The 222,263-nt window shown below is 31.1% G+C and overlaps 5 protein-coding genes and 1 pseudogene across 12 annotated transcripts; all 6 read right to left on the bottom strand.

Annotated features, from left to right (window-relative positions):
* Positions 1 to 2,006: 2,006 nt before the first annotated feature.
* Positions 2,007 to 158,389, bottom strand: Pvr (PDGF- and VEGF-receptor related). Of its 8 annotated transcripts, XM_065501862.1 has the most exons (17): positions 158,132 to 158,389; positions 41,784 to 42,051; positions 32,222 to 32,638; positions 32,025 to 32,152; positions 25,100 to 25,271; positions 24,515 to 24,640; positions 20,009 to 20,166; positions 19,093 to 19,737; positions 18,733 to 19,030; positions 18,100 to 18,255; positions 17,757 to 18,035; positions 17,206 to 17,685; positions 15,500 to 15,659; positions 13,448 to 13,692; positions 4,611 to 5,209; positions 4,364 to 4,514; positions 2,007 to 4,135 (listed from the first exon to the last, which is right to left on the bottom strand). In XM_065501862.1, exons 2-17 carry the CDS (start codon positions 41,914 to 41,916, stop codon positions 3,600 to 3,602), a joined length of 4,683 nt encoding a protein of 1,560 aa, XP_065357934.1. In that variant the 5' UTR covers positions 41,917 to 42,051; positions 158,132 to 158,389; the 3' UTR covers positions 2,007 to 3,599. The 8 variants fall into 8 exon arrangements, with proteins under 8 accessions (XP_065357934.1, XP_065357938.1, XP_065357940.1 ...); XM_065501866.1 differs by lacking the exon at positions 158,132 to 158,389 and having other exon boundaries at positions 2,007 to 4,000; positions 41,784 to 42,087; XM_065501868.1 differs by lacking the exon at positions 158,132 to 158,389 and having other exon boundaries at positions 2,007 to 3,979; positions 41,784 to 42,087.
* A 7,226-nt stretch (positions 158,390 to 165,615) lies between these two features.
* LOC135950359 (uncharacterized) lies at positions 165,616 to 166,349 on the bottom strand. The gene is made up of 4 exons (XM_065499906.1): positions 166,284 to 166,349; positions 165,925 to 166,218; positions 165,744 to 165,851; positions 165,616 to 165,660 (listed from the first exon to the last, which is right to left on the bottom strand). The coding sequence occupies exons 1-4, from the start codon at positions 166,347 to 166,349 to the stop codon at positions 165,616 to 165,618; spliced, it is 513 nt and encodes a 170-aa protein (XP_065355978.1).
* Positions 166,350 to 174,232: 7,883 nt separating this feature from the next.
* Positions 174,233 to 179,062, bottom strand: LOC135951817 (zinc carboxypeptidase). The gene is made up of 6 exons (XM_065501552.1): positions 178,837 to 179,062; positions 178,632 to 178,768; positions 175,148 to 175,532; positions 174,903 to 174,996; positions 174,539 to 174,835; positions 174,233 to 174,473 (listed from the first exon to the last, which is right to left on the bottom strand). The coding sequence occupies exons 1-6, from the start codon at positions 179,029 to 179,031 to the stop codon at positions 174,280 to 174,282; spliced, it is 1,302 nt and encodes a 433-aa protein (XP_065357624.1). The 5' UTR covers positions 179,032 to 179,062; the 3' UTR covers positions 174,233 to 174,279.
* Positions 179,063 to 183,366: 4,304 nt separating this feature from the next.
* Positions 183,367 to 201,838, bottom strand: LOC135951818 (zinc carboxypeptidase-like). The gene is made up of 5 exons (XM_065501553.1): positions 201,654 to 201,838; positions 201,361 to 201,497; positions 200,689 to 201,188; positions 200,333 to 200,629; positions 183,367 to 183,718 (listed from the first exon to the last, which is right to left on the bottom strand). The coding sequence occupies exons 1-5, from the start codon at positions 201,810 to 201,812 to the stop codon at positions 183,522 to 183,524; spliced, it is 1,290 nt and encodes a 429-aa protein (XP_065357625.1). The 5' UTR covers positions 201,813 to 201,838; the 3' UTR covers positions 183,367 to 183,521.
* On the bottom strand, positions 189,046 to 190,613 carry LOC135951819 (carboxypeptidase O-like; annotated as a pseudogene).
* A 6,159-nt stretch (positions 201,839 to 207,997) lies between the features above and the next one.
* LOC135950358 (uncharacterized) lies at positions 207,998 to 217,858 on the bottom strand. The gene is made up of 9 exons (XM_065499905.1): positions 217,681 to 217,858; positions 217,479 to 217,615; positions 216,629 to 217,413; positions 216,270 to 216,559; positions 209,715 to 209,933; positions 209,423 to 209,559; positions 208,679 to 209,178; positions 208,316 to 208,612; positions 207,998 to 208,249 (listed from the first exon to the last, which is right to left on the bottom strand). Exons 1-9 carry the CDS (start codon positions 217,837 to 217,839, stop codon positions 208,053 to 208,055), a joined length of 2,721 nt encoding a protein of 906 aa, XP_065355977.1. The 5' UTR covers positions 217,840 to 217,858; the 3' UTR covers positions 207,998 to 208,052.
* Positions 217,859 to 222,263: the final 4,405 nt, after the last annotated feature.

Below are 222,263 nucleotides of genomic sequence, written 5' to 3'. Positions count from 1 at the left end.
TCCGAAATCAAAAACTTTTTTGACTTTTTTTAAAATGCGTCCTTTTTTTTTTTTTTTTTTTTTTTTTTTTCTTAAAATAAAGTTTAGATATTTTCCTTGAACACCTACTTGGTCGCTTAGTGGGATGCGAGTGGGATATCTATCAAAATAAATATTTTGTAACTCAAAACATAAAATTTTTGACTTTTTTTGCAAAATCAAAAACTTTGTTGACTTTTTTTTCAAAATGGACCCTTTTTTAATCTTTTTTTTTAGGTCAAACAAAAGCTTAGATATTATCCTTGAAGACCCTTTTGGTCGCTTAGTGGGATGCGAGTGGGATATCTATCAAAATAAATATTTTTTAACTCAAGACTTACAATTTTTGACTTTTTTTTTTGCAAATACGATTTTTTTTCCAAATTTTTTTTGTAGTCAAAAGAAAGCTTAGGTCCATTCCTTTAAGATATTTTTAGTCCCTTAGTGGGATGCGAGTGGGATATCTATCAAAATAAATGTTTTAACACAAAAATTGTATGTCTTGAGTTACAAAACATTTATTTTGATATATATCCCACTCGCATCCCACTAAGCGATCAAAACCATCTTAAAGGAATAGGCCTAAGCTTTCTTTATAGCAAAAAATCGATTTTTGGTATAAAAAATCTCAAATATTTTAAATCGTTAATATCTTCTATTAATGGTACTTTTTTAATATTATAAATTATTAAACTTATCGACATAAAAGTTAGCTGATGTGCATTAGAGTGATTTTAGAATCAAACATAGGGAGAACTAATGGCAGTTTTTCTTTTTCTAATGGGGGTTTTTGAATTTTGTATAATAATTTTTTATAATTATTCATCTTTAAAAAAGGAAAATCTGAACAATGGGGGTTTTGACGATTTCTACATATTTCAATCCCAAAACAGATTGAAATTTTAATATTTTGAAAACGTAAAAAATTCAATTTAGAATTGCCTGTCTATTAATATAAAAATTTATTCTAAAATCTATCTACCTTTTAATCGTGGATATTTTAATATAACAAATTTAATCTAGAATTGAATGCTTTTTAATCGTGGGTCTCTTACTATAAAAATTTCAAGGTCTACCTTTTAATCGTGGGTCTTTAAATATAAAAATTTCAAGGTAGAAACGTCTACCTTTTAATCGTTGGTCTTAAAGTATAAAAATTTCAAGGTAGAAACGTCTACCTTTTAATCGTTGGTCTTAAAGTATAAAAATTTCAAGGTCTACCTTTTAATCGTGGCTCTTTAAATATAAAAATTTCAAGGTAGAAACGTCTACCTTTTAATCGTTGGTCTTAAAGTATAAAAATTTCAAGGTCTACCTTTTAATCGTGGCTCTTTAAATATAAAAATTTCAAGGTCTACCTTTTAATCGTGGGTCTTTAAATATAAAAATTTCAATGTAGAAACGTCTACCTTTTAATCGTTGGTCTTAAAGTATAAAAATTTCAAGGTCTACCTTTTAATCGTGGCTCTTTAAATATAAAAATTTCAAGGTCTACCTTTTAACCGTGGATCTTTAAATATAAAAATTTCAAGGTCTACCTTTTAATCGTGGGTCTTTAAATATAAAAATTTCAAGGTCTACCTTTTAATCGTGGGTCTTTAATATAAAAATTTCAAGGTCTACCTTTTAATCGTGGGTCTTTAATATAAAAATTTCAAGGTAGAAACGTCTATCTTTTAATCGTGGGTCTTAAAATATAAAAATTTCAAGGTAGAAACGTCTATCTTTTAATCGTGGGTCTTAAAATATAAAAATTTCAAGGTAGAAACGTCTATCTTTTAATCGTGGGTCTTAAAATATAAAAATTTCAAGGTAGAAACGTCTATCTTTTAATCGTGGGTCTTTAAATATAAAAATTGCAAGGTAGAAACGTCTACCTTTTAATCGTGGGTCTTTAAATATAAAAATTTCAAGGTAGAAACGTCTACCTTTTAATCGTGGATATTTTAATATACAAATTTCAATCTAGAATCGTCGGTTAAAGGCAGTTTTTTTTATTTATTTTTTTTTTATAAAATTTACTTTATTTTACAATTATATATTTATATATATCAATATAATAAAACTTATAGGACAAAAGTTAGTTTAAAAAAAAAATGAATTTACAATTTGTTTTAATTAGTTTTGTTTAATTCATTTCATATAGATCTGTGTATAAGTATAAGCGATATTTTGTATAATTGTTTTTTTTTATGTATATTTCTGTTTAAAATTTAAAATTCTATAACATGTTTGTTAAATTTCTTTAGGTTTTTCTAAAAAAGTTTTAAAAAATAGTACATATTTGTTTTATTTAAAAAATACTTAATGGTAAAAACGTACAATATTTAAAGCTAAATAAATTGTGGGGGGCAATACACTAAATTACACACAAAGTAATACAATTACATATACATAATTTATTTATTTAGTTATTTTTTATTTCAATATTTTTTTTTTTATAAAAAAATGAGGCGTTTATGGTGATTTTAAACAAAAAATATTTCATAGTTTTATATATTTTTATAATTCTTTTTAAAGTTGAAACTTTTAGTTAAAAACTTTAACAAATATAAAAATGATTTATTTGTATTATTTTAAAGGCCTTGTAATAAATAACAATTTAAACAAAAAAAAAATAAAACTTAAATGCAACAGAAAAAACAGAAAGCTTTTCTTTTGTGTTAAGAAAAAAAGCTTTAATGAGTGGCACTTGGGACAAAGATGGTAAAATATAAATGGTAAGAGGTTTTTTTAAAAAAAAAAAACATTTTTAAATTTGAATTGGACAACACTTGTAGAAAAGCTTTTTTAAATGCTTAGTTTGAAAGCTTAATGCTTAAATAAGCTATATTTATGATTTAAAACATTTTTAAATTACTTTTTCGGGGGAATTTTGTATTACCAATCTATTTCTAATAATAAAAAGCTTATTGAAAGTTGGAAGTTCTATAAAGCTTTTAAAATTAAAAATATTTTAAAGCTTTTTTAAATAATCATTTAGAAATGTTTAGTTTGAGGCGAGTTTTTCCTAAGCTTTTTGGATTAAATTTTATAAACTGCAACAGTTTAGAAGATTTTTTTTTCTTTGCAGTCACACTTGTCCCATAAGGCTTAATAGAAAATGATCTAGATTTGTACTGAAATATAGGGTTGTATTTTCGAATATATAAATTAATGCTTTTAAGATTTTTTTACTTGTTTCGTCTATATGTGACTGTTACTACAAAAAAGTAATAAAGCTTTTAAGCTTTTAGTAAAATATAGTTTTTAAAAGCTTTCCCAAAAATACATCCTAAAAGGCTTTCAAAAAACCCTTTCCCTAACAATTTGCTTTATTAAACTTTTCCCATCTTTGCCAAGTGCAGAAAAAAACATGTGTAAGCGATTTTTTTTAAAACGACAAAAGCTTAATTAATTAAATATTATCATTACATTTACACATCACTAGGTGATGCTTACTAATTAATTTCAATTCTAAAAACAAATTTGTATATAAATATTTCGGTATATTACAACTTAAACATTACACTCAAAGAGAAAGAGAGGCAAAGGAAAAAGCTCTCCTCTCCCCTCCTCTCCTTCATTTGTTCGTACTCGTATTATTTCGTTTCGCCACTACTACCAGTCTTGAGTATCTGATAACTTGGATTTGAGAATGCATCCGGCGCCTTCGAGCCATTATTGTTGATAAACTTTTTCGGTGATTTTATGTTCACATAATTCTCACCATTTTCACCCTGCAGCTTGGTCTCCGCCACATGATGGCGCGGCGAGGGTGTGGGCACATTTCTAGTCTGCTGCAACATTTGAGTATATTTTCTTGGTTGCTCGGGACTGTCCTCGCTGTGCTGGGCATTATGCAGCATGGGTATTTCCTCGGGCAAGGGATCAATGCCCTCCTTTTTGTTGCGTGGCGGCTTATTCACCGGACTATCCAGATTATTGACTATGGTGGGGGAATGTTGGGACGCTGCGGTATCTGGGAAATTAAAAGAAGTAGCTGAAATATTGGGTGGTTGATCATCATCATTTTCTTCCAATGTTTTAGGTGAGTCCTTAGGACGAGTTGGTGAGAATATGACTGCGTCACCATTTGGACTCATTGTTAGATAGTCATCGGTAGACAAATCTATGCCTGGAGTTTAGTTGGTATTTAGATGGTTTTTGATGGGGTAAAGATGGAGTAATTGTGTGCAGTAATGTATAAAGTGTGTGTGGGTGTGCATAATAGATGGGTTGGATGTTTTTTTTTTTATATGGAAATAGACCAGAAACAAGATATAAATAAGTAAGTTAATATGGCGTTAAAGTGAAAGTTAAATGTCTTGTAAGAGAGTTAGTAAAAGCTTTAGAAAATACTTACGTATTTCGGGTAGTATAAGACCATTTACATATCGAGGCGGTGGTGGTGCCATCTCATCGGGAGAACCCATTAAAGACAAGTAATCAGTTTGATTACGTTTAAAATATTCGGTGTTTACTCTTAAGTAAGGTTCATTTAAATCTACATAGTGCTAAAATTATAAAAAAATGGAATAAATTACAAAAAAAGTTTAAAGCTTTTAGGTTAAAGCTTCAAAGAAAAGCTCTTCATAGTTTCCTTTACTTACATTCGTGCCCTCCTCTCCCAACATTATGGCAAATCTCTCCTTCAACACATTAAACAATGGTCTTCTCTCCGGATTCGTACTCCAGCACTCCAACATTATATCATACAAATCATCATTAGCATAAGGTGGCTTCTCCATACGATAACCATCCTTTAATTTCAAATACAAACTTTGATTTGCATCAATCTCCGGATAGGGCACCTTAGCCAATGAAAACAACTCCCACAACACAATACCATACGACCAGACATCGGTGTAAGTGCTAAAGATATGATCACTTAAGGATTCCAAGGCCAACCATTTAATAGGCAACGGCGCATCACCCTGTTTCTTGTAATTGTCACTCTTGTACATGGAACGCGCCAAACCGAAATCACAAATTTTCACAATATTATCCTCACACAGTAGAATATTTCTAGCGGCTAAATCACCATGTAACACTTTCTTGGAGGATAAATATTCCATGCCACAGGCAACTTGGAATGCCCAGCTAATAAGATCGGTAGTGGAGACTTCCATGGCTTCGGTAGAGTCGGGTTTATAATTTGAACGCCAGGCTGGTTGCACGGAATTGTTGGACATGATGTTGTTGTCATCATCTGTGAAGAAAGGTTAGATAAGATCACATTAGTTAGTTGTATTTTAAAGTGAAAGTTAAGATAACTATTTTCCATTGAGTTACCTGTTTCCTTAACCACTCCTTAGGACATGAATTTAATGAGTAGAGAAAATAATTTATTTATAATATTAATAACTGATAGTAGCAGTAGTTTTTCTTCAAAATCTAACATATTTTTTTCAGTCCTATTCGAGAAAATTCGCAATAATAAGATAATGTGGTGAAAGTGTGATCCGGAATAACAATCTCTCTGAAATATTTGACAATGTCCCTAATAAAATCTCCAGTTCCCGAATTGAAATGTTCTGTCCCCAAAAGCATTTCAAGACAAATCCCAAAAACTGTTAAGCCTGGGTATAGAGAACATTCCTAACACTTTCCAAGAGATGAGAGAATTGATTCCTGTAATTGAGGAACCTGCCACTCGTTAATGATAATTACGGCAAACACGAAATATATCTCTAATATACTTTAGAGTGAAGGAAACTGACACAAAACTAATTACGTGGCTGGTTCCTTGGGAATGAAAAATGTCCACGAGTTGATGAAACTGAAGGTGAACTAGTCTTGTGATTAATTCAATGAGGATGGGGATTGGTTTCATATAAAACATTTTAACATGACGTTGTTCTAGGATTTCAAAAATTGCAACTTGTACACAGAGAAAACAGATTCGTAATAGCAACCGAATTTGTTGCCAATCGAATGATTCGGTTGCACTCATAGAATTTTTCGGTTCCATCAACAGAAAGTCAGTTGATAAAGAAGAATTTCGGTTGAAGCAACCAAAATTTGTTAACTCTTCTAACGTTTTGTAACCACAACTGTAAAATTCGGTCACTAAGTTGGAATCATTCGATTAACAACAAATTCGGTTGCTATCACGAATCTGTTTTTTCTGTGTAGACATTATTAAAGAAATGTTAACAATCTATATATATAAAAGAGTAACGTGACTGACTGACTGACTGACTGACTGACTGACTGACTGACTGATTCATTCATCATCGCACAGCCCAAACCGCTAAAGCTAGAAACTTGAAATTCGGGTAATGGGTTCCTTTTACAATATGTAGATCCACTAAGAAGGGATTTTTGGAAATTCGGTCGTTAAGGGGGACAAATGGGGCAAAAACGGGTAAAACCTGTACCTCTATATCTCCAAAACAAATAAACTTAGAAATAATATTTTAAATGCGTCCGCCTGTAATCAAAAAAAGAGCCGACAGGTGTTTGGTACTTTTTTGAAATTCAAAATTCAAGTGGCCATATGGGGTAAAAATAGTCCCCGTAGAACCCTCTGTTAACATGTATATCTCCTACATAAATAAACATAGAAATATTATATTGAATGTATCTGGCTCAGATCAATAAAAACTAGAAATCTTTTTGGTACTTTTTTGAAATTCGAATTCCTAAGGCCTCAAAATTGTTTTCTTTTTTGGTACTTTTTTATCAAAATGTATTTTCTCACTAACAATTCCATGAACTATTATTTTCAAATAGTACGTATTACTAGGTACTTTTTTGAAAATTATTTCTTCACGGGGGACAAAAAACGGGATAAAAACGGAGATTTGATATTATTTATTCAATTTAAAAATAAGAAAAGATAAAATATTCTTCCAACCACACAAAAAAGAATCCACAACATGCTATTCGGAAGTCAAATACAAATGGGTAAAAAGGGCCAAATTTCAGTACACTTATATTGGTACTTTTTTGAAATTCATTTCTACTATTCTATTCAAGTAGTTTTATTTTTTTTTTTCAATAAAATTGTTTTGCCACCACTGAGATTCGAACCGATGTAGTTCGGCTACAGTTCAGTAGTCTAAACCCTTAGCCTACACCAGAATGTTTATTTTCATGTTTAGAATACTAATTTTATTTTAAAATATATAGTTTTTCACCCTATTCACCATTAGTTGAATTCTAATGGTGTTGAAAATTCCAATAGTACAGACACAAACCTTAACCTTTTTTGTAAAAATTATTATTTTCACCTTATTCAATAAATTTAAAATTTATTCAACATACAGTTATATGAAATGTATATGGGAATTTATGAGGGAAAATATTAATAACAGTGTTGTAAATATAGTTGGTTTAATGCTATTTGAAATGTTATAGTTTTATTTGATAAAAAACTACAAAACAAATTATTTTGTTGAAATGTGAAACAAAACAAAAAATATTCATAAAAATATATTCATTAAAGCATTTCTCAAAAAAAAATCACGTGTTTATTCCTATTCGCTAAAATAAGAATTTTGTTCTCGCAAAATTTAATAACAATTTCAGTAAATTAAGGTCCACATTTTATAAAACAAAACGTTTGGAAGCGTAAGCAATTTGTATGAAGAATACTGGGAAAAAAGTTTAAAACTTATTTCCATAGAATTTTATTTTAACGTTTGTCGTTTCGTTTTATAAAATTAGACCCTAAAAAAATTAAAATGTAAAGCACTATGTGTATCTATGAGTAAATCATTATTTATACTCTATTTATCAAGTTTATAAAATCAACTTATATCTCACTCAAATGTAGTATTAGAAACTTTTTATAAATTTAAAAAACAGATTTTACGCAATATGTGTCTCTATGATTAAAACCTTATTTATATTCAATTTATCAAAAGATTATAAAACAAATTTAGGGCCTCATTTTATAAAACGCAACGACAAACGTTAAAATAAAATTCTATGGAAATAAGTTTTAAACTTTTTTCCCAGTATTCTTCATACAAATTGCTTACGCTTCCAAACGTTGAACAAATTTTGTATGAAAAAAATTCAAGTTTAAAACCTTATTACCAGTATTCTTCATACAAATTGCACGCTTTATAAAAAAAAACATTTTTTTAGATAATAACAAATAAATTTTCGCTTAAATAAAATCGTTTACACAAACATTTATTTAAATATTTTTATTTCGATGAATAGACAACACTATTTACATATAACCGTCAACTCATTTGAAAAAAAATAGTTGTGTAATAATAAGTGCTCAAATTTTATAAATTCAATTAAAAGAAAAAATTCTACGTTACTTAGAAATGTAAGTTTTTTAATTTCATATTCCATATATATATATTAATCTTCATTAAGTTTTATTACGTTTTTATCGTGTAAATAAAATGTATATGTACATACATTCACACCACAATTTTTAAAATTTTAAAAAATGATATGCTATTAGGTCATATTGTCATAATGTCCTTATTGTCATAATGTCCTAATATATTATGATAGTTTAAACAATTTTTGTTGTGTTTCAAACAATAATGTTCTAAACTAATAAGACTTTTTGAACTATGTTCATTGTTTTGTCATAAAATAACACTTTTTTTGAAGCACAACAACAATTTGTTTAAACTATCATAATATATTAGGACAATCAGACCGTTTGAATACCCCAAATATGTTGAAAGTGTGTTTAAAAAAATATTTTTACTGAAATTTGATTTCAACTATTGGGTATATGACTCAAAAATGTGGGATTTGCTATAGGTGGCGTATCTTTTGAACCCCTTTTTTAATTTTTAATAACTTTTATATCACTCTAAAGGGTATATATCTGTCATTCATCCTCACTTAGTTATTGAACATTATGTGTAAACAACAAAGTTTTTTTTGTCGAATTTTGTGCCAACAAAGCGTCATATGTGGAAAGTTTTGCTTTACTTCTTTCATTTGAAAAACGTGCCGCAGAAGTACACATAGATCACCAAAGCTTATGGTGAACGTGTTCCATCGGTTTCAACGTGCAAGAGATGGTGCATGTTCAGAAGTGATGATTTTGAAACGGAAGGCCCAGGACAACCAAACAATTTGAAGACCAAGATTTGGAGGCATTAATCCGTGAATGTTGTTGTCAAACTCAACATGAGCTTGCAATATCATAGGGAGATACTCAAGAAGCAAAACGTTTGCAAGCAGCAGGATTTGTCAAAAAAAAAAGGCAAATTGGGTACCATACGAATCGAAGACGAGATACCTTGAAAAGCGATTTAGCATTTCCGAAATGACGTTTGAACTAACAGTTATTTAATAGTATTTTTGATTTTCATAAACATAGAAAATTCTAAAAGTTAGAATGTGAGTTTCTATGAGACTTAAAAACCAATTACTACTACTATTTATTATCTATCTTCTGGCTGTAATTTTTATTTTGGCTTAAACAATGGATGTAAATTGAGACAGTTGTAAATATACATATATGATTAAAGTAAGAATATTTATTGGTAATTGGTGAACACTTATTTGTCCATCTGAGTGTATGTACGACTGTTAGTTGAAATTAATTTTCCTAAGAAGATCAGAAAAATATTTTGTGCTTTTTCAAATATATTTTTGAATTATAGAATAAATGCAGAATCACACAAGATTCATCTGCCAATCTTCTCCCATTTCCAAGAAATTTAGATTCATTCTCCAAATTAAATTTTCGTAAAAATTTAATTTCTCTGAACTCGCACTGTTAAAGGTTATGACCATGGACGATGGTAGACTAACAGCCTATCTATAAATTCCATCATGTTCCATCCGCCCATCTTTTCCCGTTTTCCTAGAATTCGGATTCAGCCTCCCAAGTATATTAAATTTTGATTTTGGTCAAAATTAAAAAATTATTATCAAAACTCGCTCTGTTAAATATTATGACCACAGATTATCATAGTGGGACAGTTTATCTATAAATACCAGCAAGTTCATTCCACCTATCTTCTCCCATTTCCAACAAATTTAGATTCATCCTCCAAAAACATTTTAATTTTCGAAAAATTTAATTTTCCCATCTTCTCCCGTTATACAGGATTTTAGATTCATCCTCCAAAAAATTTAAATTTTCGAAACATTTAAATTTCTCTATCAGAACTCGCACTGTTAAAGGTTATGACCACGGACCATGATAGACCATCTTCTCCCATTTCCAAGAAATTTAGATTCATCCTCAAACAAAATTTAAATTTTCGAAAAATTTAAATTTCTTTATCAGAACTCGCACTGTTAACGGTTATGCCACGGACCATGATAAACCAACACCCTACCTAAATATTCCAGCAAGATTCATCCGCCCATCTTCTACCATTTCCAAAAAATTTAAATTCTTCCTCCCAAAACTTGCACTGTTAAGGGTTATGACCATGGGTTATGATAGAAAAACACCTTGGCTATAAATTCAAGCAAGTTCCTTCTGCCCATCTTCTCCCGTTATAAAAGAATTTAGAATCATCCTCAAAAAAATTTAAATTTTCGAAAAATTTAAATTTCTCTAGCAGAACTCGCACTGTTAAAGGTTATGACCACGGACCATGATAGACCAACACCCTACCTAAATATTCCAGCAAGATTCCTCCGCCCATCTTCTCCCATTTCCAAGAAATTTAGATCATCCTCCCAAGAAATTTAAATTTCCGAAAAATTTTAATTTCTCTATCAAAACTCGCACTGTTAAGGGTTATGACCATGGGTTATGATAGAAAAACACCTTGGCTATAAATTCCAGCAAGTTCCATCTGCCCATCTTCTCCCGTTTTCCATGAATTTAGATTCGTCCATCCATAATAATTAAATTTTAAAAATTCCGCAAAAGTATAAAACTATGTTTGACATTTATGATTTGACTTAGTTTTTGGAAAAAACGGGAGATTAGTTCCCGTTTCAATCATTAGTGGTACATTAGGTTCAACCGTGTGGTTATTATTCCATTTTGAATACACTTTCCTTGATTTACAATGTTTAACGGTGTCATGTAAACTTTTAAACATAACTCTGTTAACTCAACTGGTTTGTGTCTAGGGTTATAAATTTCGAAATTTAACTTCACACACATTATTAAATTAGTATATCTTTATCTATCTACTATTAATATTTGCAATTATTATTATGAATTTTCAATTACGCAAGCAGTTTTGAGATGCTTTAATACTTCAAAATATCATGGACTACAAACAATTGTAAGGTGTATTTACTTTACGCAATAATTAAAATTTCTATAATAAACATTTTAAAATAATTTACGTAGTTGTTTTGTTATTTCCACATTTTTTCGCTAACGAAGTAGCGGGTTGCATGCTAGTTTAACATATTCATATAAGAATTTAACGTTTAAAATCATTTTCACAAACCCCTCGCAAGATTTCCTTCATAGACCTTTCGTGCCAATGAAATACCACATTCTGAAATTCAAATCTTAATTACTTCTAACCAAAATATTTTTCTACGCCAACTTTACAAGAATACAAGAATTAAAAATACGCAATTCATTTTCATCAGATCTTTTGATTTTTATCCCAAATTGTAGTAATAACCTCAATATTTATTGGCAATATGACTTAAAAATGCGGGATTTATAATAGATGGGGTATCTTTTGAACGTGAATGTGTTCCATCGGTTTCAACGTGCGAGGGATGGTTTGTTCAGAAGTGGTGATTTTGACAAGGAAGAGAAAGATCGCCCAGGGCAGCTAAAAAAGTTTGAAGACCAAGAATTGGAGTCATTACTCCAAGAAGATTGTTGTCAAACTCAAACTGAAAACCGTTGGTGTTCGTCACCGTCTCGTTTCTGAATAGTTTTCGTTTCAGTTGGGTGCGTTGCGGCATAAAACAGAAACGAAGTTATTTTTTTAATTTTGGATGTCGCACATTAAATAGAATTTCATAATTTTTGAGAAAATCTATTATTTTGTCCTCTTCCAATAAAGAAAATTTATTTTTTTATTCATTTTGATTTTCTTTAAATTTGAAATAATAAAATAATTAAAATTGTTTTCGTTCCGGCCCCAAATGACAGGTTTTTCGTTACTGTTCGGTGCCGTTTCGTTCCCAATTTTCGTTGCCGATTTCTGAAACGAACTTTTTTTCGGTGCAAATGTATGGAATTTCGTTTTCGGTGCCGATTACGGTGTATGCGGAAACGTAGCTTTTGATGGGAAAGGGATCCTGTCTGTTATGAGCAGCTGAAATCTGACCACACTATCACAGGAAACCTGTACCGAACGCAACTGATTCGTTTGAAGCGAGCATTGGCCGAAAAACTCAGAATATGCGACCAGATATGAATCCTTAGTATTCCATCATGACAACGATCGGCCCTGTTAAAAAGTATTTAGAAAGAAATTGTTAGGAAGTTTTGTCTCACACGCTTTATAGTCCAGACAGTGTCCCGTCCGACTACTATATGTTTTGATCGATGCCGAACGCTTTCTCTGGGATACGCTTCACTATGGAATAGAGTATTCGAAATTGGCTTAATTCGTTCTTGGCCTCAAAAGATGAGCAGTTCTTTTATATAATACAACAGTTTCAAAATAAAAGCTAAAAATTTGAAAAAAAAAAAATTCCGCATTTTTAAGTCATACACCCGCCAATTTGTCTATGTCGATTTGAATTATAAATACTCAATTTTAAAAATGTTTTGAAATACAAATTTGTTCGGCCCAATTTTATTTAGACATTCCACCTAATTTAGAAACACGAACGAAAATAATTTTCTATAAAAAACACACAAATTTTATTTGAAAACTGAGTGATTTTCATATAAATTTTTAAAATAAATTAGCTGTTTGTGCTTCTGACATAGATAAATACACATAGATCGGAAACTCTACTGTCAAATACCCAACTCAGTTGTTAAAAACCTAAGTGGTGTGAATATATAAGTAAAAAAAAAACTATGTGAAAACAAAAACAGCACACGTGATATGATTTTGAGTAATTTTTTTTTGAGTTTGTTTCTAGTTTCCGCTCTATGTGTATTTCTCTATGGCTTCTGAATCAGGCCGATAGTTATAAATCTATTATAAAAAAAACTTAAAATCATTTTTTTACTAAAACATTATCACCACTTAGGTTTTTTATAACTGAGTTAGGTCCATAAAGAAACACAAACGGAAACTATAAAAAAAACTCAAACAAAAAAATACTCAAAATAATTACTCATAAAGCGGAGACGAGAAAAAAATTCAAACAAAGAAATTACTCAAAATAATCACACATACGAGTGTTGTTTTTGTTTTCACATAGTGTTTTTTACTAATACATTCTCACCATTTAGGTTTCTGACAACTGAGTTAGGTCTTTGACAGGATAGTTACCCATCTATGTGTATTTATTTAGTTGTCAATATCTCTAATTTTGTTAAAATTATTTCAAACTTTCAAAACTTTCTATAAATAATTCGCTAATTTATTTGCAATAATTCGTAATCACTTACCTTCTGGTACCGTTGTCATCACAGTTTGCTCCGTGCCACATGTATTCACTTGACCCTCATACAATTCCGATTGTGTTATATAACCGGTGGAATTGGGACGTCCAGCTCGTGTGCCCGATCTTGGATCATTATCCGAATTGCTACGATTGTTCATGGAATAATAGTTGTTCATATTGTTGATATTATTCATATGATTGATATATTGATGTTTGGAGAATGATAGATTAACATATTTAAGACCATCACTGTTTTTTTTTATTTGTTGTTAACATTTATATTGAGATTAGGATTTAGGTTTTTTATAGTTTTATTAAGACGTGCCCATACACCATTTATAGTTTTTTTTGTTTTATTTTTAGGGAAGATTATTATATTTTTGATATTATTTTAGGGGTTTTACATTAATGCCACCACACAACATCCAACAAGACACCACAAGAGCCCAAAATTTAAGTTATTTTATAGGATTTTTTTTAAACACATATTAAACATTATATATTAAGGGGGGGAGAGAGAAAATATAAATGAAAATATTTTAAAAGGTTAGAATTATTTGTTGCAATCAAAACCAAACGAAAGTGTTAGTAAGATAAGTGGGATGAGTTTTGAGGGGTTAAGGGTGGGGGATTATAATAAATTTATTAAAAAAGAAAAGAAAAAAAGTTAAAAAAATAAATAAATTAGACAACTATTAAATTAACAAACTAAATAAAAATGCAAATATATAAGCAAACTTTTAATAAAAAAATATTAATGAAAGATGTGAAAGCTAAAATGACTAAATATACATATAACGATATTTTCAAAACAGTTTTTCGATTAAGAAACAAGAAAGAGATTTATCTATATTTGTCTATGCCGAATCTTGTATATCCTTCACCAAATTATACTTAAAAATAAAATGTTTAAATATTTTTAGGTACGAAATTTATACAATTTAAAATTTTTTTGTTTTGAAATTAAAAAAATTTAATTTTTTTTTTAATTTTTAAAATTTTTGTTTTTCATTTTTAAATTTTTTATTTTTTTTTATTTTTAAGTAATAAATATTTTATGACAACAAAATTTTTTTTTGTTTTGAAAAAAAATCGGTTTAAAAAATATTTTTTCCGATTTTTGTAGGTCCAATTTACTATGGCGTTATATACGTCGTGGCAAAGGTCTTTAAAATATCTATCATTAAAAATCGAGGTTGTCCCGGTTTTTTCTTATATCTCAGCCATTTTTGGACCGATTTTCTTGATTTGATATAGCAACCGAACTGGGTGTATAGCAGATATATTGATCTATGAATTGTGTGTATAAGTTATTTGGGGGCTACGAAAAGTTGATTTCAGCTTACAGACGGACATGGCTATGTCGACACCGCTATCTATAACGATCCAGAATATATGAGGAGCCGCAGAACAAAATGTATTTTTTCGAATTTTTTTACAAAATTATTTTTTGGTATTTTTATAATATTTGGGTTGAAATCTTCTAGAAAAATTCAATTTCCCAAAAATTTTTAAATTTTCAAAAAAGTAACTTTTGTTCTGAGGCTACTCATATATACCCTTGCCATTGAAGGGTATAATAATAATTTGTTGGACCAAGAATACGTTTTGGCTGGAATACTTAGTGTGTAGAAGTTTTTTCTGACTCACTCTGTATTTACCATTGTTTACCATATACGACAGTCTTGGTTTCCTAATCGTAAAAAATTTCCCATGAATTCCCGGGAATATTTATTTAGAAATTTCTGGAATTCCCGTTAAATTTTGCCCGATTACAAAACCTTCTACAGAGTTCAAATTTATGACAAAAGCTTTCCATTAAAAGCTTAGAAATCTAATTTTCCGGACAATAAAACGATTTATTTGTTAGTAAATTTTATGTAATTTTATCATGCTAAGTTTAGCAGTCATTTTAGCTTAAAACTTTGTTAAATGAATTGATAAATAATGATTACTTTTTAATACAATAATCTAAAACAAATGCCATTAAAATAATAATGTTAATAAGTTAATTAAACAAAAGAAATGAACAAAAATAACACAACAAAACACTTACCGGTTCAACTCAAAGTTATCGGAGAATCGTTGAGTCGTTATGGTGGGATCAATTTTACCCGTATTTGGATTGATTTGATTGATGAAACGCTTACGATTGCGCATTAAGAAATTCTGGACATTGCCAAAGCGACAGTACTCCACAATGACCATTAATTCGCCTAAAAGAAATACCAGTAACATTTTAAACTCAGAAACTCAAATAACATTGAAAAAAAATAGTAAAACTTTTTTAGAAAAATCTTAACAGAAATGGCTTGAAAACTTTTTTTTTTACTGAAAAAGCTTTTTATAGAAAAAGCAATAAAATGCATTTTTTCGTTTAAAATATTCAGAAAGTAATTTTTACAGAAAAAGCTGTCTTTATAGAAAAATATTCAAAAAGCTTTTTGTTTGAAAAGCCAAAAATGTGATAAATTTAAGTATTAGTTCCTAAAAACATTTATAAATGTTAAATAAATTAAAAAGCTTTAAAATACTTTTTCATAGCAATTTTTTAGAAAAAGCTATTTATATTGTAGGAATTGTTTAAAAAGTTTTTACAGAATATAGCTTACATATCTGGTATTTTAATATCAAATTTTTTCTAGTGGATCTTTTTACAAATGAAATTTAATAAATTTTATTTAAAGAATGGTTTTTATAAAGGCAAAGTTTCAAAAATGCTAGTTTAGAAAGCTGCAAATGTGTATGTAGTTTACTTTAAATATTTTAATATACTTTTTATGAAAAGCTTAATTTTTTTTCACAGAAAAAGCTTAAATAGTTTTTTTAATGTTAAATATTTTTTAATGGATTTTTTACAAAAGAAATTAAATACATTTTTATTTATAGAATAAAAAGCTTATATAAATGATTATTTAAAAAAAAATGTTAAAGAAAAAGGTTTAGAAAAGTCTTACAATAAGAGCTTTATGTAGAAAACAGTGTCTTTTTATTATTTTAATGTATTTTTTTATAAAATGTTTTAAATAATTGAATTATGAAAATCTTTTGATAGATTAAAAAAAAAACATTACATATTTGCCCAATTCACAATTGATGTCGTAGTGTTGTAGCATTGTATGTCATAAATATTTTTCAAACTAATTTTTCGAAACAAAAACAAAATATTAATAAAAAATATTACGACATACAACGCTACGACACCAATTGTGATTTGGGAAATTGTAATTAATAAAAGATATTTTTTGTAAAAAGATTGTTATAAATCTTTGTTTTGATTTTTTATACAAAATGTTTTAATTTAAATAGCGTCTTATAAAAAGCTTCAAATACCTATTTCTAAAAAGCTTTAATTAGTTTTTGTGTATAAAAATATTTAAGTACCTTTTTAATAAAAAGCTTAATGTGAATTTTTTTAAAAGCTTTTTTAGTTTTTATAACAAACTTTTAATAAAAATTTGTGAATAGTTTAAAATTGTTTATTTTATATATAAAGAGTATTTAAGTATTATAGCTTTTTTGTAAATGCTGTATAAAAGCTGTCTAAGCTTTAACTAAAAAGCTTTTTTTAACTAGATGAAAAAACTGGACGTAACTGGTTTAAATCTTGTTTGTAAAAAGCTTAAAATGCTTGTTTTAAGATTTTTTGTAAAAAGCTTTTTATCAAAAACACTTTAAAAAAGCTTATTTTCTATAAAACTTTGCCAAATTAATAAGAAAATATTTATTCAAAAATCTCCAAAAAAAAATGTTTTCACTTACGTTTTGCTATATTTTTCGTTACCGCTCCCAACAGATTGACCACATTCAAATGCTGACCCAAATGCACCATTATCTTTAGCTCCGATACCAAAGCTCTCATAACCTCATTATTCGCCTGACGTTTAACCATCTTCACAGCCACCACACTTTCTTTCTCCTCCGGCTTTATGCCCTCAGCATGAGCTTTAAGCACTACACCAAAAGCACCAGCACCCAATTGTTTACCCAACTTGAGTTTTTCACGCGGAAACTCAAAACCACGATCATAGGGCAACAAATCAGCCTGTTCGTCTAAAGTTAAGGCTGGATTAATGTGTTCCACGGCACCTTCTTCAAAGTTGGCCAAACCGGCAGCCTTAAGTTCACGTAAAAGTTTGCGCTCACGCTTAACTTTTATGTACAGATAGATGACCAAACCGATTAATACTAAAAGTAAGGCTATAATGCCGGCTATCCAGCCCAAAGTGAGACCGGGAATGTCTGTTGGAAAATAGAAAGATAAGAAGTTAATAAAGGATTTTAAATTTGTTTTTTTTTATAAGGGAACTTACTGGTTATTTTAATGTTTACAGTTTCCTCTATGGAGCCCAATCTATTGGCCACTACACATTTATAGTGACCTTGATCTTCGGGCCTTAGATAGGGTATTAACAGAACAGCCTCATTATCGGTATCATTATTTTCGACTAGATCATCATTTTTATACCACACAACCGAGGCTTTAGGTATGGCTTCCGATTCACATCTCAATTCTACTGATTCTCCTAGTTTACGCTCAATTTTATTGCTATCACCCAAATTGGTGTTGACCATGCGCGGTGAAGAGGGTTCTGGTTAAAGGTAGAGGGATAGATTTGTTATATTGAAGTATAGGAAGTAGTTAGCTTTACTTACCATGTGTGATAATATTGAATAATCTGGATTCTGTGGTTTCATGATTTATAGCTCTAGCCCTGCACTCATATTGACCCTGATCGGAATCTTTAATCTTTTTAAATGTTAAAGATTTCTGATATGAGTAGGGAGTTGAGGATTTAGTGATAACAATGTCTGAAAGCATTAAAGATATTGGGTAAAGATATTATTATTATTTTTCTTTGAATTGCGAAGAGTGTCGCTCGGATTATTGTAACACTTGAGATAATAGTTGGAAAATGTATGTCAAATCGTATAATTCCGCATTAACTCTGTGTTTATAAGGTGAAAAATTTATTTTTACCCGCTTTTGCCAATAATAGGTAATTTGACCTTTGACCTCGGAGGTGTAAAACTCCCGATTATTGTAAAACATGAGTTTAACTTTGAAAATGTATGTCAAATCGTATATTCCGCATCGACTCTGATGTTTGGAAATGTGTTTATAAGGCGAAAAATAGATTTTTACCCGTTTTTGCCAAAATAGGTAACTTGACCTTTGACCTCGGAGGTGAAAAGGTTAATGTTACCCGATAACTCATATTTTTAACATTACAGTTTTATGCCAAGTGTCTTGCTAATCTGAGTCGTGCTTCTATTCTGATAACATACCTTGAGTATCTTCGATTAGATTGCCCTTGCTATCATACCAATTGATATCGCCCGAAAAGTAATAGGCCACAGCAGCACATGTTATGGTGACCTTATCACCCAAGGCTATAATATCATGATCATCTATGCCATAAATTGTCATATTATCATTAATGTCACGTATTAAAATATGACTTTTAGCCAAAGCTCTGCCGATCTTATTTGCCGCCACACAACGTATTATGCCCGGGGATTTCGGCTCAAAATACAAATCGTAAATAAACTCAATGGGTGTGGAGCCATCCGTTGAAGAGGTTTCCTGCAAAAGAAGATTTTATGCTGAAAACTAAATTATGAAAGTAATTCGAGTTAGCTACTTACATTAAAATCCTGTATGACCTTACTAGAACACGAGGGCCATCTCGGCTCAATGCTGCACGGTTCAAATACCCAGGTCACCAAAGCCTTCTGATGCGACTGCACACGACACTGAACATGAGCCTTCTCATCGGCATGAACATAAACATCTTCCACCATAACTATGGGTATATCTTCAATGGTCACATTAAATTCACGTTTCAGGGAATTCTCTGTATTCGTAGCCTCCACTATATAAGTGCCCGTATCCCACAGACGTGTATTGTAGATCTTTAAAGTCGATGAAACATCATCGGTAGTTATTTCGAATTTGTGATTATTAAATATCTCAGTGCCATTGGGATTGTACCACTTCAATTTGGGCCAGGGATAACCACTGTAGCGCACCGACATCTGTACCGTCTTGTTAGCCTTCTCATTGATGGTATAATAGTCATTGGACTCGCGCATCTTAATGTAACTCTCATCTTTGCGCACAATCAACATGTTATAAGAGCTTTTGGCCTTATTCGAAGAATGATCGGAGACATTGCAAGTGTAGCGGCCCGAATCGGAAGTTTTGGCGTTTTTAACGGTTAAAATATTGCGGCCATAGACATGGGTGTCTGTGACTTTGACATTGGCTACGCTTTTCTCTATAAAGCGGGCCTAGAAGGGTAGAGTTATACAAATATTAAAAGTTAGTTATTCATGCAAAGAAAGCTGTTTTGTTGTGATGATGTAAAATTAAAGAGTTAGTTCCAGTAACCTAAACTTTAAATATTTTAGTTCCAGTTACAACAATTAAAATTTTTTTTAACAATCGTAATTTTGTGGCAATTGTATTATTTCAAATAAATTTATGATACTGATACAAATATTTGTACTAATTTAACAAAATTTAATGTTGAAGCCATTTTCTTTGTCTTTATAAACTCACCTCATCCCTTTGCACACCCTCTGGTAAAACCCATTCTAATTTGTACTTGATATCATGGGCAATTTTGACATCACAGGTCAATTCGAAAGTTCCTCCCTCGGGAGCATGATGCTTGGCATTCGATGTTATATTCGGTTTATCCACATGTGTGGTATAAGCTGTTGTTTTATTTTGAAGGAAAATATAAAAATATTTATTATTAATTTTTAATTTTTTTATAAATTGTGCTTTTGACACAAGATTTACTAAATGGGAGTTTTTTCATGCATGGTATTAACAAATAAAATTATGATTTGAAACAAAACTTTTTTATAATTTTTTTTTATAAAAATTAAAAAAGCTTTTTCTAAAATCATAATTTTATTTGAATAAAAATAAAATAAAACATAAAACAAATAATACAATAAAAATAAAAAATAATCATACAAATTAATATAAAAATACTACAAATAATAAAATTAACTAAATACTTTAAAATAAAAAAACAAACTTTTATGTTGAAAGCTTTTATTATATGCAGCTAAAATTGTTTTAAATTTAGGCTTTAAAAAGGTTAAAATAAAAAAGTTTGTAAAAGCTGTATAAAGTTTTCCGTTATAAACAAAGTTCACTTAATCTAAAGCTTTTTAGTTTTTTTGAATGAAAGATTTTACCGCACCTTTAAAAAACTACTGAAACTTAAAAATATTTTGTTAAATCTATTAAATTTTGTATAATTATTAGATTAAAGCTTATTATTGTAAAAAACTGACATGCAAGCTTTGTATAAACTTTTCCTTTTTATGCTGTCATAAAGACAACATTTTTGTTAAGCTACTTTTTATCTTGAAAATATTAATACAAAATTACTTTGTTATTTAAAAAATTTATTTTGAATAGGAAAATAATTATTTTTTGTAAAATTTCAAAAAATTATTTATTACAATTTTGTTTTTTTTTTTTATAATTTCAGTTATATCGAATTATATGGCTAATTTTTTGATTGCTTTCAAGCTTCAACAATTTAAGGTAAGTCCAATTTGTTATCTATTTAATCGACTTAATGAAACTAAAAGGGATTACTAAACAGTTACTTAAACAAATATAATTTTTTTTAATCGTTGCATTAAGAATTAAAAGATTAATTAATATAAGTCATGTCTCCTCTAACATATTATCGAAGAAAATAAGGTTTTATTTCAATTTAAACAGAGGTTTTTATTTGTTTTGCAGTTTTGAGATAGTTGAGCTACGTTTCCGCATACACCGTAATCGGCACCGAAAACGAAATTCCATACATTTGCACCGAAAATAAGTTCGTTTCAGATATCGGCAACGAAAATTGGGAACGAAACGGCACCAGAAACGGAATCAGAGGTACGAAAACAACTTCAAGTAGGTTGTTTTCGGTGCTGTAGGAACGAAATTATTTTAATTATTTTTTTATTTCAAATTTAAAGAAAATCAAAATGAATAAAAAAAAAATTTCTTTATGGGAAAATGAAAAAATAATAGATTTTGTCAAAAATAATGAAATTCTATTTAATGTAAACGGCGCCGATTACGGTGTATGCGGAAACCCAGCTTTACTCGATATTTAAAACAATTTATAAGACAACAAAAACACTTTGAAGGCATTTCGAGCTTTTATGGGGGATATCTCTAAAAATATGATGAGATTTTAAATAGTTTGAATTGAAAAACTTTTTAAAATAAGCTAAATATGTAATGCTAACATATAAAGCTCTTTTTATGGCTTATAACGAAAAAGCTTCCCTTAATATATCTTGTGAAAGCTTTCAAGCAAAATTTGTCAATGAAATATGTTTTACTTTCATAAATTGTTAAATAAGTTTCATTATTTTTTAAAGCTTTTAATAATGACTTTTTAAAACTTTTGCGAATTCGAATATCTTAAAATTTAAATAAAACTTTTTGATTGTATGTAAAAGCTCTTTAAATGCATTAAAGCCTTTAAGAGTTTTGTTTCTTTCCGAACTTTAAAATAATAAATAAATTGATTTATTAAAATTTAAACAAGTTCTTTAAATTAATTTTATTTATAAACGCAACTGCAAAGATACAACCTTTTCCTAAAGCTCTTAATTTGATTATAATTGATAAATTTTGTTATAAAATTAAAATACTGTTTAAGGTATTTATAGACGGCAATACTCAGTATTAATATTTGTCAAAAACTGAAGTATCATAATACAATTTCATTGTCTAAACAAAATTTGTATTAGATTTTCAAAAATACAAATGATTTTTTTGATTTACGGTCGGTATTGAAAATTTGTTTAAAACAATTCAAAACCTTTTTATTTTCATATGTATCGGGTATGTATTTATAAAAACAAATAAGGCAAATAAAAATGTCAAGAAAATATAAAAAAATATTGCCGTCTATAAATACCTTTAGTGATTATATTTTTATGTTAAGGCTTTTACAAAATTTTCAAAGCTTTTGAATAATTTAACATAAAAATAATACAAAAAGCTATATTCTATGCTAAGAATATAATTTGACAACTATTTGAAAGCTTTCATATATTTTGAAAAAGATTCAAAGATTGCGAGATTTGAAATGATTGATAAATTGAGTTTTAAAGTTTTGAATTATATTTTTAGGAGAAAGATCTTTAGAATTTTTAAATATCTTTAAATAACGTAAGAACTTAATCGAAATTAAAGAAATTAATTTTTCGAGAGCTTTTAATTTTAAATGTGATAATATTTGTATGTGATAACTCTAATCTAATTTATAAATAATTTGAAAGCTGTTAAACAATAAAAAGAGCTTCTAAGCTTTTGGGAACTTTAAATCATGAGTAAATGTTAGGTGAAACATTAACAGGAAAACTTTTTTTTTGCTATAAATTGAGTTTTGGAATATAAATAGAGCTTTTTTCTTTAAAACATTAAAGCTTTTGAGATCTAGGTTATATAAATGCAATAAAACAAGCATATTTTTAATTACAAAAACAATTTCTCAAAAATTTAAAACAGTTTCATAATTTTGAGCTTTTAAACATACAAAAATTATCAGCCAAGCTTTCAAGGAAAAGCTTTTAAACAAGTTTGCATACTTGCAAGTTTTCAAACTACATACATATTAATTGTGTTTTAAAATTGAACTTTTTAAATTAACGAGTTTGTATCTGAAAGCTTTTAAGGCTTTTAAAGTTTTTAGGTATATGAACATACTCATAGAATCCAAATTTTAAATTTTTATTTGCAATTTATAAATCTTATGAAAGCTGTCAAATCTTTAAAGAGCATTTAATCGCGGATACATTAGGTCAAACCATTTTAGAGACTTACACAGAAGACCTGATTAATAAATTTAATTTTTAAATTCAAATTAAGCTTTGACATTTTATACTACGAAAACTTAAAATAAATTAAAAAAATATTATCGACAAATTAACTATTTTGCAATTTGTTAATTGCCCAATTCACAATTGATGTCGTAGTGTTGTAGTATTGTACGTAATAAATATTTTTCAAACAAATTTTTCGATACAAAAACATTAATAAAACAAATTACGACATACAACGATACAACGCTACGACACCAATTGTGAATTGGGCAAATAATTGGTAAAACATTGTAAAGCTTTATTTAACTTTCACCAGCTTTTAAAGCCTTTTCCGTTATAAAATTTTTAATTTAATAATAAAAGCTTTCAACTTAAAATAGCATGCATTTCAACTTAAATATAAATATTAGTTTACTTGTTATAATTCTAAAACTAGATTAGCCACAACTAATTAAAAAATATAAATTAACTTAAACAATAAAAACATAAAAAAGCTATTAAACATTTAACAAAACATAAAAAAAGCTTTTTAAACACATAAAACATTTGGAATATAAAAAATTCATATAAGAAAAAATATTTCATGCTTAATAAAACGTAAAACAAAATCCAAGTGAAAATGAAACAAAGAAAACCATAAACACCAATAAAAATATAAAAAGCAAAATTCAAGGACAATAACAGAGAGAGAGGAACAGACACAGATACAAAACAAACTTACTAGTCGAACGATAATGATGAGACGGACGTCTGGTGGTAACTTGACGAGTTTCTCTAATATGTTGCGATAATTTCGTTTCTAAACTGTCAAAATTGTAGTCATTATTGTAACTGAGATTGTCCGGTCTAGTTCTTAAATCTAAATCACGTTTTTGTCTGTAACTTTCGGTAACGCTGTCGCTATAGCTGACGTCAGTATCATCAACACCATCATCATTATCACCACTATCATCATGCTCAATACTATTATCGTAAGCTTGAGTTGCATTTAACCCATCACCAATAATGCGCAGATGTATGCTAATACTTATGACGACCACACCATTGCTATCGATAGCAGTTTGATTGAAATTTTCTAAATTTGAATTCGTTTGATTTTCAACACCATGATGAGGGGGGACATCAGTTACAAGACGTATAATATTTTGTTTAGTGAAATTGACAGAGATGCTGTTAGTGACATTCAAATGGTTAGTTACTGAACTTTTTTTCGTAGTTAATTTAGTGGTGGTGATAGTAGTTGGTTTTGTTGGTTCTACCATAACCGAGGTTAGCTCCAAATCTTCCTTAGCAGTTGTAGGTCTATCCAATTGGTTTGTATTTAATGAAGCTAATTTCAAAAATGATTAATTTTGTTATTTATCCCACCATTTTTTTTGATTTGATTTTTAAAAACATAATGATAGAGTAAAGGAAAAACACACACCAAACGTTTAATTTTGTTTATAGAAAAATAAAAGAAAAGAAAATTGAATAAATATTTAGTAAATTTTGATTTTGAAACCCAAATATAACAACTTTCACCATTAATTACAATATTATTATTTTAATTTCAAGAAATTTGCCCTCTTTCACCACATTAATTAATTAATATTAACGTTAATATTTTTTTTTTTTTTTTGTAACTACTTAACACTCTTTTCTAACAGTGTGTGCATTTTCAACAAAATACTTTTTTCCATTATTTAACCATTGTTTGTTTTTTTTTTACACATTTAAATCAAAAGACCATTAGAGAACTTAAAAAAAAAGACGGAAAACAAGCACAAAACAGGGGTGCAAAACTCACTATCAATGATTTTGTTACCCAAAATTATATCAATTTCCGTTTGTTCCTCCTCGTTCGCCAGGGACGGGATCTTCGGCCGACAGATGTAGGTGCCGCTCTCTTCAAAACTTCGTATTTCCATGACAAAACCCAAACGTGGATTATAACGTATACCGCTGTTACTGGCAAATGTCTAAATAATTTACAATATAATTTAATAATTTCTTTTTTTAATATTTCAATTCAAAATTTAGGAGTTAGAGCAAGCAAAGTTTTTAAAAAGCTTTAAGTTTTTGCGTGTGAGAGTAAAGAGAAGAAATATACTTAAAAAACAAATGCAGGCGATCGTGTTTATGTGTGTGTGTGTGAGAGAGAGAGTGTGGTAAAAGAGCTTTCTCTAGTAAAGGATTGAAATGATTTTTAACGAAATATTTAAAACGTTATCCAGCTTTTCTAAAAAAAAAATCTTTCAGAATCTTCTTTTTCCAAAGTATCTCTCAGATTTTGATATTTTTGGAAAACAACAATTTTGAAATAATACTCCAGCTTGCCAACAAGTTGTAGTCGCTGAAAGCACGATTTGTAAAATAAAGCAAGAAGATAAATAATGTCTACATAAGAAATAAAGTTGTCGATTTATTTCTAGACCCTCAAAAATTCACTTAAACTACCTTAACACCATCTGAGTTCTCTTCTAAGTTTAAAGTTTAAAAATCAGTTTGAAGTTATTTGTTAAAAACCTATTTAATTTATCAGCTTCATCTTCTTATGGCCAAGACAGTTGCTCTCTACTTTGCCATTAGACTCAATGCTACGGACGCATGTAATCGGAGGAACTAATGAAATCATTGACAATAATTTAATACTGAATACCCAAACATTTTTTTGTAGGAGCTTTTCCTGGCAATAATACTATGAGAGTCCATTTGAGGTTATCACTGATGGCTAAAAGACGAGAGAGGGTGTGGAAGGAGGCGACCGGAACTACTATGAATTTCAGACCTTATGTTCAATTCAGTATGTTAAAGGCTGAGATTTTTGCCATCAATAGGGTCGTGCAATTGATATGATGCTGACAAAACTCTACGACTATGTGCAAACGAGATGATCCATAAAGACTGCAATGGGCGATGTGACCTGAATATAGTTGACGGTGGGATCAACTGCGAAATCTAGTAGCGCTGGTTACTGGTTATATCTTGTTCGGATTGCACGCCAAGAGATTGAATCTACCATATTAAGACTTCTGTAGAAGTTGTCATCAGGAGGAAGAGGATGAGATTGATATGTTACTGTCTGGCTTTAGTGACATCTAATAGCGATAGAAACTAGTCACATCTAATTTGGATTGCACGCCGGGTTATTGAATCTGTCAAATCTTGACTTCAGACAGTTGTCAGGTTTAGAAAGTTCTCAGCAGAAGGAAAAAGAAGATATTTATTTGTCACTGTCCGGCTTTAGCGAAATCTAATAGAGATGGTCACTAGTCACTTCTTGTTTGGATTGCACGCCAGGAGATTGAATCTGCCATATCTTAAATTCAGACAGTTGCCAGGTTAAGGAAATGGAGGAGTCGATTGAGAACTTTCCGGACTTAGGGGATCGGAGATTTGAGTTGCCTCTTTTTGCGCCATCTGAATCTGTCGTTCGTACAACTGAATGTTTTGGTTGAGGATACATCATGGTTGGAAATTTTAACTGCCATTGTCCGGACCTAGGGGATCGGAGTTTCGAGACGATAGGTTGCTTCTTTTTGCAGCATTTCGATCTGTCGAGGATATAGAAATGTATTTGTTCTTACAACTGAATGTTTTGGTTAAGGACACATTATGGTTGAATAAGGTACTGATTCTTACTCCTTATCACGAGTCTTTCTTTCCAGGTATCACAACGGGATAGACGTTTCAAAAGAACGGAACCCTAGTGTGTCAAAAGTTTAACCTAACCTTTGCTAACTTCACCTTCATAAACACTCTAAATCTGAGAAGCTGAAGTCCTATCAGTTGTTTAACTCAGAGGAAAATTTAGGTAGTGTAAAGGTAGGATTACTAAATAATCTATTCTGCTATGGATATAAAGAAATGGTTTCTATTTCGATGAAAAACTTGATGAATTTTACTAACGCTGTTCAAAATTCCAGACATTTTAAGAGCCTGAGTTTGTACGTGCAAGATAATATTAATGACTCTGCAGAATTTCAAAACTGTTTAAAATTCATTGTTTGTTAGTCCAGCAATTCAACCACTCTACCAAGTCCGAATGGTCTGACTGATTGCGTTTTCTTAGTATCGTAATTCTTTGGTATTTCGGGTGCTTTACAGTTTTCTCCTAAATGTTGAGAAAATTTTGTTTTTAAATTGTCTAGCGGAAAGTTCCATAAGGTTAATCTTAGGGATTATTAACTGAAAATGGTTGTCTTAGCTTGTAGAGCCAAGTATATCGGGCTAGCTCGATGTGATCTTCTCAGTCTCTCAGTTCGGAATTTGCAGGTGTTCTTAGGGTGGCCTGAGCTTCGGCTACCGTGGATATTCCACTGCAGTTCTTGTGATGCTGCCAATTGGTCTTCGCAATGTGTGGCCTATGAAAACTTGCAGTGTTCTTGCTATAGTAGTCGTATGTGAATTTCACTCAGGCATTCTTTGTATTTTTCGATCGCCACTTTTTGTTTAATCGACCAAAGGCTGATCTTGCCTTATTTAGCATGTGTGGTAAATATTCTTCCATCCCTCCATTTATCGACATCATACATCCTAGATAACAGAAGGATTTAACTCGTATTAGGTAGCTGTTCGTTTAAGAAGAGCATCGCATATATATGGATGAATGGAGTAGCGCAGGGAGTATAGGATCTTCACCTGGAGCTTTGTTCCTCTACAGTTTTTGTACAGGGTATGTAATTTCCTAAATGCTAGGGGGGTCTGTAGATATTGTATCGTTGGTTGTTGAAGACGCATCAGCATGTGAGGAACATACAGTTATTTCCTGAAGGAAACCTGGGGACAATTGTCTCCAAGTCACCAGTTTAGTCGACAATTTTGGTGAGCTTTTGGCGACATTGTCAACGAAGCGTCTACATGTTTATAGGCGAAAAAGAAAAACATAAATTTGAAGACGACTCTTCCAAATGTTGAATTCGCACCTTTTAGTTTATTAATTGTTTTAATACAACGTCAAATGCTAACAAAATATGCAGTTTCATTATCAACATCTACTTTAGAAAAGTACCAAAAGTGTATGCTAGAATTACGAAAATGTACTTGTGAGTTTCTGGTTCCAATGTCTACGTAGGGTCCCAAAAGAAGTACATAGCCAATAGTACTATCGTCAGTAGAGTAGACTTCCAATGACACAGACATAAAGAAATTTATACCCATGAATTTACGCGAAATTGTTCCCGAATAGGAATCCTAATGGTGATATATGTAGTCACAAAGTTCAATAAGGACTATAGGCTACAACAACAGGGCAAGTGGGGTACAAAGATAGTACTTTTTGGGGCATATATACTATTAAGTCGAATCAAAATCACTTAGCATCATTTCGGAATTTAACAACCAAACAATTTATAAAAACCTAAACAAGGTTTTTATTATCCTATACACTTTAAGAAATCCATAAAATAATTTATATTTTTTTTGGGGGGACTTGTTTTAAGGTTGTCCTTTTGTAGAAAAAGTACTTAAATGTTTAACTGGCCGAATTTTTATATTTTTTCCCTTAGAATACAGAAAAATTATGTTTATTATTTGACAAAATTGGATTTCTCTCCGATTATATAGATTTTTTTTTAATTTTTTTTTAATGATTTAATTTGCCTTTATAAATTTAAGTACTTTTTCCTTAAAAGTGGACTCTTCATTAATATGTATGTACAGTTCTTTTATATTTTAAATATTTACAAATATATATTTTCTTGAAAACTGTTAAATACTTATATATTTATATGTATAATAAATATATAAATATGATTTCTGTCAAATCGTTTCAACAATTAAACGTTTTTAGATCTGTATGCGAAATTAAGTGAAATTCTTAAATCCACATTTAACAAAACATAGAAAAACGTTCAAGTAAATACTACTTTTCTTTACTACTATTTTTTATTTTTTGACAACTACTATTATATAGTACTAAATTACTAAAGGGTTAACAAATATTTAGAGTAGTAAAAAACATACGCAAAACATGAACCGTTATGATACTGGGGTACCCCGTTTTATTTTTGAAAACACCGTCACAACTAAGCATTGACGGAAACGTGTCTAGACCATGTACGATAAAACCCAATTTCGGATTATAACTGATACGTTCGTAGACAAAACCCGTTTTACTGGCGGTATCGGTAGAGCTTTTTTGAGTATTAAATGTGATATTGGAAGATCGTATGGTAAATGCGGTATTATTGTGTTCATCATCCTAAAAGACAAGTGTTTGATTATTGGGTGTGTGTGTGTGTGGCGTTTAATAATGAAATGTGAATGTTTTTTAATGAAAAAATGAAATGAGATGAAGTTTTTTGTGAGTGAATCTCCAATTACAATATGAAACTATGAGTTTTGTGGGAAATACACATTTTGAGGCATAAATAAAAACACATCGATCGGAAACTCTCTTGTTAAAGACCTAACTCAGTTGTCAAAAACCTATGTCTTGAGGCATACATATATAAATACACATAGAGCGGAAAGTAGAAAAAAACTCAAACAAAAAAATTACTCAAAATCCTCACATAGTTTTTTACTAATACATTTTTCCATTTAGGCTTTTGACAACTGAGTTAGGTCTATGACAGCAGAATTTCCGATTTTGAGGTATGTTATCAAAACATTTTCGGATTTAAAAACAATAAAAATAATAGGATAATTTTATAAATAATTGAAACAGTTTTTTATAAATGGGAAGAAAAATATGAAATGAAATAGATTTTGTGATAAAATGCTTGATTAAAATTGGTAAATAAAATTTTGAGTAATGATTCACAAATATAAAGCTTGATGAATTGTTTAAATACCAAAGCTTTTCAAATATTTTGCGTAAAGGCAACAAAGCTTATTATATATTTAAGTATTAAGTATTTTGTATGTGAATCAGTGAATTTTAATACATATTAAAAGCTTTTATATTTAAAATTATGAATGGAGCTAAAATAATTAGAGAGATAAATGTTTTAGGATTTAAAAAGGAAAAGTGCTGCAAGAATGAGAATATTTTATGTAATATAAAATGAAATAGAATAGACGAAGCTTAAAGCCAGCTGGATTATTTAAAACCATACTAAGCTTTTCAAATATTTGGAGCAAATGTAACAAAGCTTTGAGATATATTATAAATTGTGGTATTTTGTGTGTGAATGAGTGAGTAGAGCTTGAAGTTTCATTATGTATAGAAAGCTTTTAAGAATTAATGATGAAGAAAAGAACATTTTGAACAATCTATGACAGTAATTTTATTGAGAAAATTATAAAGAATAAATCTTTAAATAACGATTTGTATGAGATCTAAGTGAAAGTATGAAAGCTTTTGAGCAATGATTTCATTACGATTAATGTATTGAAAGGTAAAAGTTTTGGCCATAATTTAAATAAGGACTGTGTCTAAGTATGAAAGCTTTTGAGCAATCCAATGTGATAAAATACAGATATAGAAAAGTTTTGATCGATAATTTATTCATTGAACTTTTGGCTAAATAAAAAAGCTTTTAGAGGTAATTTATGTGTATTTAAATAAAAAGCGTTTAATAAGTGATTTAAATTGTTTATAATATAGACAGGTTAAAGCTTTAAGTGATGATTTCAGTATGGATGAGTTTAAAAATAAGTTTGGCATTTAAAGCTTTTAAAATAAAATTTTTATTTAAAGAAAATGTTATAGAAAAATGAATAGAAGTATTTTTGGACTAAACTTTTGATAAAAGTATATAGAATAAAGCTCTGAGAAACGTTTTATGTAAAGATGAATGATGAAAGCTTTTGAGCTAAAAGTTCATAAGTTAAAGTGTATATATATAGATAAAAATCTATGAATGACAATGTAAATGTAGCCCATATGATGAAAATAAAAAGAAAGCTTTTAATATCGATATGAGATTAAAATAAAAATAAAAAAGCTTTTGAGGGATGATTTCGGTTTGCTAAAATATAAATATGTGTAGTGAATGATAATTGAAATATGAAACTTCTAAAAAGGTTTAAAGAAAAAAGTTTTGAATAAAGATTTAGGATTAAAATATAAATATGAAAGCTTTAGAGTGATTATTTCAGTATTATATAATATAGACCGATTAAAGCATTTAGCAAGCTTTTTTATGATGACAATATATAGATGAAAGCTTTTTAGCTTTTTGATTGGTTAAGCAATTGTGTTTTACTAAAGAAGAAAAAATATTTCTAAGTATATTTGAAAGCTTTGAAAAGAGTTTTTATATTCAAAGTATAAAAACTAAAGCTTAACAAAATATTATTAAATTTGGCAAAGGTTTGCAACCCGAACTTTCAATGCAAACTTTTAATGTAGAAAACCCTATTTAACTTTAACATTAGTTTGTGAATATCGGTATATGCTTGAAAAGCTTCTGCATTCAAATACGTACAAGTACTACTGACGATGAGTATCTACATGAAATTACTAGGAAAAATTAAAGATACAGAAAAATGGATTCAAAAATATTGAAACATTTACAATAGAAAAACAATTCGATTGAAATGTTTATTTAGAAAGAAAGTATAAAAAAGCTTACGGAAAGAAAGCTTTGCTAAAAAGCTGAAACTATGAGTTCTGAGCAAGAGAAAAGCTTTTGTGAAGGTTAGTGGGTATGTGTAGGGAAATCATTAGTTAGAGCCGGTGAGAGAATAGCAGCGAAAGCTTTTTTGGTTAAAAGTTTTAACACACGAGTATTAAACACTTTAAAACAAATATAATTAATATTTGAAAAACTCTTATAACTTACGGCGCCATTGGGTGTTGTTAAAATGACATCATAATTAGGCATGGTGGGTTTACAGGGTATAACCGCATCCTGGTATTGTATGACATATGTTATGGGAAATGCCATGGGTGCCAGTAAATTATTTTGATCTAAATTATATTGAAAAAGAAAAACAATAAACAAATTCTCAATGTAATTATTTTTACCACGAAACTCACCATTAACATAAACATATATAACAGAAGCTAAATTAATATTCGCCAAATCGTTTAGCTCCGAATCATCCATTATATCCAAACTCTTGGTTAAGGCACTCGTCTTGACACAATAATAATTGCCCACATTCATATAGTTGACCTCTCTCAGGGTCAAACTACTGCCGTGACGTCTCTTTTGATCCTGTGGTATATACGCATTTTCCTCGAATGTGATATAATTCACCGGTGTTTTCCACACGATCGGCTCGGTGTCTTCGCATTTAATGGTATATTCGCTATTCTCCTCTAATTGTACTTCCTCCTCTAGAGGTATGATAAGTGGTGCTCCCAAAGCCACGGCCACATTTTCATTATAATCATCTTCTATGTGATTCCGTTTACTTATGCTATTTCTTGTGGTGGTGCTTGGATGCGGCACTAGAAAGGGAAAAAGATAGAAAGAAGAGAAGACACATTAATAATATTATTATTAAAGACGAGAGTAAATTACAAAAGAAAAGTACATAGATTGTTGTTGTTAATTGCATTTGACAGTTACTGTCTGGCGGCAATGTTATGCCTTCTGTTTAATAGACAATTTCTTGTTTTTCTTTCCTTTTTTTTCTTAACTTTTTTCTTTTTTTTTTAATAAATTCCATATCATTATAATGAAATTATTGTTTTGCTGTTTATTTTCTTGGGTTTACTGTGAAATATAATGATTGAATTTGAACTTTCATTTATGTATTTAACGCAAGAGCATCTACAAAGCAGCAGCTCTTCTTCAGTTGATTGCTTTGAATGGTTTCTATGTGTTTGAGTCATAGTATCTGTGTTTTGTTGTCAGTCTGTATATGTAACTGCAAGTTATCTGTCTCTGTTTGTTTACAATTTTTAACCGAGTATCTATGATGTACTTGCTGTGCAGACTTTTAACTTTGGGCTACTAATGTTGGAAATTAGAGGACTTTAGGATTAATAATAGGATGCCTAGTACAAAAACCTTTCGATTTTAGACTACCTTAGGTTAAGAATTCGCTGAAATCCGTCTTGACTGTCAGTCAGCATTTATAAGCTGTTTATGAAAAAAGTTTATGAGAATTGCCTGCCAGTGGAAAACACTGACGATTCCTGTCGTTGTTCGATCTATATCGTCCGAATCTGGCTTTTAAAGCCGAATGTGTGCGACTCCAATCAAGATCATCGTAACAGTATTACGATCAACCTTGCTCAGTCAGTTACTGATCATTATTCATTGCTAAGAACTTCAAGCAGAAATGAATCAACTACCCTACGAGCAGTTTGTGAAAAAAATTTTAGGATAATTTTCAGCCAGTATACAACGCTTACGTTGACATATACCGTCCGAATCTGGCTTTTAAAGCCGAAAGTATGTGAATCTAATCAGAATCAACAACATTTCGATCAACCTTGCTCAGTCTGTAACTGAACATTATTTATTGCAATAAACTTTTAGCAGAAATGAATCATCTACCCTGCGAGCTGTTTGTGAAAAAAGTTTTGAGACTGTCTGACCACTAGCAGCATTCACGATCATCATTTTTTGTTCGGTCTATATCGTCCGAATCTGGCTTCTAAGGCCGAAAGGGTGCGACTCCAATCAGAATCATTGTAACAGGATTTCAATCAGAATCATGATCGCCGACTTTTTGTGGAATGAAATTGAAATTTTGTTAGGTTTTTGTTAACAGACTAAGAGTTAGGTTTTTGTTAACAGACTAACAGATTTTGACAATTACTTTCGTATCTATGTTACCCTATAAACTAGAGTTTTGAAGATTTTACGTCAATTTAAAAATGTTTCTTATTTTATTTTATATTGCTAACCTTTGCACCAAAAACAAACTATTAACCCATTTAACAAGAAATCAAAAACATAAACAAACATTGAAATTTTATGAATTATTTATGAACTAAATAATTTTAATATTGAATTCAATAAATTCTATTTAGTACATCAGTACAAATGTACTCGTCATAATAGCTATTGTTTGATTTAATCAGTATATTTTCATAGAGAAATGAATTAATAATAAAATCTCAATAAATATTTCATATGTAATACGAGTAATAATCTTAATACATGTGTATAAAGTTTTATAAAAGTGTTTATAAACAAATTGACGTATGTAAATTGAAATGTGTTAATATTTCAGTGGGAAAAATTCTAATATTTTCTAAGAATGTGATAAAAATTTTTTCTAACACGATATCAAACGAAATAGTTGGGACTATGGGAAAACAAAATGGATTAAAGTTGGCATGTAACGTAGGCATGTTTCATTGGGAGCTATAGAAAGAATATATCGTTTTTACAACCTTATCAATCTGGATTTAAAATATGTTCCAGGTTAGGTATTGCATCTTCTAATAAATATTTGTCCCCTATTCGACCGAAACCTGGACATTGTCATAAGTAGTCTTCTAAAGTTTCATCCTTGTGGAGAAGAATCAAAATATATTGGAAATTAATCTGTCATTTCTATCTGGCTTAATTTCAAATATGCTTAGAAACGTAATATTCGAGTTTATTTTTTGACGATGATTGAGGGTCCATCGTCCCCTCACGAGCGGCCTATGTGGTCTCAAAGTAGGGCACCTCATGCATGCAAAATTGTTATACGTTTACTAATTGTTTTGTAGTTTGTCTAAAAAATTAGAAAGAATATTTTAAAGACCTCGATAAAGCTTCTGGGACAAGAACTTTTCATATTATTATTTCACAATTACACAAATTGCGATTCCCGTTCTTCAATTTGTTTCATTACACTTTTTCTTTTCTTATGAAAACATTTGAATTTATTTATAATTTTTTCACTAAACTAGAATCAGAAACTCTATGAAAATATGAAAAAACTTTTCATTTCACCGCTTCACAAAACCAGAATCGACCCCCTGTTATAGTAATTGCATAATACATAAAAAAATTCAAATTTCACCACATTTTAGTCCAGTTTTCTCACAATATTGGTCACAAATTATGAGCGATTGCATTTTCGAATTATTCTTGTTAGTTAAACAATAAATAAAATAATCATATAATAAAAGTTTCGAAAAAATATCTTTTAGTCCAAAAATAATCGATTTTAAATTTGGAAATTTAAAACCGGAAGATCGGATAAAGAAGAGCAGCTGAAACAGCTGCAGAACGCGAATCACGTCTTGAGGAAAGCCGGGAAATGGTATATACATCTACAGACGCGGAAACAGAATGATAACGCGAATCACGGCTGCAGTAAATGCGTTGAAGTGCATCTTCATCGAGAGCCGCAGAGACACTCCAACAGCATATCGAAAGACTAGAAGCCAATTGCTCCCGAATGGCTCGATCAAGAGAACGAATGGATTTAATTTTGGCTATATTTCATTAGTTTGTTCATTGGCGCAATGAACAAACTTTGCTTACATTGCAGCGTTTTGAAGTTCCCTAAGGAATCCCCGCTAATGTGATGCTCGAACGGTAAAGTTATTCTGCCTCCAATTATTGAGCCGCTTCTAAGATACATTTCCGCCATTCCGATTTCCATGCAATTCCTTCAAAATATCCGAAAGTACAAATGTACCATAGAATTGGATCGTTGCTCCCGCTTCCCAATGACGATGCGAAGTTCCTTCAAATTTATTTCACTAGAAATAAAGCTACAGAAGCCGAACACCGTTGCGTAATCAGTACTGAAGTCAGACGTGAAATTGTTTCGAGTCTTCAAGTAATGTTACACGAACATAACAGTCTTATCCGACTATTCAAAACAGCCCTAGACCAGATACCGACTGATGATTATACGGTTGTGATAAGAGCTGGCAAGACACCGGTTGGTGAGCATGAGCGGCGTTGTTATTGGCATAGACTTCGGCGACAAGATATAATCATCCATCGTCAAATTCCAAGTGTTCAACGATCGCCAAATTCCAAGTGTTCGTTTGATGCCCTATAATATCCAGAGCTTTTTCCACGGTGTGAGGTTGGGTATCATTTTAACGTAATGCAAATGAATCTAAACTCAAATGAAGAGTCAACAAAAAAAGTTTTCTGTTGAAATGTCGCGAACTCTTCCATCAATTCATTGTCGACATGTACGCAAAAATTTAAAGTGAACGTCTGCTCTTCATTCGGTTGAATCAAAAAAAGAGACGCGTCGAGGAATATGTCCACATGCATGATGCGATCGTCAATAATGGAAACTTTGCGAATATCGTCCGTCATCTGGCTACATATAATAAGTCTTTCGGGTGCAAAGTTAGGTCAGGTAGTTCGTGCTTTAGTTTATGTATATTAAAATCGAGATCGAGATGCAATGTAAAACAGATGTTTTCTAAGGGCCAGCAATATGGACCGGGTTCAGCTAGTATAAAAATACAAGCCTGTCTCACTTACTGACTCATCAATGCCCAGCCCAAACGGCTTAAGCTGGAGACTTGAAATTTTCCATAAGAAGGGATATTTTAAATTCGATCCCTAAAAGGGTAAAAACGACCTAATCAGCTCAATTATGAATAAAAATTCCCCGGGAGTTTTCCGCCTTTTCTTATTTTTAAAATTAAATTTGAATAAGAAAAATGGGAAAAGGGAAAACTCCCGGGAAATTTGTATTCATAACTGGGCTGAATATATCCGAAAATAAGACAGATGGAATCAAAATTCAAAAATGAATGCTGTCAAAAAATTTGCGGGTGTATAATATTGTACTTTTTTGATAATTTTACTTTTAAAGGGTGGAACGGCTAAAATCCAATTTTGATAATTTTTTCTTAAGTATTAAATAGGAATAAAATTGAAATCGAGAACAATTCTCTTCTTAAAAACCTCTGGAAAAAACATAAAAAATTTTATAAAACAAGTAAGACAGCTATATTATAAATTATACTTTAAAATAATAATTTTTTTCAAAATTGTTTTTCAAATTTTTTTTTCGAAATTGTTTTTAAATTTTAAAAAAAAAGTTTTTACAATTTTTTTTTTTTTTGAAAAATAATTTATGACGAAAAAAATGTTTGATGAAAAATAAAATTCGGGTTAAAAAATATTTTCCCGATTTTGAACCATTGGACCTATTGTAGGCCCACTTACTCTTGCTTTATATACATCGTTGCAATGGACTTTGAAATATCTATCATTAGATATCCATATTATCTATATTCATGACTTAGTAATCCAGATATAGATCAAAAATAGGCCAAAAATCGAGTTTGTCCCGGTTTTTTGCTTATATATCAGCCATTTGTGGGCCGATTTTGTCGATTTTAAATAGCAACCGAGCCGGAAGAATTCCCGATGTATTGATGTATGAATCATGTATGTAAGTTATTTGGGTTAGTTGATTTCAACATACAGACGGACAGACAGACATGGCTATATCGACTTCACTACCCTTAGGAGGATTTTCTGTGCGTTTGAAGCCTCGGGCAAGAGCTAAATTGTATATACAATTTATTTGTGGATTTTTATTTTTTTATATCGAGTGTTGTTTTTGTTTTCACATAGTTTTTTCTACTAATACATTCTCACCACTTAGGTTTCTGACATCTGAGTTAGGTTTTAGACAGGATAGTTTCCGCTCTATGTCTATTCTCTATGGAGCGGAAACTAGAAAAAAACTCAAATCTAAATTTTACTGAAAATAATCACAATACGAGTGTTGTTTTTGTTTCCACATTATAATTTTTTCAATACATTCTCACCACTTAGGTTTCTGACAACTGAGTTAGGTTTTTGACAAGAGAGTTTCAGCTCTAAGTATATTTCGCTATGGCTCTATGTTTCTCTATGGTTTGAAAACAGAGCATCTATGCTCGGTCTATTAGACAGTGCCATACAAAAAATTTAATTTTTCTTTCATGATTCTTAATAATTTGACTAACATATCTCTACCAGTGTAATAAATCAACATATGATTTGCTGCAAATAAATAAATACAATAATTCTTTATTTATTAAGAGTATACTTATGCGAGTGTGTGTGACAGAATTTTTTGTTTTATTAAACAAGAATTTTTCTATATAATTTATTTATTTATATTTTTTTGTTTGATTTTTTTTGTTTCAAATTCAAATGCGCCACAAACTGATTGAAATTATATCAAAACAATGCAATTATTTGTTATTGGAGGCAATATATAGATTGCTGCTGCCACTGCTGTGGACGTAAGTGTGTTTCTATTAGTTGTTGTTGTTATTATTGTAAATGACGATATGAATAAATATTGTATTTATTTTCAAAACTATTTGAAAATTTAAAGCACGCATAGCAATTGAAAAGAAATGATATGTGATGGTGTTAATGAAGCCAATAAAATAGGAAAAAGAAACAAACAAAATGCATGCACATATAAATTTCAATATTTTTTTCGTTGGTTTTTTGTTTTCAATAGTTAAAATACCATAAATTTCTTTTTTTGTTTTGTAAATTTTCCGACCGTCTAAAGTCCAGAAGTCCATGTTATAGTTAGAAAATTGAAACTTATATGATGTTTTTTTTTTACGGATTATGGCAATTGTTAACTGTGTCATCATGGTTTAGAAAAAAGACTTGAATTTCAAACTGAAATTTAAATGCAAATGAAAACATTTATCAATTGTGTGACATCTTGTAAATTTCATATGACAACACTAAACGCCATCTAAACACTATGATTTAGTAACTGTTGCTTGCCACACAAATTAATAAAATAAATTAAACAGTTGGCGGGCTGTGAAATTATTGAAAATTGTAACACGTTTTCATTTGCAGTTGTACTTTGAAATTTATTTGTACGTTTGATCAATTATTAAATTTATTTGATAATTTGTTGCTTTATTTTCTTTGCATTTCTTCGTTATGTTTTTATGGTCTCTTAGATTTTCCCAAGAAATTTGTGGGAGTCTTTCCAAATGCCACACACATGCACCTTCACACAACAAGCCAACTTTAATTTACATGTCTCTTTTTGTGTCTCTAATAGATCGTCCGCATGATTTGTCGTTAACTGTCAGGAGTGATAAATGTTGTTGTTGTGGTTTGGAATCCAGGCAACCTGGTTGGCTCTACAATATGCCAATTTATCAATGTGTCTTGGCAAATTTGTGAAAGACGAGAAAAAGTCAATTGTATTAAATGTAGATTTCATTTGAAAGATAAATAATAGAAAATTTAATAGTTTAGGGCACAGTGGAAGAACAGAACTAGAACTGAACTAGAACTGAATTAGAACTGAACTAGAACTGAACTAGAACTGAACTAGAACTGAACTAGAACTGAACTAGAACTGAACTAGAACTGAACTAGAACTGAACTAGAACTGAACTAGAACTGAACTAGAACTGAACTAGAACTGAACTAGAACTGAACTAGAACTGAACTAGAACTGAACTAGAACTGAACTAGAACTGAACTAGAACTGAACTAGAACTGAACTAGAACTGAACTAGAACTGAACTAGAACTGAACTAGAACTGAACTAGAACTGAACTAGAACTGAACTAGAACTGAACTAGAACTGAACTAGAACTGAACTAGAACTGAACTAGAACTGAACTAGAACTGAACTAGAACTGAACTAGAACTGAACTAGAACTGAACTAGAACTGAACTAGAACTGAACTAGAACTGAACTAGAACTGAACTAGAACTGAACTAGAACTGAACTAGAACTGAACTAGAACTGAACTAGAACTGAACTAGAACTGAACTAGAACTGAACTAGAACTGAACTAGAACTGAACTAGAACTGAACTAGAACTGAACTAGAACTGAACTAGAACTGAACTAGAACTGAACTAGAACTGAACTAGAACTGAACTAGAACTGAACTAGAACTGAACTAGAACTGAACTAGAACTGAACTAGAACTGAACTAGAACTGAACTAGAACTGAACTAGAACTGAACTAGAACTGAACTAGAACTGAACAGTTCAAAAAATAAGATAAAAATTTGTCAATCACTGAAATATTGAAAAACTATATCCAAAGCAATCAATCTAAAGTTGAACCAATTTCCTGTGTTGATGTTGCACTTTCGATGCCACATCTTAAGTTCAACATTTCTTGTCTTAATTTATTTTTCCTGTTATTATTACAGATTTGTAAATGTAAGTTTATTTCCAAGAAATATATTTCAGTTAATTATTACAGATATTTTTGTAAAACAAACAAGTGTCAACATGTTTTATCCGAAAAGAAATTGTTCAACATAATTTATTTACAACAATTAAAATTTATGTTATCAGAAGTGTACAGCATATGGCCCGACTAGTTTACACAATATAATTAAACACAAATCTAAAAACTCAATTGGAACTCATCAATTCTCATGTACTCTCAATAGGAAGAAATACAATTCGGGACTTTCATTTGAAAATTAAATTAAATCCAGTTTAAATTCTATCGATTAACTAAATGGCCAGTTAGCTATTTAGTTGCTGAATAATGAAAGCATTTGCACAAAATTTAACTTTAATTCTAAAATATTAAGAATAATTTGAGAATGTTTGGACACTTCTGGTTGACTTTAGTGATAAGGATTTTTACATACTTTTTTAAAGACATACATAAATTAATCTTATACTTATGTATAAATGTTTTTCTGTTCTGTTATTGTTTTAATATCAATTGTTGACTTGTGTCCACATTAAATAAATTTATATTTTTATTGTATTCATTGAAAGATTTCTTATTTTTTGTTTTCTTTTGTATTTTTTTATAAATAATCATATTTAGCTAAAAATAGATTTATTTTTATAAAAAAATAATCAAAATAGTTACTAGTTTATAGTTGATTTGTTAAATCTAATTATAAACAGATGTTACGTTTTAAATTTAGAAAAGAGAAAATTGTTCAGTTCTAGTTCAGTTCTAGTTCAGTTCTAGTTCAGTTCTAGTTCAGTTCTAGTTCAGTTCTAGTTCAGTTCTAGTTCAGTTCTAGTTCAGTTCAGTTCTAGTTCAGTTCTAGTTCAGTTCTAGTTCAGTTCTAGTTCAGTTCTAGTTCAGTTCTAGTTCAGTTCTAGTTCAGTTCTAGTTCAGTTCTAGTTCAGTTCTAGTTCAGTTCTAGTTCAGTTCTAGTTCAGTTCTAGTTCAGTTCTAGTTCAGTTCTAGTTCAGTTCTAGTTCAGTTCTAGTTCAGTTCTAGTTCAGTTCTAGTTCAGTTCTAGTTCAGTTCTAGTTCAGTTCTAGTTCAGTTCTAGTTCAGTTCTAGTTCAGTTCTAGTTCAGTTCTAGTTCAGTTCTAGTTCAGTTCTAGTTCAGTTCTAGTTCAGTTCTAGTTCAGTTCTAGTTCAGTTCTAGTTCAGTTCTAGTTCAGTTCTAGTTCAGTTCTAGTTCAGTTCTAGTTCAGTTCTAGTTCAGTTCTAGTTCAGTTCTAGTTCAGTTCTAGTTCAGTTCTAGTTCAGTTCTAGTTCAGTTCTAGTTCAGTTCTAGTTCAGTTCTAGTTCAGTTCTAGTTCAGTTCTAGTTCAGTTCTAGTTCAGTTCTAGTTCAGTTCAAGAATTGTTTATGAATATCGAGGTTATATTTTTTAAATTATTTGGTTTCTTAAACAATATTTGATTATTTTTAGCTTTCTAATTATTTTAAAATACATTTTTAATACTTACATGCTGCACAGCCAATAATTGTATTCGATATCCATAATCCCAATAACATTAAGATGTGAAAATGCATTTTTCTTAAATAACAGCCACGCCTACTGCTGGGATGTTGTATTTTGTATGTGTGAGGTAAATCCATGATTGATTATTTAAATAAATACTAAATTATATAAAAAACAAAGTATTCTGGTGTTACGTTTCCATACACTTTTCTTTAACACTTTTTAACAATTATAATTAAAACATGTTTCCTAATAAAAATTAGAAATTTGCACTGAAAATAAAATTATAAAATTTTGTTATATTTTTGCATTAAGAATAGTAAAATTCTTTCTTAAATTTGTTTTAATTTTTTTTTGGTCATTAAAGAGAAATTTTAAATATTTTATGGCATTTTGTTTAAATGTTTTTAAATTTGTTTTCTTAAAATCACTCCGAAATTTATTTAAATCAGTCTTATCCGTACGAGTTCCTTTTCAAAACTATTTTCACTCGCTTAAAGCTTAAAAGCATAAAGTTTAAGTTAAACGAAAACAATGAATGTGTGTTTTTCCATGCTCAGTATGTCTTGAGCTTTTTTTTTTGTTCAGTTTTAAAGATAAATAATTAAATTAATAATAAATAATTTGTGGTTGTTGTGTTGCTGTCGTTGTTGTTGTCGATTTAAAACATAATTCGTTTTTTATCAATTAAACATTATTATTTATATTGTTTTTTTTTTTAATTTTTTAGCGGGCTTTGAAAGCAGTTTTTGTTTTGTAAACAATTTTAAATTTAAACTCTTTCTCTGTTCTCTCGCCTGTGTTTTATTCCTTCATTTGTTTACTTCGTAGAAAATTTTATTTATTTATCTGTAACGAAAAGAATTTTAAAGCAAAATTAATAAAATGTTTATTTATTTATGTTGTTTTTTAATAAAATTTATTATGTTTTTTTTTTTCAAAGATAAACGCTTTAAGAGTTTAATTACTTTAGGTTTGTTTATTAAGGCTAGATTAACCTAAGTTTAAACTAGGCTAGGCTTAATGGCGCTTTCTGTTAAGTAGTTTATGTGATAAAATGCAATGGAAAGTTCTACAAAATTAAATGGATTTTTATTGTAGTAAAGAAAAATTATGCAAAATTGATTAAAAGCTTGTTGTACAGCCAAGAATGCTTAATAACATAAGTTATCATGAAGCATAAATTTTAATGACTTAAATACATTTTTCAAAAATTATAAAGTTTAATCTTAAATTCTTAAAACTTTAAAGGAATTATTATCGATACTTTTTATAAGGAAAGATCAACTTGTGTTCCTGGTCTAGTTCTGTTCTAGTTCTGTTCTAGTTCTGTTCTAGTTCTGTTCTAGTTCTGTTCTAGTTCTGTTCTAGTTCTGTTCTAGTTCTGTTCTAGTTCTGTTCTAGTTCTGTTCTAGTTCTGTTCTAGTTCTGTTCTAGTTCTGTTCTAGTTCTGTTCTAGTTCTGTTCTAGTTCTGTTCTAGTTCTGTTCTAGTTCTGTTCTAGTTCTGTTCTAGTTCTGTTCTAGTTCTGTTCTAGTTCTGTTCTAGTTCTGTTCTAGTTCTGTTCTAGTTCTGTTCTAGTTCTGTTCTAGTTCTGTTCTAGTTCTGTTCTAGTTCTGTTCTAGTTCTGTTCTAGTTCTGTTCTAGTTCTGTTCTAGTTCTGTTCTAGTTCTGTTCTAGTTCTGTTCTAGTTCTGTTCTAGTTCTGTTCTAGTTCTGTTCTAGTTCTGTTCTAGTTCTGTTCTAGTTCTGTTCTAGTTCTGTTCTAGTTCTGTTCTAGTTCTGTTCTAGTTCTGTTCTAGTTCTGTTCTAGTTCTGTTCTAGTTCTGTTCTAGTTCTGTTCTAGTTCTGTTCTAGTTCTGTTCTAGTTCTGTTCTAGTTCTGTTCTAGTTCTGTTCTAGTTCTGTTCTAGTTCTGTTCTAGTTCTGTTCTAGTTCTGTTCTAGTTCTGTTCTAGTTCTGTTCTAGTTCTGTTCTAGTTCTGTTCTAGTTCTGTTCTAGTTCTGTTCTAGTTCTGTTCTAGTTCTGTTCTAGTTCTGTTCTAGTTCTGTTCTAGTTCTGTTCTAGTTCTGTTCTAGTTCTGTTCTAGTTCTGTTCTAGTTCTGTTCTAGTTCTGTTCTAGTTCTGTTCTAGTTCTGTTCTAGTTCTGTTCTAGTTCTGTTCTAGTTCTGTTCCTGTATAAATCCATTACTTTTTTAATTCACAAGAATTTTAAAAAATCTTATTTGTTTATTTTCTCAAAATATTAAACTCTCTATGACACTCAAACAACATGTGTTTTCACTTCTAATTAAACAATAAATTGAAATTTACGATGAACAAAAAAATTTCTACTAATTAAAATACCAAGTAAAAAACACACAAACTTTTTAAATTGTTTAAAATGACATAAACGAAATGTATTAAAAAAATAAAAATATTTAAGTAATAATAATTATACGATTCATAATATGAATTCATTGAAAAAAGTTTCATTCAAAGAAAAAAACTTACGCTTTTCATTCATACATTTGAGTCATTTGATGCCAAAAAAATATTCAAATTTTTTTAGTGTTTATTACAAACTTCCCCTTTCATTGGAATAAAATTATAAATGTAAATACATTGCTGTAGTTTTTTATATGATTGTTGTTTAATTTCACACTTTACAACTATTAGAAAATTATTTACTTGTAATATATTTCCAAATATTTTAATAATCAGGTCATTTAACACTTTTTTCTGTTATTTTTTCTTAGTGTACTTCCGCTTTGGAACGTGACTTCAGTCATATCTAATGATTTTAATTGTTCAATTGTGTTTGAGCTTTATTTTAATAAAGAATTTTATTTTAATGGTTTCTTTCTATTTAATTTATAAGTTTTTTAAAGAGGATTTCTTTTTGTGATCTTGTGGGATTTTAATGGAAGAATTTATCATAAATTTTAATTGTTAAAAGAATTATATATCATTAACCCTCAAATGGTACTTGCAAAACAGGAAGTGAAATAAGTAAAATTTTTAAACACTGAAATTGAGGTGATCCTAATTTATCCGATTTTCCATATTTCATATTCGTAAGTTATTTGGGGGCTTCGGAAAGTTGATTTCAACAAACCGAAAATACTTCATAGTATCGCTCTTTCATGGTGATGGCTATACAAATAATTCCTTAAATGTTTTCAATATCTAGGTCAATCTCTTCTGCAAAAATAAACAACATTTTAATTGAAATTTCTATTAATACTACACATGAGAAAACAATTAAAATCAACCCAGAAATCTAAAAAAACGGTTCATCAACAACAGATTATAACCCACTTTGTTGTTTTGCTTAAGTGGGAGTCATCCATTTAAGTTTTGTATTGACGGGATTTGCCACAAAAAAAAACTCGTGATACTCTTGAAGACAAGCCAGCCATCAGCTACCCTCATATGTGTGTTGTAGCATGCGATGATGGTTTATGTGGTTTCAAATCTTTTTATCGTTTTTATTAAATCAGATTTTTTGTTTTTACATAAATCAAACAATTTCCATAGACAAAAACAAACGCTTTATAATGTTTTGTAACAAAATGCCAACTTTTTTGGCTTCTCAAATAGACATGCGGTACGTAAAGAGCAGTGGTCGGCACTCATAGCCAGCAGAGGCCAAACAAAATTTGTTATTTACTTGTAATCAATACGAGTGTCATGGAACTTTATAAAAATTATTAAATAAGAATCAAGATATCACATTAAATTGCTCATCAGATTACAATACTCTTCATGCCGACCACTGCTATAGATGTATTGAACAGGGTGTAACATCAGGAAGTGGTTTTGAGGAAAAATTTAAACCCCATAATAATTTTATAGCATCTTTAGGAGTCTCTTTATTACAAGCTCTTGTTGAGTTTTACAACTTCTTCAAACTTTTTTGGCTGGCCTGGGAGATCTTTGTCTTCCGTGTCAAAATCACCACTTTTGAATCGCACAAACCATCGCTCGCACATGGAAACTGATGGAACACATTCACCATAAGCTTCGGTGAGCTATCGATGTGCTTCAACGGCACTTTTTTAAATTAAAGAAGTGAAGCAAAACTTCCCGCATATGTTACAAAATTTTACATTTTCGAATAAATATGTGACAGATTAATAAAATAAAAACCGGGTTCTAAAGATACGTCATTATACATCAGATACGTGATATTATGAACTGACTGACAGCTTTTTGGAAAACACCCTTTTATACAATAGTTTTTCCTTTCGTACTACATCAAAAGTTTATTATAATGTATTATTTCACCATATTTCAAGAGAGTGTTGTGTATCTTGATTTAAATTCCTGATGTCTTTATATAAATTTTTTCCATACATTTTGTTTTTGCTCCATCTTCTATTTGTGTAAGGAAAATGCATAAGCGAATGCAAGCAGCACATTTCAAAACCACATGAGCTCTTGTAACTTTTAGGATTTCAAAGATTTATTTCAAAACTACTTTATACAATGAACTTTCAACAACATTTTGTGTGTGTTTTTTTTTCTTCTTTATAAATAATATACGTTTTATTTTGCATTGAACGAGTACGTGTTTATAATTTATTTCCTATTTATAACAACTAAGTTGTATAAAGGAATAAGGGTATTCACAAAGGAGAGAAAATCTTAGAAGAAATAAATAATAAACATTATTTAGCAATAAATATGCACCCCTATCGTGAAAAACGTGTGAAATTTATGTTCCCATGAAATATCCATTTCGCTCGAAGGGAAGATTGCTATTGTGATATTCCTCTGAACTTTTCATTCACAATAGTTCATTTTATTCGCCACAGCTGTTTATTGTTTACAAAATTCCATCTAAAAATTTCACAACATGGGGAATTTTTTCACTTGAACAAGATTTATGAAGGAATTTCATGTGAAATATTAATTCGCGATAGGGGTGATAATTTAAAATTTAATGAAAAATCATTCACCCCTATCGCGAATCAATATTTCACTTTTTCGTTCATCAACTTTGTTCACGTGAAAAAATTCCTCTTGTTGTGAAATTGTGTAAACAATAAACAGCTGTTACGAACAAAATTAACTATTGTGAATGAAAAGTTCAGGGGAATATCACAATAGCAATTTTCTCTTCGAGGGAAATAGATATTTCATGGGAACAAAATTTCACATGTTATTGTCGATAGGGGTGATTAAATTTTGAAAATAAATTTTTAAAATTTTGAAGTAAACTTTGAATACCCATAATATTTGCATTGAATGTAGAAAAAGTGTTTAGATTTTCCAAAAAAAAAAAAAAAAAATTTGAGACTATTGTTAAAATATTGAAATATTTTATTGGAAATCATTCAAAATATGTTGATTTTTAAAGCATGTGCTAACAGGCGCCAGCAAGCCCGGTCATGCATATCATAACATTTTTTTTCTTATTTTAGACAAAATATTTTATTGTTTCTTTCAAATGCTATTGAAGTTCACAATGTTAAATATTTTGTTTAATGTACATAAGTATATCAAAGCGCTATTCTCAAGTGTCTAATCTATGAAATAATTTTAAAAAATTTTATAGCCGAAACCAAGAAGAAATACAACTTTGTCCCGCCATAATTTCGTTTTCAGATTTCAAGTTTTTGGCTAGGCAATAAATTTTAATATATTTTTCGCTTCATAATTATACCCTACACCACCATAGTGGAGAGGATATTGTGCGTTTGTGCAGATGTTTGTAACACCCAAAAATATTAGTCCAACACCCACCTTAAAGTATACCGATCGACTTAGAATCACTTTCTGAGTTGATTAAACGATGTCCGTCCGTCTGTCAGAGTACAGGTCGCAATCGGCTGAAATCGGTCCATTATTTCACCTAGCCCCCATACAAATGTCCTCCCGAAATTGGACTTTATCGGTCAAAAATGCTTAATTTATAAATGTATCTCCACAAATTGCGCTCCAAATAAGTTTTATATATACAAAATTCATTTCACCAAATTTTGTTACGATCGGTTCATAATTAGTCATAGCTCCCATATAGACCTGCTTCCGAAAATCACTTTAACGTGCATAAATCTCTTAAAAATGTTGGTATACACACAAAATTCAACATAGTTAACTTTCATATAGACATAAATCACACGACGCAATTTCATGGTGATCGGTTCATAATTGGTCATAGCTCCCATATAAGGCCCACTTCCGAAAATCACTCAAAAATATAAATTATTGAAATTTTAAAAGAAAAATGTTTTTGCTCTTTTACTTAATGTAGGGTATTATATGGTCGGGCTTGACCGACCATACTTTCTTACTTGTTTTATTTTGTCTAATTTCAAATTCTCTAAAAGAAATCAATTTTGTTCAAGAATAATTAAGAATAATTTATTATTTTGGGTATTTTTAGTACTTAATTTAACGACCCCAATGAGCCTTTTAAGGCGTCAAATGAATAGCGCAAATTTTGGTACCAAAGTTTTGTACTTAAACGTGATAGATTTTAGCAATTTTTTCGAATCAAATTTAAATATTTATTTCTATTTCTATAAAGAATTTAATAAAATTCTTCAAAAGGTTATCACTAAAATTATGTAAATTATTTTAGCTTTTCAGTACTTAAATTTATAGCGACAAATAAATTGCAAACATTTTCGAATCAAAGTTTTGGCCTACAACGCACATTGGAGGAGAATCGAAATTTTTTTGGAAATAAATCTGGCATTTGTAAACTGCTGGTCCGATCGGAATAAAATTTGATGTAGCCAAGGAATATTCGAGTTTAAGTTATTAAAATGAGCCCTACAAATGTGCAATACTTTTGAAAGACTGAGTTTTATAAAGTGGCATATTTTTGAATCTAATTGAGATATTGGCTTTTTGTAAGACCAAAAATTAACTTATATAAATCAACAAAAAATTAGTTCAGAATAAATGTGGATCAAATTGGTTCTAATATTTGCAATCCTATTAAAATTTTTTTACAAATTTTAGTTTTAGAAATTCAATAAATATGTAATAAAATCTTTATTAAAAAAAATCAATGAAATTTTCAACGTTTTTTAAATTTATCATTCTAAATAACAAAGATAAAAAACGTGTCAAAAGGTCAAAAGGAATTTCGCAATTCCTAAAAATTATAGCGAAAATCCCAAAAATCGTATTTTTTACAATTGTGCCAATAGGGTCCACATTTCTTTCGGGGCTGGGAAAATACTATGTGGATAAATAGGCAACATATCAGGGTTTCCAAAGCTGCTTTCCGTTTACTGATCCCAGCTTTGGGATTTTAGAACATGTGGCCCAATGTTGAAATTTTGATAAAAAAATAGGTCAATTTTCGAAGGGCATAAAAAATTGGACATATTTTTTATACCAAAATGTTTTTCGTAAATATACGTTACAGAAAAATGTAAAATTGTTATATGTTCTTAACCCTCCGTTACTCGCAACTGATCTAGTTGATACAGTTTTAAGCTATTTTTTGATAACAATATATTTATACTGCAATTTTTTTTGTATTATTCTTTTAAATACTTTGAATTTAATATTGTTTTTATGTTTTCGAAATAAAAAGTGAAGAGATTATTTTCAAACGCGCCTTTCTTTTATTGATATCAATTTGATACATTGCGATTAGTCTCGATTGAAAATCATTGCGACTAACGGAGGGTTAAAGAAAGTTTATGGTTAATAAAAAAGTGTTAAGTCAACTTTTCACCCAAAAAAACGGAAAAATCTAATATTTTTGAATATATAAATTGAAAATCGTTTATTTTTGGATCCATAATTGATATTCCTCTGAAATCATTTGTATGTTATTCGTAATTTAGTTGTCTAACTGTCAAAAAAATCGACTAAATTTAGGCCAAAAATACGCCCTAAATTTTTAAAAAAACGGACCAAGGTATGGCAAAATTTTAAAATTTTGAATTGCCTATAACTCGGAAATTATAAGAGATAAATAGCACAAGCATGTCATATTTATTACACTTTATCACAACATTTTAAACAAATGGGTAAAATTGTTTGGTACTTTTTCTACTGTGGAACAAAAACTGCTGTTTTAGATACCTTTAGAATTTTAGTACAAAATTGAAGAAAACAAGTTGAGACCCTTCACCGAATTATATTTTAAAATAAACATTTTTAGTTAAACAAGATTGAAAAAAAATTTATGTCAAATTTTTTTTTATTTTCATTTCAAAATTTTTTTTTCCAAAAATTTGTGAACATTTTTTTTCAAATTTTTTTTAATTTATTAGTGAAAACAATTTGTGAAAAACTAATTTTTTTCATGAAAAATTAGAAAAAAATCGGTTTACAAAATTAATTCATTGTAGGTCCGACTTTCTATGGCGTTATATACGTCTCTGAAAAGGTCTTCAATTCAATATATTTTTTTAAAAAAATTTGGGAAAAAATTTTATGCCCAATTTTTTTTTATTTTTTTTTTTTCAAAATTTCTTTTTAATTTTTTTTTTCTTTTTGAAATAATTTTTTTTTTAATTTTTTAGTGAAAACAATTTTATGAAAAAAAAAATTTTTTTGGTAAAAAAAAATTCGGGGTAAAAAAATCTTTTTTCCGAATTTGACTAATTGTAGGTCCAACTTACTATGATGTTATATACGTCTTTGATATATCTATCATTAGATATTCATATTGTCTATATTAATGGCTTAGTAATCTGGATATAGACAAAAAAATAGGTAAAAAATCCAGGTTGTCCTGGTTTATCTTATATCTCAGTCATGTGTGGTCCGATTTTCTCAATTGTAAATAGTAACCGAACCGGGTCTGTAGCTGATATATTGATGTATGAATCATGTATATAAGTTATTTGGGGGCAACGGAAAGTTGATTTCAACATACCGACGTACAGACGGACATGACATCGACAACGCTATCAGTATAAACAAGTAAGAGTGCTATATTCGGCTGTGCCGAATCTTATATACCCTTCACCAAATTATACTTCAAAATTTTAAATATTTTTAGGTAAACAAAATTTATTTTTTTTTTAGTTGTTTTTTTCATTTTTTGGAAAAAAAATTTTTCGATTGTTATTTTAAATTTTTTTTTTTTAAATTTAAATTTTTTTTTTTTTTTAAATTTAAATTTTTTTTTTTTTTTAAATTCAAATTTTTTTTTTTTAAATTTTAAAAAATTTTTTTTTTGGTTTTTTAAATTTTTTTTTTTTGAAAAAAAAAATTCGGTTTAAAATTTTTTTTCCCGATTTTGACCCATTGTAGGTCCAACTTACTATGGTCTTATATACGTCGTTGCAAATGTCTTTGAAATATCTATCATTAGATATCCATATTGTCTATATTAATGTCATAGTAATCCAGATATAGGTCAAAAATAGGTCAAAAATCGAGGTTGTCTTGGTTTTTTCCTCATATCTCAGCAATTTGTGGACCGATTTTGCTGATTTTAAATAGCAAAATTCTCGAAAGCATGTCTGACAGAATTATTGAAGATTTGGATCCCGAAGATATCTGGGGTCTTCAGAAAACTGATTTCAACAGACAGACAGACAGACAGACGGACAGACAGACAGACAGACGGACATGGCTTAATCGACTCCGCTATCTATAAGGATCCAGAATATATATACTTTATAGGGTCGGAAATGAAAAATGTAGAAATTACAAACGGAATGACAAACTTATATATACCCTTCTCACGAAGGTGAAGGGTATAAAAATAAAATTGTTTAGCCTGAAATAAATAAAACAAAATATAAATTTGTTTCTACTTACATATATCAACTTTATGGCACTTTAGTACTAAATTTGAATGAAATAATTGTAAAATTTTGAGGTACTTTTGTTGGGTAATTTTTATACTCTTCATCATGAGTGTAATTTCCAGTCGATGTAGTCATATTGAAATCAGCTTTCCGAAGCCGCCATAAGTTGAGTACTTAATACAGAAATTGGTTACAAACATACATAAAAGTTCCGCTTGAATACTTTGGTGCCTATTTAGCGCCAAAATTTAATAATAAATGTACTATTTTGGTACATTTTTATTTTAGTTTTAAAAAATTTATAAAATTTTTCAATATTTTGCTTACATTTTACAAATGTTAATTTTTGTTGGTACCAAGTACAAAGTTTATAGAAACCATTTAGCACTTTTATTTTAAATTTTCAGCGATACTCAATTCAAATTTTAATTAAAAATCCAAAGAAAAATCGCATAAAAAAACAGTAAAAACGTTAAACGAGACCTGAGTGTACTTGGATAATTTTAAATTTCTTTCATAATTGAGGAGCCGCAGAACAAAAGGTACTTTTTCGAAATTTTTTACAAATTGATTTTTTGGTATTTTTATAATATATGGGTTGAAATCTTCTAGAAAAAGAAAAAATAAATTTCCCAAAATTTTTAAATTTTCAAAAAGTACACTTTGTTCTACGGCTCCTCAATCTAAATATTGGTATTTACATGTTTTTTAACAATTTAATGCTATTGAAGTTTTCTCTTATATTATATTTCTAGTACTTAAAACAAGACCTTCTATTTCATTCCACTTAAATAATTTGCATTTTAATTCTGTTGGTTTTTCCTTTAAAGTTTCCTTGACGTATTATGATGAATAATGTCATGTCCATTAATATCTATTAGACATATTTTTGATTTAATTTATCCATCTGTCCTCTTGAACATTCATGTATGTAACTCGTTCACAACATTTTCCAGTCCCAACACTGACTGACTTGACAGTTTACACAACATTTTACAAGTATGTTGAGTCTAGTTGTCGTGTTAACAAAAGCGTTTAAGGCTTGCAACATTTTCCTCAACATGTATGGGTATTTGTGGGATTTAATAAACAATTTTCTTTATTATACAACAATACAGTAACAATTAATTGAACTCAATTATGACCAGATGGTGGAAAATGTATAGCAGTTTAAATACTTTTAAGAGTTTAACATGCAAAAAAGCAAATCAAAATATGAGCTAATAATTTCTTTGATTTTTATCTAGAAAAACAAATTTAAATGGATTCAATTCAATTCAATTGTTTTTTTTTTGAGATGGAGTATTGTAGTAGGAGTGGCCTGCTTTTAAAATTTAGCAAAAATTTATTTGAATTTATTTTTGTTCAATAAAAAAAAACACACACAAATTTTATCGGTTACTATGTCATACAACTCTAGAATGCGTGGTTTTCTTAGGTTTCTTAATAATTTAGCATTATTTTATTTTTATCAGCCAATAATTCCCCTCACTCAGTTACTTAATACTTATTCGTATTTGTTTTAATACAAACAAAAAAAAATCGTACATAAAAATGTTTATAACATACATGACAAAATAAATATCAAACGACATTATGTCCTATAAATAATTTAATACATTAGCGTTTTTTTTTTGTTTTTGTGTACATAACAACATATGAAAGAGTACTTATTTTAATAAATTTATACCAGTATCTGATAATGGGTTTGTTAGGAGAAAAAAACGTATAATTTTATTTTGTACTTAAGCGTATGTGGTTATTTATCTTTAAAACTACATAAAATATATGTGTCATAATGATAAGATATATAAATAAATAAACAAATGTTTAGAGAAATATTAAAGTGTCTGCTGAAAACTGATCGATGATAGTGTTTTCAATTATTCGTTATTAGAGTTTAATGTGTATTGATCGTTTCATCGATGGAATTGTTGCAGATGTGCCAAACTGTTTAAAACAGTTACGAAAAATAATATATTTTGCCTCAGATTGGTTTAATACTTTGCGGTTTAGTGGTCACTTTACTAACCACCTTTTCTATAGTCTGTAAAACATAGTTTATTGGCATCTATTTGCATTTTGCTAAACAATTAAATGTTTTTAAGTCATCGTTTAAGATGTTTGGCAAAACTTTGCCTTCATTAAGCTCTGGTTAGAAAAATATAACCACTCTGACCTCTTTTTATTGAATGCGGGAAAACCACTTAGCAAAACTGAGGTTTACAATATCTTCAAATTAATATATTAATCTAATCAGAGCAACCTGAAGGTAAAGTTTTGCCAAAAAACTTAAACAATGACTTTAAAATATTTAATTGTTTAGCAAAATGCCAATAGATGACACTAAAAATTGTTTAAAGACTCTAGAAAAGGTGGTTAGAAAGTGACCACTAAACAGGAAAGAGTTAAAAATGCAGGATATTTTTCAAAATTTATTTTGAAACATTTGTACAATATAGATTTATTCAAAGTATTGGTCATTGTTATTTATGACCTTTTCCCATCTTTCTGGCAACAGAATCCGAGCCAAAAGAACTGCTCATCTTTTGAGGCCAAGAACGAATCAATTCAATATCGGATACTCTGTTCCAAAGTGAAACGTATGCCAGTGATAGCGTTCTGCATGGATCGAAACCAATAGTATTCGGATAGGGCAAGGTCTGGACTATAAAGCGGGTGAGGCAAAACTTACCAACCACTTCTTTCTAAATAGTTTTTGACAGGCATTGAAACATGTGGCCGATTATTGTCATGGTGGAATATTAAGGTTTCATGTCTTGCCGCATATTCTTGGAGTATTTCGGCCAATGCTGCTTCAAACGAATTAGTTGCGTTCGGTACAGGTTCCCTGTGATGGTCTGGCCAGATTTCAGCAGCTCATAATAGATAAGGACCATTTTGGTCCCACCAAATACCGAGCATTACTTTAACGCCATGGATATTTGGCTTTGGTGTCGATTCGGCTGGTTCGTCGGGCTTCATATACGATCACTTACGCTTCGGGTTAGCGTAATGGAATCATTTTTCATTGCAAGTAGTGATTCAGTGCAAAAATGATTTTCAGTTCAAGCATCATTTCGGACATGCAAAATCATGTTTCAAGGTCTATCGGCTTCAATTCGTATTGTACCCAATTTCCCTGATTTTGGATGAATTCTGATGCTCGCCAAAGTTTTTAAATTGCTGCTTGAGTAGCTTCCAATGAATTTACAAGCTCTTGTTGAGTTTGACAACAATCTTCATGGAGTAATGCCTCCAATTCTTATTCTTCAAACTTTTTTTGGTAAAAATCGTGTAAAAATCACCACTTCTGAACCGAAGAAACCATATATCGCACGTTAAAACCGATGGAACACATTTCCACATTTTTCATTGGCGATCATAAAGTATATATATTCTGGATCGTTATAGATGTATGTTGGATGTATGTGGAAATCAACTTTCCGAAGCCCCCAAATAATTTACATACATAATTCATACATCAATATATACGTTATAGACCTGGTTCGGTTGTTATTTATAATCGAGAAAATCGGCCCACAAATGGCTGAGATATAAGGAAAAAACCAGGACAACCTAGATTTTTGACCGATTTTGTATCTATATCTGGATTACTAAATCATTAATGTAGACAATATGGATATCTAATGACAGATATTTGAAAGTCCATTGCAACGACGTATATAGTAAGTCCGACCTACAATGGTTCAAAATGGGGAAAAATATTTTTTGACCAGAATTTTTTTTTCAGCAAAAAAATTTTTTTTGTCAAAAATTTGTTTCACTAATAAATTAAAAAACAAAAATTTTGAAAAAGAACAGTTGCAAAAAAAATTTTTGAAAAAAATTTTTTTTTTTAATTTTGTTTACCTAAAAATATTTATAATTTGTATTTTAAAGTATAATTTTGTGAAGGGTATATAAGATTCGGCACAGCTAAATATAGTTCTCTTACTTGTTAATTCAGGCTAAGTTTTCTTAAATCTCAAAGCTGGGATTGCAAAACGGGCAATAATTTTAGACTATGAGTTTTAGATGTATGATGTATTATTTCTACATAAACAAGTTAGAGCGTATACCCACCATCAATATATAGTTTTGTCCTTCTATGGAGATTTGAATTAACAGAGACTATTTGTGCAAAATTTCAGCCAGCTAGCTCCTTTCGGTTGGGACCTATCCTGTTTTCAACAGATAGACGTATTAATATCTATATACTTTTTGGTTCTACGACCAATATTTCTATATGTTACAAACGGAATGACAAAATCAATAAACCCTTTGATCTTGTTTAATGGTGGGTATAAAAATGTGTCTAATTTTTGATAGAAGTCCATCACAGATCTTTCCAAATTTAATCCATAATCACATTCAAAAAGATCTTGCTCAATAAAAATAGAGCAGACATATTATTAGAGAAGCTTTGTTAATAATTGCTTAAATTATATTGAAATATTATTCTTTGTATCACTAACGAACTGGAGCTAAAATAAATTTACTTTCAAATTAAAATAAAAATATATCAAGTCTCTGCAAGTTTTTTTTTTAAGTTAGCAGCTAATTTTTAGTACCAAAAGTGGACACAGTTTATTTTATTTCTCACTAACTGAGATTTATTAATAAACCAGCTAATTATGGTCATAAACATGTAAAATGTTGACTGATTTTTATTTTATTTAAACAAACCAATCAATAGTAAATAACAATATTTATTGTTAATTTCTGCGGAAAGATCACATTTATGAATGTTATTTTGTACATGTTATTTTATGTATTACACAATGACTCATGCCACATGACCATGTCTCTTTCGTCTCAAATAAAAGGTGCTTAAATTGATATTGAAATAAATGTATAGAATGACTAAATAAGGCGCATAAATTAATCCCGACTGCTACTGCTGCTAACTGACTAACTCAGTAACTAACTGGTTGTATTAAAATGGTAAAAACACCTCTTGAAATATACTCAGATACTATATAAATCACGCACTTGCAATTCCAAGTTGTTTTCCAGCAATTTTTTATTTGTAGTTTTGCAAAATAAAACTTCTCGGCACTGACATCAAAATAAATGAATGACGAAGTGTAAAGGCAAAATAAAGAAACTGCTGCAATAATAAAAACTAATATTATTTATTTTTCAAACACTGAAAAAGCAGAAACTAAAAGTGTCAGACATTTGTCTGCACTCCCAGTCAAAACAAAGATTTACAACTGCACCAAGTGCTTGAGCAGCAAGCAGCAACAACAATAACAAATCATAAATAAACTACAAGTTTAACTAAACAATTACAAAAGTAATTATTCAAAATAATGACAGTTTGCTGCTTAAAAGACCTGCTGGTGTATTGGTAGTCAGTTGGTGTAATTGGTGGTAACAATACGAACGGATAACGAACACAGCAACGTTTGCTAATCATTAGAACGCTAATTTGAATGATATTTGCACTCTACTTAGAAGTTAAACATTTGCAGGCAGAAGTGTAAATAAATGTATTCTGCCAAGAGAACAAAACATTGACATATTTACAATTTGATGGATTTATTAAGATCTTAGAACTAAACTAGAACTGAACCTAGAACTGAATCTAGAACTGAAACTAGAACTGAATCTAGAACTGAATCTAGATCTGAACTGAACCTAGAACTGAATCTAGAACTGAACCTTGAACAGAACCTAGAACTGAACCTAGAACTGAATCTAGAACTGAATCTAGAACTGAACCTTGAACTGAACCTAGAACTGAACCTAGAACTGAACCTAGAACTGAACCTTGAACAGAACCTAGAACTGAATCTAGAACTGAATCTAGAACTGAACATAGAACTGAACCTTGAACTGAACCTAGAACTGAACCTAGAACTGAACCTTGAACTGAACCTAGAACTGAACCTAGAACTGAACCTAGAACTGAACCTAGAACTGAACCTAGAACTGAACCTAGAACTGAACCTTGAAATGAACCTAGAACTGAACCTAGATCTGAACCTAGAACTGAACCTTGAAATGAACCTAGAACTGAATATAGATCTGAATCTAGAACTGAACCTAGAACTGAACCTAGAACTGAATCTAGAACTTAACCTTGAACTGAACCTTGAAATGAACCTAGAACTGAACCTAGAACTGAACCTAGAACTGAATCTAGAACTGAAACTAGAACTGAATCTAGAACTGAATCTAGATCTGAACTGAATCTAGAACTGAATCTAGAGCTGAACCTTGAACAGAACCTAGAACTGAACCTAGAACTGAATCTAGAACTGAATCTAGAACTGAACCTTGAACTGAACCTAGAACTGAACCTAGAACTGAATCTAGAACTGAACCTAGAACTGAACCTAGAACTGAACCTAGAACTGAATCTAGAACTGAATCTAGAACTGAACCTTGAACTGAACCTAGAACTGAACCTAGAACTGAACCTAGAACTGAACCTAGAACTGAACCTAGAACTGAACCTTGAACTGAATCTAGAACTGAACCTTGAAATGAACCTAGAATTGAATCTAGAACTGAACCTTGAACTGAACCTTGAATTGAAACTAGAACTGAATTTTGAACTGAATCTAGTAATGAACCTTGAACTGAACCTAGAAATGAACCTAGAACTGAACCTAGAACTGAATCTAGAACTGAACCTTGAACAGAACCTAGAACTGAACCTAGAACTGAACCTTGAACTGAACCTAGAACTGAACCTAGAACTGAACCTAGGACTGAACTAGAACTGAACTAGAATTGATTAATTCGAATTTCGTACAACTTATTGTTATTTTTAAAATTTTTTCTTCTAAATTTACGAATGCACACCTTTAAACATTTGCTCAACCCTGTGCACTTTTACTTATTTCACTGACTGTAGTCTTCAACCAGATATTTGCAATAGAGCTAGTAGCAGCAAATAAATTACAAACTCTGCCAGACAATGCACATTGAATATAAGAGTATAATCTGTTATTTGTTGTTGTTAGTTAGTAATTTAACATGTAATGACAGTTTGCAAATTATATAGTAGTATTTTACAAAATCATGCAACAATGTGTGGCAACGTCACAAATCATTATAAAATATTTTGCAAAAAAAAACAGAAAAAGAGTACAAAAACAAATTCAGCACTCATAAATTTGTAAATTACTACCTGCTATTAATTATAAGTTAGTCAAAATAAAGTCTGTGCAAAAAATCTTAATTAACATTTTCAAGGGTTGCAGATGTGATAAAGTTAGAGGAAGGGAAGGTTAAGGAGAGAGATAGCAAAAATCTTGCAACATTAGAAAAATATAAAGGCATTTTTGCTGGCTAAGAAAACCTAAACTATTTTAATATAATTATTTTAATATAATAAAAAATACAATAGAGTTTTTATTAGTTCTGACATTTAAACGGAAATTGCCATCAATTCAATTTAAATAAATACAAAACAGTCACATACATATGTATGTATGTACATATGTATATCGTGCACTCAAAGCTCTCTGAATAAGAGTAGCCGGAGAAATTTATCTGGCAACACTGATCTCTGTTAACTCCACAATTTTACTTTACCCCCTATCCGTCTTCCTGCTGTTTTTCTCTTCTCTCATTTAGCGAGTACAAATGAACGTTAAATAATTTGAAATATTTTCTTCTGAACTTATCATTTTTAAAACAAATATTTGTTTTTATCTTTGACGTCATCAGTTTAAACATTACTTTTTTTATTTATTTCTAGTTGATATCAACATTTTATTGTTGTTATTTTCGCTCTACTTTTTTGTTTTTTATACATATGTGACTAATTTTGATTTATTGCTAAATTTTTTTAGCAGTTAACGGTAGTAGATCATTAGTTTCTAATTTATTTTGTAAAATGTCTTTGAAATATAAAGTATTTTTTATAAATAAAAGCTATTCTTTGTGAAATTATTTTATGGCTTTGATTTGTCAGAGTATTACTCAAAACTGGAAGGGGTTTGAATAATTAAGGATAGAAGTGAGAAATGAGTGGCTTCAAATGGGGAAATACTGTTGTATCCACAGTGTAAACAGTGGTGACAGAAGTGATTTTTCCATTCTAGTTCAGTTCTCGTTCAGTTCTAGGTTCAGTTCTAGGTTCAGTTCTAGGTTCAGTTCTAGGTTCAGTTCTAGGTTCAGTTCTAGGTTCAGTTCTAGGTTCAGTTCTAGGTTCAGTTCTAGGTTCAGTTCTAGGTTCAGTTCTAGGTTCAGTTCTAGGTTCAGTTCTAGGTTCAGTTCTAGGTTCAGTCCTAGGTTCAGTCCTAGGTTCAGTTCTAGGTTCAGTTCTCGGTTGAGTTCTAGTTCAGTTCTAGTTCAGTTGTAGGTTCAGTTGTAGGTTCAGTTCTAGGTTCAGTTCTAGGTTCAGTTCTAGGTTCAGTTCTCGGTTGAGTTCTAGTTCAGTTCTAGTTCAGTTCTAGTCCAGTTCTAGTTCGGTTCTAGTTCGGTTCTAGTTCAGTTCTAGTTCAGTTCTATTTCAGTTCTAGTTCAGTTCTAGTTCAGTTCTAGTTCAGTTCTAGTTCAGTTCTAGTTCAGTTCTAGTTCAGTTCTAGTTCAGTTCTAGTTCAGTTCTAGTTCAGTTCTAGTTCAGTTCTAGTTCAGTTCTAGTTCAGTTCTAGTTCAGTTCTAGTTCAGTTCTAGTTCAGTTCTAGTTCAGTTCTAGTTCAGTTCTAGTTCAGTTCTAGTTCAGTTCTAGTTCAGTTCTAGTTCAGTTCTAGTTCAGTTCTAGTTCAGTTCTAGTTCAGTTCTAGTTCAGTTCTAGTTCAGTTCTAGTTCAGTTCTAGTTCAGTTCTAGTTCAGTTCTAGTTCAGTTCTAGTTCAGTTCTAGTTCAGTTCTAGTTCAGTTCTAGTTCAGTTCTAGTTCAGTTCTAGTTCAGTTCTAGTTCAGTTCTAGTTCAGTTCTAGTTCAGTTCTAGTTCAGTTCTAGTTCAGTTCTAGTTCAGTTCTAGTTCAGTTCTAGTTCAGTTCTAGTTCAGTTCTAGTTCAGTTCTAGTTCAGTTCTAGTTCAGTTCTAGTTCAGTTCTAGTTCAGTTCTAGTTCAGTTCTAGTTCAGTTCTAGTTCAGTTCTAGTTCAGTTCTAGTTCAGTTCTAGTTCAGTTCTAGTTCAGTTCTAGTTCTAGTTCAGTTCTAGTTCAGTTCTAGTTCAGTTCTAGTTCAGTTCTAGTTCAGTTCTAGTTCAGTTCTAGTTCAGTTCTAGGTTCAGTTCTAGGTTCAGTTCTAGGTTAAGTTTTAGGTTCAGTTCTAGGTTTAGTTCCAGTTCTAGATTCAGTTCCAGGTTCAGTTTTAGGTTCAGTTCTAGGTTCAGTTCTAGGTTTAGTTCCAGTTTCAGTTCTAGATTCAGTTCCAGGTTCAGTTTTAGGTTCAGTTCTAGGTTCAGTTCTAGGTTCAGTTTTAGGTTCAGTTCGAAGCTCAGTTCAAGTTCAGTTCCAGGTTCAGTTCCAGCTTGGTTCTAGTAATATGTTAAAATAATAGTTTAATAACATCAACAATTTATAACCACTTACCTTTGCTGGGAAGTTTTGCAATTGTTCGAGAATAAAATTTCTGCTCTATATCTGAAAATAAAAAAGAAATCACGTTTTATTTGTTATTTTTATTTTATTAAATAGTAATTATAGTGACCATTTCACACAACTCTAATAAATAATCTTAAAGTCGTTTTGCTTGTATTCCCCAAAAACCCTTGCAAATAACTTTTTTTATGTAAAACATGACATCTCCATTAAATATTTATGAATTTTCATCTAGATTTTTATTACACAAAACTGGAATTCACACTTTTTATACGTCGGTATCAAGCCAGACAATGTTTAACAGAAAATTCCATTATTTACAAATTACTACATTTGCAGCCTCTTCATTTTATCCATCTATAAAATATGTTTTGTGTAGAACTATTTTTATGTAATTTCCATCATCACGCATGTAAAACAATTTGCAAAAGCCAACAAACAAAAAAAGTAAAATAATACTCTGTAATTTGTGTCAGTCATTAAGATTGATACATGTTGTATGTTTGTAAATTTAAAGGGTGACTGCAAGAGAGATGAAATCGAACCAATATTTCGTTGTCGTAGCTGACTTCAGAACATCAAGGTCAGGTAGCTGCTAGAAAAGAAGATCCAGGATAAAGATCAGAGAAATTTATAGAAGAGGGGAATGATATATCAGCTGGGAGTGATATGAAAGGAGAATAGATTCCGAAAAGGCAAATATTTGGCCTGAGTCAGTAGCAATAATTTTGAAGTAGGCTCTCTGCAAGTCCCTTATGAATCAATATCTGATCGAAGATGTGTAAGATCACTGCAAAAAGATCAACTTGGCATTACTTAGTCTCCAATGACCAACTAGTAATTGAATTGAGTAAGATGCAATTGCCGAAAATATACAAATCCCAGAGAGTCTAGTCAAGGTCAGACTTATGCATCCAACTATACTGACGTAATTTATATCATACAATGATCTCAATCATTTCTAAAAGATTCATACTCTTGCCTTACCCTGTATAGTTCCCTATAGCAAATTCCAAAGAAACCGCACATCAACTGCCACAATGGTATTCCATTATCCGCTAAACTAAACAGACTCACTGAAATTCAAAATTCAAACGCGTAAAAAAAGAACACAGTGCACTTCATCTTGAAAACATTTTACATTTTGATTTTTTTTTGTGAAGGAAACCAGCAAGCAGCATGATCCTCACGTGAACATGCCACAATAAAAAAAAGCAATGAAATCCAAAAATAGCATTAAATTACATTAAAAACAAAAACGCAACAAACATATAAAATAAATAAAAATAGGAAATCATGCAACAGCAAATAGTGAACTTGACCTTGGCATATGAATGCACACTAATGGCTAAATACAACCAGTTAGCCAGCCAAAACCGAACCACACAAATACCCAGACACGGCCAACTATTGCCAAGGCAACCACCGCTAATTGTTGCAAACATGTCAAGAAGCCACAACAAAACAGCAACTAAATGTTAAATCGTCGTAAAACAACACTACTCTAAAACAACTTTAAAAATTTTTGTTTTAAACATTGTTTAAACAAATCCTTTCCAATATATATATGTGAGTTTAACTTGTTTTGACCAAAATAAAATCAAGATCAAGTCAGTTAATGGTTGTTTTAGTTGTTTTTAACATTTATTTAACAGTTTGCCATAAAATTTCATTTATTAAGGAGTTGCCAAAGGAAATTGCAAGTTGGGGAACATTTTTTGGTATTAAGGAGGAAATTGGAGTTAGGAAAGATCAAGGCAAAGTTATTGATTAATCGGAAACTCCCAGAATTTTGGAAAGAAAAGAATAAAATGAACAGAAAAGAAGGAACATTTTGCTTTACAAGTTTGTTGCTACTTTTAGTCTTTATTGCCCATACAAACCATGATATCCATATCATGAAAAAAACAATTTAATGCCGATGAAAAATAGCAATAACCCACGAAACTTCTATATTCCGAATGCTCGAAATTAAGAGATCTAATGGAGCTGTTTTTCTATGACTGGGTTTCCTTGATATAGGCAAATACCTTAGTCTTCCAGAACACAATGTGGTCACTTAGGCTGATATTGTGCTAAGATCAAATCTAATCGGCATAAAACACTCCAATACTATGATTTGAAGGAGGAAGACGATGTATTCGAATCTTTCTTGTGTCTGTATCATATAAAATAAAAATAGTTTCTAAGAGTCACGAAACCTGATCAAAAAAGTCTCAGAGGTTCGGATTGAAAATCAATAGGACATTACATAGAGGACACTAAGTTTATATCTTTAATTTAGAAGATAAACTTATGGAGAATGTAAAGAATATAACATAATTTTTGAAGGAGTGAAATAAAGAAGAAAATATTTAAATTTTCGAGGATTTTAAAACGAAGTTGGGACATTTATACTATTAGTTCATAGTATTTACAATTGGAATGACCTGGAAATACATAGCTTTTAATGAATATTTGTTTTAAGTAATATTGTCATTAGGCGTTGGATTGGAAAGTGATCTTAGCTTTGTCAAATAGATAATGTTTTTGATGATGACAAGGAGAAAACCAAATACATTAATTCTATGAACATGATTCTTAATCCCACTGATCCATTTTCTTAGCTTTGTCAGAGATATGATTGTTCTTCAGGAGCAACTCGAAAGAATTGCAAAGCTTTTCGGATGTTGTGAGCGGCATTAACGGGAAAGAAGAATGCATTTGATTATGAAAAAAGCGGAAAGCAAATACATTAATTCTAGCTTTAAATGAATATTTGTGTTAAGTATTAGTGTCATTAGGCGTTGGAAGCGAACGTGATCTTAACTCTGTCAAATAGATGTTTATCCTTAAGAATCAACTCTAAAGAATTACACACCTTTACGGACGTTCGGAGAGGGATTATTATGGAAAGAAGGATGGTTTTGATGATGACAAGGAGGAAACCAAATTCATTAATTCTATGAGCCTGTTATCCCACTGATCCAGTGTCTTAGCTAAGAATCAACTGAAAATAATTACAAACACTTTGGGATGTTCGGAGCTTGATTAACATGGATGACGACAAGGCGGAAACCAAATACATTAAACATATTTCTTAATCCCACTGGATATTGAAAAGATTTGAGGATCATGGAACACCTCATATGGGAGAAAATACCATTTTCACAGAAATTAACGAGTAGTAATGTCTGACCAATTGGTTCTTATCATTCAAACTCATTGTCATTCCAGCGGTATTTGTGTCAAATGGAAGATTTCGTTAAGGAAACATTGATATCTTTGATTCTCTAACTCTCAAAATTGAAAGGAACAAAAAATGTTGGATCTGCATTCTAGTTTGTTACGATATCTTTCAAGATCTCCAAAAGAACTGTAGTCTTCATTAAAACTATGAAATGTAAAATTATTACAGAAGAGACACTCAAACTAATACCGTTGGTGAGACACTCCCAGTATCTTCTTTTATTCCTCTACACGTTCGGAGAGGGATTAACATTGAAAGATGTATGTTTTGGATGATGACAAATTGGTTCTTGTCATCCAAACTCATTGACATTTCTGCGGTGTTTGTATCAAATGGAAGATTTTGTTAAGGAAAGATCGATAGCTTTGATTCTCTAACTCTCAAAATTGAAAGGAACAAAAAATCTTGGATCTGCATTCTAATTTGTCACGATAGCACTCAAGATTTCCAGTAGAACTGTAGTCTTCATCGAAACTACGAAATGTAAAATTGTTACAGAAGAGACACTCAATCTAATAATGTTGGTGAGACACTCCGAGTTTCTTCTTTTATTCCTATAAGCGGTACGCTTTTACCGAAAGGCTAACAAAGCGAAAAGAACAAAAAATTTTGGGATCTGCATTTTAATTTGTCACGATATCATTCGAGATTTCCAAAGAACTGTAGACTTCATTAAAATTACGAAATGTAAAATTGTTACAGAAGAGACACTCAAACTAATACAGTTTTTGAGACACTTGAGAATTTTTTCTTTTATTCCTCTACGTGGTACACTGTTGCCGACAGGCTGACAAAGCGAAATAACAAAATATGATGGATCTGCATTCTAATTTGTCACTATTCAAGATCTCCCAAAGAACTGTAGGAAACCAAAGAAACTAGATCTGTAGCTTACAAAAAGTATTGATGGAAAACATTTAAGAGATCTGAAGGACTTTATATAAGAGAAATGCTAATGTCTGACCAATTAGTTCATTGTCCTTTTAGCTAATTCTCATTTTATTGATAGTTGCAAGCTTTCTTTAAGGAATAAGCCACCACTTGAGATATTTTACAAAAACTTTTCGAATATTCAAATTCTACAGAAGCTAATAATGCCTGACTTGCGAGTTTGTTCTGACCAATGAGTTTGAGGTGAGTTTGATGAGATTTACGATAACTGCAGATCATCCACAACAATTCCTCCATTATTCAAAAACAAAAGAAGCAATAAGGACGAATCTGCTTGCGATTTTATCCGGGATCAAACATAAGAAATTAAAAACTTGTAGTCTTCCTCAAAATTTTGAAGTATAACTTGTTTGTGGAGTAAAAGAAAAACGTATTGCAGTTGTTACGCCAAGAGAAATGACCGATAGCGATGGTGACGATTAGCTGTAGAATTTGGACAATGAGATCTAAACAGAAGGTTAGAAATCCTGTTGATGTAGTGGGTAGTGACTTTCGATTTCGGAAGAAGGTATTTCTTTGGCAGTGTTCTTCAGGCTGAGATTTTATTTCTCCCAATGAGATGGTTGGGCATTCCAAGCTCCAATCCAATGATTGTTAAAATTCGTGGATTCAACAGACATTTTTGGAAACTGCACTGCAAAGATAGTGTGCCATGTGATATGTGTTCTAGAAATGGCTATCACCGATAAATAACTCTTGTGATGATCCTACGTAACTTAATTCAGAAGTTGGACTAATTTATTGGGATATAAAGTCGCCTTTTGTACTGATGCAATCAGATTGAATAATCCTTTCGAGAGGATTCTATTCTCACATTCACAATAATGACTCAATAGCGCCTACACGCAGAGAAAAAATATAGTTGGGCATGGTTACTGTAACCATTACAATATCGTTACATGTTTTTTTAACTATATTATAGTCACAGTAACTATTTACATGATTGTGGTAACCATAATATGGTTAATTTACGATTCACATGATTGTATAAACCATATATATGGTTACAGTAAACAAATATATGTTTGTGACAACCATTCATATGATGAAGGACTTATCATATTATGTTGCTCTCGGCTTAAGGCTTATCATAATCTGAGAACAACATATTATGATAAAATTACTCATCATAAATATGGTTGTCACAAACATATACTTGTTTACTGTAACCATATATATGGTTGATACAATCATGTGAATCAAAAATTAACCATATTATGGTTACCACAATCATGTAAATAGTTACTGTGACTATAATATTGTTAAAAATCTTGTAACACTATTTAAATGGTTACAGTAACAATGCCCAATTTTATTTTTTCTCTGCGTGTATGTTGTCGTCAATCCATCTAGGCACGACTTGACGGATTTATTAGGAGTGGATGTTAGAAGCATAAATACGATCATATATACAATGAACTACAACTATCCATGAACAATCTTATTATTTCAGTGCTAATAAATCCCGGAAAACAGGAAACTCCTTAAGCATTTGTATGCTGGCAACCATGCTAACCATTACTAGGACAGTTGGATTTAGTTTCAGTCGGTTTTTATTTTATAACTTGCTGCTACAACATGTTGCATTCCCGTTTCAATTATCAGAGTTTAAAGCATACAATCAAGTACTTGTACAACCATTTCATTAGTATTATCTGTGTTTTTATGACAACCACTATCGATTTGTTTTAGACTGACTGACTGTGCCCCTGGTTTGTTGTTCATGTTTTTTTTTTTTTTTTTGAAATTCACATTAATTTATTTAACAACATATTTGTTGAGATATTTTCGGCTACTGGGCTTTTATACTTATTTATTTATTTATATGGAAATAGTGTGACATGTCTGCATATAATTGTCATTAAAGATACAGCTCTACACAATTGCACATCTTCTCTTTAGTCCGCACAACAATTAAACTTGTTTTAATCGATTTCGAAAAGAAATAAAAAAAATACTTCATCTTTATGACATTGAATTTTAAACTGGGCGTACGCATTAAAAATATTACACTTGAGCTCTCAAAACAAACGATAAAATGGATGGACATTCATAGATTTAATTTATGTGTTGCAAAGAAAAACTACAGCAAGTGCAGCCAGCAGTCTGTCATGGAGAAGAAAGAAACACCTAAACATAAATGAATGACTCCATAGCTGTTTGTCTTTATGGTTACCACTTTGTTCATGTTGTTGGCAGACTTTTGCTTTTTAGCATACATTTTGTGCAAGAGGAAACTTGCACAAGTGTCCACTGGGGCATGTGGGATAGATTGGTTGGTTTTAGTTTTATATTTTAAAATTGCATTGCAATTGATCTGTGGTTTATAGTTTTTCTATTTATATTTTTTGTTTTGTGTGTGGAGATTTTAGCAAAAATAAATTGTCAATCATTGAGAGGTTTGTTTGGTAAAATATATAGATGAATGCTTGGCTTTATGTTGCCAGACAGGCAGTTGGTTTATATTGTGATAAATAATAAAGAACCGGAAATTTGGTAACCTTCAGTTTATAAGATTTTCGATATTGGTGTACAATAAGTGAAAGGACCTAAATACATTAGACTGCTGCAGAAAATTGATTTTTGAAGGTTTCCTCTTTCAAAAATAACTGTTTTCAAGGGATTTGTTTGTTATGTTGCAACGTCTGCCGGTTTTCCACATTGGCTGTGAACTGGGTTGGCATGCCTAATGTGATGAGTTCATGGAAACCAGAAAATACTGAACATGATTCCATTTTTGTATATGTGGTGAATATCCCTGGAAATGTTAATCATAGACTGGTCGTCTGGGGCAGATGATTAGATTCCTTAGTTTGCGGTCGTTATGAATCGAAAATAGTATTCTTATGCAGCGTTTTTTAGGCTGAGATCTCGGACTTTGAAAGGGCGATGAATTGGATGGGATACGTTGAGGATATTCAGACATATATAGACAATCAGGCTGACACTCTATATAGGAGTTTCCGTTCTAATAGTTACAACTCCTACCTTTTAATACGAATGACAATCAATTGCCTATCTAGGGTTAGAATCTTTTACTTAGTGAGGAGAGGTTGTCACAAATTGGTCTAAGTGGGACCAGTTGGTATTAAGACTGTAGATCCATCTTAACTTCAAAGGCTCCAGGTTCTTTTCCGTGCATTCTAGAGGACTATGGCCGATCTCCAATTATGACATTCATCCAAAATCCTGTGACTTAGTTGAGCATCTTGCATGTGAAGGTAATGAAAGAGGTTCAAATCTGCCATGTACCAGCTGAAATGCAATGGGTTATGTTCTCCTTATACATATGAATATATTTCTTGCCATGTCTTGGTGGAGACTCCATTTTGGAGTTAGCATGACTGTTCCAATGACACCCCAAAATGCACTGTTTTGTCAACATGACATTGTGTTGCATGGTCTCCTCGAATAGATGGCGTTACAAGTTTATTTGCATGCGCTCTGCGATGTTCCTTAAGGTTGTGTTTCGGCTGTTTTGAATGTTTATCCACTAGGTATCACTCAACGAAGGTGACCACTAACCAATCGCCTTGAAGGCAGCGCAAAATGGTTCTTAATCCATGTCCCAATTTCTGATGGAGAATCTTGTTTCTACTTCTCAATGCACGATTGCAGTGACAAAAGCTGAGGAATTAGACAGCTGTCAATTCTTAATTTAGACATTATCGATTACGCCTCCAAAATTGGGCTTTATCTCCTTCGTTTAGGTGGTGATGAATTGTGCCGATAACTTTATTGCTGACAATAGCAGGTTATGTTCGGTGGAGTTATTTTGGTTACCGGACTATGCTGACATAACTGGAAATAATAGAATCGTTTCCTCGAAATACACTGGCTAGTTCGAGTCCTATTCAGACTATCATATAGCCAGTCTTAGAAAAACTACACAGATGTAGACAAACCAGAGGATCCATTGAGGCCACATACTCGCCTTCAAAGCTTTTCTAATTCATTTATGACTGTCTTCTTTGGTTCCATTATGACAGTCGACGATCGTCAGCTGTACTAACTGCGGAACCCTCGGGATCAGTTAAGTGAATGTATTGACAGGGAACTGTGTCATAGGAGGGAGAGCGATGATATTGAATCTCCTAAAGAAACTATAATGATGAGGACGGGGTTGAGTAGGCGAAACTCTTTCTATTTACATGTCCTGCTTTGGAATTGGAGAGAGAGTAGGTCTACATGTTAATAACATTCCAGACAAACTGGTTAAATCTATTCAAATCTGTATAATGGCGACACCGAATGGATGATGGGAGTTCTTCTTATACCGTAAGACATTTATTCAGAGGTTCTCCATAGATCCCATGTTTCATTCAAGCTTATTTGTGCCTTTATAACCACCGAATATGGTGAGGTATAGTGAGGATATAGTGAGAAGCTGTGTAAGCAGTGTTTTCAAGAGGAGATTGTATGAATCTACCATATAACGATCGCCTTCTAGGCTTCTTTGGTACCATTATGAATCTTCTCAAGTCGACGATCGTTATACTTACTGCAGATCCATAGGGATCAGTTAAGTGAATTTATTGATATGAAATGATGTCTTATAAGGAAACTGGGATGAAAGTCGTTCTCTTTTATGTCCTGCTTTGGATAACATTGCAGACAAACTGAATAAATCTGTTCATATCCTTTTTTATGCCGTTAGACCATTGTTTCATCGAGGCTACTCTTTCTCCCCTTTATAACTACCGAAGACCGACAGTGAGAAGCTGAGTGAGAAGCTGTGTTGACAGGGTTTCCACGAGGAGATGAATTTCCCATATAACGATTACCGTAGAAGTTATTCTGATGAGAATCGAATGACATTGGTGAAATGAACTCTTTGGTATAGGATGGACAACAATGCACGATATGGCGGATTTTCGGATTTGGAGGTCCTGAAGATAAATAATTATATTCATGCAGAGATATGTTTTGCATTAGACATTACGTGTTTCTACCGGAAAATTCCGATTTCCTCATCTCCAGCTATCTACTTGTTGAAATGCCCACCAATATGGTGGCCTGTAATATCATAGCTCACCTAAGTTTTATTTTTAATGCCACAACACTTTAACATTTTCACAAATATTCTCTAACACAATTTCCTATTACAACATTACCAAACATTTCGAAGTTTAGTTTTGGGTGTTGGCGACTGACTAGCAGTCCTCAAGCAATTTTCCGCACATTTACCAAAAATAAACACATAAATTACAATAGCGCCTTAATACCATTAGAATAATAAATTTTTGGGGGCTTAAAACGAGAATAAATTTTTAAAAATCTCTACCTAATACAGTCAGCAGTTCTTTTTTTAAAGTTTCTTTTTTTTATACAGTAATTAACATGATTTACAAGCAGGCGTTTTACATTCATGCTTTGCAGTTTTTTTTTAATAAATTTTTTGGCTGAATTAGTATGCAAATGCTCCTACATCCTCAGAGGCATTATGGTACGAAAGCTCTAAACTAATGGCAAATGACTTACAACAGTCAGCCAGCCAGCCACCACATGAAGTGCAAGTGAGTGTGTGTAGGCTGGTTATTCGTGCATTTGCAATTCATTAATTCCATTCAAACGTGCAACAATGAATCAATGAATACTGAACTCACACCAGCAACATACACACAAATTATAAATAAAGAGAGTGAAGTGGTTACAGTGGGTTTTAAACAAGAACTGCTGTGTACATATTTATGTGTGTCAAAAATTCTCATATAATATTGTTGTTTAATGGTTCGTGTAACGAAAAAAGCAACACAACAAATTTTTAATGAAATGATTTATTGATTTTCACTACCTTTTTATTTAAATTTTTATTAAACTACGGGAGATGTTTGAAATATGAATGAATGAATATTTTACATAGCGAAAGAAAACTTTTGGAATTTCGAATATTTTTGATGATAATTGAGTTGTCAGACACATAACGGTCATTTTATAGGAGAAAAGCAAATATAGTGTTTGTCTTAGGCGCCACTAAAGTATTTCTGGGTTATTTAAGTCAATGTTGTTTTAGAATAATGGCAACCAAAGTAAGTTACTTGTAAATATACCTTGAAAACTCTTAAATTCTATATCAGAAAGTAATAAAAATAAAATTTATTTAAATGCTTGTTTCCTGTTGTCAATGACAAGTAATATGTTTTATGTGAAATTCCTTTTAATTATTAGTAAAACCGTTGGTTTTTCTTGAGTTATGGGGAGTGGCAATTGGTGTGTAATAAAGTAATAGTGAAATTTCTTAAGTCAATCAATCAAATAAAATAAAAAACAATTTGGGAAACAAATTTTGGAGAACAAAATCGACAGACAATTCAACAATATGGACATAACAAATGATTTAATAAGGCCTGATCCAGCATTCTCTGGATTACTGGATGGCTGTATACGATCGGTAGCTTTAGTGGGGAACACAAGCTTCCGGAATCTAATGGCTTTGTTAATGAGACCATAGAAGTTTTGAAGGCGAACACTTGGCTTCTGTGGATCATTTTGTCTACCGTGATATGAGTAGTTATCATTAAATAAATAATTAATATCATGATATCCAACAAGGCAAAAGACGGGAACTGGTTCTAACCATTTGGTCCGCTACGTTGTTGTTAACCGGTACTTCAGAATAAGTTCAGGTATGTCTTGCATTCTTGTTAAGAAACATTCTGCAGTACGGATTGCCTAATAGTGTAGTCCTTTCCTCAAAACAGCAGGGAATAAACAGACAAGGTGTTTCACCGAGTTTAACTTCCGTGCCTTGCATCGGATTGCCTAATATTGCAGGCCTTTCCTCAATAGAGCAGGGCATAAACAGAGAAGGAATTCTATAGGAATGTTTATAAAGCAAATTCAAAGTCTTCGCAGGCAAACTTATGTCAAAATGACCCGTGAACATAGCTAATATATTCCGTAGCTTATCCCTTGGGATCTCCAGATTCTCGAGATTCCTCGAAGGTGAGAACTTGTCCTCAATGGATCACCTGGTTTGTCAATATCGGTATAGCTTTCGCTTAATAAATTACCAACTGCATGATAGGAATACTCCAACTAGCCAGTCGGTTTTCCCCATCAGAGGGTGACCAATTACAGCTGATACGTATGCAACGTTATTTCCAGGTATGTCATCATGCTTCGGCTGCTAAAATAAGTCCACATTAGAGAAATTCACAACCAAAAACTGTCACCCATGTGGTGGTCGGCAACATTCTTCACCACCTGAACGAAGGGGGTAAAGAATATTATTGGTGTCGTAGTGATAAAGTCTGAATGACGAATGTGAATGGTACGAAAAATGTTCAGACTCTTTATTTCATCAGCTTATTCCGCTGCAGTTGCTTCACAAATTAGGAAGTTAAAAGAGGATCCTGAAAACGTTGGCAGCAGCATTTGGGAATAAAAAACAATTTGTGCTCACACGGTCCTCTAGTGCTAGTTGAATAATACCCAGTGTAGAAATATTTAAAGCTACCAAAACGCAACTTGAAGGAGTACCACACAATGCAGGCAAATTACCTCGGTACATCTTCTAAAGAAGGAGACGAAGGTTCTTATGGTTAGGCAAGACGATGCCATATTGACGAGCATTTCCTCTTGCGATGGCATTGGAAGAATCGTTCCAACTGCAGCGTGTAGTCTCCACCAGTGACTGTTAGGAAAGATCTCCAGGATCCAATGGATCGCTGTATGTACATGGCAGCTCAGGTTAGTGAAATACACAATTAATTCACTAAATAAAACCAGCAACTGTCATTGGCGACATTATTCACAACCTGGACGAAAGAGGTAATGCTCAATATTGGCATCGTAGTATGTATTAAAGTCTTAATAGCGACTGACAATCACCCCAAAATGTTTGGAGAATAACTTTAATAGCCTCTTTAACTCCTCAGCTCATGCCACTGAATTCGGCCACAAATTGGGAAGTATAAATAAGATTTTCAAAGCGCTAGCTAGCAACACTTGGGGCATGAATAAAGAGAGTTTAGATAGCCAACAAACGATTGGTCGGCTAGTGGTCAATGACGCTGCTCCAGTGTTTTCATCTGCGTTGATTGATATCCAGTGGAGAAATATTCAAAACTGTCAAAACACAACCTTAAGGAACGCCACAGAAACCAAGCAAATTACTACGAAGGAACATGCATACAATGTCAATATTGAAAAAACAGTTCCTTCTATGTTTTCATTGGCAGAGTCATGCTAAATACAACATGGAGTCTTCATCGAGGCTGTTACTTCTATGCTATCATTGGCAGATTGATGCTAACTACAACATGGAGTCTTCATCGAGACATGACAGGAAAGAGTTACGTATGTGGTCGTAGTGGGAGGTAAAGATCTATCTTGGCCTCGTAGTGATGAATTCTAAATAACGAAATGAAAATTTCGGGAGTTAACTTTGACAGCCTCTTTACATCCTCCGCTCATTACCATGCATTCGCGTCCAAATTGTGAAATAGGAATAAGATTTTCAAAACGCTAGTTCGCAGTATTTGGGGCATGAATAAAGAAACATCGATGGCTGTCTACAAGGCAGACCAATCGTTCAGGGGTCAATTACGCTGCTTCAATGTTTTCAACTACGTTGACTGGAGAAATATTCAATGCTGCCATAATGTGACCTTAAGGAACGTTACAGAATGCAATAGAATTATCATGGAACTCCACCTACAATGTTCTTCAGGTCATGCAGCACAATGTCATGTTGACAAAGCAATTTCCTCTGGGTTGTCATAGGAAAAGTCATGCTAACTATAACATAGAGTCTTTGCTGAGGCATGTTTGGAAAGACAGAAAACATTGGATCTCTGCTCGTAAAAGGGAGATTTGTATGACATTTATAGAAACAGTGATCGGCCAAAGTCTCATTTATGCGAATTTATTGATCTTTGGATACACAAGATCTTAAATAATAGTACTATTTCCAACCTACAGATTTTGTTCTGATGATATTTGAGCAGCTCTAATATCCAAATACGGAAATAAATTCGTTTAAAATTTTATTGTAAAATCCTGTTCAAAATGAACTCCAAGAAACAACTTTAAGATTATGTCATTTTGTTTAAAATTATTTAAAAAAAACGTTCAACGATAATGAAAATTCATAATTTTAAGAATTTAGTTTCTGGGTTTATTTTTACGACTTTTATCACACCAAAAATAAAAGAAATACAAATGATGACGATGACGACTACATTCATTCCTTTTTTATGTAACACCACCAAAACCATATGAGACTCTTATTACTAAACAAGTTCCACTCGCGAATTGCGAGCATAAATATTAAGTGTAATAAGAACAATTAAAAATTAAACGAAACTTTTTTTGTTGCATTCATAAAAATAAATACAACAACGTTTTAGTGATTAAATTTTATCACCGTTTGACGATGATGATAAGCAGGATACGAAAACTGACTGTGCAACACTTACATACAACACAGTGTGGTATAAACACACTTACTACATGTTGTGAATGTAGCTGCTGCAGTAAAAGCAACATTTTGTAATATCTTTGTGTTGTAGATGTCTGACACACACTCCAGACACTAACGAACAATAACAAAACTTAATAATACAGAAAAAAAGAGAAATGAAATTATATTTATAAGCAGTACAATTTAATTCCAACATACTGCGGAAGTATTAAAAATAATATTGTTATAATAAGTTTAATATTGTATCAAGTGGTTGGCAACTAACAACGAACGGATAAAATGTAATGAAGACGACACTCCCTGGTGTTAATATTACTGGATACATGTAGACATATATGTATGTTGTACACAGTTAGACGTTACTGATTGGTGTACTTCACTTCAAACCGAGCTAGCACACTTTATATTGTAATACATTTGTTGGAATTGCAAGGAATGCAATCAACATGGTGAATATTTAGTTTTCTCTTGATATGTAGGTTTCGTTAGCAATAGATTCCATGATTATCTCAAATTGTACCTCAAAATTTCAGGTATCGTCAATATGGATCTTCTTGTTGGCAATGTAATATCAGAATACGTTTTCTATCCAGGTTTATTGAGGAATATATCAGATCAGATTATGATAACGATCTCCTCGTTGCTAAAAATGCTATCCACATAATATTTACTCAGAGCAAAATATTTACTCAGAGCAAAGCGGCCATCAGATCCATGGGGGCATCAGGGCATGGGTATATCACATTGAAAATTATCCAAGAACTTGGTGTGTCTCTAGAGGAGATAGCGAGCTGTTGATCGGATACCCTTATATGGGTTACTGGGGTCTGCGATTGAAACTGCAGAGGTGAAGCACTTGCGAACACCAACACCATCATAGATTTGAATAAGTTGAGTTGTGATAATGACATCCCTATCACGAGGGTAAACAGCTAATTTCGCACTAAGTTTATATCCTTGTCAAAGAAAGATGTGACAAAGAGCCCACTTGCAAGTAGAACAGAAGCATTTGACCTGACAGGGATATGAAGAGGACACAACTCGCGATAAATATATCTATTGTTTCGATGCGCACGCTCAAATGCAATTACTTCCTGAAAACGATGTTTGTAGAAATTGTAAGGCAAACGGAACATCATTTCCTTGTCAAAGGAATCCCACTTGAAAGGAGAACAAAAGTAATTAGCCTGACATGGATATGCAGAGGACACTACTCGCGATAAATCTGCCTATCCTCTGGATGTACATCCATAAAATGCTGACTCTTCCTTACAACGATGTTTGTAGAAGATGCAACGCAAGGAGGAAGAGGTGACAACTGAACATTTTCCGACTTAATATGTGGAAGTTTTGTTTAACTTATTGACAGGATCTGTCTCTCTAAAGGGGATTTGAGTAAGATTCACGACTTATAAGTATTCAGATAGAGGTTGCTATTTAGCCAAGACCTTGGTCTTAAATGCAACGAGAATCACACTAAATCTGAGTGTGACAAATAGCCGTCTTCGTGATGATGTTCTTACAACACCTCGGATCTATAAAATCTAACTTCTTGTCTGAATAATTTGCCAGTAATTCGCTTTTTCGAAAGCAAACTGTTTGATTTTGGAGGAGTAGCAGTAAATATGAAAAACATGTTATTTTGAGCCCGTGATGTTAGAAGTGTTGTTGTGGAGATCAACACAAATAAGTCTACTTGGCCGAATGACACATCACCACAGGTCTTGAGTGCATTTCAGAGCCTGTCCATTAGTTAACCTTTTCAGCAATATTCTCTCAAAAAGTTCAACAACTTTTCTTTCTTTTAGTAGATCTTCTTTCGCTGACGAGTTCAAGGTTAATCGGCGTCTTTATGCTGATGTTCTTACTGATGCTCAGACTTGTAAAAGCTAAATTTTTGGTTCAATTATTTGCAAGTAATTCTTAGGTGCTTATGTTTTACATCTTTACTGATTGAGTCTTTTGAGTTTGTGTTTCACAATGTCTTTCCTGCAGTGATACTTCTAATGCATTCTGTAACGTTCCTTAAGGTCGCATTTTGGCAGCATTGAATATTTATACCCAGAGTATGAGTCAACGCAGTTGAAAACACTTAAATTGACATGTAAGATCCTGTTCTCCACCAACATACGTAACTCATTCCTTACATGCCTCGATGAAGACTCCATGTTTTAGTTAGCATGTTGTCAATAACAACATAGAAGGAACAGCTTTTTCAATATTGACTTTGTATTGCATGACCGGATGGTCCTTCGTCTCCTCGTGCATATGGTGTTGGGAAGTAGTTTGCTTGGATTCTCAATATAGGAGAATTATAATTGAAAATAAACGTAAAGATTATCCTTCATGTTGTCCTTCACATTACCAAATTTTTCAGTTCCAACACAAGGTATTGAATGAGCTTCCGGAATGGTTCTTATCGTGTAATTAATTGTCAAAATTTATGATGCTGATGACAGATTTTACGTATCAATACCATATCTCAAATAGAGGAAGAGGATTGTAAAGGATGTTCCAATACACTCGTTAGGAGGAGATATCTTTAAATTTATTTAGATTTTCATATAACGATTGAATACCTTTAAACATCCTTTTCAATTCAACTAATTCCACCAAATCGTTTAGACGAAATGACAAATATTAATGACAAGAAGTAGCCACTAATCTATTAATCGTCTTGTATACACAACAAAAATATTTGTTCTCGATGTTGCAAAACAATTGTACCCATATTCTTTATATGTAATTTATATACACAGAGAAAATAGATTCGTAGTAGCAACCAAATTTGTTGCCAATCGAATGAATCTGCGTTGGTGACCGAATTTTACAGTTGTGTTTACAACATCTTAGAAGTAGTTGAAAACACGATTTGGTAGATTCAACAGAAATTCTTCCTTATAATGTGATTTTCTGTTGCTAGAACTGAAAAATTCTTTGTGTGCAACTGAATCATTCGATTGGCAACAAATTCGGTTTCCACTACGAATCAATTTTTTCTGTGTACATTTCGTCTAGCTTTTATTCGAGATACTTAGGTGGCCAAAAAAGACAAATTACATTTGAAGGTGTAGTTTTCCCTGGTATTTTTCATTTTAGTCCAAAGCTAATGTTGACAATTACTCGTCTTTAAGTGTGTTTCTTTTTTTGGGGGTGACGCTCATAATTTTTCTCAGTTTAAGAAAAATGTTGTGTAATTTGTTGCAAGATATTTTGGTATATTAGAGGGAATGTGAGGAAATTTCGCTTTTAAAGGTGGAAAATGGGTTGGTAAATATTTGTGTAGCTTCTCCTTAATAGCTAATGTCACTAATATTATTAATTTGTTAAAATTAATAAGTTTTGGTAAAGGAATTGGAGTGGCTACATTGATGAACATGTCAAGGACTATTAATTATAAAGATATATTTAGTTTTTCTAGGAAAACATAGTTGTTTGTTATTTTTAATTAATAGGGAACCCAAGGAGTTGGACAGTTTGCTAGATACTTTATTGACTAAAGCTCTGTAAACTTAAACTTGTAGCCATCAAAACTGAATTGTTTTAAAAACTATTCCTAATCAAGGAATTTTAAGAGTTTAAATCAGGGATCGGCATAAGGAGAACATGAAACATTGAGATTTTTGTTTCTTAAATTCAGAAATTGCTGTTTCTCTTTAGTCCCTTAACTCAACTAGTAGTAAAGAGTTTATGGTATAACCCTTATAAATCTTACAATTAAGAATTTCATCTGTTTTATCTTACACACAAGATTCTTTAAATAGTTTTTACGGTCCTTTTAAGGCTTTAGTAACCCTTATAAATTTGAATTTTTTTAATAAGAAACTTATCTTAAATGTAACTCAACCTTTTAGGCTTCCTTTTAATAACCTAAACATCCTACCGACTTGTTTAATTCTTCTTAAAATTTCCATTTTAATGGAAAGTCTATCTCATTACTATTTCCATAAAATAAACAAGTTAAAAACAATTCCTCTACCACATCATTACCTAACATTTTGTTAAGACAACTGTTTAAAATTCGAATGGCATCTTTAATTTTGTCCATCGATCTTTTACAAGTGTCGGAAAATGTTGATTTGTTCTCTGTTCTCTACCACGGTTTTTATCTGTCATCACCTTCAACGTAAATTAAATCTTTTTATTTTAATGCTGCTGCTCAGGCTATTTTGTGTTTGGTTTTGAAAATGTTTAATGAAATTCATTAAAATCGAATGTTGTTACCTGTCATTTACAATATGAGTCTTATTGTGCAACAGCAAACCTGCCCCTTTGTTTCTATTCTATTTTCTAGGAAATAGTCTGGCTGTATTGAAATTGTAAATTGTATCCACTAGTTTTTAAATAGTATTTTCTTTTGTATTATTTTTCACTTAAACACTTTTTTATGGAGAGCTGAAGATTTACAAGGATTGTGTTACGTGAGCAGGGTGAATGTGACAGACAGCCAACAGTGGGACTGATAGGAGTTATAAATGTTATTGTATTTTAAATATATAGGTTTACAAATAATGATCTATTCTTTAATATCATTAGCGGGCTGTTATTAAATTTAAGCACAGGGAATAGAAAACATTGTGACTTGTATAACTTTTCTTAATTCTTAAGTTTTTCTACCTATAACAAACACCTTTTTGCCAACAAAGACCGATCTACGGTCATCTTCCTAGAGAGAAGGGAACCTATAGAGGATTGGTTCTTCGAAAGTAAATTGGCAGCTCTGGATATTTTCAAGGGGTTTCCCGATTTATATGACATTAAACTGCGGCATTTCTGGTAACTTATGGATTCCACGCCAAAAGAACTGCTCATCTTTTGAGGCCTAGACGAATCAAGAAAATTTCAGATACTCTGTTCTAAAGTGAAGCGTATCACAGAGAGAGAACGTTCTGCATCGATCGAAACAAATATTAGTCGAACGGGGAAAGGTCTGGACTATAAGGCGAGTAAGACAAAACTTCCCAATCACTTCTTTCTAAATAGTTTTTGACAGGTATTCCAACATGTGGCTGAGCATTGTGATGATGGAATATTACGATTTCATGTCTGGGCATTTTTCGGCCAATTCTCGCTTCAAACGAATCATTTGCTTTCGGTACAGGTTCCCTGTGATGCTTTGGCCAGATTTCAGCAACTCGTAATAGATAGGACCCTTTAGGTCCCACCAAATACAGATCATTAGCTTGGCACCATGGATATTTGGCTTTGGTGTCGATTCGGCTGGTTGGTCGGCCTTTACATATGATCTTTTACGCTTCGGGTTATCGTGATGGATCCATTTGTCATCGCAAGTAATGATTCGGTGTAAAAATGATTTTCTTTTATAGCGTTCAAGCAGCACTTCAGACATACAAAATCGGCTTCAATTCGTACTCAATTTCCCAGCTTTTGGATGGATGCTTCTGCTTGCAAAAGTTTTGAAATTGCTGATTGAATAGCTCGTAATAATTTTGCAAGCTCTTGTTGAGTTTGACAACAATTTTCATGGAGTAGTGCCTCCAATTCTTGGTCTTCAAACTTTATTGGCTGGCCTGGACGATCTTTATTTTTTCCGTGTCAAAATCACCACTTCTTAACCAAACAAACCATCTCTAGCACGTTGAAACCGATGGGACACTTTCACCATAAGCTTCAGCAATCGGTGAGCTTCTGCGGCACATGTAAGTAAAAAAAATTACGCCATCTATTGTAAATCCCGCATTTTTAAGTCATACATCCAATAAATGGGACTTCATCATTAAACGAATTTAGGGATACAGAAAGGATTCGTTCTATTAACTACTTTGTCGATATTTCAAAACAATCTCCTTTTTTGCAGATGACATCAACATTCTACATTCGTTATCTTTGAATTAAAGATCAAATGGCCTCGTTCCACCAAACAGATAGTCAATTGTTTGATAAATTGTGGATTTTTCATGTGATATCAACTGTAAATTCAAGCCTCTCATAAAATCTTTAAGAACATTTTAGATAAAAATCTCTAATTGCTAAGAAAGCCATCATTTTCAAAAGTTTACATTTGAGAAAAGTTTTGGTTTCAAATCATTCTCAATTTAAGATCAATTCTGGAATTTTACAAACTTTGAATGGCAAACACAAAGTCAAACGTTTGAGAAAAACTCCACTAATTGTTGATAAATCCAACAATTTTAAACGTTTACATTTGAGAAAGGCTTTGATTTCAAATTATTCTCTAAGAGCAAGCCTACGTTTAACACGATGTCCTAGGAGGTAGTAAATTTGAGGTAATAATTTGGTGGAATTAGTTGAATTGAAAACGATGTTTAAAGGTATCCAATCGTTAGATGAAAATCGAAATAAATTTAAAGATATCAATTAAAAATCTCCTCCTACCAAGTGTGTATTGGAACATCCTTTTCAATCCACTGCCTCTATTTACAGCTACCTAATGACATTTTTGTTCGTAAACCTGTCTTTAATTTGTGATATTTCGGATGTTACTACTTTTGTTTTGTAAAGTCAGTCATCGGCATCGTAAATTTTGAAAATTAATTATACGCGAAGCTATTGAACCAGTCCGAAAGCTCATAGTGCCTTGTGTTAGAACTGGAAAATTTGGTAATGGGAAGGACAATATGAAGGATAATTTTCATGTTTATTCAATTCCAATTCAACGCTAAAGACAACTTCTATGGGTATAATCAAATTAAATTCAAGTATTTTCTTTTGATTTAGTACAATATATCTCTCCCCCTCTTAGGATATTCCTAATATTATACCAAATTGGTGGAGTAGTAGTAGTTTTCTTCTATTTAGCAACTTATTTTCCAATCAGCCCCACAGTAGCTTCCTTGTATTTAATGACTAGAGTAATTTTTTATTCACACTACTATGTAAATAATGTTAAAAATGTAAATGTTTGTTTACAATTTTCTTGTTGCTGTTGTTTTTGTTTCTACTTTCAATGTCGTATGTTTTTTGTTTTATTAAATGTTAGGAGTGGGAGAGAGAGTGAGACCGAGAGAGACTGAGCGAGTGTATTTGCTTGTAAACATTTCAAAATTAATGTGTTTGTTTTTGGTTTTTTCGTACCTTTTTGTGACATTTAACCTTTTTGTTCCTGCTGCTTTTAAAAAAGAAGTCTATTTGTTGTACATTTTTTTTGTTTGGATTTAATGTGTGTTTAGAATTTTTTTATAAGGTAGTTTTAATTATTTGTTTTACAACACTTGTTATTTATAATTATGAATAAAAACAAAATGCAGTGATTCTAAAACTTTATATTATTCAAAAGTTATTAAAGTTATTAAGTATTAAAATGATGAAAAGTGCTGAGGTACATTTACTTCAACTTTAAAGAGTAGTAAAAGGAAGCCATAAAATTTACTACAGATTATTTCCAGACGTGTATTTATTTTTGTTTAATGGAAATCTTAACTTAGGATGTGTGAACATTTATTAGAAATGCATATTAAACATTCACCCCTATCGCGAATCAACATTTCACATGAAATATTTTCCCTTTTCCTTTTTTTGTTCATCAACTTTGTTCACGTGAAAAAAATTCCGTTGTTGTGAAATTTTTAGATGGAATTTTGTAAACAATAAACAGCTGTTACGAACAAAATCAACTATTGTGAATGTAAAGTTCATCATGATATTCCCGATAGCAATTTTCCCTTCGAGGGAAATGAATATTTCATGGGAACAAATTTCACATGTTATTGCCGATAGGGGTGATTGTTTTTCAAACATTTTCACAAAGTTCGACTAGAACATTTTAATTTGTCCTTATTTAAAGCTGGTTTGAAAACAAAAATAAATATTTATAATTTAACAAATATTTTTGGGCCAGCATTTATTTATCGTTTGATTTGCTTAAATTTCGAAGCTGCTAAAAGCTCGAGAAATAGAATACTCTAGCTTTTTCCGTTAGATAATGCATGAAGAAGGCACTGCGTATATAAATAGTAACATCAAGTTGCAGTCGGTCCGTGTATTTTAGGCTTTGTTTGACTTAACATCATCTGTATTACCAGTGTGTTTCAAAAGTGTGTGTATTAAGAGAGCGACTATTTAAATTGATGTGTAAATTTAAATAAATAAAGAGTTGTTAGAAATTTAAAACTTTTGACGCTTGTATTAGCAATTAAAAGAATATGGTTTATTTAAAGGAAATAAACCACCGTTTTTAAAAGGTAAAAACGTAACAATATAGTTAAATCAAATTGGCTTTAAGTTTTACCATCTTTGATAATTTGTCCATTAAATAACTAGTTGGGAACTTGTCTAATATGCATAATATTTTTTGTAATTACTATTGCAGCTTTATAAATATTTTCTATAACTGGTATTAGAAGAGGTTTTTTATGTTGTTTATAATTGCTTTTGTATATAAGATTTTTTTTTAACTTATAACTTGAAGAAAATAAATTTTAAATGTTGTTTTTATTTTATAATTTCCAGAAAAACTCTGCAATCTATACAGAATCCGTTTAACTCTTCAATTTTTAAAACATCTCTATTTTGTAACAATTGTATGAAATTGGTTAACATCACATTTTATTAACAAGATTGCGGGTCTTCAAATTTATTGCAGGTAAGTCAGTTTTCATTAAGTTTTTCAAATTTAAATTATTTCAAAATGACAGATTTTAAGGGTAAAAATGAGCTTCTAGCCCATAAAAACACTACTTTAATAACTTAATTTATTTAAGTATGCATCATCCAAATATAGGACCTCAGTTTGCAAAATTGCAACTTTGTGTTCGACGATTTTTATACAACATTTTTTAATTTGTTCCTTATTTTATGCACAATATGAGCGACATTGTTATAATTAGGGTATTTGCACGGTAGTCATAAAATCGTATGTCATAAAATAATAACTAAAAAATATGACTGCTGTCAGCAACCCTCAAAAATTTGAGTCAACAAACAATTATAAATAAAAATGTAAGAGAGCTATATTCGACAGTGCTGAATCTATTTACCCTTCATCAAATTATATTTTTAAATATTTTTAGGTAAACAAAATTTAATTTTTTTTTTTTTTTAATTTTCATTTCAAAAAAGGTTTTTTTTTTAATTTTTTGTGAAAAAAATTATATGCGACATTTTTTTTTAATTTTTAAATTTATTAATGAAATTTTTTTTTTTAAAAAAATTAGGGTATTCATTTATTTTTATTAAAATTTTTTTTTTAATTCATTTCAAAATTTTTTAAAAAAAAATTTTAATTTTCATTTCAAAATTTTAAAAAAAGTTTTTTTTAGTGAAAAAAATTTTATATCAAAATTTTTTTTTTAATTTTTGAAATTTTTTAATGAAAAAAATTTATGATAAAAATTTTGTTTTAAAATTTTTTTTTTTAATTCATTTCAAAATTTTAAAAAAAAAAATTTTAATGTTCATTTCAAAATTTTAAAAAAAGTTTTTTTTAGTGAAAAAAATTTTATATCAAAATTTTTTTTTAATTTTTGAAATTTTTTAATGAAAAAAATTTATGATAAAAATTTTGTTTGGTGAAAATAAAATAATGTTCCCGATTTTGATCCATTGTAGGCCTAACTTACTATGGCGTTATATACGTCGTTGCAAGAGCTCGATGAAGGGGTTTTCCCTTTCGAATTAGATGAACACTCTTTAGTTATGTCAAAACAATAAATACAGCATTATTTTAGGACTTTTTTCTTTGAACCACAACAACAATTTTTTAAAACTAGTGTAAAACTTTAGTATTTTATAACAATATGACTAGATAGCACACCGTGTAAATATCCCAATGATGAACGATATTTTCTATATCTTTCTACCCGCAATTGAGGATGTCTTAGGTTAGGTTCCATGGGCAGCTGCTCTTCAAGCAGCTCACTTGGGTCCATTCAAAACTGATCCCATTGTGATACCCAAGGGGTAAACAGCAGGGTATTTATAATACGTCCGTTGTTTCAAGGCTAAACCAACCAGATTTTCTGATGAAGGAATAGATTCGTCTTAGACTCATTCTTGATAGCTCATCTAAGCATGATAGGAATGGAGTTCCGAGGACGTGTTCCCTCAGGTTAATGATAGCCGGGCATTGACAGAATAGGTGGGACACCGTCTTCTCCTCTGACAGCTCTACAGTAGTCATTGTACCGTAGGTCCAATCTTCTAGCATGTGTCCCAATTATGTCTTAAACCACGACCAACTTTGAACATATTCACACTTATGGAAAGCAATAATAACGTGTCTTTTATTTTGCAGTAACATAGAACTATCAATGCCGATAACTGATCGCTTAATAGCTAATCATTCCTTTTAAGCAATCAGTTATCGGTCATCTTAATTCTGAATTTAATTATTGCGTGTATGACTTCCAATAGATGGCGTACCGTTTGAACGCGGATTTTGTTTTTAATTTATTCTCACTTAGTTATTGAACAACAACGATTTTTTGCTTCGAAAATATGGTATTTTGTACCAACGAATCTTCATACGCAGGAAACATGTGCCGCTGAAGCACACCGATTGCTCACCAAAGCTTATGGTGAATGTGTTTCATCGGTTTCAACGTGCGAGAGATGGTTTGTGCGATTCTGAAAGGGTGATTTCGACACGGAAGCAAGGATGGCACAGGCCAGCCAAAAAAAGTTTGAAGACCAAGACTTGGAGGAATTACTCCATGAAGATTGTTTTAAAACTCAGCAAGAGCTTTTAAAATCATTGGGAGCTACTCAAGCAGCAATTTCAGAACGTTTGCGAGCGGCAGGATTCATCTGAAAACAGGGAAATTGGCTACCTTGAAAGACGATTTTGTATGTCTGAAATGCTGCTTGAACGCTATAAAAGACATTTTTGTACCGAATCATTACTTGCGATGAAAAATGGTTCCATTACGATCACCCGAAGCGTAAGACATCGTACGTGAAGCCCTGTCAACCAACCGAATTCACACCTAAGCCAAATATCCATGGCGCTAAGGTAATGCTCTGTATTTTGTGGGAGCAAAAGGGTCCTAACTATTATGAGCTGGTGAAATCTGGCCAGACCATACATAACAGGGAACCTGTACCGAATGCAACTGATTCGTGAAGCGAGTAATATTTCATCATGACAACACTAGGACACATGTTGTAATACCTGTTAAAAGCTATTTAGAATGAAGTAGTTGAGAAATTTTGCCTCACCCACCTTATAGTCCAGACGATGCAGAACGCTCTCTCTGGGATACGCTTCACTTTGGAACAAAGTATCTGATATTGGCTTGATTCGTTCTTGGCCTCAAAAGATGACCAGTTCTTTGGCTCGAAATCCATATGTTGGCAGAAAGATGGGAAAAGGGCATAGCTAACAATGTCAAATACTTTGAATAAGTATATATTGTTCAAATCTTTCAAAATAAAAGCCAAAAATAAATTAAAAATTATTTTATAAATCGTAAAATGTATAATATCAGCATTTTAATGTCTAATTTTTAATGTCCATATATAACATATGATCATGTTGCATACGATAATTTTTATTTCTTTCATTTCATATAGTAGTACTCTACTGAAATTCCTTTAAGATCTTAAAAATTTGATTGCTTAAATTTTTTAAATATTTTTATTATTTTTTTATATTAAAAATACACACCTGGATAATAATTTTATAGCATTTATTAAACGTGCTTTAAAATATTATTAATTTCATATTGATTTTTTGATAGATTTAATATTTTAACGAACGTGAATAGCATGAAAAAACATTCTAACTTCATTTATCGAATAAAGCATACATATCATAGTCTCCTCTGGGAATTGAACCCGAAACCTTTTGGCTTATAGACCAGCTCTCTATTTACATTATTTTGTTAATACTACCTGGTAAGTTTACATTTTTCTTACACATTAATACTTTTAAACCTTAGACTTTTCAATAGCCTTAACAAAAGTACTTTCTTCAAATATTTCTCTAAAACGTAAAGTCATAATTTTTGTTATCAAATTATATTATTTTTTAATACTCCTTTATAAAAACACTTACATTATAACATCCTACTTAACTCTTGTATTTGATATGAAAACTTTTTTTTTGTATAAAAAGCAATAGAGTTTGAAACGTGACTTAAATGCAGGGCACGTTTCTCAAAAAAAAGAGCAGCACTTTTAGCTACAAAACTACGAGTAGTTAGAAAATGATTAGAGCAAAAGGTATTTTTTTTTTTAATTTCTGGGAAGTGGATAAAACTCATTTATAATATAAAGCAAATAAAGGTAAATTATAGTTGTTAGATTGAAAAAAAAATAACATTGAAAATTATAATAAAAGCTAAATGTAATCTATTTTACATTTAACATTGAAATTTTACGTTTTTAGAGCGTAAATAGTGTTTAATTGAGCGCTAAATTAATACTCATATTCACATTTTGTATATAGTCCCCCGGAAACTATATATTTCATTGTATTTGTTTAAATAAGTGGAATAGTTTTCATGTTTAATTTATTTCTAAAAAAAAAAATAAAAAAAAACTAAAACGTCATTCTTGTTACTTGTCATAGATAATTATCTACGTAGCAGAACCTATTCCCTCTCGTAATTGTTTGAAACATTGAATTAAAGGTGTGTCGTCATTACTTGGCTCTAGAGAGAGCAACAAAAGTTTGTTTTTCTACATTTTTCCATTATTCTACCTTAAATATGCTTTATAGAGTGATTACAATTTAGAATTTTTTATAAAAAAAATAAAATTTCTTTTAAGAAAATATTTTCTTTCAAGTTTTATTACTTGGACACATGTTTAAAGAAATATAATGAAATTGTTTTAAATGATATTGTTATAAAGCCAAGGAAATAGAAATCTTAAGAATAGGAAACCTTTAGTAATAATAATGTTGTATCTAATGATGACATTTTAACCTTTAATGTGTGTTAAACTCGCAATATGTAGGTGGCCCACAGGAAAGAAGAATACACATGTATTTGATATGTATATTAAAGGTATTCATATATTGTATTATATTATATTATTATATGTGATATATTAAAGGTATTCATATATTGTACAGCAACTTAATTCTTGATTATTTGGATTTAGCTAAAATATAAATGAAAATATGTCTGTGACTTATAGGAACCCAAACTACTGGACCGATCCTCTTGAAACTGTATGTTTCTCTATATCTGGAAGGAGCAATAGGCTACTTTCTATTCTGAAATTTCAAGTAGGCATGGCACTTCCCATACAAAGTAAATAGTTATTATAGAATAGCTGGTGAACTATAATTGTGAAAGCCGCAAAACTTCACGGAATGTACTTCGGTACCATTGGGCGCAAAATTTGTTGAATTGAATAAATGGGCGTGACACAACCCATACAAAGTAAATAGTTATTTTCGAATATATGCAGACCTATAAATGTGACAGTCTTCGAACGTTATACGAACCAATTTCTTATCAGTGCATGAAGTCTAACCAAAAATGGGAAGGATCGGAAAAGGGGGTGTGGCACCTCCCATACAAACTAAGTAGTTATTTTCGAATATCTGAAGAACTATACTCGTAAAAGCATTTAAAATTTGTATGAATCAATTTCATATCACTATACAAAGTTTGGCTGAAAATGGGCAGATTGAGTTAGTGGGCGTGGCACCTATCATACAAAGTAAATAGGTATTTTAGAATATCTTCAGTACTATAATCGTGAATGTCTTTAAACTTTAGATGAGTCAATTTCATATCACGACATAATGTTTTACCAAAAATGGGAAGGATCGGAACAGGGTATGGGTCACCTCCCATAAATAGTTATTTCTAAATATCATGAGAACTATAATTGCGAAATTCTTCAAACATTGTCCGAATAGCTCTGGATTAGTGGGCGTGGCACCTCCCATACAAACTAAATAGTTAATTTCGAATATCTGGAGAATTATAATTGTGAAAGTCTTCAAACTTTACACGATTCAATTTCTTATGAGGTTTTACCAAAAATTGGAGGGGTCAGAACAGGGGATGAATCACCTACCATACAAAGGAATAGTTATTTCTAACTTACGTGAGAACTATAATTGCAAGATTCTTCAAACTTTGTTCTAATAGCACTCTTTTCATTTTAGAGAGTTTGGCTTTAATTTTTGGTATTTTACCATGATACGGGTAGCGAAGCTCAACGGGTTAAGCTAGTATATGTATAAAGGAACTTGTCGGTCTTACAATGAGAAGGGCAATATGAACGACAATGTTACTCTTTTAGTTACGGATTGGACTCGTTGTCGTCAATATAATTTGTTGAATACCCTTGAGAGAATTATCGACATCCACATACGAGTGTATGTGAAACAAGGATCAGTATCTTCTTCTCAACATGCCTACATGAAAGGGAAATCTGTTGACAGCAATTCACTTTTTCATGGGACACATTGCGTAATCCCTTGAATTGGACAATTTTACATTGTTGGCATTTCCTGATATGGAAGAAGCCTTAAATAATGAAGAATCTGCGACTATAGGATCAGCCCTACAAGATATTGGTATGGACCATTCAATTATCGGTAGGTTTATCATGAAAAGGAGTGCCCATGATAACAAGAATGGTCACGAAGGGGACGCCTCATGAATTCGTCTGTGGAATCTGGCCATAAATTGTCTGCTCTGGAAATTGGATCTCATGGGTTATAAGACTGAAGCCTATGCGGTTGACGTTGAAGTGGCAGTCTCTGTAATACACTTGGGCACGATATCACAGCGGTTGGCGAATGCAATAAATATACTAAGTCTGTGGAGTACTGACAGTGGACTGAGTGTGAACCCAAGCAAAACCGTACTTATATTGTTCACAAGGAAATACAAGATTCCTTACTTCTAGCTACTCCGATTAAATGGTGTTGAGTTAACAAATTCGGACAGCGCAAACTACTTGGGCGTCAATCTGGGCAGTAAACTATCCTGGAAACCCAATACACTAACCAGGGTATCGATAGCTTTGACAGCAATGTATGTCTGCAGGAAGGCCATGGAATTTGTGAATTGGCTATTTGATGCGGTCAACAAGCCGATATTATTCTATGGAGTCTCTGTCTGATGGAAAGCACTAGATAAAGGCTCAAATTCCATGCTATTCGAGAAAGTTTTATGGAGAATGGCAATCCTGATAACAGGAGCCCTAAGAACGACTGCAACATAGTCGCTCTTTACAGTGTTAAACTGGATCACTGTGGATCAGGCTTAATGCGAATGGTACCATGGAAGTATAGAGAATCTTCCAGATAACATTGATTATTTCCCTTCCAATCCAGAAACTTTGGTTCTCTATTCCATACAACATTTAATTAATGAATGAAACCTCACTTATCACAACGAGTATCTCTGTCCATACGGATGTCTCTAGAAAGGGAGCTCGAATGTCTACATTTAGGAATATGGAATTAGGTTAGCTTTTAGAATTCCAAATGAAGCTGAAATATCGGCTATTAAAAGGGCAGCTAACTGGCTCAGTTATAATCAGATATCAGGCAGTGATATTCGTATATATACTGATAGTCAAGCCTCAATAAAATCACTGACAGGTGTGTACACAACATCGAACATTGACCAGAAATAACGGGCAGCCTTCAATAGGTTGGCGAGACTTTCAACAGTCATACTCATATGGGTACGTGGACACAGACATATTTTAGGCAACTGTGTTGCCGATAATCTGGCGAAAAAAGGCGACATGATGCCTGACGGAGACATAGATTTCCTATGCGGGACTAGAATAAGTAACTTTTACTATGAGCTCGCTTAGACAAGATGGTGGTGTGAACCCACCTGTATGATTACCATAATGATAAGGCTTCGACTAAACCGAGGTCGGACAACATATCTTCTTGGCCTAACACGCTCACAACTAAGTAATGAAGTGGCGGTGATAACCGCCTGCCCTATAATGACTTCTGTAGAAGCTGTCAGAATGAAGCGGAGGATGAGATCATCTTCTTTGTTGCTGAACTGCATTAGGAGATCTATGCATTATGTTTTTAGGTCATCGTTCATTCAGTAGTCTAAGAACTCTCAAAAAAGTTTGAAGCCAACGAATTGGAGGCATTACTCCATGAAGATTGTTATCAAACTCAACAAGAGATTGCCACATCATTAGAACCTAACGTTTGCAAGCAGCAGGATTCATCCAAAAGCAAGGATATTGGGTAACATACGAATTGAAGCTGTGAGATCTTAAAAGACGATATTGTATGTCCGAAATGATACTTGAACGCTATAAAAGAAAGTAATTTTTACACCGAATAATTACTTACGATGAAAAATGAACCCGAAGCGTAAGAGATCGTAAGTGAAGCCCGGCCAACCAGCCGAATATACATCAAAACCAAATATCGATGGCACCTAGGAAATGCTCTGTATTTGGTAAGACCAAAAGTGTTCTATCTATTATGAGCTGCTGAAATCTGACCAGACGATCACATGGCACCTGTACCGAACGCAACTGATTCGTTTGAAGCGATCATTGACCGAAAAACGCCCAAATATGCAGCGAGACATGAAACCGGAATATTCCATCATGATAATGCTAGGACACATGTTGCAATACTTGGTAAAAACTATTTAAAAGGAAGTGCTTGGGAAGTTTTGCATCACCCGCTTTATAGTTCAGAATTTTCCCCCTCCGAATACATTTTGTTTCGATAGATGCAGAACGCTCTCTCTGGGATACGTTTTACCTTAGAACAGAGTATACGAAATTGTCTTTTTTTCATTCAGCAAATTCTTCTAAATAAATTCTTTGACCAATTTGTCATACTGTGAATACCCCTAATGCATGCCTGCGTTAGATAACAAAGCAATTTACGCACTCGTTAGTATCGTTATAATAATTTTTATGTGTTTATATGTTCTGCTCCTCATATAACTTTCTTTACGTAAAACACATGTGCTTTTTAATCGGAGCACAATCGTTTCTGGGAAATCTTTTGCAGCGTACCGTTTCATAATTTATTGCGAAATTTTCTTGTTATTTTTTCCTAATATATGTATAAACAATGTATAGCGAATAAAAAATCTGGATATTTTATCTATTGTTGTGTAAATTACTTTGGCCTCCTCGAAAAACTACAGAAATATACATATAAAGGAAGCAAAGGGAATGTCCTTAAAGGTTAAAGTTAAAAAAACTCATAATTTATAGAAATTTCTCTTTTTCACTTATTCTTCTTACCTTTTTATGGCTTTTTTTTACGTAACTACTGTTGCTGCAGTTAAACAAATTAATTTCTTCTTTGTTGTTTTTCTTGTTAAGTCCCACACTGGTCAACAAAGATGTCAAACTACTGCTTTAGCCCTTTCTGTGGTTCTAGTGTTTGAAATTACAATTTCCGTTTCCTGCAGAGTTTCATGTTTGACAAGAAGCTACAAGTCCTTATTTGTTTGTTTGTTCTTCTCTGATTTCTTTTTATTAAAGTTTTACTTTTTTCGTTTTCTGTAAATAATAGAGAAAAAGAAAAAAAATATTCAGTTGAAAATTTATTTCTATGAGGTGTAAATTGTAAATTGTTTTATTTTTTCATATTTTAGCAAGCAAAGTTTTCTTTTCCTAAAAAGTAAATATGTATACATATTATAAAAGTTTCAGTTAGATGTTTAAATATTTGTTCATATTTGTTTTATGGTATTTCTTTCTTTCGTTATTTATATTTTAAATTGCTTTTTCTAAACACCGTGGCTTGTAGTAATAATTGTTCATAAATTACTTGATGGTCCTTCGCAGTTGGGCCATAAAGTGTTATTAGTATGTTTTGTTTGCCTTAGAAGTATGCTATAAAAATGTTATTAAAAACCCTTGAGGCTATGCTAGCAAATTTAGAGTGTATTATTTATGTTATTATGTCTGGAAGCATATTAATACTCGTATCTTTGGATGCGATGAAAGTCAGCAATAAAAGTATTATATTAAATGACTTTCAATTAAAATTTAGGGCAAATAAGTTGAAAGCACGAAATTTTTATAAATTTTAAGTCTGCAATAACAATGAGAACTTGCAATGTATTTATTTAGATAAATTTGGCAGATTTTTCAAATGAAAAACACGATTATTTTTAAAAATGCCAAATATTTTTATGGCTTCAGAAAATATGAACCATAAGGCGACAAAGGTTGTTTTGAATGCAAACGATGAGCTGTTAATACGAGGGCGGGTCAATATTGCCCGTCTCTTAACAAAAATGTCAACATTACTCTTGTCAACAGGCATCTTTCATTAAACACCTGTTAACATTTGAACAAGCAAGTGTTTGACTGTAATTGATAGCAAACTAATTTCGTGAGATTATTAAGCATTATTTTTTGCGGAAAAAATTTTCACTCATACTAAGGCTAAGCTTGATAAATCTCCACCATCAATTTCAATGGTAAAAAAGTGGTTTACATAATTTCGTTGTGGTTCCGGACACCCAATTCAGGTTTCAACACCCGAAATAATTGACAAAATTCGCGGCATGGTGTTGGCCGATCGGCGATTGAAAGTACGAGAGATTGTGAAAGTCATAGGCATTTCACATGGCTCAGTGGTTTCAATTTTAAATGATTACTTGGGTATGAGAAAGCTGTCGCGTTTGCTCACAATCGGGTACACAAAAGGGTGCACACATGTGCAGTTTCAATGGAAAAAATTCATGAGTTAGGCTACGAATTGATCCCGCATATTCTCCGGATTCAGCTCCATATGACTATTTCTTGTTTCCAAACCTGAAGAAATGGCTCGTCGGAAAGAGATATGACTCGAACGATGAAGTCGTCTCACAAAAATGCCTATTTTGATGACCTCGACAAATCTAATTTTTGTATAAGGGATACAAAAGTTGGAGAAATGTTTAACCACTTGTAAAGCTCAAAGGAGACGGATGAAAAATAGAATGATTTTTTATCTAAAAAAGACTGGTACTTTTAAAGTATTACAAAGACCAAGATCACAAGTGTTAGAGTATCGATGTTATAGAACTGTATTCTGGACTCTAAACCACCCAGCAGTAAATTAGAGCCAGGCAAGTAATTAGAAATTAGCGAACATTACATTAAACAAATAAAAAGTCAGGCAACAGACAGCGACACTACCTTGTCGTATGATTGTTCAGTCAAAGTAGAAACACAGTAATATATCTGAATAGGGATCAGATGTACATTGCATAATATTCCTTTAGTGCTTAAGTAAACTTGCACACGTCAACACTTCACTTGAGCAAGTCTTAAGTTTATAGAAGAGAAATGAAGAAAAAGAGGAAAATCTTTCCAATCTCCTCTTCTATATCTTCAAGACTTGCTTCAGTAAACTTGATTTGTGTGAACCAGCACTCATATGTTCTCTATAGATCTACCCCTAAATGAGAGGTTGAAATCGATAACATAAGGTCATGCAAAGATCTTGGGTTCATTACCCCCTTCCTAAACCAATATAATCTTTATACAACAAACCAGATGAACTTTGATATAATGAGTATGGTTTTGTTCCTTCCAAATGGGAATGAAGTAAAGTTTTAACGAATGGGTTGGACACACATTCTTCCAGATGATACATATTTAAGCTGCTAACATTGACATTGAAGTTGCTAAAAGCTCTAGAATTCAAACATTCCAGTTTTGTCCGTAAAAAGGAGATTTTCGGCTAATGCTCGCTTCAAACGAATGAGTTATGTTCGGTAAAGGTTCCCTGTGATAGTCTGGTCAGATTTCAGCAGCTCATAATAGATATCACCTTTTTCCTACCACCAACTACAGAGCATTACCTTAGCGCCATAAATATTTGGTTTTGGTGTCGATTCGGCTGGTTGGCCAGGCTTCACATACGATCTCTTACGCTTCGGTTTATTGTAATGGATCCATTTTTCATTGCAAGTAATGATTTTTATAGCGTTCAAACATCATTTCGGACATGCACAACCGTCTTTCAAAGATCGCTCGGCCCAATTTCCCTGCCTGTGGATTAATACTGCTGCTCGCAAACGTTTTAAAACTGCTGCTTGAGTAGCTCCCATTGATTTTGCAAGGTCTTGTTGAGTTTTACAACAATCTTCATGGAGTAATTCCTCAAATTCTTGGTCTTCAAACGTTTTTGTCTGTCCTGTGCGATATATATATGGTTAATACGAAGTCATCCGATAGCAGTCAATTTTGCGAGAATTTTAAAGTTTTATATCGGGAGTCAGTTATCACTCACGTTCAGATCTGTAGTTTTTATATTGTCTCATTTCAAATATTGTGTTGTATTAATTTCAAAGCAGTGCATTTAAACTTTGCAAGTCTTTTAGTGGCAGGAGTTGGGAAAGATCTCTATTATTCAACCTCCCATTACTAGTAATATAATGATATCTTCTTAAAACAATATGGTAGTTTTTTTTTTTATCAATAACATGCATAAATTTAGTGTGTCTCACTGATGTAGTTCTATAGATATAGGAGAATTAATAATTCATTTGTATGGGGGGAACCCGATTCCACCCTCGTATAATCGTCCGATTTTGGCGTAACGTGTAGTTTGTTTTCAGAGTTACCCGCAGCAAATTTAGTGTGCATAACTAATGTAGTTCTATAGATATAGCACAGTTAATAATTATTTTATATGGTGGGTAATTGACTTCCCCCTCCTATATCTCTAAAATTTTGTTACAATATGCGGATTGGTGTAAGGGCTACCCACGTAAAATTTTGCGAGCGTTGCTATTATTGTTGTTGAGATATTAATAAATCCGTAAAAAAGATGCATTTGACCCCACTGTGCGTTGGGAAAATAATAATAAAAAATTAAAATACTTTGATTTTTATTTATACATTTGGTAACAATTGATTGACCATAAATAGCCCGTAAGATTGGAATTTTAAAAACTAAAAAAAAACTTTGTTGTTTAGACAATAATGTTCAATAACTATGTAAGAAGAAATGGCAGATGTACCCTTTAAAATGGTATATAAGTTATTAAAAACAAAAACCGCTTTCAAAAGATACGTCATATGTCGTGAATCCCGCATTTTTGATTTTAAGTTTGTACCTTTTAAAGACTTTATAATGTACAAGAATACAGATGATGTTACTCTAACAGCGCTTATGATAAACTGACTACCAACTGCAACCTATGCCACTATTTATACTTAGCGTCATCTTCCTTCCAGTAGTTTCATGAATGATCTTGACGGACAAAACTAGAATGTTCTAGAGCTTTTAGCAGCTTCAATGTTAAAGTTAGCAGATTAAACATTTAGTGCTGCCATACAAACAATTTTAATAACTGCGTGCTATCAACATTATTGATGGAAATATTTATAAATATGATGAATGTTGCAAGCAGTTGTTACATTGATATTGCAATTTCGTAACAATATGTTATAATTTACTAAATTCCAGTAAATAAAAAAATAATTCTCAAAGAAATGAATTTAATTCTTTTGAAGTACTAACAATTAATTCGTGAAGAATACTTTGCTGTTAAGATAATATATTTCTCTTAATTGTGAATTAAAATTTAGAAGCATTTTCAAAGAAAAAAACAAGTCCAAAAACAACATTACTCCACCCACCACTTTCCCTCTAGAAATATTTTTGCAAAAATTTATAAATTTAATAAATTTAACAAAAAATCAACAAATTTAAATTCACATAAATTCATTTGCTTAATATCAATAATCTGTACAACAAACCATTATTTCTCATTGCTAAGCCTCTTAAATAATTATTTAAATTATGGTTAACTTCAATTTAAACTCACTGCCTCATAAAACTTAAACAAAAATCTGGGTAAGACAAAATATTCTAACATTGTGTTGCTAATGAATAAATTGCCATAATTTATCTAAATCTGTACTAAATAAATATTACAGCAATTTATTGATATATTTTTCAGATCAGATACTAAGAAATAGAAAAAAGTAAAACATTTAACAGTCACATGATACACACATGTTTTTTTATTTGTATCGGGTATTTGTAGTTGTTAGGAAAAATGTAATAAATTAATTTTAATTTCTAAGTAGAGTATAGAGTGGAGTAGAGTAGAGTATCCCCACCATTAGCAAATACTCTATGAAAAAAAACAAAATTCTTATATAAAATTGCTGTAAAATTGAAAACAAACTTCTAAACAGCATGCAGCTCTATGTACAAATATTGTGTATTTTTTTATTGTATCTAAAAGATCTAACAAGCATCTTAAAAATACAGACAGCTAAAGCAAAAAAGCAACGGTATCAGCGTATGATTAATGTGCAGCTACATCGAGTACACAGCAAAATGTACTCTTGCAAGCTCTCGGATGTTAGAAAAAAAAAACTAGAGAAAAAAAAGATCCAAAGTATAATAAAGCGTAGGAGGATTATAAACAGCCAAATGATTGTAGATGGCAAATGTATAGATACGTTTACTACAACAAATATTCATCGAGATACATCTACGAAATAATGTTTTTTAAGCTGAGACACAACAAAAAAAAAAAACAGTTGGAAAAACATGACAAAATAATATATAAATTCATTGAGTCGAGAGGAAACATCTAAAAATGAACAAATACAAATAGAGATGTAGCTGTAGTAGCAAACACAAAAATTTAAATAATGAATAAAACAAACTCAAGTCACTTGACAGTTATAAAAATGTCACAAAAAACATTTTCATCACAAAAACTAGCCATAGAAATTAGCTTCCGAAAGTCATGACGCTCCAACTACAAAAAAACTAATGACCAGCCAAAACAAAATGTGAAACATGAAATTAAATTTATAGAGGAAGAACCTGCTAAACAAAAAAAAAACTTACTTTTAATTAACGATTTTCAACATTAATTTCATGTGAAGCACACTTTTCAGCACTCGCTCACACTCTTGTCACTTGTTGGAATTTTTGCATTTCGCTCACAAAACAAAATTAATTGAATGAAAAAAAAATAACTAAAACTAAAATTCTATTTATTTTTTCCACTTAACAAGGCTTGTTTGCTGTTTTCATTTAAGGCTTGTTAACACACCAAATAGACAAAGAATTGTAGTTTTTTTCACTGTTTTCATTCATTACTTGTACAAAACACGCTAAATATTTATTAGGGTGCTAGAGATTTGTTTAGGAAACTTATAGACATTCAGTACCGTCAGTCTTCACAGGAAGATCACTAACATTTACTCTTTTAGTTGGAGTAAATTTTCCTTGTATCTACAGTCTCAATAGATGATCCGATCTATCGGCGATCGCAGATTCTCATTAATTATTCTTTCCTTGGTTTTCGAGAGAAAAGCTGACATGCTAATAGACCTGAAAACTGTCGACATACCGTAAGAGGCCTTCCCTTCTTGTATCTCACGATCAATTGATGGTCAAATCTTGAGACGATCGCATATACACATTGATTATTCTTTCCTTGGGTTTCGAGAGGAAGGCCGACATACTAGTAGAGCTGAAAACTGTCGATATAGTGTGAGATGCCTTCACTTCTTATATTTCACGATCAATTGATTGTCCGATCTATCGACGATCGCAGATACACATTGATTATTCTTTCCTTGGTTTTCGAGAGGAAAACCTACAGGCTAATAGATCTGAAATCCGTGTAAAAGGGATTCCCTTCTTGTATACCACGAGTGATTGTGCAACAGTCTCAATTTATGGCTCGATCTATTGACGATCACAGATACACATTGATTATTCTTTCCTTGGTTTTCAAAAGGAAAGCCGACAGGCTAACAGACCTGAAATCCGTCGATCTAGTGTGAGAGGTCTTCCCTTCATGTATCTCACGATCAATTGATGGTCTGATCTATCGACGATCGCAGAAACACATTGATTATACTTTCCTTGGGTTTCGAAAGGAAAGGCGACAGGCTAATAGACCTCAAATCTGTGGATCTAATGTGAGACGATACACATTGATTATTCTTTCCTTGGTTTTCAGAAGGAAAGCCGACAGAAATTCATCAATTTAATGTCAGAGGCCTTGCAGTCTTTGGGATTGAAGTGAACTGCACATCTGGTCCATGACTCCGGATTTTGGGACCACTCAAGGCAGGCCGAATATATGCGAGGTAACCAGGATATAATCAAGCTCACTTAATGCGGAAGATCATCTGATATATTGCAGTCAGGACGCAGTATTTATACGAGCCAAAGCTCTCCAGGATTTATGGGAACTTCGAGCTGCACGTTTTATGCTAAAGATCAGCTGGCATAGAGCCGTCAGAACCCACTTCAGTCTATCCAAATTTATGGGAGCTTCAACAACAATGAGCCTACCGGACGGTTTAATAATATTCCCTTCTGAGAGAGGGAGACAGTCAGGAAAATGTGAAGCTCTCCAGGAACCACTTCAGTCTCTCCGTATTTATGGGAACTTGGAGCTCTATGAATTAAGCTAAAGATCATCTGGTATAAAGTCGTCAGAACCCAGTGATTTATACGATTTAAAGCTATTCAGAGTCCACTTCAGTCTATCCTTCCCATAGAGTTTCATAATATTCCCTACTGAGAGAGGCAAACTGTCAGGAAAATGTGAATTTAAAACAATCTCTAGAATTTTCACTGCTTTGGAACCTTGCCATTAATTCTTTGCTGATATGTGGATGAGTTTGCGGTGGCTGTTTCTAAAGAAAAGGCCTGAGGATTTTCTCACAATGGTAACAAGCAACATAAGTTCACCATTTTGAGAAACTGCAAGAAACAACCTTTTCCACTACAGCGCACTTCTTCCATTTTAGCCATTACAAAGTACATGGGAAACACTAGGAGCTTCTAGTACGCAATCGAGGCCAATACAGCTATTGCTATATAGAAGGGCCATTGGGAGGACCTGGGATAATAATCCAAGGATCGAAATGGCTATTCAACGTAGTAATCAAGCAATACTAGCACATGAAACACTAGTTTGGTGGATAACATTCGTCAAATCAACCAACTGGGAAATCAGAGAAAATAACCAGCGGACTTCTACTCTGATGATCATGAGTTCTTTACGCCGAGATCTATACTGATGGATCCCAGATTTCGATTGCTAGCTTTTGGTAGCTTTTAGATTCCTCGTTGTCGAAAGAGGGTTTCAATGTAGCGTTATCCTGGCCGAGATCTCGACTCTAAAAAGTCTAAAGACTACAGGATATGCTGTGAGAATATTGTGAGGATATTCGCATATGTACCGACTGTAAACCTGCAACTAAATCTGTCTCGTATGTCTACATAACATCTAGAAGGGTTTATGAATGCCCAATGTCTCCTAATGAAAAGACTCGACATTCTAAGCTGGAGTTATACTGGGAACCGGGTCATGTTGACATACCTGGCCGTAAAAGTGGGCGGACTCACTGTCTAAAGTAGGTTTCCTCATCTGTGAGGAAACTAACTTACAGTTGAAGTTCCGCTATCAATCTATACATTAAAGAAGAACATTATAGGTCTGCTAGGTGCTCGACAGCGATACTTCTACGGCTGCCAAAGATCGGCGGCTCTGGTGGAGTTTTCAGGAGATCGGTTAATAGTTTTGGTAGAAAGGGAAAATATAGTTTCATTGTATTAATCAATCTTAATGCTAATCGAATGTTCAAGTCGTAATGAACTAATTTTTTAGTTGTGAGTGCAAAATTTTGGATGGGATGACACAAATTTTGTTGTTTCAAACGTAAATTCATCGTTTTTAACTGACTTCCTCTTGTTACAACCGAAAAAAATGTATGACTTCTGTAGAATCATTCTATTTACAAGAATTTGGTTGCCACAACGAATCTGTTTTCTCTGTATAGTTGTGTTTACAAGGCTCGTCTTGATAGATGCGCAAGCGAGGAGTTCTAAAGAGTATTTTTTGCGTGATTACTGTAGTAGTTGTCAAGATTAAGTCGATGATATATATTTAATCCTTTAATTCCCAGTGGCACATAGGGCCGCAACAAATGTTTTCCATTGTATTTTTTCATGAACCATGCTCATGCAACCTGTTCGCAACTCGTCGTCTCCAAGTATTTGCAGGTCTGCCAGGTCTCCTAGAAGCCTGAGGGTTATATTCGACGGACTTTCTAGTTATATCGTTAGCTGGCTTTCTTGGAGATTATGATGGTCGAAGATGGGGAACAAGATACCTAAACTGGGCAATTTTCTAATTAATCAATAGAAGGTGGATACTCGGAAGCTGGATTCGTGCTTTAGGAGTTTTTTTTTGTGATCGACACTTATACGGGCAAGCAAATTCACTGTAGGAAACCTACGAATTCATAAACTTTTCATTGTATGACAGTCCTATAAGCAACCTGCTGATATTTGACCAAATGTACTCGAAAGTCAGAGAGCGATCACGAGAGAAAATTAAGTTTTATTCTATAGTCGTAGGTGAAAAGAAGTCAGCAGGAACATGAAATTTTAAGATGTGTAGTCAGTGCAGTCGGCAGTCTTAATTAATACAACTGTCAATATTTTGGTTTTATCTTTTTTTTTAACAAACACAAACTGCGAAACTTTTGGCTTGTCTTCAGATACACCCAGAGTCTCTGGCGGGAATAGAACTCGCAACCTTCAGTTCGATAGTTCAGCACACTATTGTCTAGTCTATCGGGTTACCCATGTGATATGGGAATGTATGATAAACTAACATGGAATCTGTTTTGTTTTATTAAAAAATTAATCATAATCTCCAAATTGTCATTAAGTAGCCCCATAAGAGTCCATATGAAATTCTGCCGTTATTATTGACCAATCATTTTCCTGAAATTCTCTTGTTTATACACCAGCCTAATATTTTCAGGCATATGTTACTAAATTTGGTTTTTCTATTTATTTTTCTGTTCAGTTTTTATAATGTATTTTCATCAAAACATTTTCTTTCTTTCTTTTTTTTAGTTTTTTGGTTAACATAAATACTTTAATTCCATGTCACATTGGCGGACATTAAATAATTAAACTTTTTTTTTTTGTTTTCTTTTACTCGTCATACATTTGACGGTTGTTTTAATATTTCAACAATCTTGACATTCCTGATGACACTCGTGACACTTAAATGTATTAAATATATGAAAGGAATTCTTAAAATTCTTTGGGTAAAAAGAAATTAAGAAACATAATAGAAAGAAAAAGGAAAATTAACAAAAGAGGTTTAAATAGGAAATTTACTTTAATAACACTTTAATTACGTTTTTTACATTTATTTTTTTCGTTCCGGAATGATTTTTACAAATAAATTTAATACATTTCAAGTATTTATTTTAATTTTTTGTGGTATTTGAACGATTTGGACAAAGTAAACCCTCTTTTACAACTGTTTTGGACAATTTTTACCCATGATTACAGTTTAAACAGGGTTAAACAATAGGACTATTCTACCATTCCCGGTGTTTTCTGTAATAATTGCTGACTAAACTAGACTTTATGGAGGATAAATAGGTTTAGCTTAATGTAGCGTAGCTTAAAAGCTTAAAACCTCTAAATTAATCACTTGATTGCTGCCGTATATTCCACCTTGTCAACTTCTAAACCCTCTAAATTAATCACATAATTGCTTCCGTATATTCCTACCAAATTTTCTGTATTTTGTCTCCAAGTAATTTCTGTTTTACAAATCTTGCTAAATGAAGAAATCACATAAATTGTTTCAAGTGCATATTTATGAGTCCACTAAACATATGTATGTAGGTTTACATCATCGTAAATTTCCATTACAACATTTTCAGATAATAGTTATTCTAAAGCGGAAATACATTTACTAGCCACATGCAAGGCACAAAGATACCCAAATTCCTCTACCGAGTTTGTACAAACTTGACCAAGAAAACTTCAACAAAATTTTAAATAAAATTATCTTAAATAAATAAAGTTGTTTGTTGGTTTTACAAGCTTATAAGAATGTACTAAACAACCTTAGGGAGTAATGTATGTAAATACAGAGTAATAAATGAATTTTTATTACACAGTGTAACAATAACGAACTTTCTTCCGATAAGTAAACAAAGAATCATAAATTAGACTCATAGATCAGAAACTCTCCTATCAAAAACCTAACTCAGTTGTCAAAAACCTAAGTGGTGAGAATGAATTAGTAACAAAAACTTAGAACAAAAAGGTTAATTGACAGAATATGGTTTAACTTTGATAGGACCAAGAAGGAGTGTTTTCAAGCCAGTTCCGAGGTGACAACTTCAGACAATAATCAATGATTTGTTCGATATAACGTGTGTTACCTGATTAAATCTTCTCTGGAATAAGTTCTGAATGAATGTAACAATTTCATGCGTTCTAGAAGAAGTTGTGGAACTAATAAAAATTCAACATAGTAAACTTTCATATAGACATAAATCACACGACCTAATTTCATGGTGATCGGTTCATAATTGGTCATAGCTCCCATATAAGGACCACTTCCGAAAATCACTCAAAAATATAAATTATTGAAATTTTAAAAGAAAAATGTTTTTGCTCTTTTACTTAGTGTAGGGTATTATATGGTCGGGCTTGACAGACCATACTTTCTTACTTGTTTTTATCTATATCAGAATTACTAAGTCATTAATATAGATTTGGTTAATACAATTTGGTTATCTAATGATAGATATTTCAAAATCCTTTGCGACGATGTATATAAGGCTATAGTAAGTTGGATGGGTCAAAATCGGGAAAAATATTTTTTAATCCGAATTTTTTTTTAACAAAAATATTTTTGTCATACAATTTTTTTTTTAAAATTTAAAAAAAAAATTGAAAAAAAGTTTTTTTAAAATAAATTAAAAACTATTTCAAAAATAAAAAAAAATTTAAAATGTGTTACCTAAAAATATTTAAAAATTTTATTTTAAAGTATAATTTGGTGAAGGGTATGTAAGATTCGGTGCAGCCGAATATAGCTTTCTTACTTGTGTTTTTTTATTAATTTGTTAAAAATATATTTAAGGATTTACTTTATTTTAATTAAATAAAGAAGAACATTAAGGAAATCGTTATTACATTTGCGAAATTAATCTTCATAATGATTTGCAGACATTACTTAGGTATGAATTTTATTTAAAAATTAAATTTAAATTCCAATTAAAAAAAGTTTAAAGAATTTGAACACTTAAAAAAAATTTACCCACAATCTGTTAAACATTGCCCAAAGTCTCATTTGTTATCACCAATTTTAACAACCTTGAGACAAATAAATAAATAACAAATCCAAATTTCTGCACCAACAAATACTAACGGATTTAATTTATATATTTGCAATTCTATAGAAAAAAACAAACATTAACAGTTGAAATATACCCCATATCCTTTAAATACCACAAAAAGAAAAGTTATTACAACCAGCCACATTCGCAAACTCTTAAATTTTTATTACCAAACCAACATTTTGTTAGCAACCAAAAAAAAAGAAAGAGAATTTCATATAAATGTTCTAAAGAATTTATGATACATCCTCCCCGTACGCCACTTTGTGGCAATAATTTTTGTTCTTTAACTAAATAAATACAGAAAAAACTGATTTTTTATTTGTACAAATGTGCAGAAATATTTTAACCAAAGTTGTGGCCGGCATGCTAATGGAATTTCTAGCTATACTTTTCAAATGAAAATTGTAGCTATTGTTGACAAGTCCATACATACTTATTTGTTAGGGACAAATATTTACTTAAATTTAACAAAATATTTGTTTTAGAAAAGAAAAACATCTTAAATATTTCAAATTCTTATTATATTTTAATGTTAAAGTTTTAAGTTAGCAACTATGACTCAATAAAAAGTCGCTAAACACAACTAAAAGCTTGAAATCCTGTATTAAAGTTTTGGAAAATTTCATAAAATTCTATTTCAGCTTGACAATGAGAATTTGTATCTAAATTGGACTTTGAACCGCTACTTATTCACATGACTCATGCACAAATACTATAAACATTTTGTTACTGGATAAATATTTGTATTAAACAATTTACACTGTGACATAAAAGATTAGGAACAATTATGTAATGAAGGGATAGAAATAACAAAAATTCAATTTAAGGGATACAATCGCCCAAAGGGCTCACAATTAGTTACATATACACAAGATTTATGCGATGAATACAACATGGTTCTAGAACTACATCATTTCCAATTGTATTTCAGAATTTTCTAATTATATTTCCGAAATTTCCATTTGTATTTCAGAAAATTCTAATAGCAAAATTCTGAAATACAAATAGGAATTTCTGAAATACAATTGGAAAATTCTGAAATACAATTAGAAACTTTTTAAGTATAAATTAAAACTTCTGAAATACAAATGGAAACTTCTGAAATTTCTGCATTTCTTTAGAGTGTGAAGCTGAATCAAAATATTTTGGAAATAAATCTGGCTGATCCGATGGACATGCAATTTTAGAAGTAGAAGTCTCCTCAGGAGCATCACTGTGGGGTCTCAAAGTAGGGGCGCCTCCGATAAGACAACATTTTAAATGATTACAAATTCTTTATAGTTTTAATATACTCTTACGTTTGCTATTCATCTCTTATAGTTAGTAAGTTAAATGCGATTGAAAATTTAAATTTAAAAATTTATCCATACCATACACAATTTGTGACCAATTTCATTCAAATGTTGCCTGTTACTTAAGCTATAAGTGTTGAATTTTCTTATTTTTTGGCCAAAAAAAATAAAGAAAGTAATTCTTAACGAACTTATAATGTTTTTATGTTATTTCGAAAGGTATATCCTATATAGAAAGCTATTAAAATATACTATTACGGGTTTATCTGGGCCCTTTAACCTTTTTTATACCCTATACCACCATAGTGGGGAGGGTATTATGCGTTTGTGCAGATGTTTTTAACGCCCAAAAATATTAGTCTAACACCCACCTTAAAGTATACCGATCGACTTAGAATCACTTTCTGAGTCGATTAAACGATGTCCGTCCGTCCGTCTGGATGGCTGGCTGGCTGTCCATGTAAACCTTGTGCGCAGAGTACAGGTCGCAATTTTGAAGATATTTCGATCAAATTTGGTACATATTACTTTTTTGGCCCAAGGATCAAGCCTGTTGAAACTGGATGAAATCGGCCCATTATTTTACCTAGCCCCCATACAAATGTCCTCTCGAAATTGGACTTGATCGGTCATAAATGTTTAATTTATCTATGTATCTACATAAATTTCGCTCCAAATAAGTTTTATATATACAAAATTCATGTCACCAAATTTTGTTACAATAGGTCCATAATTAGTCATAGCTCCCATAAGACCCGCTTCCGAATATCACTTTAACATGCATAAATCTCTTAAAAATGTTGGCATATACACAAAATTCAACATAAATAACTTTCATATAGACATAAATCACACGACCTAATTTCATGGTGATCGGTCCATAATTGGTCATAGCTCCCATATAAGGCCCACTTCCGAAAATCACTCACGAATATAAATTATTGAAATTTTAAAAGAAAAATAATTTTGCTCTTTTATTTAGTGTAGGGTATTATATGGTCGGGCTTGACCGACTATACTTTCTTACTTGTTTTTATTATACCCTTCACCATGAGTGGTAAGAGTATATATAAGCTTGTCATTCCGTTTGTAATTTCTACATTTTGCATTTGCGACCCCACAAAGAATATTCCGTCTATCTGTATGTTGAAATCAACATTCCGTAGCCCCCTAATAACACACATACATGATTCATACATCAATATATACGCTATAGATTCTCAGCGAGTTGTTTAGTTTTCCCTAATTTATTTGACACGTAAAAAATATAAGGTAGACATATTATATATCAATGGATAGAGGATTTTGTCTACTTTTCAAAAATGTATATAACTTTTGACAATTAAAAAATTCATGGAATACTTTTTTGAAAAATATGACAAAAAATGCTTTTTATTGAATTTTGCATAGATACAAATTTTTCAAATTGAAATTAAATTTTTATTTATGAATATTTTTTAATGAAATTTCACAGTTATGTAGATTTTTCTATTTAAAATGGAAAAATAAAAAAAAAATTTGAAATTTGTAATCAAGTATCCCGCAATTCCCAAAAAAAAATCTTGAAAAATCCCAAAAATGGGATTTTTTCGTTTTTTGGCTATAATATCCATAATAGGGGCGGGGTTATCGGTAACCTTTACAAAATAATTAAGAACTTATTGGGCCATCTAAAATAGGTTACTATATTTTGATATCGAGTATGCGATTTGATAATTTTTGCCCTAAAGTTGAATTTTACATAAAAAATAGGCATTTTTTGAATGGACCTGATCCCGTCGGTATCAAAAATTATAAATGTTTTTTTCATTTAAAATATTTGGAGTAAAGTTAGCTTTTCAAAAAGTACAAATTCATTATACATCCTCTTAGAAAATTTTTAGATAACTTAAAAAGAATAAAAGTACTTTTTTCCCAAAAAAATTGCGAAAAATCGCTTTTTTTAATTTTTTTATATTCAAATGCATGTAACTTTGTACTCAGTCATGATTTTTAAACACTTCTTTCTTTATTTGATATATAGATCTATTGTTAATCCTAAAAATGGATAAAATCGGAGAATATTGGGAACCGCGGTCACCAAAAAACTGCTGTAGGGTGGGTAAAAATTTTTAAAATTAAATTTTCAAATGCGAATATCTCCTAAGCTATAAGAGATAGTTGATAGCTATGTAGTGCTCGACGAGGAGATTCTGTATGTGTAATTTTTTTTAAATCGGAACACAAACGAAGAAATTGGATCATTTTAAAAATTGAACATACCCGAGATGTCCTACTTTGGGAACCCCTGGTCTCGCTCCTGGTGGGGTAATAAGGTCCAAATTCAAAACTTAAACTCGACTACACTTCCTCTTTGCGCATGAGAAATTTCATTCAAATCGGCGTAAGGGTTTAGAAGTTACAGATTTATTTCCCTCTTTTTATACCCTTCAGCTTCGTGAGAAGGGTATATATAAGTTTGTCATTCCGTTTGTAATTTCTACATTTTTCATTTCCGACCCTATAAAGTATATATATTCTGGATCCTTATAGATAGCGGAGTCGATTAAGCCATGTCCGTCTGTCTGTCTGTCTGTTGAAATCAATTTTCTGAAGGCCCCAGATATCTCCGGGATCCAAATCTTCAACAATTCTGTCAGACATACTTTCGAGAATTTTGCTATTTAAAATCAGCAAAATCCGTCCATAAATAACGGAGATATGAGCAAAAATCCGAGACAACCTCTGAAAATTTCATCAAAAAACACAATGTATTGCATGCTTTGACAAAAAAACAACAAAACGTATGGTTGGATGTGCAAGCTTTGCGTATTTTGTTTTTTTTTATGTTTTGTTTCTTTTGGCGTTGTTGTTGTTTTTTATACAACTAAACGTTAGTTTGGTTGTGTGTTGGTTTTTTTGACACAAAAACATCAAAACGTATGGTTGGATGTGCAAGCTTTGCGTATTTTGTTTTTATACCCTTCAGCTTCGTGAGAAGGGTATATATAAGTTTGTCATTCCGTTTGTAATTTCTACATTTTTCATTTCCGACCCTATAAAGTATATATATTCTGGATCCTTATAGATAGCGGAGTCGATTAAGCCATGTCCGTCTGTCTGTCTGTCTGTCTGTCTGTCTGTCTGTCTGTCTGTCTGTCTGTCTGTCTGTCTGTCCGTCTGTCTGTCTGTCTGTCTGTCTGTTGAAATCAGTTTTCTGAAGACCCCAGATACCTTCGGGATCCAAATCTTCAATAATTCGGTCAGACATGCTTTCGAGAATTTTGCTATTTAAAATCAGCAAAATCGGTCCACAAATGGCTGAGATATGAGGAAAAAACCAAGACAACCTCTATTTTTGACCTATTTTTTACCTATATCTGGATTACTAAGACATTAATATAGACAATATGGATATCTAATGATAGATATTTCAAAGACATTTGCAACGACGTATATAAGACCATAGTAAGGTGGACCTACAATGGGTCAAAATCGGGAAAAAAAATTTTGAACCCGAATTTTTTTTTAAAAAAAAAAAAAAATTTGAAAAAACAAAAAAAAAATTTTTAAAATTAAAAAAAAAAAAAAATTTTAAATTTAAAAAAAAAAAAATTTTAAATTTAAAAAAAAAAAAATTTTTAAAATTTAAAAAAAAAAATTTTAAATTTAAAAAAAAAAAAATTAAATTTAAAATAACAATCGAAAATTTTTTTTTTCAAAAAATTCAAAAAACAACTGGAAAAAAAATTAAATTTTGTTTACCTAAAAATATTTAAAATTTTGAAGTATAATTTGGTGAAGGGTATATAAGATTCGGCACAGCCGAATATTGCACTCTTACTTGTTTTTTTTGTGTTTTGTTTCTTTTGGCGTTGTTGTTGTTTTTTATACAATTAAACGTATGTTTGGATGTGTGTTGGTTTCATTGCCTTGCGTATTTTGTTTTTTCTTTTGGTGTTCTGTTTGGTTTGGCGTTGTTTTTTGTGTTCTTGATAAATTTAGGATGCTGTACGTTGAAAGTGGGCAATGTACATACATATATACTAATTATAAAAAATAATAATGCATCCACAACAAAGGTGAAGGGTATATAAGATTCGGCATAGCCGAATATAGCACTCTTACTTGTTTATTCTCATATCACTGTGCGACGTATATAACGTCATAGTAAGTCGAACCTACAATTGTTCAAAATCGTGAAAAATATTTTTTAACCCGCATTTATTTTTCATCATAATTTTTTTTTGCTAATAAATATTTTTTTTTTTTTAAAAAAAATTTTATGATAAAAAAATTGTTGATGAAAAAAAAAATTCGGGTTAAAAAATAAGTTTCCCGATTTTTTACCCATTGTTTTTAATATTTTAGGGAAATTCTGGGATTATTTTACCACAAAATTTCAAAATAACTCTATCAAATTGCACAGTATTGCTATTTCTTTCTAAAAATTTGTTTGCGTATGTTAAATAATAATAATCCGATTCAAAACGGTTAAAAGGTAACGGTAACGATAATTTCGATTATTTCGGTAACGGTATTTTAGTGGTTACGGTAATTGCAGTTAAATAGGTAACGGTATTTGCTATTATATCTATACTTCTCCACTTAGGATGATTTCCCTGGAAAAATCAGATCTTTGTGTACCAAATTGTCATTATATTTAAAATATTGTTCAATTATTATAAAAACGAGTTATTCTCTCGTGACCTTTAACTGTCAGCTGTCAAACTATTTAATTGGTTGTCAATAATGCACTAATAGGATCAAAAAAAATCTTTCCTGAATTTTGGAATACCTTTTAATTTCTACATAAAATTTTTGTTTCCTAAAATAATTTCAAAATTTTCTTCATTAATTTATAATTAGCAAAACTTTAATAATCTAACAAACTGTTTCGTAAATAGAAATTCAACTCTTAATACTCCTGTCAAGTTGGCATCATAAACTCAATGATTTATTATTCAGAAAATAAAACAAAAACAACAAATAAAACTGCAAACTACTGAACACCCAAGCAGCAAAGAGTATATTGTAAAGGACTTACAGTTTAGAGAGCAAAAAGGATTTACAAAAAAGGATTTACTTCAAAACCCACACACAACAACATATTGTTTAAACTCACTCACACCGTCAAGTTGAGAAATGAAAACCATTTATTAGAACGAGTGAAAAGTACTACTGTTCCTCTTCACCACTGTGTTGGGAATGTGGGAATGCGGTAATTGTGGGTAGAATTCTAGTTGGGTTGTAAAAAATTTATGAATGAAAATCTTGTTTTTTTTTTTGTACAGTTTTGACCACAAGTACTATAAACATATGCTAGAGGTATTATATGGTTACTATCATACCTACAAATATACAATACAATGTGAATATTAAAAAAAAACACATTCATACCCAGCTGTTCTGGGGGTAAGTGTCCTGAACTAGTGATTTGATCTATCATTTAGGGTTACTACTAGTGGTTTAAATAGCTACTTGAGTAATTACTTTTACATGTATGTAAAAGTCTGGGACGTCAATTGACTATACATAGATTACATAGGGACTGTCTGATAACTGGTCTAAAGTAGTGAACGCCTGGGATTCGAAAACCGGTTACATAGAACCAATAACCTTTCCAGCTACCTAACTGGTTACCTGATTAGCAACATAACAAGTTAATTTAACATGTACGGGTACTAAGCGGAAACCTAATGACCTAAATAAGTCAGTGAAAGAGACATCTCCTAGACAGTTCAATATCCGATTGCCTGTAAACAAACCCTCCTCCGAATAATCTTCAATATATTACTTCTGGTGAGTAAAAAAACTATTTCCTATATTGTAGTACAAAATAAATGTTTAAAGTGACTACACTGTAGATTACTTAGAGACACTAAAGTGACAATTGACTTCTGGTTAGATTACCTGGGACGTATATAGTAACCAATTGAGTACATACGTCCAGTGATCCAAAATATATAAATAGGAGTCAGTCAGGTGATCAGACATTAGTATATCTAAGGGATACATTGACTATTTGTAAAACTGTTGGGTTTATTCACATTATTACAATAATATTAGTTTATTTCGCTGCATATTGCCGAGAGAGGCCGTGCCATAGTATGAGTTTTATGGCAAAAATCGTGATTATTTTATTGATTTTTTTACTTATTATATTATAAAATAAGTTGTTTTATAAAAAAATAGTTATTATTACTGCAATGAAGGTAATTTTGTTTTTCTTTTTTATTTTTTATTATTTATTACACAATTAGACATTGTCTGTCTGTCTGTCTTTTTATGTTTGATGAATAGTTTATGTTTGGTTTTTTTTTTTGTATATTTTTGAATGAAAGTATTTATATGTATATGTTGTAAAATAAATAAATAATTAATAAATGCATTTAGCGTTTCTCTTCTATTTCCATATTCTGGTAAATTGCATTTTGAAATTCTAAGAATTTTTCAGCTAAACAGCTCTTTTTCTAATTAAAGTTTCTGGGAATTTGAAATATGTATTTAATACTTGACTGACATAAAATTGCGTAAAATGTGTAATAACAACAACCGTTAAAGGTAACTTTTACAAGACCTTGCCTTGTTTTTCAAGCAAAAACTTAAGTTTCTTGCAAAATTCCCAACAATATGATTTTTTCAGAATTTTCACACCATTTTTTTTTAAGTACACATACTATTTGTAAATGAATTAAGGTAAGGTTTTAAAATAACCCATCAGTATTAAAGTTTACACTTGCCGTTAGATTTGATGAATGTCAAACAGCTTAGTAGACGTACAAATCAACTAAAACACCGAGTTGGTGTTTTTGCGAAAAACAATTAACAAAATAGAATTGTGTGATTTTGAATAATATTGCTTTAGAACTGTGATCGGCACCAGGAGCCATCGACAATTCAGATGTATAAAATACGAATGTGAGCGAAACTCGTTGAAATTATCGAAATATAAACAAATTTCAGATTGTGCATCAAAACCACAATCTGAAAATTCTTCGTATGCAACCTTACAATACATTTACCAATGTGACATATTTTTTTAGTGCCGACCACTGCTTTAGAAATGTTCCGGAACGAGTCTTTTACACAGTAAATTGAAGTGGTGATGGTCCAAATCCGACTGAATTGAATCAAGTAAAAATCTCCTAAAAATTACCTGGTTTGCAAGCAATTTTTTGTCTAAAACTTTCTTAACAACTGGTAAAATACAAATTTAATTTATAAAGAAGAATGTTTAAAAAAATTTCAACTACCATTTATAAGATTTCAAATAAAAAGACTGCTATTTTGGCCTGACTTAGCAGATTGAATGCTATAGAAGCAAAAAATCTATTTTGTACTCCAAGAAAACCATCCATCTAATTGTCGAAAATTGCGACAAATACATGAATATTAGTTAATTATAATAGAAATGTTGAGAACTAAATGGAATTTGGCAGCCATCAAAGGGGATGGAAGTCTCATCCAAACATTAATGAATAAATTTGATAAAGGTGTCCTATCAATCGACGCAATAAGACACGCTTGTTTAATTCGTCAAACAAAAGCCTTACAAGTCGATTGGAGCGTAACCAGTTGTGGTTTTTATACGCTGTAATATTCATAAAAGCGAAAATGGTAGCAAAAGCTACCGGCTATATTTTTATAGATAATCTCTGCCTTATCGACAGTGAGAGAAGTGCACTTAATAGATTTTTATAAAATTGTATGTTTATTTTTACTCACAACTCTTTATTCAGTCCTAATGAAGTAACTCTAAGCAATTGTGACCTATTGATTCAATTTATTTTCATTATATATTCACCAGTAAAATCATTCGGAGATGTTTTAAATTAAGTGCACTCGCTATATTCTATAAAAGTCACAATGGCGCCACTAAAAGATTTATAACCTTTCGAAAGAAAGGTTTATCACAAAATCATATGTTCTTTCTAATTTAAAGTATCTGCACGAAATTTGTACTGAGTCGTCGAGATAGACTTTAAAAATTCGCTTAAGAATTCACTTTCCATGACCAACACAAATAGGAGATTAGCTGTATGGCTGATCAGGATGGAACGTATTTCTGATCAGGAGGATAGTATGGATCGTACACAAATTTGGTACTTCAAAATTTTCTGACCCGTATATCGTCTATCCATGTCTCTGGAAACATAGATGAGATATTTATCTTTTTTTACCTTTCTTTTAGCAAGACTTAGAGTGGAGTCAAAGTGGTCGTCATACCGTTGGCCGGTGATAAATCTAAACAAATGCCAAAATCAATCAGCCAAAGCTTTTTTTTATATAAAGGATATAGGGAAATTATCTGTCTACCAGCTTGACAATCACAAGAAAATGGCATTGGCCTGTTTTATTAGGAAATATATCTGTTTATAAACCCAATTCCCCACTTCTAATTTGAATACCAGTCTGGAAAAATCAACGTTGATTGCCGTCAAGTTGATTGCTAGTCAAATGACCAATCTGCATTTCTTAAAATATGGATTTCAATAATAAAACATCTGGACACTTTTAAGGCTGATACATATTAAGTGTCATTAAGTTTGACCAAAGCTGAATATCGGAAACCATATGGGAGACCAGAGGATGTCCACAAGTTGGCATATTATTCCTATAGTCTAATGACTTGGGTTCTGGTTATATGCGAGACCGTATATGAGACGTAACGATATAGAAAATGATGCAGCAGGCTCTGAATCTATGTTTCAAATAGTAAAAAAAAACTGTGAATCAATTCGACAGAGACTGTCCTTGTGCCAGTTACAAGACACCGATCTCTGAGACTTATCAAGGATCGATGCCTGAAGTGGTTCTGAAGCAGGTCTTATCAGGCATTATCAGAAAGGTCATAAGGTCACTTTATGCCTGTCAACGGCTCTTTGCTAAGCCATGAGGTCTAAAACCTAGAACGATCTACTGGTCATTTGAGATCATTATAAAGTTCTTACTGATCTACGTCTGAATGAACTATGTATGCACAACAGGTTGACTTTGAGGATATTGGGCGACAAGGTCCACTCTGGATATTTGTTTTGCCCAACTTTTGGGGACTCGAAGAACTTTTGTGGGATCGCAACACTTCATTGGTATCCCAAATGAATGTGTCAAAGAAAATATCGGATCCTGGGTTCAGTCGGAATATGTTTGCTATTGGGGAGCTATATATGGGCTCAGACAAGCTATACGATTTATTTCGGTATCCAAAAGTAAATCACAGAAGGTACTAATTCTCAATAAAGGCGACCATAGAAACTTTTTGGCTTTAGATACCGCCAGTACACTCTGGATAATGCTAACACGGGTCTGTATAAATTCTTTGAAATGAGAGAGGATTCAGAGACTTCTTAATCTAAAGCGTGGAATGGTGATGATTTTATTAATAATATTCTTTATAATAATTACCTGTTGTTTGGAGTAAGGATGGATAACTCTGCGAAGCAATTAAATGGATCTAAAATAAAAATAAAATGGAATGTTAGATTTTAAAAGTCGTATATAGTAGGGTTCAATCTATTAAAATTAAGACAGTGTAAATACTTTTTTTTAAATGTATGTAATTTAATATTTTTTTGCTCTAATGAATATTTTGGCGTTGAAACATTTGAGTATAAAATTTCGACATTGAAAAAACTTTCAATATTTTTAAAGCCAACTAAAAGCTATCATCTAAATCTATTAAAAAAGGAAAGAGTCAATTGAATCGCTTAATATATATTTTTATACCCTTCACCTTCGTGAGAAGGGTATATATAAGTCTGTAATTCCGTTTGTAATTTCTACATTTTTCATTTCCGCCTCTATAAAGTATATATATTCTGGATCCTTATAGATAGCGGAGTCGATTAAGTCATGTCCGTCTGTCTGTTGAAATCAATTTTCTGAATATCCCAGATATATTCGGAATACAAATCTTCAATAATTCTGTCAGACATGCTTTCGAGAAGTTTGCTATTTAAAATCAGCAAAATTGGTCCACAAATGGCTGAGATATGAGGAAAAATCCACGATTTTTGACCTATTTTTGACCTATATATGGATTACTAAGTCATTAATATAGACAATATGGATGTCTACTGATAGATATTTCAAAGACCTTTGCAACGACGTATATAAGACCATAGTAAGTTGAACATACAATGGATCAAATTCGGAAAAAATATTTTTTAACCCGAATTTTTTTTTCAACAAATGTTTTTTTTCGCTAAATATAAAAAAAATTTAAAATAAATAAAATTAAAATTTTGAATTTAAAAAAAATTTTAAAATTTAAAACAAAAAAAAAACAATTTGAATTTTTTTTTTCCAAAAAATTAAAAAAAACATCTTTGGAAAAAAATATTTTGTTGACCTAAAAATATTTAAAATTTTTATTTTGAAGTATAATTTGGTGAAGGGTATATAAGATTCGGCACAGCCGAATATAGCTTTCTTGCTTGTTTTTGCATAGTTTTGGCTCTTCAAACGAAATTACATTTTCTGGTTTTAATTGAAAACTTTCACTGTTCCATGTTATTTAATTAAAACTACAAATCTTAAATCAAGATAATTTAGCTTTATGCCTACCTAAAGCCAAAAACAAAAAGGTCTAATCAAATTTCATTTAATTAAATAAAATAAAATATCACACACATGTTTTAGTAATTGCGTGTAAACATTGAAATGTAGGTTTCAAATTGTAGCCGCTTCTAAAACGCACTGCAAACAAAAATATTATTCAAACCACACAATATTGCGCAATATTTTATTTAATTTATATGTTGGAGTTTTTTTTTTTTGTTGCAATTAAATATTAGCCTGGTTTATATTTAGTAAAACTAACAAATTCCATATGTTTAAGATTTAGCAAATATTTGCATAGCACAAGAAATTAAATCAAAATACACATTGAAATTGAAATTGAAACTGTAAATGGATGGTGGATGGATGCATGGAAGGAAAAAGAATGGAAATGACAAACCAATAACAAATATTGAAAACCACGCAAAAAAAGATAGAAAAAAAATCCATATACAAAGTAGTAGTATTCAGTATGACGGCTGATGTTGTTTGTTTGATTTAGACATTTGGATGGATGCCTGGTTTAGGCTGCCTGAACTGTGATTGTTTCTTTCCATTAAATGTTTATTTTTGTTGTTTAATTTTTTGGCATAACATATTGGTGTCAATTTTAAAGACATAACATAAATATAAACACAAATACAAACAGACATTTAGATAGATGGATGGAGAGATAGATAGATAGTGAGCGAGCGTGTTAAACGTTTTTAGGCAAAAATAATAAACACAAGTCAAACAATCCATTGAAAATCTCAGCATACACACGCAAATTTGATAGCTGTTGATTTATTTTAAAAACACACAAGTAAGTAAATACGAAATTGTTTTGAAAATGCAAATAATTACAGATGTATGTTGATTTGAAATATACTTGCACGCATTGAGAAAACGATGATTAATGGTGAGTTCTTAGTAGACAAGTTAAGACAGATTAAAAAGAAGTGGAGTACCACAGAAACCGATCTTTTCTGGCCTTAACCAAACTGACACTAATATTTGGGCAAACAATCTTGTATCTAAGGCACTATCACTGGTTACTACCAGAAATCATGGAAATGTAGAAACTATTGCAATATAGATGGTTCTTTTGACTTCACAATACTCGAACTAGTTTCGATCCAGGTTTTATGACGAAAATACCGAATAGATCTGACTATAACAATGACCTCCATCTTACGGAGAACGTAATTTTCATTAGCTGATCAAGATCTCATGAAATGGTCGGATGTGGCATCTATTGGCAGCAGTTGACTATGATACTATCCCTTAGATTATCAGATCACGGTTCCATAATGCAAGCCAAAAATATGGCTACAAAAGTAGCCATGGAAAAACTTTAGTATCACAAGCTTTTTGCATGCCTGCAGATACATTCAGAGTCTGTGGTTGGAATCGAACCCGCAACCCTCAGCTTGATAGCCCAGTACACTATTGTCTAGTCTATCGGATCAACCGATAGCATAGTGGCCATAAGATCCCCAGAGAGTGTCTAGATCACATCGAAAATTGTTCATGAATGCAGGATTTCTGCAAAGGAAATAGCGAGGCACTTATCGATTACCCTTGCATGGGAACATTGAAGAAACAAAAGCTGGATCACTTATGAAAACTGGCTCTAAATTCCAACGAATTCGGACGTGATATTGGTATTCTTCTCTTGAAGGGAAATCCCCTAATTTCACACAAACTTCATACCATTTCCAAATAAAGATGGGAGAGGGAACCTACTAGCAAATTTATCCTAATATGGATGTTCCAAGGAAATGACTTGCGATAAATCTGCCTGATTTCTTTGAAGAAATATATATATTCATCTTGAGCAGGAAAGCTTTTTAAAAGGAACAGGTTTTCTGGGTGTATCTTTTAGTTTCCTTAGTTATTTAAGTCATCGGATTTGAGTAAAAATATTCTAACATAGACAACAACTAGATAGGTAACTGAGAGCCAAAAACCTAAGTCTGTTGTTAAAAACCTAATTCATGAGAATGTATTGCATGTATCTTGTTATTATATCACCCGTATGTGTGAACAGAGAGTAATTTTTCCATATATATTACTCTCTCCTTCCTTTCTATGTGTTTATTCTATGTATTCTAATTTAAATTCCATAAGTTGTGTTTTTTATTATAAAAGTATCGGTTTCGGAATTCTGTAATATTTTGCACGAATTGGTCGAACTAAAAATAATGGCTAAATCCTAAATTGAATATTCGGTTAAACCCAAATTTTAGGTTTTTCTATCACATTTCAACTGTTTGATAAATCTCAGAGATCTGTGTCTTGGAAATGGCAGAATGTGAATCTCTGTCGAGTTGATTGTCAGTCCAGTTTCCAAGCTCCAGTTTCAAGGCTAAATTCTGAGCCTGCTATATCCTTTCCGATGTAGTAACGTTTTCAAATCTGGTCGATTTATCCAGATTGCCGGTGTTCAGAGATATTTTGGTAATTGTTCAGATTTTCCATCGGCCTTCGGTATGAAGATGACTTTGACCTTTCAAATTGCCAGTCAAGAGAGTTGATTTAAACAGTCTCGACAGTGTTGGCTACGATAATATCTCCTCTATATTGCAAATTGCAATAGACATGGATATATGTACGTCATCCAGGCCAGAAGATTTGTAAACGTTCAAAAATATTTATTCAAGAGAAATTCAGAAATTCAAGTCTTTCTTTGCGACTCATTGAAAGTTTCGTGGGAATATTTAAATGTAGCTTAAAAAAGCTTTCTTCAGCCTCATCCCTTTCGAAGGGTTATCAATCTTTTCGCAATAGTAGCGCCATGTTAACCTTCTTCTTATCCTTGGCTCTATTGAACAAAAATTTTGCCTGAAACCTCAGTCAACCTCAGAAACCTTGTTCAACTGAATCACTTCCTTTTAAGTTTCTTAGAATTTAACTGACATAGGCATATCGCACAACTTAATTTAAAATTCCCTTGAAAGATTTCATGAACAAATTATGAAAGTAATTTGTTGAGTAGGTCAAAATATTTAAATGTTGCTTCCATTAAATCTTTAGGAAATGAATAATTTACAATACAAATTTACCAAAAATCTGACATTTTCAACTTTCACTACTTGATAAGAAGGCTCAGAGACCTGGTCTCTATCGAGTTGATTGTCTTTCCTCGCGCCATTGGTAGATGTCATAGATCGCCAAAAAAAAAAATACGTTGGCCAACGGAGGTTGCCACGACGAGGCTGGATTCTGGTTCAGTTAATGAACCGGCAAGTTTCTATTCAAGAGAAGTTTACAAGTTTCTGTTGACGACTCATTGTATTGTTACGTATTTACCTTTTAAAAACGTTGGTTTATTTCCTTTAACAATCCGGATATTTTTGATTGCAAATAAAAGCATTTTTATAGTTTAAAACTTGCAACAACTCATTATTTATTTAAATTTACACAACAACAGTTTAAATTTTATGTGTTTTTATACAAACACACGTTTACGATTCACTTAAATTACACTTTACAAGACAGTTGATGTTAATTCTAACAGAGCCTATGATAAACTGACTAACGACTACAACCTTTGCCACTACACAGAGAAAACAGATTCGTAATGGCAACCGAATTTGTTGCCAATCGAATGATTCGGTTGCATACATAGAATTTTTCGGTTTTAGCAACTGAAAAGCAATCGATATAGAAGAATTTCAGTTGAAGCAACCAAATTTTTGTTACAAGTTCTAACATTTTGTATTCACAACTGTAAAATTCGGTCACCAAGGTAGAATCATTCGATTGGCAACAAATTCGGTTGCCATTACGAATCTGTTTTCTCTGTGTATTTATACACAGCGCCATCTTTCGAGTAGCATCATGATTGTTCTTAACGGACAAAACTAGAATATTCGAATTGTAAAGCTTTCAATGATAATGTTAGCAGCTTAAACATTTAATGTTGCCATACTTACAAAAAAGCTAATAACTGCATGCTATCAACATTGTTGATAATTAGAAGCTTCTACTGATGGACATGTTTATAAATATGATGAATGTTTCAGGTTAAATTCAAATCGATAGTGCAAATTCGCAACAGTATTATCCGCGTGTATATTTGAGCGTGCCAATACCATTGAAATGATCTTGTGATAAAGTTTTCTGCAGACATCCGAAATTTATTAATTACTTCGTAATAGTAACGTCATGCTAACTTTTTTGTCTTTCTTATTTTACTGTTATATTCGGAGAGTGAGTTATCCAATCTCATCTATTCTGTATTAAACAAACTATTGCCTTACCAAGTTCATTGGTTCCATTTTCGGTTTTTTAGACTTTAACTCTCATAGGCATTGCGAATGTTATGTACAAAGGCAAAAAAAATTTGAAAGTTTTTATTGAAGAATAAATTAATAAATTAATTCGCTTAAAGCCATCAATAATTTGCTCTTTACTGTTGTTTCATTAAATCACTAATAACATAGTGCAACATTTTTGAAGTCATCGAGTGCAAACTACTTCTCGTGTGGAATTTCTCGTTTTTCATCTAGTCAACAATTGTGCCGAAGACAGGAAAACAAAATTCCAATTGGTTCCCGAGACATAGCCGTGAGAAAAAATTGCATGTTCTTCGGAAAAATCAAGTTTTAGACCATAAAAGCCGAACAGCAGCTAAAACTATCAAAACCCAAATAGTTTTTTGTTAGATTCGATAAGTACTTCGAGAAATTCCACACGATAAGGAGTTTGCATTTTATGTGTTGCAATAAAAATTAATCTAAACTTCGAATGTTTCTGTGCTGATTTGAGAGAGAATATCTATGAAAATAAATCCTACAGCTTTTAACTATAACTGATTACCATACGGAATACGAAATTACCCCCCCCCCCAAACCGAAAAGTTTTCATATAACAAAAGGAATACAAAGAAAAATGTAGAACAAATTTAAATTTTTTTCCCCCAAATGGTTGACTTGGATCCGCGCCTGCCGCTTACCAACCAACCTACTTGTAAGGTTTTCTAACGTGTCGAATTCCTTCCATTAGTGTTTGCATGAGACTGGCATCCACATTTTTGGCTTCCAAATTTCACTTAGCTCCAAAAAATTATACTTTCTTTAAGGTTCCTTTTTAAATAAACAAATAAGTTTATTCGTAACTTTGTAGTAATTATGCCCGTAATTTCAACAAATAGATATCTACGGTGTTAATTACCCAGCAGATAAATTTACCTAAAAGGTAACTTTACATTAATTTCAAATCAATATCTACGGGTAAAAACTACCAAATATTTTTACTCCGTAAGTAACTAAGCACTTATAGATACCTATTTATTGAAATTACGGGCATTAATCAAGTATTTAGTTTTAAAGAAAACTTAGTTTGAAAATGGTTTGATTTTGTTTATTTCAAACAAAAACATTCCTGTTTTACTACAATCCCCTTATCTAAAATCATTTCCTCATATCTTCACACCCGCATTTATGCAAAACGTTTATATCTCTTATTCCGCTCTAAGACTCATTTAGTTTTAAAGATATGATGACATAACATTAACATATGATACAATTTGATATGCCAGCTAAACATATTTGTTCAGAGCAAACACTTTAACAACTAAAGACTTATGTCTATTTATTTATTTATCTTGGATTTACCACAAAAGAGAGGAAGTATTAACTATTTAAATAAAAGAAGAAAAAAGTAGGTGTTGAAAAATTAACGCCTTTAAGTGTTTAGTCAAGTTATTGAAACTAAAGATGCAAACGATAGATAGATAGATACCAATGAACGAACGTAATTGAAATAAAATAAATGTTTAAATGCAATACGAGTAAATAATAGATGCAGTAAGTACTTATATGCAGCTATAAATGGGTTTTCAATACCCTCATGGCACATAAATGTTGTTGTTATCTAAGGAGCTGTAGCAGTACTCTTGTACTCGTGCTATACTTCGTACGTATAGTGCTCTCTTAAGAGCAGGAAGGAGGAGGGTGTGTCTATGACTACGACTATGAGTAGGGGTTTGTTTACAGTGTGTACGAAGTGTTGAACAATGTAAACAAACATTTCTAAGGATACTCACTACTTGCATGAATATATGTATATAAATACTATGCAGTAGTATAAATACAATAATATACATAAACTCTATTGTTTGTTTAGATAAACAGAGTTGTGCAACATACATTGGATTCAATTTGGAATAAAAAGGCTCTAAAAAATACCCAGTCTAAAATTATTCAAAGTATTTAGAATTTAATCCAAAACATTTTAAAACTCTTACTCTAGTCCAGGCGCGGATCCTCCAGGTTAACCAGGAGGAGGAATAAATTAAAATTTATTTGACATATTTCTTGTTTTCCTTTTTATACCCTTCAATATGAGTGGACAGTTTGTCATTCCGTTTGTAATTTCTACGTTTTTAATTTGCGACCCAAAAAAGTATATATATCTGTCTGCCAGTCTGTATGTTGATATCATCTTTCCGAAGCCCCCAAATTACTTACATACATGATTCATACATCAGTATATCCGTTATATATCCGGTTCGGTTGAGCAAATCGTCTCACAAATGGCTGAGATATAAGGAAAAAACCAGGACATCCTCGATTTTTAATTCATGAGTGCCAAGGATATATATAAGTTTGTCATTAATTTTGTAATTTCTACATTTTTCATTTGCGACCCCACAAAGTATATATATTCTGGATCGTTATAGATACTGAAGTCGATATAGCCATGTCCGTCTGTCCGAGTGTATATTGAAATCAACTTTCCGTAGTCTCCACCTTACAAACATGATTGATCATCTATATATCGGGAATTCTTCGGGCTTGGTTGCTATTTAAAATCAAAAAAACCGGGACAACCTCGATTTTTGGCCTATTTTTGATCTATATCTGGATTACTAAGTCATTTATATAGACAATATAAATATCTAATGATAGATATTATAAAGTCCATTGCAAGGACTTTAATTTGGACCTACACACAGTGGTATGAGAATAAAAAAAGATGGAAATAAATCTGTAACTTCTAAACCCTTACGCCGATTTGAATGAAATTTCACATGCGCAAAGAGGAAGTGTAGTCGAGTTTATGTTTTGAATTTGGACCTCATGAGCCCACCAGGAGCGGGACCAGGTGTTCCCAAAGTAGGACACCTCGGGTATGTTCAATTTTTAAAATGATCCCATTTCTTCGTTTGTGTTCCGATTTAAAAAAAATTACACATATAGAATCTCCTCGTCGAGCACTAGCTATCAATTATCTCTTATAGCTTAGGAGATATTCGCATTTAAAAATTTAATTTTCAACATTTTTACCCACCCTACTCCAGTTTTTTGGTGACCGCGGTTCCAAATATTCCCCGATTTTATCCATTTTTCTTTTATAGGATTAACAATAGATCTATATATCAAATAAAGAAAGAAGTGTTTAAAAATCATGGCTGAGTCCAAAGTTACATGCTTTTGAATTTAAAAAAATTAAAAAAGTCGATTTTTCGCAATTTTTTTGGGAAAAAAATACTTTTATTCTTTTAAAGTTATCTAAAAAATTTCTAAGAGGATGTATATTGAATTTTTACTTTTTGAAAAGCTAACTTTACGCCAAATATTTTAAATGAAAAAAAATATTTATAATTTTTGATACCTACGGGATCAGGTCCATTCAAAAAATGCCTATTTTTTATGTAAAATTCAACTTTAGGGCAAAAATTCTCAAATCGCATACTCGATATCAAAATATAGTAACCTATTTTAGATGGCCCAATAAGTTCTTAATTATTTTGTAAAGGGTTCCGATAACCCCGCCCTGGTATGGATATTATAGCCAAAAAACGAAAAAAATCCCATTTTTGGAATTTTTCAAGATTTTTGTGGGAATTGCGGGATACTTGATAACAAATTTCAAAATTTGTTTTTATTTTTCCATTTTAAATAGAAAAATCTACATAACTGTGAAATTTCATTAAAAAATATTCATAAATAAAAATTTTATTTCAATTTGAAAAATTTGTATCTATGCAAAATTCAATAAAAAGCATTTTTTGTCATATTTTTCAAAAAAGTATTCCATGAATTTTTTAAATGTCAAAAGATATATACATTTTTGAAAAGTAGACAAAATCTTCTATCCATTGATATATAATATGTCTACCTTATGTTTTTTACGTGTCAAATTAATTAGGGAAAACTTAATCACTCGCAGAGAATATACCTAACATAGAAATTCATAAAAAAGCATGTTGCCTACATAATAACATTTTTATGAATGTAAATAACAGTGGTAGGTAAATTCTCAGCGAGTTGTTGAGTTGTCCCTAATTTATTTGACACGTAAAAAACATAAGGTAGACAATGGATAGAGGATTTTGTCTACTTTTCAAAAATATAGCTTTTGACAATTAAAAAATTCATTGAATACTTTTTTGAAAAATTTTATTGAATTTTGCAGAGATACGCCTCAGTAAGTAGGACTGCATAGGTCAAAATCGAAAAAAATATATTATAGTCTGAATTTTTTTAACAAAAAATTTATTTTTTATAACATTTTTTCAATAAAAAAAAATTTGGTTTTAAAATTTTCAAAAAATAATTTTGAAAAAAATTTCCCATAAAATTTTTTGTCAATAAAAAATTAAAAAAAAAATTTTAATTTTTTCAATTTTGTTTACCTAAAAATATTGAAAATTATAATTTGGTGAAGTTTATATAAGATTCGGCACATCTGAATATAGCTTTCTTACTTGTTTATATTAAAACTTTTCCATTTGGGGGGGAGGGGTATCTTTATTTCCTTTCTTCACCTCCATGGATCCGAGCCTGCTCTAGTCTTTAAGTTTTAAAATTAAAATACATTTCACAAACCACAATTCTGATGGCCCCAAAATGTAAATACTGCCCAACTCTGTTTGAAAACCAATCATATTGACACAATTGAATTAAAAATAAAAAGAATTCCATATAGAATCGATTGAAAACAAATTTGAAAAGAAAAACTTCCATAAAATTTTAATAGATATTTTCATATAGATATGGGGGATTTCATATTAAGTGAACCAACTTTTGATATCGATATCTTCCGATCGGGATGAAATTTGCACCAAGGTTCTATTGGATAGTAATTCAGACACAATTTTTCAATAAGATAGGTCGAGAACTCTCTGAGTTAGAGGGGGTCAACATTTTTGACAAGCAGGTGTTTTTTTCTCATCCATGTAACTTATTAAGTACCTATTGTTCTTAGCAAAATGTGTCCCAAATAGTAAAAAAAAAATTAAAAATTTTTTAAATTTTTTTTTTGAAATCAAAAACTTTTTTGACTTTTTTTCAAAATGGGACCTTTTTTCTCAAAAGAAAGCTTAGAAATTTTCCTTGAAGACCTATTTTGTTTCTTAGTGGGATGCGAGTTGGATATCTATCAAAATAAATGTTTGGTCACTCAAAAAATAAATTTTTTTAAATTTTTTTCCGAAATCAAAAACTGTTGACTTTTTTTTTTTCAAAATTTGTTTTTGCTCAAAAGAAAGCTTAATGTGCTGTTTTTCTATAGCGAATGAGCGTTTTGAGTGGACGTTTTACATGTATTTTGTTTTTGTTACAATAACAAAACACATGTTAAATTTCCACTCAAAGTACTCGTTCGCTATAAAAAAAACAGCACATAAGTCTTTTCCTTTTTTTGGCTAAAAAGAAAGCTTAGATCAATTCCTGTAAGAGCTTTTTGGTCTCTTAGTGGGATGCGAGTGGGATAAATATTTTGAGAGTCCTCGACCGATCTTGTTGAAAAATCGGAAGACATAGATTTCAAAAGTTGGTTCACTTAAAATGAAATCCCCCATATGTATTGCTAAAATACATGCAACTTTTGTTAAACCTGCGCAAATTCAAAACATATCACAGACAGACTAACTGTATTTAAGTGATTCGAACTTTCAATTACATACTATTAGATAAGAATCCCAACTAGTTAATAAACAAAAACCTATTTTTAAAACAAAAAACAGAAAAACCATTAAACATTATTATATTGACCATTTAAATGACTAATCACTGACCCCTATAAATAAAAGATTGTTTTCTTTTTTTTGTTTTTTTTTTCACTATTTTTTCACTCGTATTTGAATATTAATTATGTGTTTTTATTTTTTGGTTGCTTTGTTTTGTGTATATTTTATCAGTTTGTTTTTTGAACAATCGTTTTTTTTTGAATTATTATACAATAAATTTCTTAACACATGTATGTACTTTTTGTAGTCGCCCAAAACATAAATATTTTTATTATTATAATTTTTTTGAAGATAAAAACAGTACCACTAATAATAAACAAATACTAGTATAAGTACTTTTATTTTTTTTTATTAAAAACGGGAAAAAAATTTTATGATTTTTTTTCAAATTAACAGTCACTTGAAATGCTTTAAACAGTTATGGTTTTAAAAAAACTAAAAACAAATGTTATTTTTATCTTTATGTGGAAAAAGTTTGCTTTAAAAAAGAAATCAAGTTTAAGTATTTTGCAGATTTTGAAAATAAATTACAATAATAAAAATATAGAGTGTTGTAAAATGAGATGTTATTGTTCAATAAATATGGATTTTCATAAAATTCGAATTTAATGTTACTTAAATATTTTCCGCAAGTTAATGTCTCTATTATGGACCGATCGTCATTGGGACCGATAGTCATATAATATTGTACCGTAATATCTATGTATTTGAGCTTTATTTTGGATGAATTTCATCTCAATAACGATATTTACAAGAGTTTCATTGATGTTATACAGCCCAAATATGAATAAAAAATTCCGCGTGAGTTTTTTCCCATTGAATTTGAATAGGAAAAATGAGAAAAGGGGAAAAACTCCCGGGGAATTTTTATTCATAATTGGGCTGATAGTGATTCTCGGAAGTGGACCTTCTTGAGAAATCAAAATGAATATTTTGAAAATGGAAATTAAGAAAATAAAACTTGATTTAGTTTAGAAAACCTAAATTAATATTGAGAAATATTAAATTTCTTGAAACATTTGTACAATATAAATTTATTCAAAGTATTGTCCATTGTTAGCTTTGACCTCTTAATATCTTTCTGGCAACATACATGGATTCCAAGCCTAAAGAATTGATCCATTTTTCATCGCAAGTATGGATTTTGTTTTATATCGTTATTTTGAGCATCGTCTTTTAAGGTCTTTCGGCTTCAATTCGTATGGTACTCAATTTCCCTGCTTTTGGAGGAATCCTGTTGCTCTAGCTCCCAATGATTTTGCCAGCTCTTGTTGTGTTTTGCAACACTCTTCATGTAGTAATGCCTCCACCAATTCTTGGTCTTCAAAATTTTTTGGCTGGCCTGGGCGATCTTTGGCTTGCTTTGGTGAGCAATCGGATTCGTTGGTACAAAATTCGACATTTTCGAAGCAAAAGAAAAAACCTTGTTGTTCAATAACTAAGTGAAGACAAACAAGTAAGAGTGCTATATTCGGCTGTGCCGAATTTTATATACCCTTCACAAAAATATACTTTAAAATAAAAATTTTAAATATTTTTAGGTAAACAAAATTTAATTTTTTTTCCAGTTGTTTTTTAGAAATTGTTTTTTTTAAATTTAATAATTTTTTTTTTAATTTTAAAATTTTTTTTTAATATTTAGTGAAAAAAAATTTTGGTGAAAAAAAAAATTCGGGTTAAAAAATATTTTTTCCGATTTTGACCCATTGTAGGTCCAACTTACTATGGTCTTATATACGTCGTTGCACAGGTCTTTGAAATATCTATCATTAGTTATCCATATTGTCTATATTAATGATTTAGTAATCCATATATGGGTCAAAAATAGGTCAAAAATCGAGGTTGTCCTGGTTTTTTCCTTATATCTCAGCCATTTGTGGACCGATTTTCTCAATTTTAAATAGCAACCGAGCCGGAAGAATTTCGGAGATATTGATGTATCATTTGTGTATGTAAGTTATTTGGGGGCTTCAGAAAGTTGATTTCAACACACAGGCGGACATGGCTATATCGACTATATCTATAACGATTCAGAATATATATACTTTGTGGGGTCGCAAATGAAAAATGTAGAAATTACAAACGGAATGACAAACTTATATACCCTTGCCACTCATGGTGAAGGGTCACAAAGCATCTCCATCTTACACTATTTGTTGTAGTTGTTTTCGCGTCTTGAGGGTTGCACTCTAGCGCTAGCCTTGTTATACTGTCAGAATCCTTTCTGATAGTATGGCCGATTCACCACCATATCCTAAGTTTTATTTGTGTTAGTATGGGTTCCTTGTTGATAAGCTTTCAGAGATCCGTGCTAGTGATACGTTGTTAGGCCAGAATATTCAGCATATGATTCTGAGTCACTTGTTGTTTACCTCTCTTGGGAGTCTTCCACAAAACATCTCCATCTTACACGATTTGCTGTAGTTCTTTTCGCGTCTTCCCATGTAATTCTTGGAGTATCGTTCGTCTCCATATATTCTTTGCCCGACCACGGCTTCTAGAGCCTCCTAGAGTTTTGCACTCTAGCGCCAGCCTTTTTATACTGTCAGGATTCTTTCCACCGATCCACCTCGATTTCCTACGTTTTATTAGTGTTGGTATGGACTCCTCGTTGGTAAGGTTCCAGAGATCCGTGTTGATGATCCGTTTTAGGCCAGAAAACCTGTAGCTTTTGCATGATGGTGTACGATACTAACCAAGTTTGACTGAATATTCTAGGCTTGGTTCGTCGGGATATTTGTGCGTTTCTCCATACTGGCTGTAGTCTTCCCAATGCCACTCTCGCTTTATTGAGCCTGTTATTTACGTCTGTTTTAGCGCCGCCATTCGTTGATAATGTACTGCCTAGATATCAGAAGCTTTCTAGGTATTCAACTGGTTGGCCTTGTAGCATGATGTTATCGCTGCTAACGTTGTTGTTTTCTTGATATTTATATCGAGTCCTTTTTTACTTTTGCTAGCATATTGAAGATCTTGTGCGAGAGTAGATAGATATAATCCGCATAATCCAAGTCCTCGAGTTCTCCATTTTACTTCGAAGTCTACCCTGTATTATGACTGCTAGTATTTTGTATATGGTGTTAAGCAGAGTAATTCCTCTCCAGTTGTTGCAATCTTTCAAGTCTCCACTTTCCTCATCCCAGACTGTTGTGATGTGCGGTCGTAGAAGATCAGCTGTCGTTTCGACATCAACCCGAAGAATTTCAGCTTGCTGCCCTGTTAATTCATAACTTCCAGATGGCCTCCTTTATCTCACATACTATACTGGGAGCTGCTTGATATTCTTAGGATATTTTCTGGCAGTGCTGTTGTTTTCAATTTCGTTGTCCTCAGTAGTTGCAACTGTGGAGACGTACAATCTGTACATCATTGTTTGTTAAAAGGGCACCACTGCGATCAGCTACTTGTTGGCTCGTGTTACAAATTCGATTGGTGAGATAGTTTATTATCTGGTGTAGTTTTCTCATATTGTTCTGGCTAGCCACTTCTTCTACCGACATTGCAGGCCGTTTTAGCGGTAACGGTAGTTGAGTTGAAAAGGTATTTTAGGGATAACGGAATTATCTGCTATATTTTACATTTTTGGTTCATAACTTTGGATATACTTGATCGATTTTACTGATTTTCAATACCAAACTGCTTAGCGTTTGGTTGTGAATTTTGAATGTGAGAGTGTTTTACACAAACATACAGACATAAAATTTTTAACCCTTAAGTGCATGAATTTTACTTTTATTTTTCTATAAAGTATCAGATATTTAGTTGATTTTTATTTATTATATTTCCTTTAGCTTTAGTTTGATTTAGAATTTCTTTAGCTGAAACTTTTCGTACTCCATTTGATTTTTCAAAATTAGAATCTGAATTAGTATCAAGCATATATTCGTCTAAAATTAAGTGGAACTGGAATGTAGACAATTGGCAACAATATGCACTAAAGGGTTAAGGATCAAGTTGGGTCTCAGATGAATATTTTTCAATTTTACATACGCAATGACAAACCACTTTTGGTAGTAGAGGTTATAAAAACGGATTCTATCCCCTAGTAACCAATCACGTAACTAGTTCTATGCTAGTTCCCTTTCCTCTTGGGATACTATCTCTAAGTAGGGTGTTAACAAAATCTATTAAAACTATTTCTTTTAAGTACTTATTACAGAAGAATAAACAATAGACCAAAAAAGTAATAATTCAATAAAAGTCATTTCTGGCTGCAATGGCATGAGAGTTTAATTAATGTGTTGTGAAGATAGTTTAACAGCAGCAGCAGCACAATAACAAGATAAGACTAAGACAACAGAAAACACAGCAATAAAGCTATTTTCTAAATTACATATACTAAAACAATAACAACAACAACTGGGTAAGAAAAAACACCGGCACATAAGTTTGCATGTGTTGCGAAATGTTGCTACACTAAAGAAGATACACAGATACAATAACTATAACACGTAACAATAATGACTACGAAAAAATAGTGTGAGAGCGAGAGAGAGAGAGTATTTTCATTTAAAAGATACAGCAGCAAATATAAATACAGATGGAAATATTGTATATAGAATTACAAATATAGGTATGTATCTATAAGTACCTAGCAGTTCTAACAATTGTCGCCAATTTGGTAATTTACTTTATCACTGGTTACTGGATTAGCTACATGTGGAGATCCAATATAAATTAATAAGCAGCTCTCAATGCAATTTTCTCTCCTCTAGATTATATTTGAAAGTAAAATGCCAAAAAATATAATAATAAAACAGACTACACTCTAGATTACTTGGGGACACTAAAGTGACAACTCTATAAGAGATTACTTGGGATGTTTAAAACAATATATTGGCTTATCTTTACATAAGTTATCAAACAAGTAAAATGACTAAAAATATATAAATTTCAGTTAGAAAAATAACTAGACTTTAGTGAAAAATTGTTTGTAAAAATGTTACTTGCCTCTAATAAAACTGTGGGGTATTTGTGTCTAGAAATGTAAATTAAGCCAACCAAATGTGTAAATGTTGTTTTTATTTATTTATTTAACATTATCAGTTAAATGTCTTGTTCCTCTTTGTCTCCGTATCTTTCTATCAGTAACTTTAACCTTCTTCTTAGTAATTTCTTAGATAAACATCTAAATAATGATGATTAATTAATATTTGCATTAAATACTACAACATCTTTGCTAAAATGAATTAACTAACTGACTAAAATAAATAAATTAATGAATGAATGAGTACAGAAATGACAAAATGATTAAAGTAGAGGTACTATACTTGTGCTGTGAAAAGCTTAACCCTCTAACCCGCAAGAGTGCCTCAAGGCATGCATTAAAAAACACCTATTATCTTAAAAATAAATTATATATTTTTTTTGTTTAAATTTAACTGTGACTTTAGTTACAGATTTGTTAACATTTCCTACGAAGATTGAAATTCATTCTGACTTTTAGTTTTTGTTCTGTCAGCTGTTTTAGTATGTGAAATTTTGTGTGTCATTTTTTTTTTTAAATCAAAGTTTTACTAACTTTTAGTCGCCCGATCTATTCGAAATATTTTTTATTTGTTATTATACCCTTCACCTTCGTGAGAAGGGTATATATAAGTTTGTCATTCCGTTTGTAATTTCTACATTTTTCATTTCCGACCCTATAAAGTATATATATTCTGGATCCTTATAGATAGCGGAGTCGATTAAGCCATGTCCGTCTGTCTGTCTGTCCGTCTGTCTGTCTGTTGAAATCAGTTTTCTGAAGACCCCAGATATCTTCGGGATCCAAATCTTCAATAATTCTGTCAGACATGCTTTCGAGAATTTTGCTATTTAAAATCAGCAAAATCGGTCCACAATTGGCTGAGATATGAGGAAAAAACCAAGACAACCTCGATTTTTGACCTATTTTTATACCCTTCAGCTTCGTGAGAAGGGTATATATAAGTTTGTCATTCCGTTTGTAATTTCTACATTTTTCATTTCCGACCCTATAAAGTATATATATTCTGGATCCTTATAGATAGCGGAGTCGATTAAGCCATGTCCGTCTGTCTGTCTGTCTGTCTGTCTGTCTGTCTGTCTGTCTGTCTGTCTGTCTGTCTGTCTGTCTGTCTGTCTGTCTGTCTGTCTGTCTGTCTGTCTGTCTGTCTGTCCGTCTGTCTGTTGAAATCAATTTTCTGAAGGCCCCAGATATCTCCGGGATCCAAATCTTCAACAATTCTGTCAGACATACTTTCGAGAATTTTGCTATTTAAAATCAGCAAAATCCGTCCATAAATAACGGAGATATGAGCAAAAATCCGAGACAACCTCTGAAAATTTCATCAAAAAACACAATGTATTGCATGCTTTGACAAAAAAAACAACAAAACGTATGCATGGATGTGCAAGCTTTGTGTATTTGGTTTTTTTTTTGTGTTTTGTTTCTTTTGGCGTTGTTGTTGTTTTTTATACAACTAAAGTTTAGTTTGGTTGTGTGTTGGTTTTTTTGACAAAAAAATAACAAATCGTATGTTTGGGTGTGCATGCTTTGCGTTTTTTTGTGTTTTGTTTCTTTTGGCGTTGTGGTTGTTTTTTATACAATTAAACGTATGTTTGGATGTGTGTTGGTTTCATTGCCTTGCGTATTTTGTTTTTGTTTTTTCTTTTGGTGTTTTGTTTCGTTTGGCGTTGTTGTTGTTTTTTGTGTTCTTGATAAATTTAGGATGCTGTACGCTGAAAGTGGGCAATATACATACATATGTATATATGTACTAATTATAAAAAATAATAATGCATCCACAACAAAGGTGAAGGGTATATAAGATTCGGCATAGCCGAATATAGCACTCTTACTTGTTTTTACCTATATCTGGATTACTAAGACATTAATATAGACAATATGGATATCTAATGATAGATATTTCAAAGACATTTGCAACGACGTATATAAGACCATAGTAAGTTGGACCTACAATGGGTCAAAATCGGGAAAAAAATTTTGAACCCGAATTTTTTTTTTTTAAAAAAAAAAATTTAAAAAACAAAAAAAAAAATTTTTAAATTTAAAAAAAAAAAAATTTTTAAATTTAAAAAATTATTTTTTTTTAAATTTAAAAAAAAAAAATTTAAATTTAAAAAAAAAAAAATTTTAAATAACAATCGAAAAATTTTTTTTTCCAATAAATTCAAAAAACAACTGGAAAAAAAATTAAATTTGTTTATTTAAAATTTTGAAGTATAATTTGGTGAAGGGTATATAAGATTCGGCACAGCCGAATATAGCACTCTTACTTGTTTTTCATTAGTTTTTCCATAAAGTCGTATCATAATTATTGTTTTTTATACCTAAACCGGCAACAATGCCCTGAGGCACTCTTCACCTTTTTGCACCTGGCTCCTAAACTTAATTTGCAAATTAATTTCTGATGGCTGTTCGATTTTATTGGGTAATAATTACCCTGAAAAAATTATTCTACAACTTTTTTTAGTTTTGTAAAGTTTGCGGGTTAGAGGGTTAAGTTAATGTTAGGGTTAGTTTAATTCAACTTTTGTACTTCTTCTTTGAATGTTTGAATGAACTAACTAACTAAAATAAATATATTAATGAATGAATATCTAAATAAAGGGAAAAGTTTAAGTAGCTGTGTAAAGTTTACTAAGCAGGTGATTGTATCTTGAACTAGCCACCTTAAGTTGATGTTGAAGGGTTTAATTGAATTCACTTTCTAAAGAGCGTGACGTGACTATGGCAACAAAAACATGCTAGTTTTGTTTCTTCTTTATTTTTATTTTTATACAACATAGTTTTTTTTACATCATCTCTCTTTTTACTTTTAGTTGACACTGCTAATTAAGTTAAATTGCTAATTATGGTTTATGTAAGATGTTATTGTTTTACTTTTACTTTCTCTTATTTAAAATGCAATTTAATATTATTTGCTATGGGGGGTTTTAAAGAGTTAATTCAATGGAGAAATGGAAACTGCTGGAAAAAAAATAAGAGTGGGATGTTTGAACTTAACTTCTTCCATAAAGGCTGCTAATTCTAATCATACCGATGATCTTAATTATCTGTTTCACACCACTTGAATAAGAAAAACAACAGAAATGTTTATATGTTTCAGGAAATCGAAGAATAAAGTTTAAAATCAAAGAAAAAACATGGTTATCATAATAGAACAGAGTCATATTATGACCATAATGTGTTGAGTCATAAACTATCATCCTATGATCCGACTTAGTTAGATTATGGTTCCACGATAATATTATAATAAAAGCACAATATGATTGAGGTCAACAAAATTATGATTCCATCTCAACCATTACATGTTTATGTAAAAACATAATGGATGATATAATCATATTATGGTAATAGCATCTGACCAACGGAGATATTGTTTTCTATTGATATAAAATCGATTTTGTTGTTAAACAATATTCAAACGAGTCTCTTGTATATTGAAAACTAGATCGACTCAAAATAACAATTTTGTGATGCAGCATCCTACACATGGTAACAGACTTTTTTAGAGGCTCTTCTTTATAAATTTCACCATTTATTGTACTATGTATTTAGCTGTTAAGAAAGGTTTTGATTTTCTTTTTGGGAAATTTATAGTTAAGTTTCAGTTTACTATGATCAGTTTCAGTTTATTATATAAGCTTTGTCTTGCAAGATTCTTGAAATTTGCCAAACAATATAATTTTCAACCTTGATACTGGCATATGTTAATTGTTTTCCGTAAAGATATAAATACAAAAAATGCATAGAAGCTCAATTAACGTTAAACTTTTCATTTGGTTTTGTTCACGTATAAATGTCGCATTCTTGTACCTAAGTCATCGTTTGTTATCCAGTCAAAATTTAGCGGCTTAAATTTGATGCATTTGATAATCTAAATATTTTATTAAAAGACATGCGGTAAAGTACTAAGTATTTTACGATAAATCAGCTAAGGAAACGCTGTGAATCATTGGGAATGCTGAAAAGAAGGTAGACAATTCATTACCAATGAATTTTGTTGAAATTACTTGAATTAATTCTTATTTCAAACTTGACTGGAATTTTTTTTTCTTGGACCAGCACTCAGGGGATGACCCCTACTCATGCAAAGCATTGTGTTGGAACTAGGAAAATAGGTTATGGGAGGGAGGATAGAGGGAGTAGTGTTTGTGGACATTTGATTTCAATTTTCCTATATTGAAAGTGACAGGAAATACTTCAGGAGGAAGCTTATTCCACATACGGACAGTACGGCTAAAGAACGAATTTTCCCTGTAATGTGTTGTGCGATCTATTGTCCAGTCGACAACGAATTGATGTGCCCTTGCCGAAGAGCGTGTGTTGCGTAAAAATCTACGGGTTTCGGGAACAAGTTACCTAATTTCAGCAGAGCACATACCATTGTAGTATCGGTAGAACAGTGAAACACAACCAACATTGCGACGATGTTCCAGTGAGTCAATAGTGCTGGATACCCTACTGCCACCGATAAGCATCTTCGCCCTCTCCTGTACGCGGTCGAGTAACTCCAAAATAGACTTTGAAGCACCGGCCCACACATGAGAGTTGTATTCCATTTTAAGTCGGATATAAGTTTTGTAAATAGTAAGGAGATTAGATGGGGTGAAGTATTTCCTACACCGTTTTAGAAAACCAAGGCACTTGAATGCTTCTTTCGACACTCGAAAAATGTGTTTTGTCCTGCGGACATCGCACTGAATACTCATGCCTAGAACATCAAGAGCTTCTGATTCCTTAATATTTACACCACCCATAAAAACAGATGGAGCAACATGATCTGTTGTGCGTTAACATACATCATTGAGTCTTGCGTGCATTAAAATCGACTCTATTCGCACAACCCCATCCAGAGATTGTCACAAGATCTTGGTTGAGCGTATCATTCATATTTTGCCTCATTGCCCCAATCTCCGACAGGCTTGGTGCATATGAATGGCAAATGTTGCTGTCATCTGCAAAAGAGTAGATAGGGTTGGAAGTTTGACGTAGAAGGTCGTTTATAAAGATAAGAAATAGAGTAGGAGAAAGGACGGAGCCTTGCGGTACCCCTGAATTGATCTTGAACTCGTTTGAAATTCCATCTATAACAACTCGTATAGTGCGATCTCTGAGTAAGCTCGATATAAATCGACAAAAGTTATAACCAACACCAATAGCAATAAGTTTTTCTAAAAGCGCACCATGCCATACTCCATCAAACGCTTTAGAAATATCTAGAGCCACCATTTTTCCGCTTTAAAAAATGATATTTTTTTCGAAAAAATTTCTTTTCCAAAAAATTAAAAAACTGGAAAAAAATAAATTTTTTTTACCTATAAATATTGAAAATTTTTATTTTGAAGTATAATTTGGTGAAGGGTATATAAGATTTGGCACAGCTGAATGCTAAATATGCGGGATAGATGGCGTATCATATCTGTCATTTATTCTCACCTTATTATTGAACATTGTAGTGTAAACAACAAAGTTTTGTTTTGAATTGATGCCGAGAGACCTCGAAAGACTTATTGCATGTCCGAAATGATTGAACGCTATAAAAAGAAATCATTTTGCACCGAATCATTACTTGCAATGAAAAATGGATCCATTACGATATCCCGAAGTATAAGAAGTCGTATGTGAAGCCCTGCAACCAGCCATGATGACACCAAAGCCAAATATCCATGACGAGACCATCACAGGAACCCTGTTGCCTCACTTGCTTTATAGTTCAGACCGTGCCCCGTTGTATTTTTTTTCTGATGGATGCAAAGCGTTCTCTCTGGGATATGCTTCACTTTGGAACAGAGTATCCGATATTAGCTTAGAACTTTACAGCATTTTAATAAAATAAGTCTCAATTTATTTTAAAGTTTTAATTTTTTTTTGCAAAATAAGTGGGAATGGATACTTTGCTTTAAACAAATGTTTTATTTAAAAAAATCCTTTCATTTAGAAAAGATCACAGCAGAAATTTTCTGAATAGAGTGCTTATTAAAACACTGAGAACGTACCTTAATTTTTCAAAAGAGTTAGTTGTTTTGTAAAATCTCATAAAATTTTGTTATCAATTTTTGGTGCTGAAACAATGTCTCAGTTGTACTAAAATAATGCCAGTATTTTTTGTGCTACAGCTTATATTAAATTCTTATCTTTAATACAATTTGTTTTTTTATTGCTGTGTTTTATTATAAGGAGTGAGATCGAAAAATTCTTAACATACATATATGTTTATAAAAAAGAAACCACTAAACTTACAGCTTTAATTTTTTTTTTATTTGATTGAAATTATTATTACAATTTACAAAAAAAATTATTTTTATAGTTTTAATCACTAGTGATGAAATTTTGAACCTTTTTCGGAAACCCTTCCATTAACGTTTTTATAGTGCTTTCTGTCACTTTGCTCGAACATGTAGTCCATCTCCGTTTAAAATCTACCACACTTTTGGACACCTTTTTTGTACTCTTCAATTCTCTTTTAACAAGAGCCCAATATCTCTCCACTGGCCTTAGCTCCGGGCAGTTTGGAGGATTTGCCTCTCTTGGTACAAATACCACATTATTGTTCTTGTACCACTCAAGGGCTTGTTTGCCATAGTGACAGGATTCCAAGTCAGGCCAAAAATAAGTGGACACATTATGAAGTCTTATGAATGGAAGCAGCCTTTTTTGTAAACATTCCTTGATGTAAATTTCGGTATTTATAGAGCCCGTTGTAACAAATGAGTGGCTTCTTTTGCCGCAACTGCATATTGCTTGCCATACCAAGAACTTTCTGGGAAATTTTGTCTGCTTTTGGGTCCTAAACTTTTCTTCAACATTCCCTCGAGCATCAGCAACATAAAATTTTTGACCTGGAAGTTGCGAAAAATCTGCCAGAACATACGTTTCGTCATCCATTATGCAGCAAGAATATTTTTTTATAAAACTTGACTTCAATTTCCGTGCTCTGTTTTTGGCCTCTAAATTTTTAGTAGCGTTCCTGTCAGGAACTTTTTGAGCCTTGTATGTTTTTAAACCTGCATTAGCTTTAACTTTTCGTACCAAATAGTCCGAGCACTGAGCTAACCGGGCTGCTTTCCTACCGGATGTGTTGGGAGCTCTTTTGAAAATGCGTTCTATTTTTTTGGCTTTAGAAACATCATGTGGACCATTCCTTCTACCTGAACCAGGTTTTCTATCAACTGACAAGTTCTCCCGGTACTGTTTAATAATATTGGAAACAGTTTGACGGCAGACCTTTGTATGCTTGGCCAACTTTTTGTAAGACCAAGTTGGGTTTTGTTGAAAATATTTAATAATTTCAGTACGCACTTTTTTCTGGTCACTCATTTTAATCAGATTAACAAAAAAATTAATATAATTGACATTACACATAATAACTGACATGTTTTTCAAAGGTAACTTGATCAAAAAAAAATTCAAATAATACTTGGGTTAAAAAATGTAATGAAAAACGTGTGTTAAGAATTTTTCGATCTCACTCCTTACTCGCATTTTTTCTTTTTTAAAAAACACAATACAACAATATAAAAATAAACTTGAATAAATGAAAGGAATTATACTATAAAGTTTTAAATTTAAGCTGTGTGTGTTTCTCTTTCTGGAACAGAACAAATGAAATCTTTAAATTTAAAATAGTTTTTCTGAATTATTAAGGAGTTTAGCTGGTACTTATAACACAAGCGTATTACAAGTTGTTTTAAATTTTGAACAAAAATTTAATATGAAAATATTGAAGTAAAAAAAAGCAAAAGATAAAAATCAAACACCGGAGAGGGTTTGCTATTTCGATTTGAATTTTACTTTTAATTTATATGAGTTTCCTTGAGTATTCCAATTGTGTACTAAACAAAGCGATTGCGTTCGGCCCTAGGTTGCCGAGCGTTGCATCAGGGGCCAAACGCTAAAACATGAATGGGTGAGAAACTCGTTAAAATTATCAAAAGGGAACAAATTGGACCACTTCTTTCTGTTCAAAATTTTTTCTTAGTTTTTCTTTCATTTGGTTCCACTGTTATTGTATGTTTTTCCCAAAGCATCTATTCTTACACAACTTTGTTTGTTATTACATACCTAATAATCAGATTTAGTTTTCGTTGTTCTTTTTTTTTGGCAAATTTTTCATTTTAATTTTTTCCTTTTGTTCATTTAAGATATTTACGCTAATTGGCAAGATTGCAACAGGAGTTTTGTGCTTGTTTTTGTGTCAAAAGTTAATTAAGATAAAAGTTTACAAAACTCTGTTGAATTATCATCATCATTTAACTTTAACTTTAGCTTTTGTCTTGAGCAGATGAAAAATGATGCTCATTAATTCTGTTAGTAAATTTAATTATCAATAAAGTATTTACGAGTACGTAGGAGACATAATGTAGTCAGTGAGAAAGATTTCTACTATTTGTTTTATGAGTAACAGCAAAGGATTTTCATGAAGTTTGAAGACCAAGAATTGAAGGCATTACTCTATGAAAATTGTTGTAACACTCAACAAAAGCTTGCAAAATCCTTGGAAGCTACTCAAGCAGCATTTTTTAAAAAGTTTTGAGGGCAGCAGGATTCATCCAAAAGCAGGGAAATTGGGTACCATACGATGAAAAACAAGTAAGAGAGCTATATTCATCAAATTATACTTTAAAATATTTTTTTTTTTAATTTTTTTAAAGTATTTTTCCAATTTTTAAAATTTTTTTTTTAATTATGACAGAAATTTTTTGATGAAAAAAAAATTGGGGTTAAAAAATATTTTTCACGATTTTGACCTATTGTTGGTCCAACTTACTATAGTCGTTGCAATGGACTATCATTTGATATCCACATTATCTATATGAATGATTTAGTAATCCAGATATAGATCAAAAATAGGCCAGAAATCGAGGTTGTCCCGGTTTTTGTATATATCTGCCATTTGTGGGCCGATTTTGCAACCGAGCCGGAAGAATTCCCGATATATTTATGTATGAATCATTTATGTAAGTTATTTGAGGGCTAAGGAAAATTGATTTCAACATACAGACGGATAGACGGACATGGGTATATCGACTTCGCTATCTATAACGATCCAGAATATATATACTTTGTGGGGTCGCAAATGAAAAATGTTGAAATTATAAACGGAATGACATACCCTTGTCACTCATGGTGAAGGGTATACTTAAGGCAACCCGAAGCGAAAGAGATCGTATGTGAAGCCCAGCCAACCAGCCGAATCAACACCAAAGCCAAATATCAATGGCGCTAAAATAATTCTCTGTATTTGGTGAGAGCAAATGAGCTTTATATTTCGTTTGACGTTATCATGCGGCCATGACATGAAACTATAATATTCCATCATAACAACCCTAGGCTACATGTTGCAATACCTATTAAAAACTATTTAGAAGGAAGTGGTTGGGAAGTTTTGCTTTATAGTCCAGACCTTGTTCCGTCCCACTACTATTTGTTTCGATCGATGTAGAGCACTCTCTCTGGGATACGCTTCACTTTGGAACAGATTATCCGATATTGGCTTGATTCGTTCTTGTTGATCAAGTGCTTTATATTTTGTGTCACTTGATGCTTTTGTGTTCTTTTATAATGCAAATAAAAGTCAATTGGCTACTTTACACATCCCAGGTAACCTGATATAGGGCCAATTGTCACTTTAGTGTACCCAAGTAATCTAAAGTGTAGTCAGTTTAAATTTTTACTGTATTTAGGGACATGATATTTTACTCATCACTAGTAGTATCTTGTCAGGTTAGAAACTGTCGTTTTAAATGCTTTAATTAAGAAGAAAGTAATTCGTTTTCTTACAAACATGACTTTGGAAATTTATTATACGAAAATGCAACCATTTTTAAGAGTTTAAATTTATGAACATTTAAAAAACAATTAAACCTGTATAATTGTTTATATAAATCAGACTTTAATAAACAAAATTTAAGTCAAGTCACTTTTTTTATAAAGTACTTTTTTAAACATTTAATCATAAGCCATTTACCCGTTTTTTCCCATTTTATTTTTAAACAATTATGACTCTGATATCGTATTGTATTTTACCTTTAAAATTTTCTGTGAAATCATTTGTTTTTGTTCATAAAATTTTTATTTATTTATTGTTTTAAACTTCCTTTTGTATGCAAGTCTTTGTCCAGCAGCTATTTTCAATTTAATTTCTTTATTTTTTTGTTTTCTTCATCAATTGTATATAATGTTTTATATTTTTTTTGCATTTCACTCCGAATGAAAGAAACATCTGTTTATCATTTTAACATTTTGTACTTCAGTTTCATTTCATGTGTTTTTTTCGTGTTTTCTGTTCAGTTTTACTCTGGTACGTGCTGTAATTTTTTTATAAGGCAAATTTTATACCATAACAAAAAAACGTTTTGCAATAATGTTCATCTTCATCATAGCGATTCTATAGAATTCCCTGACATTGTTGCTTTTTTTATAAAAAAAGGTTGAAATTTATCACCTTTCACAGGCAACAAATCGCCAGCTCTAGGGATTTAATTGTAATGTTCTACATATTATAAACTTCTTAAAGCACGTTTAAGCCGTTATCATGAAAAAAGCCTAATAAGACCTATTTAATTAGTGTTTATAATTAAAATTGAAGGAAATTTAATTTATTTTAAATTTCCTTAAGAAAATTTAGCTTTTTTAAGATTTAAATTGATATATTTTGTTGCTATTGCTTCCCGTTTCCTTATAAAGTCTGCCTGCCAGTTTTACTTGAAAACATTATTTTACAAATGCTGCCAAATCTGTTTTAAATGGTTTTTTTTTTGAAAGCAGCCACAAATGTTCTTGTGACAGCCACTTTAATGAAAAGGGGATTTCAATAATAGGGGTAAATAATATTAAAAATTTGCACGAAAAAATGTTTTTACTCTTAAGAGCTTGAAAGAGAATCTCGAGTAACAAGGTAATACCCAGAGGGGAAAATTAACTTTGTAGGACTTCTAAAATACCTGTTTTCACATTCTAAAAGATGCGATACTCATTCTACTCTGCCTTCTCACAGAATATGTTCTAGAAGGGCTTTGCTTCTCCTTCTAAAAACCTTCATATACATTCAAAATTGCATTGCAAAATCAGGTCCAATAATCATTCATTTAAAAACAAAAATTCTAGGTTTTGCAATTATTCCTACACAGAGAATACAGATTCTTAATAGCAACCGACTTTGTTACCAATCGAATGACCGAATTTCACAGTTGTGGCTACAGAATTTTAGAAGTGATAACAAAAGTTTAGTTGCTGTAACCAAAATTCTACTTTATCCACTGATTTTCTGTTGCTAGAACCGAAAAATTCTATGTGTGCAACCGAATGATGCGATTGGCAACAAATTCGATTTCTATTACGAAACTGTATTCTCTGTGTATATGTTGTCACTCTATAATAAAATTAGTTTTGCTCTCTTTATTTAAACCCTTACTTAAAATCAGAAAATGTAAAAAAAATATTTTTTTTAACATCTGCTGTTGTGAAGTTCGTGTGAAGTAGTTCTTTATATGCAAAACTACACACCTGATACTTTAAAGCCCATTCTTTAGGTTTTATGCTGAATTTATTAAGAATATTTTTCCTAATAACCCTCTTTAAAGGGTTTCTTGAGCAGATCTTCAATGAGGCTTTTTTACATGCCTTCAACGGAAGACCTTCTATTATGTCTTCTTAATAAGGACTTCTATTAGCGCAGTAACAGAAGCGAATATGCAAGACCTTAGCTATCAATTTTGCGATGCGGCTGGGTGTCCTTGTGTCTGCAAAATAAGGCCTTTAGGAAGGAATCTTTTTTCCGCTGGGTAATTGTAATGTTTCTCAATGGCTTGATGTTATGAGTTCCTTTGTCATTCGTGTGGTGTACATGTAAATAGCCGAATGTACTCGCTCTCGCTCTCTGGTGCCGATGGATTAATATTCATTTATCAGGAGCTGAATACAATCGACTATTCAGATGTACACAACACGAATGTAAGCGAAACTAATTAAACTTATTCACCCCTATCGCGAATCAATATTTCACATGAAATATGTTCCCTTTTCCCATTTTTCGTTCATAAATTTTCTTAACGTGAAAAACTTCCCCATGTTGTGAAATTTTTAGATGAAATTTTGTAAACAATAAACAGCTGTTACGAACAAAATCAACTATTGTGAATGAAAAGTTCAGCGGAATATCACGATAACAATTTTCCCTTCGGAGGAACATAAATTTCACATGTTTTTCACGATAGAGGTGATTAAAATGGAAACAAAGACCTGCGCCGAACGTCTAAGAGTCAGTTTAGCCGAGCTGCCGTAGTTGTGACAATATGACAAGATAGGAGATCTTGTGAATCGACCAAATCTGTTTGTGTCGGTCACTGGTTTAAACCGTCATCATTGCATATCTCTAAAGTGACTTCTAAATGATATGTCAAACTGTTTGCAGACAGTTTTTACCATATACAACTAAAGTGAATTGATTGAAATATAAAATTGATACTCACTTTTGTTTCCGGGTTAATATTTTTTTAATTCAAGAACTTTATAAAACTTAATGATTTAAGTAATTATAAAGTTATAAAGATTTGTAATTGTTTGATTCGGTTTGGAATTGTTGTTTATACAAACTTAAAGCTAATTGTTTTGCATATTTAGCCAACCACAAAATTTACATCAATTATTGTAATACCCTTTAATTGCACATGCTTTTAAGGTCAAAATATTAAATATAGATTTAGAACAGCACGCCTTTTCCTGCATAACATTAAAACGTGATTTTGACAAATGTAATTTAAAGAACTGGTTGAATAAACACTTACAATAAAACTAAACAGATTTATAAGAAGAATACAGCCAACTTTTTAGCAAAGAGTTGAGTTTAGTTGTTTTCATTGTAGAAATTATGTTTTAAGAAAAATTATTAAATGTATGACTTAAAAATGTGGGATTTATCATAGATGGCGTATCTTCTGAATGCGGTTTTTGTTTTTAAATACTTATATGTCATTTTGAAGAAAACATATCTGTCATTTATTCTCACTTAGTTATTGAAAATTATAGTGTAAACAACAAAGTTAGTTTTTTGCTTTGAAAATGTTTATTTTTTTTTTTGCCAACAAAGCGTCATATGTGGGAAGTTTTGCTTTACTTCTTCTTATGAAGTTTTGCCTCACCCCCTTATAGTCCAGACCTTGCCTCGTCCGCCTACTATTTATTTCGATCGATGCAGGACGCTCTCTCTGGGATTCGCAAAAAAACTAGTTAAATATCTTTATTTCTAATAAAAATTCTAGTTTTTGACTTCTAGTTTTAACTTTTGCACAACTTTTCGGTCCACCTGTGCTGCATATTTATTCCAAGCAGATAACATTTTTTTATTGTCGATAATAGCGCTTCCATTTTTCTTTAATTTAGCTTTGACAATAGCCCAATATTTTTCAATTGGCCGAAGCTGGGGACAAATGGGTGGGTTCATACGTTTTGACATTACATCGACTTTGTTGCTTCGATACCAATCCATGGATGCTTTGTAGTAGTGGCAGGAGGCCAAATCTGTCTAAAACTATACTGAAAAATGGTGTTGTCTAATAAAGGGTAGCAAACGTTTTTGAAGACATTCTTTGATGTAATACCATTTACAGCAGTAATATTTTGCTTTTCTGTACGGTTTGGATATTTAATGCTACGATATGACCGTAAGCCATCATACAGGCGTATTCTTCTTGCTATACTACGACTGGTTTTATATTTTTTGGCGCTATCATTATCAGATAAACCAGGATTTTGTTTAATATAACGCACTATTTTCGTTGTAAGGTCTTGGCTAAGGTTCCTTTGTAATGTTTTATAACATCATTCACAGTACTTTCAGTTTTTTTGCTACCATTGCACCAGTTTTTTCTAGTTTGATTATTGTTTAGAATGTCATGCCAAAAGAAAACTAAAAGCTTCTACAGTGCGACCGGATTTTATGTGAACAATGCTTTATGTACTTATTCTATGATGTATGATATGAAGAAAGTCCCTTCTAGATTTCTGTGAGAAGGCAGAGTAGAATGAGTATCGCATCTTTTAGAATGTGTAAACAGTTATTTTAGAAGGTCTAAAAAATGAAGACCTAGCATTTTTTCCCGCAGAGTTTTTTATGGGAAAATCGTAACCTACTCATCCGTTTATTTGTGTAAATTATTCTTAACTAAATGAGAATTATATTGATTATTTATAATGTTAAATTTATTTCGTTTAGTTTTAAAATATTCATGTGTTTTATTTTCATATTTATATAACAACTAAAGTAATTTCTTTTCTTTACAGGTATGTTTTCGTTTTTAATTCTGTAAGTAATTTTATTTATACAAAATTCTCTGTTTTGCTATTATTTTCTGTAATATAATTTGACTTACATTGTTCTATCATTACATTACTATTACTGATATTTATGACCAATTAAAGTCATTGGTATCGTGAAAAAAATATATATTATTTACTTAAAACGTAAACAGATTTTATGCACAAATTTCAGCAACTTTCATTGAACAAATGCACTCAATTTTCAATAGCACAGTAAGGGGAATAATTGCAAGCTCACTAAATTGCAAGGTAATTTTCAATATATGAAATTACTAATGTAACTTATTTAAATAAATAGTTAATATAATTAAAAATTAACATTCTGGCAAATATTAACAATTATAAGGAGAATACAGAGAAATTATCTATATTACAGTTAAAGTAATTATTTATATGATTGCGGTAACCATAATATGGTTAAATTTAGATTCACATGATTGTAGCAATCATATATGTATATGATTGTAGTATATAAATAAATGTTCACGATGAATCATTACAACCGAGAACAGCATAATATGGTAAATCCTTTATTGAAAAATGCTTAAATTAAACATATCTCTCCCTATAATTATTTTCCCCTGTATTTTAAACATTACCAGATACGTTGTTAAACATATCTGCTTTGTTTGTTTACAGTCTTGTTTTTAAAATGTTCTTAATTTGTTTTCGAACATAATACATATTCACAAACATAAATAAATTATTATTATTAAATATTATTTATTATTATTTTAATATTTTGCTGTGTTTGAAAGAGAAAAAACAAAACAGATACAAAACCCCCCAAAAAAACATAAATTGGGACACCTATTAAATGCTTAATGTATTTAAAACATCACTACTGTGCCACTGCAAAATCGAACCGAATCCAAAGCAATCCAAAACAGACAATTCATTTTTGTGCTGATTTCAATGAAAATAAATGAGTGGAGAATGAAAACATCCCAAAGAATATTGGTCAAATATACTAAATGTTTTTTTTTTAAATATATATATGTGAAAAAAAAACAAATTAATAATATTTTATATTATTGGACAAAAGCCAACAAGATTGCCATGTCAGATAAATTGATAAGTACGTATTTGTGCAGGCTACAGTGGGTGTGTTTTACTAGTGCAATGGCTTATCGCCACTTCCATTTCATTTCAATATTGGGTTAAAAACATTGTCATACATAACACAGGGCAACAAAATCGAAAAAATTTTAGAGGCTTTTTAAACCACTACACAATTTTGATGTATTGTGGTTCCAGTAGTACAAATATGGTATTAATTTTAAATTCTATGGAGAAGTTTTTTTTTACTTTATTTTTTTTTTGTAAAATGGTGAATTTTTTTTTAACCTTTCTCCACATAATTTATGATAACTCAAAAAGGGTTGGTCCGATATTATTAAAATAAAATTAGAAAAGTTTAAATTTACATAACCTTTAATCCGTTTATGTATTGCGTTTAAATAGGCTCAGTAGTTTCGGAGTTATAATAACAAATTGGAGCAAAAAAATATATTTTTTACTTGAAAATAGCTTATATTGTTTTAAAAAATTCACGAAAAATCGAAAACGGCAGAAATTGTTCAGGTTTATTAATTTATCGTAAACCCACATATAATAGCAACAATATGAGATATCGATCATAAAAATCGATTGATTATTTTCGAATTTATTCACAATTAATTGAATTCACAAAATTTTACTTTTTTGTTTGATATACATAAAATTGAGTAGTTAATGTTCTTCTTTCGATTGATTAAATTTTAAAAATATTTTCCCCTGGCTATTTACAAATTTTCTTATATATATTACGTTTCAATCGGCTTAGTAGTTTCGGAGTTATAATAACAAATTGAAGCAAACAATATTTTTTTTTACGTGAAAATAGCAAATTTTTTTATTTTAAAAAAATCATGAAAAATCGAAAACGACAGAAATTGTTTAGATTTATTGCTTTAAAGCAAAGCCACATGCAATAGGAACAAAATGAGATATCGACCATAAAAATCGATGGATCTATTTCGAATTTATTCACAATTAAGTGAATTCGCCCATTTTCACAAAATTTTACTTTTTTGTTTGATTTACATAAAATTGAGTAGTTAATTATCTTCTTTCGATTGATTAAATTTTGAAAACATTTTCCCCACGCTATGTACAAATTTTCTTATATATATTGCGTTTCAATCGGCTCAGAAGTTTCGGAGTTATAATAACAAATTGGAGCAAAAAAATATTTTTTTTACGTGAAAATAGCTAATTTTTTTGTTTTAAAAAAATCATGAAAAATCGAAAACGACAAAAATTGTTTAGATTTATTGCTTTAGAGCAAAGCCACATGTAATAGGAACAAAATGAGATATCGACCATTAAAAGCAATGGATTATTTTCGAATTTATTCACAATTAAGTGAATTCGCCCATTTTCACAAAATTTTAGTTTTTTGTTTGATATACATAAAATTGAGTAGTTAATAATCTTCTTTCGATTGATTGAATATTGAAAACATTTTCCCCATGCTATGTACAAGTTTTCTTATATATATTGCGTTTCAATCGGCTCAGTAGTTTCGGAGTTATAATAACAAATTGGAGCAAAAAAATATTTTTCTTAACGTGAAAATAGCAAATTTTTTTGTTTTAAAAAAATCATGAAAAATCGAAAACGACAGAAATTGTTTAGATTTATTGTTTTATAGCAAAGCCACATGTAATAGCAACAAAATGAGATATCGACCATACAAATCGATGGATTACTTTCGAATTTATTCACAATTAATTGAATTCGCCCATTTTCACAAAATTTTAGTTTTTTGTTTGATATACATAAAATTTAGTAGTAATGTTCTTCTTACGATTGATTGAATTTTGAAAACATTTTCCCCATGCTATGTAAAAATTTTCTTATATATATTGTGTTTCAATTGGTTCAGTAGTTTCGGAGTTATAATAACAAATTGAATAAAAAAAATATTTTTTTTACGTGAAAATAACTAATTTTTTTGTTTTAAAAAAATGATGAAAAATCGAAAACGTTTCAATCAATTCATACAACTACTACTTACCCTCTGCATTACATAGATATAGTCCAATAATATTATCTCAATTATCTTATATATAACAGCTTATTTCTTTTAGAATTCGATTCCGACATACACCATTTATAAATCCCTGTTGAACTTGTCTAAATGTTTTAAATTTTTAGTTTTTTTTTTTGTACCACATTTCCCATTCGTTGTTGTCTATGTTTTCAAAAGATTTAATAGCATTAATTTGTTTATATTGTGGCAAATTTAAAGAGCAAACAAATACATTTATCCGCACAATATGTTTGTTATAAAAAAAATTCCAAATTTTAAAGGACAGCCAAATATATTGAATTGTTTGTTATTTTTTCTGCTTTAATATCCGTTTGATTTAAATGGATTTTAGTTTTTGGGGGCCAATCTTTATAATCTGTAGCAAATGTTTATTGTTGTAAACAAAATATTAATAGTGAATTTTGCAGCCAAACTAAATAAATAAAAAATAATTCATAAAAATTGTTTATAAACAGAAGGTATTTAAGAAAAAACCAATAGGAAATTTCAATAACCCGATGACATTTAAATATAAATCCATATAAACAACCTAATGACTTCGTGTTTGACTTGCTCATATATTTGGTCAATTAACAGCAGGGACATAGTTGGAGAACTCTTGCAAGTAGGAGCTCACTAATGTCATTGCTTTGATATCAATGAAATAACTAATTACATGTAACGACTATTATAATTCATTCTTTTAAGTTTTAAGAACTTATGGAAGGCGTTATCTGTGAAAAATATTTATCTGGTGAATTACTATCAGCCCAATCATGAATAATAAATCCGCGGGAGTTTCCTTTTTGCATTTATAACATTGAATTTGAATAGGAAAAATGGGAAAAGGGAAAAACACTACTGTAACCTTTCGGATTTGTATATTGTCCAATATATGGCAAAGTTTAAGACGACGGGAAAAAACGGAAATGGCTCCATCTAGTTGCCCTAAAACAGATTTCTTATGCCTAAAATTTGTTAAACTAAATGATAACTATATTGATTATTCGTAAAGCACATTACAATTATTTATATGTACATTTGAATCCTTATGAAAATGAATAATAAATAAGTACTTATTAGACTACTTCTTAGTAATACAAACGGAGCAATGGAAAAAATGTTAGTATTACCAAGTTTTTCCTGCGTTAGATTTTTTCTTGAATTGTATTCTTTTAGCTTTTCATTATAAAATCAAAAATTGTTCTTTAATATTTAAAAAAAGTCAACCATTGTATAAATTAAAGGCATGATTTTGAATTAGTTTTAAAAATCCCAGTTTATTAATGGGGTAATAGGCATAAGTTATCACAGAGGATAAAAAAGCTACTCAATTGTAATACGTAACAAGGACATGTATGTTCTTTTTAGTAGTAGAGAGAGAAGTCATTGTCACCAAAGTGTCTCTAAGTAATCTATAGTGTTGTCACTTTAAATGTTTATTTTGTACTGTACAGTTTACACATAATTGTTAAGAGTTTTTCATATAAACATTTTAAAAATCTTTTCCGATTGAGTTCTTACATCAAGTTCTAAAGTCTTTTGGGTATAAATATAAAAAAACTGACTGCAAAACTTAGCAATTATAATCTGTATATAGAAAAAATATCAAAATCAATGAATATCATTGAATCAATTAAAGTTATGATTATGATTTTGCAACGATATATTTTAATTAAGATTTTTATATGAAAATAACCGGTTAGCTGCTGTTTATGTTTTCTCACAAATATGCAATTGAATCAATTAATATTTAAATATAAATAGAATGATTTAAATCAGCTCTATTCAAGAAAACGTGAGACAATTAATGATTAACTCTTGAATTAAGTTTCCAAAAAAATAAATATTAAACATTAACAAAGACATGTTTAAACATATTTGATCAGAATTTAAAATATTGTTTTAATTCCACATTAAAATTTTTGAAAATATAATGAAATTGAGAACAGGAATAACCTTGAATATACCCTTCACCATGAGTTTGTTATTCAATTTTTCCATATGTATGTTGAAATCAACTTTTCGTAGCTGCCAAATAACTTATATACATCATTGATACAGCAATATATACGCTACACGCAGAGAAAAAATATAGTTGGGCATGGTTACTGTAACCATTTCAATATTGTTACAAGTTTTTTAACTATATTATAGTCACAGTAACCATTTACATGATTGTGGTAACCATAATATGGTTAACTTACGATTCACATGATTGTCTCAACCATATATATGGTTACAGTAAACATATATATGTTTGTGACAACCATTTATATGATGAAGGACTTATCATATTATGGTGCTCTCGGCTTAAGGCTTATCATAATCTGAGAACAACATATTATGATAAAATTATTCATCATAAATATGGTTGCCACAAACATATATATGTTTACTGTAACCATATATATGGTTGAGACAATCATTTGAATCGTAAGTTAACCATATTATGGTTACCACAATCATGTAAATGGTTACTGTGACTATAATATAGTTAAAAAACTTGTAACACTATATAAATGGTTACAGTAACCATGCCCAATTATATTTTTTCTCTGCGTGTATAGTTGCGGTTCTGCTGCTATTTAAAATCGAGAAACTCGGTCCACAAATGGCTGAGATATAAGGAAAAAACCAGGACAACCTCGATGTTTGGCCTATTTTTTATCTTTATCTGGATTTTATCTATCAAGCCATTAATATAGACAATATGGATATCTAATGATAGATATTTCAAAGACCTTTCAAACGACGTATATAACGCCTTAGTAAGTCGGACCTACAATAGATCAAAATTGAGAAAAATATTTTTTAATCCGAAATTTTTTTACCAAAAAAATTTTTTTGTTATAAAATTGTTTTTTCACTTATAAATTAAAGAAAAATAATTTTAAATAAAAATTTTGGATAGAAATTTTTTAAAATAAAAAATTTTCAGCTAAAAAATTAAAAAAAAAACAAGTAAGAGTGCTATATTCGGCTGTGCCGAATCTTATATACCCTTCACCAAATTATACTTCAAAATTTGAAATATTTTTAGGTAAACAAAATTTAATTTTTTTTCCAGTTGTTTTTTTAATTTTTTGGAAAAAACAATTTTTCTATTGTTTTTTTAATTTTTTTTTTTAAATTTAAAAATGTTTTTTTCAAATTTTAAAATTTTTTTTTTCGTTTTTTCAATTTTTTTTTTGTTTAAAAAAAAATTCGGGTTCAAAATTTTTTTCCCGATTTTGACCCATTGTAGGTCCAACTTACTATGGTCTTATATACGTCGTTGCAAATGTCTTTGAAATATCTATCATTAGATATCCATATTGTCTATATTAATGTCTTAGTAATCCAGATATAGGTAAAAAAAATAGGTCAAAAATCGAGGTTGTCTTGGTTTTTTCCTCATATCTCAGCTATTTGTGGACCGATTTTGCTGATTTTAAATAGCAAAATTCTCGAAAGCATGTCTGACAGAATTATTGAAGATTTGGATCCCGAAGATATCTGGGGTCTTCAGAAAACTGATTTCAACAGACAGACAGACAGACGGACAGACAGACAGACAGACAGACAGACAGACAGACAGACAGACAGACAGACAGACAGACAGACAGACAGACAGACAGACAGACAGACAGACAGACGGACATGGCTTAATCGACTCCGCTATCTATAAGGATCCAGAATATATATACTTTATAGGGTCGGAAATGAAAAATGTAGAAATTACAAACGGAATGACAAACTTATATATACCCTTCTCACGAAGGTGAAGGGTATAACAAGTAAGAAAGTATGGTCGGTCGCCCGACCATATAATACCCTACACTAAGTAAAAGAGCAAAAACATTTTTCTTTTAAAATTTCAATAATTTATATTTTTGAGTGATTTTCGGAAGTGGGCCTAACTAACATGGGAGTTATGACCAATTATGGACCGATCACCATGTAATTATGTCGTGTGATTTATGTCTATATTAAAGTTAGCTATGTTGAATTTTGTGTGTATACCAACATTTTTAAGCGATTTATGCACGTTAAAGTGATTTTCGGAAGTGGGCCTTATATGGGAGCTATGACCAATTATGGACCGATCACCATGAAATTAGTACGTGTGATTTATGTCTATATGAATGTTAAATATGTTGAATTTTGTGTGTATACTAACATTTTTAAGAGATTTATGCACGTTAAAGTGATTTTCGGAAGTGGGTCTATATGGGAGCTATGACTAATTATGGACCGATCGTAACAAAATTTGGTGACATGAATTTTGTATATACAAAACTTATTTGGAGCGGAATTTGTGTAGAAACATATATAAATTAAACATTTATGACCGATAAAGTCCAATTTCGGAAGGACATTTGTATGGGGGCTAGGTGAAATAATGGACCGATTTCTGCCAGTTTCAATAGGCTTGGTCCTTGGTCCGAAAAAATAATATGTACCAAATTTGATCGAAATATCTTCAAAATTGCGACCTGTACTCTGCGCACAAGGTTTACATGGACAGCCAGCCAGCCAGCCAGGCGACCAGACGGACTGACGGACATCGTTTAATCGACTCAGAAAGTGATTCTAAGTCGATCGGTATACTTTAAGGTGGGTATAAAAATTTTGTTCACCAAAAAATATTTTCAAACTTTATCTTACATAAATTTCATTCACAAATATAAATACCACATTAAAGTGTTAAGTAAACCAACATTTTGCTATTATTAAGAAATTTATTATTAAAACAAATTTGTACCCAGTTAAAAAGCAATTTAAAAATCTAGTAACAGGAGACAAACTGGAAACAAAAACATTAGTTCTGCATCCTAATGTTTCCTAAAAAAAATACAAAATATTTTAACAAATAAAACCAAAACTTTTCATTAAGTATTCCCCACAGAAGAGTGTCATAAAGAACACTACAAAAAAAAAAAAACAACAAATTAAATTTCAACAAGTTGTTTTCAACCAACAAGAAATATGAATAAGTTGCACAAATATTTTTAATACCAAAAAAAATAATAAATTAAGAAAAACGTAACAAAAAAAAAATTAAGAAAAATATTCATTAAACAAAAATTATAGATAAATTTTAAAGCAAATTATTTGTAAAAATTTAAACATGAACACAAAAATTTTGTATTTAAGTGCTAAACAAATGAAAAAATATTAAACATGTAGAGAAATGAGATGAAATGATGATCTCATCTCAAAATAACAACAAACAAATATTGAATGAATGTGTAATCGATTTGATTACTGAGCCATAGAATAACAGCAACAACAACCACAACAGCTTCACCATAATTAAATTGAAACGAAGGTGACAATTGGAAAAAAAAGTACAAAATAATAAAAAATTTTCAAACCTAATAAGGTTAACAACATGTGTAGCAGTTTAATAAATAAAATAAAACTTAAAAATACATATTAACTTTTATAAAATAAACAAAACAAAACAAAATACAATTTACTTACGTGATCAGCAACAATTTTAAATGACGATCCATGCAGTTGATTATTTTAGCACCGCAGAAGAAAGAGTTGAAAAGCCGCATCGAAAAATAAATTCGAAAATCGAACAAACACGCACTTAAAAATACACTAAAATTTTCTGACTCAATTTATGGGAGTTTTTAACGTAAGAAAGAAGTACAACAAAAACAACAACAACAAGAGGACAAGAAGATACAAGATATCAACAACAAGACACAAAACAACCGCATTTTTTTTGAACACAATATTGATGACGTTTTCTCTTGATGAAGTCAAAAACAGTTGGGAGCATAAAAATGGATAGATAGCGAGTGATAAGTTAAAAAAGGGAATTTTGTGGGCCAGTTTTTCCAATTTCCTAAAAATCTTTTTTTGGGGTTTTATTCATCTTTAATCGCATAAAACTCGAATTATTAAATGTTTTGAAAACTCTTGTCCTAAATTCTGCAAATATTTCAACAAATTTTCTATTTGTCCCAAATTTTGACAATATAAATATTTGTCCCAATTCGAAATTGGTTTTTCCAAATTCTAATAAGTTTTATACCAAAATTATTAAAATATTTTTCGCGAAAATCCTCAGTTTTTTTAAAAATCTTGTCAAGAATTCTGAAAATTTGTATCAAAATAATATTCTATCTTAATTATGATAAATTTCCTAAAAGGTGTCCCAAAATTCTGAAAATTTTAGTCCCAAATTCTGCTTGTTTTTATCTAAAATTTAAAATATTTGATTTCTTTCAGATTATGAATAGTTTTGTCCCAAAATTTGAGAAATATTTGTCCTGAAATACAGTAAATTATTAAAACTTCTCTTTAAATTCTGAATTAAAAATCTGAAAAAATTGGAAAATATTAGTTCCAAATTCTTAAAATGTTTGCCCTATTTTGCACAAATTCTGATAACAAAATATATTATCCAAAAATTCTTAATATGTTTTTCGAAATTATAAATAGCTTATCCCAAATTTCTTCAGAAATTCTGTAAGTTTATTAAATTTTTTCTGAGAATTTATATAAATTGTTCCATTTATAAAATGCTGAAAATATTTGTCCCAGTTTTCTCTTAACTTATATCTAAAATTTGTCCCAAATTTTGAAAATAAAAAAATTCTGCTAAAATTAATAATTTTTTTTTTTTCGAAATTATGAATAGTTTTATCCCAAAAGTCTTTAAATATTTGTCCATAAATTCTATAAATTTGTTAAACATTTTCTAAAAAATTTAAAAAAATTATCACATGTTGATTTAATTAATTTGTATCTAAATGTTGTCCCAAAATTCAGAATTGTTCATATTTTGAATTTGTACTAAAATTCTGAAAATATTTATCTCAAAATTCTGTACATTATTATATGTTACAGATTTTTGTCACAAAAAATAACTTTTTCCAAAATTTGAATCTCAAAATTTTGAATTCCGAAAAATTAAAAATTTTTGTTCCCAAGATTCTAAAAATATTTTTCACAAAGTTTAAAAAAAAGTTACTTCCAAATTCTGAAAATATTTGACAGATTACAGATTGTCACTATAACTTAACTGTTTGCTTCAAAACTCAGATGTTTTTCAAATTCTGAATATTTTTTCCAAATTCTGGAAGTATTTATTGTAACTAAATTCTAAAAAGATTTACAGATTTAAAAAAATCTAGACCCAAAATTCTAGAAATTTCTAGCGGAGTTCAGTTTTAAAATATTAAATGTTTGGACTGAAAATATTTTTCCCAAAGTTTTACTATAGTCCCAAATTCTGAAAATATTTGATCCAAATGCTGTTAAATTATTCAATGTTTGGTCCCAAATTCTGAAAATTTTACCAAATTCTAATATTTTTTTCAAAATTACAAATAATTTTCTTTTAAAATTATAATTCTGAATAATTTATTAAAAAATAAATTCTGAATATTTTTGTCCCAAAATTTGTTCCTAAATTCTAAAAAAGATTTACAGACTTTTGACTAACAAAAAACGAACCAAAAATCTGAGTTTCAATTTTAAAATATAAAATTTTTGGGTCCAAAGTAATGAAAATATTTGTTTATTAATTTTATTAATGTTAGTGCCAAATTTGAAAAATATGTGGGCAAAATGCTGTTAATTTTTATCTAAAAATAGATTTTTCCAATAGTTTTGTCCCAACATTTTAGAAAATTCTGCTATAATTAAAATTGACTGATTTTTTCAACAAAAAAGATCTTGTCCCAAAGTTCTAACAATTTTTAGTCTCAGAATTCTGAAATGGTTGTTTTTAAAATATTAAAATGTAGATCCAAAAGTACTGAAAATATTAATGATCGTCACAAATTCTAAAAATGTTTGACCCAAATCCTGTAAATTAAAATTACACAATGTTTTGTCCCAAAATTCTGACAATTTTTCCAAATTCAAAAATTAATTTTAAAATTTCAAATATTTGTTTTAAATTAATTTTTACCAAAACTTTTTATATTTTAAAGATTTTTAGTTTCGAAATATTTTCCATAAACAGAAACTACATCCAAAATTATTATATTATTTGTATCTCTAAACTGTGCAATATTTAAGTTATTGATTTAAATTCTTTCAAATATTAGTTTTGAAATTTCTCTACATAATTGAGATGTGAAATATAACGATTTATGTCCCAAAATTGTCCCTTAGTTTATAAAATTCGTTGTCTTAAAATGCTAAAATTTTTATTGGAATCCAAAATTTTTAAGATTTTTGTCACAAAAATTTAATTTTTAAAAAATTCGAAAAATTGTTTAAAAAAATACCAAATATTTTTGTCCCAAAAATTTAATTTTTAAAAAATTCGAAAAATTTTTAAAAAAAATTCCAAATATTTTTGTTTGAAAAAATTTTTTTCTCAAAATTCTAAAAATATTTTGTTACAAAATTCTAAATTTTTTCTAGAAATTCCACAATTTACTAACATTTTTATAAGTCTAAAAGTTTTTGTCCCAAAATTTTTATCCTAAATTCTAAAAATAAATATATATTGAAAATCTATGAAATCTAGAAAGAATATTGTTTTACTTTGTACAAGTTATTATGTGTCCCAAAATGGGACAAACCTTATTGAAATGAAAATCTTTTAAAAATTTCAGGAATTATTAAAAAAATATATTATTTAGGGACATAAGAGATGTCAGGGGAACTTTTCATAAATTTGGTTAAATGCCAGCATAACGTGTAAAGCACTATGTAAATTGTACAGAAAATTGTAAGACATGTAAATACTATTGAGAATCTATTGATTTTTGCCTGCTGACATATGATAAAAATTCTAAACTATTGATTAGATCTATAAAAATGTCACAAATATTTACATAAATATTTTCGATATTCTTTTCGATATCAACTAGAAAATCGTTAAATAGTTGGAACTAACAAATGTTAACAAGCATGAGACTAACATTAAATCATTTGCTTAACCATTGTATATAATTTAAGATTTATTTTGTAAATCTCATTGACAATTTCGTTGCTACTTTTTTACCCCCAACTGTTATCAAAAAAATGATTAAAATCTTTAATTAGTTACCAAAAATTTTACATTTACTTCTGGTTTTAAATTGGTGTCTTGAATTAGTCTGGTTGTTTGATGAAATCTTGTAGTTTTATCCCATAAAATGTATCTATTATATCTCCCAATTTAATATGAACTCGTATTAAACTAATAAAATTTCCAGAAATCTCTTGTGGTTTGATGAATAATATTTTGCTTATTTATTTCTTGGATTTCGTTAATATCAATATACCCGTATTTGTTTTTTATTTTAACAAGTATCTTATAGATACTTTCTGTTATTGTATTTTGTTTTATCCCAGTAAGCACCAAAGCCCCAAAAATTCAAGCACTTGAACATTTTGTTGGAATTTGACTTGAATGCAAATGTAATTATACTTTAGACATGAAAAATATTTGAAAATTTATTTTTCAAACAAAAAACATATGGCTTGAATTTATGTTTCCTTTTTACTGGAGAATGCTATTGAAATAAAGTGTAATACAACTGTAATTCAATTGCTTGACTACAATTCAAGGCTTGAATTATACTTGCTTTCAACTTGAATTCCAGTAAAAATGCTTATTGGGATATTATAAAAACAAATAAAAATACTAAATAATTATTATTGAACAAAAATATTGAATAACACAAGATGAATCATGCAACTCAATACTAATTTTCTGGGCTTGAAACAACAGCAACAGCGGCAACAATAACAACAACAACGACTGCGACGATCAGTAGAAAATACTTTGTTAAAATAACGTCATCAACGCCAATACCGCCAGGTATGAGTTTGATTTTGTTGTTTAGACAAAAACAACAATAGCAACCTCAATCACAACAACACTTTTTTTATTATAAAACTTATCATATCAAAAAAGTATTAACAATTTTTTATTTTTTACTTAACAGTTTGTTATTGAAAATATTTAGATATTTTATTACGTATATTAGATTATTTTTTGTTGTATTTTCTTGTTAATTGATAACAATTTAAACTTTTTAAAACCACCTGTTAAAAATGGTTTATATATATTAAACTTTTTTTAAAACTTTTGCTTAATTTTATTTAATTCTTGCTCTTTCATTATTTTTTTTATAAGAACAAAGGCTTGACCTCTTTTTTGAAATTTTATTTCAAAAACATAAAATATAAACTTCAACGTCAATGACCATCAACAAAAAAACATTTTTTTTATTTCTCTTTAAGCCACTATAAAAAAAACTTCACTTCACGTTTCGTTTTACATTCTTTTATTTCGCCTTCTTAGCGGGTTTTAATTTACCTTTTGTTTGGACGTATTTTTTTCACTTTTTGTATTATTTTGGTTTTTAATTTCGAAATTCTTTTTTTTTAAAACCCTGTTTTCGTATTTGAAATTGAATTTCTTTTGTTGTTCGTTTTTTTTTCTACACTAAACACTTTGATTTTATTTGGTAGTTAGATTTGTTTTATAATTTTACCGCGCTCGTTTGTATCTTTTACCAAAATAAAATTAATAAAATTCATTAACAAATTGCGTTTGTGTTCTTATCGTCACGACTTCTTGTGCTCAACTGCTGTTTGGGCGGACGTACTGTTAGCGCTCTGGCCTGCAGTTGGATGTCGAACGGTTTAACAGTGTATGTAGCAGTTTAGAAAAATATCTTATGGATTGCTGTTAATTTCTAACAGTAAAATGTTATGGAACTGTTAACATAAATAAATACTGTTAGCGGAAATATGTTTAACACTACTCGTTGGTCTTGCTAATTTATAATACAAGGTTTGTGTGTCTGCTTAATTGTAGTATTCAAAACACTATTGTGAATTAATTGAGAATTTTACCTACTAGCTTAGCCACCAACCAATTATACAGATTAGCAGGGTACTTAATTTTCCAATCAACATTTGTGTTACTTTTTTGGAACTACATATGTATTAATTTGACCTGTGAAACAGAAATTTAAAGACATTGGCCCATAATCATAGTCAAAAATAAAGTACATTTTAAGAGAATTAAACTCGACTTTACTTAAGAGTGGACTTTAGGTCTATCATAGACAAGTTAAAGTATACTTCTGACGCTGAAGTCGACTCTAAATATAAAACTAGCTGAAGTTGTTTTTAACTCGTTTAACAACAGCATCAGCTGTTCTTCGCCGAGTAAAAAAGTTCGTCACAAAGTAAAAAATGTTTAAGTTACAAGATATTGGTAAAGATTTTGCAATTATTTAACAGTCATCAATAAAATTAGTACCAAAATATCGTAATTATGATATTAATCTAATCTTTTCCATTTTTCCACAACAAACAACTTTCTTTCTTTAAATGTCCCGGTTACTTTTATTGTTTACTTTTTTTGGATTTTTTTTTTAATTTTGTATGTCAGCTGTTCTGCGTTGCCACTTGTCTGTTTTTTGTTGTATATTGTATGAAAACATTTTCTACATTTGCGGTGGCACCCAGTTAAAGTCGGTTCAATTTAAAACATACTTTAATTTTGACTATGGTTGCAAATTAATAAAAAGCTGGTTTTTATTTTAAAATTGTTTTTAAAAAGAACCGACTTTAGTGTTTGACTATGATTATGGGCCATTGATAACTTTTCTATAGAAAATTAAAATTCGATAAACTGAAATTTTTTTTTAGAAAATTAATGGTTCATTTAAAATTGAAAGATATCGATATATTTTCTAAGGAAAATTCAAGTTATCGATATATTTTCTAAGGATAATTCAAGTTATCGATAACTTTTCTATAGCAAAGTAAAGCTATCGATAACTTTTCTATAGCAAAGTAAAGCTATCGATAACTTTTCTATAGCAAAGTAAAGCTATCGATAACTTTTCTATAGCAAAGTAAAGCTATCGATAACTTTTCTATAGCAAAGTAAAGCTATCGATAACTTTTCTATAGCAAAGTAAAGCTATCGATAACTTTTCTATAGCAAAGTAAAGCTATCGATAACTTTTCTATAGCAAAGTAAAGCTATCGATAACTTTTCTATAGCAAAGTAAAGCTATCGATAACTTTTCTATAGCAAAGTAAAGCTATCGATAACTTTTCTATAGCAAAGTAAAGCTATCGATAACTTTTCTATAGAAAAGTAAAGCTATCGATAACTTTTCTATAGAAAAGTAAAGCTATCGATAACTTATCTATAGAAAAGTAAAGCTATCGATAACTTTTCTATAGAAAAGTAAAGCTATCGATAACTTTTCTATAAAAAAATAAAGCTATCGATAACTTTTCTATAGAAAAGTAAAGCTATCGATAACTTTTCTATAGAAAAGTAAAGCTATCGATAACTTTTCTATAGAAAAGTAAAGCTATCGATAACTTTTCTATAGAAAAGTAAAGCTATCGATAACTTTTCTATAGAAAAGTAAAGCTATCGATAACTTTTCTATAGAAAAGTAAAGCTATCGATAACTTTTCTATAGAAAAGTAAAGCTATCGATAACTTTTCTATAGAAAAGTAAAGCTATCGATAACTTTTCTATAGAAAAGTAAAGCTATCGATAACTTTTCTATAGAAAAGTAAAGCTATCGATAACTTTTCTATAGAAAAGTAAAGTTATCGATAACTTTTCTATAGAAAAGTAAAGTTATCGATAACTTTTCTATAGAAAAGTAAAGTTATCGATAACTTTTCTATAGAAAAGTAAAGTTATCGATAACTTTTCTATAGAAAAGTAAAGTTATCGATAACTTTTCTATAGAAAAGTAAAGTTATCGATAACTTTTCTATAGAAAAGTAAAGTTATCGATAACTTTTCTATAGAAAAGTAAAGTTATCGATAACTTTTCTATGGAAAAGTAAAGTTATCGATAACTTTTCTATGGAAAAGTAAAGTTATCGATAACTTTTCTATGGAAAATTAAAGTTATCGATAACTTTTCTATGGAAAAGTAAAGTTATCGATAACTTTTCTATGAAAAAGTAAAGTTTTCGATAACTTTTCTATGGAAAAGTAAAGTTATCGATAACTTTTCTATGGAAAAGTAAAGTTATCGATAACTTTTCTATGGAAAAGTAAAGTTATCGATAACTTTTCTATAGCAAAGTAAAGTTATCGATAACTTTTCTATGGAAAAGTAAAGTTATCGATAACTTTTCTATAGCAAAGTAAAGTTATCGATAACTTTTCTATGCAAAATTAAGCTATTAAATTTTCTACAGACAACTAAGGTAATCAAAACCTTTTCTATATAAAATAAAAGTTATCGATTAGTTTTCTATAGATACTTTAAATTATCGATAACATTTTAAACCAAAAATTATGAATACTGCCTTCTATCAAGAAAGTTGTTATCATAAATGTTAAAATTGTGATTACAATTTCTTAATTTTTAACTAATATTTCACAATTAATTGTTATTTACTTATATTGTAAATAAACATTTATTTCCTTATAATTCTCCTTCTTGAGCAATATATTCTTACCCTTTCAGTCACTCATGTAATCATTTACACAAATCGTTTGACAAACCGAAAAATTAATGTGGGTGTTGAGAATATGAAACACATCACACACAATATTTATTTTCTAAAATGAGTGATAAAACCTCATTCACACTAAATATTGTATAGAAATTGTGTTGTTTTTCAGTTTAGAAAGTGTTGAAGTGATATGGCCCTCATGCAATTGAAACGTTTGCCACATGCCTTGTGCCTGCCTCCATTTGACAGAGTCGTGCTTATCAGTACTACAAACTATTTATTCGTATATTAACAATTGTTAGTGAACTTAAACAAAAATAAACAAAAAAGTACTACTCGTTTTTTGTTTTATAAAATAAAAATACACAACTTACTTTTGCATTTAAATATTTGGAGTATGTTTTTTTCTAATTTTTAATTATAGGTCAACATACGATTTAACTGTGTATTTGTTTTGATTGTTAATAGTTAATTTATTTCCTGTAATGTTAGTTAATTACAATTGTAAAATTAGTCGATAACATATGTATCCGTAGATAATTAAAATTTTATTTATAGAAAATAAATGAAAATTTTCAATAGAAAATTATATATCGATATTTTATAGACAATAATGCTATCAATAAATTTTTTTTCAGAAAATAAAATGTTTTAAATTAATTTTATGTTATGGATAAATTATATTCATATAATCGCTAAATTATTTGCAAAAAATCCAAGTTATTGATATAGTCTCTATAGAAAATTAAAGTTATCGATACGTTTTCTGTAGAAGTTCGAGTTATCGATAAATTGTCTAAAAAATTCAAGTTTTCGAGGACTTTTCTATAGAAAATTCAAATTATCGATAAATTAATGACTATTCATGACTAAGTTAACGATAAATTCTCTATAAAAATTAAAAGTACATAAAATTGACACACACAAACGAATTGACATTAAAACTTAATAATATTATTATGACACTGAAATATTTCCTAAAAAAAAAACAATGAAAAATACCAAGTAAATCAAAAAAATATATTTTTATAATGGATTGTTAGAGTAATAAATAAAGTAAAAATCCTAAAAATGTAATCAAAACTCACTTAAGAGAAAATAAAAACCTAACAATTCAACATCTCCTGATTTTGACCTAATCATTAAAAGCGGAGTTACCACTGGATGCTATCTAACTCTGTGTCAATTAAAAAGTAAAATTTTTATAAATATCGAGCTTTTTCTTAATTAAAAAATCCATAAATTTTATAATAATTGCAAAAATACAAAAAAAAATTAATCAAAAGTTTATTGATATACAGAATATAGCGCTTTTGTCCGAGATTGACCCATTAGTGTTTGATTGGGACTTTCAACCAATTTTTCCTTTTTCAACTTAGTTCTTTTTTAATTGTTAAGCAATATTTCAAAAATAATGAATGTTAGGCTGCGATAGTTTGAGCAAAATCATCCTAAGCGATGCAGCAAAATTGTCACCAGATGTCTTTGTTAATCGCCAAAATTGCCTCATCTAGGTTTCAGAGAACCAAAATGTTATTTAGCATTGTTAAATTTCGATACTTTTAAATGCTCGATATTACTTAAGGTATTTATAGACGGCAATACTGAGTATTAATATTTGTCAAAAACTCAAGTATCATTATACAATTTCATCGTCTAAACAAAATTTGTATTAGATTTTCAAAAAATACAAATGATTTTTTTTGATTTACGGTCGGTATTGAAAATTTGTTTAAAACAATTCAAAAACTTTTTATTTTCATATGTATCGGGTATGTATTTATAAAAACAAATAAGGCAAATAAAAATGTTAAGAAAATATAAAATAAAAATAAAATTTTCAGAAAAATATCAATCAACAAAGAAATAAAATATTTGTAATACTATCGTGTAAACAATAAATGTTTTTCGAAACGATTTTTTGAAATACCGACTGATTTCAATAATATTTTAAATTTGAAAAGTGTTAATACTCAGTATTCCCGTCTATAAATACCTTTATTACTTTGATATTTACTTTAAAAAAGTTTTAATTAAAGAACATTTACATTCAAAAAGGTACATTTTTATACCCTACACTACCATAGTGGGAAGGGTATCATGTGTTTGTAATGATGTTTGGAACGCCAAAAAATATTAGTCTATCACACACTTAAAGTATACCGATCGATTCAGATTATTCCTATATATTGTCTCTCTATAATAAAATTTATTTTGCTCTCTTTATTATAAACAATTACACTGTGGTTTAGAAAAGTTTTTTTTGGTAATAATTCGGTATATCAGTAACTATTAGAGATATTGTTACGAAATTTCACATGATTGGAGCTGAGGTGTTTTCGAGTTGATTTGCAGTTGTTCAGCTTCCTAGCGCTAATAGGGGCCAATGCATTGCCCCTCAAAATTGGTCACCTCGGGTCTCACAATTTTTTAAAAAATCGCCAAAAATCCATTTATTATCCGAATGAGCTAAAATTTAAAATATAAATATTGCTTAAGAAGCTCTAAATATGCTTTTTAGGTTATCTCTATTAATTGAAGAGATATTTAGTTTTATTTTGCTCGATTTTTTAGGGTTTTTTAGATGTGTTTTTTGAAATGTCAGCTATGTTGGCTATAAAATTCTAAATAAAATAAAAACAACAGTTATGTTGTCCCTATAAAGTTAAACGCATCAAAAGTTGGAACATGTAAAAAGTGTCTTTTTTTAAGTTTTTTTCCCAAAAAGGCCCATATATTTATACCCTACACCAGCATAGTAGGGAGGGTATTATGCGTTTGTGCAGATGTTTGTAACGCCCAAAAATATTAGTCTAACACCCACCTTAAAGTAAACCGATCGACTTAGAATCACTTTCTGAGTCGATTAAACGATGTCCGTCCGTCTGGTCGGCTGGCTGTCCATGTAAACCTTGTGCGCAGAGTACAGGTCGCAATTTTGAAGATATTTCGATCAAATTTGGTACTTATTATTTTTTGGACCCAATGACCAAGTCTATTAAAATGGCTGAAATCGGTCCATTATTTCACCTAGCCCCCATGCAAATGTCCTTCCGAAATTGGATTTTATCAGTCATAAATGTTTAATTTATAAATGCAACTCCACAAATTGCGCTTCAAATAAGTTTTATATATACAAAATTCATGTCACCAAATTTTGTTACGATTGGTCCATAATTAGTCATAGCTCCCATATAGACCCGCTTCCGAAAATCACTTTAACGTGCATAAATCGCTTAAAAATGTTGGTATACTCACAAAATTCAACATACTAAACATTCATAGAGATATACATCACACGACCTAATTTCATGGTGATCGGTCCATAATTGGTCATAGCCCCCATATAAGGCCCACTTCCAAAAATCACTCAAAAATATAAATTATTGAAATTTTAAAAGAAAAATTTTTTTGCTCTTTTACTTAGTGTAGGGTATTATATTGTCGGGCTTCACCGACCATACTTTCTTACTTGTTTTTCTTAGATTTGAGTAAAAAATTCTAAAAAGGCAAAGCATTGATCCTCGAAAAAGCTTCACATTTGTATAACCCTATATCCTTCTTAAAAATCAAATGTAAATTTTGAATTCAAACACATACTGACTTAACAGAAAGTTTGGTGTAACACATTTTGTATGCAATATATGAAAAACCGTACAAATTTTTCAAAGGGGGGCAAGGTCTGCGCAGGGTATTGGCTCACAATGATACGCTGTGTAAAATTGAAACGATTTTGCAACGCGGCTAGGTGTCCTTGAGTCTGAAAAATAAGGCCTTTAGGAAGGCCTCTTTACTGCTTCTTTTTCACGATTGGAATGTATGCCAAAACATTCTCATGAATTAGGTCTTTCGCATTATTGAACCATACTTCTTTGAAATTGAGATTGATCAAGCATTGACTGTTATATCGCGACATGATAACAGTTCTTTCAGCGGTTTGGAATTGGATGATATTGATGGGAACGTCATGTGATTTCAAGGAGACGGTTTCACAATTCAAGTACTACATGAAACATTTTCTAGTCGTATACCTCCTCGTTTCGGTGATCAGTATTGGCGCCCTAGATCGTTTGATTAACACCATTGGGTTTCTGTATATTGGGTTATTTGAAGTCAAAGGTCTATGCCAACAAGCCCACAATCATCCTGGTAGTGAAGAAGGAAATTTAACGCTGTTTGATCTATTTATACGAATTTCATAAAACTTTAGAGCTTTCAGAAAGCATTAAACAAATCAAATTGTCTATTTAATCATTTATTTTGCAATATTTTTACAGTATTTATTAAATTAACATGTTCACAACTATAAATTTGAAATATTCTGTTTACTAGCAATAATTTGTCTATCCCTTGGTTATTTCCAATTCAACATGGAAGCACGATTTACCCTAGATAAAAGAAACAAAACACATGGTTGTTGTTAAAATTTCATTTCATGACATGATCTCACAACATGCAATAAACAACTTACGGTGTCATGTTCAATATTTGAATCGATAACGATGTTGCCACGAGCCATACTCAACAAAGCCTTGTATTTGGACAGATCCACGGTGTGATCATCGCCGCAAACTTTGCCCTTTACAATAAAACAAAACACATTTAAGTTACACTGTCTTAAAGATGTGATAAATCAAAAGGAAATAACTTACATCTTCAACAGGACAGGAGGCGGGAGCACCAAACAATTTCAAATAGTCCCTAACCTCACCGGGTGCATTGTCGGCCATAGTGCACATATCCAATTTGCCCTCTTTCACCAAAACGCCATCCTTGACCACCTTGTATTTCGAGACAGCTGTCTTGAAAGGTTTATTGATCACACAGCCAGTGGGTACAATTTCACATTTTTTATTCAACTTCACCGAGAAACCATCTTCAATGGTAATAATGGCATCGGCTCCAGCACAATTTTCCGCCTTAATTATTCTAGCCTTGTAGCCATTCTGTTGAATATAAATAGATAGATTTGTCAGGCAATTTAAAACCTTTAGTCCTTTAATAAACTTACACAAGCCAAAGCTATATTTACGGCCACAGTTACAATCAACAATTTCAATAGATATTTTTCAAACATTTTCAGTTTATTTCCAATTCAGTTGCTGCCTTTCTGTTGTTGTGAATTCAATAACAATGTTGTTTATTTCCCAATTTGTTATTGGCTTTTATAGGATTTTTGTAGTGGACTTTTGGCCCTTTGTCTGTTTTTGGAATAAAAGCTTTTTAATTTGTTTTACAATTATTTTTCTATTATGCGCTATTTAACTTTTACAATCTCAGATCGTTCAGCTCTATTGTTCATCGTCCAAATGATATTTAGAATTTTGTTTTTAGACATTTTTTCACTAAATTTAATGCATGAGTATTTTCAGTAATTTTATTTGTGTCTACCAATTTTTAATTAAGAGCATATGAGTGAATAAACAATTTTAGGAAAACGTGGAACAGTTGTGAAACTCTCAGTTACATATTTGTTAAATTTAACCCATGGTGAGGTTTTGTTGTTTAAGAAATTTTGAATTGAATTGTAACATAACACATTTTTCTTGCTAGCTATCACTAGGTTTGAACTAGATGTGAAGAAAAGAAATTAATTTTCAGAGAAAAGTAAAGAAGCCAGGTGATGTAAAAAGAAATAAAGTGAAAACCACAGTCCAAAGAAAAGGACAGGAAACAAAGATAGACTGGGATTCTCAGAGTCCCGTTATCTAAAATAGCCAGCCTATTCCCCTGATAGATTTCCTAGATCACAACTAGATATATCTCCCAGTTCATCAGGGAATCTTTCCCTTGTTACACATAATATGTTCCACTCTTTCTAGTTCCTCAATATCCTCGCACAGCCTACAGAAGTCTTGTGGTCATTTACCAATGAAGGCTCTAATTGAGCAGTGCCCGGTTACCACTCCTACTAAAGACCCCAGACTTTCTATCAAACCCAATTAGTCTTCTGGTTGCATTTGCATCAAAAGTTTGCCAAATAGCCCTTGACACCCTTCAATCCAACCCTTCATTGCCTCCCAACCGGGCAACCATAAGTAATAATAGGCCTTACAACCGATGAGTAAATCAAGTTTACCATGCCTGGTCGTAGTCCCCAATTCTTACCAATAGCCTTTCTTTCATGTTAATTTGTTATCAAGGAAGGTCCCTAAATACTTGGTTCCCTCTGATAAAGTCAGCTCAACGCCGTAAATTTAAGGCAAATTAAAACTCCCTACCCTATATTTCCTGATAAAGAGTACTAACTCTGTTATCGTTGGGTTACACCCAGCCCATTTCCCTTGGCCCAGGTTGAGAAGTCACATAGCGCCGCCAGCATGATTTCGCTGATTGTCGACAGAACCTTTCCCTTGATCAGAAACACAACGTCGTCCGCAGAAAGGCAACTATCTGCCTACCCTTAGATTCAAAGATCCTGAGAATAGAATTCGCCACTAGTAACCATAACAGGGATGACAATACTCCACCTTGCGGTGTATCCCTGGTAACCCGTCTTCTAATCCTATCATCCCCAAGTCTTGAGTTGATAATCCTGATACCACCAGTCCTTAATCCCCAGTTCAACTAACGACTCTCATATTGCCTCTATCCTAATGTTATTAAAGGATATATATATCCAAAAACGCAGCTAAAGTATTCCCTATGCTCTAAGCCGTGCTCAATGTAACCCACAACTTCATGCTGCGCACTCTCTACAGATTTACCCTTGAGGGAAGCATACTGAGCGTTGCTAATGAGCTGAGTATCGGTCGATCAAGCGTCTTCAACAGTAAAGATGACAGGCTGATGGGTCTAAAATCCTTTGGCTTCGAGTGGCACGCCTTACCGGCTTTAGATATAAAGATTAATTTACGTCTCTCCACCCTCTCGGCAAATACCCCCTACTGAAACATATCCTGAAAATATCAGCAAATGGAGTATTGCTGGGATTTTTACGGGTCGAAAGTATTTACCGCCCATACTGATTTTTCCCCAGACCCGTAGGTGCAGTGTCCACCTCGTAATCGTCGTTAATTTCAGTTTCTATATAACCAGGAATGTGTAAGGGAGAGTATATATGAGCTACACTCCGTCTTAGAGTTGTCATACCTTTTAATGTACCCTACGAATTTTGGATCTTTGGATAATATTCGCTGAAACCTGGACAACTCATTGACTCGCAGTGTTATACCCAAGAATTCCGTTTTGCCCTCTTTAGATCTCCATTATACTATTGAACAACCTTCCAGCCGTCGATTTTTGAACGTAAAGTTCTTTGGTCCACCATTTAGGTTGCTTCCTTTTAATAGGTTAAATGTGTTTAAAATTAATTACTCGCTCAAATGTTATTACTCTTGATTTGAGAATTATATTTAATTTCGTTTCTAAAGAGAAAATAAGTTATTTTTAATACAGTCTAACAAACGATCAAATCTTGCTGTGGAAAACCTCCAAATAAGGAACTAAATATAACATTTTCGAAACTAGAAACATTAATGACATTAATGAGTGTGACAGTCTTACATCATTTCTTCTTATTGGTCTATGTTTATAACACTTCCTAAAGGGTTAAACTTATTATAAATTAACATATTGTTATTTATTATTTATGACAAATGTAATTTTTTAACTTAAACAATTTAAGATCAATACATGCGATAATCATTTTGTTTGGCACTTGGTATTCATTAAAATGTCTAAAAAAAAATTATTTCATAATTGTATATTATAAACATTTGGGTCAAAATGACATTTACAAAATAATAATGGTTTTTGTTTAATTAAAATTCATCTGATACTAAAGTCAACTAAATTTTAATAATATTTAAATTAGCTTTATCATTTCCTATTTTCTCTCAGAACAAATGAAAGTATTTTAAGTGCAGTTTTTTTAAAATAAAAAAGTGTTTTCCAGACATATGTATGTAGGTACATAGTTTATGGGAATTAATATAATTTAACGTTCAACTAATTTGGTTTCTGTTAAGTAATATGAGCACTATAGTATGTTTTCATTAGTTCATTGAAAATTTAGCAAATTAGAGATACAAATTAATTTATATTTAATTATGAACAAAAGTACAATAATTTTGTGCAAATATTAGTGAATATTCCATGACCATTTTGTATAAATCTGCTGGAATTTCTTTGCTGCATCGTTGAATTTCGTCCTTCAAAATAGGATAGTTGTAGCGTTCCTAATTTCCCGGACCTTTTCCTTTCCCGGGAGAAAATTAAAAAAATATTTCATTCCCGGGAATGTTTAAATACTAAATTAAACCAAAAACCAATAAATATTTTTCGAATAAATAAAAAAAAAATGTTTGGTCTGACTTATAAGTGATCACAGATCGAATATGAAAAATCGATTTTTGGTCAAAAATATGAGTGATCACAGATCGACCTCCTTTTCTCGATTAAACGCTTATTTACAAAGTTATTGAAGATTTTAGATTTTTGAGTTTTTTCATATGAAAAACAGATTTTTGATCTGAAATATGAGTGATCACAGATCGACCTCCTTTTCTCGATTAAACGCTTGTTTACAAAGTTATGAAGGATCTTAGATTTTTGAGTTTTTTGATATAAAAATCGATTTTTGGTGTGAAATATGAGTGATCACAGTTCGACCTCCTTTTCTCGATTAAACGCTTATTTACAAAGTTATTGAAGATGTAAGATTTTTGAGTTTTTTCAGATTAAAAATCGATTTTTGGTCAGAAATATGAGTGATCACAGATCGAGCTATTTTTCTCGATTAAACACTTATTTACAAATTTATTAAGGATTTTAGATTTTTGAAATTTTTTATATGAAAAATCGACTTTTGGTCAGAAATATGAGTGATCACAGATCGACCTCCTTTTCTCGATTAAACGTTTATTTACAAAGTTATTGAAGATTTTAGATTTATGAGTTTTTTCATATGAAAAACAGATTTTTGGTCTGAAATATGAGTCATCAAAGATCGACCTCCTTTTCTCGATTAAACGCTTATTTACAAAGTTATTGAAGATTTTAGATTTTTGAGTTTTTTCATATGAAAAACTGATTTTTGGTCAGAAATATGAATGATCACAGATCGACCTCTTTTTCTCGATTAAACGCTTATTTACAAAGTTATGAAGGATTTTAGATTTTTGAAGTTTTTCATATGAAAAACTGATTTTTGGTCAGAAATATGAATGATCACAGATCGACCTCCTTTTCTCGATTAAACGCTTATTTACAAAGCTATTAAGGATTTTAGATTTTTGAAGTTTTTCATATGAAAAGTCGATTTTTGGTCTGAAATATGAGTGATCACAGATCGATCTTCTTTTCTCGATTAAACGCTTGTTTACAAAGTTATGAAGGATTTTAGATTTTTGAGTTTTTTCATATAAAAATCGATTTTTGGTCTGAAATATGAGTGATCACAGATCGATCTTCTTTTCTCGATTAAACGCTTGTTTACAAATTTATTAAGGATTTTAGTTTTTTGAAATTTTTCATATGAAAAACAGATTTTTGGTCAGAAATATGAGTGATCACAGATGGACCTCCTTTTCTTGATTAAACGCTTATTTACAAAGTTATTGAAGATTTTAGATTTTTGAGTTTTATCATATGAAAAACAGATTTTTGGTCAGAAATATGAGTGATCACAGATCGACATCCTTTCTCGATTAAACGCTTGTTTACAAAGTTATGAAGGATTTTAGATTTTTGAGTTTTTTCATATGAAAAGTCGATTTTTGGTCTGAAATATGAGTGATCACAGATCGACCTCCTTTTCTCGATTAAACGCTTATTTACAAAGTTATTGAAGATTTTAGATTTTTGAGTTTTTTCATATTGAAAACAGATTTTTGGTCAGAAATATGAGTGATCACAGATCGACCTCCTTTTCTCGATTAAACGCTTATTTACAAAGCTATTAAGGATTTTAGATTTTTGAAGTTTTTCATATGAAAAGTCGATTTTTGGTCTGAAATATGAGTGATCACAGATCGGCCTCCTTTTCTCGATTAAACGCTTGTTTACAAAGTTATGAAGGATTTTAGATTTTTGAGTTTCTCATATGAAAAATCGATTTTTGGTCAGAAATATGAGTGATCACAGATCGACCTCCTTTTCTCGATTAAACGCTTATTTACAAAGTTATTGAAGATTTCCGATTTTTGAAGTCTTTCATATGAAAAATCTATTTTTGGTCTGAAATATGAGGGATCACAGATCGACCTCCTTTACTCGATTAGACGCTTATTTACAAAGTTATTAAAGATTTTAGATTTTTGAAGTTTTTCATATGAAAAGTCGATTTTTGGTTTGAAATATGAGTGATCACAGATCGACCTCCTTTTCTCGATTAAACGCTTGTTTACAAAGTTATGAAGGATTTTAGATTTTTGAGTTTCTCATATGAAAAATCGATTTTTGGTCAGAAATATGAGTGATCACAGATCGACCTCCTTTACTCGATTAGACGCTTATTTACAAAGTTATTAAAGATTTTAGATTTTTGAAGTTTTTCATATGAAAAGTCGATTTTTGGTTTGAAATATGAGTGATCACAGATCGACCTCCTTTTCTCGATTAACGCTTGTTTACAAAGTTATGAAGGATTTTAGATTTTTGAGTTTTTTCATATAAAAATCGATTTTTAGTCAGAAATATCAATGATCACAGATGGACCTCCTCTTCTCGATTAAACACTTATTTACAAATTTATTAAGGATTTTAGAGTTTTGAAGTTTTTCGTATAAAAAATCGATTTTTGGTCAGAAATATGAGGGATCACAGATCGAGCTCTTTTTGTCGATTAAACGCTAATTTACAATGCTATTAATGATTGTAGATTTTTGAAGTTTTTCATATGAAAAATCTATTTTTGGTCAGAAATATCAATGATCACAGATGGACCTCCTTTTCTCGATTAAACGCTTATTTGCAAAGTTATTGAAGATTTCCGATTTTTGAAGTCTTTCATATGAAAAATCTATTTTTGGTCTGAAATATAAGTGATCACAGATCGACCTCCTTTTCTCGATTAAACGCTTATTTACAAAGTTATGAAGGATTTTAGATTTTTGAAGTTTTTCATATGAAAAGTCGATTTTTGGTTTGAAATATGAGTGATCACAGATCGACCTCCTTTTCTCGATTAAACGCATATTTACAAAGTTATTGAAGATTTTAAATTTTTGAGTCTTTTCAAATTAAAAATCGATCTTTGGTAGATATATGATTGATCACAGATTAAACAATTAAATCTCGATTAAACGCTTACTTACAAATTTATTAAGGATTTTAGTTTTTTGAAATTTTTCATATGAAAAACAGATTTTTGGTCAGAAATATGAGTGATCACAGATGGACCTCCTTTTCTTGATTAAACTCTTATTTACAAAGTTATTGAAGATTTTAGATTTTTGAGTTTTATCATATGAAAAACAGATTTTTGGTCAGAAATATGAGTGATCACAGATCGACCTCCTTTTCTCGATTAAACGCTTATTTACAAAGTTATGAAGGATTTTAGATTTTTGAGTTTTTTCATATAAAAATCGATTTTTGGTCAGAAATATGAGTGATCACTGATCGACCTCTTTTTCTAGATTAAATGCTTATTTACAAAGTTATTGAAGATTTTAGATTTTTGAGTTTTATCATATGAAAAACAGATTTTTGGTCAGAAATATGACTGGTCACAGATCTCTCCTTTTCTCGATTAAACTCTTATTTAAAAATTTATTAAGGATTTAAGATTTTTGAAGTTTTTCGTATGAAAAATCGATTTTTGGTCAGAAATATGAGTGATTACAGATCGAGCTCTTTTTGTCGATTAAACGCTTATTTACAAAGTTATGAAGGATTTTAGATTTTTGAGTTTTTTCATATAAAAATCTGGTCAGAAATATGAGTGATCACAGATCCTTTTCTCGATTAAACGCTTGTTTACAAAGTTATTGAAGATTTTAGATTTTTGAGTTTTTTCGTATAAAAATCGATTTTTGGTCAGAAATATGACTGATCACAGATCGACCTCCTTTTCTCGATTAAACGCTTATTTACAAAGTTATGGAAGATTTTAGATTTTTGAGTTTTTTCATATGAAAAATTCGTTTTTTGGTCAGAAATATGATGATTACAGATCGACCTCCTTTTCTCGTTTAAACGCTTGTTTACAAAGTTATGAAGGATTTTAGATTTTTGAGTTTTTTCATATAAAAATCGATTTTTGGTCAGAAATATGAGTGATCACAGATCGAGCTCTTTTTGTCGATTAAACGCTTATTTACAATGTATTAAGGATTTTAGTTTTTTGAAGATTTTCATATGAATCATTGATTTTTGGTCAGAAATATGAGTGATCACAGACCTCCTTTTCTCGATTAAACGCTTATTTACAAAGTTATTAAGGATTTTAGATTTTTGATGTTTTTCATATGAAAAATCGATTTTTGGTCTGAAATATAAGATCGACCTCCTTTTCTCGATTAAACGCTTATTTACAAAGTTATTGAAGATTTTAGATTTCTGAAGTTTTTCATATGAAAAATCGATTTTTGGCAGAAATATGAGTGATCACAGATCGACCTCCTTTTCTTGATTAAACGCTTATTTACAAAGTTATTGAAGATTTTAGATTTTTGAGTTTTATCATATTGAAAACAGATTTTTGGACAGAAATATGAGTGATCACTGATCGACCTCCTTTTCTCGATTAAACGCTTATTTACAAAGTTATGGAAGATTTTAGATTTTCGAGTTTTTTCATATGAAAAATTAGTTTTTTGGTCAGAAATATGATTATCACAAATCGATCTCCTTTTTTTGGATTAAACGCTTTTTTACCAAGTTATTGAAGATTAAAATTTTTTGAAATTATAATATTTCTTGTCTGTTCAAACTTTCGTTTATAGTTTTACCTAAAATTCATTTTTGAATTGTGAAATGTTGAAAAAATGTTTGATTCGCATATTATTTATCTTAGTTTATAAAATCGTTTCTTTATTAATAATTACATATAAGAGTAAAATTTATACAATATTAATTTCCTGAGCTGCATTAATCATACCCACAAAACCATCTAAAACTTCTTTAGCCACTGGCAAAATCATTTCTGGAGGCAAAACAAAACCATATTCACCCTTATCACGCAATTCAATGGTATAAGGAATAGGAATGCCCTTAACGCCGTAAGCCCATTCCTTGCCAGAGCCCGAAACTTTGTCTGTGAAAACAAAAAACACAATAAATTAAACTGAAAACTAGAAAGCTTACAAAAATAAAACTTACATAAAGTAGTGGCACTTGAACCATAAGTAAATACGGTATTATATCTGCGATATAAAGCATCGGCATAGCCCTTGGCCACATGCATCATTTGGTCATAATGTTCGGGAAATTCGGTGTCAGTATGGCCCCAGGGCGACAAAACATATTGGCCATACGAGTGCAATGAAATATAAATCTTAATAGTGTCTTCTGGTATGGTAGTATTAATAAATTGCAACATTTGTTTAATTTCTTGATCAGATTCAGCTGAGGGACCAGCATAGGTTTCCGAGCAGGGATCCGAAGAGGCACCAGTTACTAAAGTAACAACAAAAAAAATACTCAATTTTTATAAAGTTTTAAAACGTTTTCAAAATGAACTTACACATCCATAGAAAATCAAAATTACGATTCAAATCGGTGCCAATACATTTGCCAGTAGGATCAGAGGGCAATCTAGATTTACGCCACATACGGTTCTATAAAACACAACAATATTAAACAACATATAGATTTCTGTTTTAGTTAACTAATAGATAACATACATATAATTGAAAGTACTTAGTTAATTGAATAACAATTCTTATCAAATCAAACAAATCTTATCAAATTTTGTTTGCTTCCACTTACCACTTCATGCGAGTATACAAAACCATCAACATTCAATACCGGTATTATCCACCAGTCCACACTTTCAGCGATTTTTCTTACACCTGGATTTCGAGGCACCAACAATTCATCAATAATGTAGGTTATCGTGGCAGAAGTAATCCATTCTCTAGCATGAATATTGGACTCTATGAACACAGCCTTGTTACCGGGTTTATAGGAGATTTTAATGCCTTTAATTAAACGTCCCTCATAGGAGTGGCCAATATCGAAGGGTGTTACTATATCGGGATAACGTTTGACAATTAAATCTAACCATTCATAGATTTCATCTAGAGTATGGAAGTTTTCCCAATCCATGCTGGTTGAAGAAGATCTAGTTTTGGGTTGTTCGTTGTCTATGAGACTGGAATAGTGAAGAGAAATTATATATTATTTAATATAACAATATTAGATAGATTTTAGAATATAAAACAGAAAGTTTTTATCATAATCATATCATCGCTAAATTGACAGTATTCAGCCGGATGTGACTCGGTTCACTACGGATCAAATGTTGGAATCAAAGGCACTAAAGGTTAATATACTCTTCAAACTATGAATAAATTTAATTAGAGATCTTTAAAGAAGGTAAAACGTTAAAGCCTAGTATAAATCCACTACTTAAGATGATAAAGAAATCTACCGATTCTAGAACTTAAAAAAACTAACGCAAATCAGTGAGAATTTTATATGCCGATCTACTCCGAAACCGCATTAAAAAAGATACCATGATTTCGTACTTTCCTCACATTAAAGATCGATAATTTTAGCCTCCTTCCTTTTGAAAACCTTTAAAATGTAATTGATTTTCACTTAAGAACATTGATTGAACCCATTCAACTATCTGTCTCTCAGCATATCTATATGAAAAGGACAACAATTGAGGAATCTGTACTTTCCTATTATGACCTCTCACATTATAGACCGCCAAGTTTAGCTTCCTTTCTTTTGAAATCCTTGACCAATTTAATTGATTTTCACTTAAGAACATGGATTGAATTCATTCAACTATCTGTCTCTCGGCACATCTATATGAAGGAGAATTCTGTTGAGATTGGGCTTCGCTCGATTGCGAAATGTTTTATATTGAGAAAACTCTTGAGCCCTTAGTTACTTTCCATGATATTGAAAAAGCTCCTGATAATTTGTTGAAACTTGAAAACAAACTCGATCTACTCTAAAACCGCAATAGAAAACCTACTATAATTTCAATAAGCCTAATCTCCTTCCTTTTATAGATCTTGGAAAGGCAAATTGATGTTCCTTATGAAAATTGGTTGGGCCTAATCTACTATCTGCCTCTCACCATATCTATAAGGTGGGGAAATCTGTTGAGATTGTGCTTTACTCGCTTGTGGATTACATTGAGAAAACTATTGGGCGCTTAGTACCTATTGACTTTTCGTGGATACTGAGAAAGATTTGTATTGACCAATCCACTCTCCAAATTCGCGGTTAAAGAATAATAAAGAAATCTACTGATTCTGAACCAGGGGAATCTCCATATGCTCTAAAACAGCATTCGAGAAAATACGATAATTGCGATAAACTTAGTCTCCTTCCTTTTGTGGATCTTGGATAGGTAAATTGATGTTCCTTATGAACCTTATGGTTGGACCTGATCTACTATCTGCCTCCCAGCATATCTATAAGAAGGAGATATCTGTTGAGATTGCACTTTACTCGCTTGAGGGTTAAATTGAGAAAACTATTGATCACTTAATACCTTTCCTGGATACTGAGAAATATTGGTGTTGATCAATGCACTATTGTTGTCATAGAGCTAACTACACATATATCATTAGAAGCTGTAAATATTTAAAGCTCTAAAACAATATAAAGAAATCTACCGAGTCTGAAATTTAGAAAAACGCGAACCGTTGAAGATCTTACACTCAGATCTACTCTAAACCCGCCTAGGTTGCCCGATACGTTTAAACTCCTTGATTTTGTTCATTTAAGAACTTTGGTTGGACCTGATGTACTATCTGCCCCTTCTGCAATCAAATATGTGGGGAAAACTGTTGAGACTGCACTGAGTCCTTAATAGCTTTCTTGGTAATTAAACCAAGAAAGCTATCTAGAGAGACTGTTGACCTTTTAAACGGGGCAACCGCTATCTCTAAGATATCGAATCGTTGGACTCCACAGGTTGGTGTATTATGTCTCTTTTGAGGAATAACCCAATGAATTCATTTCTTGTGAAAGTTAATTTCTTGACAGTGTTCGATAGTGCAAAATATCTGGGTAATCCTGGATTCGAAACTGTCATGGAATCTGAACTCTCAATCTAGAGCATTGGTAGGCATTCATATTGTTCAAATTACGATGATTTTCGTAAATTTACACGTACACAACCCGAATGTAAACACAGCAAGAGCGTAAAAAATACAAATAACTCATTTAGTTGCAAACAATAGAGCGTAAAATTACAAATATTTCATTCTTTGATTGATGATGTTGCGATTTTTTTATTTTTTACCCATACATGCATATAAACTACAATTTCTCTTTTTGGGCTTCGCTGATCTAGAGTTCCAAAGCGACTACGGCCGATTATTAGTGCAGAAGGTACATACGGAAAACTTTGTAAATTAACCAAAAAAAACTTATTGCCAAAGGAGTGATCATGCGAATTCCCAGAGAATATTGATTACAGCGACCGGACAAAAATCCCCCTACAAAAGTCTATTTGAGGCCTTCACTAATGATGATGGAGAGTGTGGAAGGGGTCTTTTACTTGACGAACTGGACGCATGTGTCTTTCAGACTATCCCTCAAAGTGTTGTATATGGCGAGATTTCGGTCATTAAGAGCAATTTAAATTGTTAAGGTTTTGTCGAGTATTCGTATCTATGCCGATAGCCAATCTGCTCTGAGAGCTGGCAGGGTTTTCTTTAAAATCCAATTTAGCCATTGAATGCTATTGAAGATATGATGAGCCATCTCATAATTGAAGTGTATTGGATTCCTACTGAAAGTTCAGATATGTTGTTTGGTATGAAGTCATTACAGACTTTGTTAAAATTCATCCAATGGTTAAATAGATCCAAAACTTCGACTTATTAAATGATACCAGGCAAAAACCATAAGCAAGATGAAGAATATATATTAACGAAAACTTTCGTAAATTTTCATGAAGGTTTAAAATATATATAGGGCAGGCGCGGATCCAGAAGGGGTGAAATAGGAATTCCCCCTCCAAAACCGAAAAGTTTTCATATAAAAAAGTAAAAAAAGAAATATGTAGAACAAATTTTAATTTCCCTCCCCCCCAAATGGTTGACCTGCTCCGCGCCTGATCTAGGATCATACAAAATATAATTATATTTCCTCTTTTATTAACATATTACCATTTATATAGAAGCACTCCTTATCAGATAATGAATATTTTATAGTCTTCTATCACAGAATGGTAATCCATTTAATCATTTCAAATAGTTCCTCTAGAAAACTTACTTACCTTTGAACATTTTGAATTTTAACTTCATAAACAATCATAGATTTCTGTAAAATCTCTTCAAACTTCTGTTGTAGATCAGGTTTCACCATTACATCACATGACTCGCCATAATTATGAACTTCGCTCCAGAAATCCAGCTAAAAACAAATAATTAATTTTTAAATATAAAATTTCACTTTTCCCTTTTTCTTTTTGCTTATCATACCTGCAATTCACTTTCCAGGGCCATTAACTGATTATATTCTTCCACATTCTCAATTTTCACTTTATAAACTTTATAATTATCATAACGCATGGGTTGATCCTGGTGGTCCTTCTCCGCAGGCACTACTGCGGCTAAAGCTAAATTAGCTAAAAGCACTAAAGCTATCAACGGTTTTAAATAGCCGTTTTTAAACATTTCTTTTCCGGTTAAAAAACAACCTTGTGCCTTAATTACCAAACAGCTACTGAATTTTTTAGTGGAATTTCTGAAAGTCTTAACTGCAATTTTGTTATTTTAGTTTATTATATATAAAGTTTTATGGATATTTGGCGAATAGAGTGCTTGCGACCCATAATCATTGATTATATTTATTTGGAATTTCAAGTGCCCGTATTCTGGCAGCAATTTAGATTATAAACAATCTAACTACTTAATTGGGTTCATATCTACAAGTATAGGAAAATGTTAACACTTGCCGTGGTAGGTATAAGAAGGTGATTATTTAACATTCTGCACAACAGGTATTTTGTTATTAACATTAATTAACGGGGCTCGTAAACAGAGATGGCCAGTATTAATTTAGTTTTCTTTGTTGGAAAATAAAGTCGATAAAGCAGTAGTTATTTAGAATTAAATAAACTTCAGTGTTGCTTTTATAAGGGACTCTTAAAAACTGTTGGAAATTTAATTAATATTATTTTAGTTTGTGGTTTTTCTCTCCCTCTTCCATTTCATGTTTAATAAACATTTGGTTTTTGATCATGCAAACTGAATGTAATTGAAATGTTTTAAACAGAAACAATGAAGTAAATGATTAAAGTAATTAACTATTTATACATAGACCATCTTTCCGCACTTCTCACTTTTTGTTCCAAATTTTACTCGAATACTTGAAATAGAGAAAAAGCTATTCCAAACCAAATATTAGGTCGAATTCTGCAAATTACTGGAGTCCAACCGAATATTCGATTTCGGATTAGAGGAAAAATCAACCTAATACCAGTATCTGATAATCGATATTTTATAAAGAAAAAACATAGCTACACAGAGAAAACAGATTCGTAGTAGCAACCGAATTTGTTGCCAATCGAATGATTCGGTTGCACACATAGAATTTTTCGGTTCTATCAACGGAAAGTCAGTTGATAAAGAAGAATTTCGGTTGAAGCAACCAAACTTTAGTTACCCCTTCTAAAATTTTTTAGCCACAACTGTAAAATTCGGTCACTAAGGTAGAATCATTCGACTGGCAACAAATTTGGTTGCAATCACGAATCAGTTTTCTCTGTGTATGAAAATTTAAAACAGTTCACAGTGGGGCAGAATCAAAATTTTTTGGAAATAGATGTGGCATTGCTAAACGGCTGGTCCGATCGGATAAAATTTGACGTGGGCGTAGCCAAAGAGCATTCGTTTAAGTTTAAGATATTAAAATGGGCCATACAAATGATCCAGGGGCGGCGCTATGGGGCTCAAAGTAGGGTACCTTCGACATGTAAAATTTTTAAACACGTGCAATTTTTTGTTTCCTATGCGATTTCAAAGATTTTTATATTTTTGGAAAACGCTCGACTAGGTCTTGCGTGTGCTATTTATCTCTTATAATTTTCGAGTTATCGACATTTCAAAATTTAAATTTTAAAATTTTGCCATACCTTGGTCCGCTTTTTTAAAAATATGGGTCTTATTTTTGGACCGAATGGACTCGAAGTAGACAACTAAATTACGAATAACATACAAACGATTTCAGAGCAATATCAATTATGGATCCAAAACTAAACGATTCTCATTTTAAATATTCAAAAAATAGTTGATTTTTGCTGTTTTTTTGGGCGAAAAGGTGACTTAACTCTTTTTTAATTAAAAAAAAAACTTTCTTTAACCCTTAAACGCATGATTTTTACTTTTATTTTTCTATAAACTATCAAATATTTAGTTGATTTTTATTTATTATATTTAGTTTAGCTTTAGTTTCGTTTAGAATTTCTTTAACTGAAACTTTTCGTTCTCCATTTGATTTTTCTGAATTAGAATCTGAATTAGTATCAATGTTATATTCGTCTAAAATTAATTGGAACTGGAATGTAGACAATTGGCAACAATATGCATTAAAGGGTTAAGAACATATAACAATTTTATGTTTTTCTGAAAGATATCTTTACGGAGAGCATTTTGATATAAATAACATGCCCTATTCTTAGAATGTGTTGCCCCTACGACCTTCGGAATTTGACCTATTTTTTTATCAAAAATTCAACTTTGGGCCACATGTTCTAAAATCCCAAAGCTGGGATCAGAAAACAAAAAGCAGCTTTGTAAACCTTGATGTCTTCCCTATTTATCGCCAAAGTAGTTTCCCAGCCCCGAAGGAAATGTGGACCCTATAGGCAAAACTGTAAAAAATACCATTTTTGTTGCAAGTTAATTATTGGCTGTATGATTTAAAAATGCCGGATTTTTTTAAATTTTTAACTTTTATTTTGAAATATTTGTACAATATAAATTTATTCAACGTCGGTTGGTCATTGTTAGCTATGACCTTTTCCCATCTTTCTGGCAACATATGGATTCCGAGTCCAAAGAACTGCTTATATTTTGAGGCCAAGAACGAATCAAGACAATATCGGATACTCTGTTCCAATGTGAAGCGTATTCCAGGGAGAGCGTTCTGCATCGAGCTAAACAAATAGCGAGTGAGGCAAAACTTTCCAACTATTTCATTTTAAATACTTTTTAACAAGTATTGCAACATGTGCCCGAGCGTTGTCAAGATGGAATAATATTGTTCCATGTCTGGTCGATTATTCTGGGGGTTTTTCGGCAAATGCTCGCTTCAAACGAATCAGTTGCGTTCAGTACAGGTTCCCTGTGATGGTCTGGTCAGATTTGAGCAATAGCACCCTTTTGCTGCTTCAGGTTATCGTAATGGATGCATTTTCATCGCAAGTGCAAAAACGATCTTTTATAGAGATCAATTCGTATGGTACCCTATTTCCCTGCTTCTTGCAAACGGTTTGAAATTGCTGATTGAGTACCTCCCAATAGTTTTGCATGCTCTTGTAGAGTTTGATAACAATGTCCTTGGAATAATGCCTCCATTTCTTGGTCTTCAATCTTTTTTGACTGACCTGGGCGATCGTTGTCTTCCTTGTCAAAATCACCACTTCTGAACCTCACAAACCATCTCTCGCAAGAACAAAATACATGCTAGTCAATGTATTTTGTTGTTGTATCAGACATATGATTTGTTGTATTTTTGTTTGACAAATCAGAGTGTCTCGTCTCTATGGTTTTAACTGAATGGGGTGGTTAGTTTATTAACCACCATGGCGGTTGGCATTAAAAATAATTACGATACAAATTTTCGTAGCCTATAAATTTGTTTTAAAGCTTATCATTTTGACTAAATTTTCTGACCAAAACAAACGAAGTAGCTGTGTAGGTGAGTCATTCTCCAATTCAATCATATACCCACATCCTGTGTATTCATTCGGCATTTTCATTCGAAAATTTGTTCCCCATTTTCATTCGCCACAGCAGATTGGGTAGATAAGTCACAAATATAAGTCATCCGAATCAAAATCAACATCAAATTTTGACTGGAGCCCCGAAGGTATTTTACCGAACACCATCAGATCGGTTTATTCCTCATAATTCTCTTATTTGTCGGATTCAAGACTGCAGACACATTCGCCATTCGAAGGTATACCATCCAACAAAATATATTCCATATCACGTTCATTGAGTACATCCTTACAAAATAACCTAAAATTATTTAGAGGATCACATTATATAAAACCTTTTTCAGTCACAGTGGTTAGTAATCTAATCACTCTATGACTTACGTTATTTATCAAAGAGTATAGTATAAAATATTACTTTGTTTTTTATTGAATACGGGAAAGCCCCTTAGAAAAACTGCTGTTGACAATGTTTTCAAATTAATATATTAATCTAACCAGAGCACCCTGACTGCAAAGTTTTGCATAAACTGCAGCCCCGAAGGTATGTCACCGAGCACCCTGAATACTTCAAAAGATATAATTATTTAGCAAAATAGCAATAGATGCCAATAAACTATGTTTTAAAGACTATAGAAAATGTGGTTAGTAAACTGACCACCCAATCGCAAAGAGTTAATACTCTAGAAAAGGTGGTTAGAAGAGTGACCACTAAACTGCATGTATTTTCTGGAGCGTTGCACCATTCCAAAACAACCTGCTACTCTGCATAGTGTTTTTTATCGCTAGCTATTATTCATGGATTGGTTACTGTTTCTATCCATTAAATGCCAACCAAATGATGGGGATTACCCCAAAACTATAAATATTTACCATGTAAATACAATTTTTTAATTTAAAATAAATAAATCTTTGTATGAATGGTTGAATGGTTGACCGACCTATACCAACTCAATTTGAATAAAGAGTAACGAGTTTGTTGTTTATTGTTTAATTTAAAGTAAATATTTAATACTTTTATTAACAAAACATCTTATTAGTTAAATAAATCTATCTTATTTGTTTTCTAAATTGAGGCAATAACAATTATAGAGCTAAATTATAGCTGAAAAGATAAAATGTTTAAAAGAGTAAAGACCTCCAATGACGCAATTTCTTAATCAAATTTATTTTATATAATATTCGTGAAAAGGGTTTTACTGGGTAGATTTTTCTAAATCCTTTTTAATTAAATAATCCCTCTTCTCTGGCCTTGTCCACCATGGCCACCAGGCCATCACTAACTTCATTACAGACCTCCATAATTTGCGAAGGTGGCAAGAAGAAACCATATTGGCCACCATCACGTAACTCAATGGTGGCTGTGAAGGGAATGTTCTTGACACCATAAGCCCAATCCTTGGCAGAACCCGAAACAGGATCTTAAGAAATAAAAAGGAAAATATTCAAAATTAAATTGGAGATTTTGAAAAAAAAAACTTACAATTAATTAAACCGCTAGCACCACACTTGAAATCTGTGCCATATTTCACACGAGCACCATCAGCAAAAGCCGTAGCAATCCTCATCATTTGATCATAATTGGGAGGGAATTCTGTGCTGGTATGACCATAAGGCAGCAGGACATAATTGCCATAGGAATGAACAGCCAAATACATGCGGATATAATCATCATCAAAGCTATTAACAAAACTTTCCAAGGCCATAATTTCGGGCTCAGAATCGGGTTTAGCGCCACCATACCAATGATCACAAGGAACATCAATGTTCCAGCCACTAACTGTAGAAAAAAGAGATTAGTTAGACTTGATTTACTTTAAGAAATACACAACTTTTGTTCTTATTTACCTCCCCACTGATAATCAAAATTACGATTCATATCTATGCCATAACAGGGTCCCGAAGCATTATGGAATCCGGTGGGTCTACGATTCTTGCGCCATAATCTTTCCACATTGTGAGAATATTCAAAACCATCTGGATTCAAAACAGGCACAAATATCCAATCGTAGTTTTCTAGTAAATTCTTCATTTTCTCATCCGAGGAATTGAGTAAGTTTTCGAAGAAACAAGAGGTGGTGGCCGAAGAAATCCACTCAACGGCATGGATGTTGGACTCTACGAAAATTGCCTTATTTCCAGGTTTAGCGGAAATTTTCATAGGAACGACCAATCACGTATGGTTTGATCAAGTGACGGTTTTTGAAGGTTAATTTTTGCAACCAGTTATAAATGACGGGTAAATCGTGATATTGAGACCAATCCATTTCGATGCGCCTGCGTTCCATAGCGTTGGTTTGGGGTGGAGATTCTTCTTCCAAGACACTGTGACAAAATTAAATGAATTTAGTGAAATCTCCTCTTTCAGAACTCTTAATATACTTGAACTTACCTTTGCAAATCTTCGATGACACAGGAGAAATCCAATTCCAGGAAACTCAATTGCAATTCCAATTTAGCTTGGTTGGCAGGATCAATGACAACATCGTAGCTTTGACCAGGTCCTTTTAGTTCACTTAAATAGCGCAACTGAAAATAAATATTTCAAGGAAGTTTCTTTGTTCAATACTAGATACGGTTTCAGGTTTTGGATAAATTTTTTTTTTTTGAAATTCTTCAACTTTCCACTTAAAACCTAAATATTCTCACTTACTGGTAAATTGTCACCCAATTTCATAAATTCACTCAACTGCTGGGCATCCTTAACATTCACTCGATAAACCTTAAAGTCATCATAGCGAGCAGCCAGTTGATTTGCTTCACTTCCACTCAACAGGGCCAAACAGCCTACAAATATTAATAGCAACTTCATAACGTCTTCAGTGTGAGATGTCGAATTCAATTGTGTTGCTAAATCTGTTAATGGTTGGTTGTTTTATATGAATTTAACTAAGTTTAAAAATCAGTTGTTTATTTATTTTGGTTTTGTTTTGATGGTTTTAAATAAACAAAATAAATTGTTTTAAATCTAAGTACTTTAAAGCTAAAATAGGTTTCTTTTTTTGCTATACTTTCTTATCAATTTATAGCATTATTGCTTTATGAGTTTCTTCGTGCGATATGTTTGTTACTGTTTCTTGATTTCTCAAACAAATGCAGTTTGTCTATTGTTAGATGGCATTAATTTAGCGTTTTTAGCAGATAGATTACTGGGGTTTAGGAGACTTGATAATTAATGGGGTGTTTTTTTAAGCCCAATAGAACTTAAAATTGTACATGGCATTGACATAGAAAAATGATTGCGAGCATACGACTATAAGGATGTTATTGACGAAGTGCCTTCTGGACGTCCAATTTTGGGCCACATATTCTAGAATTGCTCGCCTTATGTCAGGAATAACACAAACAATGTTGGCATCCAAGACGTCAATTGTTGCTGGTTTATCAGCATAAACCAGAGACTTGAAGTGGTCCCACAGGAAATAATAGAGAGGTGTAACAGGAGCTTGAAGGCCAATTGACAAGTGCATTTCTCGAAATCAAGTTATCGCAAAATTTTGATTTCAACAAGTCGATGGTTTGGGTCGCCGTAATACACGTAGCGCCACACAGTGGTATTTTTTTTGACAAAAAGTGTATTTTTTTAAAAGTTATTTTTTAGAAATCTAATGATGCAATTCTGTAGAGAAATGTTTCATTTCATGATTTGTTTTCGAAAAAAAAAAATAAAATCTATATATATAAAAATTAAATGGTCCATGTATGTAATGTCATCACGTGAGAACGGCTGGAGCGATTTGGCTGATTTTTTTTTATTCGATTCGACATTTTCAGGAGATGGTTCGTAAAGAAAAAAAATTCCGGGTAAAACTCGGAAATTCTATTTTTTGTGAGTCCAGTCAACTGTAATAAAAAAGCTCCCTAAAGTATGCAGTACAAATTTAGATATTTTATTTGCAAATAAATAAGAACAGGCTGGTGTGAGTGGGTTGGAGAAACTTGAAGAACTAACATTAGTAAATGCTACCGGGCGAAGCCGGGGCGATCAACTAGTTTTAAATAAATAAAGAGTTGTTACAATTTTTAAACTACTAAACGGCTTTTATTTGCAATCAAAAGTATCAGGTTTATTTAAAAGGAAATAAACCAACGTAGTTTAAAAGATCTGAGCAAATCAAAATGGCTTCAAAAAATTTGGCATTTTCAATTTTCATTAGAAAAAAAACTAAGTTAGCTCGGTCTACCTCCATGTTGACGTATTTTTTTATGATTATTAAAAATAAATTGCAATGCATATTTATAATAAAATGTTTTGCATACTTTTAGGCTTTTACTTTTTATATGGGGGATAGGAGCAATTATGCTCCTATCCTTAAGAAACTTAACAGATAGATTTGGGTTTATATAAATATTGTTTATGTCGAATTTCATCACGATACTATACTATTTGTATGTGAGTTTTGTGGACTAGGTGCAAATATGGACCGAGTTTTCTTCATACTTTATAGTATGATGTCTTTCCACTTAGAACTAACATTTGCAAAATTTAAATAAGATCGCTGCATTATTTAAGAATTTATGACTGATACAACGTTATTTTGGAAGGACCCTTGTATGGGAGGTACCCCTAGGGACTATCCGATATGAACCATTTTTAATATTTAGCTTTTCTATATGAAACTAGCCAAGTGTATCAAATTTTATTATCATAGGAGCACTCCTGCTACTTTTTGCAAAAAAATGTGTGCCATCTTGTTGAAACCACATCTCGCCCGGATCAATGTCATCCATATTATCAAACAAAATATTATTGATCATGGTATGGTAACGATCTCCATTGATCGTTAAGCGAGCTCCGGCTTCATTTTTGAAGAACCAAACGGTGAATTTTTCTGGATGTAATTGAGTCTGTAGGGTCTGTTGTGTATTGGTCTCACTCCATATGCGGCAATTTTGATTATTATCCAAAAAATAGCCTTATCCCTGAACACAATATTTGCGAATCGATGCCTGATTTTAAAAGTCATCATAATCTTTTGGTGCTACAGCCCGGTGAGGGCTTTAACCTCATTCAGTTTCTTCTTCCAATCGGATCTGTCTGGCGCAGCATTATTCCAATTTGCTCTGGTTCTGTATGGGGTAGCATTCATAATTCTTTGTTGAGCGCTATTCTGGGTCATTCTGTCTAGTGTCCTGCCTAGCTTAATCTTTAGTCCTTTATAAATTTCACCACATCATTACCTTCGATTATATTTGTCGATCTCTCGGTTGCTTATTCTAAGGAAGCCTTCGTCGTCATCATGTTTTGGACCGTATATTCTTCTTATAATTTTCCTTTCAAAGTTTCTTAGTTTTTCTTGATCAGCACAACTCTTTTGTATAACCTAATTTTCAACGCTCGTGATAACAGCTTCGACTTAAATAGTTTCTGTCTCCACAGAAAAATTGGATCAAAAATTTATTTCGCCGTCTACATCGATGGGCTGCTCTGGCACGTTTAGCGGAGCCTTTTTAGTATTTCTCTGCTCAGTATGTTTCCATCTTTGTGTAGGCAATAGTTTAACCTCGGCTGTCTTTCATATTCTTTATGACTTGGTCGAAAGCCTTCAAATTACTAGAATCGAAGTCATTACAAATTCTTTCTAGTTTCTTTTGTTGAGCATCTTTTTCATTCGTTTTATAGCATTTATATCTTTAGCTCTGAGCCCAGATACTTACTTCTCGCTTCCATTTTATTCTTCACTGCGAATTCGCATTCAGCTTTCGTTCGTTTTTTCTTATACATATATCCTACTGGACTTACTAAAGTAAATTTGGATAATTTGGTAGCATTGTTTAAGCGTCAATCTACTCATGAAGATTTGCCAGACTCTACTGATCATTACTTATTTCACATGAATTACAATATTTCACATGAATTTCCCCATTTTTCGTTCATAAACTTTGTTCACGTGAAAAAATTCCCCATGTTGTGAAATTTTTAGATGGAATTTTGTAAACAATAAACAGCTGTTACGAACAAAATCAACTATTGTGAATGAAAAGTTCAGGGGAATATCACGATAGCAATTTTCCCTTCGAGTGATATGGATCTTTCATGGGAACAAAATTTCACATGTTTTTCACGAAAGGGGTGATTATGATGGTTTTGTGACGTAAAGTGGTACTTCTTACAAAATATTCAAAAGTTAAATAATTGTTATGGTATTAGGTAATTTCGGTTTGAGTCCAAGGTCACATATTAGAATATTAACTTTATTCATTGATACTTTAACTTGTTTTTGATGCTATAATTGTTTGTAATCTAAGATTTTGCAAATCATTTTTACTTACTCCTTTTTTGTAACGATCGCTCATAGCTGAATTACTTTTTCAGCTTTGGTACGAGTGCATTCATTATAGTAAATGTCTACGATTTGGGAAACGAACCCAGACCGCAAATACCATATAATGCCTAATGATCAAACGCGCTAACCAATTAAGCCACAGCACCTTCAATATAGGTCCACGATTCATAGGACCTATACCAACTTAATTTTGATAAAGAGTAGCGTGTGTTGTTTATTGTTTTATTCCAAACAAATAGTTAATGATTTTATTTGCACAGCTTTTAATTAGTTAGACTATCTAACATATAAAAGTTTATGTCCTAAATAAAGGCAATAAAGAGAAATAAACTGTAGCTAAAAAGATAAAACCTTAAATAGAGTAAAGACCTCCAGCTGTGTTTTTTAACTAACTTTATTTTAGACAAAATTTTATTATTAATTAACAGAATTTTTTTAAAAACTATTATTGAAAATTACATTGCCACAATTTATTTAAATGCATTTCGTTACAATTGAAATAAATTCCTAATCGAATAATCCCTCTTCTTGGGCTTTGTCCACCATGGCCACAAGACCATCAGTAACTTCATCACAGACCTCCAAAATTTGGGAGGGTGGCAAGAAGAAACCATATTGACCGCGATCACGTAATTCAATGGTGGCAGTGAAGGGTATATTCTTGACACCATAAGCCCAATCCTTGGCAGAACCCGAGACAGGATCTTAGACGAAAAGAAAAACCTTTAAATTAAGAAATTTAGAAAACATCATTCAACTTACAATTCAATAAACCACTGGCACCACTCAAGAAATCTGTGCCATATTTCACACGTGCACCATCAGCAAAAGCAGTAGCAATACTCATCATTTGATCATAATTGGCAGGGAATTCTGTGCTGGTATGACCATAAGGCAGGAGAACAAATTGGCCATAGGAATGAATAGCCAAATACATGCGGATATAATCATCATCGAAACTGTTAACAAAACGTTCCAAGGCAATAATTTCAGGCTCAGAGTCGGGTTCAGCGCCACCATACCAATGATCACAAGGAACATCAATATTATAACCACTTACTATAGAGAAAAAACATTACTTAGATATTATTTATGAATCCTCATATTTTCATTCTTACCTCCCCATTCATAATCAAAGTTACGATTCATATCTGTGCCATAGCAGGGTCCTGAAGCATTATGGAAACCGGTGGGTCTACGATTCTTACGCCATAATCTTTCCACATTTTCAACCAACTATAAATGACGGGCAAATCGTGATATTGAGTCCAATCCATTTCGGTACGTCTGCGTTCCATAGAGAATGTTTGGGACAGAGACTCTTCTTCTATGATACTGTAAAAGTTAAATGAATTTTTTATTAATTGAAAACCGCTATATTGATAACATAAATTGTCTGCTCAATGAATTGTTTATGAAGGATTAAATTTCAGTCAAATATTAAAAAAATCAGTCAAATATTAAAAATAACAATCTTTGGTGCATTTTCCAAAGATTGTTAGAAATAAAATCTTAGATTTGGAAAAATTTCTTCTGCCCCATTTTATCTTGAAGAAATCTTTTGATAATGAATTTTACCTTTGTAAATCTTCGATGACACAGGAGAAATCCAATTCCAGGAAACTCAATTGCGATTCCAATTTAGCTTGGTTGGCAGGGTCAATGACAACATCGTAACTGTGCCCAGGTCCTTTAAGTTCACTTAAATAGCGCAACTGGAAATAAATAAAAACAAATATTTCAACATTATTTTAATGACTAGTCACAGTTCCTACTGGTTTTTCACAAAATTATCATTTAATGAAAATCAATTAATGAAATTAAATATATATCCTGACTTACCGGTAAATTGTCACCCAATTTCATAAATTCACTAAACTGCTGGGCATCCTTAACATTCACTCGATAAACCTTAAAGTCATCATAGCGAGCAGCCAATTGATTTGCTCTACTTAAACCCAACAGGGCCAAACAACCTACAAGTATTAAAATCACCTTCATTTTTGTCTTCAGCGTGTGCTGTCGAGTTCAATTATGTTTCTCAAAATGTTAATGGTTGATTCTTTTATATGAATTTAACCAAGTTAAATTAAATTGGTTTTGTTTATCTGTTTTGCAGAAATAAATTAAAAACAAATTGTTTTACAACTTAAGACTTTAATGCTAAAACGTGTTTCTCTTTTTTTTTGGATACTTTCTTATCAATTTTTGTAGTTATTGCTTTATGATTTTCTGCGTGCGATATGTTTTATTTGCTATTGTTTCTAGATTTTCAAATATATTTAGTTTTTATTTTCCCAGATGACATAAGTATGGAGTTTATGGCAGATGCATTACTGAGGTATAAAGTCTTTTTTGTCGTACGATATTTAATTGGGGTAATATATTTTGATTGTGCTCTGACGTATAGGGGTATATGGTGCAAAATTTTCCTTAGGGGCTGTTTTGTAGTAGAAAAATTCAACCTGTAAAATAATTGCTATGAGGTAATTCTCAAAATAGAATATTTAGAAAGTGTCCAACAAAATCTGGCAATTATAAGGCATAGTAATCCCAATTCTTTTTTGGGAGTTTCAAATAGTGTCAATATATTTCTATTAAAATCTTTGAAAAAAGAAGACAAGTAGATTGATAAATACTAGGGTATTCAATTAATCGGGTTTCTGGTTTAATCGGTTTATCGAGAAAATAATTAATCGGGGTTTTGATTTAATCGGTTAATTTTAAATTATTCGATTAACCGAATAATTTCTATTTTAAACAGAAAAACAAACAAAACTTAACAATTCAACAATCCTTTTTATATACAAATGTGAGTTTTTTTAGGATTTTAGTGAGATCTTCTGAAAAAATCTTTAAACAAAAGAAAATAATTTAAATGTTTTCCTTTTAAATGATTTTTTTTGTTTAGTTTTAATAAAAGTTGACTTGGAAAAAACTCTATCACTGATTGTCGATGTTGGAGAAATCAAAAGTAAGACATGATAAAGAATATCCAATTGATCGGTTCTTTTTTTAGTTTTTTTTTTTTATTTTGAATACTCTTAATAGTTTCTTTAAGTTCTGATAAAAGACTCGTTTCTGTAATGTCCTCCAACTCATTTGGACAAAGTTAATCATAGAACATTCTAGAAAATAGGTCATTTCCAAATTCCTTAGTTTCAGTTTTGGAGCTATACTTTAAAAAAGCTATTGTTAGAAGGGAATGTTCATGAGTTAACCCGGCAATTCCCATACCCTCGCCAAAGGGAGAAACAATTTGTTTTTATAAACTATAAATAAGTTTAAAATAAAAAACAATATAGCTAGTTGCGATTTTATAGCGGGGTCACCTATAGGTGACACTGGGCAAAAAAAAAAATTTTTCTAAAAATACTTACTCACATTGTTAGCCTGAATATCTAGCAGTATTTATTTGAAAAAAATGATTGTGATACTTACCCGTTTGGCATTTTTATAACAACTTATTTATCATAAGACACACACCAGTAGGTTAAAATCAAAAACACTGCTTAAAGATTTTTAAAAATCCCCTAGTTAATAAAATTCTAGCGTTGCCAAAATAAAATCAGATATAAAACAGGATCTTGTCTGTATATAAATAATATCAATATCTATCAGTGATATTTGTTTCTATGTTTAAAACTACAGTTAATCTTTGTCACCTGTAGGTGACACTGGGAATTGCCGGGTTAAGACATAAAATTTGAGTGTTTAAAACTATATTTCAAAATAAAGTGCAAAAAAAAAAGAAATTTCGGTTAATCGACACAAATTAATCGGTTTATTTGTTATTTGAAAATCGGAAATTTTAAATTATTCGAACAGTTAACCGCCAAAAATTAATCGGTTAACCGATTAACGGTTATTCGATTGAGTACCCTAATAAATACCAATCGAAAAAATAGGCGATGAATGCAAGTAAGATCATTAAAATCATCACTTTTTATTAAATACTAGTTTACTAATGTTAGTTCTTTAAGTTTCTCCAACCCACATACACCTGCCTGTTCTTATTTATTTGCAAATAAAATATATAAATTTGTACTGCATACTTTAGGTAGCTTTTTTATTACAGTTGACTGAACTGAACAAAAAAATGCCTGGTTTTATCCCGAATTTTTTAATTTTTTTTTCTTTACAAACCATTTCCTGAAAATTTCGAATCGAATAAAAAAAATCAACCAAATCGCTCCAGCCGTTCTCATGTGATGCCATTACATACATGGAGCATTTAATTTTTTTTATATATAGATATGTATATGCACTAGGCCGTCTCAAAGATAAATGTAATTTTGGATTGTTTTAGGATATCTCCAAAAATATTTTGGATGATATCCGTCCGTGAGCTGCACCAATTAAAAAAAGCTTATTTTAATTTTTTAAAAAATATTTGTATTTTCTTCAACAGCAACAATATAATATGGGCCCTATAAATACCAAAGCCCCAAAAATGCCATCACTAGAACATTTTGTTGGAATTTGACTTGAATGCAAATGTAATTATGTTTTAAACTTGAAAAATATTTGAAAAATTAAATATTTTTCAAACCAAAAACATATGGCTTGAATTCATTTCCTTTCTCATACAGCTTAATTTTATTTTTTGCTTAAGTATACTGACATCCCATGTAACCTAGCGTGATGTCTATTGTTACCTTAGTGTCTCTAAGTAACCTAAAGTGTAGTCACCTCAAACGTATATTTTATACTGCATTTTAGAAAGTAGTTATTTTATCCACCAGGTTCAGGAAGGTTTCTTTGCTACAAGCAATCGGTTATTAGACTGTCTATGAGATGCTGTACATGTTCAAATATCTAGTTACCTAGCCGATCAGGCAACCAGTTAAGTAGCTAGTACGGTAACTAACTCCATGTAACCGGTATGAGAATCCAATGCATTGTCTACTTTGGACAAACTATCAGACAGTCTCATTGTATTCAAAAAGGGTCAATTGATTCCCACCCTAGGAAATACACGTGTTAAAATAACTAGTCACCTAAGTACTTATGTAACTAGTTCTCATCCTAAGTGATAGTTACCTATCACTAGTTTCGGACAGTCACAAAGAACTGCTGTTGTTTTCAAAAAGCTAATAAAAATCCTTTTTTTAGAAAATGATCCAGATCACGAACGTTTATCACTAGAACCAAAATATGTTGGCAGATATCTTAAAAGAAACCAGAGTTTATTTTGAGGGGGTATCAAAATCAATTTTTCCTGACATGTCCTCTGCATATCCAAGGTCAGATTTTTTGGGTCTCCTTGCAATTGGGTTCTCTATCTCATCTTTCTTTGACAATGAGATGAAGTTTGTGTGAAATTAGTAAAGAACAAATTAAGTTCCAACATTCAAAAGTGCATCAGGTCAGTTTCCATTAATTTCCCCATGTCCAGGAATCCAAATAATTTAACCGACAAATATCTCTCTAATTTCTCCAGAGACACCCGGAATTCTTGGATAATTTTCAATATGAAATACATATTTTCTAGGGATTTAATGACGGCTTTACTATGAGTAAATATAAATACAAAGGTTGGTCACCGATTCCAAACGGTTAAAAGGTAACGGTAACTCTAATTTAGATAATTTCGGTAACAGTATTTTTTTTACATAACCGAGCCCTATATGGTTAATAAAAGCGGTAACGATATTACATTTAAACAATTGTTTGAATTTTAATAATTTAATAATTTTAGCAGTAACGGTTGCTTAGCGGTAACGTTATTCAACCTTGATAAATACGTCATTATATTTAATAAATTCAGCCTATAAAAATTTAGTCACAATTGTTTATAGTAATAATTGTTTAATACTTAATTTGTTATCAAATAATTTAAATGTCTGGGTCAAAATGCAAATCTTTTTTTTGTTTATTTTTTTTAACCCATATAAACAAATAAATAGTTTTACAACTTAAGACTTTAAAGCTAAAACGTGCTACTATTTTTAAGTACTTTCTTATCAATTTATAGGGATAATTGTTTTATGATTTGCTTCGTATGGTAAATTGGTTGCTTATGTGCGACAAGAGAGTCATATCTCAAATTTTTTTAAAAAAAAGAAAACTGATTGTTTTTCATACATTTTTTTTTTGTATTTACGTTTCTTTTGACATTGAGAGACTATCATTGAAAGGCTATTTTGCATGTCCGAAATGATTCTTCGACGCTATAAAAGAAACTCAGTTTTGCACCGAATCAATACTTGCGATAAAAAATGGATCCATTATGATACCGTAACAGATCTATGTGAAGCCCTGCCAACCAGCCGAAACGACACTCAAGCCAAATATCCATTCGTTCTTGGCCTCAGAAGATGAGCAGTTCTTTTCAATATGTTGTCAGAAAGACATTTAACCTTTTTGAAGTAACGAATTTTATTCACAACATTTTAAGTGTTGGGCTTTGAGTAGTTTCAATGTTATGGGCAATTATGTGTATATAGTTTTAGACAATTTTTAAAAAATTTTTCAATTTTCAAATCGCGATATTTTTGAAATGCTCTGGAACCGTAATATATGTGATAAATTTCATTAAAATCGAAGATTTCAAATCCGATAATATCAGCTATATGGATTCTCCCTATGGTTTTTTAAAGTTTTTTAAAGTAACATTAGGAATAGTGTTTTTTCGCTACATTTTCTAATAAAACAAGCATACATTAGAAACATCAATATGTTTCTGCTGTAGGGGTTATATGGAGGGTAAACTTAGGGTTTTTAATTTCCCGACCTTTTTTTGATTCCCGGGAATCGGGAAATTTTTTTCTACATTCCCGGATACCCGGCTATTCCCGAAATATATAATGATACTGTAAATTAGGAATATTATAGCCAAATTTCATATAAAAACTTAGTGTTATAATTATTAAATATCAGAGCAATTAAATATCATTCCATAAATCCATTTCTAATATTTAATTTAATTAATTTTAAAGTTAATTAATAACAGAATTTATTCAAACTTTGAATGATTAAATTTTTGTTAAATCAAATCATTTACAAAATTAATTGAAAAAAATTGTCTTATGCCTTTTTGTACTAGATTTGAATTGAAGAAAAATTTAATCATTTAATAAATTTTTGAAAGTATTTTCTCATGGATTTGAAAAAGAAATTTAAAGAAATTAGAATGATTCAATATGAAATAAATTCTATAAAAAATTAATTCACTTTTTAAATTTTCATACGAAAAACCCCAAATAAATAATAATAATAATCGGTCTATTATTGCCGAGATATAAGCAAAAAACTGTGATGAACTTTTCACGGTTTTTTGGTAAAAAAAATAGAGTTCTAACTTGTTTTCTTTGTAGTTTTGTCAGTTTTTAATTCCCGGGATTCCCGACTAAAAATCCCGGGAATCGGGTAGTGAAAAGTTGGCAAAATTCCCGGGATATTTGTACCGGGAATTCCCAGGATAAAAACCCTAGGTAAGGTCAATTATGAACCGATCCTTACAAAATTTGATAGAAAGGTTTAGGTTCATATAAAACTTGTTTATGTCCAATTTATTCAACACATTAATTACACTCTGCTACAAAATGAAACTTTTTATCAGAACTTGAAAAGCGACCTAATGGGGATTGTAGGCCTAGATGAAGACATACTAAAACCGTTTTCAAAGATTTTGAAACACCCTCAAAATTTTGAGATTTTTTGAAAAAAACTGTTTTAGGGTAGGTCGTAGTACTTTAGTACCTCTAACTCACACATTTTTAGAGCGATTTCAAAATTATAAAAAATTATGGATAGACAAAGAATTAAGCTTTCATAAAATGTATGCACAAAATGTATATCAAAAAAAATTGCGTAAGTTTTTATAAAACGTTTCGCTTTATTTTTTTCGTAATTTTTCATATTCAACAATAGTTAATTTAATTTTTTTTCTATGAAAACCTATTCTTTGTTGCACAGTGTTTTAAAGGCAACTTTATATGGGAAAAAATGAGATACTACTTGTTAAAATCGGTTTATATTTGCAAAAGTTATTAAACTTTTTTGAAAAAAGTTCAAAAAAAATTACCTTGTAAATTCAAAATTTTCCAAACGTTTTTTGTTTATTTTTATTTATATGCGCTGGGGGAGAAAATACTAAAAATGGTGTTAATTAAAAGTTAAATAACTTTTAGAATTTTCATCCGATTTGAATTATTAAAACCATGTTTTGTTAAGAACTCCTATATATGTTGGTATAAATTTTTATAAACTTTCATATCAAAATAAGCAATGAAAAGCGACTAATATCAAAAACGTTGATAAATTTTGTTTTTCTTTTAGATATTCTTAACAAGTATTGTTTTACTTATAACTTAAAAATGTATCAAAAAATGCACGTCACTTTAAAACGTAATCAGTTTTCTTTCCAAACCCTTTAAAAAATTTTAAGTCGGACAAAAACTGACTAAGCTACAGGTCGATAAGTCGACGAACATCACTGAAAACGTTTTTTTCAGAATAACTTCTGAATTTGAGGGTATTTCTGAAATTTTTAGAAACAAGTTGTAGTGTACTCAGCAAAACCTATAACCCACGCTAGGCCGTTTTCCAAGTTTTTTTCCATCGTAGCACCGTGTTATTATAAGACAATTATGAATGTTCAAGTCAATTTCTTGGGGACTTTACGTGCGGACTAGGGAAAAATGCTGCCCGTTTTTCGAAATATTTAACATTTGTATATTTTGAAAATCTAATACAAATTTTGTTTAGACGATGAAATTGTATTATGATACTTGAGTTTTTGACAAATATTAATACTCAGTATTGCCGTCTATAAATACCTTAATCAACATATGTATTTTTGACTGCTCAATTAGTATTCCGAGGGACATTTTGTATGGCCGCTAGGTGAAATTATGGACCGTTATTGCCCATTTTCAATATCAAACAGAGAGTATTTGTGGAAAATTTCAGTGAGCTAGCTCCTTTCGTTTGGGCTCTATCTTAAATTAATATTTTATGAAGAGTATAATATTTATTTACACAATTTATACATATATTTCAACAATTTATATGTATTTAAGAAGTATAAATGTCAAATAAAACTCTGACAAAATGTACAGACTAGATTTATTTCTAATTCAATGTATAAATCGTTGACCTATACCAAATAAATTTTGATAAAGAGTAGCGTGTGTTGTTTATTGTATTATTCAAAGCAAATAGTTAATTAGTTTATTTGCACAGCTTTTTATTAGTTAGACTATCTGACATATAAATGTTTATATCCTAAATTGAGGCAATAAAGTGTAATAAACTACAAGAAAAGATAAAACGTTAAATCGATTAAAGACCTCCAGTTATGTTTTTTGTTTCAACTAATTTTATTTGGCATTAAATTGATAATTTAGAAAAGAATTATTAGGAACTATTATTGAAGATTTAAGTGTTATGTTAAAATTGATCTATCAATACAATTTTCATTAAATGCAAGTTGTTACAATTGAAGTAAATTTCTAATCAAATAGTGTAGGGAAAAATGTAGGGAAAAAAAATGTGGATGTAGGGAAAAAAAGGGATTTTTTCATAAGCGTAGGGATTTCTGAAAAAATCTCCTGGCATCACTGATTACAACTTACAAAAAATATTATTTTTATAGTTCTAATCAATAGTAATGAATTTTTGAACCTTTTGCGGAACGCCAACCATTAAGGTATTTATTTGTTCGAACAGGTAGTCCATCTCCGTTTAAAATCTACAACACTTTTGGACTCCTTTTTTTGTGCCCTTCAATTCTCTTTTATCAAGAGTCCAATATCTCTCCCCTGGCCTTAGCTCCAGGCAGTTTGGAGGATTTGCCTCTCTTGGTACAAAAAGCACATTATTGTTCTTCTGCCACTCAAGACCTTGCTTACCATAGTGACAGGAATTCTTATGAATGGAAGTATCCGCTTTTTTAAACATTCCTTGATATAAATTTCGGTATTTATAGAGTCCTTTGTAACAAATATTTGGCTTCTTTTGCCGTAACTCCATATTACTTGCAATACCAAGAACTTTTTGGGCAAAATTTTCTGTTTTTGGGTCCTAAACTTTTCTACAACATTCCCTCGAGCATCAGCAACATAAAAATACTGACTCCATTATGCAGCAGATATATTTTTGTATAGAATTTTTGTATCAATTTCCGTGCAGAGGAGAGGAACTTTTCGAATTTGTATGTTTTTAAACCTGCATTGACTTTAAAATTTTGTAGCAAATAGTACGAGTATTGAGTTAACTGCACTGCTTTCCTACCGGATGTGTTGAGAGCTCTTTTGAAAAAGCTTTCTAAATCAGGTTTCTCTCAAGCGACAAGTTCTCCCGCTATTATTTAATAATATTGGACCCAGTTTGACGGCACGCCTTTGATTGTTGGGCAACTTTTTTGTACGACCACCAAGTTGGGTTGAAAATATTTAATAATTTTAGTACGCACTTTTTTCTCGTCACTCATTTTAATTAGATTAACAACAAATGAATATAATTGACATTAAACATAATAACTGACATACTTTTCAAAGGTAACTTGATCAAAATAAAAATCAAATAATACTTGGGTTAAAAGTTTTAGGGGAAAACGAGTGTTTTTCGATCTCACTCCTTAGTAATCCAGATAAAGATAAAAAATAAGCCAAAAATCGAGGTTATCCTGGTTTTGTCCATATATCTTAGTCATTTGTGGGCCGATTTTAAATAGCAACTGAACCGGGTCTATAGCGTATTATGGATAAACGGCTGAATAGTCTTAGAATTTTTTAAGGACCCACAATATACATACATACTTTTGTGGAAATATAACCAATACTTCGATGTGTGATGGGTATAAACAAATTAGTTATCAAATTTAACATGGATTGTTTCTGTTCAATGTCATAATATCTGAAGGTTATCGAAAATCAAAAGTGAACTTAACAATACATTACATCAATACTAGAGAAAGTTTTATACAAGTTTTAAATTATAAAACTTAAATTAATATTTTATTCTTCAGCATTAACCATTTATCAAATAAAGCATTTTATTGGGATTAAATAACTCAAATATTTATAAACCGTTTGAAATAAATGTTTAAACTTAATATTTAAGAAGCATACAAGTTAAACAAAACTCTAGAATTGTGTCGAAAATTTATCTCAAAATCCATAAATTTAGATTGTAGAACTATAACCAACTCAAATTGGATAAGGAGTAAAGTGTGTTTTGTTTTATTGTTTAATTTAAAGTACATTTGAAGTACTTAATACTTATATTTGCAGAGCTTTTTATTAGATAGACTATCTTGCCTTGGTCTTAAATTAAGGCAATAAACAGAGCTAAACTAACTACAGCTGAAATGATAAAATATTTAAATGAGCAAAGACCTCCAGCGTCGCGTGTTTTTAGATATAATTAATATGCCAACAATTTTTTATAAAATATTTATTTAAAATTTAAATATTATTCTCAAAATCAATATGATCAAATCAATAAATGGAATATCATTGCATTAATGTTTATGTTCCTAGTCAAATAATCCCTCTTCTTGGGCTTTGTCCACCATGGCCATAAGACCATCAGTAACCTCATTACAGACCTCCATAATTTGGGAGGGTGGCAAGAAGAAACCATATTGACCACGATCACGTAATTCAATGGTGGCTGTGAAGGGAATGTTCTTGACACCATAAGCCCAATCCTTGGCAGAACCCGACACAGGATCTAAATAAATAGAAATAAAATTATTGAAAATAAAATTAATAAATTAAATAAAATGCTTGAACTTACAATTTAATAAACCACTAGCACCACACAAGAAATCTGTGCCGTATTTTACACGAGCTCCATCAGCAAAAGCCGTAGCAATTCTCATCATTTGATCATAATTGGGAGGGAATTCTGTGCTGGTATGGCCATAAGGCAACAGGACAAAATTGCCAAAGGAATGAATAGCCAAATACATGCGGATATAATCATCGTCAAAGCTATTAACAAAACGTTCCAAGGCAATAATTTCGGGCTCCGAGTCGGGTTCAGCGCCACCATACCAATGATCACAAGGAACATCAATATTATAACCACTTGCTGTAGAAAGAAAACATTATTTAGATATTATTTATGAATCCTCATATTTTCATTCTTACCTCCCCATTCATAATCAAAGTTACGATTCATATCTGTGCCATAGCAGGGTCCTGAAGCATTATGGAATCCGGTGGGTCTACGATTCTTACGCCATAATCTTTCCACATTATGAGAATATTCAAAACCATCTGGATTCAACACAGGCACAAATATCCAATCATAGTTTTCTAACAAATTCTTCATTTTCTCATCTGAGGAATTGAGTAAGTTTTCGAAGAAGCAGGTGGTGGCGGCCGAAGAAATCCACTCAATGGCATGGATGTTGGACTCTACGAAAATGGCCTTATTGCCAGGTTTAGCGGAAATTTTCACTGCTCTAATTTGACGTCTTTCATAGGAACGACCAATTACGTATGGTGTGATCAAGCGACGGTTTTTAGAGGTTAATTTTTGCAACCAGTTATATATGACGGGTAAATCGTGATATTGAGACCAATCCATTTCAATGCGCCTGCGTTCCATAGCGAAGGTTTCTGGCTGAGATTCTTCTTCCAAGACACTGTGAAAAATTAAATGAATTATTATTTGAAAGGATATAGCTTATCTTAGTTTATAATTAGAATTTTCTGATCAACTAAAGGTTTTGATCAAGAAACTTAGCAGATATTATTGTGCTCAAAATCAAAAATTGTTTTTTTTTCTTTTATAGCTCTTTACAGAATTCAATTTACCTTTGCAAATCTTCAATGACACAAGAGAAATCCAATTCTAGGAAACTTAATTGCGATTCCAATTTCTCTTGGTTGGCAGGATCAATGACAACATCGTAACTGTGACCAGGACCTTTCAGTTCATTTAAGTAGCGCAACTGAAAATAAAGACAAATAAATATTTTAATATTATTTTGAAGTTTTCTTTATCAGGACTAGCGAGAGTTCCAAGTTTTAGTTCAAAATTGAGGAAACTCATTTCATTTTTTTTAATTTCTTTAAATTTTCTCTAAAGCTTATATATCCTGACTTACCGGTAAATGTTCGCTCAATTTCATAAATTCACTGAATTGTTGAGCATCCTTAACATTCACTCGATAAACCTTAAAGTCATCATAGCGAGCAGCCAATTGATTTGCTCCACTTAAACCCAACAGGGCCAAACAGCCTACAAGTATTAAAAGCACCTTCATTTTTTGTCTTCAGCATGTGCTGTCGAGTTCAATTGTGTTTCTAATATTGCGAATGTTTGAATCTTTTATATGAATTTAACCGAGTTTAAATGTTGTTGGGTTTATTTGTTTGCTGAAATACTCAAATTTAATTATTTTACAACTTTAAACATTAATGCTAAAACGTGTTGTTATTTTTTGGATTCTTTCTTATCAATTTATAAAGTTATTACTTTATGTTGTTATTCTTCGTGTGATATGTTTCTTATTTGTTCTACATATATTTTGGAAAAATACATATTTAGTTTGTATTTTCGTTGATGACATAAATTTGGGTTTATTAGCATATGCCAAAGTACTGCCTTTTTTATTATTTAATGGACATAATTTGATCGGATTGAAATCAAAAGCTCTGTTACCGCCCAAGAACAAGAACCATATAAATCTTTATTAGCTGTATTTTTTGATCTGTCTAGAGAACACAAAGAAAATGTTTGATTGGTTTTAATTAGGTTATGATAAATTCAAATTTAGATTAGATTTTATTAGATTTCTTATCAATTCTTATTTTGTATAATAAGGTAATAAGATATTATGTTCTATTGTTTGCTATATCGTTATGTTATTTTTGTAAAAATTATTTTATTTTTTAATTATTATTGATAACATTAGACCACATGCGTGCGTTTTGTTATAACTAGTGGCTAATTTATATGCAAATGTAAGTTTTTTCTCGAACTTCCCAATATTATATTGACTAAATCTGTCCGAATCATAAATTTTGCTGTAAAATGACATTGATTTGTTAGTGCATATTACTCCAACTTTTAATAAAAATATTATTACAATATTAGTACAATATATTGTCCTGACAAAAAAGTGTTTTTTGGAGAATTTGTTATAGAAATATTCGTAGATCCGAAAGATGTTTGATGACCAAGAATTGGAGGTATTACTCCATGAAAAGTGTTGTCAAACTCAAGCAATTTCAAAACGTTTGCGATCATCATGGTTCATCTACTAGCAGGGAAATTTGTATGTCCGAAATGATGCTGGAAGGCTATAAAAGAAAATTATTTTTGCACCGAATCATTACTTGCGTAGAAAAATGGATCCATTACGATAAGCCGAATCGTAAGAGATCGTATGTGAAGCCCGACCAACCAGGCGAATCGGCACCAAAGCCAAATATCCATGGCAAAAGAGTCCTTCCTATCTATTATGAGCTGCTGAAATCTGGCCAAACCATCACAGGTAGCAAATACTGAACGCAACTGATTCTTTTCAAGCGATCATTAGACGAATTTGACAACGCTCGACCACATGTTGCAATACATGTTAAAAAGTATTTAAAATTAAGTGGTTGGAGGAATGTTTTGCTTCAAACGCTTTATAGTCCAGACCGTGCCCCGTCCGACTACTATTTCTTTCGATCGATGCAGAACGCTATCTCTGGGATACGTTTCACTTTGGAACAGAGTATCCTATATTGTCTTGATTCATTATTGGCCTCAAAAGATGAGCAGTACTTTTGGCTCGCAATCCATATGTAGCCAAAAATATGGGAAAAGGGGATAGCAGTGGCCAAAACTTTGAATAACTTTATATTGTAAAATTAACATTTTAACTCAAAAACTTTGGAGGTATTTTATTAAAATTATTTTACGATAATCTAAAAAACTTGTATTGGAAAAGTCATAATTAATTTTCCTGAATACCTACTGCTGCCGCTTATCCAATAAATGGTTGTTGATAACAATGAAAAAAGAGCTTTATAATGAGTGTGTTTTGCTGACATCGTATTATGGAAATTCCTAACCGTCTTGATTTTGTGAATGATTCTAATAATTTTGTAATTTTCATCTTTAAGCTTTCCTTCATTATATTTTTAAAAGGTATTTGTAAAGTCTTTTATATTTTGTAAATAATAAGACATTAACTCTTTCAGCCACGTATATGTATAAGTTTATAAACAAAACAATTACATTTTTACTTTTATGAAAAATAAGAAAAAATAAAAATTCAGCTAAAGGTGATTGGCATTAAAAATAATTATGATAAAACAGAAGTATGCACCAACTTTGATAGAGATATGTCAGCATCCGAATTAAAATCACCATCAACCCAAAAAGGTGAGCTCCCTTCGGGGCTCCAGTCAAAAAGGTCGGGAAATTAAAAACCGTAATTGTAAGCTATAAAGAATGGTATTTCAAAGGCCAATCAACGTAATAGCCGTTTCTAAGCGCCCCAAAAATTGTTGTCTTTATAAATTTATGCCAGTGATGTTCAAAAATAAAAATTATGATGTATTGGTGAGAGAGCTACCCAGTAAACATAATGTCAATCACTTAAAAGAAGAACCAAATAATGAAAGTTTAGATTTAAAATTTTTGTCAGAATGACCAATTTATTAAATGAATGTAATTTAAATTTTAAGGAAAAGAAAAATTTGCATTATACTGCCGAAATTCTCTTCAAATTTTTATTTATTTTTAACTTTATTTTTATACCCTTCACCTTCGTGAGATGGGTATCTATAAGTTTGTCATTCCGTTTGTAATTTCTGACACTATAAAGTATATACATATATTCTGGATCCATGTAGATAGCGGAGTCGATTAAGCCATGTCCGTCTGTCTGTTGAAATCAACTTTCCGAAGACACCAAATAACTTACATACACGATTCATACATCAATATCTTCGGAATTCTTCCGGATCGGTTGCTATTTAAAATCGGTCCACAAATGGCTGAAATATAAGGAAAAACCAGGACCTACAGTTACGAACATGAAAATAGCAGTACCACTAGGAAATTTGTTTGAAACGGCGTACAACGTCTTTAAAAATTTTAAATTTAAAATTTTGTTTATACCCATAATCGGTCAAGCCTGTAAATTTTTTGTGTGGTAATCTTTTTGTAAAAATAATGATAACTTCGCAAATAAAGGCTCTTATATATAACAATATGTATTTTTTTATTAACATTGAAATAGCAGTGCCGGGTTATTGAATTAATTCTTTTTAATTTTTTTTTAAAGAAGTCAAATATTTTTTAAGATTAAAGTACAATTTAGTTAAATATGCTGAATTTATTGTATTTTTAATGTTAAATATAGTTCTTTTTCATATAATTCGTATTTTAGTGGGTCGCGCAATACATTAAACCATTGCTTAGGGAAAATTAATTTTAAAGTTAAAAAATAAGGAAAATCTTTTCCATATATTCTACTTTATATCCATCGCTATTGACGATCGAAATATCGTCAGAATCATCAAATGAAATCTGTCAAGCAAATAAAAACCGAATGAAATTTCGAAGTTATTGATATGACAGTAAGGAGATGATTTCTAGATGCAAACTTCACAGAACGAAGCCCAAGGAAAAAATCACTATTAACAAAAATACATAGTGGTACTCGTTTGGAGTACGCTGAATACCGACTGGTTTACAAGCAAATATCGCAATATTTTGTGAACTGGCGGATCTAAACTGGTTTTATTTGGAAGTTCACGCTGTAATCAATATATTCGACGCCCACTCTCTTCTGTATGTCAAACACAGTACACTGTGAAAAAGTTAAAATATTTCAAAATTTCGTGGTACTGCTATTATCTTGTTCGCAACTGTATATCCTTTTTTTGACCTATATCTTGATTACTAAGTCATTAATAGGGGCGGATTTTTATGCATTTATTATTGGAAAATATGCGCCTAAAATATGCTTCAAAAAAATCAAAATATGACCTAATAATTTAAAAAATATGCACTTATATTTTTAAACAGAATCATAAAATAATTAACGATAGATCGCGCAATGTCCAAAAAAAATAAACAACAGTGTTCCCTGCAGTTAGGACTTTTTAAATTAAACCAAGAATTAAATAGTTAAAAATGAAAAATTATAATTGTTCTTCTGAGAAAACGATGGATATAGTAATTATAATATCTTGGTATGGATACTTGTTTAAAGCCACAATCTTCAGAGCATCTATTTTGCGACTTGCTTTTTAAAATCGCCTATATTTTGGTCGTCCTGTAAAGTAGCATCGAACCATAATTTGTTTCTCCTAATAACCCAGCACTTAAGCAAGTAAGTAGTAAATGTATCCCTTATAGTCAGTAAATGTCTATTATGTCTGATCACTTGGCTGACTCCATTTGACGCGTATGTGCTATTTGTAATGCAGAGAGAAGACAAGTGGTTACTTTATACATCATATGTAATCTAGCATAAAGACAATTTTCACTTATTCGTATCTAAGTAATCAATAGTGTAGTAACTTAAACGTTAATTGTGTAGTGCATTTGTCTCTAAGTAATCCAAAAGCAGAGGGTCAGCTTAGGACATGCACGTGTTAAAATAACTACTCACGTAGCTTGTTATGTAACTAGTTGTCACCCTAAATGCTAGGTAAAATCACTAGTTCAGGACAGTCTCCTAGAACTGCTGGGAAATGATTGTCAGGAGTAGTAACTTTGTATGTGAACTTATAAAATCTTTCAATAACGAAATATATCGAAATTGAAAAAAAAAAAATTAATATTTTCGATGCATTTAATAAATTTTTGATAAACATATAAAAATATTTCGGACTTTTTTGAAGCAAAATGTTTTGAATAGATATATGAAGGAAACTTAATGTCAGTTTCTGGATGTCGAAAGAATTTTGTCGACAACATTTAATGCTTTTTCTGTAACAAATTCAACAAAAAATATTTTGTCGAGTTTTTTTTTCCCTAAATATTAAAAAAAAAAATTTAAAAAAAAAAATTTAAATTTAAAAAAAAAAAAAATTTAAAAACAATTCGAAAAAATTTTTTTTAAAAACAATTTCAAAATTTTTTTTTTTCAAAAAATTAAAAAAACAACTTTGGAAAAAAAAATAAATTTTGTTTACCTAAATATATTTAAAATTTTTAATTTGAAGTATAAATTGGTGAAGATTCGGCACAGCCGAATATAGCTCTCTTACTTGTTTTGTGTTCAATTGCATGTGTTTTCATCGCTTGCTCAACGATGAACGAACAAAAAAAAGTCTTTAAAAGAGCATAATTGTTTTTTAAACAATTGTTGTATGGCATGAACATCACTGATTTATATATCTTATATATAAATAGGCCACACGTTTTTTGTGGTACACTTTTAAGCATGTTATTGTCCACCAATATTGATGAAACATATATGGTTTAGAAGGTTATTTTCTCTAGATGTGCACAATATAATTTTTTTTTTTTTAAATTCTTTCCATAAAAGTGTTAAAAAGCGTTTTAAATTTGCTTGAAAAACAACAAAATTTTTGTGCACATCTAAATACACGTGTATTTGTACACAAACGTGAAAAATATTTTTGCGTATACTCAAAAGTAACTGTATAATTTCGTTATTAGTGGTCAAATTTTGACCACCAGGCGATCCTAGTATCTTTTAATATAACTATTTCAAAATAATTACCTGACAGAAATCTATTAAAATTCAAACTTAGCATTCATTTAGTGTTGAGAGTTTTGAGCATGAAGAGAATTCTACTGAAAAAAACTCGATTTATTCGTTTACGAGATCACATTTACTTGGCCAACGACCTGAACTTCACAATTGTTACGCATTTTGGATCTTATAGCGGCTATGCGACTATCTGAGGATCGACGAATTCGCACGTAATTGATAAGAAAATATGGTTTTGAATACCTTTGCGGGACTTTTAAATATGAATTTAAATTGATTCCTTATCAAGATTTCCAATCAAAGTTCATGGGAAAATTACCATCTAGATAGTGTTACCACCAAGGGATCATATCTAAGTCATAAATTTATACTTTCTCTAGCATTATTTATCAAAATAATTCACCTTGAAGATAAAACTTTACAACTGTTTATATAAGAAGCTATAAGTGACTCAAAAATCTGGAATAGTGTTGAAAATTTATCTAAAAATTCATAAATGGATTTTTATAAATAAAGTGTGTTTTGTTTATTGTTTAATATACTTAATGCTTTTGTTTGCAGTGCTTTTTATTAGTCAGACTATCTGCCATACACTTTTATTAATTAAGGCAATAAAGAGAGCTAAACTAACAATAGCCGTAAAGATAAAATTTTAAAAAGAGTAAAGACCTCCAGCGATGTGTTTTTTTAATAAATAATAAAAATAATGTGTAAAGTTATATTTATAAAATATTTATTCAAAATGTAAATGTTTAGCTTGAAAATCAATATGATCAACTCAATAAATGGAATGTCGTCGCATTAATGTTTATGCTCCTAGTCAAATAATCCCTCTTCTTGGGCTTTGTCCACCATGGCCACAAGACCGTCAGTAACTTCATTACAGACCTCCATAATTTGCGAAGGAGGCAAGAAGAAACCATATTGACCACGATCACGTAATTCAATGGTGGCTGTGAAGGGAATGTTCTTGACACCATAAGCCCAATCCTTGGCTGAACCCGAGACAGGATCTTAATAAATGGTAATAAAATTATTGAAAAATTAATTTATAAATGAAACAAAATCTTTCAACTTACAATTTAATAAACCACTGGCACCACACAAGAAATCTGTGCCGTATTTCTCACGAGCTCCATCAGCAAAAGCCGTAGCAATTCTCATCATTTGATCATAATTGGGAGGGAATTCTGTGCTGGTATGACCATAAGGCAGGAGGACAAAATTGCCAAAGGAATGAATAGCCAAATACATGCGGATATAATCATCGTCAAAGCTATTAACAAAACGTTCCAAGGCAATAATTTCGGGTTCCGAGTCGGGTTCAGCGCCACCATACCAATGATCACAAGGAACATCAATGTTCCAGCCACTTGCTATAGAAGGAAAACATTATTTAGATGTTATTTACAAAACTTCATAATCTCATTATTTTTTGTTACCTCCCCATTCGTAATCAAAGTTTCGATTCATATCTGTGCCATAACAGGGTCCTGAAGCATTATGGAAACCAGTGGGTCTACGATTCTTGCGCCATAATCTTTCCACATTGTGGGAATATTCAAAACCATCTGGATTCAAAACAGGCACAAATATCCAATCATAGTTTTCTAGTAAATTCTTCATTTTCTCATCTGAGGAATTGAGTAAGTTTTCGAAGAAACAGGTGGTGGCGGCCGAAGAAATCCACTCAATGGCATGGATGTTGGACTCTACAAAAATGGCCTTATTGCCTGGTTTAGCGGAAATTTTCACTGCTCTAATGGGACGTCTTTCATAAGAACGACCGATCACATATGGTTTGATCAATTTACGGTTTTTAGAGGTTAATTTTTGCAACCAGTTATAAATGACGGGTAAATCGTGATATTGAGACCAATCCATTTCGATGCGCCTGCGTTCCATAGGTGTGGTTTGGTACTGAGATTCTTCTTCCAAGACACTGAAAAATTAAATGAATTATTAAATTTAAGAAAATGGCTTAGCTATGTTAATAATTAGAATTTTCTGCCGAATGCAAGGTCTTATTTAGGAAACGGAGTTTTAATTTTAGTTAAGTATCAAATTAAAAATATCCAGAAATACAAAAATTCAGTCTTTGTTAATTTAACTTGTAGCTCAACTAAAATTAACTCATAACATTCGGTTGGCAGACAAATTGGAGCACTTTAGAGATTTTTACATACCTTTGTAAATCTTGGATGACACAGGAGAATTCCAACTCAAAGAAACGTAATTGCGATTCTAATTTTTCTTGGTTGGCAGGATCAATGACAACATCGCAAGTGTGACCAGGACCTTTAAGTTCATTTAAGTAGCGCAGCTGAAAATAAACAAACACAAATATTTTGACATTATTTTGAAGTTTCCTTTATCAGAACTAGCGATAGTTCCAAATTTTTGTTCAAAATTAAGGAAACTCATTTCATTTTTTGAATTTCTTTAAATTGTTTCTAAAGCTTAAATATCTTTACTTACCGGTAAAATCTCACCCAATTTCATGAATTCACTGAATTGCTGGGCATCCTTAACATTCACTCGATAAACCTTAAAGTCATCATATCGAGCTGCAAATTGATTTGCAGAACTCACACCCAACAGGGCCAAACAGCCTACTAGTATTAACAGCACCTTCATGACGTCTGCCGCGTTTGCTGTCAAATTCAATTGTGTTTCTAATACCGTTAATAGTTCGCACTTTTATATGAATTCAAACAAGTATTTTTTTGATTTATTTTTGCTTTATTTTGATACTTTAAACTTTTTAAGGCTAAAACGTGCTTTTCTTTTTTGGGGTTCTTTCTTATCAATTTATATCGTTATTACTTTATGATATTTTGCAAGCGATATGTTTGTTTCTATTCTAGGTTTTTACAAACATGTGTAGTTTGAATTTTCGCAGACGGCAGAATTTTAGGGCTTGTAGCAGATGCGTTACTGAGGTTTAGGTTTGGATGTTTGAATAGTATACGAGAACCTAGTAGATGTTGTCGGAACCTAATATAGTAATTATTATAATATTACGGTGAGATAAGAATAACACTCGCACTCGATAAAGGTTGATTAACCTGGCAGTTTGAAAATTGCCAACAGTTGGAAGATAATATTTCCTGACAGATCAGTGATAATGTCCGGATATCTCGATCATACTGAGTTTCACTAAAACTATTATACCGAAGATACAGAATAAAGAGTCGAATTCTTTCTACCGCCTACCACCAGCTTCTTGTAAAGGCAAATTCAAATTGAAACTAAATTATTTGCATAATGTTTCATTAGTCAATTTAGTACGAGTGTTATATTCGACTGTACCGAATCTTATATACCCACCACCAATATAATACTCAGACCTATTTTTGTACATTTTGTATAAAAACATTTTTCTTACATTTTGCCTATTTTCAATAACAATTGTGAATGGATACCACTATTATATAGATATTTGTATGGATGCTAGCAGAAATCAGGAACCGATTTTTACCATTTGCTACTCAAATTGTTCTTTTACTCGTATAATAGGAATATCTGCAATATATTCAATGAAAATTGCATGCAAGTTTTGAAAAATATCAACTTTTTTGGAGGTTGTCTCACATTTTGGTCTATAACTCTGCTTGACTCATTTTGACTATTTTCAATACCAAACATTTCTGATCAATAAATAATATTTGAGGCCCTATCCTGCATTCAACAGACAGACAGTCAGACGGACGGACATAGCTGGATCTTTAAATTTAAATAGCTCGCATCCAATATTTAAATTTGTTCATAACTCTGGCTGAATTTGAGCGATGGCATGGGTTATTTTGAATTTGAAGGCCGATGTGCTTTGTGGCTTATTCGCATTGTCATGTAACTTAAGAAAATCCTACAAGAAGTCTAACGTGTTCAAATCACACGATCTCGGTGGCCTGATCACATCACCTCCATGTGAAATGACCATGCCCCCAATTCGCTTATTGGATAAGCCGTACTGTTAATACCACATGTCGCTGGTGTTCATATCATCCAATTCAAGCCAACAGTAGTTGCTAAACATCGACCTATAGCGCTAGCAGTTGGCGGCGATGAACTTGCCAACGTCGCACAGTGGTATGAGAATAAAAAAAGAGAAGAAATAGGATCATTTTAAAAATTGAACATACCCGAGGTGTCCTACTTTGGGAACCCCTGGTCCCGCTCCTGGTGGGCTCATGAGGTCCAAATTCAAAACTTAAATTCGACTACACTACCTCTTTGCGCACTACCTCATTCAAATCGGCGTAAGGGTTTAGAAGTTACAGATTTATTTCCATCTTTTTTTATTCTCATACCACTGTGCGTCGCTCTCAAATAAATATGGACCAATGTCGCCGACAGCCCAAAATCCACACCAAATAGTGACTTTTTCGGGATACATTGGATGTCATGTGGATTGTTATCGTTCAAAATCCAAAAATTTTGCTTGTTGACATACCCATTCATCCACCAAATAGGTCTTACCGTAAACAGTGCAAATCGCGCGGAACTTTTCTGGAACAGGACACTCAAAACTTGAACAAGCTGCGACATTTAGTTTCTGTTTGACAGTCATTGTTAGCGGAATTCCTCGTGACTTGAGGAGAAATTTGAACTAAAGAATTTCGTCTGCTCATTAAGCATTAAAACCAAGGTTAAGCCTGATAAATAATATGGAAATTCTGCAGCATCATTGTCAATTGTAAAAAAATTGGTTAACTTAATTTTGTTGTGGCCGTACAAGCACTGAAGATGCCGAACATTCTGGACGCCTAGTTGAGTTATCTACAACCGAAACAATTTTTGAAAATCCCGATATGGTATTGACCGATCGGAGATTGAAAGAGCCATAGGCATCTCACATGTCTCAGTTGTTTCAATTTTCAATGATCACTTGTATATTAGAAAGCTTTTCGCTAAATGGCTGCCGCATTTGCTCACAATCGAAATGTTCCCTCTTCCTCTCTAGTAACTATTTCTTGTTTCCAAACCTGAAGAAATGTCTGGACGGAAAGAGATTTTACTCCAGCGATGAAATCATCTCACAAACAAATACATATTTGGATGACCTCGACAAATCTTTTTTTTTGGAAGGTGTACAAAATTGGACAAACTACATAGAGCTCAAAGGAGACTATGTTGAAAAATAAAATAATGTTTTATTCATCAAACTGTGTTTCCTTGACTTAATGACTCACTCTCATATTTCAATTACTCACTCTCTTTTCAAACGGAATGACAAAATTAATATACCCCAATATTTTGGTGTAATGAACATATGTGCTTTAACGCATTCTGCAAATTATTAACATTTAAATAAATTGTTTATTGTTTTATAGGGTTTTCTTCATTCATAACAACAATTAAAGAATTTTAACAACAACCACGTTATGCAAACAACGTATAGTTTTTCGAGCTTTGTGAGAAAAAAATTTATAAAGCCTACAACACGTAATAATTTGTATTCTTTGGGTGATGTAAAAAAAAGTGTATTTAAACACCATTAATCTTAAATGAAACGAAGTAAACATATAATTTTGATAAGTAGGAGCAAAGCTTTCTCTAATGGGTAGAGAAGTGTGCTTAAACTATAAAAATTTAGATAAATCAAATAAATAATTAAAATTTACTACGTTTTTGTCATACAAATAAGATTAACTTATAAGTTTAGTTTTGAAAACACAAAAAGTTATTACCGAAATTTCTGTAATAGCTCGTTAAGCACGAGGGTGGTCCAAAAAAGTTGTGGATTTACCCAACTTAAACTTTGATTATATTAAGATGCCCATTTGGGCAAATATATATGTACATTAGTATATATATTCTAATTCTAAGATCTAGCTATAACCGTCCGTATATCAGTCTGTTGAAAACACGATAGTGCTCAAACGAAATGAGCTAGCTGGTTGAAATACAAAATACAAATATCCCCACGGAATACTGTTTGAGCTGTCATAAATACGATGCTGGAAAAGTGACTTTTTGAATGAAACACAGGTTTTTTGATAAAAAATTATTTTATTTTTCTACAATCCAATGAATTTGATCCCTTCCTAAAAATAGGATGTGTCGAAATCATCAAAATATGTATTTTTTGTGAGACGACTTCATTGTTGGAGTAAATCTCTTTCCGCCGAGACATTTCTTCAGGTTTGGAAAGAAGATATAGTCACTCGGGGCTAAGCATTTCGTAAGAGTAAGCATTTCGTAATCTAACTCATGGAGTTTTTCCATGGAAACTGCACATGTACATCATTCAAAATGGAGACCACTGAGCCGTGTAAGATATCTATGTCTTCCACAATCTCTCGCATCGTGTATTTTTTTAAAATAATTTTGGATGTAGAGTTTAAATAATTTTGGATGCAAATGGTCGTCCAGAATATTCGTCAACTTCCGTGCTTGTACGGCCAAAACGAAATTCAGTAAACCACTTTTTTACCATTGGAATTGATGGCGCAGAGTTCCCATAGCATTTATCAAGTTTAGCTTTTATTTCCTTAATGAGCAGACAAATTTTGTTAAAATTTTGACAGGAGTCAACTGACAGATGCAGTCGAAAGTTGTTGCACTTTCAGTTAGTAGGCGGGAAATTAAAAGTCACGGGCTTAATGACTCGCCCTCGTAGTTGTGTGTTACAGATCATCCGTAAATAATCGAATTTCTGTCATCCCTAAACAATTTTGCAAACAAGACAGAGATTTTTGCAAATTTATTACAGTTGTGAAAGGAATTTCCATAAAATTATTTACAGTTCATTTGCACAGTTTGCTAGGCATTTAAGGTTCAATTAGACGTGCCGGAATTTTGGTTTTCTGCCTTAACCGTTTATTTTTCGCTATAGAAATAAACTTCATATAATTTCATCGAAAACGATCGGGAAGCAAATAGATTTCAAATGAAACTCGAACTAGATTGAATTTCGAAATACGAAAAAACAGTATTAGATAAATTATATGAAGTTATATTTAAACTATTACTTTAAATAATTTTGTGTATACATTTCAAACAAAGTAAATTAAAAAGACATGTTAATTTTTGGTATTTGTTTTCTATTACTTAAGTGCCTTGAATTTAAACAACTATTTTCCGTTAACTTTTGCTAAAAATAAACATCTGGCAATTTGACTATTATTAGTTACACTTTACTGTTGCATAGTTTTAGGCTTGTTTAATTATAGCGACGGTGTTAAAAAAAGTTAAAATGCCAATAGAAACAAGTAAAAAGTCTATAGCGGAGTTCACTATTAAGTGCGAACGGTCTAGCATCATTGCAAATGCAAAATTTTACAGTAATCCAATAACAAAATACATACACACAAAAACCTTTACAATTTTGCATTTGCAATGATGCAAGACCATTCGCACTTAATATTGAACTCCGCTAATAATTCTATTAATATTCATTTTTGAGAATCTGTGATCATATGTAATTTAATTTAAACCCCAATTTGTATAGCTTTCTCCATGAGTGGCAAGGGTATATACTAAACTTGGTCATTATGTTTGTAATTTCTAAATTTGATCCCATGAAGTCCAACAAGGGTTCCTATTTCAATTTTCATCATTTTTTATTTTTTTAACAAATTTTTTTCACAAAATTTTAAGATAAATTTTAAAAACCAATTTCTGGATGAAAAAAAATTTGGTGAAAATAATAAAAGAACGGTCGTATTAATTTCAAGATAAATATTAAAACATATTTTTGTGCAAAAAAAATTTGGTGAAAAAATATTTGGTAAACAAAAAATAGTTTTAGTAAAAATAAAAATGTTTGGTGAACAAATTATTTTCTCACAAAAATTAATTTTCACCAGCAAAAATTTTTTCACCAAAATTTGTTTTAAATATTTCTCTTAAAATTAATACGATCTTTTTCGTTCATACTATTTTGTACTTAACAGTACTGTGGTACTCATGGCTATTTTTATACTTTCAATTTCCAATTTTTTCAAATGTACGTGTTCTATATAGAAAATTTTGTATATTCGCTATAGAAAACTTTCTATTAATGAGGTCTGTGCAACTAATCAGCTGTTCGTTTTTTGCCCCTTTGTGTTTACACACTGAGCTTATCAAAATTTTTGTTTATGTTGGCTGGAGCAATCAAAGTATGCCTTTTATTTTTGTTGTGGTATTCGCAATATTAACTTTAGTGAATTTGACAGCTTGAGCCTCTAAACAAATGAAGCTGTGCTATCAACACCAGCCATCCAAAAAGATTGACAACCTAGAATTGGAGGCATTACTCCATGAAGATTTTTGTCAAACTCAACAAGAGCTGGCAAAATCATTGGGAGCTACTCAATCGGCAATTCAAAAATTTTGCAAGCAGGGAAATTGGGTACCTTAATAAATGAAGATGAGAGAACTTGAATCATTACTTGCGATATAAAATGGATTCATTACGATAACCCGAAGCGTAAGTGATCATGAGTGAAGTCCGGCCATCCAGACGCTAAGGTAATGTTCTTTATTTGATGGGAACAAAAGGTTCCTATCTATTATGAGCGGCTGAACCGGTAACGAACGCAACTGATATGTCCAGTATATGCGGCCAGGCATGAAACCGCACATGCATGTCCATCATACCAACACTAGGCCGCATGTTGCAATGCCTGTTAAAAAGTATTTAGAATGAAGTGGTTGGGAAGTTTCGTCTAATCCGCTTTATAGTCCAAGCCGTACCCCATCCGACTAATATTTGTTTCGAATAATGCAGAACTCTCTCTGTGGGTAAGCTTCACTTTCGAACTAAGTATGCAAAAGTGGCAATGATTCGTTCTTGGCCTCAAAAGATGGAAAAAGGTCACAGCTAATAAATTTATGTTATACAAAATAAAAGCTAAAAATTTTACAAAAATCCCGCATTTTTAAGTCAGACACCCAATATGAAACTATAACTCTGTAAAGCCAGCGTTTTTTTCGGAAATAATCTCAGAAAATGATGAAATGAAAAAAAGTTTCTGTCCTTGTAAATACCACGTGTTTGAAAAGAAACAAATATTTTTTTTACAAATGCAATGTTATCTTTTATTTACTTAAATGACTAGAAATTAATTTAATCAAAATCGAAACTATAACCATATTAAACACCGAAGCTGTATTCGAATAAGCCCCGTTACGTAGCAAAATCTTCTCCTTTTCAGCCGTTTCTATTAAACCGATTAAACCAGCGGTAACTTCGGCACAAACCTCTGTAATTTGTTGGGGTGGTAAGAAGAAACCATAAGTACCATTGTCACGCAATTCAAAAGTACCAGTATAAGGCACCTTCTTAACGCCATACACCCAATCTTTGGAAGCACCAGAAACATAACCAGATACTAAAATGAAAAAAAAAAAATCAAATAAATCTTGAAATAAAATTTATAGAAATGAATAAGGAAACTTACTGTTAATGGTACCGGTGGAACCATAAACAAACTGTGTGCCATATTTGACTTTAGCTGCATCAGCAAAACCCTTGGCAATGCGCATCATTTGATCATAATTTGGTGGGAAAATATCACTGGTGTGGCCATAGGGCAACAAAATCAAATTGCCATACGAATGGAAAGGCATATACAAGCGAATGTAACCATCAGGGAAGGAATTAATGAAACCCTCTAAAGCTAAAACTTCTGGCTCAGAATCGGGCTTTTCACCACCATACCAATGATCACAGGGTACATCGAAATTCCACGACGACAAAGCACCCCATTCATAGCCAAAATTACGATTTAAATCGATGCCATAACAAGGACCCGATGAGTTGGAGAAACCTGTAGGTCTACGATTTTTACGCCACATACGATCTACTTCGTGAGTGTAAACGAAACCATCTGGATTGGCCACGGGTACATAAATCCAATCGTATTCCACCAACATGCGCTTTAGGTTTTCATCTTGTGAATGTAAGAGATTGTTAAAGAAACAGGTGCTCGTAGCCGAAGAGATCCATTCAATAGCATGCATTTGACTTTCAATAAATATGGCCTGCTTGTTGTTGGGCTTGTGGGAGATCTTAATGGCCTTAATGGGTCTATTCTCATAGGAGTAGCCAATGGTGTAGGGGGTAATAGTGGCGGTGTAGGTCATGGTTAAGTTATCAACCCAATCGTAAATGTCATCAATTTTGTGGAATTGAGTCCATTCCATGCCAGTGCTGCGTAGCTTAGGAAGACTTTGCTCTAGAACTCTGGAGAAAAAAATGGTTGTTAAGAAAATTATGCTATATTCCTGTCCCCCAAGATTAAAACTTACTCTTGCAAATCAGGTATAGTAATCTTGAAATCCATTTCATAATAATTCAATTGATCTTCCAGTTTCTGTTCATTGGCAGGATCAATGGCCACATCATAATTTTTTCCACTGGATGTGATTTCATTTAAATGACGCACCTTTTTGTTATACAAAATTTCATTTATATTTCCTGATTTTATTTCACTTTTTTTCTATAACTTACCGGTAAAATACTGTTTAATTTCTTCAATTGATTCAATTGCAAATCATCTTTTGCAAATATCCTAAACACTTTAAAGTCATCATAACGCACCATGCCTGGTCCGGCCGCCAAACTGCAACCCACCAGGGCCAAAAATATTAAACCCACAAATTTCGTCATGCTATGTTCTTTAACCAGCTACTTAATTACATATGAATAAAATTTTGGTCAAAGCCTTTTTATAGGTGTGAGATTTTTTTTTTTAATTTTTATTTAATTTTGGATATCAAGATAAACATTTGCTATTTTCTTGTCAACATTATCTTTATGTAAGCGTGCTATACATAAAATAAAATAAATGCTTATCTTATCCGCATTTATGTTTGAAAGAAATACAAAATCTCCAAAACGGTTTGTGGGGGGTTTTTATTTCAGATTTGTATACAAAACAATATTTTACTGTTAAGTTTTATAGATTTTTATCATCGATATTGGGAAGTTATAAACCAACCTAAAGGGGTGTATTTTCTAATTGTATTTTTTTTTTTACTTTTTAGATAAAACGCTAAAATAATTGTGTTATAATTAGGTATTTATTGCTTTAATAAATTATTTATCAAAGTGTAAAAAACTAAATTTGGTTTCAAAATTTAAATATTGCAATTTTATGATATTAATTTGTATTTAACAGCACGTAGTGAGTTCAAACCCTAGTATAGTACAGGGTGAGATACGTGGTATCAATGTTTACCACCTCGGAATATGACAACTTTGTACAGCTTGTAACATGTATAAATATTAGGGTATTCATTCGACTAATGATCGTTCGATTAATCGAATAATTTCTTACGAATAATTATTCGAACAATTTAAATATGGCCATTTTTGAATAACGAATAATTCGAACAATTTTATGTAGAACTAGCTGACCCGGTACGCTTCGCCACCCCAATTAGAAGAAAGAAATAGTACTATCAAGTCTCACTTTGTGAATCTAATTGTAAATGTCTAATTTCATATTTCTTGGTCCATTATGTGTTCCTAATTTTAAATTTTTAGGTTTATTATTATAAAATATTCAAAAAGTACCATTGCAATAAGGAAATAGTACCATTGATTATCACTTTTAAATTCGCATTCACTAAACCATAACCCGTCAAGTTTGAATTTTAGATTTGTATATCATTTCCTATATTATCAACTAATTTTGTTTCTATAATACTTAAGATTTAATAAATTATCACAAAACCGAAACCGATCGGTTTTTAATTTTTTAAAACCGAAACCGCGGTATCCGCTTGAAGTTTCAATCACTTAGGACCATATACGCTTAATTTCATATTTCTAGGTCCATTATATTATTAGAAAATAGAAAAAGTACCAAAAAGTACCCACTTGTAGTTGCCCACACACTCGGGTCCGTATAACTTTTATTTAATGTTTCTAGGTTCATTGGTGAAGAAATTACAAAAAGTACCATTTGAATCAAGAATAAGTACCAAAAAGTCTCCCCCTAGACTTCTCACTCACTGAGGACCATATATGTTTAATTTCGTGTTTCTAAGTCCATTGTTATAGAAAATTCAAAAAAGTACCATTATAATATAGAAAAAGTACTAAAAAGTATACACTTGTGGTTTTCCAGTCACTCGGGTTCATATAAGCTTTATTTCATGATTCTAGGTTCATTGGTGAAGAAATTACAAAAAGTACCATTCGAATAAAGAAAAAGTACCAAAAAGTCTCCCCTTAGAATTCTCACTCACTTAGGACCATATATGTTTAATTTCATGTTTATAAGTCCATTGTTATAGAAAATTCAAAAAAGTACCATTAGAATATAGAAAAAGTACCAAAAAGCAGCCACTTGCGGATTCCCACTCACTCTGGTCCATATAACCTTTATTTCATGTTTCAAGGTTCATTGGTGAAGAAATTACAAAAAGTACCATTCGAATAAAGAAAAAGTACCAAAAAGTCTCCCCTAGAATTCTAACTCACTTAGGACCATGTATGCTTAATTTCATGTTTTTAAGTCCATTGCTATAGAAAATTAAAAAAAAGTACCATTAGAATAAACAAAAGGTACCATGAGGTATCCGCTTGAATTTTCAATCACTTAGGACCATATACGCTTAATTTCATATTTCTAGGTCCATTATATTATAGAAAATTCAAAAAGTACCATTAGAATATAGAAAAAGTACCAAAAAGCACCCACTTGTAGTTGCCCACCCACTCGGGTCCGTATAACCTTTATTTAATGTTTATAGGTTCATTGGTGAAGAAATTACAAAAAGTACCATTTGAATAAAGAATACGTACCAAAAAGTCTCCCCCTAGACTTCTCACTCACTTAGGACCATATATGTTTAATTTCGTGTTAGTCCATTGTTATAGAAAATTCAAAAAAGTACCACTATAATATAGAAAAAGTACTAAAAAGTATACACTTGTGGTTTTCCAGTCACTCGGGTTCATATAAGCTTTATTTCATGATTCTAGGTTCATTGGTGAAGAAATTACAAAAAGTACCATTCGAATAAAGAAAAAGTACCAAAAAGTCACCCCTTAGAATTCTCACTCACTTAGGACCATATATGCTTAATTTCATGTTTTTAAGTCCATTGCTATAGAAAATTAAAAAAAGTATCATTAGAATAAACAAAAAGTACCATGAAGTATCCGCTTGAATTTTCAATCACTTAGGACCATATACGCTTAATTTCATATTTCTAGGTCCATTATATTATAGAAAATTCAAAAAGTACCATTAGAATATAGAAAAAGTACCAAAATGCACCCACTTGTAGTTTCCCACTCACTCGGTTCCACATAAGCTTTATTTCATGTTTCTAGGTTCATTGGTGAAGAAATTACAAAAAGTACCAATCGAATAAAGAAAAAGTACAACAAAGTCTCCCCCTAGAATTCTCACTCACTTATGACCATATATGCTTAATTTCATGCTTCTAAGTCCATAGTTATAGAAAATTCAAAAAAGTACCATTATAATATAGAAAAAGTACCAAAAAACCCACACTTGTGGTTTCCCACTCACTCGGTTTATATATAAGCTTTATTTCATGTTTCTAGGTTCATTGGTGAAGAAATTACAAAAAGTACCATTCCAATAAAGAAAAAGTACCAAAAAGTCTCCCCCTAGAATTCTCACTCCCTTAGGACTATATATGTTTAATTTCATGTTTCTAAGTCCATTATTATAGAAATTTCAAAAAAGTACCATTAAATGAACAAAAAAGTACCTATAGTACAGTTCACACATTTTGGTACCTAAATATTATCCCCTATTCCTAACACTAACTTCACTCAAATACATATCAGCTAACTTTAATGTCGATAACTGAAATAATTTAAAATTTTAAAAAAGTACCATTAGGAGAAAAGTACCAATTTCCCTTTTCTTACTTGAACACCCTCAAGTTTGAAATTTAAAAATATTCCATTTTGCCAAAATTGTTTATGCTACAGGCATGTATCAAAATATTAAAATCTGTGTTAATGTGCCCAAGAATAAATATGTTTTAAAAAAAGTACCAAACTGTTTACCCGGATTTGGGCCAATATACACCTTGGTACTCGAGTTCCATATAACACCCTGTTAGTTAATTTTTGTATGAATCCAGGAACCAACGTTAAAAAAAATTATCAAAATTGGCTTAATAATTTCAAATATAATGTATTTTCCCGATTTTATCCCCTTTTCGGTACCTTTTTTATCCCCATTGCTTTGGTAAAATTTAATTCAAATAAATTTCTGTATAGCTCATAATAAAATATTCGTATGTCTATGTCAAATTATAGAAAAACATATTTTATGAAAAAGTACCAAAAATAAACACAATTTTTATCCCTTAAGGGTTCGAATTTCCAAAAAGTACCAAACTTATATTTTTTATTTTTTGTTAGTTAAAGAATACAATTTAAAATTTGTTTCTATGTTTATTGGTTTAAAAGATACATAGGGTGCAAAAAAAGTACCAAAATACAGTTTTTACCCGTTTTCTCCCCTAAAAGTTTCGAATTTCCAAAAAGTACGAAACACCTGTCAGCTTATTTTTTAAATGGAGTAACATGCTATTTTAAGTTTTTTTGTATCTTTATTAGTTTTGAAGATATAAGGTTACCGAATTTACCCGTTTTTACCCTTTTTTACCCCCTAAACGTTCGAACTTCCAAAAATCCCTTCTTATCGGATCGTTTTGGGGAGGGAGGAACCCACAGTTAAAATTTTGTGATTCTAGCTTCAGCCGTTTGGGCTGTGCGATGATGAATCAGTCAGTCAGTCAGTCAGTCAGTAACGTTACTCTTTTATATATATAGATAATCGAATACAACGAATAAATGTAGGGGAGAGGGGGGCACGTTTGGACAGGGGCACCTTTGAACAATGTTAATAAAATCTCAGTTAACAATTTTTTCCGACCCTTAACCGAGTTTTTCACATGGCAACCTTGTTTTCTAGCAACGTCAACAAATTTCGCTAGTTTTTTCAGTCGTCGACCGGATGTAGTTGGGTGACCATGTTTTTGCAGTAAATTTGGTAATTTTTTTATTTTTTTGTAGAGTTTTTTCTTTCGTGA

This window comes from Calliphora vicina, chromosome 2 (assembly GCF_958450345.1).
Source record: "Calliphora vicina chromosome 2, idCalVici1.1, whole genome shotgun sequence".
In the NCBI taxonomy this organism is placed as follows: domain Eukaryota; kingdom Metazoa; phylum Arthropoda; class Insecta; order Diptera; family Calliphoridae; genus Calliphora; species Calliphora vicina.
The sequence above is the reverse complement of the archived record's forward strand: the minus strand, read 5'-3'. Positions and strand labels throughout refer to the sequence as shown.

Coding starts and splice junctions, on each gene's coding strand:
- Pvr (XM_065501862.1), bottom strand. CDS start 41,916: ATGGATTTACCTCACACATACAAAATACAACATCCCAGCAGTAGGCGT. Junction 19,738..20,008: donor AGGGTGTGCAAAGGGATGAG/GTGAGTTTATAA, acceptor CTACCCTTCTAG/GCCCGCTTTATAGAGAAAAG. Junction 13,693..15,499: donor GATAACTTTGAGTTGAACCG/GTAAGTGTTTTG, acceptor AAAAAAAAACAG/TGATGGTCTTAAATATGTTA.
- LOC135950358 (XM_065499905.1), bottom strand. CDS start 217,839: ATGACGAAATTTGTGGGTTTAATATTTTTGGCCCTGGTGGGTTGCAGT. Junction 217,414..217,478: donor ACTATACCTGATTTGCAAGA/GTAAGTTTTAAT, acceptor TTTTTTCTCCAG/AGTTCTAGAGCAAAGTCTTC. Junction 208,613..208,678: donor CTTTGATTACGAATGGGGAG/GTAACAAAAAAT, acceptor TTCCTTCTATAG/CAAGTGGCTGGAACATTGAT.
- LOC135950359 (XM_065499906.1), bottom strand. CDS start 166,349: ATGTTTGAAAAATATCTATTGAAATTGTTGATTGTAACTGTGGCCGTA. Junction 166,219..166,283: donor TAAATATAGCTTTGGCTTGT/GTAAGTTTATTA, acceptor TATATTCAACAG/AATGGCTACAAGGCTAGAAT. Junction 165,661..165,743: donor CAAATATTGAACATGACACC/GTAAGTTGTTTA, acceptor TCTTTTATCTAG/GGTAAATCGTGCTTCCATGT.
- LOC135951817 (XM_065501552.1), bottom strand. CDS start 179,031: ATGTTTAAAAACGGCTATTTAAAACCGTTGATAGCTTTAGTGCTTTTA. Junction 178,769..178,836: donor CCCTGGAAAGTGAATTGCAG/GTATGATAAGCA, acceptor ATTTGTTTTTAG/CTGGATTTCTGGAGCGAAGT. Junction 174,997..175,147: donor TTGTATACTCGCATGAAGTG/GTAAGTGGAAGC, acceptor TGTGTTTTATAG/AACCGTATGTGGCGTAAATC.
- LOC135951818 (XM_065501553.1), bottom strand. CDS start 201,812: ATGAAGGTGCTTTTAATACTTGTAGGCTGTTTGGCCCTGTTGGGTTTA. Junction 201,498..201,653: donor AATTGAGCGAACATTTACCG/GTAAGTCAGGAT, acceptor CTTTATTTTCAG/TTGCGCTACTTAAATGAACT. Junction 201,189..201,360: donor GTCATTGAAGATTTGCAAAG/GTAAATTGAATT, acceptor AATTTTTCACAG/TGTCTTGGAAGAAGAATCTC.